The sequence below is a fragment of the Columba livia genome, chromosome 5 (genome assembly GCF_036013475.1).
Source record: "Columba livia isolate bColLiv1 breed racing homer chromosome 5, bColLiv1.pat.W.v2, whole genome shotgun sequence".
NCBI classification, from domain to species: Eukaryota; Metazoa; Chordata; class Aves; order Columbiformes; family Columbidae; genus Columba; species Columba livia.
The window spans coordinates 22,412,488-22,700,845 of NC_088606.1; the positions used below are offsets into that span (position 1 = coordinate 22,412,488).

Sequence of the window (288,358 nt, forward strand, 5' to 3'; positions counted from 1 at the left end):
AGTCGCTGTCATTTCAGCTGAAGCTGTTCAGCTGTAAGACAGACAGCAAGTGTTGCCCAGTCTGGACAGTTATCAGTCTCAGCGTTTGCAACCCAGAGGTTCTTCTTGGCAGCAAAATAGGTCCTACAAAAAGTATCACCGTGTATATGCAAGTAACAATCCAGCCATCCTAGTTGCTTTGTAATGACTGTTCAGCAAGCCCTTAGATATGTGTTGTGAATGAAATTGATGTTCACAAGAGATTTCATTCCTTAAAAGGGACAAGAAAAACAGAGAACCCGGGGGACACTCCTCATCACAGCTGCATAGTGGATAACTGAGAACCAAAATGAGTGTGCTCTCCTCCATGAGCTGAAAACTTTGGAAACTTTGTCATCTTATTGTTCACTTGTTTTCTAGGTCCCTTATGCACTTACTGAACAGCACAGGCCTCCTAGAAAGAGCTGTTTTTTCCTTGTCACTTGTTGGCCCATTGGATTTTCTTCTTGCCGATAAGCTTAATTATAATAGCTGATGCCAGTCAGCACCTACAACTGAGAAAAAGCTTCCCTTGTACCCTAAAGCTTTGTGTAGGAGGGAGGTACAATTACAGGCGGTGGCAATGTGCACAGATACTGAGTCAGCTGGGTTTTTTTGGGACAGGGAGGGTATGTAAAGAGTTAACTGATATTTGAGCACTTTTACAGTTTTCCGCAGTGGGAATTGTCACTTGTGTTTTTGTTCAGGTAATGCAAGGATCTATATAGCAAAAATAATCACTTTTTTTTTCTTTTCTTTTCTCACTGATGAGAATTACTGAACATAAAATTCAGCAGCATAAATTTTGTCAAATAAGGGACAAGAGATACTTGCCGTGAGTGAAGACCTAGTGGGAGGGAGGGATCTTCTGTAACGTTGCATTTGGGGAGGTTCATTTAGTTATTCTGAGAATTCCTGCAGTAGCGCCTCTCCACCACACAGATTTCTTACTATGCAAGTGTTTTCTTATAAGTATCCAATCTTAGTCACTGTGGCTGTCACATACACATTAGGTTTAGAAAGGAGAATGGAAAAGATGTAATTCCAGATTTAGTCGTTTGAAGGGGACCTTGTGGCTGCTGGGTGGTTCTTCTGATGATCTCGGATGTATTAATGATGGTGTTGGAACCCCAGAGCTCAGCAGTGTTCCTACTGCTCCTTTCCGTCCCTGCTGCACTGCCTGAGATGGCCATTTAGGACACCCCTTTCCCAGCTAGTGGTGGGGACAAACACAAACCCCCTGTCAAACAGTGTGTCACGTGGTCAGTCTTCTTGGCTGTAGGCCAGCCAAGGAGAACAATGAAGTTAAGGGTAAAGAAACAGTATTAGCTTCTTTTATAGGAAACAGATTTTTAAAACCTTCAGAAAAAACTTGCTGAGCCTCTTACAGTTTCAAACAAAACATTTTATTCTAACGCTCTGCATTATTTTTCAAGTATCCTAGAGCAAACATGTACTGAATTCCAGAAATAATACATCTAAGATTTAAAATAGCAAGTATTAGGTAAGGTTACATGCAACACCTAAAATAGCTGAAGGGACTACCAGAGCAGAAATGGAAGAGAGTATCTATAGGATACAAACATTTACAAGAAGAAGTCTAGCAAATAAATTATTTTAAGTCTATTGTCTGGATCTTTCCAATAGCTTTTAAAATACTTTTTACCAAGTTAAACACAAGAAGGAATATGCAAGACATAAACCAGAAATATCAAACTTTGTTCAAAAAGGCAATATCACAGAAATATTTTAATAGACAAAAATATATGTGATGATGGGAGACAAAGTTCACTAATGTGTAAATATATCCATGATCCATTAGTAACAGCAAACAGCTGTATTAATTCAAAAGCATACTGCAAACAGTCCAACAGTCCAACATACTGCATCTTTCCATGCAACAAATATTCTAGTTTGCTTTAAGGTAAGAAGAGGTTTGAAATAAGTGATCTGTGCTGCTTTTAAAATAAATGTTGATGTAGTCTTTCCTCTCTTTCTGAAAAAAGAATATGATTCACGCTTGGATTTTCTTTTTCACGGATGCACTAGTATCTATGAAGTCTTGTAGCATAAATGTACAGTTTGTCCATTAGAACTTGATTGTCTTAGGTGCTGCTGTGATACTAAATAAACGGTCTGAAGAAATTCCTTCTCCCTTTAATGATTATCCCAGTATCAGAGTGGTGACAGAGCCCAGGGGCAGGGGTTGCATCTCAACATGACACATTTTGTGTGCGAGTCTCGGTTGTGGCCAGGGCGTTCCAAAAGCAGCTGTTTCAAGAGCAGGAAATGTCACTGATCTGCACACTTCGGAAGCTGATCAACACTGGGTGAGTCCACATCACAGAAGAGGAGGTCATAAATTATTATTTGCATTGTTTTCACCCGTTTTGCTTTCAGAATTTGCTGAGAATCAACCCAAAAGGGAAGCATGGCCCTCCCCAAAATAAGCAGATAAATTAATCTGTAATGCACAGAATGGTTGGGACTGGAAGGGACCTCTGGAGACATTTAGGCCAACCCACCTGCTAAAGCAGGTTCACCTAAAGCAGATCACATGGGAATGTGTCCAGGTGAGTTTTGAATGTCTCCAGAGAAAGAGATTCCACAACCTCTCTGGGCAGCCTCTTCTAGTGTTCTGTCGCCCTCACAGTAGTTTCTTCTCATACTCAGATGGAACCTCCTATGCTTCAGTCTGTGCCTGTTGCCCTTCATCCTATTGTTGGGCACCACTGAAAGGAGTCTGGTCCCGTCCTCTTGACACCCACCCTTGAGATACTTATAAACATTGATGAGATTGCCTCCCAGCTTTCTCTTCAAGCTGAACAGACCCAGCTCTCTCAGTCTTTCCTTATAAGAAAGATGCTTTAGGACCGTGGATCATCTTCGTAACCCACTGATGGACTCCCTCCAGTAATTCCTTGTCCTTCTCAAACCGGGGAGCCCAGAACTGAACACAGGACTCCAGATGCAGCCTCACCAGGGCAGAGTAGAGGGGGAGGAGAACCTCCCTTGACCTGCTGGTCACACTCTTAATGCACCCCAGGATACCATTGATCTTGGCCACAAGGGCACATCGTTGGCTCATGGTCAACCTATTGTTGACCAGAACTCCCAAGTCCTCCTCTGCCATGCTGCTTTCCAGCAGGTCCACCCCTAACCTGTACTGGTGCCTGAGGTTATTCCTCCCCAGGTACAGGACTCTACACTTGCCCTTGTTGAATTTCATCTTCTCTGCCCAGTCCTCCAGCCTGTCCAGTTCTCACTGGATGGCAGCACAGCCTTGTGGTGTGTCAGCCCTTCCTTCCAGTTTATCATCAGCAAACTTGCTGAGGGTGCACTCAGTGTCTTCATCCAGGTCATTAATGAACATGTTAAACAAGACTAGACCCAGTACTGGTGCCCAGGTAACAGATTTCACTGCAACATGGAGAGATGTTCCTAAAACGTCTTGGAGGAGCCAGCAATTAGCCTTCAATGCAGTGACTGAAGGCCACAAAGTAACCTGAAGGTATTATCCACTCCCTTTGTCCAAGTGTAGATTTGAGGCAGCTCAGCATAGCACATGCTAGAAGGAAAGACACTCTAGCCCTGTGAGAGAGGGGTAAGTTGGGATAGCACTCGTGATGAGAAAGCAGCAGTTACAGGGTGTTCCAATAAACATGCTCAGATTAAACAGGACTGGAGACAGATAGGGAACGGATAATTGCGAGAAAATTTAGCACCATCTTAAGTTTCAGCCACCAAAAAATACAAAACGTCATTAACTTGACTGGGTAGGTTAGTCTTCAAAACAAATTCAACTTAAACCAGTAGGTTTATCAAAAAGTGAGAGAGTGATAATAAGGGAATTTCTGCAGCGCAGAAAGACAAATGCACTAATGTTTATTACCTGTTATAAACACACTCAAAATCAATGACATCTGCGTTTCACCACTATAAAGGCAATATGAAGAGGTTTCTTTTCTTACCTCATACAACTAAACTGAGAACTGCAAACAGAAGACTAGCTTCGTTTTATGTCAGTGTGGCAGAGGCGGAAGGAATCTGTTCCATTTTAGGCCCTGGTGGAAGTTTTAGAAATTTGCTATTACAAAACTAATTGAACCTCTTGACACATTGGCAGTTGGCATTTGAAAACTTGAACCTTTTTTTTCCCTTTTAAATCTCATTTTAATTATAAAACTTTATGTCCTTTTTTTAGTCATACAAGTACCCCTAAGTTTTATACTTGCTCTCCTGCTGCCTTAAATTTTTTAGATGAGGGTATATGTCATATTTGCTGATTTGATATCTGTTACATTTCCTATTTAGAGCGTTCACATCTACTTCCAGTATTATCACCAGAACAGTGTCTTTTGACCTGCGCTATTAAGAGTGTGACACAAGAGGTTCAAATGAGTGACTTGTCTAAAAGTAGACCACTCTGAAGGTACTTTGAGACATCACACAGGATAGGCTAGGGGAATAGGATATGGAGAATACGCTGTCTTCTCACTCGGTTCACAGTATGCATAACAACCTCTTGACCAGACTGTGGCTGTGGTACTTTGTAGTGTCATAGCTCAGTTTGCTTGCATTCTTCCAAGAGAATTTGGTTCTGCCTTGCCACAGCAGGAAGGTAATCATTGACTGGGTCTTGAATGCTTGTAAGAATCTGACCTATCCCTCGGCTGATTCTCTGCCCGTAAGAGCCGCTGTTGTTTTTGGCTGAGATTGTCTGACCTCTGTAGACTTGAGCCTGATGTTTGCATATACCAAACTTGCTTAGCAGAATAAACACATCTCTTCGGAAAGCTTTGGTGAAAATAGCATAAAGAAAGGGGTTGGCACAAGAATTGAGTGGGTAGAAGAGAACCAGCAAAATCTTGGAATTGGAGACAGTTATCAGTGGTTTGTTCATAATGGCAGACAAAGCATGGAAAGATATGGGAGCCATGCACAGAAAGTCAGTGAAAATCAGCACAGCCATTCGCTTGGCGATTTTGGTGTCTTTGTCCCCTGACTTGTACTGAGGGTTTCGCACAGTTACATAGATTTTTACATAGCAGGCACAAATGATGACAAAAGCAATAATGTTACATATTAAAATGAAGACAACATAGGCTTCTGCCACTGGTGTTTCAGTGTCCATAGGCAAGCAGATGCTGACTTTGCTGTAGCTGCTGATGCCAACCAGAGGCAAAAGGGCAAGAAGAAAGCAGGAGAGCCACCCACCCAGCATGATCACCAGGGCATGTCGGAGGCGAATCTTCCGATCCGGGCGCATAGCAAAGGTGACAGCGTACCAGCGCTCCAGGGTGATCACAGTCAGGGTATATACAGAAAGTTCACTAGCAAAGACTGTGAAAAAGCCAGCTGTGTTGCAACCAGGCCCAGTCTGCCAGTCTATAGCGTGGTTATAGTACTCTGACCTGGTGTAGAGATCCACTGAAGCAATCAGGAGGAGATATAATCCCATGCAAAAATCGGCAAAGGCCAAGTTACACATCAGAAAGCGTGGTACAGTCAGTTTATAATGGCTGGTGAGAAGGATGAAAAGGACAAAAATGTTACCTAGGATGGCCAGCAGGTTCACAAACCACACCACAATCCTCAGAAATTGGTATCCCATTATATCCTCACAGGGATTAAACTCATCAGGCTCTGGAGTGCATATTACATCTTCATTGTCTTCGCAGACAGGATAGTCATAATGACTGTCAAAGGTCTGGACGTCTTCCATTTGAGGGTTCTTGAGCTCTTGGCCAAACCCAAGATTTCCTTCTCCATGGTCTTCCAAAAAAAAATAATAATGGGAATTTTCATGAAAATTTGTGAACTTGGTGTTTTCGTTATACGCGCTATCGGTGTGGTCTGTGTATTCTTCTGCAAAATCTTTGTAAAACGGATCTCTCAGAACTTTGACTGATCGTCTCTTACGAAAGCTGTGACTGCTGCTCTGGTTACATATCAGGTACTCCAGGATTCTGAAAGAATAGAGGGGAAATCACTGCTGGCATTTACAGTCTGGCTGGAGTACAGCGAGATAACAAAGGGAACACACTTCAAAAGCAAATCACTGTGAGTGAAAACATAACTTTAAGGACATGATCAGATATATTTATGTTAACAGAATATGTAGTGAACAATAAGCTTGAGTGTTTCTGGTTTGTTGTCGGTTGGTTGGCTTGTTGTTGTTTTTTAACTATATTTTTCCTTTGTCTGTGGCTATCAGCTATCCCCAGTAGTAATTTCACTTGTTCAGCATCCATAATCACTCTTCCTTCTTAGGATCGACATTATTAGTAGGTAACAAGACTTTTTATCTACTGTTTATAACTTCTTAGATATTACACACAGTATTACTTTTCATTTCTGCTCACAAATCAATTTCTCCCAGGACTTCCATCATTTTAATTCCTGTTCTGTGTATTTTCTGTAGGTGTTTTATAACTAACTAGCAGAGAAGTGGCTGCGAATCCTTTACCTCATGGCATAATGCACCTGTATTTGTAGTTGAAAACTGTCCATATTTTTTACTGTGAAAAAAAACAAAGCTATTTGGCACCAATATTTTGGTCACTGTGATCCGCTGTCACATAACCTTTAGCATTTCTCATTTCCAGATTGCTTGCAATTTGAGATCAGATACAATTCAGTCTGAGAAATTTTCATCTCTACTAATGGACATGGAAATACTTGATTCTATCAGTCATGAGATTGTGCTGGGTTCTTTCTGCACGTTCTTCGTGTCCATGTTTTAAATCTCTCCAGTCCTCCGTTTTATTTCTGTCTTCACTTTCCCAGTCCATTGTAATTGTGAATGTTATTGTTTTCTGGTTTATTATTGAATAATTCATATACTTACCATAGTGCATTTTTAATATACTACACATTCCAACCACAAATGCTAAAATACTGAAGACCAGGGCTCCATTCCTAAATCAGGGGCTGACCTGGATAAGAATTCTCTAAACCTTATTAAACTTTAGGAGAAATTTACAATGGATTTGGATTCTGCAGTAAAATTCGGCTGCTAATCACAGTAAGTCATCCCCTCTCCCTCATTCCCCCAAGCAGATGTCTCGCTGTATTGCATCAGGAAATCAATAAATGTATGTTTTTCTTTCCAAAAACTATCCACACCCATTCTGAGGGGAGGCTGGAAATCCTGCCAAAATGGAATTTGAAATTATCTGTCTATAAGGTTATTACAGGATCATTTATTCTGAGCTTTTCAGTTAGAAAACACGAGACATGAAACTACAACCTCTCCAAAACCTTTTTTCCAGGCCTTCCTACAACACATTCTGTGTTATCGCACATTACCCTTTAGTTTCCCTTTAATCTGGGCTCAACAAAAGGGGAAGAGTTGTTGCGAAAGCTCCTACAAATTGTGATGTCAAAAATTCTTTCCTCTGTCAGTTTGAAATTGTAATCTCTGTTTCAAATTATGTCCTCTACACCTAGAAAAATGGTCACAAAAGTACCAATACATGTAATTTTATATTAATAATAAAAACCTTGTCTTCACTTACATACTTTAAAATTGAATTAAAGTTAGTGAAACTCACCCGCTGGTTTTTTTCCAGCTCTTGAAAGCACAGCAGTGACTTGGATATGATAGATCAGCTCGCATTAGCTGAAGAAATATCTTTACAGCTGGTAATTTCTTTAAAGTCCATGTATTTTTGGCCATTAGTTCTTTAAGGCTTTCCAGTCCTTTGGCTGGAAGGTTGGCAACAGCTGTTCTGGAGACATCCCTAGGCAAAGGAAGAAAGAGTCAAACGTCAGAATATCCAGGGACTGGATCAGATTTTTTTTCAGATTCTTGCAGTAACGTAGGAGTTTCAGAGAATTTTACAGCAGAAATCAAATCCAGAGGAGGTGGGAATTTCATATCAGCTTGCTAGGTTCTGATACCATTCAAATACAAATAGGATATGAATTTCTCTTGTGAGTTTCTCTGTTTTAAAGCTCATCTTTAATGTCTCATAGGGCAGAATACAGATGATAAAGAAATACCAGGGCTTTTAAAATTATGCTTTAAAAGCCAAACATAGACAAATGCATATGCAAAACCAAAGTTTTAAAAATTCTTTAAAGCTATATCACATCTTCCATTGAAAAAGCTGTTTTCCTATAGTCCTTTTTAGACTCGCTTTAACCTATTGGGATACTTAATAGAAAGCATTGTCATTACTAGAACATTGTTGTTCATAAACTGAAGTTAAAATGTTCTCTCTCAGTGCAGCCTGAAACTCTCAGAAAATTTAGCAGTATGTTTGCTGCTTTCTATTTCTGTGGTAATGAAGCCACCTCAGCAGATACTCTGTTTCCCCAAAAATAAGACCTACTCCACTGGTACAATTTTTCAGGATTCTTGAGGATGCTTGAAAGATAAACCCTACTCAAAAAATAAGCCCTAATTATAGTTCATTAAAAAAGGTAGCTATACATGTAAAAAAGTAAGCATCTTTTGGAGCAGAAAACGCAAAAGACCCTGTCTTATTTTCAGGGAAACAGAATACATTGCACAGTTCATGGGGGAGGTGAATTTTCTTTAGAACTCTAGTGAACGTCATCTGGTCCTGCTAATGATCTCTGCTCATTTTTTGCCTTGTCCCCAACTCTCTTCTACTGATGCTTGAAGTCACGATGTTTTCTCAGAGTTATACTTTGTAAAGAAGTAAACCTGTAAAAAAGCTTCTAGCGTAGGAACATTGTTTGAGCACTTTCATCACGAACATGCTAATAATAAATAATTCAGCTTTTTTGTATGCATTGTCTCCCAAGAGTGCTGTTCTTATCCCTCCAGAAGTCTCACCCACTGGCTGGTTTCTTGCACCTATAAGAAAATTATTACTAATTTTATGCTTTAAACAAATTGCTTCTAAAACGCTTCGGTTTGATCTGCTTTATCTTTTTCTTTGAATTTGCTTGTATTTGTTTTCAAACTGAGTTAGAAATTGCTTCCCTCTTCTGTAGGAGGGCTATTTTACTTCTAATAGCTTCTTTGCTATCATATGTATTTGAGTATGTCACAACTAGTTGATTTCAGCCACATAAACTTATTTTTTTCAATAGCTAGTATATGCTTCTGCTGGGCCCCTGAATTGGCTCTTAGGAGAGTCTGAATACTACCTGCTATCTTTTTATATTTTAAAAAGTCACAGAATAGTTGAACCTCTAGATCATCCAGTTTGACCTCCCTGCTCAAAGCAGGATCACCTAGATGGAGAGGCTGAGCAGAGATTTGTCCTGTCAACTTCTTAATATCTCCAGGATCTGGAGACTCCACAGCCTCTCTAGACAACATGTCCCACCATTTGACCACCCTCACAGTAAAGAAGTTTTTTCTTATGTTGAAATGGACCTACCTGTATTTCAGTTGGTGCCTGCTCCTCTTGTCATGTCACTGGACACCACTGAAGAGACCCTTGCTCTGTCTTCCTAGTTCTCTGACCACCCTACTGCTCTGGCCACCCTTTCAAGTATTTATACACATTGATAACATTCCCTTGACTCTTCTCCAGACTGGCTGACTCCAGCTCTCCCAGCCTATCATTGTATGACAGATGAGCCAGCCCTTAATTGACTCAGTGGCCTGCTCTTTTTTTTTTTTTTGTAATAGTTTCCTCATTTTATAGAACTATTCTGAAATTAGAGCAGCTGCAACAAAGCTTGTTTCTCACACAAAATAATACAAGGCAGTGAAAGCTAAAGCTGATTGTGTAAAGAAGCAGAAGGATCGTACAGTACTAAATGTCTGAGCACTAAATAATTGACATAATTCAATATTGAAGAATGTAAAGTGCATTTAGGAAAAAGCCATTTTAACTACATGGGTGACAATGGGGCTTAATTAACCTAGCACTGCGGAAAGATCTTGGAGTCCTCTCTGCAAACATCAGGTCAGTGCTATGCAGTAATGTTAAAAGACAATAGAATGCTAAGAATTTTTAGGAAGAAAATAGAAAATAGCCCAGAAACACTTTGCTTCGTAAATCTAATACGACTGCATCTTAAATACTATATGCAGTGCTATAAATGCTATATGCAGTTTACAATAAGAGCACAGAAATGTGCTCTGATGAGCAATGATGATTAAACGTATCAAATTGTTTATAAATTAAGTAATAAGGGGCAGATAAGGACTTTTCTTTTGGGGAAAAACTAGGACTGGAAGCGGTAGGAGACTAGAGATGCCATGCATTGTGTAAAGAAGGTGATGGGGAATGATTATTCACTCTTGTGCAACAAATTTTGGAGCACCTAAGAATGTGAAGCAAGAGACTTAAAAATGAGAAAAGGTATAATCTTTTCACAAAATTGCATCATTAAATTGTGAATGTCAGTGACATGGTTCACTGTGCAGGCCAAATAATGAGGCAACAAGAAGGACAATATCCTTCTTTGTACTGGTTCTATTCAGAGTTGTGTCAGGTTCCCATCAGAAATGACTGGGTCAGGAGAAACATCCTGGGGCACAAGGGCTTGTGCCTTGGAAGCAGCCGCAGAGAGGAGCGTCTGTGGGGGCCGGGGTGCGCGGAGGAGGGAGCTGCAGCTCCCCAGAGCTGCGAGCAGAAGGGAGCAGACAGCCCAGGGCTCAGGTGGTGGGAACCATTTCCCAGGGAGCAGAGGGGAAAGTTCAAACTCTGTGGCAACTCAAAGTGTTACCAAGTGATGTCGAAAAGTTTGGAAGAAAAATCTGTTCAGTGAGAAGAAAGGGCTTGGACAAATTAGTTATAAGACGACATCATTTCAGTTCTATCTTACCAAATCCTTTGAAGTCTCTCAAGTATCTGTTTATGGGTGTGTATTTAAGCAGTTAGATATTGCAGTATTTATTTTCAAAAACTCTGCTCGTTTTAAACTCGGGGGCCTGGGGAGAAAATGAAGGCACATCTGCCTTGACTCAGGTTTAATCATGTTGCAGGGCTAACAACAGATGGTTGGTCCCGTCCATGGGCCATATTGAGCACAATGGCTCAGAAGTTTGGAAGTTTCAAAAACTCTCACTTTGGAAAGCCCTTAACCTGATGGTTTGGAGTCTGCCACCGAGAGGTCTTGTGACCTCTCTGTACCACTGCTATTGCAAATGGAAGAGCCTCCTGGGAGTCTGGTGATAATTTGTCTCCCAGCAGAAGATAACTTCTTTCTTACCCTACCTAGGCCCACACTTTGTCAGCAACAAAGTGTGTGTCAACTGGCCAGAGGAAAGTTTGGGATTGACAGGTATTTTTTTACCTTACAAATCCAGTCTTGACAATCATCTATTCAGATTCACAATCTCCTGCAAGCAGCATAGCAGCTGTCTTCAAACTAGAAAGCACAGGATTGAAAAGATTTTAAATAATGATTACTAATCTTCAGAGCAATGTGAATCCAAGCAGTTGGAGTTTGCTAGACTATAGTATCTGTATCTGCATTCATACAGAAGACATATTTTCCTAAATTTTTCTTTGTTCTGTATCATTGTATGATCAGTCTGGATTTTGGGCTGCTCAGAAAAATGGGAACTGACCGCACTTATATCAGCCTCATTAATATCTAATAATATTGGTGACACAGCAATGTTTACATTGCATGGAAAAGTGTCTTGCTAGTATTAAGTTATAGCAGCGTCACCTAAAGAAACACAGAGAGTGAACATCTGATAGATTTGTCAGGAGGATCTGTCTCAAACAGAAATGTCCAGAGAGGTGGTAGATGCTCCATTCCTGGAAACATTCAAGGCCAGGCTGGACGGGGCTCTGAGCAACCTGATCTAATTGAAGATAGACCTGCTCGTTGCACGGGGGTTATGACCAGTACAACTTCAACTGTAGGTTGCTATGTTGTAATTGGGAAGATTTTGTGAGAAAAAGAATGTCTTCTGCACCTTTTTGTTATTTAGCTACCTATTAGAATTCCTTTTGTGAACAATACACCATTATTCTGATATAAATACGCTGTTTTCGAGAGAAGCGGAAAGTAAAACTGATTCTTATGATTCTTAAATGGACTGAGCACTGCCAGCACCATCTGGTTTTGCAGTAGAGGAGGGAATCCCACTTTCAGCACTTCAGTTCCCCTGTCATTAGTCCTATGCACTATGTCACTTGTTAGATGATTTGAGTCAGGGAATATGATTCTTCAAGTTCTAAAACTTCTTAAAGTTATTTTGTTCCATCCTGTATTGTGATTCCCAATTTTAGCAAAGAGTTCTTGGAAAGACCATAAAATCAGACTGGAAGCCAAATTACATGAGAAAGATGAAAAGACAGCACTAGAAGTAACTTTATTGTCTAAAATTATTCTTTCCTCTGTTTCAGTTTCTTTTACATGGGTCTTACTAGAGTCCTTAGTTTGTATTACAATTGTAATACAATTGTACAGTCATAATACAGATTGTAGTACATAATCTTTCAGAAAATAAATTCACAGGAACAGTAAGATGCTGTTTCTAATGTAAGATGCAAGAATTTCTTCGATCAGTTCCCTAAAGCACAGCTTTTGTTGTTGAAATTCTTTTTGTAACCATGCCATTCCCGTCCCTGCTGCTCTGCTGCTAATAATGGTTGCAAAGGAAGTGCAACCTAAAATAGTATTATTTTAAAAGCTTTTGCTACTTCATTTTCTCCTACTTACAGTAGAGTTGGTCCACTGTAGACTCCTAGAAATGCATCGTCATTGATAACTTCCAGGTATTTGTTCTTGTGCAGATAGCTGCAGAAACACACAACACACAGCGATTTGGAAATAGTTGTCCATAGGTTAAAGAAGATGATCTTTTGTTTACTTGCCTAAACAGATTTATAAAAGCAATATGTATAATGGCCATCCTATCCCAACAACATATTGAAGTATAATCTGTTACTTCATTTTCCGTATAACCAAGGAACAAAATACAGGTTAGCCACCTTGAAAATAAATTAAATTCCTCAACAAATAATAAATAAATTAGCAAAATAAATTATCCTGCTCCAAATTATTTTTTTCTCTGTGTCATACACATAAAGACACAGGCATACACACTGTATCTTCACGTAAATACATGTGAGGATGAGGTGAAACAGATGGTTTTGCTCTCATCAGAAAGAGGTGTGGGGAGTTACATGATACTTACAGGAACACATAACAAACAAACATGATTCTATAATAAAAGTTTTAAATGCTGTAAGATTTCCACAGCCAAGTGGAGGCTCTCATACACAGGTCAACAACTAAGAACAAAGCTTTGTTACAAGAAGAGCAAGAGAGGGAGTGAGAAGGAGGATAAATCTGAAGGAAAAAGTTAATAGAAAAGCTTACATTAAAAAAATCCAAAGTCTTGGGAAAATTGCTAACAATTTCATGAGTAGCCAACAATTTCCTGAACTATGGAATGCTGCAAATTTCTCCTGTCATTATATGATTGATGTAATAAAGGACCAACATTAATTCCCATCACTTGGGAAATTGACCTATAGGAAAGTGCGGATTGAGGAAGGAGGGAACTTACGGAGTTGAGTTAAAGACGCATGATCAATGACAGGCAACACAAGGCTATGGAACACTAAAAAAAATAACATAACCCAAGTAGAACAATCAATGCTACATTCAGTTTTGTGGTTTTAGATTTAAAACTGACTGGGTTCCTCTTTACCATGGTCTGAAACTGTCGTTTGAGAAACAAAGAGAAAGCATAAAATAAAACAAGCTGCAGGAGCAGCCGCAGCACAGCCATCCTGCTTTTCTGCCAGAGTCACAGGGAACGTATGGCACTGAGCACATTTTATGACATTCTGTGAAGTACAGATATACACAGAAGGTGATTAAATGGAAAAATGAGTGTTATTTTTACGCATACTGTGCCAGCTTTTGTGTATTAATTGGGCAGATTCGACACAGAGTTAGATTAAAAATGTTATTTGGGAACTACTGTCCAGCTAAAAAGTATTATACTTCACAAAATGCAACAGGCAGGTTGATTTCCTTGCTGAGATGGTTCCTCCTGGTTGGCCAGGAGGGAGGAGAACTGCAGGTAGAAGCAGCTAGATCTCCGAAACACACAGACAGGAATATGCTGAAATAGCTGAGCAGTGAAAGGAGACTGAAGATTAGGTTGCAATATATACATATGTACATATATATGTGTGTGTATATATATATATACATGTACATGTGGATACTGCTGTGATAATTCTTTCCTTAAGGCGGCAATTAAACCCTAGGCGGTGTTTTTACTTAGTTCAATCAACTTCTGTCACCATGTTTGCGAGAGAAACAGCTTGCAGATATTAAATATGGTCATGCTTTTTAACTTAATTTAGATGGAAATTGAAATCTTGTGATGGGATTAAGAATAATTTCCCAAATATAGTAGTCTGTGGAGGAGGCTGGAGGAACATCTAGCTTTCTTGGTTGAGGGTTACTAAATAAGCAAGGAGAAAAAACAGCCCAAGTGTTTTGTTTCTGCACTGTGATGTGAAAGGACCTCTGAGAGAAGTTTAAACCAAGGCAGCAAAGGGGATGGTACAGCTGCTGGACTGTGCTTTGGAGCAGAAATGCAATGAAAGCCAGTAAGTAGGAGAAGACAGAAAATTGCCAGGGAAAGTTGTGAAGGGGAATGTATGTTCCCCTTGATGAAATGATGGCAAAATGATCAATGTTGTAAAGGCCCTGAAGGACTATGGTGCCTAGGCAGAAAAGACTCATAGCACTTGCGACTATCTCATTTATAAATTTTATCCATTTTCTGTATAGTGGAAAAGACAACTTCTAATGGCCCCAGTAGTAACCACATATTAAAGCATGAGGCTGCAGTCTATGAGCAACAACAAGGTCCACAGACAGCAATATAATAGGTAGCTCAAGTCCAGCAGAAGCCCAAAGAGGAACTCATAGTGACGTAAGTATGACAACAGCGGGTGACCCTGGCCCAACAACTATAAGCGTTGCTTGATATTTCACCAAAAAGGGCACAGGGCTGGTAGAGGCCTTGTAATGCAAGAATGCAGAAAAATAAGATGACTGGAGATGATGACCATAAAGCATTGCTCAGGAGAAGATGATGTGGCCCTCGGTCCAATTAAAGGACAGAAACTTTGCAAGAATTGCAGACAGACTGCCTTATGAAGGTCACGTTTCACAGGATAGATAAAAGCAGAGAAAATTCCCAATGAAGAAATCAGCAGCAAAAGAGAGAAATATGAGAAAACCAACAATATCACCCAAGTGAACCCAGGTGAGGTTGCTCAGAATTTAAACATAATTATCTTAAAACGAGGAATTTCATAAAATTTCAGAGTGCAGTTGGAACAGGAAAGATAACATGCCCAGAACAGATATATTAAAGAAATTAAATAAAATGAAAAGAGAAAGAAACTGATTCTTCTGATGCAGGCAGTAATACCTCAAACAGAGAGGGATGTTTGGTACTATAACTGTTACAAACACTTTAAAGCTAGCTTCTGACGTAGCTAGGAAGGCAAAAAATACAATAGAAAGGCTGTCACAAAAGATTTCAGAGGGTGTTCATGAAATTGCTGTGAGCTGTGCCCATTGTGCCAGTCAGTGACAAAGATACAGAGGTCAAACCTTTAGTTATTGTAAGTTCTGTAACAAAAACACCATTTGAGATGGCGGCTGTAGAGATAATTGAATTGACTCAGAAAGGTGCAGAAGGCCACTATTTTATCGTTGTGCAGGACGAGTCTTTCAAATTCAGATAGTGGAATTGGGGTTTAACTGCAAAAATAATGATGTCAGAACAATTGTTTCTTGTTGTAGAAAAACATCAAGTAAACATATGAATCCTCTCCTGGTTGAAGTCAGTGGCAAATTTCCCATAACATTCACTGAACATAAGCTTATATTGATCACCATGGTGAGAAAAGAGAAGTATATGGACTATATGGTTGGGCTGCACAATACAACATCTCAGGGAGCCAAGCCGGAGTAGCACTTCTGGCATGTCATTCATTGGACATCACTCATGCCTAAATCCTTGTTTCTTACAGAGGAAAATAGCTTCATTCATCTGCTGAGCTGTTGTTTGAAATAAGCTTTCACTCTTTAGAAATATGTGGCATTCTAGTACCACCTGGCATTTGTGTTTTCTGAGAACTGGCTTTCATATTCTGTATATGACAACCTAGTGACTTTCGTTGTGTGCTTTTGCTTCAGCTTGCAAATTTCCTTGTGAATCTGTCTGCAAATCTAATACAAAAATTAAAACCAGAGCAAAAGCTAAGAATTAATCAAAAATTTCAACAGCTAGGTTGTAGTTTTGAAGGACACAAAAACCTGCCTGACCTAATAATACCTGTCTGCTTTAGTAAACAGGTAATTGCTTGTCTCATTCTGAAATATTTCCCCCTGATATTTGAGCACTGTAGTGAGTGATAAAGCTGAAATGTAACAGTTCACATGCATGACAAAAATCTCCAAATTTACAAATAGAAATGCCCATCTAGAGACTTTGGGGAAGATCATAACCACGTGTTACCAAGGAGGGCTGCAGTGTTAGCTGCCAAGATTCACACAGATAAGTCAGGCTCATCAGAATGTACAATTTCCTGATACTAATTGATTTCAGTTGTTTAAGCTCTTTTATTTTGAAATGTACCTCCTTAAATGGATAGAGTAAGACTTTGGTCAATATTAATTTGACAGAGAAAGTTTATGTATAGCCAGTACAGCTCCTTCTGAAAATGCCCTTAAACCTGTTGCTACTGATAAATAAATGGTATAGGATGTCATTTAAATACACTGCAGAAAAGAAAATGAACAGTGTTACTCACATGTCTAAACAAATGTTGGAAGTCTTAGAAATCACATGGGTGAAGTGCAATATCTCTCTCTCTCTCTCTCTCTCTCTCTCTTTCTGTCTCTCTCTCTCTCTCTATCCCCAGGGGGACACTAGAATAACAGTCATTTTGGGAAGCTGGTGGAAGACAATCAGATAGACACGAATACTGCAGTGCAAAGTATGCAGGAAATCTGGAGTAGTAAATACTGAATCTGGAGAAGGATGGTTTCATAGTGCTACAAGTTAAAGAAGGCTTTTTTTTTTTTTCTTTCATTTGTTTTTCCTTTAATAAAATCAGACCAGTAAGCTGACTATTTCATTGACTAATAGATTCAAGTTCCAGAGGTAAGTGGGTAAAATATTGTGTTAAGTCTCAGTCCCACCAGAAAACAACACAACTGCAGTATGCTGAGCAGGATCTCAGGCCATGAAATGGTAACAGGGCATTTCAGCTGCTATGTGACACAGGGCAATGTTGTGTCAGAGCATGAGAGACATACTGAGTATTCAGACATTATCAATGCATGCTTCATAAAGCAACAGGTTAGAGAGTCCGCATGAGAAAAAGCAGTTTCTGATTTCAGCTCAAGTGGCACGCATGTGCTGTTTCAAAATGTTACAATCAAAAGTCTGTTTCGTAAGTGCGACCACTGGTTGCTGATATTCAGCAACTCTGTAAGGTTGAAAAAGCTGAAGAATATATTACAGCTATAGTCTCCAAAAAGGAGAAATACATTAGGATGAGAAAACTTGCTTAAAAATGAACAAAAGGATGAACAATTATTGAGGGCATTCGGGGAGCTCTTTAGGGACTCCATTTTGGAGATCAAGAGCAAATGTTGAAAAGCATGAGGTGGCAAAAGAAAACCAAAATCCTGAATATTCAAAATATTAAGAATCTTCAACTGATATGAAAAACAGAAAACTGTGGAAAGATCTGAAGATATTGTTATCAAAAGTGTATTTTGTCCTTGGGGTAAAGGATATTAATGAAAAATGTTGACCAGCTACTTCAACTAACATGTAGTTCCACTTACCTTTCTTTTTTCAATGTAAAATATTTCTATTTCCCTTCTTCCATAGTCCAAGGTCATTCATGCCATCCCCTATATTGTAGATGGACACACCTTTCTTAGTGTGTGTGGTTTTCACCTTTCTTTGTTGTTGTTATTGCTGGGGTTTTTTTGTTGTTGTTTGGTTTGGTTTTGTCTTGTTTTTTGTTGTTGTTAATAAGATGGATTATTTAACTGACAACATTTTACTGCAGCCCCACACCCAATTTTATCAGCCCAGGGAGTGATGGAATAAGAATGAACAGCCAGATAAGGCAAGAAGGGAGGTTTTGCAAAATTTTCTTCCAAAGGATCACTTAGATAAAACCAAGTAAAGTTACTGAAGTTTCTAGTTGGGATACCTCACTGGCTTATGGAATTATGCATTATTTCATAGTATCTGCTTTCAGCTTCTGATATTAAAATAAGACAGTAGAGCTTAACACACAAGGAGAAAAATAATATGTTGGCCACACATTTAAGTATCACCACTAGAGTATTAAATGGGTTTCTGGACATGCAACTTGTTAATGTAACCGTGCATCCTGTTGGGTTACGAAATGGAGGTTAAAAAAGGGAGAACAGGCAAAAGAGATGCACTGGTAGATGAACAGTATTAAAAGGTTCATTGTATGTTTTTTCTACACCATTGTTTATCTTGACTCTGAGCTAAGTCAAGTGTTACAAATGATCCCTGAGAATGTATACAGAAGTAAAGATATTCTTTCAGAGTTTATTTTTGTAATTAGACTTTGAGGCTGCACACTTTCCATCTCAGTAATTTAGACAGTTCTGTAAAAGCTCATCACAAATATATTCTGCCATTCACTGGAAATATGTGTTAAAAAATATTTCCTTACCAATCTATTTACAGAAATAAACACTAGTGCAGGAGTACCACTTTGCAGAAGTCTGCTAAAAACATTCAAAACCCATTAAAATTTCTTTCCCTCACCCTTTTTCTCTTAATTTCTTTTTGCTTCTAGTTTCATCAAGTCCCAAGGACCTTAGATCAAACCCAGAGGAAACAGGTAGTTTCTTCCCTGTACAGTGGCAGATAAACAGGAGTTCAAATTAGAAATGTCAGAATACAGAAAATTAAATATTTGGCTTTTGCATTAACTTAATGCTGCTGCTAGAAACAACAAACCTCCAAGACTGCACTTAACAAAATTATACTTTATCTTAGTATATGGTAACCAAACCACCTCAGAAAATTAATTTCGAAATTTCCAGGTAGTTTATCAAACAGATAAAGGCTTTACCGCTGATGTTCAGCTCCCCAGTTTGCCTTGTAAATCTGGAGTAGTGCTTTGCTCCGAGTAAATGTCATATGATTTAACTAGGAGAAAACTGTTTGTTGTAATAAACCTTTTTTACTGCTGGTAGATAAAGTCCTGGAAGTAGCACTACTTTTAGTTTGTGTGTGCTTTTGTGTTTTCTTTTTTGTTTTGTTTTGTGTATGTGTGTGTTTGTTTGTTTTGTTTGGTGTTTGTTAGTTTGTTTAATTTGCTTTAATAATGCATCATAGCCAGTCTCTGGAAAGATTCACTTAAAATCGTGGTAACACACAATATCTCAGGTTGGAAGGGACCTGTGAGGATCATAGAGTCCAACTCCCTGATCCTTGCAGGGCTACCTAAAACTGAACCATATGACTAAGAGCGTTGTCCAGATACTCCTTCAACTCTTCCAGGCTTGGTGCCGTGACTACTTTGCTGGGGAGCCTGTTCCAGTGACAGACCACCTTCTCAGCAAATAACCTTTTCCTGATGTCTTCCGACCTTTCAGTACTTAAAGGGGGTCTATAAAAAAGATGGGGATAGACTTTTTAGCAGAGCCTGTTGCAATAAGACAAGGATAATGGTTTTAAAGTAAAGAAGAGGAGGGGAGATTCAGGCTAGATGTGAGGAAGAAATTTTTTACATTGGGGGTGGTGAAACACTGGAGCAGGTTCCCCAGAGAGGTCGTGGTTTCCCCATTTTAAGATACTGAAACGGCAATGTCTCAAACATTGTGGCCAAACCAGTTCTGCAACATCCAGCCACAGGAGCCGTAAGGGTGGGGCCTTCCTGCCTGCCTCCCTTCCTTCTTCTTCATTTCCCCTTTTTTATGAGTAATATAGGGACATAAAGGTTTACAGCCCCACATGTGCCACTAAACTCTTTTATGTAAATCCCTTTGCAGTTCAACTGTTCATCAGTTGGGCTTAAGTGATGTAAATCCTTCTGCCACTGAATCATCTGCTATTTGGGCCGAGCTGCAAAATGAAAGTTTTTTTGTTTACGGACCTTAAGTATCACGTATACTCTTTTCCAATCAAGGGGATCAATGAATCTGAGTCACCTCTTCCACCCATACCTCTGGGCAGAACATTCAAGGTCAGGCTGGACGGGGCTCTGAGCGACCTGATCTAGCTGAAGATGCCCCTGCTCATTGCAGGAGGGTTAGACTAGATGACCTTTGAAGGTCCCTTCCAACCCAAATTATTATATGATTCTACAGTGTCCAACCTGAACTTCCCCTGATGTAGCTTCATTCTGTTTTCTCATGTCCTATTGCTGGTCACCAGAATGAGGAGATCAGCACCTCCCCCTCCACTGCCCCCCTTGAGGAATTCGTAGACTGCCATGAGATCCCCGCTCAGCCTTCTCTTCTCCAAGCTGAACAAACCAAGTCACCCCAGCCACTTCTCAAAAGTCTTGCTCTCAAGGCCTTTCACCATCTTGGTTACCCTCCTCTGGACACACTCTAATAGTTTGGCGTGCTTCTTATACTGAGGCACCCAAAACTGCACACAGTACTCGAGGTGGGGCCGCACAAGTGTAACTTTAAACCATAACAAAATCCACACTGGAATTAGCTGCCATGATTTTATTTCTGAGCTATAAATATACATACCAAATGAAAGCACACTGCAAAATATAAGTGCCCATGATTTTATTGCTGGCTGAAATACATATCCTCTCTTTGCTTCTTAAAAATAATTAGAATAAGATATGTATTTGAGAGCCTCCAATGAGTGTATTTATTATATAATATTTTTATGAAATAAGAGAATGATCTGGTACTTACATAGCATCCAGATTTGTCCCATTAAAAGCATGGCCTTGGATGCTGGTAAAACCATTGTTGTAGAGTTTGCTGCAAGAAAAAAAAATTGTGTATTTTGGGTTGCTTCGACACCTGAATACCTTACATTTACATATATTTTTTCTTGGTGACAGTATGTTTATGGATGCTTTAATTTTAGCCTCTTGAAGAAGCATCCATTATAGTACAAGGTCAAACAAAGAGCCAGCAGCATTCTTGAGTGCAGCTGAATCAAGAATACCATGTGGCAGGTATGCCATCTTTTACTTCTTTTCATAGCAAGATAGAAGTAAACTAAAACACTTCACTATAGCTTTGACACCTTCAAACTAAAATTGAGGAAACAATGTTCTGCTAGGACTGATTAAGGAAGGCTAAAGGAATGAACTAATGCCTAGCAAAATAGGTGTGATTTTACTATATCAGGCCTGCCTGAATTTTCAGAATTTATTCTTTTGCTCCCTTAGAGCTAAAGGATTTTTTTTTTTTAAAGAATTTATTTAGAATTCATTCTTTTGCATTCTAGTGCTCTTCCACCTAGTTCAGGTCATAAGTCATTACAGTAACTTTCATTCCCTTCAGCCCTTTCTTGTGGCTCACATTGAGTATGATTTGAATTACTGAACTTTATTTAACAATTTGCCTCTTCTGACATTTGCCACACATTAATTTTCACTGTATGTGCCACTTAGGTTGCAAAATGTTAGACACAGCTCTAACCACGCCTTAATTTTACAGGAGAACTCTGCAAACCTTTCCCTTTGATGTTGTCCTATAAAGCCATTCACTGGCATTAGGGTCATACAAAAGCAAAACCACTTTGGTCAAGCCAGTTTAAAGGAAAGCAGCAGGCCTGATTCAAATCACTGTCAAAGTAAAGGATTTTTGCAAACTGGATTATGGATATTACCTGTCTATGGTGTTTCTCTGTTACAAACTGCTAAAGAGCAGGACAGAGATTTTTTTTTAACATTTTACCATATGCTTGAGAGAGGTAATTGACTCATGACTTAAACTGGAAGAACTTACAGAGTTAAAGATTCATTACAGATCCCATGGAAAGCATTTGCAGGCACTGAGGTCATGAAAGGATTGTCTGCAATTTCACTGAGAAGGAAGAGAAAACATCACAATTGAACAACTGCTAAATAGAGTTTCTCCAGAACAGTTTTACTATTAATTTTTCTATGCCTTGATTAAAAAAAAAAAAAAAAAGCGTAGAATAACTTGTTTAGTTATATCTAAGGCCAGAAGATACGTGTGGGATGATTAAGAATCCAGCGTGTTCCAGCATCCAGGAAGTGAGCTGGTGACATAGGTGGGTTCTGTATTCAAGGTGAGATGTGCCAGCCTGAGTGGTTATAGTACTTAACAGCACAGACAGGACTTTTGTTTCATAAGCCAGAGAATTAGAAAAGTAGATAATGCTGCATTGTCAACTGGGCCAACCCAAGTGACTTTAGAGCTGAGATCCTGCTCTCTAGCTAAGCAGAGCTTAGAGCAGAGCTGTAAGCTAAGCTCCCTAGCTAGACATCAGACAATACATTATTCAGGACAGAGACATTCTACTTCAAGAACTGCCTCTAACACAAGTAAAATAACTTATGTGACCTAACCTAAAGATTCTTCTCAAGTCCTGTCCAAAGAACATTTCACTATCTGTCATTTCTTAAATACCTTTTTTACTCCCACTCTGCAGTCTTAAGTAATACTATGTATTTTCAGACCAAAACTCTGCTGGGACAAAAAGGACAAATAAAAACTAAAGAGTTTTACTGTCACTTAAACTGGAGAAAGGAAAGAGGGCAAAGCTGGTAGAAGCAAAGGACGAAGCAAGGTGTCTCATTGTCTTTTTTCTGAATCATATTAGAATATGGAAACCAAAATATTCTACAAATTTTTCTTTTCTTCAGCTTGTGGATTAAATGTCGTCATATAAGGCCCGACCATAATGTCTATGGGCCAAGAAGTCCTAACAGTTGCCCATGTGACAGTAACAATTTAATTCATTTTCTGTGTTATATATATGCTAACACTGAACTGTACTACAACCATTTTAATTTCAAGTAGTTTCCACTAGTAGGTGGTTTCCACCACAAGTTATTTTGGTTTGACATTTTTCAGACTGGATCACTTTTATAAACAAATGTTTATTTGTATGTTGCTTGACCTCAGAGGCCACTGGTGATATAACCAATGCTTTCTCCCCAGCTATACCTTATTCCTAATTTAGAAACCTACAGTTCTTTAAGAGCAGATTTTTTTTTTTCTTGATGAAAGCAACAAAAAGGCTTTCTTTCATTGAATAGCAATGTTTAGAAATACCTCCCTTGAAAGTACAGGTCTACTCTTTAAAAAGTCCTTAGTATATAAGACCTATGTTTATTTTTTGTTAGTGATCGTTATGAAAAATTTTTGAGGTAGAAGTAAAATAATGTTTTGCTATCTGTCACTTAGAAACTGACTTAATTGGTTGGAAGCAAGGACACAGATAGTTGTATAAACTGATTCTATTTTATCTAGCCTGTTTAATTCTTGGTTCTCTCTACTTAGTAATTGTAGTGTTTAATTTACAATCTACTAGAGCTTAATCTAAGTTAAAACCCTTTTGGTCTTTGAGGAACTCCCTAATACCACTTAAGATGTAGGTGTATTCCACTCAGAGCTCTGGCTGACTCAGGTTTCAACCTCAGAGGCCTACAGCCAAGGCAAACATAGCAGCTCCAGGTTATGGAGCGTGAGTTAGCACAAGATTTACCTCTAGTCTCAGAAGATCCTTGGAAGGGAAGATGTCATTGCTCACTGCAGGTCTAGACTCTTTAGCAAAACAACCAGCGTTTCTATGTTGCTCTGAGGTTCATCTTGGCAATGGTAGACCATGAATTCAGTGGGGACTGACCATTCTTGACTAAGAATGCCCCTTAGCAGCACTGAAACAACACCTGGGGTAGATCATTAATCATGTCTTTGTAAGTCACTTTCTAGCTTAATACTAATTTTTAATAGCCTTTTACGCAGCCTGTCCAGCAGTCAAGCCTCTTCCAGCTGAACACTGCTACAAGATTGATAACTCCTCTTTAGGAATAATTAATGACCAACACACTTTTGCCTGTGTCAACCTGCAAATCTTCCCCTCTTGGCTTGATTACAATCCAGAATTTGAACTTAAATTGCAGGTTAGGGCACAAAGATGGATGTCATCTTTGCTTTCTAAATACCAAGGAACACTTGTTTTTTTTCACAACAGAAATCTTTGTTTCTGAAATACCTTTAAGGATAATAGTGGGAGATCCACCACTCCCCATTTGTGTTCCCATTCTTTTTCTGCAAGAAATTGTTTTGCAATTGCTTCAAGCCATACTGAAAAAAAAAGGGGGGGGTGGGGAGAGGAATATCTTTAAAGCAGTTAAAGTAAATGGGTTTTAAGATGTGAGAAAGGATGAAGGTTTTAGTGTTATGTAGGAATGCCTCATGTGTACAAACCCAACTAAATTAGCAAAGCTTGCTAGTAGGAAAATTCCTTCCAGCTGAGGACCATAGTTAATGAGAGATGGCTCCACCTAGGAAGTCTAGCTTAAAAGCAGGCAATTGTCAATCCTGGTCCTTTGGTCTTTCAGTGTGACTATGGACTTGTACTTGAAATGTGCCTCTACAAGTAAGGTTGGACAAGGGTATTTAGCAAAAGTGTGTGTTCACAGAAGCTTATGCTGTCAATCTAGAAGAGTATGCATCTAATTCAACTGCTATGAAAAGAGGGTGAGTAACAGAAGGGAGAATGGTAGTCCTCTTTCTGGCACATGCTGTGCCAGTCTGAACTGACGCACTACTAAGGTGGTCATGAAAGCAGGGTGCTGATCTAGTGACTTAAAAGCTCTACTTTATTTCTCAGCTTTAGGATTTTGCTTTTTAAACTAATTTTCTGTTTCCTTTATTAAAACATTAGTTGTATGAAGCAACATATTTTGGATAAAATAAGTCTTCACCAAAATCTTCCTAAAAATGTAAGCTCAGCCAACACTGAGGTGTAATGATAAACAATTGCTCTCAAGCCTATCCAGTTCTCCTGCTCTGGGGTCTCCTGTGCTCAGGGTGAGGTCAGAAGAAAGAAGGCAGATAGCCAGTGGAGGTTATGATTCAACAATGTAGGAGCTCAATGAAGAGCAGTATCAGAAGATGTGTAATTTGAGGTCACCATGCCAAGCCAAATTTGTTAGAAGAATGTTGACAGGATGACTTTGTGTTAGCAGGCTGTATGTCAGATCAGGTCCTGTGTGTCACACTATTCTGACCTCAGACTAATTTAGGTAGTGCACAGCCATTACAAATACAAAATAAAAGCAAAAGGCCTGGAGAAGTTGTGTATTGTGCTTTGGCTAATTCAAGAGAAATGTGCTTGTGTCCCCATGTCGCTCATCTAGGTCAAAGTTGTAGTGCTAGGTAACCTGACATTTTCCAGATTTGGTACTAACAATCAGTGAAATTTAGCTTGAGGAAAAGTGCTTTGTTAGACTTATTTGATATTTTTCTCTAAAACAGAAACCTCCGTTACAGGGTTTTTTTGGTGTCTGAGGATGGCAGACCATTTGTGAGGATAGATACTTGCAGTAAAAAGTTCACATCAGATGAGTAGATTTTTGTGAGGTCTGGAAAAGTTTTGAGTCCAGTATTAAAAATACCACTGAAAGAGAAACAGAAAGAATTACTTGTACTGAATCACTGAACAACAACAAAATGTATTTAAAGCCTTCAACAGTACAGAACAGTTATTTTATCCTCTGTATTGACAATCAAATGACTTATAATCAACTGTCCAAAATATAAGGATGCAAGAGCAAATGAAGAAGATGGGAAGACAGAACAGTAAGACAACTAAGGAGATTCGCAGAGGGAAGCAGCCTGTGAGGTGCATAGGGAGAAAAAAACCTAGAATGCTGGATTCACTTGAGAGATGAAGACTATTTCAGGCAATAGTCTGGACCCCCAAATCCTCTGTCTTTCACTGAGACTAAGAGCTGTTCAAATAGCTTTAAAAAGACAAACTGTCTTCAAACATGAATACAGTTAATGCCCCTTATTTCTGAACTCCTGTAGAGTGGAAATAACTTAGGAAAATATAGTTCTCAATTTTTAAAACTATTCTCCTGAAATGAAATTATTTTGACTATTTTTATTACTTTCAGATCTATAGAATAAAATCTGAAAAAAATCTTTCCTCCTTGCTGCTACTCCACCATGCACAGACACAGCCTTTTCTAGAGTCTTCCAAACATTGCTTAAAATCACAGAAGTTATTATCTTTTTCGTTTCTCTTTCCTGTGCCATAAGTTCGGAATTTCATTATTCGGTTACTCTGTGTCACTCTTTAGAAACTTCATGGGGACACAGAGAATTCTTCAGGATTTCTTTCTGCCATAAAGGTCATGTGAAATCAGGTGCCTATAGATGAACTTGTCACAATTAGCTGACAGGTATGCTTTAAAACCCTGTGTAAATATCTACTAAATATAAAAGATGTGTATATTTCTGTTGTGTCTTTTCTTCCCACTATTCCCTACAAAAATATAGCAAGATAGCAATTCATAAGAAGAAAGCTAGCTGTAGAATTTTTCCAAGAAAATATTAGTGTGTTCCAGACACTTAATGGATAAGAAGAATAGCAAAATCACTATTGAATTTGTGAACGTGTTTTCCTTTCTTGCAAAAGTTGTCAAATTTCCAACCCCTACCCTGGCTGGCTTTCTGACATTGAAATAAAGCAACAGGGCAAAACATTACAATCAGTTCCAAAATGAAATACAAAGAAAAAAAACCTGCTATAGTATGAAGAGACATTTGGCTTAAGTGCCAACTTGTTACAGGTACTAAATACTTACAGGTATTTCAAAAGTGGGAGATTCTTAAAGGCATCTGGATCTATGTAATCCAAGTTTCTAAGATTTCGAATTTCACTGTAAAAAAAGGAGAAATGTTACCATATTGATCATTAATACTTAATTATCATAACGGAAATCTGCCATATTAAAATGGTATTTCATGGACCTAATTCCTCCAATGAGCTTTTGTATTGGCCAGCAATGAATTCTGTGCAATCATTCTTCTGGATGGGTGCAGTCCTGGAGACTGGCTTGTTAAGCAAGGGAGGAAGAAGCGCCTGAGATTTGATTGCGGTTCCTTTGTCTGCGTGGGCCTAAGATCAAAGCAACAGCCTGTGGTAATGGCTACTTCTTCAAACATGGTGAGAGTTTTGTGTCTGCAATGTTGAGTAAAAAGAAAAGTTAAGCATAAATTTCAGTATTGATGTAGAATAATCCTATGAATTTACAACCATATGTTTTGGTTATTTTATCTCCTTTCTCATTACTTCCTTCATGTCTCTAACAGTATTTTGTACTATTTTTCCTGTCTCTTTTACAGAACTCATCAGTGGATCCAAAAGATGGCTCAGGTGACTTAAATTAAGTCCATTCTGAGTCTTGAAATGGTCACACCATTCACTATATAACCACCTCCAAGGGTATAGAGAATAGTGTATCTCTGCTTTATACTGTTGCAAAATGTAACATACATTTAATTCCTTACAACCGGTCTTAAAACTCTGCCGGAACAACTCTCAGCCTTAATATAGAAACCATATAGAAGGAATGGTGTCATTCTTCCTCCTGAGTCCAGCTGTGGAGCAGGTGGCTGAAGGAAGCACTTCTTGCAACTTATATAGACAAATTTGATGAAGACGACAGGTATAGATGACATAGTGGTGCAGTTTGTGTGTGGTGCAGGAAATGGGGGTTTACGGATACCTCTGCCACTGGAATGACTTACAGGATAAAATCAACACAGCCATGTTGTCTCAGAAATAAAAGTGTGAAAAGAGACCTAAGACAGTAGATACAGGTACAAGGCTTCAGCCACCCTGGATACTGTTTACTGACTAAACAGTTATGCCAAACTAATGAAATTAGTAGCTATACTACTGCTGTTACAGAGCTGTATTCCAATATTCATGTCTGTTAGCTACTTTGAACAGCACTGTTTCTGTATTTAAAATAAGTCTCAGTGTCAGTCTCTTGTTTCTCCAAATTATTTTATTAGTTAGGTAGTTGTGGTACTCCCCACAGTGGAATTTGCTCCATAAACTTTAACTGACATGTTTTTTCCACCACTGACTACATTTAAAATGCTGGACTCACGAGCTTCCTGGCCAGATATTCCTTTGTTGTGAATGAAACGTATTCCAGAGAAAGACAGCCTTCAGATCAACCTTCACTCTGGAAATGGATAATCCATTGGAGTACCATAGAGTCATCAGGTTTTGACTTGTTGCTGTTCCTAATGTTCTGTGTAAAGGATTTGGATGAGGGTACTGAAAGTAAGAATTCAAAATCTACAGGTGGTACTAAAATTGGAAGCACAAAATAATGCAATGGGATTCTATCAGATTTTGGTTTATTAACTGGGCCACAAGAGGGCATGTGCTGTTTAACAAAGCCCAATGAAAAACTAATTAATTTGGGAACAAGATCTAAAACTGCTAGGTGAGACAGTTGGCACAATAGTCAGAGAAAAGCTTAAATAATGTGAGGAAATCAATATGAGTCAACTGAATGTTGGGGAAATGTTTATGTCCCTGCTGTTCAATTTCCTTGAATGCTGGATGCTGAAATGCTGGAATTAGGAAATATATATGCTTTAAAATATTTACTGTATTTATATTTTCATCCTACACTTTGTATTAGAGAGGTTTCTTAAAGCTCCAAAGGAACAAAAGGGCCCATTGTGGTCGGCTCTACAGAAATCAACAGCAGACAGACAGTTGCTCAGAAGTCTCTAGTCAGCATAGATGAGAGAGGTATAAATAGCTAAAAGGTGATTTGACCAAAGCGAATGCTATGCGTAAGAGAAAAATTAGGAGAAAAATCCAGTTTTCCCTTCTAGTCCAGTCAAATGTGCCTCTTGCACTTGATTGGCTGAATATGTGGCTTCTAATTTCATATGCATGAAAAAGAGAAAAATCCAGATTCAGTTCCATCCATGAACTGTGCTGCTGTCCTTGTTCTGCACACTCAAACATCATTCATCTCAGGGTAGTGGAAGGAATCCTCCCCCTAAAATCACAGATTTAAAGGATATTTATAGCTCCATCAATATTAGAGCCTATGAAGTTAAGCCCACAAGGCAAAAAGATATTTGAATAGGTCTGATCTCATCAGTTAACAGGACAGTCAATACATGCACAGGATTTCACAATTTCTTTTACATTAGACATATGTAATACACTGAAAGGTGCCTAAATGTTATAGGATAATAATTTTCAAGTTGTAGTCAAAAGACTGCTGTGGTGTAAAGATTACTTCCAAAGGATAAAAAAAAATTAAGAAAAGCAAATTGATTACTGGTAGATTTGTTAGACAAGGTTCACATTTTTATTGGTGAGGTTTTCTGAATTGTTAAATTGAAAAGGTTGAAACCTACTGATTTAAAAAGTTAAGGTTCCTTTGAAAAGCAGCTCTTGGAAAACTATTAGTGGTTTTAGCTGCCTAAAATGCCAAAGTGTATATTTAAAAACGTCTAGTAGGCTGGTTCCCAAGTATCTAATTGTCTATGAGAGATGATTTTAAGTGACTTTTGAAATGGAAATTTGACACACTCTATAAATACAGTTTAGTCTTAGCACACAGTGCTTGAATTTGGCATCCAATAACAACGTAATAATTCTGAGTCCTTCAGGGAATGAAGTGCTTTAGAGATATAAAAATTCTAAGATGGCTAATAGTCATCTTTGTTGACCGTTGATGCAGAGAGGCAAAAGGTGCCCTGAACAAATATTTTACTTTGCAGTCTCAGCTAAAATTACTTAGAGATGCTCACAAGAAAGATGGAGGCTGTTACCTACCTGCAAGATGAAATTATTTGCGGAATATTTACAAAATTATTTAAAGTTACTTTACAAACTGCTTTACTTTTATAAGTATGTAAACCAATCGAGTATTTGCTCATTTGTGCTTTAAAGACAATCAATGTTTTAAATTTTATTTCTGGCACTCAGACTAGTAATTAAAAATGTACAAGGTTCACAAGCAAACCACAACCTGACTGTCCATGAACAACAACTCAGTTATGCTTTTTAAAGAAAATACTTAAAAAGCTTTAATACATCAAGAACAGATGTGTAGAGAAAGTCACTCGATATAAAATCCTGTGTCAATACTTATAAATAACTATGATTTTATGATTGATTACAAAGATATAAATATTTAGTTCCAAATCCAAATGAATCTAAAAATGAAACTAATACTAAGAACTATTCAAGTTTTAGTCTAATGAATTCATTAGTGAGACATAAATTCACCAGATAACTTCTAGAAAAGTTACTGAGCTACTTAACATCCAACATGCATTTGGCAACATTTTAAAAAAGCAAAAATATTTACATATGTAAACAGCTTCTCAAGTTCATTTACCAGACATGTATTTCATACCTCACTTGCCTTATTGACATATTCTCGAATATGTTTGAGACCAGAATCTTGAAATTGCAAATCTGGCCATAGTGTCTTAATATAATCACATTATGCTGAGATACTTACAAAGACTAAAGATATCCAGGGCAGCAGTTCTGGAATGTTTTAAATTTTTTTTTTGTAATAAGTTGGGATCTCTCTCTACCTTCTTAAACTTACTTTGCCCATAGTTTCCTTGGCTTCTCTCACTTGTATATGTACTTCCATGTTTTGATCTACTACAGCCAAAGTATCCGTGTTATTTCATCTGCATGCACCTGTCAAGCCTTTGTACCTCCAGCACTAGAAAACTGGCTCGGGCTCCCAACAGTCTATTCCCTGCCTCCAGGGTGCAGATTTTAACAAGATTTTTCTGCCCTGCACTTGTCTCAAGTGCCCTGAAATTCACTGCAGCTATACAACAGTACCCAACAATCTCTTCAGTCCCACTCTCCAGTTGCTTCTTGGATATTTCCATAAAATCACCTCTCCTTTCTGCAGCACCGTATCCCTCGACCTGGCTCCACGAGCTGTCCAAGAGGAGAAGTGCAGCCCTGGCCTGAAGGCTGGTGGAGCAGTCCCAGCCCTTGGCTCCAGCTCACTGCAGAGATGGAGAGCGGTGCCCCACCAGCTGCCCAAATGACGTCGCATACACGAGGGCAAGTCACTTGAACCATAACCTTTGGCCCTGTTCCCAAATGCTGAGAGGGTTTTTCATGTGGCTGCATAAGAGGAGAGAGCTTTTGGAGTGAGGAGGAGAAGGCAACAGGGAGAGATCAGAGGAGAGTGAGCAGAGGCACAGCGAAAAGGAAAAGAAAGAGTGATTTTTCTGGGGTTCCTTCCACAGGAATGTTTTCCTGAGAAACAATGACCTAACTGTGAAAGCTTTTTATTTAGTGTAACACTACCAAGCTGCAGCTCTATTAGTAAGACAACTACACAGTGATGTTGACTGCTAATCAGACTCAGTTATATCCAGAAAAAATAAATATGCCATCATATGGGAGAGACAGCTCTGAAGTTGTAAATATGTTAAGTTTGTCTCACAGACATACTTAAAAAAGGTAAGGACAGGAAGAAGGGACAAGAAACAATTGTGAAACTAATTTAACACAATTGGGGGAAAAAAACCCTCACAAAGTCTTAGCCCTGATGTTCATCTTCATAGAGTGGGAATTTTGCCATTAATTACAGCCAAAATTAGAGCTGGTCCATTAAAATACAGCGGGTGATGAGTATACTTAGTTTGTAGAAGTTGCTCAGCACTTACCAGGCACAAGTTCATAAAAATACGACCTATGCTTAAAGAGAGATGATGCAGCTGGGTGCAGGTATCTTACCACTTTGGTAACTGCCCTAGTGCATCATTTGAGGAGGACCAGTCGGAACAAAAATGTATAAAAACACTTCCCAGAAGCCTTTGTCCATAACATTCCTGTTCCATTTAATAACCAGATAAACACTCTTCATTTTACTGGTGCATTTCCAGAATTATTACTTGTTATTCTTCATGGCTACAGCAAGTGCCATTTTTCTCTGTGTTTTGGCCCTTCCGATTTTATTTCTGGTGCTTATACTACTGTTTTACACTTACCTTCAGTAATTTGACAGAAGTAATTCCTAGTTGCCAGCTCATTTCAGCTTGCCTTTAAGCTCATAACGTAGTCCCACATATTTTCCCACTTCCTTACACTTCTGTGGGAGGACACAGAAGAGCAAGGGAACCGAAAAGATGTAAGGAAAAAAACACAATCAAACAAGAGACTGACTCCGCATTATGAAGAAAGGAAATGAGATAAGGAATATTTAGCTACAAAAGAGACAAGAACGACAACTCAAACATGAACAGGTATGTTATTTCCACACATCTCCAAAATTATTTTGTCACAGTATTCATTTATTTGATTACAGTACTTACATATGAGTGACTTTACTTAAACTGTTGAAGGAATGGGCCTCCAGACTCTGAAGTGTTTCATCTATGGAGATGTAGCTAAACACCAGCAAACAGAAAAAGAAATGAGTCTCAGACCTTGTCAAGCCATGGCCAGGGCTCATCATGCCACTTTAATTTTTCTTTCATTCTTTTCCTCATCCAACTGCCAAACACACGGACAGTGTCTGAGGGAGGAACTTTTAACAGGATTTTGGTTTTGACTGATGCCGTAGACACACACTGTACAGCAGAATACAGATAAATAAAAAACCTCACAAGAGTGCTATTAATAATAAAAAGCAAATATCCATATTTCATATTTCAGAATCATAGTTCTTCCCTTTTCTTCACTTAAGATCACCTTGGAGTTCTCTAGAGGGATCTAGCCTTTGGGCAAATTGGCATATTTCTCTATATTGAAGAATTAAAAAGGAAGGAAAGAAACAAAGATGGTTCTTGGGCCATCATTGCAACAACTGTTGCAATTTCTCTAGAGGGAAATGGATGATCAGAGCCACCTATGCTTTGATATTGCTGAGGAAAAAAATAACTGCAGTGATACAGTGGAAGGATGTAAGGAGTAACGTGGCTCAGAAGCAAAACCAGACAGCAAGCTTAAGACATATTTATTTGCACACCATTTAGAATGAGCAGAATTTCTGCTGCTAGTGATCTACTGAACATGATGAGAAAATAGCTCTATGGAGTTTCTCCACTATCATTAGGAGGATGGTCACACTGGAAGTACTGTTAAAGGCTTTGAAGTGTGAATAAAGTTGCAATACAACTAACTAGTGCTGATTTTCAGAGTAAATTACTTTAATATTTGGGTTAAACTATCTAATTCTCTCTTTCAAAATATCCCTTAGTTTTAAGTACATGTCAGTCTTAAGAGAAAACTAATTATTCTGTTTTAACAGAGCCTACATTTTAACATACCAAAAGATAGGTTCTATCAATGACACAGTAAAAAAAAAAATTGTTCTATGTAGCAAACAGTTATATATAAATCAGCTTGACAGAAAATTAAATTAAAAATGGATAATGAACAAACATTGCATCCTCATGTTCGGGCTAGGAATTAGCGAGTACTTTTTGTGTACTCCGTGATCAGAATGGGTCACCTTACCTCAGGCAGGCAAGTGCTTTCCTCTCACATCTGAGAAGAGGCAGCAGAGCAGCACTGGGGATTCCGTCTCCCTCCCTTGCCCTTCCAGCAACCACATCTTCTCCCACCACACTGCATGTCACATTTTTACTATTCTGCCTGGCTTGGAGCTGGTTGAGTTACAGGAAATTGCTTATTTTCTTTGCACGTTAATGTCCACCCTTCTGCTTCATAAGCAGATGTATTCATGTACATTAATTAAACCATGTAATCATTGATGACAGGGAAATGAGACATTTTATTTTCTTTACTGTCATCTAGATAAACATTTAATAACCACACAAACACAATCAAAATTTCATCTGAGACAGAAAGGTCAAACAGAAATCTGTGTTAATGGTGTATAAATATTTAATTCCAAGTGTTCAGAGTGTTTTCAAAAACCTTTGGGCTCTGACTAATGCACACATAACACAACATGTTATATGTAAGAAATAAAAATCATAGGAATCAGAACTGGAAGCTGTTGCATCAGAAGAGGGGAAGTGTGTTTAAATTCTCGTTTTGAAGGCATGTTACAATTCAGCATCTCCTCTCCTTACCAGCTGTGTTTCATTCTCTATCTGTTTAAACTGAGATGGTAAATGAGGCTGCAGATATTAAAGAACAATTACTTAAAAGGATATTAGAAAGTCATTATTTCAATACACCTGGATGAAATTATAAAATGTAAGTAGGCAGGCTTCCATGTACCCCAATGTCCTGTTTCATTAATTCTTAAATAGTAGTCCATCTCAGCCATTCAGCCAAAGCTCAGCTGGAGTTGAGATTTGCAAAGAATGTCAAAGACAACAAGAAGAGCTCCTATTGCTACATTCATAATAAAAGGCTGAATGGGCCTCTTGCTGAATGAGGTGTTTTGTTTAGTTAAAAGTGATCACGGACAAAGCTAAGCACCAGACTGGATAAAGCCCTGAACAATCTAATTGGACATTATAGTTGGCCCAACTTTGAGCAGGTGGTGGACTAGAGGCCTCCTGAGCTTCCTTCTAAATTACATGACGCTCTGGTTCTAGGGAGTGAATTGGGAGATGGCAGAGAAGTTCTCTGCATCAAATAGCCAAGTACAGGATGACAGATTATGGGCCAGTCACCAACAAGGAAAAATAAAGTTGGGACAACTTTGTCTCAAGACTGCTGACATCAACAAGCAGTGCAGTGCAAGGGTAGCCACTTTCAATGGGACAGGTGTTGACGTGAGGCAAATAGGTAGAAGCTGCTGGTTGTACATTTACAGATTGTATCCATGTATATATTTACATACAAAGAAAACGACACAATGGAAGTCCTTCTCATATCGCTCAAATACTAATGTTTTGGTGAAAGTCCATCCTAGCCTAGAAAGGCCACAGGATCTCCAATTAAATGAGTTACAAATCATGCTGGAAGCTGGAAACAAATGTTTAGCTAGGACCAGTAACATAATATGTTCATTTGTTATGAATGAAACCATTTCTCATATTTTGTGAACTGGAAAAAAAAAAAAAAAAAAAAAAGTTTTATAGCCTTATTTATCACATCTACTTCCATAAAGGTGTCCTCTTATCCAAAAATGCCTAGTATGTCTTCCTGTAGCTGGTTCAGGTTACAAACAATGGGGTTATTACCTGCAGTTCTAAAATGTAAGTGGTAAGGTAGCAAAGGTTTAATAGTATTTTCATTTCAGAAGATTTTACAGATAAAGACAGAATTTTGGAGAAGGAAACTGATTTTTAATAAAAGAGATAAAAGAATAATATCAGAAACAAAACTTACATCCTAGAGATGTTGGGGAGATTGGAAAAAGCGTCACTTGGAATTGTTCTTAGATGAGTCTCCATAAACCTCCTATAGAAATAAAAGTTTGGCACTTAATATCCTTCAGTAAGTACAATTTAACATTAAAAAGTCCTACACAACTCCAGCTCTGCTCCAATATTTCTGTTCTTATCGTCCCTTTCCCCAATGTTTCCATTGTTTCCTAATGTTTTCCAGTGCTTTGGAAAATCAGCCTAAAATGTCTCTTAAGCTTACAGTTACCACCTGTCGTTGCTGGATGAGGTAATCTTTGGTTTTCTAGTACATCTGGAAATAAATTGACATGAATTATAGTAATTAAATTGTCTGAAGTACAATCAAGAAGAAATTATAAACTTTTCCCATATCTGCTGTTTAAGAACAGTTCAGTAGCAAACAAATAAACAAATTAGGCTGATTTCCCAATTCTGTATTCTGTTTCATACTGTGAAGTATCTGATTATAATAATTATATTTCATTTCTATAGACAAAAATATTATCATCATAAGATGTATCAGGCTTCTGGAACTTGCATACAGAAAATAAAAAAAATCTGTAGAAATTCTTAAAGCTTCCATCTTGAGTAAAAATATAAATTTAAAGAATGTACACTCCTACCACCCCAGGAGAAGGCTTTGTCTACTTTTCAGGTATACCTCCCCTACTCCATATACTTGTTACAAGAATGAGCAAGGAGAACTTAAAGACTTAAGTTTATCCAACAGCAGATTGATGTTTCTCCTGACCTCAATCCACCTAACTCCCACCAAGCCAAAGGAATTTCAGCTGGTCCCATGCACCCATAGTACCTTGACACCCATACCAGTGCTCTCCCATCCTTTGCCCACTTCATACTACTGCTTCCTTCTATTATCACAGTCCTAGACAAAATATTTGTAAAACATAGCTGCTTAGTCCAGCATGGCCTGCTGACCTTGCTGGTTTGCTCCAACATCTGTCTGTATTTCCAGGACTTTGAGGAGGCTGACAGTGATGAATAAGGAAGTTCTGGTTTCGGACAGGTTTTAACAAGTCTTCAAGCAGAACAAAGTGAATGAGGGAGCTTGACAGGCTGGAGAAATGGGCCAACAGGACCCTTACAAAGTTCAGCAAGGAGAAAATGCAGAGTTCTGCACCTGGGGAGGAACAACCTCACGCACCAGTATGTGCTGGGGGCCAACTGTCTGAAAAGCAGCTTTGCAGGAAGGATCTATAGAGGTCCTGGTGGAGACCAAGTTGAACATGAGCCAGCAATGTGCCCTTGCTGCAAAGGCGGCTAACGATATCTTAGGCTGCATTAGGAGGAGAAAGCAGTTCTAAGGCTTCTCCCTAAGACTGTTAAAACTCAAAAGCCAAGAAAAACACAGTTTAAGCCACTTCTGACTATTCTGACTATCTTATATCCCTCTTATATCCCTCTGATCCGTCTGTTCACCTACAAAATCCTGACTCACACAATAGTTACTTCCTATCACCAGTCTTTACAGAAACCAGTACTTAACCTATCACTTACACATAATCCCATCTACCAGAAATGCAATAATTTAAATGCCGTCCTAAGTCTCTTCTTGACCTACTGCTCTTATGTCAGACATTCAATCCTTCTCTGTTTTTGTCAGGTAATGAATGAAGTCAGAGCCATCATTCATGAGCTAGCCATGGGCTAAGTGAGCTCACATTAGTCTTGTATTGACATATTTGAAATTTACACATCGCATCAGAAAAGCCCAGAAATTCTTGATAATATTTATTAATTGGTTAGACCAAAGTTGCTGTATTATGCAATGACTTTGCATTTATACATTTCTAGACAAGGCTCCTAATATATGAAGAAAAAACACAATGAAGAAATGTAGCCTTAAAGGCCATATTATGACTGAATGCCTGGAAGTTGGAGTATCACATTTCTTCCTATCTATCTACTGGAGTTTAAAGATTCATCAACATTCTGCAAATATGACAAAAAACTATATGGGGTGCAGGCTGTGTTTATAAACAGACTCATAAAGAAGAGAGATAGTGACGTATAAATAGAAAGAAACCTTAGGCAGAAGATGAGAAGAAATAACCCATTTCATGACAAAAACTTAGTTGTGAGGCAAAACAGTATCAGAGATTGTCAGCAGAGCTAAAAGACTCCAAGTTCATGTAATGCACCTACTACATAAACAACAAGCTAAACAATAGTGTATAGTATATAGAAGTAATTGGTGTTTGCTAGCTGCCGTTCTTCAGCTAGTTGCTGTCTTAACAGATTGCTGACTGAGTTCAAGAACCAGTGACTATGCAGACCATAAAATGGCGTCAACGCAGCAGGCCTGGGGCCAGGCCCAACCGTTGAAGCCAGCCTTTACGCACAACCACCTGCAAAGCTACACTTCCCTCCGAGTTTTAAAAATCTGTGGGCTGATACATTACGGCTGACTTTAAGCCACTTCCTAAAGCAATTCAAAACTCTGCAGGAGTATAGCAGTGCTTCAATTCCTGTTTCCCAAGTGTGAGTCTGTGGATAATTACTGGCTGGGGACCAAGAGCCACCAGTGGTGTGTGGAAAGCTATGGGATGGATATTAATTCTTGGGAGTGGGAAGAAGACAGGCTGAGAAAATTCTCAACCAGAAAAGTCTATGGTGGATTAAAAATGAGAATAATTTAAATAGATTAGCTTTAGTTTAGCCCAGTCTAACTGCATATAAAGATCACAAGCGTACCAACTGTGTTAATACACTCTTCAGGCTGGGAAAACAGTAAGTTTTGGAAACAAGAAAGGCAAGACAGGTCAGAGCTTCCAGCCTGCCAGCTGCTGGCACCAACCATAACATACAGTGTGAACATATAATTGAGAATTCATATTAATGGACTGATTCTTCCTGTCTTGCATGAATGGGAAATTTTGTTAAATCTGCCTGTTTCAATCTTAAATTTAGCAAGTGATTCCAGTATCCAGCCAGCCACAGTATCTTCACAAAGAAAGTAAGCTTTTTTGGAATAATGGAAAAAATTTTACTGGGGAAAAATGTGCATTAGTTTTCCAAGTGAGAAAAACTGTAACTATAAGCACTTACATACTTAATAAGCTCACTTAATAGCCTTTCTATATTAAGGCAAAGGCAACAGGGTGTTTCAAAAAGATGGACCAAATTTACCTAATATACTGCTTTGAAATTGGGTCCATCTTTTTGGAATATCCTGTATTTAATGAAAAAATTATTTCTGTGATAAACTGAGCACTACTGCTTATTTTTACCTTTATTTTTTCATTCCAACCAAAAGCCCCAATAAATGCAGATAAAATCTTCGTTCTTTATTCCATAAAATCTTTCAAAAAGAAGAACCCAAAGTCTGAGGTCATTTTCATTACAAACATGCTACACTATTTGCAAAGATACAAAAGCATATAAATCACATTTTTGCTAAATTAGTTGTTTTAGAAGTAGCAAGAAAATATTTTAGAAAAATGTTTAAAGTTTTATAGGATGACATTTAGTTTACATTTCTTAGTTTCATAAGTCAGAAAGTCAGTTTGAATTTTTTAGAATTTTCTTTCTGCTTTGATATTTACACTTAAAGTTTAGCCTGTATGTTTCTGGAACTCTATATTGCATATATCAAGAAACTGAAACATGAACAACTGATAAGAAACATATAAGATTACTTGTGCAGAACTTTGCATTTTTGCCTTCCTCTGCCCCAAACATCTATCAACCTGGAATGTAAGAGTTTCTTGATCAAAAATCAAGTACAAACAATCTTTAGCAAAGACTCTGTTTCTCAAATTTAGATGTTATTTTCATTAATGACAAAAAGCACTTCTTTTTTTTAAAAAAAAATATAAGACCACATAGACGTTAATGTATTTTATACCTGCATAGAAACAACTCTTTTTTTTTTTTTAGTAACTTAGAAATACAAGTATACATAAGTGAAGTATTAAAACTTAAATCTATTTGCTGTGGAATTCCTGTGGGGTTTTTGAGGGTTTGTTTGCTTCCCAAGCACAAGATTCTGTTCATCAAGACAGGGCAGCAGAAGAAGGGCGTCCTTCCTATCTGTCATCCGTGAGAGGCTGACAGGAGAGGCCATTTCTCCTTTGAGCAACACTGACCATGATTTCTCCCCACTATTCTCTGGTACCATAAACCAAGCCTGGATCAGGCTGAACAGCCATGTCTATTACCTGAGATCTCAGAGCAGAAAAACACATACAGAGTAGAGTGGTAAATAAAGAAGCTAAACACTTGGCTGCAGAGTAAGAGGAGGACTCTGATGCACATTATCAGGTAGATTTAACTGGGATAGTCAAAACTTGTTCCTCTGCTAGATTTTGGCAGAAGTGGCTGGACCATTTGGGTGTTCACTTCTTAGTTCTCCCTCCTCTGATTTCATCTATACTATCTTTTCATTAAGGTTTGTACCATACATAAATATGACCTTCATATTATACCTAAACACTGTATCTCAGCAAAACCTAATAAAAGCTCAGCTGTGATTACACATAATAGATAATATTATGACTATTTAGTAGGAAGATAGGACAGATTATAGTGATCAGGTGCAGGGCTCGGTCAAATGTATTGTCCAGCTCCATTTCACATATAACTGAGCCCTTTTATATCCCTTTCTGTCTATTCCTCCTTTGCTCCCCCTGAATTCCCTTCCCTTGCACAGTGCCTTATTAATTTGCATAGTTTCACCATGGTCTGTTCGCCCCCACTCTGCCACCACAATATCCAGGACCCTAGAACTGCACCCTTATCAGTCGTGATGTCCAGGTTGGCCTGACTTTGAAGTGATGTCTCCAGTTTCTTGATGGACCATAATTTAACGTGACTGACCAGGCTGGATTCTTATTATTTTGTAATTCTTGTTGTTACTGTTTTTCTGTGAGGCCTGTGTCTCTGTATGTTTTGTTTATTGATGCACTTTCGCCTAGTGTCGCATTTGACAAGGTTCTTGATCAGATAACCTTAGGGGAGCAGGCACTCTCTCATTTCATGTGCCCTTACAGATAACTTGCGTGATTACTCTGCATAATATAATAACACAGAATGATTTTAATACTCTTAAATTTTGCATGTCTGAATCCCTCAAAACAAATCCAAACCCCTGGTTTTCAACCTCCTTCATTTAATCAAGCAGTGAAAACTCATCAAATGCCCCCTGGCCCCCTATGAGAAAATATGTGTTGTAATGCAAATGGCAACATTTCCTTATATTTCATTAAACTGTTCACTTAAACTATTTATTTCAATGTCAGATTAATTCAACAACCATGTCACTTTAGATTTCCCAAATCTGCCCTGGGAAGAGAGCTGTACAAAGTACATAGCACTTAGTTTAAAGTAGCGTTTCTCATACACATTAGATTTTGCTTGAGAGTCTCACTCTTTTTCTTCACATTTGATCATTTCGGTGCACAACAGCCTACTAAAGAACTCAACCTAACATACAAATTTGGAAAACAAGTCTTTTCTCATGGATAAGTACAAGGTTTGATGGTTCTTTCTTCTCCTTTACTGTCTCTTGGACTTTGAATCTACTCACTCAATCCTGATGGTTCCACTATCCCTTCTCATGGGCCACTGCTTCCCTCAGACTCACAGAAATTGTCAGTAACAAGCGACCTGACCTCATGCTCCTGTAAGTGGCAGGTAAGGAAACCCTTCTTGCTCACTCGTAGCCTGTCTGCAGCAATCACTGCAGCTGCTTCAAAGACCTAAATAAGGAAGGAAAAAGCATCTAGAAGGCCAAGCAAATGCCGAGAGGACATTATCTTTTAGCAGGAGCTGGAGGCTAATAGTGAAAAATCTGAGTGAAACCAAAAGTCTGCTCAAATAAAATTGTTTCACATTTTCTGCATTAAGAAATATATATGTCTAACCATATATACATGATTTAACAACTTCTTCAGCAGTATTTGTGATGTTACTTCAGTAAAATATATTAGGAAAGTAAATATGTATTTTACATACTTAGCCTCTTCACTTTAAAACATTTTTCAAATGTCTGTCAACAAAACATAATAAAAAATTGGGATCACCCAAAGAATTTCAGATTAAAATGACATGGTTTATAATTTGAATTGTGGCAACAATAGCTACAAGTATTTAAATGAACTGTTATCCCCAAAGACAGGGGAAAGAATTGATCATATGTGAAACAAAGTAAGACATTTTACATATTAATTTCAACTTTCTAAGAAAATTATGATAAGCAATGACCTTCCAGCTTTTATATAGGAGAAATAATCACAACAGCTAAGATAATGTTTAGGTAAACACTTATCGACACATTAACTTCTAGGTTTTTATTTTCAACTAAACCCAACACAAACTAAACAAACATAAAAATATTGCTTTTTTTTTTCCCCAATCCTGAAATAAATGCATCATAGTCTTCCAGTGGAGCAAAAATAGCTATAAAAAGGCATTTCACATAGTGAAATGCATGCTGTGCTTATCAGAAGACTATTACCACCTAGTGTCTAATGCTAGTATAACCAACATGGCAGGAGTGAGGAAAAGACTCACAGCAAAGTAACTCTAAAAGCAGGAAATCACGTCTGAATACGCTAGAAGACTACATGGCTACTTTCCTACTGTTAACTAGCAGTGCAAAACAATAACATAAAGTATATGTCAGAACTTGCCCAGTCATAAGAAATGATAGAAATACCAGGCCCTTTCAAAATGAAAGTGTGCAGGTCAGCATTTGGGACAATTCTGTACTGAAAGTAAGTTCTTTCATATACTTTTCCTACAAACTGAGGTGCATATGGACACTACCAGACTGACAGGCAAGAATTCAGATTGGTTATTTGCTAATTTATAGCAAACAGAAAACACTAATCCGCAATGCTGGAACTTGTGCTTACTCAATTTGTGATCACCCATTGCTTCTTGCTGGATTTGAGTAAAACTTGAAGACTTTACAGGAAGCACTAGCCCTACAGAATGTTACCTTCCATTTACAGCAAAACAGTAGGTTGCTAATGTCATTTAATAGATTTCCAAACTGTCAGAGCTGAAGAAAGCATGCCATTTAAACACCTACAAGGCAGGAGTATTTAATCCTAAATAGCTGTGATGGCTTGGCAGCTCATAGCTTGGACGGGTGTACTCTTCACTGAGTAAAAATCTGGCTGGATGGCCAGGCCCAAAGAGTTGTGGTGAATGGAGTTAAATCCAGCTGGTGGTCAGTCACAAGTGGTGTTCCCTGGGCACAGTATTGAGGCCACTTCTGTTTAATGCCTTTACCAATGATCTGGACAACGAGATTGAATGTGCCCTCAGTAAGTTTCCAGATGACATCAAGTTAGGTGTGAGGGATCTGGACCGGCTGGATCATTCGACTGGGGCCAATTTTAAGAGATTTAACAAGGCTAAGTACTGGGTCCTGCACTTGGGCCACAAGAACCCCAGGCAGCACTACAGGCTCGGGGAAGAGTGGCTGGAAAGCTGCCTGATGGAAAAGGACATGGGGGTGTTGATTGTCAGCTGGATGAACATGAGCCAGCACTGTGCCCAGGTGGCCAAGGTGGCCAACAGCATCCTGGCTTATGTCAGAAATAGTGTGACCAGCAGGACGAGGGAAGTCATGGTCCCCTTGGGGCACCAGTGGGGCCTCACCTTGAATCCTGTGTTCAGTTTTGTGCCCCTCACTACAAGAAAGATATTGAGGTTCTGGAGAGAGTTCAGAGAAGGGCAATGAAGCCGGTGACGGGTCTGGAGCACAAGTCTTGTGAGGATCAGCTGAGGGACCTAAAGGACTTTATCAAAACCAGATTGATTCTTTCCTACTTTTTCCAGTCATCCAAAGAAGACAGATCTACCAGCATTTAGTTCCTAAGGTATTCCTTAAAGCACTTCTTTTAAACAATTATGCTACACTTGTGACCTTCCATGCCCCTGTCACTGTGGCTGATTTAAATGGTAAGTTACATACCAGAGTAGGTAATGAAGCAATTTCATATTTGAATGCCTTTGGAACTCTTACACAAGCATTACGTGGCTCAGGGACGTTAATTCTCTTCAATTTTTCAGTTTGTTTCCAACAAGCTTCATACTAACAGTTCAGTTTGACAGATTTTTTTCAGAATTACCCTCTTTTGTGTTTTAAAGACTGTACTGAGTTTTTGTGATATTACAAGTTTCTCTTCAAAATATTTTTGTACTGTATTACTTGAAGTGTCAAAAGATTTCCTCATTTGGGCATGACTTCCATTTTCTGAAAGATGCCCTAACAGCCTCTTTCAGTCGTCTGTTGAACCATGTCAGTGTTCTTCCTGTTCTTTTAGACTCTTGGTACTTCATCATTAAAACAGGGAAATAATTATGTGCTTACGTTGCAAGGCTATTATGAAGAGGTACTTGTGAGGCTCTGTACTTAATTCTGAAATACTGAAGTCTATGAAAAGGTCATGATAGAAGTCAGAATATCTCTGAATTTCAGACAAATCTTAAGACTAGGATTTTGGGGAAAATATTTTGAATCCATTTAATTTATGCTCAATATAAAGTAGAGACAACATCTCCTTTAGTTTTACTTGTAGCTTCTGTGAACTCAAAGTGCTCTAAACTACTCAGTAAGCATATAAAAACGTGGATGCCAGTGATGAAGTTATTACAGATAAAACTTTTAAGTTCCTATGTATCTCGTTCTCCAGTTCAAACCCCATTTTTATCAATAAGTATTAATATTTGACATGTCCTTGCTAGTCCTAAATATCACATTGTATATGTGTAAAATAAATCACACGGTTTCCATATCTCTTTCATCAAAAGCTGGCAACAGCATGGGGAACTAAACAGACCAGCTGACTCATTACATCTTATTATCAAGTAAACGTACATTAATCTGGCTACCTTGCCCCTGAAGGGGGAGCTACCTTGAATTTATCAAAAGCGATATCCTACCTACAGCTAGTATCCTAGAGCAGACACAGAATGGTAGCTTGTACCTCATGTAAACAGTGTATTCTTAAAGACTGTACTGGTTTCATGTCTATTTATCTGCCTCCCCTGACTCCTTTTTGTCCAATTTCAACCAAATTTGATCATAGTGATGTGAAAATAGCACCGGGCTACATCATAGAAATGTTACTAGCACCCCTTCAAAAAAAATAATAAAGGCTGGGCGGGCTGAGGGAACTGGAGAGCCTGGAGAACAGAAGGATGAGGGGAGACCTAATTGCTCTCTACAATTACGTGAAAGGGGGTTGTAGTGAGGTGGGTTTCTTGTTTCCATTTATTCTCCGAAGTACGAAGTGATACAACAGGAGGAAATGGCCTCAAGTTTAGCCAGAGGAGGTTTAGATTGGATATTAGAAAAAACTTCTTCACTGAAACTCTTGTAAAGAATTGAAACAGACTGCCCAGGGAAGTGGTGGGACTCACCATCCCTAAAGGTGTTTAAGAGATGGGTAGGCTTAATTTAATTAAAATAATATGCTTGCAATGACACAGTCATATATCCTAAGAAAAGAGAAGAGATAACTGCTATTTTTAAAGCTGCATTTGAAACAGGTGATTCAGTAAAATCCTGAACTTAACACATCATGAAATCTCTTGTGCTCACTTTTCCAAATTTGTTTTTCAAATACAAAATATTCTCCCAGAAAAAGCAGCAAAAGCCAATCAATTTTAAAGGATTTAAAGGAAAATACTGGGGTTTCAAATGGTGACAAGTCATATTTCAACTTATGCTGCATTAAAACTGGTCTTCATAAAAATAATACACAACTGCCTTGCATAGTGGTAAGATCTTCATAAGGCCTTTGTGTGTAAGATTTGAAGGATAGAAATTATTTTCTCCATTGATGTTTGCCTTTATGTATAAACATTAGGACTATTGGTCAATGGTCCTCATTTTAAAGATGTTTTAAATATTTTCTCCTTATTCAAGGCACAGTTGAAAAGATGAAAAATTACTATGTGAAATATTTAACTTAAAAAAAACAAAACAAAACAAAAAAACAACCCCCATGCAAAACTCCAAAAATAAGTTAAATAACTTGTTTTCAGGGGAAAATGTGTTTCCTAGTCCTACAAATATATCCATGAAGTGAGTTCTAAGCAAAACTGGGAGCTACTTTTAAGATTTTCAGTTCATATCAGTTTAAGATACACTTCACATTCCTCGAAGGAAATTGTTAATACACTTCACAGTACACATGGTACCTGTAAACCCAGTGTGTAACTGCTATTTGTGCATCAAATAAAGTAGAAGTCAACTTAAGTCCATGATGAGACATCACATGTAAATAACAAATACAGACATGCAGCCTATTCATTGGCCACATTTCTCACAACTGGAAGATGTTTCCTTGACCTTTGGCAATATCCAGATACTCTGTAGGTAAAAATATAAAATGGCTACACTTTTTGAAACAGTATTTTTGTTGCAATTAGTTCATTTTCCAAACAACAGCGGGTTGTTTTCATTTGTAAAAGTGTTTAAATATTTCTGAAGCAAAAACCAGATTTGAGCTTTCTTAAAATAATTAATTACTTTTGTACCAAACACTATTATACTTACTAAATAAATTAAAATATCATGTCAGTTGTCTTTCAGGTAACAATTTAAATAATTTCATTTACATGCTGCAATTTAAATGCTTCAGAAGTACGACATTTTGCAAAAATCTGTACTTTAAAAATTTCCTTTCAAATCTTGTGAATGTTATTGTATGCACTTGCATATTTTGCTTGAAAAGGCATAGTATTACTTCCATAATCCTGCTGTTGATATACAATAGGTCAAAAAAATTAGTACGTATAGACTATCAGTAGCATTTCTTGTACGTTTGGAACATTTAGATTTCTTGCGTCATGGCACAAAATCCCAGTGAGTGCTGGGAACTGTACAAGCACAAAACAAAAAGGTATTCCCATTCCCAGTAGAAACAAGCACTACTTCAGCATACTTAAACTACACACATAGCTTGCTCAACAGAAAAGCAGAGGGACTGCAAATAGTTCTTTTGTAGATGATAAGAAGAGGTTCACTTAAATGAAAATAACACACATAAAAGACACAAAAGACATGGGTGATATGGCAGTAGAAACTCATTTTTATCTTTTCCTTGTCTGTGGAAATTACTAGTTTTGATCAACTTAATAGCAAAAAAGTGGTTTGCACCATAGTTTAAAAACTCTGGTTTTGGAGGAGATTTCAACAGTGGTTTAACCTACTGGTTCTGTAAGTGTTGCACTCTACTGAATCTTGAATTGCTACTGCAGTGAGATTTCATTAGGTTGTTTTCTTTTGACATTAAATTTCTAACCTGCTACACTTCAGAAGCACACAACAGCCTTCTCTTGAACTGAGAAACAGAGCTTATTGATCTAACTGTAAAAGGAAAGAAAAAGCATAATTTTCACAAAATACTGTAATTACTCAGACATTGTTTACAGGATATTTTACAAAAAGCTAATAATAGTGTGTATTCTGTTAGTGTCAGTTAAGAAGGCAACTTTTCACAAATCTGGTTCATACAGATTTTTTTATATATTTGCAAAATCAATAAATGTTTTATATTTTCCATAACATGTTTATAGAACCTCAAAACAGTCTGCAGACTCAAGTAAAAGCACTGATAGCACCCAGATTAAATTCATTGCAATTTAAACCCGAACATGGATAATGAGCTGCTGACACATGTTAAAATAAGACTAATTCTCTCTTGCTCTTGACAGTGAGTGTGATCTGTCTGGATCTAAAGAAAGCGTCATAGAGTAGTTCTATGGAAAACTTGAACTTGTTTGGAAATAAAAATGAGGCTACTTAAGTATGCAGCAATTACCTTTAGTATATACCCATTTAATGAAAAACAACATTCTAAATTGAAATCTTTAAGAAGAAAGGTTGAGTTACAAAACACAAAGTTTAAGCTATTTTTTCCTCATGAATAGGGAAATACTTAAATATAGAGGCTGAAGAGCCAGTAAAGGTAATTGAAATCTAACACTATAACCTAGCATAGAATCATAGAATCATAAAATCATAGAATAGTTCGGGTTGGAAGGTACCTTTAAAGGTCATCTAGTCCAACCCCCTTGCAATGAGCAGGGACATCTTCAACTAGGTCAGGTTGTTCAGAGCCCCATCCAGCCTGGCCTTGAATGTTTCCAAGGATGAGGCATCTACCAACTCTCTGAGCAACCTGTGCCAATGTTTCACCACCCTCACTGTAAAAAATTTCTTCCTTATATCTAGTCTAATTCTACCCTCTTTTAGTTCAAAAGCATTATCCCTTGTCCTATCGCAACAGGCCTATCTACAACTTCGTCCCCCTCTTTTTTTATAAGCCATCTTTAAGTACTGAAAGGCTGCAATAAGGTCTCTCCAAAGCTTTCTCTTCTCCAGGCTAACAACCCCAATTCTCTTAGCCTTTCCTCATAGGAGAGATGTTCCAGACCTCTGATGACTTCTTCTAGGAGGATCAGTTCCATGATGTTCCCAGGCACAGAGGAGAGGCTGCCAGGTCAGTGGTTCCCAGGGTCCTCCTTTCTATCTTTTTAAAAATGAGTGCAATGTTTCCTTTTTTATGGTCACCGGGGACTTCACCTGACTGCCATGACTTTTCAAATATCATGGAGATTGGCTTGGCAACTACATCAGCCAGTTCCCTCATGACTCAGCGATGTTAGGTCCCAGATGGTCTCAAACCTGATCTTCATTTACAGTGGAAGGGACTTTGCCCCCCCCGGCCCTTGTCTTGTAGTTCATCCATTTCAGAGGTTTGGGAAGAGAGGTTGCGGGGGAAGACTGAGGCAAAAAAGTTAGTGAGCACCTCGGCCTTCTTGTCTGCTGTTATCGGTTTGCCGGTCATGTTCATTGGGCGATACGCTTTCTCTGACCTCCCTTTTCTGGCTGATGCATCCGTAGAAGCCCTTGTTATTCTTTGCATCCTTTGCCAAGTTCAGCTCCAGCTACTCCTTGTCTTTCTTGATCTCATCCCTACACAACTGGCCAGTCTCCCTGTACCACCCTGTACTCAGGATACCTGTCCCTGCTTCCACTGCCTGTTTCCCTCTTGCTCTTTAGTTTGACCAGCAGGTCTTGACTCAGCCATGCTGATCTCTTGCTTTCCTTTCCAGATTTCTCAGACCTGGGGACTGAGAGCTCTAGCTCTCATGCTTTACAGAAAATGTCCTTAAAGATCTGCCAGCTCTGCTCTGCTCCTTTGTCCCTGAACTAACTGAACTAACTGAACTAATTCCTTGAACAGCTGATCATTTGCTTTCCTAAAATTCAGGGTCCTGACTTCACTCTTCACCTGTCCCATATCTCTCAGGACTGTGAACTCCACCAGTGGATGATCACAGCAGCCCAGGCTGCCCCCAGTTTTGATGTTGCTGATTAGTTCATTTGCATTAGTGATCAACAGGTCCAGCATTGCATCCCCTCTGGTAGGGCTGTCTATTACCTGGCTTAAGAAGTTCTTGATGCGCTTCAGGAGTCTCCTGGATTGCCTGCAGCTCTCTGTGCTACTTTTCTAGCAGATGTGAGGGTGGTTGATTCACCTACCAGGACGAGAGTCTGCGAGCACGATGCCTCCTGTAGCTGGAGTAAGAAGGTTTCATCAATAGGCTCCCCTTGATCAGGCAGCCTGTAGTAGACAACCACAAGGTTCCCTTTGTTGTCTTGGTCTCTAATTCTTACCCATAAGCATTCAATCTGCTCGTGGTTATTCTTCAGAGACAGCATGTTAACTGTATAATTATCTATAATTCAGGAAAGAGTTAAACTACCTTGATAGTATAATACAAAAACTCTTTTAAGCCTGTCTGTCAGCCACAGGTAGAAAGACCATATAGAGACTGTCTCTGCTCTGAACTCTTATGCCTGTTAATAACATGTTTTCTTTCTTCTGTAAATTTCACTGTATCCCTAGCTTTGTCTGCTTAATGTCTTTAGCATTATGGCAAAAATTTCTCGACTCAAGACTACCAGAGATTGCAATCTTTCAGTTTTATGTAGAAATAGTGCAGATTTCTCTTCTGGTCGACTCAAGACTACCAGAGATTGCAATCTTTCAGTTTTATGTAGAAATAGTGCAGATTTCTCTTCTGGTTTTGCCTCTTAGCCCTGGTATCTAACAGAGAGTCTCATGGATGAATATTTTACGCCTAGATTTTTTTTTTTTCTGATGACCACTAATAAGATTAATACTTTCCTAAAAACATTGCATACTTTCAGTGTGATCAATTCTGAAGGTCCTATCAGTCTCAGCTTGCACCTAAGTGTTTTTAAAGATCACAATGATTTATTCTGGTTAACTAATTCTGGGCAGAAGATCTACCTGGCAGTACATGGTCCCTCTGTTGGCCACCTTTCCAAACATCCCACTACCTTGCTGCATCTGAACAGGAACAGCATGTATGCTGAAGACAATAGAGAAGAGGCTGTAATTGCTGGCTGCTGTTGTTTCTCATCAGAGGACCACCAAATGCCTTTAAATTGCTGCCATCTACTCAGCAGAGGTCAAAGAGGCAAACTGAATGTTAGAAATTACTAAGACAGAAATATAGAACAAAATAAACTGTTTTGCCACTAGTTGTGTAAATAGCACCTGCAAAAGGCTGTTCAAAGGTACAGAATTACTTGCACACAAAAAAATAAATACATAGCAGTCACCAGCCTGTGTTTTCACAGATGGTCCTTTTTGCCTTACTGGAAGATGTGCATGATGTTTGCCTTTTTCAGACATCACCAACCTCCCTTGATCACCGTAATCTTTCAAAGATGATAGTGTGGCCTCACAATGAGGTTACTTATCAGTCCTCCCTTAGATGCATACCATCTGGTCCCAGAGATTGCCGTATGTCCAGTACACTTTAGTGTTTCTTTAGTCTATCTTCTACTGCAGGTAACGCTCTGTTTCCCCAGGCTGTGCTACGAGGTGAAGGGGCCTAGGAGGCCTGGGAAGAAAGGAAACAAACCAAACCAAAACAAATGCCAAGAAGGCATTGAGACCTTTTCCATGTCCTTTGTCATTAAGTCCCTTGCCCCCTAAGCAGTAAACCCTCAGTACCCCTGGTTTTCCTTTTGCTGGCCATGCACTTACAGAAGTGCCTTTTGTTACCCTTCACATCCCCTGCTAGTTTCAGCTCCAGCAGAGCTTGGCTCTCCTAATTTGATACCTGTATATAAGACTATTCATACCCTGTGCCCTAGATATTTGCTTTTGGTCAATGTTTGGGGCAGGATCTTGAGTGAGATGGACCTGTTAAGTTTTTATGCTCCAGAGCACTTCAGAGAGCTAGTACACACACTTATACCGCAGGAACTAATGAAGTAAGTTTCTTCCAACTCGGAACCATTAATCAGAAAGGAAATGCCCACCAAAATAGTTCAAAAGGCTCCATGTTAAAAAATGCAGTTTTCTCCTTACCCACTTAATTAGGGAGTTTTCACAAATGGTAACATAAACTACAACTATATGAAATATAACTTTCCTACAGAACCTCTCTAAGTGCTGGAATTCCTTTCCCTTCCTCCACAAGGAGTGAGGTAAGCTGGGCAAAGGGGAAGTCTTTGTCACAACAAGAGAGTGAACAATGGTTAAAAATATGAAAGTCTAGAGCTTAACATAACTATTAGGAAAATAATTATTTTCCTTCTTCACGGGTAAATTCAGTTACAAAGACAAAAATTATTCAAGGACTTCTTCAGAAGTTATCTCCCTTACAATGTTTTTTCATACCTGAACATGACCACATGCATTCAACTGAGGTTCACAGTATCACGGTATATTTGGGATTGGAAGGGACCTCAAAAGATCATCTAGTCCAATCCCCCTGCTGGAGCAGGAACGCCTAGGTGAGGTCGCACAGGAACATGTCCAGGCGGGTTTTGAATGTCTCCAGAGAAGGAGACTCCACAACCTCCCTGGGCAGCCTGTTCCAGTGCTCTGTCACCCTCACTGAGAAGAAGTTTTTTTCTCAAATTTAAGTGGAACCTCTTGTGTTCCAGCTTGATCCCATTACCCCTTGTCCTATCATTGTTTGCCACCGAGAAGAGCCTGGCTCCATCCTCGTGGCACTCACCCTTTATATATTTATAAACATTAATAAGGTGCCCCCTTAGTCTCCTCTTCTCCAAACTAAAGAGACCCAGCTCCCTCAGCCTTTCTTCATAAGGGAGGTGCTCCACTCCCTTAATCATCTTGGTTGCCCTACGCTGGACCCTCTCCAGCAGTTCCCTGTCCTTCTTGAACTGAGTCAGTCCTGATGGTGATTTTGAAATTTGTCCAGCCCAGAAGAAAATGTTTGCTCCTCATATAATTCTGAACACGTGTATCTCTAATGACTGCAAAATCACAACTCTGAGCAACAGCATTACCTTTTTTTCTGATGGTCAAGAAGAAAAATTGCTGCCATAGTGCCACAAGAGGAGAATCTTCACCCTTTCCACCGAATGATGTCTTCATTTTCTACCTAGCCTTCCTTCCTTACCATTTGTATATGATTACAGCATTTTTTCAACTTTTTTTTGTTCATTTTCTTGATTTCTGTATGAGTTAAACATATGGATTAAAAAGTTGTTGCAGTACAGAGGCTATTCTCTTAGACTGTAAAAATGCTTTGGTAGATCCTACTTGTACTACAGACCACTTGAACCATGTCCCTTTGAAGAAATCTTTGTATGTTTATTTGGGAAAAAGGAGGGAATTTGACTGGAATCTGACTATCTGAGCAGGGATTACAGAACACCACTCTTTAGTTGATAATTTTATTTACATTTCAAATGTAAACTAAGAAAACTGTTGCTATTCCATTTGAACAGAAAAGCAACATCTGGTTTTATGAGACAAAGATGGTCTGAGATCATATGTGACAGAAAGGAAACAGGCTTTAAAAACATTAGAGGCCTTTATAAATAGTTACTTTAAGAAAGATCTCTGAAACCTAATTTTTTGTACATGTGAAGAACATTAAAAGCACATAAGGAAATGTAAAGAAACATTAATCATAATACTGTTCAGATTCACCAAAGGACTTTTAGAAATAAAACTACCCAGGAAGTTACTTCAAAACTGCTTGAATTTCTACTGAAAACACACACAAACAGTAATTTTGGTTTCATATTTGCTTAGATTAAATGTCTTTCAATTATAAATTACCGTAGTGGCAGATCTTAGGGAAAAAACCCACAACCCTATTCCAGAAACAGGCATATATTACATATGTAAATATACAGCTTTCTATTGCCTTACAAATGCCCATGTTTGTCTATATCTATCTGCAGTCCTACATTACTTTTTGAGGCAGGAACCATCTATGTCCTCTCCTTGTACAATGCCCACAGTTATAGGGTTTTGGTTCACAAACGACAGTAACACAGATAATGAAATAATGAATGCAATTTGCTTGTTTTTTCTTATTCAAGGAATGTAAGGAATGAGCTGGAGTTGATTTGTGGTGGTGACAATGCAAGTTAAATACAGGTAAGTATAAGAAGTGCAACTGGTATGCAAATGGGCTTTCAAAATGTAACCTCTTTTAAAAGGCAATCCAGAGCAGTACTAAAAATCCAGCAGCAGCCTTTCAAAGACTTCTTTTCTGCCTGTCAGATTGTCTGAAATACTTGGGGAAGGACAAGGGAAACTAACAAATGCTGGTATGGAAACCTGGTCGGCATCCATGACATTTTTATTGTTAGAAGAGCAATGGGGTACCAGCTATATTTCAGACTGCACAACAGACAAACTGCCAAAGACAGTGAACATGGCACCGTGGTACTGTGATAAGGCTGATAATATACAAGTAAATAGATCTGAGTTTTGAGGTTGGTCAAAGAGAGCACATTCAGCAGTTTCTACGGTAACATATTTATTTGTGTCTTTACTTAGATCCTGTGGCAGTTGCACATCCCCCTGAGATCTGGAGCCTTCAATGGGACAGTTGGTGGCTCTTTTAGCACCTTTTGTGCCCCACATACACACCTAGGGTGGTACCAAGGTGTTGCTACTCATATCCTAACCTGCCACGGGGCGGGGTGACTTCACCTCCAGCAGCTGGTGGGACAAGAGGGGTGGAACTCTCAGTTAATTGACCGTGTCCTTAATGGGACCCTGAGTCAATTGACAGGTTCATTAGCAGAGGAGGTGCCCAAAGTAGCTGCAAAGCTTCTGGACCATGTTGTAGTGCCCACAGCCAGATCGGACCAGACTATAAAACAGGGTTCCTGTTGAAGGTCCCCTTTGGAGTGGTCTTTTCAGAGAAGTGGGTCTGTGAATTAAAGCCCTCCCCTTAGACTGAGACACTGTCTAACAAGACTTCCTGGGATTGAGAACGCCTCACCTCCTTGTTTGGGTGAGTGGTTATTTACTGGATATATCCTTGAATGAGTGCCTAACCCAGGCAAGTGTGAGCTCTCACCTAACCCTGGTGAGTGATTATTTCTTGTGATGTTTAAGCCCAGAAATGAATGATTAAATTGATGAAAGAAATCTTTCAGCTGAGTTGTTTGCACTGCAACAGTCTGAGGGAGAAAGAAGAAATAAATTGCTTCCAGTCTCTATAAGAACAAAAAACACTGCTGGATTTAAAAAGAAATATAGACTTTCTGATCATAGAATCATAGAATGCTAGGGATTGGAAGGGACCTCGAAAGATCATCTAGTCCAATCCCCCTGCTGCAGCAGGAACACCTAGGTGAGGCTACACAGGAATGTGTCCAGGAGGGTTTTGAACGTCTCCAGAGAAGGAGACTCCACAACCTCCCTGGGCAGCCTGTTCCAGTGCTCTGTCACCCTCACTGAGAAGTTTCTTCTCAAGTTTAAGTGGAACCTCTTATGTTCCAGCTCAAACTCATTACCCCTTGTCCTACCATTGTTTGTCACCGAGAAGAGCCTGGCTCCATCCTCGTGACACTCACCCTTTGTATATTTGTAAACATTAATAAGGTCACCCCTCAGTCTCCCCTTCTCCAAACTAAAGAGACCCAGCTCCCTCAGCCTTTCCTCATAAGGGAGGTGCTCCACTCCCTTAATCATCTTGGTTGCCCTACGCTGGACTGTCTCCAGCAGTTCTCTGTCCTTCTTGAACTGAGGGGCCGAGAACTGGACACAATATTCCAGGTGTGGTCTCACCAGGGCAGAGTAGAGGGGAAGGAGAACCTCTCTCGACCTACTAACCACCCCCCTTCTAATACACCCCAGGATGAAGAGACTGATAAAGGTGATGAATTACTGTCCTGGCTTTGGCTGGGATGAAGTTAATTATCTTCCTAGCAGCTGGTATAGTGCAGTGTTTTGAACTTTGGGTGAGAATAATGTTGATGACACACTGATATTTTAGTTGTCAATAAATGATGTTTACACCAACTCAAGGACTTTTCAGCTTCTCATACTGACCTGCAGTGAGGAAGTTGGAGGTGCACAAGAAGTTGGAAGGGGACACAGCAAGGACAGCTGACCCAAACTGGTCAAAGGGATAGTCCATGCCATACGACATCATGATCAATATATAAACTTGGGGGAAGCTGGCCAGGGACCACTTCCTGGGGACTGGCTAGGCATTGGTCAGTGGGTAGTAAGCAATCACATTGTGCATCTCTTATTTGGTGTATTCTTTTATCGTTATTGCTATTATTGTTGTTATTTTCTCTTCTTTCGCTGTCTTATTAAACTGTCTTTATCTCTACCCACAAATTTAACTCTTTTTTTTTTTTTTTTTTCTGTTTTTTCCTCAATCCCACTGGAGGAATGGGGGCAGTGAACAAGGAGCTGCATGTGGCGTTCAGCTGCTTGCCATGACAATTATGTGACTCAAGCAGAGAACATTGTGAGAACCGTAAATACTGAAGAACACAAATCACTGATAAACAGAGAGCTGGAACATTTGGTAAATCGAGTAAAGCAGACAATGTCCATTAAAATAGATGAGCAGAATAAAAGTGTTTGTAAGAGCAGTAAATGACAATTTTTTTTTTTTTTTTTACAGGTTGAGCGGACACTATTCTCAAAACCAAGGCCTTTCAAAATGACATAAGGGTTAGCGCAGTTCAGAGGATCAAAATTAGAAGCCTGAATCTCTTGGAGTCAATGCAGAGAGTGGCAATTCACACCAGAGTGACAATTCAAACTGTCTAAACTCAATGTCTAAATAAATTTCCCTACTTTGTATGGCACAGCAGTAGCCACAAACACAGACAAAAGGCAAGGATGATGGAGCATTTGAACAAATTTTTACTAGTTGTATGGGATTCTTTTTAATATTATTATTTTAATATTATTTTAAAACCAATAATTCATGATTATTCTATCTTCACCCCCTGCTCCCCCCCAAAAAAATTTAAAAAGGAGCTTTAATTAACCATACCTATTGCAAAGTTTTATGCTTTTTGTCATCCAGAATGTCAGACTAGATGTTCTGATGAGCCCTCTTAGCCTTAAAATCTATGCCTTTACAACTCACTAAGAAGGGAAAACAAGTGAACTTCACAAACAAGCACGTAGCATTTTCTTTTATTTTACCATATGACTTTTAACAGATGGTGAGTTTTACTTTAAAAGCTGTTAGAAAGCAAACATGCTCCTGCTACAGTTAAATGGCAGTAGATCATAAGCCATTCACAACCCAATTTTTTTTTTACAATGTAATTAAGATTACATCTTACTGAAATCTTATGAGGCCGGTTTCTAAAAGATGCAGGGAAGAAGCAAAGTTATCAACCTTTATGAAATTAAAACAGTAAACTGTTTTAATCTCCCTGCAGTGGATCAATGTAATTCCTGCTCACCCTAAGCACAATTAGCCTCACTCAAAGGGAACTGTAAGATTTTTTGTCTTTTCGGCTACCAATAATAGCTGGTGGCAGGGTATTGAATAGAAAGAGCAGGATATAAAATGGCATGTGTTGATGGCAGCTCACTCATCAATATCACAGCGTATCTATGTGCAGCTTCTTACAACACCCAAATTAAAAGAAACTAGGAACAGCCTAAACAAGGAGCAGACTACACACAGACTGTTTGATGTCATAGTTCCAGATAAAGGTCCTTTGAGGAATTCCCTGTATTCTGGAAATTAAGAGTTTGTTATCAACCTTTTTTTCTCCTTACTTAAACCTGCTGTCAATCCCTAAAACAACTTTCTTTCCTAAGTCTATAGCTAATTTGTCTCAAGTCTTTCCTAAGGTTCTTGCTGATTTTTTTTTAATGTGACTTCAAAAAAGCAATGTATTCACATTTCTGATTCCTTTAAAGAACTAGCATATATATATGATATTTGTGAGGTGAGTTTCCCTTTATCAAAACCAGATTGATTCCTTCCTACTTTTTCCAGTCATCCAAAGAAGACAGATCTACCAGCATTTAGTTCCTAAGATATTCCTTAAAGCACTTCTTTTAAACAATTATGCTACACTTGTAAACTTCCATGCCCCTGTCACTGTGGCTGATTTAAATGGTAAGTTACATACCAGAGTAGGTAATGAAGCAATTTCATATTTTAATGCCTTTGGAACTCTTACACAAGCATTACGTGGCTCAGGGAGGTTAATTCTCTTCAATTTTTCAGTTTGTTTCCAACAAGCTTCATACTAACAGTTCAGTTTGACAGATTTTTTTCAGAATTACCCTCTTTTGTGTTTTAAAGACTGTACTGACTTTTTGTGATATTACAAGCTTCTCTTCAAAATATTTTTGTACTGTATTACTTGAAGTGTCAAAAGATTTCCTCATTTGGGCATGACTTCCATTTTCTGAAAGATGCCCTAACAGCCTCTTTCAGTCGTCTGTTGAACCATGTCAGTGTTTTTCCTGTTCTTTTAGACTCTTGGTACTTCATCATTAAAACAGGGAAATAATTATGTGCTTATGTTGCAAGGCTATTATGAAGATGTACTTATGAGGCTGCTTTGAGTAGTATTTATGGGAAGGAACACAGGACACTACTGTTGGCTTGCAATAGAAGGTATAGGGAGGAGACGAGAATATTGCCAGCAAGCTTAAGGGACATAACATTGACCTGAAAACATTGTGTATTTAGCTGCTGATGGTAGGACAATGTGGTATTTTCAACAATGACAACAAAAATAGTTCTTGCAACTACTATGAAACTTGTGGAACTCGTTGCCGAAGGATATTATGGATGTTGAAATGGGCTCAAGAGACAAATGAATGAGGCACAGACACAAAACTCAAGAAATGCAGAACAGCAATCCTTTGAAAGTTACTACAACAAAACCACACAGAGGTTAGAAAGTTCCTGCAGGTAAAAATAATTGAAAGCTGAGCCACAATTAATGGAGAGTACCATATATGTCTTCTAAATGCCGATACCAAAGGAAAATTAAGAGAAGGGAAATCCTGGAGACAGGATACTGCATTAGATGAGAGCCATTGGACTGATTTGCTACGGCTGTTCTTTAATGGTGAAAAACTTACGAGAGGGTATTGAGGATATTTGGGATGGGAAGGGGAGCTGAAGTTATTTTAGTAAGCAAATGCAGGTGATGTAGATCACAAATAAATAGGAAGCAAAACTTAATTACTTTATTGCCAAATTAAAAAAAAATAAAGCAACTAACAACAGATTCTTAAAATGAAAAGCATGATGTAATTATACCTTTGGATAAATGTTCAGTGTAATTTTGGTGATTTGTAAGTAATTCTTTGCAGTCATTAACCCCCACTTCCTAGTGGATCTGCTGGCACTGAAAGGCCAGGATCTCCCCCAGCATATTCCACCAAAGACGGAGGAGGTTATAGTCCCAACCAGCACTGTGCTGTGGAAAGAGAAAAGCACTGCCAGCCCAGCTGGGACTGGGATTCTTCAGTGCCCTGCACACAGTGTCACAGCATGAAAGAGGAGTGGAGCCAGGGACAGGCAGAGGCAGAAGCAAAGGAGGCCCAGGCAAGGGTAAAATGGCGGAGATCAGACCACGATATTGGCTGTGCGGAGAGAGGCATGACAAATATTATAGATGTGGCAAGATTATTGATACCTAATTTCATATTTTTAGTACTGTATTTCAATACCATTTAGAATTGCTTTCCTACCGTAGTATATGAGTATATAATTCTTAACTTCATGCAACACGACAAGATTTGTCTGTAATACGCAAAGCCTTTTTCTTTCTACTTATTTTATTTACTCCACGGAAAAAGAAAAAAGGATAAAAATCCCATACTGAAAAAAAAAAACATCTCCAAGAACAATATCTGTGCACTCAGGCATTCTGGATAAGCACGTCTGTTAACTATATTTGGACAAATACATTAAAAACAGTTTAAAACAAACACACTTTGCTGGCTGAAGTTTATGACACTTTTCACTAAGAGAGTTCAGAAAGAAACGTTTTCTACAATTTCTTATAAGCATGGCTTGTTTAAAAAGGCTTACGCCACTCAAAGTAGGGTAGAGAAATGAGAACACTCCTGACTGAATAATTGCAATGAAACTTTAATTGGAGTTTCAAGATTCTGTGCACTGAAAAGATCTCATTATCTCCAAAAGCTGGAAATTTTTTCCTAGACTCCCCAGCCTCTTAGCTGTACAAACCCTGCAAAACTGAATAGCCATATAAGAAAGTTTTAGAATCGGCAATCTTGTAGTTCATGCATAACCACCAAAAAGCAAAGTTACTTTACCTAAAGTAACAAAGTTGCTGGATTTGGGGATATATAATGTGCAGATACGCACAGTTGCATATTTCACTTCAAAGAGATGTTCACTTGTTCGTAAGGTTAATAGAAACTTCAATTATTGGAATCTTTTGTCTTTAATTCAGAACTGTTGCCAGTTGTAAGGCAGAAGGATGCAAAATATCATGGAAGCAGGGGCACACACCTTACAATCTCTCAGGAAAACTCTTTCTGTTATTTTATCCTCTGTGTGCAAGTAAGTTAGTTTAAACCATCTGAAAGCACTCTGAATGAAAACCAGATACAAGTAAGCGTTATGATTCCCATTTAACACATGGAGAGAAAGAAAGATTTAGTCATTTGCTGAGAACAATGGACTACAGAATTAGATACAGTCCACCAGACTTCAGCAATCCATGTAACAACACAGAAGGAAAATATACATACCTTATCCAGAGAGGAAACTACAAACTGGCTTTTTTTTGTGTGTGTGTGTGTGAAAGAGCTCTGTTTTCCTTATTTCCTTAGAGAATGTCTCCAGTTATTTTCTAATCAAACAGACTATATTGTGCATGTTCTAGCTTTTCTACCATACACTATAAAATCAAAATTGTCATTACCTGGAATTTTTTTTTGTCTTATAATGGCTACAGTATGGAGTACACTTCTTGAGAAGTTTGCAACTGTCGCCCCAGATGATTAAAATACACGCAAAATAAACAGAAAAAATATTTTGCAATTGTTTTTGTTAATTACTTTTTCCATGGAAATAAGATTTTCACTGGGTGTTTTTGTCTTTTAAAAACAGTGCCTTATGATCTTAGAGCCCCCAGTAGAACAGGTGTTTAAAACACTAGAACTCCAGGAGCCGAAGTGCTTTATTTGTGAAGCTATATGTAGAGGTTCTTCTCAGCCACCATACAAACATTTTTCAAGTAAAGTATCCGATTTCATTATGTGATCTCATTGTTTATATTAACTATTTTAAATGCCTATTTGAGGGTGTATTTCTCCTGTAAATTGAAACTGCTTTATTTTCTAGTTTGTTGTGGTAGATTTCAAAGAACATGTTACCTGCAACAACATTAAGACAATTTCAAACTAAATAAGCTGCATATACAAAAGTATAATAACCAAACCAAAACTCATATAATTTAAAAGCCTTACAAACTCAAATACTGCAGTCTAATAATCAAAAGTTTTAAAGGTATTAATAAATAATGGAATAACATAAATATTTTTTTCTCCGTCTTTTCAGGTAAGTGATCTCTTTGCTAAGCCTTTACTTTCAGGTGTTAAAAAAACTTGAGAAGCCCACTCAAATAAGTTCAAATAACTACATGGCTCAGATTTTCTAATAAAGTCCTGAGAACCATTATCAAGATATAAACAAATCAACCTGTTATCATTTTATCTTGCCATTACAACAGCTGAGGTTGAGTTTGTTTATTTTATCAGAATATAATCTACTTACAAACGAACCTTCCCTTGGAGACTAGAAACATTTTGTGCTTTATGAGACAAAGTGAAAGCCAAGAGTGAGTCAGCTCCTTAGCTATAGCTGACTAGTGGCATTTTGGCTTCCCTAGGGTATTTACCTGATGTATGTCTATGGGCTGACAAATACAACACAGGACACTCTCCTGGTCTGGCAGCAGGAACTCAGACAAGATATTCTACGTTGCCTGTAATGATACTAAACACTTAGGTTTAGGTACTTGAATAGCTCTGCCTCTTTGGCAAGCTCCAAATTTGCTGCTTTATCCCATATCCAGAGTTTTGTTAATCTGAAGTACTTAGTCTCCCAGACAGTATATTGGCATTCTCAGTTCCCATGATTCTTTTTGTCAGGCTTTGACAAAGAAGCTGAAAGTGCACAGAAGCTTCCGTGGAGCTGTTTGTGTGGTGGTACCTCTATTTGCTATTCTTTTTTTTAAAAAACAGAAAACTGTGTTCGATCTATCCTTCCCCTCACCACCTAGGCACATACCACACAGAATCCAGCCTTCCACTCAGTTTTCAAACAAACGGCCAAGAAACTAATTTTCCCACATCCTACCTAGAACTTTTAAGGTGCAATAATCTCTTCATATCTGTAAGGTCTGAGGGTCATTTTTTCCTATGTCTCCCCGACACACACACAATCCGAACACTATATGCTGTATTGCCCTGCTGTGCTGTATTCCCCACTCTTCCCCTCACCACTTCCCTCCCTCATGTCCCAGGGCATTAGCTCAGAGCATGTCCTGCTTGCAGAATATGAATACTTAAAACCAGCTAGTGTCCGCCCTAAACCACCCCTATGTACTCACAGGGTCTGGGTGTCCTCCGGAAGGTTGGGAATGAAGTGGATGTCCCTGCAAGTGATTTTGTGGTCATCCCAGTCAGAACACTCGCAGAAGGCTGAAGGACACCTCTCTGTGCCCTGGCTGCACAGCACCAGCACCAGCAGCAACTGGAAGGCTACTGGGAGGCACAGCATCTTTGCTCTGCCCGTCGCTTCTCCGGGGGGGAAGAGAGGAGGCACCAGAGTTGCAGGGGCAGACGACACTGCCCCGCCGGGAGAAGCTGCTCGGGAAAGGCAGTACCTTCCCTAAGTGCGGACAAAAAAGGTCTCAGCAAACCCTGCACGCCCTCTCCTCCGGGTACACTCCCTCTCCTCGCCCCGGCCCCTGCGCCCACCTCTCCCGCCATCCCTCCCTGCCTCACCCCGCCCCACAAGGACCTGCCCTCCTGCTCCTCCGCACCCCTCCCGCGGGGACCCCCGGGCCTGTTCCCGGCAGCTCACTGGGGCAGCGCCGCAGCGTCCAGCCCGGCCGCGCCGCCCGGGACCCCGCCACCGGGGCAGCGCCGCTCCCCGCGCTCCCGTCCTCAGCCAGCGGGTCCCAGCGCAGCCGTGGGGCGCCGGGGCCACCTGCCGAGGGCGGCCAGGGCTGCGCGGGGCGAGCGGTCCCCCAGCCCAGCCCAGCCCAGCCCAGCCCAGCCCAGCCCAGCCGGGGCGGGCGGCCAGGCCAGAGCTGCCAGGTACGGGACGAGCCCGCCGAGCCGTTGTCAAACGCGGCGGCGCGACGTCTTACCGCCAAGATTTCTTCTAGTTTCTTTGCAGGAGGGAGGAGACTGCAAGCGCACTACTAACTCAAGTGTAAAAGCAGTGAAGTTAAAATAGATCTATACACCGGGTAAAAATTCACTAACTGCAAAGGCAATATGTGCTAAACGTAAAAGAAGCTTAAAATAGCACTGAAAATTCAAAAAGGTGATTTTGAAAATCACATGATAAAAGAGAGCAAAATGAAGCGGAGAGAGTAACATTCTCCACATTAACAGAAAAAAAAAACCAACAAAATCCTTTCACCAAAGAAAAAACGGAGAAAAAAAAAATAACCTTGAGAGAAATGAGGTGAAATAATTGTCACTTGAAGTAGCAACCTACTCTGGTCAATGTTAGGGACACAGGTTTAGAATGGATATAGGACAGAGGCTCCCGCACTGAAGCAGTCCTATCTGTGCCTGACAGACGTACTAAAAGCTGACAAAATCTGGTTAATACTAATTTGATTCTGGGTTTCTTCATAAACAAGAGATGGTTTCTCTAAAAGCAAATGTTTAGAAGCAGTGCAAGAAAAAAAAAAAAAAAAGAGATATTATTGTTAAATTCAAGGGGGCAGTAAAAAAAGGTCTTTAATACTTTGCCTCAATTACTTTAACTTTTTTTTTTTTTTCCAACCAAATGCCAGTGTTTTCTCCTTCATGTAGTTTTTGTGCATGCATAGGTACACAAGAAGAAAAATATCAACAAAACGTCAACAAAAATAAAACACAATCTTCTTGGATAAATAGGTCCCCTCCAGATAATCAGAATTACCAAAAAGTTAAGAGTACAACACATCAGATATTATTTTGATATAATGCTTTAAAAGTAATTTAAGTCAGTTCATTAGTATGTGTTTCCTAAATATAATTAATGCCTTCAACATATCTTTTTAAGGTGAGAAAATAATACTGTGGCCATAAAGAAATACAGTATAAATCCTGATCTTGCTTATGTTAGTGTTTAGATCTTGTGTGAGGAATCCCATCAGACACATTTATCCTGTTTAGGATAGGGGTAACCTTAGGGGGGGGTCCCAGTGAGGGGACAAGCTGAAGCACCCACCACAGAGTGCCCTAGACAACTTCACACTGTACTGCATGGAATTCTGTTGGGAACGCTGGCTGCCCCATGCCCCACTCAGTCATGTCCTTGCACACTGCTCATACCTGTAACTCACCCTGCAGCCCTAAGAGCCACCATCCATCACCACTTTTTGGTGTCCATACCAAACTGACTCCATAAAAATGAAGCCACAGGCAGATCACTGAATGTCAAGGCCAGTGAACAAGGGATCAGTACACTCTACTGCGGCACAAGCAAGGGAAAAGGTGTGACTCTGTGTTGTCAAGTCAGACATGCAGCTCTGTAACTGTTTACATCTTTCGTCAATGCTGATCGAGACTCCAGTACAGTGTCAACCAGCCCAAGCTGCTGGAGGCTGCTTCACTGCTCCCAGTGTGTTCAGGCTTGCTGTCTCTCTGTGGTGGGATCACACTCTCTACCAGCCAAGGGCTAATGACACATTTCATGAAGAAGAAAGCCAGAAGCTAGTACAGGTTGGAAGGGTGGAAGCACATCTATTTCTAGGCTGCTCTCCCTTCCCGTCCTGGCCAACCCCATCCTGTCCCCAGTGGAAGACAGTCATACTGCATCCTATGTGGCACAGTAATTCAAGGTCAGCAAGTGCAGTATTACCACAGTTGCTACAATCTGCAAAACAGCCTACTGGTTAGTCTATCCTCTCATTGTTGTTCAAGACATCCAGGGTAATATTGCCTGGCATTCACGAGACGTGGCCTGTTTTAGTGACCATAGATAAGACACACATTTTCATCCGTCCATCATATCAGTTGTGGGATACAATTGTATCATTTCATAATACTCCAAAGTCTTACTAATCTCTGAGGACAACTCATAAGAATGGGGGCTAAGGTTGTGGTGCAAGCTCAGGGTTCCTTATTGTGTGCTCCATATAACTCCTCTGATCCTTCCCAGATCTGCAAACAATACCTCAGTGCCCACCCATCCTGCACGGAGGCACTTGCCAGGATCTTCAGGACTTGACTCCTTATTTTCTCTCATGCTGTTGTGGTTTCCATGATTTATACTGATGCAGCCACATGGCCATAATTTTAAAAATGAAATGCAGTTACATCAGAGACCAAACAAAACTAAAAGGTTACTGGAGTTAGGCTTGCCATGGGTCCTTTACCCCAAGGGAGTAATCAACCACTTAATGAACTTCATGCATGTCCTGATTTTGTTTAAAATGAGACCAACTCTCTTTTAGTGAATCTTCCTTTCAGTTATGTTCTTCTAAATAACTGCATCTTTCTGAAATTTGATGCATATTTTTCAATGTTTGCTCTGGAGCTGATAACGGCTGATATTTACAGTTTTACTGAGCTAACGGTAGGAATGGTATGCAGAAAAGGCCCAGGTTTATCCTTATTGCTATGTCAGCCAAGCTCACTGATAAATTTTGTATGTACCATAACGAGAGGGGTGTACTCACAGGGAGGAGCAGACAGAACAGGTGACCAAAACTGACCAACTAAGTATTCCATGCCATCCACTCATACACTATATAAAACTGGGAGATCACAAGGATCTCACTCTCTTCGTCCATGGCTGGCATCTGAAGAGGATGCTGCCTGTTCTGCCTGCGATCCTGATCCTGGTTCTAGCCTGTGCATCCCTGAATCAAGTTCCTGTCTACTGCTTCCTATTGTCATTGACACTCTTTGCCACCCTTAAGGCCTGTGTCCTCAGGCTCCCTATATATTTATTTATAGATATAGTAGTGTAATGGCTCATTATATATATTTTTTTTTTAAAGCAATGATCTTAAGTGTATGAGTCAAGGGCACAACAGCAGCAATCAAGCAGCAGTAGCCTTAAATAGTAAGATCATGCTGGCCTCTCTAAATGAAAGCACTGTCAAGTGATTGTCCCAACATAGCACTTCAGATAACAGAATGCTGGGATATGTATATTTCTTATTCAATATAACAAAATTAAAGATAATTACAGAAATACGAAGATACTTGCTAAAAGAGGCAGACAAGGGAGTTACCTTGCTGGCCTCATGGTGCATCATTAAGGACACCGAACTGCAAGCGCATACCTAGTAAATAAGGCTTCAGGAAGCGCATGAGAAAGGCAGCATTGTTAACACTAGGATAAGGTCAGTTATTAAAAACAAGAAATCATCCTTCAAAAACTTAATGTCTTGTTTTAGGGTAGAACAAAAAGTTTTCTTTCAAATGCTAGCAAGCTAAGTGTAAAATACAGCAAAAGAAGGTTAAAAGCAGTTGAGGAACAACTTGTAAAAAACAAGAAGTATTAATCCCTTTTGAAATACAACAGACCAAAGAATGCTGCCAGAGTCTATAGGACTGGTAGATTAATTAGCATGTAAAAGGGGCATGTAGAGGAGATAAAACCATAACTCAGAACTGAATGACCTTTTGTTTCTATGCTTACTGTGAAAGAGCTCAGAGAGATTCTCAGATGAATATTTCTCTATTGACAGAGAAATCCAATGTGAGAAAAATAACTAGTGAAAATCTTATTTACTTGGTGACTGAAATAACAGAATTAGTGACTGTGGTGTACTTCTCAACTCCCTTTTTGTACCAGAAGACTAATTAATATTATGCTAATATTTAACTGTGATTCTAAGGAAAACAAAGGAATTTCAGAGCCAGAGAATACAGATTACAGAATCCAGAGCACAGAATGACAGAAGCCAGAATAAAAAATACTGTTTAAACTCTGACTGTAGTGGCTACATTAGCAGAAACTATGATACAGAATAAAATCAGTGGATGCATGTATACGGAAGATCTTTGGAGGAAGAATTATTAAAACAGCTTTTTTTTTTTTTTTTTTTTTTGCAAGACAGACATTATATATTTGGGAAATCTTCTGAAACTGTCAACAGAACTTTAGATACAGTTTACTCAACCAGCCTTTAGCACAGCCTTCAGGAAAGGCCCTTAAATTATGCAGCCATAGAGCAGAAAGAAAGCACTTTTCCACACACCCAGAAGCAAACTTCCAGAAATCATTGCCAGGAGGCTGGAGAGGTAGACAGGATTATACAAATTTAAGGGCTACAGGCCTGTAAACAGATACCAAAGGAAATAGTTCTCTTACAAATGTCCTCTGACATGAACAATGTGGATGCTGGAGGAAACTACAGAGAGGGTTAGATCACAGTATCATAGTATCACAGTATGTTGGGGATTGGAAGGGACCTCAAAAGATCATCTAGTCCAATCCCCCTGCTGGAGCAGGAACGCCTAGGTGAGGTCGCACAGGAACAAGTCCAGGCAGGTTTTGAATGTCTCCAGAGAAGGAGACTCCACAGCCTCCCTGGGCAGCCTGTTCCAGTGCTCTGTCACCCTCACTGAGAAGAAGTTTTTTTCTCAAATTTAAGTGGAACCTCTTGTGTTCCAGCTTGATCCCATTACCCCTTGTCCTATCATTGTTTGCCACCGAGAAGAGCCTGGCTCCATCCTCATGGCACTCACCCTTTATATATTTATAAACATTAATGAGGTCCCCCCTTAGTCTCCTCTTCTCCATACTAAAGAGACCCAGCTCCTTCAGCCTTTCCTCATAAGGGAGGTGCTCCACTCCCTTAATCATCTTCCTTGCCCTACGCTGGACCCTCTCCAGCAGTTCCCTGTCCTTCTGGAACTGAGGGGCCCAGAACTGGACACAATATTCCAGATGTGGTCTCACCAGGGCGGAGTAGAGGGGAAGGAGGACCTCTCTCGATCTACTAGCCACCCCCCTTCTAATACACCCCAGGATGCCATTGGCCTTCCTGGCCACAAGGGCCCAGTGCTGGCTCATGGTCATCCTGTTGTCCACCAGGACCCCCAGGTCCCTTTCCCCTACACTGCTCTCTAATATGTAATTTCCCAACCTATACTGGAACCTGGGGTTGTTCCTGCCCAGATGCAGGACTCTACACTTTCCCTTGTTAAATTTCATCAGGTTATTCCCTGCCCAACTCTCCAGCCTGTCTAGATCCCGCTGGATGGCAGCACAGCCTTCTGGCGTGTCAGCCACCCCTCCCAGCTTAGTGTCATCAGCAAACTTGCTGATAGTACACTCTATTCCCTCGTCCAAATCGTTAATGAATATATTGAATAATATTGGCCCCAATACTGACCCCTGAGGCACTCCACTAGATAGTGGCCTCCAACTAGACTCCGCACCAGATCACAGAAAGTAAGCAGGTTTATGTGCTCTTTTTAAACAGCATCTCCTGCTGTCACTGTTGAATACAGTATTCTGGGCCAAATGGACCAGCAGGGCATTTTTCATGTTTCTGTCTGGACATGGTGTCAAATACATGCACACAAATCTTAGCTTTCTCCCTACTCTAAAGAAAAGTGCAACAAAAAACCCCTGGTGCATCCATTTAGTCTGGTAATCAACAAGCACAGGTACCAAAAACAGACTTTGCTGAGCTGACAGTTCATCACACAGATAAATTAGCAACCCTTGTCAACAATCCTATCTCACTTACCTGTTCCCTCTCTCATTCCTTGAATTTTGAAAAGAACAGAGGACACCAGAAGTTTGCACTAATTATGTTGTGCAAAAGCCACAGTGAGCTTCAAGCAGTTTGCTGCCTTAATCAGCTGAGACTGAAAACATTGCTGCTTTCTTTTCTGATGAGACTGGTGGGATCTCGATGGTTTGGATGTTTTTCTGCAAATATATGCACAGTCTAGGATTCTTGGCATACATGCCTACTTACATGTTTTCTGTAACAGTCATTGGCATTTTGCTTTTTATACCAAGCCTCAACTTCATGAGGATGGGAAAACTGGACTCTAACATGTGTTAGTCAGTGACATAAGCCTCATTTCATATGCATATGTGAAAGAGTTGCGATGTTTGTGGTAATGTTGCAGCTCACAATCCAGGTGTGTGCAAAAATAGCTGAAGCACTGGAAGCATCTGCTCTCTTCTGTTACATTAGACCAATATATACATAGATGGCAAGTGCTGTTTGCTGACTGGCTACTTTCACAACCGACACATGTATGGTTAACATGGTCTTTAAGACCAGTGGTTGTACCTGGTTTGGCAGTCTCAGGCGTTGGCATCAGCTTCCACTGGAACATCGTGTTGATGAAAAGAATCTGCTCATGGATGAATTTTGGGAGTCTATGCCCACTGCCAGGTGCAAAACTGACAGGAGAGGAAATCCCTCTGAGAGCTCAGGAAGATTCATGGCCTGTCTTGCATAGACCACCATAAGCAGCCTTATGAGATGCAACTGAGCAGAAGCCCTGACTCTTACCCTGCATTTAGACCTGCCAGCACAAGCTGACCATGCTGCGGTTTGCAGAGGGAAGGCCAGAGCAATGGTTGTGCACTGGGAGCCACGGAAGATTTATTTCTTCACTAATTATTCACTAATGCTTCAGCTCACAGTGACGTAAATTATATCATTACATTCCTGTTCTGTGCCTCACCTGCCTTCAGCTTGGATGAGGATAATGCCTCTTGAACGTGATCACAAACCCAAGACACAGCAGCAGGGGCCAGCAGCCATTGCCTGGGCTTTTGGTGGATGCTGCCAGTGTGGGGGGCCTGGCTCAATCCTGAGGTGTGTTGCATGAGAGACTATGGGTAAGTGAAACAGTCCTGTGGGACAGGCCAAAGGTGGGCAGTATGGATTGTCAGCCATGCCTTATTACTGTGCTCAAAGGCCAATGGTCACTCCCTGGAGTGGATCCCAGAGGCAATACAGACACATTTGCCTTAAAAAAAAACACAACAGTTCATTGGCCTTGAATGCTCATCTACAGGTTGTCTGCAGTCAAATATTCCAGTAATTTTAGGACTCCTGCAAGTTCTGCCCAAGTTTTAGAGGCCCAGGTGCTGTTTCGCATTATCACTCCCAGCACCTTTCATTCCTTTGTCTATTCAAGGCCAGTGGAGGAGTCTGTAATACTTGGCCATTTTTACTGCACATAAGGGCAGCAGGTACAACATTTGTGAAAAGGGAGACGCCTGGCTTTATAGAAACAAGAAAAAGTCGAGGGATAGGAATGGAGATAGAAATAGCTGCTTTAAGCAGCTCACAGGCTCCTTTTTCCCAGCCCATAAGGCAGATGTCCCGTCTCCTCACAGGCAGAACAGACACATCTACTTTGCCAGGGCAACAGCTGTTGTTGCCGCTCTTCAAGTTTATTTGGCTGTAGTGTTTGTAAACGCCAATGTGTGTTTTGTAAAGTTTTACCGCTTCAAAAACTTCCATAAACACCAGCGTATGAGTGCGACCTGCCCCCGGCTCCGCAGGGCCAACGGCTTCCCCGGAGGTGGGGCCTGGCCTGCCGTTACCGCTTCTGCGGGCGCGCGCGGCTCGGCCACGCCGGCGTCGCCGCCGCAAGGCCTCTTGGGAGTTGAAGTCCTTCACGTTGTCTTTCCCACGTGGGCTTGCCACTCTTGGACTACCCATCCCACAGTGCATTGCAGAGCGGAGGCGGGGCTGGCGCCCGGAAGGCGGCTCCGGCAGCTGGTGGCAGGGCGGCTAGTTCAAGTTGCCATAGCGGCGAGGCGAGTCGGCGTGTGGCGTTGTGGGGCGTGCCCGGGGAAGGGGTCGGCTTCGCCTCTGGAGGTGTGACGTCCTCTGGCGGCTGCTGTGCGGTGGGTCCTGGAGAACGGGAAGGGCAGAGTCGGGGGCTGCGGCCAGGGGGGCGTGCGGGAAGGGGCGCGCCGCCGCTCGGGGCCGGCTGGGTGCGGAGGGCCGTGGGAGGGCGGGCGCTCTGGTGAACGGCGCTGGGCAGCACAGGGCGCGGCGGCCGCGGGGTTACTCAGGAGCCGCGGCGGCAGCCGGGACAGCCGCTGGGCCTGGCGGGGGCCCGGTCGTCGGCGTTCACGGAGCCGTTCTGGGGTTGTCCCGCAGCCCTCGGGGCTTTCACGGTCCTGTCCGGGGCAAAATCTTGGACGCCTTCGGAGAAGAGGTCGAGTGTTAGTGAAGTTCGGTACATGCACGGCGGGAGGAGGACTTGCAGAGGGCTGTAGTTGAGCTAACTTACTGTGAACGGTGCGGAGGAACCGTTTTCTGTGTCGTGGTAGCGGAGAGTGTGGGGAACATGGTGTCATAAGGTGACAATATACATTGTATACCGGTGCCTGAAGGCGTGATGTTGAAATGTCACCATGCTGGGTCACCTTCCTGGCTTTTTGAGAACTTCTGGCTCATTTGAAAGCGCTGAAGGAAGGGGGCTTTCGGGTGTCCTATTGTCCCTTTCTGGATTTTTTTTTTCTTTTTTTTTAATGCTTATTCTTTATTATAAGACTTCAGACATCCCTTACGTGCTGTTAGTTACCTAGTGATAGATTAGTCTGTGCATAGCTAAACAAATATGAACACTTGAGAAGTAATCAGGTTGTGTATCCAGAGTTCATCTCTCGTTTACTTGAGGTGAAGAACTTTCTGTTGAGACTGTCAGCTGTACTTCGTGTTTGCTTTATCCTGCAGATGTCTTAACAAGAGTGTCCTCAGTGAAACCGAAGTGCCCTGTTTACTACAGGAGAGCATTGATATTTTTCCTCAGTGCAAGAGACATTATAATCTGTTTAGGCAGACTAAAAACTGGTAAAAGACAAATGATTCTCACTGTCAAGTAGGTTGTATGATCATGTTCTGAAATCAGTCTATTTTTTTTGAAGAAGTGATAGTAGGCTTTTTTTAAAAAAAATCATAGGCAACTGTGCATATAGAATATTTGTACAAATTTCTTATTTATGGTATTATTTTTAATCTAAAATGAAACTTCTTTAATTCCTTTAAAAATGAGGATGTTGCTTTGTATGCAACAGAACTTCTTCAACTTAAAAGTACTTATGGTTCCTCTTAGGTTGCTCATGAGAACAAAGAGGAATACTACTTAACTATAAATGGACAGCTTTCTTCAGATAAAATGTCCTGCTGTGTCTAACATTTTCTTTTATGTTTACCTTGTTTACTAGCCTTTCTTCAGTGCTTTGGCCAGTAAGTATCTTAATGAGCCTATTTTTGGACAGCTGAAAACAAACTAATTAGTCTTTTCTACTGTAAATGTTTATTTCCCTTTTGTTTTCCCCAGTGTCAAAGCTTTTCAGTAGTTAGGGCTCTTACAGTTGAGAGTCTTCTCAGAAGGATGCTTTCAGCAGATAAGTGAATGGCTGATTCTCATTAATTTCTATTAGTGTCTCTCTTCTGATATTAGAAGTTCCTGTACTTGTCTAACCAGATGTATTTGTAGGGCCATGTTAGAGGCTCACTCTCAGGAGAATTTGAGAAATTTTAAAATATTTAGTTACCATCAGCTGAGATGCAGTAACTAACCTTTGGAATTCTGCTGGCCTATACCATTTCACTTGGAAATGAGATAAAACGCTGTCTATAATTTGAATGTTCTTACATGTTTTCTTGTTCTTAACTTCTTTGTCTAATCAAGTATTCTTAAAAATTAATCTTTCACTAATGTGAAACTGATAATGTTGTAAGTGATGTTATTTTTGTGCTCTCAGCTTCTAGAAAGAAAGGTGACATGATGGAATTAAGAGTTAAGCCTAATCTTTCACTTGGAGCTGTTTGAGTTGCAGGCAAACTATATGAATTGCATCATGTAAGGTTAGTTTTCTAATTCTCATGGAATAGTTCCGTGCAGTATTCTACACACAGGGTAAATCCAATGTATGCTTTTCTGCCCAGATTGGGAAGAAAAGGGAATTTGCTTCCTGTGAAACTGTGAATGGAGTTCTGAAGAGTCTAAGTTGCCAAAACGACCTTTAGTGTGACTTTGTAGTTGAGATAATATCACAGTATCACAGTATGTTTGGGATTGGAAGGGACCTCTAAAGATCATCTAGTCCAATCCCCCTGCTGGAGCAGGAACGCCTAGGTGAGGTCGCACAGGAACATGTCCAGGTGGGTTTTGAATGTCTCCAGAGAAGGAGACTCCACAACCTCCCTGGGCAGCCTGTTCCAGTGCTCTGTCACCCTCACTGAGAAGAAGTTTTTTCTCAAACTTAAGCGGAACCTCTTGTGTTCCAGCTTGATCCCATTACCCCTTGTCCTATCATTGTTTGCCACCGAGAAGAGCCTGGCTCCATCCTCATGGCACTCACCCTTTATATATTTATAAACATTAATAAGGTCCCCCCTTAGTCTCCTCTTCTCCAAACTAAAGAGACCCAGCTCCCTCAGCCTTTCTTCATAAGGGAGGTGCTCCACTCCCTTAATCATCTTTGTTGCCCTAATAATATATGACAGATACAGACCATCAACCATTTGCTATGATCATTAATTAAATTAATTAAATGTGTTGTGACTGTAAGAATGAAATCCATCAAGGAAAATATGCTGCTACATAGGTCCATGAGTAGATGAAGACTAAATTCCTGTGGATTAATGTCTCAGGGTTGAGTTTCTGATCCCTAATAAGGCTGATCTTGTGCTCAATTCTTAGTATGTCTCCTTGTTACTTGATGTCTTAGATACTCTCACAAAATGCTTTGAAACTGAAAATGTTTGTTAAGCTTGGAGGAAATTGATCACTGAATCAATTGCTTATTGTGTTTGGAGCGATTATGCTGCTTGCCATGTTTGCTAAGGTTGAAAAGAGATGGTTTAGCTCAAAGAACTGACACTGCAGTTACAGAAGGAATTCAAAATTACTCTAGAACTGGTGATGCAAAATGTGTTTGAGAGAAGTCTCATTGCATGCTCATCGGTGATACCTCTGGTCTTTGTGCTAGAATGTGGATCTTGCTAATGTCTGTATGAGGTTCTAGTAAAGATCAAGGTGAAAAACTATAGATTGATGCAGGACAGGTGAAGCGGGGGTGTGTGTGTTTGTGGTTTTTCTCCCCTCAATTATGGTAAAAATGAATATTACTCCATGATGTTATTTCTACTGGTGTTTTATTTCTTTTTCTCTGTCTTTGAAAATATCGTATATTTCCTGTTTCCCACTGCTCAGTGTTTATGCTTTCTCAGCCCCATTTAGACTTCATTACAGCTGGCTAGAATGAGGGGCGCTGGAACAGTGATTTCTGATACTGGCAATAAAAGTGTGCTCTAGTGAGATAAAGGGAGGTAAGATGAAATAAATTAATCACTTCAGAAAAAGTAAGGAATATTAGTGTACTTAAGCACAGACTGAGTAAGTTTATTCACTCTCATTTCATGTTCGAGAGGTTTCTATCCAAGTCTGGGGGGCAAAAATTTACAGCCTTTTAAAAATGAAATATAAGGCTCTGGATAAGCATCAAGTCACTTCTTTATAAAATACAATATAGGAATTGAATCTCATCCATTATTTGTTTGGGAAATTTCAGCTCTAATAGCCATAAGAATGGCACCTTTACTGTGGCATTTTGTTTACTGCAGGACCAAAGGGAGCTTGAGGGTTGTCCAATCTATTTCCTCTTTCCCAAAGTTGTCTCAGACTGTCTCTCCCAACAATGGCTGTTAACACAGACCTTAGGATGGTGATTCTGTGACTTTCAGGCAAACTGCTGCAGTGCATAATAGCTTAAGAAAAAATTTCTTTCATCTAACCTACCTTTTGATAGTTACAATTTTAATCAGTTACTGTGTGACTTTACCAGTCATAGCTGTCTTTAGCTTTTACTAATTTATTTTTCCCATGTCTGATGATTGCTGTCATATTTTCCCCTCGTCTACCTTGCCATTCTTAAGACTCAGCAGTCCACATTCTTTCCTTACAAGCTGTTATCTCTTCTGCCTCAAATAATTATTGAATTCTAGTCAAGTGAATTGACCCAGCATCAACATAGTAATCTGGGTTATGTTGAATTAATGTTGGATTAAAAAGAAAATCACAATGTACAAAACTACCCTTATTTTTACATCTTGTGTGGTGTTAGCTTTTTCTTTCTAGAACATGACTTTGCTGATGTTCAACTCAAAATACTAAAGCTCTTGAATAGCCTTTTTTTTCACCCTTCTTTCTCTTATAAACTTCTGTTTTCACTACTGTATTTGTCCAGCTGGACAAATATTGTCAGCTGCAGACTTATAAAACTGAGGTGAACAAACATTATAACTGAGTAGCAGCTGGAAGATCTGCTTCCAGAGTGCATCCTGCTGACCTGAACCAGAACGGCTGATGTTCGGTGCAGTCTGAGTTCACAGAGTTGCTTTGGGAATACTGTGCAAGTCAGAGACTGTTCCGTTGCAATCAGGATTTAACATTCATTACTTTATCTGTTCTTCTTGCCTAGGTTTCAAGTAGTAATGACAGATTCATCCAGCGATTCAGACAACTTTCTTAGGGGTCGAATAGGAAGGCGGCCGCCTTTGCGAGCATCCCACAACAGAACTCGAAACTATGGTGCTGAAGAAGTTACAGAGAAGATCCATACTTTAGCAAGCACTTTACAGGTTGCTTACAAAATACATTTTTTAAGTATTTACAAAGTCTGCATTTCTGCAACATAGAATTTTCATTTCTGAAGTTGTGGAAAATACTGTACTGATGGGAAATGGGGCTTTCTGTGCAAAGCAAAAAGGCTTTGGAAAATGGATCATATTGCTTTTGAGCTGAAAGTATGTGGTTTGTTAGACTTCTATACAGCTGTTACTTCAGACAGCAACAGAATGTTGTTTGAAATGATGTGTTTGGTAAACTGTTTGTAAAGTTAGCAAACTGAATCATGCCAAATGAACTTCATCAGGTTCTCACAAGAGGCATTAAATTTTGTGGCAGAAAGTTCCAGCCCCATCTTTGTTTTCTTGTACTGTGTAAAATTTCCTAATTAATGGTAAATATATAGTGATTTAAAATGTTTTCCAGATGTGAGACAACACAGTGAAAAACAGTATTTGTAAACTTGTAAGAGATCCATCCCTGAGCAGGAAAAAGTGTTTGCCTAATTCCTGCTTCTTCAGTGGAGGAAATATCTGAATCTGTTTTGCAATTGGAAAGAGACATTTAGCTATCTTGACACCATTTATTGCTTGAGAAGTCATTCCAATTTTTCTGTAGGTGACAGTTCTGAATACCTAGATTGAGCTTATGTATTATCACTTGCGTTGAAGTATTGTTTGGCTGGCAATATTTTTTTCTTATTTCTTTTTAATGTGTGAGAAGAGAAAAATCTATATAGAACGTTGAATTTACATTTCAAAACTTCTTAGCTGGAAAATAATCATCAAGCTAGAAAAGAGATGAGTTATTAAGAATATCATCTGACTTTTTTTTTTTTTAAAAGGGACTCTTAGGTATTGTCCTTTTTCTGTCTAACCTCTCTCTTGCTGCTTTGCTGAAATTCTGATTTTAAGTTAATTGCATTTTGTGGACTGCTTTTCAGCAGATCTGTTGTCTGATGCAGCTCTTAATCTGATCAGGGAGCGTTCACGTGGAGACCTTATGCAGGAACCTTACCTAATGTAGCTGATCTTAAAAAAATTTTATGTGTCAGTTCTGTTTTATAGGCAGGTAATGTTAAGTTCCTTTGGATTTAAAAAGTTTTTCTACAGAGTGGCTGAAATGTATAAAACTTTTATTTGAAACCGAGGCCTTACTGTTGTACCATAAATGATAGTGTTTGGTGTGTTTTTTTTCTCTCCCTCTTCTCTAGCCATGCTGTATGTCTTCAGATTCTGGTTACTTGAATAGAATTTTGAATGCTCAGATGCTTTGAAAAGCACTTGTGTTATCAGTTTACTCTTATAAAACAAGAATGATAAAGACAACAGTAATGTTTGATTAAAGGAGGTTTCTGTTTTGACTTATCTTCCTCAAACTTTTTTTAAAGGATACCAACAGGAATCTAAGACATGTTGACCATTTGCTAGGACAATACAGAGAATACAACAAGGAACAAACTGAAGCAATAGCAACGGTGAGCAACTTCCAGTTTATCTTAACTTATATCTTTTCTGCTAATAGCATTCATGGCTAAAAACTTGTTATAATAGTAATGGACAGAATAGATCTAGAGTTAAGTAGATGTAAACAAACTTTTCATATTATATAATGTTATATAATGAAACTCTGGCAGGTTTTATAGCTTCATGACTTCTCTGGTTTAGAAGTACCAAACAGATCGTTATGCTATGATACTATGCCAAGCACAAGGTGCTTTTGATTATGGCTCAAGTGGAGGAGAAATCTAGAGACTCCGACCATCTCCTGCATGAGCTTTAAATAAGAGAGTAAAACTAGTCTTATTAGTAAAGACAGCATGTTTCTCTGAGTTCTTGTTTCCTTTCTGAAGCAGAAGTTTCCACCTACATAGAATAGATGTTGTATGAATTTGGTATGTGGCAAGAAGCAGCCGGGATCAGGAGGCAGTGAATCTGTTTTCCTTCTATAATAAATATTTAAGAAAAACTTGAATAAATTTCTCATTTGGATGGTGACATGGTGTGCTTTTTTTCGCAATAAGAGTTGGCCAAGTGTTTCTACCATGTTAGACAAGATTGTTTATCTAAGAATATTTTGCTCCAAATGGGATATGTCTTTAGGTTTTGTCAGTTATGCTGAATATTGTAATGTCTGACTCTTGACTTCTTTGTGATCTTTCTCTGAAAGACTTTCTGCAGACCATTGTATAGCATATTTCCATTTATGAATTTGTGACTGTTGGGCTGCTGAGGACCTATTTTCTGTTCTAATTTATACATTAGTCTCACTGTTCCACTTCGAGGTGTACAGTGTCTGCCAGTTAATCAGTGCAAAACTTGATATGTAACTCAATTTTTAAATAATATTTGGCCGTTGTTCTGTTCTAAAGAAACAGACTGAATCAGTAAGGTTATTAATTGTGGACGTTGTCATGGTTCTTTGTTTAAAGAAATAAAAAGAATAAAATCTAGCTGTCTGATTTTGTGTAGAAATGATGTGAATGAGTCCTGTTAAGTTAAAGCACACCAACTGAGCATCTGTAGCTTAATTCAGAGTTTTTATTGCCCTATTAAAGATGCAAGAAAAGTCTTTGAGAGGCAAGTTAGATTTGAAAATTGAGTTATTGCTGTTCGTTCTTTGATCCTCTGGCTTTTTTTTTCCCCCCCGAAGTTTTAGCTCTTTGAATACAAACCCAATCTTTTGTTACATAAATGCGTTGTTATATCTTATTCCTCTCAAGCAGCCCCTGTCTTTTTGAGGAAGCATTAGAAAATCCTTAAGGTTTTGGTTTGAGAGTTTCTTAATTATAATGAAGTTGTTTTAATAATACCATATAACAAAAACATAATACTTGAAAAAGAACCTAAACAAGCATTGAAAGACTCAGAAAAGATTTAAAGTAGTGTTTTTTACTTTGGGAAAAAAGTGCCACCTAGAGAGAGATCCAGCACAGTGCGTATAATTCTGCAAGAATAAAGCAGCAATTTAACCATTGTGTACAAGTCTCTCTTAGGGAGAGGAGAGGTGAACCTTCAGAAATTGATGTTTTGTGGATTGTCAAATAAAGGTGTGACAAAAGCAAGTAGTTAAGAATCACAGTTAACAAATGTGATCTTAAAAAATAAGATGCAAGTTTGAAAAAATGAGGAACTTATTTAGCAGTATAGTTAGTTGTGAACTCCTAAGATCAGAATGGCTGCTGTTTTCTGGAAGCATGACTACTAAAAGTAGGGCTTGATGTAAAACTGCTTAGTGAAATTTGATAGCTGTATGTCAGACTGATTCCAAGTAGGGCTGGTAGAAAAGTTCCAATTAAAAAACTTAATTTGAATTTGTTTTCTGGATTTTGCAGGGCTGTTATTGAGCACTGCTAGCAAATAGGTCTTATTTTGTTTGTGACATACCTTTCTTTTGAGTTTTCCAGGTGTGTTGCACCACTGTTTTAAGAAACTCGATATTTGAAGCTGCTTATGTTGGAAACATGTTTTGCTATATTTATAGGAATATATTGTAGGAAAAGCTTGGCTTAAAATAGTTTTGATTCCCTTGCTGACTTTTTTTTAAAAATAATACTTTACTTTCATTTTTTAAAAATCAACCTATGCTCATATTTCAGTAAACTGTAATTTCTCTGCAGTTAAAAGAAACACTGGAACAGTCTATAGGTCAATTAAGGAGCCAACGATTAACCCGAAACTCTGGGATGAGAAGTGCTTCTCTCTCAAGCTTATACCCTAGTGATATGGATGGAGAAGGAATGTCAGGTAACATACTTAAGGTGCTTGCGTATATTTAAATTATGTCATATAGCTATTGTATGGAAAGAGGAAATTGAAAAGTCATCATTGATTACTTCAAATAAATTCAGTTTAGGAATTTGGGAGACCTGCCTTAAGTTATACAGTTGTTTATTTGGTAAATTCTTGCAGCTTTCTGTTACATAGTCTTCTGCTGATATCCTGAGAGATCTAAATGAAACATTGGTTCTTCCAGTAGAGAAAATTTCTTGTCCACTGCATGAGTTGTAGGTACATACAAGTTAAAGCTGAATCTAAAAGATATTGGAGCCTCTGGAGGTTGCTTCACAGCAAAAAGGATAGTTAAATTTTAAATGCATAACATTATGGATGTGTGGATGAAATTATGTAGGGCTCAGTGCAAAAGGAAAAACTGAACCAATGTGTAATCTGCAGAAAAGTATTTTTTTTTTCTTTTATGTCAGTCTGAAAATTTGTTCTATTTCAGGGAATAGTGTATTTGGGAGGAGTATTCCTTCTATAAGTAGCACTTAATGTATTTTAGTACAAACCTCTGAACCTTCCATTTTTCAAGTGTAAAAGCTGTCAGTAACTGTAGTTTGAAGATATAATAGATCTGGGTGGAGGAAAAGCTGTTGCTCTCACAAGCAAAATTTGAGGAAAAAGCTTGGAGGAAAAAAGGAAATATCTTTCTTACCAATCACATACTTGTAATGCAGAAATATTTAAATTGAAGAAGAATCCTGGAAAGAGCTAAACAAGAAGTATGAACGTGCATGTGATGTAACTTTAGTAGTTGTTTTGTCTGTAATGTAGCCTATAAGGATATTGGCAAGATGAAACACAATGCTTTTGGTGACCAAAGTGAAAAATTTCTTGTACAGAGTTTTGTCATCCTGCTTATTTTTTTTTATGTCTTATTTTATGAAGGAAACCACCGCTTCGTGCCTACTTCTCCTTTCAGGGATTATGGAGACTCCCAGAGCAATAAACATCGAAGGTCTAGATCTGCAAGTGTTCGATTTGTCAATGAGGCAGATAATTTGGACCAGGTACAGAGCACTAATGCAAGTTGCTTCCCCAAATAGGCAACACGTTGTCGCCAGGCACTTTGCTTTTACGTTGAATTAGGTCATTCTGATGATGCAGCTGAGAATGTGTCAGCTATGAAGTGTGCTTTTAGTGTTACGTGCCATTCTTCGTTAGGCAGTCACCTGTATATGTCAGTGTTGTACAAATCTGTCGTTCTATAGAAAAATATGCAGATGCTAGTGATATCAAAAGGCATTTATGAAAATAATCTCTGTATTTTTTAGGCCATGTATGAGAAAGAAAAAATAATATCTAAATATGTGATTAACATTCACATGCTGAAATGCAGTGTGATTATAAAGGCGATTGTTTTGCTTGAGTTAATGGCACAGGATCTTAGTGCTTTTGCTGCTTACCTCAGTGTAGGCTGGACTGATCCTTTTTTTTTTTATTTATTTTTATTTTATTTTTTTTGAGCTAGTTAGTTCTCCATCTTAATTCTAGGTCTGACCTGTGACTGGGATAATTTGAACCCATACTTCAGGCAGATGGTGCGAGGAGAGTATACATATGGCACTGGTAATTTTCGTACCCCTTGACTTGGGCTTACTTGCAGACTCGTCAGAAAAAATTAATTAATTAATGGATATGTTTATAGGCCTTCTGTATCCTACAGATAGAGAGGAGATTTCAGTACCCATTTTTGCTCTTTCAGGCAGAGTGCTGAGACCTTTTTTAGTGAATCCCTCTGTATGGACTAAAATGTCCAGGAGAAATGTATTATGACTAATATTAAAGCAGCTGACTATAACACATTCATGTTGACTTTATTGAATCAGTCTCAACTTCCAAATAATTAGTTTTAAACTTAACCACAATACATTCTCCCATTTGACTTTTTGGGAAGTCTGAGTGCCACAGAAATTTCTAGACTTCTATTTAACTCTGTTTTATTGTCCTTCATTCGTTCCACCCCCAAATTTCATGTGAAATGTAATCCTAGGAAGGAAATACTGTTTTATGGAAATCTTTCTTCCTAAGCTTCCAAAAAGCTCAGAACAACTTTAGAATACTCCTAAATATTCTATAAATAACTTAGAAATTTTATTTAAGGTAGTTCCTGCAATGCATACAAAATGTCTAGCTCATATTAAGTAAGTATGTAAGCAAATAGCTTTTTTCTTGTTTTGATGATAACTGCTGGTTTATTCCTTATTCTTGCTTTTCAGTGAGTGAATATGGATTTACTTCATCATTAACTATTTTGTAAGAGAAGTGTAGTATTTTGAGGAATGATGAACTAGAAGTAGTCATTGATCATGACCATAGCTAGAAACTGGGGCAGAGATAAAGCAATGTTGCTTAACTAAAGCTGTGGCTTTTTCTTCTTTCTGTAACTGTAGTCCCTTTATTCCCATTTCGGCTGTTTCTCAGTGAAGTGATTTTCAAGGTGGATGAGCTTTTAACACATTTGAGTCTCTCTCCTTCTTAGGCTGATACATTCTGAAAATATGCTGTGTGTTTTCGAAGTCTGTTGAATCAGGCTGAGATTTCTGGTTAGTCACACAGGGGAGATGGTCATGCCTCTATCTGAATGCTGAGGGCAGTCAGCTGGGCTGTGGAAGTTCCAGGTTTAAGTCTTGGGCACAGAACAAGGGGATATTATAAACCAGGGTTTTTCATAATGATGGTCCTGGCTGCTGAGCTGTTGACACCAGTAGGCTGGATTTGGATGGATTAATTGTCACTTTTTATCCCATGAAGGATGGAGTGATTTATTACTTTATTTGCTCCCTTAAATACTTTGACTATAAGTTGAGGACCTGCTGGATGGGGGAAATGGGAGGTTTTACAGAGGAAAATAGACGTGTGTGTTGTGGTTGTGGTTGTTTTTCTTTTTTTTTTTTTTTTTTTTTTTAATTTACCACCCCAAACTCTGGAAAAAAGCATTCTAGTAGGGTATGTGAAGCCTTGGGCAAGATAAGATACCTTTCTTCAGTAATCCCTGAATACATCATAGTGTTCTTCTTGGTCACTTTCAATTTCATATGCTATCTTTTTATAGTAATATGTAGATATACATATAGCTGGGCAGAACTTTGTTTCACTTTACTAGCATTTATTAGCAGGAAGTGTGTCTCTCTTGACTTTATCTGTTCACATCTTTCAGTTTGCTTTGCATTAGGTTAGAAAGGTGATCCAGTGTGAGGTAACTGAAATGATCCAGCTCTGAACCACAGAAAAAAAAAAGAAGTTGGAAAACTTGATTTAGTAAACAATGTATTGAAAATTAAACTTCAATGAGCAAGGCTTGGTTGAAATAGAAGCATGCAAGCCTCATCCACTCATCCAGGCTCATCTGCAATTCATGGAATTTTGTAATTTTTGTAGGTTATTTTTATCTGTTTTATTTTATGAAGTATGTATATAAGCATCTTTGGAATATCACAGAAAAACAGGTTCCGAAGCCTCGGCTTAATTTGTGTACTTTAATTCACAGCTGCACTCTTTCCACCAGTCTCTTCGAGACCTCAGTAGCGAACAAGCTCGCCTAGGAGATGACATCAGTCGGGAGCTTTCAAGAAGAAACCGGTATAAACAGAATATAAGTCTATGTGAAGAATAGTGTGGAAAATAATTGCTGTGCTTTTAAATAATTCTTAAACTACTTTGTTCTTTTGTATTTAAAAAAAATTGGATGGCACATTGGATTGCACAACATGCAGATGAGAGCAGTATTATGAACTGCTTGTTTCATGTCATCTTGTGCAGTATTTATAAATGTAAATAACACCCATCAATTCTGATTTATATAGTATATGTGACTTTCCCCCCCTTTTTTTATATATGGACAAAATGACAAGGAACTTGGGAATTTGTTTTATTACAACTTTTCTACTTATTTGTTCTTGGTACTGGAGTCTCTTGAGGACAAGGTCTCATGCAGCCCATAATGCTTTTTTAAAGTATGTACTGTCTTCAAATATGATGCTTTGTCTAATAGCAATAACAGGAATTAGTACAGTTAAGAAGGACTGTATAGATGTGTTAATAATTTTGTAATTGTTGACCTGATACCTACCCTTTCAAACTAGATGTTCCATTATTTTCACTTGAGGAATGGAAATGCTTTTTATCATGAATTTTCCACTTGAGGCTGATCTCTAATTGTTCTAGGAATTTAGAGGATGTAGAACAAATCGAAGTAGCAAAAAAGATTCTTACTGCTTAAAATCATCACAGTTGATATTTAATTTTTGCACAGTAGAATATTGTCTTACTGGTATTTTTCTTTGAAGAACTGATGCTGAATTAAAGAGGACTCTAGGAGAATTGTCTGAAAAACTCACTGAGTCCCAAAGGCAAGAAACGGTGAGTGTGACTGACATGAAAAGATGATTTATATTTAGTATTCTAAGCAGGATGTGGGCTTGTAGTTTAATGTGTATGTTGGTAATCAGTACCACAGATTAGTAGGTATATCTGAACATGATCTTGTCTAGGCTACTGTAGGCTGTTAAAATGTTACCCTTTCATAATGAAATCAGCAAGACAAATTTTGTGTTTCAAGTACTTGTTTAAAAGTGTTTTACAAGTGTGTGTAGTGAATTTTGGTTTCAAAATTCATGGTCTTGGGGAAGGCTGCTTTTTAACTTTAAACATTGGTTTGAACAATATCACACTTGAAGATACCTTTTGAAAGATACAAGCTTTCCATGTTATGATGATGATGAATATTGTTTCCTCTTTCCCCCCCGCCCTGTCCTTTACAATTCCAATAATCTGTGCAGCATAATGAGAAAGAGTCTCTTTGGGCTGCACTCTTCTCTGAAGGCTTTGTGACAAACTTAACAAAGGAGGCAGGACAGCCATGATAGTCCCTTCTTTTTTGCCTCCTGTATCTGCTGGAGGCAGACTAACTGCGTGCTGTATCACCTAAATATGAAAGAGATCTGCTACTGAGATGGAAGTCAGACAGTATATTGCTGTAGGAACAAGAAAAGTTGAGAATCTCCCCAGTACTTAGGTGGTGACAATACTGTAGGTTCTTGATGCATAAGACTTGTTGAGTGTATGCTTAATTTAAGTATTAATGTGGTATCAGAAGCAAGTGTTTGTCCTTATTTTCGCATAGGTGTGATTCATCTTGCCCTAAAGTTGCATGAATTGGTACTAAATGCTCTGTAAAGAGCTTTAGGGAAGTTTGTTGCTGATCATAATATTGTTGGTACAGGCCACTTGTCGGTACCAGGACTTAGCAGTTGTACTGGTGTAAGTTCCTGACTCTATATGAAGTTGGACAGGGATTCAAGAGACTATAATCTGTCAGTACCAGTTACATACTTCGTATGAAAGAAACCATCATTGGAGGAAGACTTGCTGTGTCAGCCTTCTGAGAAAAATATAACAGGCCGTCTTTGTTCGAATGTTAACTCTGCTTTTCCCTGATAGCGTGGTAGGATAAAGTAACTTTCTGTGGTAATGAATACTTGATACTTCCAAAACTCTGGGTTTTTCTTGTTCTGGCCTACTTCTCAGTATCTCTTTTTCTCTTTCATGTACCAGGAAATTAGCAAACTCAGTAAGTTTTAACCAAGATGGTCCTCAAGAAAGTAGCTGCTATGGCTGGCTACATTACAGTTGTTTAACATCTTTAAATGAGAAAAACAAGCCTTCCTCCTCAGTCCTCTGGAATGATGGCAGACACTTTTTTTTCAATAATGAAAGAAGTAGCTAGCTCTTTGTGACCTACTGTAGTAGGATTTCAAGATTTGAAATTAAATGTTACAACTTTTGACCTGAGAGAAGCAAAAATGAGAGATGTGAAGTATAACAAGGAAGCTTTCTGTAGTTTATTAATGGTAAGGAGACTACCAGAAGAGTAAGTCTCTTAGTTGGGAGGGAACATTATTATCCAAAAAGCTGTGAAAGCTGAAGTGTTTAATGACATTCTTTTAGTGAAGACACAAACACTGCAGTAAGCTGCAGTGAGATGGTTTTCATGTGTAGGACTAGAAAGATTGAAGCTGGAGTATTCTGCTCATTGCTGCATATCATTAGGAAGAACGTTGACCAAATGGAGAGGTGACTGGAAAGAGGAGAGGAAAAAATGAAAAGGGGGAAAAACAAAAAAAGGCCACTCATTCAAAGGCTTCCTTGAAAAGTTGAGAAAATTGCTGGGGTTCGATTTGCAGGAGGAATATGTAGTTAGGAAAGACCTAACCATATATGATGAATGGTCAAAAAGCGAATGTTCAGTGGACAATGTTAGAATAGAAAGGCATCTAATGATAATTCTGCCCAATACTAGTGTAATCACTTGTGACTTGGTAGCTTCATCGTCTGGAGTTGATTTCTGTACTTTCTGTACTTAATAATCCCTCTGTGGATTTTTTTTTTTTTTCCCCTGGAACTTGTCCAGTGTTTGTTATAACTTGCATACCCTTATCATCTTACTTGTCATATAGCAAGGAGTTCTTCAGATAGAGTACATATTGAGAGAGGAGCTGCCACTTTTTGTGGTGGCGTAGTTTTTTTTGGTTGTTTTGTGTCTATGTTTGGAATGTTTTGGTTGGTATGTTTGTTTTTTTTTTTTTTTGTTGTTGTTGGCTGCTTTATGCTTTTTTTGTTTGTTTTGGTGGGGTTTTTTTTGTTTGTTTATTTTTAATCTAGCTGCTTTTTCATCTCTAATTTTCATGTCTTTATTACTTTACTTCGGAGTGTTTGTTTATCACCTCCAACATTGCCATGCTTTTATTTGTATTTGACTGTATGATTCTTGGTGTTAGATTGTCAACTTGAAATCTTGACAATTTGACAGGATAAGTTCATGGTAGAACTCATGGTTTTCAGTTCAGTATCCTTAAGTCTTCATTTCTGTAGGCACACGTGTCTAAATTCTCACAGCTGTACTGTTTGTATTGTTTGAAAATTGCTTGTATGTGGATGTGTAGTGATAAAGGTCTGCTCACTATAGGTGTTCTGAGTCACTAGTTCAGATTTTATTTTTATTAGAGGTTATGATTCTTAGGGTCTTTTCGATGCTGAATCGGAAAACTTTTTTAAGAGCCACACAACACAATCAATGCACATTAATTTTACCCTTAAAGGGAAGATTTTCCACCCCAGTACAAAAAGGCATCTGAGGTGGTGACACAGGCATAGCTGGATGCCTGTTTAAAATCAAGCACTCTCCAAGGCCTTGTACTTGAGAATCCAGGTGCAGTTTTGGTATAAAGACTGCAGATTCTACAACTCTGTGTCTAGACAAGATAGGAGATTTTGATATATTGCGAGATTCATCTTCTCTTGAAAAGAGTTCAGATGTTTGCTAGAGTAATGTCCACACAGACCTATAAATAATTGAGACAATATTTATTTACTTTACGGTTATGTAAGGTACCCCTCTTGGATATTTTGCTGTAATCTCCTGGCACAGAAGCACATCCCAAATAGCACAGGAAGCTGATCATTATGCATAAAAAGCAACTGAATTGAAGCAGAGGTTTGTTCAACTTAGATGGTTAATTGAGATGGTGCCATTAGAAGGTTAGCGTAGGCTGTGTCTGTTGAAAAAGATGACAATGTCAAGTGAAATGGCTCTTGCATGGGGTTAATGTGGTTACGCTATCCCCGAGAGCCAGGATTATTGTCAGAGAAGGAACTGTCCCTCAGAAGATCTGATGCAGGGATTTTTGGCACTCCACAGGTGACTTGTAAAGTGGGTATCACACATTATCATTTGCCATGAGGGAAAAATTTAACAATATTTAAAGTGACAATGTGAAAGAAGTTTGCTGTTTTTAATATTTTAATACTTCTGTTTCAAGTCTGCATCGCTGATGAAGTAGGTCATAACAAGAAAGGCAACAGGAATCTGTTGAACTAGATTTCAGTTAGTAGAACTTGTGCACTGGAAAAAACAGTGGAAAGCTGAAAAACAGGAGAGAAATTCATGAAGCAGGATGCTGCTTTTTGTAGATGAAGCATCCAGCATCTTCCAAGAGATTATATTTCCTGCATGACTAAAATGTCACCTTGGTTTTTAAACTGGACATTCTGTTCTTTGTGCTTAATTGGTGACGGGAACTTTTCGATAGCCTAATCTATTTTCACAGGTTTTGCGGCTACCTGAAAGCCTGATGCAGAGACACAGCTCTTAATATCACGATTATCATTCAGGTAGTCTGTGTTGCTAAAAATGCATCTTTGAAGTCACATTCTAATATGTTGTGAATGCAATAATTTAGTACTAGCATTTCATGTCATTATGTGGAACCTCCATGTTCTTTTTGCCCTTCTTCAGTGCATCACTTGTCTACACTAAGGCTTTTGATAAGATTGAGAGGACAAGATACATACTCTTGTGGTAGAAATGTTGTCCTGAGTCAGGGTCATTTGGGACAAAGGAAGAGAAGTGAGTTTTGGAGTTTCTTCTACATGTACTAATTAATGAGTTAACACTGAAGTGCTTCTAATTTTTTTTATCCCTATTGTTATGTGTCACAGGCTCTGTGGCAAACTAAGGTAGGTCAGAGAGGCTACAAAAACAGGGAGCGTAATTCTTGTGGGAGCTAATGTCTACAGCACTGTAGACCGAGTAGATTGTTATATTGGGGGAACTACATTTGTAACTGGTGCTTTATCTGCTTTGTAGAGCAAATAATCCAAAATATTCCAGAAGAAAACCAAACAAAACCCATACAGTTATTTGTTATAAACAAGGGTCCTGTGCATGGCTTTTAATCTGTGAAATATTCACCTTTTAACAGTTACCAAAACTAACTTAGATTGGGCATCCCTACTGGAGAAAAATGTTAAACCTCTTAGAATAATGTTTGGTTTCTGAAAGAGAGTTGCACAAAAATAAAGCAGCTTCTGTTGCTTTATGTTGCATTCTGTTGGAGAATGAAGATGGTAGAATCATAGAATAGTTTGGGTTGGAAGGGGCCTTTAAAGGTCATCTAGTCCAACCCCCCTGCAATGAGCAGGGACATCTCCAACTAGATCAGGTTGCTCAGAGCCCCATCCAGCCTGGCCTTGAATGTTTCCAGGGATGGGGCATCTACCACCTCTCTGGGCAACCTGTGCCAATGTTTCACCACCCTCATTGTAGAAAATTTCTTCCTCATGTCTGACCTGAATCTCCCCATCTTAGTTTAAGACTATTACTCCTTGTCCTGTTGTAACAGGCCCTGATAAAAGTCCATGTCCTTCCTATAGGCCCCTTTTAAGGACTGAAAGGCTGCAATAAGGTCTCCCTGAAGCCTTCTCTGAACAACCCCAACTCTCTCAGCCTGTCTGCATAGGAGAGCTGTTCCATCCCTCTGATCATTTTTGTGGCCTCCTCTAGACCATCTCCAACAGGTCCATGTCTTTCCTGTACTACCAGAGCTGGATGCAGGACTCCAGGTGGGGTCTCACTAGAGTGGAGCAGGGGGGCAGAAACACCTTCCTCGACCTGCTGGCCACGTTCCTTTTGATGCAGCCCAAGAAGATTTTCAGACAATGTGGAAGTGATCTGAATACACTACAGTAGTGATTTCAAATAAATGCATTAATAGATATGAAAGAGATCAAAAGATAGCTGATGTAACTATAGAAGGTAAAAAGGAGTCCTTCCAAAAGGTATTGCTAAGTGATAGAAATAGATAAACTTCAGCAGTTAAATATAAAAATGCAGTAAGGCAGGCTTAAAAAAAAATGACAAAGGTGTTGTAAAATTGTATACACTCTTAAACCCTGTTTTATGCCGTAAATGTCATCAATGGTAATTGATTTGTAAAATGTGGTGTTAAGTGACCTAGTTTATGATAGTGTGATACTAAATTTTCCAAAAAGGAGAAGGAAAGTTTACTGCATTCCAGAAAGTCTTATTGCTAAACACTGCTGGGACATGAATGTGACTTAGCAGCTTTTCCAGATGGAAGCCACAAGTGATGGTATTTTGTTATTTTGCACTGATGCAAGGTACAACATAATAAAGCCTAATTTGTTATGGACTTGCATGCTCTTTGCCTTGTTTTTCCTGTCTCCTCCCTTACAACTTGAACAATTTTGGGTTTGTGTCACCCCACAAAAACTTATTTTGTATCTAAATCCTTGTACAAGAACTTTGCTCTTCACATATTATGCTTTCCTACCATGATACACCTCCAAAGTCCCATGATACTTCCTTTGCATCATTCTGATTTCACTTGCTTTATTTTCTTCCAACCTAATATTTCTTTACAATGCTAAATAGGCTAATACTTAATTTTAGACAAAATGCGTGTACTTTGCTCACAGCCAAAACAAAAGAATAAAGGCTGATGTCTCCTTGAGGTCTCACCTCTACCTAGGATCTTATTTTCCTGAAATGTATCACAAAGTCTAAATATATTTGAGAGCTCTGTACCATTGAATGTTTGAATCTGTTGGCCAGTTTTGGCTGAGTTTTGGGGAAAATAGGGAATGAGGAACACAAATGAAAGACTGTAATCTCCTGAATATTGTTCTTGATAAAGTAGGCTAAAAGTAGTGTTTATGAGGCTGCCTTTGTTTAATCCTCTTTTGTCAGGATTAATGCTAATTTAATGCTTCATAGTAAGCATTTTATCTACCAGAAAATACTTTTCCTTCTGAAGAAAACTTAACTAATGTGGTATATGTTCCTTTATTCTTAAACATCTTTAATTAGAGCTGTGTGCCAAGTTCTGTCTTAAAAATTAAAAAAATCAGCAAAAATTTGATGTAAAAAGTTATTGCTCATAGTCTAAGGTTTGTTCTTTGTTTGCTATGTCTTTTGTTATTTCTTACATGTTTGGAATAGTTTGTGAGGTTGCAAATTTAAATTTACTAAATGACTGATTACATGCAGAAAAATCTTCAGGCTTTGGAGGAAATGAGTTGGGCAAATATTCAAGCATATTCTATGCAAATCCTCTTTAAAAAGGAGATGTCGACAACAAAGTGTAAGAAATATAGCCGTGTATCTATTTGGCTGAATTAGAAGCTCTGCATTTACTTCAGACACAAAGAGACAGAGCTCAGAAAGTGGAAACTGAATTAGATTAATGATAACAGTCAAAAAATAGTTGTGAATGTACGAGAGTAGAAAGGCCATGGTGGTAGATAATAGGATGTACCAACCAAGAGGCATCAAGAGTGATGATGATTCACTTGTAAATCCATCACCATTTCCCAGGGAGACCAAAGCAATCAGTTTGTTCCTTGCATAAGAGGGGACACTATTGACACAGTGTACCAAGAAAGTTGATTCCTGTTTAACACCATTCTAGCATTGATATTTGTTGGCAAGCTGTAAGTTAGTGACAGTAATGGGGGTGTAAGACCTCAGCATAAATTACTGGAGGAGAAACGAAGGTGTGTAAAATATGTTTTTAATAACCTGGTGTTGATTTGCCACGAAACTTAACTGTCCGAAGTTATCTTAAAACCACTAATGGCTGTTTTGGAGTATTGATAGGCAACTGCGGGAGTGAGTTGGAAAAATGTTTTTGGAATATTAAAAAAAAGGGCAAATCTTGAAAAAGGAGAAAATAGACTGATTATTTTTCCAGAACTTGATTTGTAAATGTTCAAGAGCAAACAGAAACTTAGGTACCAGACAACACAGATTTGTAAAAAAAATTGTGCTTATATTGTAGAAGGAATTAACAAGGATGAAGCAATAGCTTTCTATATCTTAATGCAAGTTTTTGAGCTTTTTTTGGACAGGATTTCATATATTGTTCTAATAAGCTTTTCACTAAAATATAGTAAAACTGAATATAGGCTAGAATGAACACACAACTGTCCAGATACCTGTGTAGCTAGTAAACTGTTCACGGTTAGAATTAGAGAAGTTAGTGAAGTGGATTTTGTGTAGCTGATCTATTTTTTCTCTGAAGTTTTTGTTAATAGTCTAGATGATGCGATATAGAGATGCTTTTTACATAGGCAGATGTACTTCAGATATGTTGGAAAACATAACTGAAATCCACTATCCAGTCTTGGATGTGGCTTAGAATGATGTTAATAGGTGTAAAATCCAGCAAGGAAATATCTTCATAGAGAGGTGTGTTTTTTTTTTTTTCCCAATGAGCTATAAATAGCTTTATTTATCTATCTATTCATTTATTTATTTATTAAGAGTATTGTGTCTAACTCTGAAATTTCTGTGCACCTGAAAAATATAATGAAGGCATCCTTTTCAGTACCTTGTTAGAGATAACAGTTGTTTTCTGGAGGGAGCTGAAAGAAGTCAGAGGGAAGGCAAATTGCAGTATCTTGTTGTGAGGAAAAAGTTATTTTCTTACTCATTCTGCATTAGTGATAATTTGCAGTGAAATCTGAAATATTCAGGAATCTGAAGCTTGCTTAGTGCTGCCTTACGTAATGTCATCTGCGGTGCATGCAGTAACCTAGACCTGTGTTATTACTTTTAGTAATTGATTACTCTGGTTTATGACTGCAAAGTATTCATAACTTGCATGAAAGAGTGTGGTTTGATGTAGTATGTTTTCTGAGCAACTCCTGATGGTTTTAAGAGAAAACACAAAATTCCAAATTGTAAACTGACTATTCTGGCTGTGCAAATAAGAAATGTTTTCAAAGCGATGTATTCTGTTTTAAAGCAAAAGGCTGTTTCATTCTTAAAACCTGAGGTACTTGTGAAGCCCAGAATATATTAATGTAATCTTAATTATGTTTCTGTTACTACACAACTGTGTTGCTCCTGTTAAAATTTTCTGTCTGTGCATATATGTAGTGGTTGTAGAAGCATGCTTAATGGTAAAAGTACATAGGGAAACTTTTTCCCCTCCACATATATCAGAAAGTAGTAATTGAACGGTATTTTAAGTCTTTCTGTTTTTATCTAAATACCATTTGGTAATAGATACATTGCTTTCTAGTAATTGCTTAAAAAAATTAGTTTTAAGGCAGAGAGGAAATAATGTGTAATTATTTTCCCTGCTAATCTTCAACTTTAACAATATAAGTTTAATCTGCTGCCCACGAGAGGGTGCTGTCTACTAGTGGCTTGAAAAGTAAAAATAAAGTAGTTTTGGTATCGTAATTTAAGATTGAATTATTGTGTTTATAATCCAGATTGCTTTTACAAGTAACTAGTGTTATTTATGTTAGTTCATACATAGATTCACAAAATATTGAGAAAAAGTCTTAAAATGATGTAATTATTTTGTGCTATTACATTAATTCTCATGTACTTAGCTCTTCTTTACTACTTTTCGCTCACAGAGTTTGGAGTATGAAAGAGGCAAACCTTGGTCTATTTTATGAATTGGAGATGTGAAAGAGGTGACTCTCCAGAGTTTAATCAGGCCTGTGGTAGAGAAGCTCAGATTTTTGTATTGCAGCTTCAGATTAAGCTGCACCAAGCTTGATATTGAGATATTTGGCACTTGAGTAGAGCCACCACAGTAGAGAAAAATATGCGTAAACCTAAAGGACGATATTGCTAGCAAGATAGCAGGTCAATTTCCTGCTTAAGTACTTCTGGAGTACTCACTGCTATAACACTAGTTATTTTCTATGCCATTCTGAATCTTAATAAAAGTTGTGTTCTGCTTTCTGCCCCATGCTGTATTTACATTTTTTGCCATTGTTATCTTAATATGTGGTAAAAGATGTACTAATTTCCCACAGGTTGTTTTTTTTCCTTTTGAAGGTATCGGAACGTGTAGAGAGAAGACTTCAGGAGATAGAACAAGAAATGCGCACTGAAAGACAGCTTGTAGAGAAGCGCCAGGATCAGCTGGGACATATGTCTCTTCAATTACAAGAGGTATGCAAATGAAAACTTCCTGTGTATTCTGGATTAAGTTAGGAATGTGCTGCATTTGTGAGCCTGTACCTGTCAAACTGTCAAAAGTACTTGTATCTTTGGTAGATTTTTTTAACTCTTATCAGTCCAGCTATGCTTGTTTTGACCAGATGATAACAACTATAGTCTCTGTTCTTCATGATACTATCTTGTCTATGTTTAGACTTCTTTGGTAACTGGCACAAATATTCTATAGAGGAACCTGCCACCTATGCCTTCCCTCAAACCCCAAACAAAAAATAGCAAGTCATTAGCTGGGTTGCCTCAATTAAAACACTTAGTTTTCTAAAATATAAAGTTGGCTTGCAGTGAGCAGTTTATTTTTTTATTCCAAAAAGCAATCAAATGCACTGTAGTGGTTACACAGCTTTTCATTGCTTTTCAAACACTTTCATTCAACAGTGTCTGATGAAGTATAAAATATTCTTTAGGAGACAAATACAAATGTTTAGATTATGGATTAAAATTGGAGACAGCTAGTAGCTTTTTTTCTGCTTGTTTTAGGAAATGTAGGAAAAATACACCTCGCTGTTCCTTGTTTTACTGCTATTTGGAAAGATCTGTGTCTTAACATCGTGTAACTTTTATTTCACTCTCCTTAGGATATGATTATCTCTGTATGCAGTAGAATAGAAGAAATGTGCAATTCCTTGTTTTTCACTTTAAATATTAACAACAGTATGCATGCTTTTTGGAAGGCAATTGTTTGATACTGTGCAGTGGTCTTGAGGAACCTTAATTTAGATTGATGTTTTATATTTCATGTAAGGCTAGAGATTCTTCAAATAGGTCATATTTAAGAAGATAAGATGCTCTTTGGTATAGATAAAAAAATAATGTTTACCGAAGTTCTTGTAGTGCTTCTGCTCATATTCAGAAAGCGTTACTATTTCATTTTTTCCCCCTATTGATGTCTTAGTGGCTGAAAAGAACTAGTGCACTATATTACAATTTTAATTGCTCTTTAATATGCCTACATCCATTTCTAGATTCTTTGGTTGTGCCTTCAGTCCAGTAGAGGGATGCTTAATGAAGTGAGGCTACAGGCCTCTGTCCAGCTGTCCCATCTTCCTTACACAAGGAACATTCATGTAAATTTGTCCTTCTCTAGGTAGAAAATGGTCTCACTTCTGGATGGTGTTTGTATTTATCAGGAACTGTTCAACATGTCTTGAAGAGTTGGCTGAGATCTTTAGCTCTTACATTGGCAAATTGGACTACGTTGTGAAAAACACTTGTTTTTGAGAGCAAAATACTCTGGACCCTGTAGATGCTGCCTCTCTCTGTACTATTGTACTGAGAGGCGGCTCTATGTGAAAGCTTTGTGAAGAAAATTACTTCATTATGGAATATGAACTACAGAAGAAATAGGAATATGAGAATGTCTAAGGGGGCAAAAAGTTTAGAACTGATCTAATTTCAAATTAAAAACAAACAGGAAAGAATTCCAACACCAAAACTGTCTGAGCATTGAGTGTAGCAGATTTAAGCTTTTGAGCTTCTGGTTTTTAAGTTTTCGAATTTTTTTTTCTTTGCATGTGGTCTTACAGATGAATAGACTCAGTATGGCAAACCAAATAGAATGACTAATGTAATTTATGACTATGAAATATCTAAATTATTTGAATATGAGTAGTTTAAAAAGATAGTTACTCAACAGTGTATTTTCAAGCTGAGTAGCAGTTGGCTTCCTGTTGATTTGCTTATTACTTGCACTAGTGTAATTGTATTTTGCTAATGTATTTTTTATTTTTCTGTGCAATAGGCAAAATTAAATTTGGCTTTAAACATCTCTGAGCAAAGCTGTTAGAAAAACTCAGTAGTTTCCACCATTTTTAATGATTAAAAAAAATCCTATTTTTTAAGTAGGCAATTTCAGCAAAGCCTACAAGATAATTATTAAAATAAGAAAAAAAAAGAAAATAATAAAACTCCTGATGAGAATAATCAGATTTTGTGTAAAATACCTGAAATTATTTAACTTTTTTCTTACTGGTCACGCATCATGTGACGGTAGCATTTGCCACAAGAATTGCTTGATAGGTGAGAGGATTTTAAAGAATAAAGATTCTCAGACTCCAGTGTGGAAGCTTATTTATATCCTCACTGCCTTACAGCTGATGTGTGACTACATTGTATATTAAGAATAGCAGCTTCTTAACACAATATATGACATTACTGGTTTATTTTCCTTATTGTGAAATATCTTCTTTCATGCTGCTTTGATACTCGGCTATTACAGATGCTATTCACAAGTCTGCAACAGTCTCATCAGTGTACTCCTTTGATCTCTCATGGGATATACAGAATGATGCTGAGGATTGGCTACTGAAAAAGGTGGATCTCTGCATTCGCTGCGTCCGTATAAGTGTGTACTCACTCAAAGGTTCTTAAGGGACATTGTAGATGAAACTACTCTTAATGAACACAATCAACATAGGGAGAGGCTAGTTGCCTTTTTCTGCAGCTTCACTTTTTAATCCCCTGTTGTTCTTGTGATGGCTTAAATTTGGTCTGAACTATCAGCTATATCAGATGAAGCAGCTGAGCTGCTTTCCAGTGAATGAGATGTCCTCCACTGGTGAAGCACTGGTGAATACATTTAGGCGTAAACCTGAGCCAGTAAACTCTAATGAATATCTGTGCTTGAAGATGACAGTAGCAATTTAGGTTTTATTTTTCAAATTTTGTTTAGTGACACTTATCTTCAATACTAATACTAATCTGGATAGTGTTGGTCTTGGAATTTTTTGGTCCCTACTCCATTTGGAGTGGGGGGCTTGGATTCACCTGTGTAAACATTTCTATGGGCACTCCCTTAAGAGCAGTGTTGCTTATCGCTAACCTGAATTTCTTTGAGAAGCGATAGCCATTTGCCTGGTTGTCCCTTGTCTTCTGTTGCTCGTCATCTTCAGTTGCGCCTTTCTTTCTTTGGGACTGAGGACTGTGAGGGCATGGTCCTCCATTTATACAAATACAATATGTTGAAGGAGAGAGGAGGGTAGACATGCCTCCTGCAGATGAGCAACTGCCTGGGTGGTTGCACCCAGAGAGTAGTGGTCAATGGCACAATGTCTGTATAGACACCAGTAACAAGTGTGTCCCTCAGGGGTCTGTACTGGGACCAGTACTGTTTCATGTCTTCATCAATGACATAGACAGTGAGATCAAGGGCACCTTCAGCAAGTTTGCAGATGACACCAAACTGAGTGGTACAGTTGGCATGTCCGAGGGATGGGGTGCCATCCAGAGGGACCTGGACAAGCTTGAGAAGTGGGCCCATGTAAACCTCATGAGGTTCAACAAGGCCAAGTGCAAGGTCCTGCACCTGGGTTGGGGCAACCCCTGGTATCAGTACAGGCTGGGAGATGAAGGGATTGAGAGCAGCCCTGCTGAGAAGGGCTTGGGGTTACTGGTGAATGAAAGATTGGATATGAGCTGACAATGTACACTTGCAGCCCAGAAAGCCAGTTGTATCTTGGGCTGCATCAAAAGGAGTGTGGCCAGCAGGTCGTGAGAGGTGTTTCTGCCCCTCTGCTCTGGTGAGATCCCACCTGGAGTACTGCATCCAGCTCTGGAGCCTTCAGTACAGGAAAGACATGGACCTGTTGGAGAGGGTCCAGAGGAGGCCACAAAGATGATGAGAGGACTGGAACACCTCTCCTGTGATGACAGGCTGAGAGAGTTGAGGTTGTTCAGCCTGGAGAAGAGAAGGCTCCAGGGAGAGAGAGCTTATTGTGACCTTTGAGTACTTAAAAGGGGCCTATAAGAAAGATGGGGACAGACTTTTTAGCTGGATCTGTTGTGACAGTACAAGGGGTAACAGTTTTAAACTAAAAGAGGGGAGATTCAGGCCAGACATGAGGAAGAAATTTTTTACAATAAGGGTGGTGGAATGCTGGCACAGGTTGCCCAGAGCGGTGGTCGATGCCCCATCCCTGGAAATGTTCAAGGCCAGGCTGGATGGGGCTCTGAGCAACCTGATCTAGTTGAAGATGTCCCTGCTTGTTGCAGGGGGGTTGGACTAGATGATCTTTGGAGGTCCCTTCCAACCCAAACTATCCTATGATTCTGATTCAGATACTGATTAGGAGAGCTTTCCATCTGAGAGCTTGAAGTGTGTGTGGACAGTATGTACTGAGGAATGTATCAAGAAATAGTCTTTATAGCATATGAGTGTTTCTAAGGCGTAATGTGTGTCTCTGTAGCTTGAGTTGCTGTATGTGAGAAAGAAGGTACTTGAATTGCTTTGTGTACTTTTGCATACCTTAATGGGAACAAAGTAAATAACTGAATATTTTGCTGCAATTGGTATTTGGATGAAGCGTGTTTCTACACAATTTTAAGAGCAGCTTTTTACTTTGTTATTCTGTTTCTTGTTCGTTGTAATTCGAATTATCACTTAAATGGGCTCTTAGCGCTGTCACTGGCCTCAATCTTGTGGTGATCGTTGTGTGGATGTAAAGTTCTATTAAAGTATTTTTTGTCCTCTTTTATTTCTCAAAGATACTTCTCAAATAACATTACTGGAAGGAGGGTAAGGTTTGGACGCAGTTCTGAAATCCTGTCATTTAATATGACCTGAATGATTTACAAAGAAATACTATTTAAAACAGGAGTGTCAAACTCGTTTTCACTGGGGACCACATCAGCTTTGCGGTTGACTTCAAAGGGTCGAATGTAATTTTAGGACTGGATAAATGTAACTACTCCTACATTTATCCAGTCCTAAAGTTATGTTCGACCCTTAGAAATCAACTGCAAAGCTGATGTGGTCCCTGATGAAAATGAGTTTGACACCTCTGATTTAAAGCATTTGTGGCTATTTAATTAAAACTTTTTTTTGTCATTAGTTTGCCTGTTGTACATTTCAAACCAAAGAATGTAATATTTGACTTTTGGATTTGATCAGTAGCTGCTTTAATTAGGAAATCTTGTGAGGTTTAGATGTTAATAGTTGTTATTTTTAAGGAAAGTGCAGTGCCCATAACTGACCACTACTTGTCAGTATTTTACCATCTTAACAGGATCATCTTCCTAAACCTCAATTATTAAATTATGTATTTTCAGGGTCTAGCTGAACACGATAATATGTTTGTTTCAGTCTTCCTCTTGTCTGTCTTGTCTTTCTGTTTGTCTTTTGTAGGATGTATGAACTTTTAATGTGTATTGTGCTATTGTTATAGGCTGATTATTAACCAAGATGATATCTAGTTGTATCCTGGCCATAAAGAAAGCTTGACATATACAATTTTTCATCTTTAACTTCTAAATTTGTATTATGATTTTGAATCTGTAGTCTGTATGTGCTATGTGCAGGTGGATAATTTTTTTTTCTCTACATTTTTATGTATCTTTTAAGTTAGTGTTCAAACATAGCAATGCACGCTATCTGTTTAAACAGCAATTACTGCAAACTAGAAAATTGCAATTAGCAAAGAGAAATTAGTGCAAATCATACATCTTTCTTCCATATTCCTGATGTAAACATTGAATCATAGAATAGTTTGGGTTGGAAGTGACCTTCAAAGCTCATCTAGTCCAACCCCCCCTGCAATGAACAGGGACATCTTCAACTAGATCAGCTTGCTCAGGGGCCTGTCCAGCCTGGCCTTGAATGTCTTCAGGGATGTTTCTGATTAGAAGGGAGAACAAATATGCTCATCTTGCCAGTGCTACTGACATTATATATATATATATATATATGGGTTGCTCTAATAAAATACATTTGTTGTGTCAACTAAAATTATTTTGAGATTCTTCAGTGCTTTATTTTGAACACGAAGATACCATCAACTTGGACTGGTTGTTTATGCATCCATTTTCTAAAACAAGATCAAGTATCGTTTTGAATAACAGGCTTTAAACAGCTTTTATATGTATTAGTTGTCCTGGATGGCTCTCCTAATTCCTGTGTTTGGCTTCCTGGATTTCTGTGAAGTAAGTCCATGTATTCATGCTTTGAACAGAATCATCTTTATAGAACATTTTGAACTGTGGTAAGACAATGGCTACAGTTGTGTCTTATGCTAATAACTTGGGTAGGCAAGGAAGTGTTTTTTCCCATTTTCTTTGTGCAACTGGATACTTAGATTCTGTTTGCCTCCCACTGCACATACTGTGAAGTGCCAGAGGCTGGTGGACTTTCAAGAGAAAGTGGGATAGACTGATGGTCGTAAGCGTTATTGAAAATTCTCTCCATACATGTCTTTATCTCTGATCTTTTTAGGCAGACATAAACTTGGTCTGTTCTCTGAGCCATCTGGATGTTTCAGTGTGTCATTCATACTTGCCTCTTGGCTCTGGGCTGTGCCACCTGTGGCTGATGGTTTATCTTTTGATTGTAGTTTGATTCTGACTATTGCAACATAAGCAATTCTCATACATATGTGTCACTGAAATATCCAGGCAGTTTTTAAATGCCTGGCTGGTATGTCTATGTAACATGCTTGGACCAATGGTAGCTGCTACTGTATCAAGTTAGGGCAAGAATTTTCATTCAGGTTAGGATGTGGTACATTTTTGCTTTATTTTAAAATATGGCACGAGGTTGGTCTGGTTATATATTTTTGCTCTTAGGAATATAATTCACTGAACAGTCTCGCTTTTAAAGAGAAAATTTCAGTTTGTGGTCTTTGCATTACTTTCAAAGTTACTTTCAAATAATCTGCTTTTATTTAAAAAAACAAACCCAAACAAACCCCCAGACCCTAAGAATAGTGGAGTTAAATTCCAGTAAAAGTTCTGATTTTCTATTGGAAGATTTTAGTAAGTTGGAAGGACTGAGAAATGTTGTTACAGAGGTCTCCACATAGTGTTCACCGTATATGAGAAAAAATATCTGTCTAGCAGGGAGTAAATTATTTTATCCATTTGAAGTTTTGGGGTTTAATATGCTGTGTATGGATGAGGTAAGCTGAGCTGGGGTATGCCACGTATGTTAATATTCTAATAGTGTCTATGGTAGTGAACTCTTTAAAAAGACCTGTAAGAATTACTCCACTGTGTCAAACCAAAAGTTCATCTGTCCTGGCATGGACAAGAGCCTGTTTCTGACCACCTAGGCAGGCAGTGTAAAATCTAGCTGGTCTCTCCTGAAACCATGCTGTGAAAACCTCTTTACATAAAGTTCTCTGTTTCCTTGTGGCCTCCTCCATGTCTGACCACTCCAAGGCCTCCTCAGCCTCTTTGTCAGCCTCCTCCTGCCCAACCTGGACACAAATGCTTTCAAGAGGAGGATCTTGGTGGGGGAATCCTAATGACTGCAGGCCTGTTCTCCTTCCTTGGTGCTTCAGCACCGCCAGGCAGAGTTCTTGGCAGCGTCTGCCTGTTGCTTGGGAGCAATCACAGAAGAACATGTGTAGGAACTGCTCAGCATCACCTTCCTAGTTGCCATTTTTGGCCATTTGGCTTCCCCACCCCCTTCTTCGGAGACAACAAATGAAATCGAAGAATCAGTTGGGTCTTTACATAGTTTTTTTTTTTCCTTTTTTCTTCAGCCCTTTTTTTCCCAAGAGAAGTCTCACATAGAGAAACCTCTAGTGGAGAAAAAACAAGAGTGGCACAAACCAGTGAGAGAAAATGATTTAAAAAGGAGTACAAGAAGGAGAGAAAACACAGGATTAGCTCTTACCTATGTAGTTTCTGAATTGTCAGTAACAAGTGATGCTTGTCTGGCTGTGAATGACCAGATGTTTCAATTTCTTGATGACGTTTTGATTGTTTAATGATTGCTGACATAGCACGTACTGGAAAAATGCGGGTTTCACAGTTGAAGCAGTGCACATGTGGTATGTTTAATTTATTGTAACATCTCATTCTTTTTGTAGTATTTTAACTGTCATATATATAAGTTATTTATTACAAATGAAATGGTTATGGGCTATTTTTACAGTATACAGAAAATAAAACTGAGCATCATATTTGTAGTATCAGTGATAGGAAAAGACTGCCTTTGTATTTGAAATTATTGCTATTTAAGAGGATCATTGAATGGTATTTAGGCTATTAAGTTGAAACAGCGTATGAATTAATGTGCTAATTTAATTTAGTGTTTTCTTCTGGGAATTAGAATGTTGCAGAGACATACTTCTTGCCTTCAGCAGGGAAATCTTTGGTAGTTTTCCTGGTATTTCTAATTCCATCCCACCTTTAGCATTTTTCTTGTGATGCTGGCATCTCTAGCAAAATTTGAAATTGAAAACATGCATTTTTGGTCCTACATTGATTATTTAGTGCCAAAGATAATGTTGGCATACAGTTGACTATATAATGAAGCTCATCTGCAGTTAGGACACATCACGTGTCCCTACTAGACTGTTCTTTATTGCTACTTGTAGTCATTTAAAAAACAAAAACCAAAACAAACCAAACAAAAAAAAGCCCCAACCCAACTGAAAAAAACCAACCACAAAACAACCAACCAAACAGAACTCGTGCAATAATGGCATTAGCTAAATTTATGTTCATCTTTAAATTTTGTTCGTGTAGCTTTTTTGGAGGTCTCTCTAGATTTTAAGTAAAATGGGAGTATGTGAGGTCTCTGTGCAGACCTGGGTTTTATTCTTGACTGGAATGATAGATCTGAATCTGTATTGAATGCTTAGAGAAAAATCTTAAATGTGTTACAGTCTTAAAGTATCTGTGAATCAATAAGATTAAAAGTATAGTTCTTTCTGTAGCGTAATATTTTCAGTGGCATAGTTACGATAAATTTCTTCCACCGTCTCTGGTTTTAGTATAAACTGTTCAAGCAGGAGAGTAGTCCAAACTAAAACTGAAACCCTTGTTTCCTGAGGTGATGATATAAGACTGAGATAAGTGTATAATCCATTTATTTTCTCCACAAAGCTACTTTTAAAAGCGAAACTTCTAAAGCTGAATGCCTGGTTTCACTGAGGTCGATTAATATCTTGCCTTCAGTTTTCATACACTGAAATTGTTCTCCAATATACAGTGAAGAGAAAATGTTCAAAAACTTGAACGAAATCGCACTAATTAAAGGGGCAAATTTCAGGGATATTTGTTTAAGGAGATTTTCCTTTAAAACGTAAAATAAAAATGCTGCTCAGGAAGAACAGCCTGAGAAAGGGACACTTTTTTTTTTTCTGGACAGGCTATGTAGTTCTGTTGTAGCTGTAGAAAGTAATGGTGGAAGGAATAGATATACTTATGGTCTGTGATACTGGATGAAAGTAAAAGGTGCATGCTACAGTATGTAACTGATTTGTGGGTACTGTGAAAACCACTTGGCCATGTTTTGCAGCAAAGAAACAAGACTTATTAACAAAGTTACTCAAATTCTCAGCAGACTCTCTCAGTATGACCAGTAATCTCTTTGAGCTGGTGTTCCTAAGTGATATTTAAGATGAGCCGATGACATGGTTATGCCTTGAAACTTTCAAACTTCTGTTGTGTATGTTGCAAATTGTATGTGTTGTTAATGTCTGTGATGTCCGTTGCATTCCTTTACCAGCGATTGGCCAGGTTCTGCAAATAGTGTTGGTTTGCAGAGGGGAGTGACTTGGAAATTTATATTCATGGAAATTTTATTTTTGTAAGATACTTTAGAAAATGTACTGAAGTGTTTTTATATACCTCAGTTTTGGGTGGGGTGGGGGTGGACATGATAGGAAAAGTCCCCAGGGATTTTATTATTATTCTTATTTTCAAAGGCACACCAGTGTCAGTGACTTTTGATCAGGAAGGTTTCGGTTGATTCTGTCTGATACTACAATTCTAAGTATCTGTCCAGATTCAGATAAAAATAACTTTTTCCTTTTTTTGGCTTGTAACAGAACCTTATGGTAGTATTTTCCTTACTACAGTGCATTGTAGTTCATGTCATGCATTTTATATTAGAGAATATATTATTTTCATCTGATACAGCTTATCTGTAGGGGATCACTTGAGCCTCTTAGACCTTCATCTCAAAGTCTGACCTTGGGGTCAGCCTTGACCTTGTTGAGCTCTATATATCGGAAGGATGTTAGTGCTAGTTTTGACTTTGTATTTGGCCCAGTTCTGTGCTTGAGTGTGTTTTATGTATGCATGGATTTATTTGTTTTTTCATGACAATGTACATTGGCTCCACATGGGAATATTAGAGAGTCAGAAAGCATTTGTCTAGGTCCTCTTTCTTAAATGTATCACCATTCTTTCATTTCGACAATGTTACAAAGAAGACTTCTCTAACTTTTATGAAGAAGTTCACAATATACTTTTCCCCTCTAAAGGTTTTAAGGAAGCAAGTTGCTAAAGGAGATGAAACAGAAGAACTTCTGAAAAATAAACTTGTGAAATATGAAAGTGAAAAGAACCAAGTAAGACTTAATTTTTGTTCTTTCTTGTTTGGTTTTAAATAAGTCTAGTGTCATATGTTATAGAATGCGCTTCCTTTTTCAGACAAAACAGGAGCATAAAACTTTCTTTATTCTTGAAGATAACAGGAGGTGTTTTGCATCAGAGGCACTGTAAATGTAGCTATGCTGAACTTCTGTCTTTCCTTCAAATATCTTTAGTTATAGTGTGTTACTTGTAACAGCTCTTCCATCCTGCCAGGCAGACACATTTATAACTTGGGGATTGTCCTTGAGTTTTCTCTGGTTTGTCTCTGAAATTGTACATAATCTGCTGTTGCTTATTTGCAGCAGCTCAAAGATGCAGCTTTTCTTCATCCCTGCAACTAATGCATGCTAGTTATTTTGCACCATGATTATTAGTAATTAATCTTACTGAACTATCTGTTGCCATATTGCTCTCTTCATAGAAAACAAGATTTCTTTTATTTCTGCTGTGACAGGGTTCTAGGGCCATATTACACTTTTTCTGGCTTTTTTCCCCCTCTTAATATTGAGTTTAGACTTTCTGTCAATGCTTTCAAAGTTATACCCCTTTGTGCTAAAGTGTCTATGCAGTATCTATCTATTCCACGTTATGTTACTCTCTTCGTTCTATTAACATTGCCCTGTTTACTTGGCCCATTTGCCAGCCTCTCAACATCCTTTGAGATTGCAATCTCTGCAATAACAATTTCCTCTGTCAAAAACTGTATTTATTTCCATATGGATCTTTGTGATCTTTGAACTATTTATGGTAGAAGTCAGAAAATATTTTGGTAGCTTTTGTTTTCTGTTTTTTTTCCTAAGTGGTCGTCAGTTTGCTGATTATATCTGATAAAACATTTTAAAATTCCCGTAAATTTATATTTTTAGGAAAAATTTTAATTATATGAAATTCTGGGCACTTCAGTTTTTCAACCGTCTTGTTTCCAGAATAATTCAAATACATTTTGCACAACACAGAAAAAGCACAGAATTTACCACTTACCAGTTCTACAATGCATGTAATCTTTAACATTTTTGTGAATGAACTATGTAACTTCAAATGTTAAGTCATTGTCAATTTTAGTTTGAAAGTATGTCTCAAATCCAGGGACAATGTTCTTGAAACTTCTTTAAAAAGTTTCTCTTCCATTCTTTTACTTTGAACTGGGTAAAAATTGGCTTTCATGCTTTCTTAATTTTTTTATTATATATTCCATTTTGTGTCTTCATGTGACACAGAATGTTGTATACAAATTATAGACTGTCTGTTAAATTCTTTGTGTAATTTAAATAAATATAGCATGGATTTAGTATAAATCAAAGTTGCTTTAAAATTTTGGACAAGTAAGAATACTCTGTATATTATACCTCGTTTTAAATAGATGCTTATACCAATTAATTACTGCCAGAATTAAATAGTTAAAATGCTCTTTTGTACTATGATGAAAACATTGCTTTTCTTTCAACATCTTCTGAAATGAAAGCTTGAGCAGGAATTGGAGCAGTCCCGGAAAAAGTTGAGTGAATCAGAAGGCAGTAGAGAAGCTCTTTTGCATCAGGTAACTGCTTTGGTGTGGTGAAAATCCTGAAGTTTTCATAGCTGAGTCTTTTTGCTTAATCTTCCTGCCTCATACTCTGATAACATTGTTTTGGGAGGGAAGAAGAAGATATAGAAAGACAGGTTTAAGAGTCTAAAATATGGGGACTGAGCTCTCATGCTTTTCTACTTTCCAAACTTATATATATATATATGTTCATAGATAATAATTGCAGTAATGGTACTTGTAAGTACATAAACATGTTATTTGTAACTGCCCTTCATAGTATGCTTTAGAACAACTTCTATATTGGTAATTGTTATGCAAAGTGCATGCTATAATTGCTGAATTCAGATAAACCAGTGACATAGAAGTATTTGCTATATTGTATACTAACATGTAATAAAAATATATAAAAAGCAAACACCTGAAAAACTAAAGTGTGCTGTGATCAAGACTTATTGATGCACATATGATTAAATCTAGAAGTTGCAGGAATCTGGATTGTAGCTTTAGAAAAGTCTCCTTTCTTCTAAACATTTCTAATAATGCAGTCTTTCAAGGGAGCTGGGGAAAAAGATTGAAATAAATAGGGAGGGGGCAACTGACACACTTATCTGTTAGCATTAGTTGTTTGCCTTTTGTATCTAGCACAAGTTTGTGCTGGTTGTATTACTGTTTTTAATTTAGCTCTCTGTGCTTGGATTGTAGTGCTATATGGGTAATATGATTTGGAGCTATTTTCCTTCAGTACAATGTTAGCATGTCATATTTTCTTTACTTTCACATACACAATGTCCTGTCTGTAAGTATTAGACTGTATGTGATAGAAAGGAAAAATGTAAAAAGCCTGTTTCTGAAGAATAAATACATTGTATTTTTAATTAGTAGAATTTACATAAAATATATTCCTTATTAAATTTGTATAGATATTTTCACTAGCAATGTAAAAAGACAATTGCAACACATAGAATGTTAGCATTTTGTTCGGTCTAGAGAAATTAATGCTCATCTGTGGTAAAAATAACAAATTAAAATGTTTCCTTTAATTTTGAAAAATCACTTTGTGGCCTATAATTAGCAAAGAACTTGTCTTTTTGTTTACCATCTGCAGAACTCTGGGATTAATTTATAAATATTACTTGTACATAGCCTTTTTTTTGTATTTTATAGTGTTTAACAAAAGTACGCAATTTAATCTTCGTTCTGTTTTTCACTAAATATTTGATACTTGTACATGCATTTCAGATTGAGGATCTTCGTTCCCAACTTTTGAGAGCAGAAGGGGAGCGTGTAGAGTTGCAGCGTCAAATTTCACATGTTACTATGCACCGCCAGAGCTACCAGAACGTACAAGATGATGACAGGAGGATTAGAACAGGTACAACTTTGATTTTGCACTATAGACCTGCAAATTAGTTAGTTAGCCTGGATATTAATTCTCTCTTTGAGTCTAAGTCTACTGTTTCAACAAAAGCAGTCATTTAACAGCTCGGCTTTAAGTTAATAAGTACTGGCACCTGAATATTAACAAATAAATAGCAATAAGAATTAAAATTTAGGATGAAATACCATGACTTGCGTGGCTAAGACAAGTGAAGATTATTAGAGACAATTTCAAAGAAGTGGATATTGGGGTTTTCTTGTGGAAAAAAATAAATTAAATATTTTTAAATAATGTTTTTTTCTGAAATTTTACATTTCAGTCCATTTGCAGTTTAAATTCTGCCATCTTGAAAATTCTAACAGAAGTCATTTACCTAGCTGGCTTAAAAGATGAGTTTGATGAATTTCTGGTAGAATTTCTGAGGGGTAACAACATGTTCCAGAGAGGTTAAGAAAATTTTCCAGTATGATGCATTCAGGGCTTCTGTTTGTAGTATGTCAGAATTTTAGAGATGGAAAAATGATGTTTTGAAGAAAAATATTTTAAAAACTTTCAAGATGGAATTGCATATTTAACTACCACTTTAGCAAGGTCTTTGCTGCCTTGTTAGTTATCTATCTGTATTTAAACTTTTCAAATATAATAAAAAAAGGCATTAGAGAAAGTATTTGTCTTTCTCCTTATTAACACAGAAATGTATTACTCAAGGTAACAGAGGAATAGTGACTCCAAGTCCAGTGTCTCTGTGAATGTTTAATTGGTTTGCTTAATGGCTTCTTTTTATATTTTCATACTTCAGCTACTGAATTATCTTGGTTATTAAAATAGGACTCTGACTCTGTTTTACAAATCTCATACAGAGCACTGGAAAATGGGTAGATTCTGTACATGGCTTAGCTTCCGACATATAACACAATGTAGTCATTTTAATAGCTTCTCTCCAGTCATGTTAATGTATCTGCTTAAAAGTGAATTTATTTGAAGCAATACGTCTATCATGTTAGTGAAAGCGTATTTTATTTTTTCCATTTCTTTATAATTATAAATCAAAACTGTTGTAAAATTAGGAACCATGTAAAAAATGTACTGGGGCTCTTAAGATAGACACATTTATTTATAGAATTTGTGCAGTTGTGTTTCTCCTTACTGCATTATTTCTGTTTCTTCAAAGATGTATGGGAAGCACATGGAGATTTTCTTTACCTCTAGTAGTTGTTTATGACTAAAGACCTTTTAATTTCTGTTTGATGAAATTTACAGCTTACTCCCATCAAGAACTTCTGTTGTAGTTGTAGGATTTAGACATAAAATCCATAGATAGCGTGACTTCCAAATCAGGAGGTATTACTCTGCTGGGATAAGATCCCAGCTTTGAAGTTTGCAGCCAAGTTTTGTTTACACCAGAATTTCCCAATGTTTCTTCCAGCCCATTTTATTTTATTAGGGGAAAACCCCCATAAAATGACTGGATAAACAGAAAAATAGTGTCGCATTCTTTAAAAGGCTATGATATAGGCATAGCCATGTTTTTGCAGATACTTTGATCAAAATCGATAGTTGTAGAATAGTCTTAAGTAGAGAAGAAAATTAGCAAAAGGGAAATGAGGGAAAAGAAAATTCCACAAGTTGATGTTTCTGCTGGGCCTATTGTTCTGTTCTTACTATTTTATAGTAGCGGAAAGATATGAGAGAGAGAAGCAAGAACTAGAGAAGCACATTTTGGAGCTTAAAGCAAAGCTGAGTCATAATACTGTAATGTCAGAGGTAGAAGAACTAAAGAAATGCATAGAACGTAAGGACAAGGAGAAAGCCCAGCTTGTAATGCACATACAGGTAAGTGGTTTTGTTTGTTTGTTTTTTAATATCTTCTTATGTGTTTAAGGTAGGTGATGTGCCAGATTAGGGAGTAACTCTTAAAACAAAGAGTAACTGTCATGCTCTTCCTATTCTTGTTAATAAATTAAGAAAAGTATTTGCTATTGCCCATGAATTTTTGGTTTGGATTACTTGTCTTTCACACATGCAAAGTAGAGGTGATCTGATTTTTATCAGCAGTGACCATTAATAATGATTTCTGGAATTCTGTGAAAAGCATAACAGCGGTCTCTGACCCTGGAATTTTAGTTATAGGACTTTTACCTTGAACAAAAAAACGGGTATAAGGAGGCAGTAGCCTTTTTTTTATTTTCTTTAGACAGGATATTTATGTATTTTTGGATCTTGTCTACATTTGTTATTGGTAGTAAGATCCCTGAACAGTAACTGTTTTCTACTGTGTTTCATGACTGTCAGGAGAAATCAGGGTATTTTCAAAACCCCATGCGGTATTTCAGTAGTAAGTATATAACATTTGTTGCACTTGTTTTGGGACATTCAGTAAAATGGGCATTTTTGTATTATGTGTTTATTTTTCCAATGAAGGTACTTTTCTTTGAAAGAGTGTTGCATCACTTTGAAAATTCAAAAGTAGGAATTTTGTTTTTCTTTTTGTTCATTTTACTTTTGCTGTTTTCCCAAGTCAAGTTACATTTGGAAAAGACTGAAGTCTCAAAATAAGTTCCTACATGCTTCGTAAAAATTGGTCACTGAACAGGTTTAAAAAGACTTAGAGTGCTCCTATAGAGGACAAAGCAAGCAGAGCTCATTTCCTGATGCCCATGAGCACTTGTGTTCTACCTGGCCAATGCAACTCCAGATTAACCCAAAACATGCTGGTTTATTGTTTTTTGGGGCCTGAGAAATTCCAGTTACTTTGGTGGCAGGAGTTAATGGGATAAATACCCATAGAAGCCCTTTTTTTTTTTTTTTAACTTCTGCTTGTCAAACATGCTTTCTTGGGGGTCAGAATGATGTTCTAATACTGATTTCCTGCTCTGTGAAAATACTGCTGGAAGAGTGCTCAGCTGGGGTTGTTGCCATTGCTTTAAGTTAGAAACCTTTCACTTCCCCAATTATTTGAACAGAACATACTTTGTACTTCTTATCTGCTTCCCACTGCCACTCTCCTACAGAGGCAGTAACAGGAAAATAACTGGTGTATTTTTATTTTAACGAGACATCAAGGAATGCAAGGATGTGAATTTCTAAACTTATATGCTAACAAAGCATTTTGTCAAGCCTGTTCTAACAGCTGCTCCTATCAGATAGTCTGATTCCCAGTTGGAAGTGACCAGTCGTGTTTGACTTGAGTGTTATTTATCTTTGGTTAGTGGGCAGGATGTAACTGCACTTCCCTCTGGTGTACATGTGATATTAGAAATTTCTTTTGATTTATTTAAATGTCATTATTTTCAACATTTGAGTTTTATGTGTTATACATTTAGTACCTGACAGTTGCCATAAACTCACAATATGATGTAAAATGGAGAGGATAAAACTGATTATAATCACATTCTTAAACTCATTGTTAAAAGTGAGTTCAATTTCAAATTAATTTTTAAATTTAATAGAAAATTGATTTCAGTTGCCATAGTTTACTTGAGGATGCTAGTGTAAGATCTTGCTGATGTATGCAACTATCTTAAATACATTTTTCTGTGTGGAACTATATAGATATGAGGCTGTTATAGCTAACTCTTTTGACATGACTATTATGGCTTAGAAATAAATGAATTATGAAGATGCAATGCCCTAATTTCTCTGTAATCATCTTAGACTCTTATACTGGTGAAATTGTTTGATTTACTATAATTACTTCTCATTCTAATTAGGTTAAAGTAGTCTTACAGTATTGTCTGGTACAGTAACAGCAGTCAGATTGTTAAAATATTTCAAATTTTCTGAAAGTTATTGATTTGTTTATTTAAAATAAGTGTTCTAGTAAATAAGTCTTTCAGCCATATGAAGATGGATGAAGATCTTTTCCTCATTAAAATTCATTTTATGTCTTTTTCATCCTCTAAAGATGTTGTTAGCCAATTATTTTCATTATATGAGCCAATTAAGATATCTGAAAATCAAAAAGTAACTATTTTCTAAAGTTAAAGAGAGATTCTTATAAAATAAGCTAAATCAATACCTTCAATGGTGTTCAAATGCTGAAATAGTACTACAGATAGATTGCAAATGTACAGGTGCTATTCACTTTCATAAAGTTTCTATGTAGAATCATATATCAACTTGAAAAAAATGTTTTACCTATATCGTATATTTAGATAAACCATTTCCTGTCACAGCAAGTAACAGGTCACGCTTTTGGAAAATATGGAGGAGGCAGGTACAATATACCTTTTACTGAACAAATACCCTTCTTGTCCGAATCAATGTGCACATCTTTGATTATTCAATTCACAGGATTTATGCTTACATGAAAAATTCTGGATTAAAAGTTCTTGATGGTTAGATAAAATATGATTAGGAAGAGATGCAGATTAGGTTAGATGAATAAACTGATATATGAGCTCTGAATTCAGGAAAAGTTGATAAGAGAAATAATTAGGTGCATGATTTGGACAGCATTGTTGAAAACAGTATCAATGGCAAGCAGTATGATTACATAGCATTAGAATCTGGTGACTGCACTGCTGAGATACAGAGCAGAAAAAAGAGAGGATGGAGAAAAATAAACATAGATCTACTTTAGATGACTAATGTAATTAGCATGGTGGGGTGACATGTGGCTGTGTTTTTATCATTATAGAATGTTTGCGCCTAACTGTGATCTAAGGCATTAGTTCTGTAAATTGTAGCAAATTTGTAATCCTCACTTGCATTTTTAACTGTTCATGAAAGTTTTAAGGAATGTGGCACTAACTACCCTATGTGTTCTTTCTATACCTAGAATGAATTTTGGTTTGCAGTTTGTGGTGATTTGATTTTGTAAATTAGGTGTTGAAAATGCAGGTCAAAAGTATAATATGTGTAGTCACACTAGTAACTAAAAGTCCAAACTATGTTTGTTACTGGAATGGTAACATGTTTAGTGCCTATGGTGATTAGTTTACACCTTATACGAATAAATAACTAGGCTCCAAGTAGAAAATGTTGGCATCTTTCTGTGCCTCCAGTTTCTTACAAAAGTTGAAAGCTAGATTACATATTGAGATTTTTGGATATGAAGAAAATTAGATGCACAGCCGTTTTAGTAGGGGCAAATGTTGCATCTGGTTCAGAGTTTGATGATCACCTCTGTTCTGTGTCATCTCAGTCAATCCCCGAGGTCAGATGGTCGGAGCCAGCGCAGCCGGAGCTGCGTCGCTACATCTTGAGGTACAGGGGGTTTTCGGGACCCGGCAGCTCTTGTGAGAGCAGCTGACGTGGTGTGGGCATTGCCAGGGTAACGGTGATCACACCCCCGCCCCAGCCTTGAAAAAGCCTCAGGAAGGGCAGCGCTCCAGGCGCTGGGAGGTGAGACCAGCGTGTGAGGCTGTGAGTACCACCCACACTGTGCTGCTGCAGTGGGTGCGGTAGCTCGTGCAGCAGGGTGCAGAGGTTGTGTCCCTCCTCGCTCTGTAGTCCGTCTCACCTATTGGCAGTCTCCCAGACTGCAGCTGACCATGGTCTCCTCCAGACAGAGAGCTTGCCCCAAAAAGACTGTGCTGACCCAGATAGAGGACCTGCCCCGATCTGTGGCTGTCCAGGTGTCTGGCTGCAGGGAGTGCCAGAGGCTGCTGCTGCTGAGGGAGGGAGGCAGCATTCCACCTGCGTGAGGTATATGGAGGAGGTTGAGAGACTGAGGACCATCAGGGAGTGTGAGAAGGAGATTGACTGGTGGAGTAACTCCCTAGCGTGCCGGCCAGAAAGGCACAAGGGACATATGCCCCAAAAGGTGATAGACTCCCCGCCCTGTTGGTCAGAGTGGGGAGATCTGAGGCAGCCCCTGCTCTGTCACTGTCAGACAGAGGTAGAAGACCAAAAAGATGAGGAGGGTTGGAAGCAAGTCCCAGTTTGGCGTTGCAGGCACCCCCCCTCCCTACCTGCTTTACTTCTCCAGGTGTCCTTCTGTAAAAGGTTTGAGGCCCTGGGTCTTGAAGAACAGGTAGGTGAGGATGTGGTGCAAGGCCTGTCTATGAGGTTACAAAGGAAGAGGCAGTTGACACCACACCTCAAGACTGCCTCTGATAAGAAAGAAAGAGAAGGGTAATTGAAGTAGGTGATTCCCTTCTGACAGGAACAGAGGGCCCAATATGCAGTGTTGATCCTCAACATAGGGAAGTGTGGAGTCTACCTAGAGCCCAGATCAGGGATATCACAAGGGCACTCCCCAGCCTGGTGCCCTTGACAGACTACTACCCACTGCTGATCTTCCAGACAGGTGGGGAGGAAGCTGCATCCCATAGTCTGAGGGCAATGAAGAAAGACTTCAGGGCCTTGGGACGGTTGGTGAAAGAGTCTGGGACACAAGTTATTTTATCTTCCCTCCTTCCATTTTTGCGTAGTGATGTGGCATGGAATAGAAGGATCCAGTCCATAAATGCTTGGCTACGAGACTGACACTGCAAGCAGGGCTTTGGGTTCTTTGATAATGGCTGGTTTTATAATACTCCAGTCCAGACAGTGATACGTGGGAAAGGTTTATCTCACAAGAGCAAAAGGATGTTGGGACAGGAATTAGCAGGGCTCATTTGGAGAGCTCTAAACTAGATTCAAAGGAGTATGGGATTGTAGCTGGGCTTGTACCAGTGGAGCAGCACTCTAGTGTTGAGGAAGACCGGGAGGTCTCCCACCTCCCTACGGTGAAATCGGTGTGCTCAGCTCGCTCTCTGAAATGCCTGCACACCCATGCACGCAGCATGGGGAATAAGCAGGAGGAGTTAGAAACCTGTGTTTGGTCATGAGATTATGATCTGATGGCAGTTATGGAGACATGGTGGGACAGCTCACATGGCTGGAATGTGGTCACGGATGGCTATGTCCTTCTCAGGAAAGACGGGCCAGTCAGGCGTGGTGGTGGAGAGCTGCTCTTTGCGTGAGAGAGCAACTACAATGTATTGAGCACTGTCCAGAGGTGGATGAGGAGTGAGTTGAGGGTCTGTTGGTGAGAATTAAAGGGCAGGCTGGCCTGGGTGATAGTGTTGTGTATGTCTATTACAGGCCACCAGATCAGAGTGAGGAAGTTGATGAGGCTTTCTACAGGGAACGAGCAGCCTCACAGTCACAGGTACTGGTCATCATGGGGGATTTTAACTTCCCTGAAGTTTGCTGGGAGGACTACTCAGCCAGCCAGCCACAGTCTAGGAGGTTCCTCCAGATAACTTTCTGATGCAAATGGTGGATGAGCCAACTAGGAGAGGAGCACTGCTGGATTTCATCCTCACTAACAAGGAGGGTCTGGTTGGAGCAGTAAAGGTTGACGGCTGCCTTGGTTGCAGTGACTATGACATGGTGGAGTCCAGGATCTCATATGGCAGGAACAGAATAGCAAGCAGAGTTGCAACCCTGAACTTCAGTAGAGCCAACTTGGGCCTTTTCAAGCAATGGCTAGGGGAAATCCCATGGGACAGGGTACTTGAAGGTAAAGGGGCCCAAGATAGTTGGTTAGCATTCAAGGGCTGCTTCTTCCAAGCTCAAGATCAGAGTATCCCAACAGGTAGGAAGTCAAGGAAGGGAGCCAGAAGATGTGCTTGGTTAAACAGGAACTGCTGGGCAAACTCCAGTGGAAGGGGCGAGTCTACAGATCATGGAAGGAGGGGCTGGCCACTTGGGAAGAGTGTAAGGGTGTTGTCAGAGGATGTGGGGAGGTAACTAGGAAAGCTAAGACCTCCTTGGAATTAAACTTTGTGAGAGGGGTCAAGGACAACAGAGTTTCTTCAAATACATGGCAGATAAAACTAACACTAGAGGCAATGTAGGCCCGTTGATGAATGAGGCGGTACTCTGGTGAGAGAAGATACAGAGAAGGCAGAGTTACTGAATGCCTTCTGTGTCTACGCTGCCAGAGGCTGTCCTGAGGAGCCTTGTACCCCTGAGGCCAGAGGAGGGGAGGACAATGGAGGACTGGGTTAAGGACCAGTTAAGCAATCTGGACATCCATGGATCCAGATGGCCTGCACACGTGGGTGCTGAGGAAGCTGGCTGAGGTCATTGCTAGGCCACTCTCCATCATCTTTGCTAAGTCTTGAGAAACAGGAGAGGTCCCTGAGGACTGGAGGAAAGCAATTGTCACTCTAGTCTTCAAAAAGGGCAAGAAGGAGTGTAACTTCCAAGGAAGTGATGTAACAACTTATCCTTGGTGCCATCTCAACGCATATCAAGGATAAGAGGGTATTTGGGGCAGTCAACAAGAGGTTCTGCTTAAATTTGAGAAGAAACTTCTTCTCAGTAAGGGTAAAACAGAACGTTGGAACAGACTGCCGAGGGAGGTTGTGGAGTCTCCTTCTCTGGAGACATTCAAAACCTGCCTGGACGCCTTCCTGTGTAACCTCATCTAGGTGTTCCTGCTCTGGCAGGGGGATTGGACTAGATGATTGTTCAAGGTACCTTTCATTACCTAACATTCTGTGATTCTGTGTGATCTCAAGCCAGAGCCTGTCAACTGAAATGTCTGTGGTCGTCTTGCAGTCTGGGAGCTGACAGAAACTTCTTTCAGTTTTGAAAAAAATTATGGCATTCACATCTCTAGAGCATTAATATGCCAGGTTACCCCTGAATTTACTAACTAATCTTAATGATGTTTTTAAGTGTTCCACCAACATAATTATCTTTTATAAAAATCTTCAAATACTTTCCTTCTGGCTTTAATATCTGATGTTATGTTGGTGGTGAATGAGTTGACATGAATATTCTAATACCTTCCCTTTGGTTCTGTTAGCAGTGGAACTGTGAAAATGCAGCAATAAAATTAATCAGGTTAGAAAAAACGGGGACCCGCATTCATCTTGTGGAAAGACTGAGAAGAGACAACATGCCACAACCAGTATTTTCTGCGATGCGGAACATGTTAATAATTGCTGTACATAGATATATATATCTACAATACATTTTAACAGCAAGCTGTTCTGAATATCCTGGGTTGCTTTTATCAGTAGAACCTCCATACTGTTGTGATGTATGTCAGAATATCATCGTGCTTCTGTTGCATCCAGAGCAGCTCACAAGAGTTCTCTGTGTAACTGATCTTCAGCCACCAAAGACACTAGATGCTCCTTGGAATCTGGAGTCTTAATCTATAAAGGCAGTGTTTCTCATCTGCATAGAAAGTTTTGTGGAATCACAAGTTTAGTAATTTTTTACTTGGAAGAGAAACTGAGATTTCAAGGAACATGTTTCTTTTTTTTTTCTTTCTTTTGTTCCTCTATGAAGAGCAACCTCCTGACATAGCTTGTGCTTTCTCTTAGATTATCTCGCTCTTGTTTAGCACAGTCACAACTGAGAAGGAGAAAATTGGATAAATATGTTTTTTGAAGAAAACCCTCAACAATCTCTATATTCACGTGCCATAGAAATTCTTAAAATATTTACGTTCTCCATTTCCTAGAAGGCTAAGATATGAGATAGGAATGTGAAAATAAGTGTGTAATCTGTGGGAGGTGTAGTTGTATTAATGAAGTGTGTTCTCTGGGGAAATTATACAACTATTTTTTAATGATGGAGATTTGAATAGTACATTAATTTAAAATGACATCCTCTATGGTATCTCCAGAAAGATGTGAAATGGGAAGTGATAATGGCATGTAAAGTCACGTGACTCTGAAGAAATGATTACCCATTTAAAAAACTGTAGAAGGGTAAAGGTAATGTCTGGTTGTATTTTATCAGGCTATTTTTAACTTCTGCTACATCGAGAATTTAAATCCTTACCTTGAAGAGGTATGGTAATGGTTTTTTTGTTGTTTTTGTTTGAAATTTAACTCATTTGGATATAATTTTGCTAGTTGTAGCTTGTGAGGTTTTTTGGTTCTTTTTGTTTTATGAATCAGGAGGTTTTACAAAGTTAGGCATGGTCATTTTTGCCTTATGAGCATAAAAATGCATGTTTAATAGTGAAGCAGAATATTAGTGGGTTTTTTCTAATGTATGTAACTCTACATCTAGAAAGACACTTCTTTTTTCATTTTGCCACCAGTGTAAGATTTACTCCTGATTATTCTGTAAAGTGTTTACCTATTGTTTTATTATTTGTATCAGTTGTGTCCAGAGCAGGAATATCCTACAGGTGAGCAGCTGATTGTCCAGTGGATTATCCTACACCTTTTTTCATGTCATGTGTACGAGTAACAAGCTGGACTGGTTGTCCTTGTCTGGAACGTCAGTCATTCCTGTCTGCTGTATTTTCTGGCACTACCGGGGTCTGTCACATGCAAGAGTGCACCTGCAGTCTTCTTTCCAGTGCAGCAAATGCTGTCTTGAAAAGATTGGTATAGTTTGTTGCTTCCCTGGTAGTCAAGAAAATATTTTATGCTATTCATATTTTAGATAGAAATGTAATTTAACATCACTGTATCTTGTTTTGTAAGGTTTCATATTGCATATCTTGCGAGTTAGAATTATTATGTTTTGCTATGATTATTCCAGGTATTAACGTCTGACCTGGAAAACAGGGAGAAGCAGCAGGAAAAAATGCTGGACCAGCTAAAGGAGATACAGAGTTGCTACAAGGCTTGTGAGAATGGACGTAGACAAACTGAACTCCAGTCTGCTGAGTTAGCCCAACAGGTTGAAGAGACTACCAAAGAAGCAGAACAGTACCTCACTGAATTAAAGCATTCAGAGGCACTCAGGCTCGAGACTGAGAAAAAAAGAGAAGATCTGAAGGTGAGAGCACAGGAAACCATCCGCCAATGGAAGCTGAAATGTAAGAAACTGGGTCTTGAGGTGGAAAAACAAAATGAAACTATCAACCAACTGATGGACAAGAACAGTCAGGTAAGATTGACTGTGGTGTGTTTTTTTTTTTTTTTTTTATTATTATTACCATTTCCATATATTTTACAAATGAAGGTAAGGAGTTCATTTATGCAAACTGTGACTTAAACCACCTTCCTCCTGAAGTTTTGGACCAAATTTTCTGGTGAACTATAAAACATCTAATAGGTGGCAATATTTTTTTAGCTGTTATGGAGTTCTACATTTTCCTTTTTATCCCATATTTATTTCAGTCTCTTCACTTAATCAAGGCTTTCTCCTTGTAGAGAAGAAAGTTCCTCCATGAATGTTGCTTTTACTTTATCTTTTCAGTTAACAGTTAGCATACCTTAATTTTAGTTATTTTTAAAGAAATAATGTGATGTTATTTTTTGTAAAAAATTTTAATCACATTAAGTAATAACCCAAGTTCAAGTTATGCATTGTCTCATGTAGTGGACAGTGGTCACATCTTTTGAAAGCAGGTGTTTATTTTCACCATGTATGTCAGATTGTTAGCAGACCATAATGCTGTGTGGCCTTTAGCACAACCGGTGTATTTTTTAATTCCATTCTGTATTTAAGCTTTTTTCAGAGTCTAGGCTTAGTAATGATTTGTTTTATTTCAAGTAAAGACAGCAGGTTCTGAAATACCCTAAGGACTGCAGCTCAGTTTGGATTTGATGTTTGAAGCAGAAAAGTAGATATTTTTTTGGTTTGAGAATGTGCAGAGCTTTTAGCAAAATCTGGATATTTGAGCAAAAAAGGCACTCTGCCTGCATTTGGGATGAACATGCTGCCAATACCTGCCATGAAATTCCTAGGTTTTTGTTTGTATACATAGTCTGTGTTCCTTATATTTTCGTACATTTTTAAAAATTGTTTTCATGTATGTTTTCAGCATCTTCCTTGTGGTTTTTTTTTTTCAGAACTTTTTATTTGAAAAAATGAGTTTGAAATTTGATCACGTAACATTTCTGGGTTTTTAATTTGTTTTTGTTCAGTGTGGCAAACCACTTATTTTTCTATTCCTCCTCCTAAAAATTTTCTCAGGAAAATCTACTGGGTCTTTTGTTTTGTTTTCTGACTTAGCAGAATTCCTTGACTTTTCCTGCTCTTAATGCTGCTTTAAAGGCAAGCACTCGCATCAGTGTTAATGCTCATCATCCTGTCTTGGAATAGTAGCAGAAGCCATCATTCTGTCTGTAATGAATCTGAGTCTCTGTATTTTCCAGTGGCTGCGTCAAAAGGTGCCTGTTCCTATAGTGGTTGGTGTAGTGCTAAATTTCATGCTGTGAGCGTTTATCTTAACTTACATGTTCTGCTGGTGCAGTCTACTATATTGTATGGCCAATGTTTGCTTTAACAGAGGTTCCTTCACCTCTTCTCACTCTTTTTCTAGTGATGTGCGTCCAATTTAGGTTACTAAATCTGGTGGGATTGGGATGGCTCCATGCCGTCCACTGTTTTGCCCTGCTCAAATATTGTAGTTTCCAAGGGGTACGTGGTGTCAAGTATGGGAAGTCTGCATTCATCCTGTGTTGTTCCTGATCCAGTAACCTATTCTAAAACTGGTACATAAATGTACGAGTGTGGTCAGAGTGCAAAGTCACAGTGGCGCTAGTAACAAGTTGAAATTAATAAACTCTAGCAAATCTAAGGTGTGACTCCTGGGGTTGCTGTTTCTCTCCTGAGCTACCTAGCATATTCCTTATTTTTTGTTATAATTTGCTCTATCCATACTCCAACAATTAATTCCATAGTAATCTTGTTGTGTTTGTTAGCCCTAATAGTAGTCTGAGGAAATGAGGTTTGCAGACATTCACAAAGTTGCTCATCCCAGAATCACACAACTGAGGTCCCTTCCAATCCCTAACAAAGATCATCTAGTCCAATCCCCCTGCTGGAGCAGGAACACCTAGATGAGGTTGCACAGGAATGTGTCCAGGCAGGTTTTGAATGTCTCCAGAGAAGGAGACTCCACCTGCTCCCCTGGGCAGCCTGTTCCAGTGCTCTGTTACTGTCACTGAGAAGTTTCTTCTCAAATTTAAGTGGAACCTCCTGTGTTCCAGTTTGAACCCCATACCCCTTGTCTTACCGTTGGTTGTCACTAAGAAGAGCCTGGTTCCATCCTCCTGACACTCACCCTTTACATATTTGTAAATTTAATTAATATTTTACATATTAATGAGGTCACCCTTCAATCTCCTCTTTTCTGGGCTAAAGAGACCCAGCTCCCTCAGCCTTTCATCATAAGGGAGATGCTCCACTCCCTTAGTCATCTTTATGGCTCTGTGCTGGACTCTCTCCAGCAGTTCCCTGTCCTTGAACTAAGGGGCCCAGAACTGGACACAATATTCCAGGTGTGGTCTCACCAGGGCAGAGTAGAGAGGAAGGAGAACCTCTCTGGACCTACTAACCACCCCCCTTCTAATACACCCCAGGATGCCATTGGCCTTCCTGGCCACAAGAGCGCAGTGCTGGTTCATGGTCATCCTGCTGTCCACCAGGAACCCCAGGTCCATTTCCCCTGCACTGCTCTCCAACAGGTCCTTCCCCAACTTATACTGGAACCTGGGGTTGTTCCTGCCCAGATGCAAGACTCTACACTTGCCCTTGTTATATTTCATTAAATTTTTCCCTGCCCAACTCTCCAGCCTGTCCAGGTCCCGCTGGATGGCAGCACAGCCTTCTGGTGTGTCAGCCACTCCTCCCAGCTTGGTGTTGTCATTGGCTGATCTTCTACTTAGGTATATGGAGGTGTTAAGGAAAGGAAGAAGACCTGAATTATTTAGAAATCATGCATGTCTCTATGAGAGATAAATGAGAAGCAAAAAGTAGAGGAGAGTTGTGAATAACAAGCATTGGGAGCCCCAACATGCTCTGAAATGACTATTCATGTAGACATTTGATAGTGCTGTCTACCTTGACATTTTCTTTGTTGCATAAGATTCCTTGATATGGGTTTAACCTCTTTTTTGACACAAATACGTCAAAATGCTAGATGCAGTCACTTTGGTTTAAGCTGCATTTAAGAACTGTTGTCGGTATTTGTTCCTATTTCAAAAATCATCAGCATCTTACCAATGAGCTTGGGGTAAGTGTCACTCCCGAGGAAAATCTCTTTATTGGAAGATATGTAATACAAATAAATGGTGTCATTGTGTAAGCAAAAAACAAAACAAAAACAAAACAAAACAAAACATTATTTATGTTCTCAATACAAAGTTCTAGACAGTTTCCAAATGAGAATATAATCAATCTAGATGCAGCATTTGTGATAAGCTTCAGGGAACTAGATGAACATAATTTAGCCAGCTGTGAAATATACACACAATGAACATCTGAGACAAAACTCTATAAAAATAAATAATGAAGAAAAAGGAGAAATGGCAGTCTGTTTGCTTTGCTTTATGTGATAGAACTTCAAAGGGTTGATTGCAAAGTTTCAGAATTGGGTTACAATCATAGCTTGCAATTTTGTGAGATGTTAGAAATATTTTCAGACAATAGGTGGGCTTTAGAAAGACTGTTTAGATTTTCATTCTTTTGGAGTTATTTGGATAATTTGGTTAAAGTCTTGCCTATGTGGTTATCCTTGGTATTGGTTGACAATGAAATTTCTAACATCTTGTGTCTTTTGGAATGTATTTTCTTCTAAGTAGGGAATGTAGAAAACTTTTTTTAAAATTTTTACTTTAGTTGTGGGTGCTTCTTTTTTTTTAAGTCAAATCATGCAGTTAGAGTTACAAGACAGTTTTAGCAAAGTTGAAATACTGAATACTTTCTTTCAGAAAAAAAAGCCTCATAGTCATTACTATATCTTTTATTATTTTTGTATTTCATTTTGCTTTTTTGCTTAGATACACGAGTGATCCAGGCTTTTAACTGCTAGTCACTCATCAACTGTATGTAGTTTCAAAAATGAAGTTGATACACTTCGCATATAGTATTTTAGAAAATAAGCAAACAAGTCAGCCTGTGAAATGGACCTGTGGGTAAAGTTTGTATGACCAGTAGTATCCTCCCTGTATTCTGCTACAGTGTTGCTGTATTGTCTCACTTCTTCCATCTTGCTGTTTGGAAGAACCAGCAAAGAAATCCATCTGAGTCTGCAAAGAGGATGAGAAAAGCAAGGGATTAACCAAAACTATCCCTGCTTAGGAAGCGACATGATTTAAGGACAGGTGTATATTTGAGGTCACACATGTTCTGTGTCTAAATTTAAAGAAATACTGAATACATTTGAACTGAGGTAATAACAAGCAAAAATGTTGTCTTTTCATGGAACAAAGTGTGCTAATTGTTCCTTAGGCATTAGGAAAGTCTAAGGACTTGCTTCCAACGATTTTCTTGAATTACTTTAAGTTGCACTGGATTTCTTTTTCTTCTTTCCTAGGCCCTCAAAGAAAAGGATGACCTCAGAAGTCAGCTTCTCTCTGCTATACACCAAATAGAAAACCTTCGGAAAGAGCTGAATGATGTGCTTACAAAGAGAGCCCAGCAGGAAGAACTCTTACACTGCAAAGAGGTAGAACTGAATGAAATGAAATCTCACCAGGTATCTCTTCAAGAAGAGATCAAAGAAGTTCAAGGTACTGTAAATAAATTAGAAAATGAATTGAAAAAGCAAGTTCTTCTACAAAATCAAGTGCAAGCTGAAAAGGAAAACTTGGAGACAGAACTTGCAACTAGTAACTTGATCCATAAAAAAGACCAAGAAAGACTCCTAGAAATGCAAGCAGATGTAAAAAACTTAAGTGCTGTACGTGTGGAACTAGCAAACAGAATAGCAGAAGAGGAGAAAGTAAAAAAGGAATTACATAAGAGCCTGTTGGATCTCCAGAAACAGCAGGAATCTAAGCATGAAGAGATGACTTCAGCTAGCAGGCAGCTGAAGATGGAAAGAGAAGTTCACCAACAGGAGTTGGCAGATCTTAGATCAGAACTACAAAATGTTAAAATCAAACATGAACAAAACGTTCAAGAGCTCATGAAACTCCTTGAACAAGAAAAGGATGATGCAGAGGCTCAGATTAGAATGCTAAAGGTACTTGTTCTGAAGAATTTCAATGTCAGACTTTTTTTTATGTCCCCCTCCTATTGAGTGATGAAGGTAATAAAGCATGGGCTTTAAAACATTTAACACACATTTTATTGTAGGTCATCATAAAAGTTTAAAGTTCAGAGTAAAAAAAAAATGTAACAGTAGCAGTTTTAGACAAAAAGCTTTTCTTAGTTCAAAAGTAGTGAAACCAGTATGCCTGTGATCAGAACAGCTATGAACAGAGGGGGATACGTGAGGCTGTAGTATTTTAATGTGATCTGATTCTTTCTTCAACTGTTATTTTCACAGTTATAGTCGTGGCTGTGTTAAAGAACTTGCAGTGTTTCAGGGGTGGTGTATTTTTTAAATGTTTAAATTGTGTGGTGCAAAAACACTGTCATATCTGGAAACACTTTCAGAATGTGAGTAGTGATAATGTATAACACTTGTTAAGGTTAATTTTGATCTTTCTATTTTAAAGATTTTTTTAAATTTCTGTTTTCTGTACTATTTCTCAAAAAACTAAGTTCCTACAGTAAATTATGTAATATAGAATTTTATTCAGGAAGAAACAAGTTACTGTCTTTAGTTTACATCATTTGTTCCTGATTCAAGGCTATCGCATTGCAAAGGAAATGAGCATTTTAGTGGTGGCTTTAATGATCTGAATAAAATTGAAAAGTTGAAGTGGTCTAAGTTGCAGAATTAGCTGTTAACAGTTGTGTAAACTATACTTTGTACTTTCATTGAAGCAATTTTGGTTACGTGGTTAAATGTATATGTAAGAGAGTATTTTGTGTGTCCTAATAATACTAATAATTTGTATATTCATATTAATGGAGGCAGTAGTTTTGTAGGTAGGTTGTAAATTACCAATATGGTTTGAGTGCGCTTCTGAAGCACTATAAATATGCTTTCTACCTCAGTCCCATCAAATTAAAAATCTATTCATGTCAAAATTTAACCTTAAAAAGCTATAAAATCCTTAATCAAAGCTTAAGTGATTGTGTATTTTGTCATAAGTAATATAAGCATGTTTATTTCCTTTCTTCTTCTCACAAATGTGCAACTAGGTAAAAATGCATATTTTCCACGTTTTTGCAGTTATGAATTGACATTCCTTAGAAAAGGATGTAAATTTAGTGTATCATTCATGACATAATAATTGACAATAATTCTTAAGCAGTTACTAACCCAGAAGGCATTATGAACAGAATTGTTAATGGAAGGATCATTAAAATGAAAATATTTTGACAGGAGTGCTTCACATTGGGCATTTAATTTGTAATGTGTCTAGCGTTATTTAAATGATCTATCTAAATATGTGTGTGTAAGTTGTTTTTTTTTTTTTTTTTTTCTTGGACAATTGCATTGAAATTCAGACTGTACATTTAACATCAATGGGAGAGAAGCAAAGTGTAGTTTGGATTGTAGTAATCAAAAAACGAGTTGATCGTGACCATATGTTCCTCTTCTATGGAAAGTTGAATCTTGCAGAAAGTGCCTTGATATTGGTACTGATTTTTATACCTAAACAGAATATTTTTAAAAGCCACTTCCCTCTTTCATTTACAGTGCCATGACTTTCCCAGAATTCTTAATCTACGTACATTTTTGGTTTGAAACAGAGACAAGCAGAAGGCTTGAGGGAAATTATTTTTCTAAGATATTAGGTTAGGAAATTTTTTTTAGAAGTGTATAAAATTATAAGGCACAACCTTCTCTTGATTCAAAGACTGTAGGTGAAAGTGAAACAAAATAGAAAATCGGGGAAGATTTGGTGAGAACATGTCATTGTGCCGCTGATTTGGTTACTTTTTGTCTGAACTCATCATTACATTGCAATTGGGTTTCACTTTTATGGACATATCTTTTTTCCAAATTAAGGTAAACTTACCATGCATTTTATCAAATTCTATTTGAATATTGCAGTTTTAGAGTAGAGTTTAGGAAAATACAACAGAAAGGGAATTTTTTACTTTTTTTTTTCAGACTAGTAAGTTTTGGGTTTTTATTGTGCCCAGTAATCATGCGTCTTCTACTGTTATACTAATATTCTTGACCTTGTTTATGCCTCAGCCTCATCCAGACTTTGTAACTGCTTTTGGGAAAGAATATACTTAACCCTGTCCAGAGGTTGTTAAAGTTAGTGTCTTAAAAAAAAAGTCAGTTGGGAGAGAACAGGGGAGTAAAGGGAAGTTTAACACATTTATTTTATGAAGACTCAATGCCTTAGACTTAACTAGAGGAGGAATTTTGGTGAGTTATTTTCAGGAAACCAAGACTGCAGGGCAGTGTTTCTAGGACCCACTGCTGCATAGATTGTAAAAAGAAGTGACTTTTGATGCTCATTGTTCTTGCCGTGCTTCTGTGTGATACATTCTGCTGTCTGGCATTCTGCTTGTCTGTCTTTCTGTAGTCTTGCACTGGATTTAAAAATTAGAAGGTAGATAGGATTTTTTTGGGGTATCAGAGGAGGTACCATAGGAACATTGTATTTTGCAGTAGAATTGGAGAACACAGAATTCTGTACAAGATGTCAGTGTTCAGAGGGATCTTACTGTCTCAGTACTGAGATTCTGGTGCTTAAGCTTTTAATTCTGTTTCTGCTGGGACCTCCTAAAGGAGTCCCAACCATTGTCTCTGTAGTGCCTTTTTTATTTTTTAAAATTATAGATAAACTATGCATAGGAAATTAAGTGGTTTGCTCAGTGGTCCCCAGTCAGCTATATGTTCAGAAGGTCTGAATCTGACCCCTAATTTTGCTACAGGTCCTCATTTGCTTTAAAAATATCCTTATTCTCTTAGAATAATGAAATACAAAATGTGCTTATGCCTGACAGCACTTTCAAGTATTAACCTTAAAGGTGAGATTATGTAGAAATATGTATCTATACATAGAAAGTTGTGTATATATGCATATTTCTTCTTGAATTGTTTCCTATACACATACCAAGTGGGTGTAGTTTTCTTCTGAAGATTATCAGATGTGGAAAATGGGTTCAATCCAGATCAATTAAATGCTCACATCCAGATCAATTAAATGCTCACATCTGCCATGTCCATACTGGAAATAAAAAAAAAATTAAGTTTCTCCATTATGTCTCAGAAGTAATATAAGTGAGGAATTTGATTCTTGGATTATCTCCATCTGCATAGACATTATAATGCAATTACCTTTAGTAGGAAGTGAAAAGTTGATTTTTATAAGCATATTCACAGAAAATGTTTTAGGCATTGCAGACCTGGTGTCAGTAAGTCTTTGTGGACTCAAGACACCAAAATTCTTTCTCAGAATAGTTCTTCAGAGGAGCTTTTGTACTCTGTTAGCTCTGGTGTCTAAATTAACTTGTAAAATTTCTCTCCTTACCCTTCTTCCCCATAAAAGTTACATTTATAGTGTAATTGGGAGAGTAGAATTTTTGTTTTTCCTCAAGAAGGAATTTACTCTGCAGGTTTATTTTTGTGTGCAGCTGCATCCCACAATTCATCTCTTACGACATGAACTTGGTTTTGAGTAATATATGTGGGTTTTTTTTTTTCATTTTTTAGATAATCTAGAGAATTTATCGGATCTGTCAGTTCCAGTCAGTTATCTTTTCCACTGGAAAGTTAGTATACTTTATTCACTCGCCTATTTAGGGCTTTCAAATCCATTGAATTTTTTTTTGATTTTTCTCTCCAGTGTTAAATGAAGAGCATTAAAACCACACCATATTAAAAATACCAAATCTTTGCAGTTATTTCCCTGCAGATATTAATTTAACATTAGGTCCTGAAATGAAATGACAGTTCTAGACTTTCTGATTCCAAATTATTTCAGTAATGGAAAAGTTGCAGAAAGCAGCCTAAGATGATGTAAGCTGATGAGTGTAGCAGAGTTGAAATGCAGACTCTGAGACTTCTACTTGTTGCTTTTAAAACACTGCATAGTTCTAGAACTCTGTGATACATGTTTTCCATGTTCAGATAAGTGATTGCTCTTAATATAACTAACTTACATGTAAAAAATTAAATAAAATTATCCTTCTGTAGTAGTGTTCCATGGATTCAAAACTCTACATTCTTTTAATGTTTTAAAATAACCCATAAAGTGACCTTATAATCTGTTTTCCCATTACCATCAGATGGAACTTGTAGAAGAGAAAAACGTAATCAAGACTCAATGTCGACAATTGGAGAAGATAAAAATTGAGTGTGATAAATTGACAGAAGAATTATCCCAAAATGAAGAAGAAAATATAAAACTCAGACGGAAATGTGAGTTTGTAAAACAAGAACTTGAAAAAAAGGTAAACTTTAAATAGAAAAAACACATGTACCTATTAAAGAATATATGCAGTCATACTGTAGGATACAGTTTCTGTATAAATCAAAGGAGGCAAAAGTGCTTTGGCCGAATCATGAATTTTATCCCTCCAAAGATTTGCTAATATCATTTAGGAGCAGAATTGTAAGTCCTGTTGCCCGCCCTGTTTCTAATAGAGGTAACTAACAAATGTTTAACCAAACACTTCTGGTTTACTTCACATTTCCTTAAAGTTGCAGTGCAGTTATGAATACTTTAGAGCTAATTTGAGGTAGATAAGCAATGTAAGCACAGTAAAAGAAATTCTAAATAACTTGATGAAAATTTTATTCTGTTTAAATATTTAAAACATGGCAAGCTTTTAAAGAAATTCACATTCCTCTCTTGTACTGGCATTGTGTTTCTAAAGATAGACACTGCCTGCCAGCCATTCTTGTTGCCTGGTGTTCTGAGTTTTCTCACTTTTCTGATTCTTTCCCCCATCTCATTGGAGAGAGTGAGCACTGTGTGGTGCTGAGTTTCTGGCTGAGATTAAACCATATGTCAATTTAGTATTTTCTCATCCTTGGGAAAATAAATTTGTTTGTATTGGCACTTATATTAACATGGTACAAGAGGTTTGTTCATTCATTTCAGTTCATCAGGTAATTCTTCATCAGCTAAATAGTTTGAAACTATTTACATCAGATAAGAGGCCCATAGATACTGTAGATCCTTTGTGGCTTTTCCAGTTTTTCAATTTAATTTTTGATATTGTAAGTGAAGTGCACAATATCACTTAGGTGTTGAGCTTAAAATCTAATGGGCTTATTTTGAATGTAGGTAAAGTGACTGGAAATGCTATTAGCTCATTTTGTCATGCATACTTCTTGAATTTTCAACATATGCTGATTGCCTGTCAGGCAGTATGCTGTGACTATGAACCCTGAGAGAAAAATGTTGTGGTGGGTGTTTGTGTGTGGTTTGTTTGGTTTGTGGGTTTTTTTTGTGTGTGGGTGGGTGGGTTTTTGGTGGTGTTTGTTGTTGTTGTTATTGTAGTTTGTTTTGGTTTTTTTGTTTGTTTGGTTTTTTGAAAGTATGAGAATCTTAAACCTGGTATTTCTCTTAGCTTGTTTAACTAACAGGAAGTGCTTTAGAATTTCAACTTGTCAGACTAAGAAGTTGTTCCTCAAATGAAAATTCAAAATGGATTTTTCCTAGATTGGGGATTTAGTGTTATAATTATTAAGGAAGTGTGTTTGCAGGACTGTACATAGTCTTCTGCAGTCATAAATTAGCTCCAACGTTACCTAATATTGGGAAGATAGAGCTTTTGGACTGAGTTGATCTTTTATCTCCAAGGTGAAAAACAATGGAGAATCTTTTAAGTACACAATCATGTGGTCTCAACCGTTAAAGGTATTAATAAATGCAGATGGAGAATTCCACCTGATTGCATTAATTGGTTAACTTAGGAGTGTATTTACTATTGTGGTTTTATTGGGGGTCAGAAGGGGTGTTAGGCTGGTACAAGTGATAATATTACCTCTGGAGAAATCTCGTGGTAGCTGACATATTGTGTTAGTCACAGAAGCCTACTGTGTTTCAAAAGAATTCTTTTTTTTTTCCAAACTTTTTATACTTCAAATGTCATTCTGTCACAAGCACAAATAGTAATTCAAAGAAATACAGGTATTATAGCTTGGAATTTTTTTTTTTTCCAAGAAAGGTAAAGGGGCAGAGAATAATGTTAAAATTTTCTGTTTCTTTTCCTTCTGTGCACTTCTGAGTAATTAGTGACTTCGCTTATCCTGTAGGCTCTGAAAGTAGAACGTTGAGGAGTGCTGGCACACTCAGAAAATCAAGTAGATGTAAACTAAACGAAAAAACAGTGAGTTAAATACTCTTTTAGTCATGGTCTTTGAGACTGAAATTTGGCATCTGATGGACAGTGTTCAGTTAATAATAGCACACAATACTGACACTGGAAGCAAATATAATACAATCTTATTACCTTCAGAATACTGATCTACATCAGAACTGCTATTTCAACTCCCATATGGGCGGTACTTAAATACCGGAACCTGGTGTATTAAAAATTCTTGTAATTCCTTCAGTTTGACATAGCTACTGTCTAACTCAAGTATTCTTGTATGAATTAAATGAAAAAAATCATGCTGCTTTTCAGGTATAGCTTTTTCATATGTGAAGATCACCTATATGAAAAAAAGTCTGTTTTGCTAATAGATTTAACAGCTATACATACATATGTATACAACCTCCTGAAAGGACGAGGAGATTGTAGCAAGGTGGGTGTGTTAATCTTTTCTCCCAAGTGACAAGTGATAGGACAAGAGGAAATGACCTCAAGTTGTGCCAGGGGAGATTTAGATTGGATATTAGGAAAGATCCACTGAAAGGGTTGTGAAGCATTGGAGCAAGGTGCCCAGGGAAGTGGTTGAGTCACCATCCTTGGAGATATTTAAAAGGTGAGTAGATGTGGCACTTAAGGACATGGTTTAGTGGTGGACTTGGCAGTGTTAGGTTTACAGCTGGACAAGATGATTGCAAGGGCAATCATCTTTTGCAAGAGATCATCTTTTCCATCCTAAATGATTCTATGATTCCATGTGTCCCAGTCACGGAAGTTGTATGTTAGAAATTACTTTCTTTCACGGTGGTGTCTCATGAGAGCAGTGTATTAAGATTTCTAATACATTCATTTTAAAGAGTCACATCTTGTCGTTGCAAAGGTTGATAATTGATAAGTTTTCAGAATTATTATTCTTGCTTTTCTCACCATTCTCAGTGTGCTTGCACATACTCAGATGTTCCATGTTGACGTGTTTACCCTTTACTGCATTACATCTTCCTGATCTCAGCAGCAGACAGGTGTGAACCAGTTTCCCTTCTTCTTACAAGATAGTTTTGTTATATTAATTACAATGCGTAATTCAATATATTTTGTAACAAAAAAGCTACTGGGTTCAGTTTTACATGATGGCTCTATCACAGATATAAAGGAAGAGAATCTGAATTTTAAAAATATATATAACATATTTAATTGTCTTTCTGACATTGGATGGTAACATAAAATGCTTTCCTCAATGCCAGTCACTGTCCTATAAGAAGTTCTTTGAATACTTTTCGTTTGAGAACATACTGACTGCCAGTGCAGGCTTCCTTCAGGGACCTCTTTTTGTGATGACAGGGATTAGATGCCTGTAACTGCTTCAAGGCAAAAGATAATAAGAGGGATATTTGTTGTGGGCGCTCTCTCTACTCGTGAAAAAGAGATTTATAATAGAATGTCTGGTTTTGACTCTGAAAATAGGCTCTGAGCTTGTTGGGTTTGGATGTGGTAGCAGTTTCTTCATAACTGATTTACAGAAGAATCAGGAGAATCAAAAAAGGAACTTATGAGTACTCTTAGAAAGTATTATTTTCCATGGCAGGGAACTGAACTGTGTGACTGAGTATAGTATAAGATTGAAAGATATATTGCTAATGATGTATGTTATATTAATAATGCAATAATTTATCTTTGTTTTGTTTTCCCTCTTTCACTCCAGGATAAACAGATCAGCAATGAAGAAGATAATTTGAGAAGGATGGATGAGGCCAGACTGCAGTTTAAGGACCAGCTGCGTCACTTAGAAATGGAACAGGAATCCATTCTCACCATGATAGGAAGTGAAATTGATGCTGCTTGTGAAATTTTTTCTCGGGACTCTGTGGAAAAATTCAAAGTAATTCTAAGTTTTAATAATGCTGCAGATTTTGTTGTTTTCTTAATGAATGTTTGTGGCAGAATTTGCATGCATTGTTGTCACCTATCACTTAATTGGTATAGATAATTTATGGACAGTGGGATTATGGATATTTAGATTTAGATGGTACAGATGCACATTGCTAGGTATTAGAATGGGATACTATCAAGATCTGCCCATGTGTTAATCAGCAATGCTTTCTTTTGACAGTATTTTTTGGTGAGAAATAGTTCTCCTTTTGTTTGCTTGTGTGAAAGGACCTTACATCAGCCAGAATTTTGAGTCAAGTTTTCCTAGGCCGCCTCCTTAGAGATGGGAAATCTCCAAGAAAGACCTAAAATGCTTATAAAATTGGGAAAAAAGAAAGAAAGGTTTTTATTAAAAACTCATTTAGATGCACCCCTTTCCCCTCCCCCCCCTTTTTTTTTAAGTAGAGAAATAAATGCTGGAAGTGAAAAAAAAAAAATTATAACTTCCTTGTGCACAGTAGGTCCTTGTATCCAGAAAACTCAAAGTTTCAGGAAACTTGTAGCTTGCTGTAACTTTTTTTCCCTTCCTTTACTACTTCTTCTGCAGCCCCAGTAGCTTTTTTCCTGAGCAGTCTCATTTGCTACCCATGGACAGAACCCTCTCTTCCTTCTTCCAGATGATTCTGCACGACTAATCCTATTAAATTGGCATTGTACACTGCCGAGAAGAAAGAAAACACAGTCTGACAGCTTGTTGCCATGCTCACTGGCATTGTGAGTCTATCACAAGTGCTTGGCCTGCTTGCTTTTTAGCCTTAGCTGTAACCGCAGAGTACGCTCAGATTACACCTTTTTGTCTTGCTATTTAAACAGAGCATGCTTTCTAATTTAAAGTCATGGCCACTTGACTGGGCTAGGCTGCTTTTGAAAAAGAAATTTTCAGCATTGACACAAAGTCCATTATATTTTAAATATTTTTTTATTTTCTGTTTTAAGCTCGTCTCCTCACCTGTTTTGGTTGAAGGTGTGCAGAGAAGTCACTTTGTTTCAGCCTTGTAACATGGTAGTGCCTTTTTTCCCACTTACCTCTGGAGTTGGGATGTTTCAGCACACAAACAGATAAGAAATCTAAGAAAATGTATTTCACAAACAAGCTTTCTCCTCTGTATCCTTACAGATAAGTCTTTTTTTATTAAGTCTTTGTGATCTGCTGTAGTTGCCAGGTTCTTGTCCATTAACCATAATGTCTTGGACTTGCTTCCCAACTCCTGCAGAGTTTTTGTCTTCTGGGTAAAGTTTTGCTGATTCCTGTTTTCACAATTCTCCTTATTTATCCCCTTTGACCATTTATCACTAGCAAAGTTCAAACAGATTCAAATCTGAAATTTTGATTGGACAGCTAATGTGAAAACAAATGTTACACAGTTTTGTGGTGTCTGGTCTGAATTTTCTTTCTTGAAGGTAAGGGGTTTCCTTTGTTATATTGTTCCTCTGCCCAGTACTTTAGGTATTGCCAATGTTTCTAAAACGTTTCTGACAAGTTCTTTACTTCAAGAAGTTACCATTGCAACTGAGGTGAGCAAGTAGGAATTCACTGGATAAATACTTGTATTCAGACAACTTAGACACCAGGCTTAATCTTCTCTGATTAAAAATGTACTGGAGTTTTTATAATCACCACTTACTGGTGTTCTAAGCAAAGAATTCCACATATTTTGTTCAGATTTATTTTTCTAATCAGTCTTTTGTCGTATGAAATCTTATGCTTGCAAATAACTACACCAGTTATTCTTAGACTATAAACTGAATACTGCCTTCTTTGAATGTGGTTGCACAGAATGAGGTTTGCTGCCACGAAGTCTCAACTTCTGAGTGTGCATCACTTTGTGAAGTTGTGGTCAACTTGCCTACTAAAGCTTTTCTTTTCAGCTGTGTCCTTATATCGTGATAGATGTCACGTAAAACATATGTATTTACATAATTAGATGGTGCTGTTTAGGCACCTTTGGTCTCAGTTTTGTTAATAAAGCCCAGATAAATATAATACCTCTTAATGAAGTATTTACAAAAATTGCTGGACCACGATTAAAAATACATAAAGACTTGCTAAATTGCAAAGTATGGTAAATTAAAAACAAAACCCACAAAAAATGTTTAAATTAGAGAAAGGCACAGTGTGGTAATCATGGGATAGGACCACAGGAGATAAAAGATGAGCTGGGCATAATATAAGTAGCTTACTTAATATTGAATGGATTTCAGTTGAGAGAGCTGTGTATGAGACTTTTTTTCTTCTTCTTGTGCATCACCTCAAAGTGGGGAAAAAACCTTGTACATTATCACTACCTTTTTAGTATGTGCTATAGAAAACATATGTAAAAGTACCTTTAAAACAAGTTTAACATAGTTCAGTTTGAATGCAGAAAAAAAGACTTATCACGTTTTCTCATTGTATGAAGTATTAATGAAGCATTCCAGCCCAGTTTATCTTCTTTTTATCCACTTAGTGAAGATTTCAGTTTTCTTTTTGTATCTATCAGATGTTCAAAGCAAGAGATTTGTCATTTTTCTGAAAATACTAAGACCATCATAACGAAGCATAATTTAAGGATTTTGGGGGTTTGTCCTTTTTTTTTTTTTTTTTTTTACTTTTTGATAAGACATTTATGATGCTGCATATAGTATTTCTGTAGATATACTGATAACAATTCAGTTACTAATGACCATTGGTAATACTAGTTCTGGTTTATGTGCAGCCACTATTGTTCTGCAGAATGGAAGAAAAAAGAGTTGAATGACTTTGTAGCTGGTCTTTTCTTAAGAAATCGTCATTTTGAAGTAGAGGCTGATTGTATTATTTGGAAATAATGTTATTTTCAAAAAAGGACAAACAGTTTCAAACCAAGAATATATACCTTCATGCAGACCTATGTTCTGGGGGTGTTTGAAACACATTATCGTAGTGATTCTTAGGAGAAAACTCTACAGATTCATAATACAATAACTTATTTTGTTGCGACTGAAGCTGCAACTTTAAAAACAAAAAAAATTGAATCAGTGGGTTTGCATAAGTGACAGAACGAGAAAAAATGGCCTCAAGTTGCACCAGGGGAGGCTTACATTGGATGTTAGGAAAAAATTCGTCATGGAAAGGGTTGTCAGGCATTAGAACAGGCTGCCCAGGGAAGTGGTGGAGTCACCATTCCTGGAGGTGTTTAAAAGGCATTTAGACAAAGCTCTTAGGGACATGGTTTAGTGCTAGAGATGGTTGGACTCGATGATCCTGAGGGTCTCTTCTAACCGAAGTGATTCTATGATTCTATACTTTTAAATGTGACAAATTTATAGTTAAATAGTTCTATTAAACCATTTACAGATATGATTTCCAAGCTGAATTTTTAGGAAACAATATTTATTAGATGATTTATTTATTAGACTCTCCTTTTTGTGTCTAATTCCTTTTTTTATGCCTGTTTCTTTCTCCCGTACTATTCCATAGGCAATATCACTTATGCCAACGGTTCTGAATGATCCTCATCGCTGGTTAGCAGAAACAAAGGTAATAGTCAAACCTCCTGAAATTTTACTGAATAAGCTAATATCCAACATTTGTAATTATTCAGCTGAAAGTGTGTTTGAAAAGGCACTTCAAAGGGAAAAGGAAAAACAATAGCATTCTGTTGGCAATAATTCTGATATTCCCAGACTGTTATTTCAACTGGTGGAATAATTTTCTGAATTTTGCTATCAACAAGAAATAGCTGTCTCTATAGCAAAATAAATAGTAATGCTGTTTTTACAAAAAAATGCATTGAAGTAACTGCAGTGATACCCTTTAGATCTGGTTCAATTATTTTCAGTCAAGAAAAACATGAGAATGTAGTCAACAGGTTAAGTTTCTCTTACAGGGTTATAACAAGGCAAGAATGATTTTAAATAAGGCTGTTATTTATTAAAACTAAAGGGTATTAGATTGGATTCTTGGACAATGAATTATTTTTCTTCCCCCTTTATCTGAAGCTTTTGAACACTGTAATGTGGGTGCACACGTGCTTGAAAACTTCTTCAAAGTGATGACTGGTAACTTAACAACCCTTGCCTTTCATTTTGCAGGTTTCTTCCTGCTCCCCCGACTCACACGCATAAACATATTTCTTATCCAGTGTCTTTTAAAAGGAGTAAGTTTCTCCTGATCAAAGTGGTTCATGAGAAACTATAGAAGACATGCTTTTTTTTTTTCTTCATGTAAAAAAACCTCAAAGCCACAGGAAAACTGACTTAAGGAAAATTGCAACTGTTTGGATGTAAGATAATTTAAGCTTATTGATGATATATGGACTATGTAAGACTTGTAGATTAAGAGAGACTGCCACTATAGATAGCAGAGATAAGATTGGAATCAAAGGAGAAGTATTATGCAGGGAGTATTTTCTTCATTTTAAATAAGTGACACTGACATATTACTAAAAAGACCTTTCAAAGAGCACCTAATAATCATTTGCATACATTTATCATCTAAGTTCCTTTAGCTACTAGAGGGAAGTCTAGAATGAATGACTACCTAAAAATCCTGCCCTCCCAACCCCCCTTTTAAAATTTTGTTTTAAGTAGGCAGTGAAAGTATTCTTTTTTACCACTTCTAGGTTTACTATCTTGACCATGACCTATCTTGTCTATGAGCTTTTATCTTTTTCCTCTGCATAAATCTTTAATATTAACATTTGCTGACCAGAAAGGGTCAGTGTCACTTTTTTTCAGAATGGATAAATGCTTTAAATTCTATCAGCATAGAACAGAGACAGAAAGGTGTTCTGAAAGGAAGGAGTATCTCTTGGTGCTTGTGTGTATGCTGATTCAAAGTGAATTTCTATACTTGCCCTAGCAAATTTATGATCCTGTTTAAAAAACAAAAAAACCTAGAAAACAAACAACAAACCAAAAGAAACAAAAAACAAACCAAACAAAAAAGCAACAACAAAAAACCCCACAAAAAAACAAATCTGCTTATTACTTCTTCACAGCCAGTTGTTAGCCAAAATACATCTGTCTTTTGAGAAGGTCAACATATGTCATCTTAATATATCTGAATGTCCCCTTTTATTGTTGTTATTCAGTAATAGGTACAAATAAGTAACCTGTGACTCAAAAATAATTTGATCAGTTGATATTTATATATTCTTTTTTGCATTAGAATTCTTTACTTTTTATTGTCCCTTTTTTTAACATAGACCAAGCTTCAGTGGCTGTGTGAGGAGGTAAAGGAGAGAGAAAGTAAGGAAAAAAAGCTGCGATGCTACTTACTGCAGAGCCGAGAACAGCTCAAGCACTTTACACAGTTGAAAGAGGCTGAACATCAGTCTCTCTTTAAGCAGATAAAAAAGCAAGAAAAACTTCTGGAAGAAGTTCACAGAGAAAAAAGAGGTATGTTGCTGCTTTCATTTTTGTTAATAAAAGGGAGGAAGAATTTTAAAATTTTACTGTTCCTGTGGCACATTTGGATGTATTTTATCAACTTTCTGTCCCTAGGTATCATTGTCTAAATGCATAATGGTATAATAAAAAGCATAATGTAGCTGATGTTGAGAATTCCATAACCAAAGGAACTGGAGCCAGACGTTTTTATATGAGAAGAGGGAAGGAAAGAAATGTCATACGAGGTTAATTTTTGGCATTAAGGCATAACATTATCTCAAGATGTGCACTGGATGTTTTGAGAATATTACCTCCCCAGGGCCTGTGCATGTGTGTATACCTGGTCACACTCTCCCTCTAAGGTACTATCCCAGCAGAAAAGGTTTCTGAATGCCTCAGGAAAATGTGGATAGCTGGGAATCTTACAGGTAGAGCTAGAAGGAATTTGATCAAAGGAAAAAGAGGTGAAGCCAGTGCGTGAAAATGGTCACTGAGAAAACCAGCTAAATGACGCAGGGCCCAGAGATCAGAGTTTCCATATTGAAATAGATCTTTGGTTCCACCTCTTTCATATAAAATTTTATTGGAGGGTCTAAATAAACCTGAAAAAATGGAAGGCTTCATGATGAGGAGACTGTATTTTAACATCTGTAAGAGTCTGTTGCTAACCTGAACTGTGGAGGAGAATAAAGTACTTCCATTGAAAATTTGCAGGTAGGTAAACCTTGAGAACTAACAACGTGCTGGATGGGTTGATGTAGTGTACACATAGGGCTGACTTGTCATTGGTTTCATCTTTTTATGTAGTATGTTAGAATGCTATTTGCAAACCTCGAAGTGTCATGGTGCGATCTTTAATTGTATTCTATGGCCTCATTTTCTAAAAGAAGGCATCACCTCTCAGGTTTTGTTTTCTTGCATTTTCTTTAAAAACTTTGTTCTGGCCTTCTTTCAGGGCTCAATACTGGTAATGGTGGGCTATTTTTTCTTGTCAAACAGAATAAGTACTCTTTTTAATCATTTTATTAGCAGTCATTTTGTATTTAGATTGTAGACTCAGATTAGATGAGAGTAAACTTTTAAGTGTAGCTATAGTTTCTTGTAGCTGACTTGAATATTATTGAAAAAGTTTTGTGAAATATTGTAGCAAAAATTAAACAGTAGCAAAACCAAATAAAAACATTCTTTTAAATATTTTATAGAACAATGCAGGTTATTTGCTTTACTAGAATAGTAAGATCCTATCAAGATTTTCTTCCTCCACTTACAAAGAAGTTTGAAAGAGAACGTGCTTTGATCTTTCAATCTTGAATGTTTCTGTTGTTATCCTTCATTTGTTTAATATATCTCCAAGACCCTGATATAATAGCTTTTTAGTGTTCTTTGATTGCATAATTATCCGTTAACATGATCTCCCTGAGTCCTTATTTGCCATTTTAAATTTTAAGTGCACAGGAAATAAAGCAAACCTTATTCAGTTTTTAATTCTACTGTACCTAATTTGGTTTAGGCTTTGTGGAAAATTTAACAGCCTGTATTTAAATTCCAAGCTATAGGTGATGTTATCATGGGAAATGATTAAACTGAAGAGAGTAGTAAAAAGTAATGCTATTCACTGAGCACAAAAAATAGTATTTAATCTCATACCTTCCAGTAATAAGAGCCACTTCTTTATTCCCTATAGGTATACTCAGTTCCATTTGTTACTTGACATATTACTATTTCTGTAATTCTAAGTAAATTATGTTCTCTTCTGTCTACTTCTAGAGGCAGCTGCTGGTTAAAAGTAGGTGAGAAAAAGGAAATAAGTTGTGTACTTGTTGAAGTTTGCTTCATAACACAAAACAGTAAACATGCTTTAAAATTCTACCAAAAATAGGATGACAAATAGGACTTACAAGGAGATAACAAACGGGCTGCTGACAATGCAGGCAGGGTTGGGTGTAAGGCCTGGGGTCAGGATACGTGCACATACTGAGCATCCAGAACCACGCAGGTATGAAGACAGCAGCAGAGAAAGGTGGGTAGCTTTGCTGTTGGTGGATTTTCCCAAAACATCCTCCTTGCTGTCTTCACTTAAAAGTATTCATATAAGATTTTTTAAAAATATTTCTGACTTAAACAATTAATGGTAATGATGTTTACTGTTTTATAGGGAAGTAGGGAGTCATGAGTGTTTGTAGGTAACTATAAGCACCTTATTGGATCTTCACACTCAACGCTTTTTAATAAGATAGTTTGAAACTTGGCCATGTGATGTGGTAGAGGGTTTTTTTGGTTGGTGTGGGTGTGTTGTTTGTTTTTGCCACAAAAAAGTGTTGGAGGAGGGAAACAGTTATTTCCATTTACAAATAAAATTATTTATGTACACAGTTAAATTTGCACATGTGAAGACTATGCTTATGACTCAATCACATTTTAATTTTATTAGATCTAATAGTCAACAGGTTTTGTGGATACAGTAGAAGTTATGATTTGACCCAGAAGCAGTGTGTTTGTTTAGCTTTAGCTGCTGTGGTGTCACAGGCTTTCCAGCAGTAGGTTCTCTACTCTTAATAGTATTCAGGACTCTAAAATGAACATTTACCAAATAAATAAATAGAGACGGAGAAATGAAATACAACTGAGATTTACTACAGGTATTCTGAGCCCAACTTCCTGGTATTTCATTCATTTGATAAGATAGCTGGCAATTACCAAATAACTGATAGATGTTACAGAAGACATAGTATGGTTGTTGTCTGTGTAGCATTCAATGTGGGACTATGTAGGAAATGACTAATGTAAATGTGATGATTAAATATAAGAATTATATATAAAATGGATTTTCAGTCAAATTTGGTGTAGATGGATGAAAATATTTTCTGTTCCATTTGGAATGATGCAGACTGTAGGTGGAACTTTTATCAGACTGATTCTGTGAATATCCATGGATGTGGCTGACTGTGCTCAGCAACACAAGCCATTTGTCTAAAAATACTGCATTAATTTAAATTTGCATAAATCAAATTATAAAAACGAAACAGAGAAATTGTATTCTCAATAATTTACTTTTTTTGTTTCTGTTCAATGGATCTGATACTATAGCTTACTTATGTTTTTTAGGGGGAAAGAATAAAAATAGAGATTTCTGGTGGACATACCAAAAGTAGGTAGGATTAATATTTAAACTGCTTTATTGACAAATATGTTTCAGGAAGTTTTGTAAGCATAAATACATCTACTAAAACTCTTAAGTACATAGTTTTTTTGCTTTTTTCCTTCACTGGAGCATTTGTAAATATCTAGGGAATTGTAGGCTTTTGGATCCTCCTTGTGAATTTCTGTGCAAGTGTTAACATTCTCACAGTTCTACCTGTGGCGGCAAACCATCTAAACTGTCTATGTGGTATAATCCTGACAAATAGAAGTAAGATAACAAAGTTGCACAACAACATTGATCCTTGATGTCCCTTCCAACCTGATATTCTATGATTCTATGACTGAGGTAAGGTTCATGAATGAGAGAAGAGTGAGTGAAGGAAGACAGTAATGTATAGAGTTTTATGATTGTTCACAGAGTAGCAGGAGTTTCATGGTTCTCTCATGATCCCTCAATATTGGCTGCAGTTTTCTTCCCTTCTTGATAAGTGTACTGTCCTGGAAAGTTGAGAAGACTAGCAATATAATGAATACCTAGGAACTCAAGAGGATGTGGATTCTAATTTCAGATTTGCAGGTTTGTGCTTTGAATATGGTTCACTACTTAACAAGTTTTTTCTTTAGCATGTAACCCAATGGAATATTTCAGTAAGTAACAACTTAGATAAAAATTTCTTGGACTTCTTCTGAAGAGATTTTGATCTCATAATCAAATTGATTTTAATAGCACTGCACTAAGTGTTCAGTGTTTTAACAAAGGGTACAACGTCTGAGGAAATAAAAGGTATAAATTCCAGTTTCTTAACTAAGTTTCATTTGCATTCTGGAATCACTGAGCTTGCCAGTCTTACAGATTTGTTTCAAAATTAGTTCAAATCGCAAGGATCTTACTATCATTAGAGAGAAATGTTTGAAGGCAGGAAAAATACCATCTTCCTGAATTGCTTCCAAGACCAGCCCCAAATTTCTTTGGATTATCCAATTTTATATGGTTCAGCCAGAGTGGGTAGTCTGAAAAGCTTATCATACAAATCAATGAAAGTCTATATTTGATACTGGAAGCACCCATTGGTCTTACAGACTTAGATTTACTTCAGTTGATGGCTGGTTTAGTCAAAGTATCTCCTCTGTCTCTTCTTCCAGAATAGGACATCAACATTTTTGGAAAACATAGTCAAGGTGCTTTCTACAATTTTATTTTTATTTTTTTGCAAGGAAAAAATTTCCATTCACACCAAACCACTTAAATATTTTACCATGTCCACTCCCTTTTAATTTTGTAATCAAACTATCTCATCTGTAAATAATAGTAATTTATTTCCTCTTTGCGTGTCTGAATTCTTAGTTACTGATCATGAATACTTTTAGCATTTATTTTTTCAGCCTACTTGGGAGTTATTATCTTGACCATATGTTCATTTCAAAAATATATATTAACTAGTTGAATAGCATTGACTGTTGAGCTCAGGCCCTGGCCTTATTTACCTATGTGTGTTCCTTTCTTTATCTTTCCATCTTTGTATTTGTGAGATTTCAGTAGCTTTGGCCATATTTGTTAGTGTGCCAGGATATTTATAATCTTGAATTTAGTTCTGGAGACAACTAATACTGTGTATGTATAGTGAAGAGTAGTTGATTGGAAGAAAAAGCAGCATTAAGCTGTAGCAATTTTTTGTTTGTTTGTTGTTGCTTAAAACCCTTTAAAATATTCTGGATATTGTAATTTTGTAATTGAAGGTATTAACATTGTGGTTGTAGGTAACATGTACTAAATACTTTAATAAATATTTACCTTTTGTACAAAAGTATATATTTTTCTATTTCATTAAGGCTCACTTATACTCTGGGAAGGAGTACAGAGAGCAAACTTAGTTTGAATAGATCCTGAAATGTAACTATTCCAATAAAAATCTTTCTTTGAATATACTGAAATGTATAGAAGCTAGATGTGGTGTGGTATAGCAGTGAGACATGGAATCTGCACAATTCTTTTGTTTCAGGATAATATCCTGCTGCTTCAGAGAAGACAAGGATAGTCAACAAAGAAACATTGTTTTGCAAAATAACATCTGATGTATTTGGCAAGGCTGAATGCGTTCTCTGGTTATAAAGCCGTGTTAGGAAGGCTGTGGTGATGTAAGAAGAGCAGGTGCATTTCTCTGGTTTACTTAGAGTCACACATGATGCAAGCCGTATTCTGTACCACTTCTCAGCATCTACAGTCTATAATCATGCTTATATTATTACATTTTTAGAATTACTCTGATGTAGATTATACTGCTAAGTAAGGTATAAGAAGGCATTGATTCTAGTCCTGAGCTGGATGGGGTAGTCTTATGTTAGATGATTTTGTCACAAGCACAAACCTATGCTGGGCAAGTCTGTGGTGTTAGGCTTTATGCATTAAGTTTATCATTCATTCTGTTTTGATTCTAGTTACCTTCATTGTAACAAAGAGTCAGAGGCAAAAATATTTTTCTCTGCATTGTCTTATATTTGAGGGTACAAAATTGAATGAAGTTTTTAACTGTTCTAAGCTATGGTGTCATCTCTTTTAATCATACAGTTAGCTACCAGTTTTATTACTTGTGAAGGTAAATTATGTATATTTTACAAAGATTTTGGTAAGTGATCTCTGAAGACATTATTTTAATTTTGAGGGATTATTATTTTTAGTTAGGTTCAGTGAGGATTTTTTTTTTATCTAGCTGCTGTGGAAAATGTAGGTTCAAAGAAGCTGTTGCATTAAAGTATATTTAAATGTAGATAAAAGTTGACTTTGACAAAATCTCATCTTCCAAATTACATATATTTTTAAGTCAGTAAATCAGATTTTTGAGTCGAGAACCACTAAAGCAGAAAGCATAAAAGTTCAAAATACAGAGACGATCCACTAATGCGTCAGTGCAAATGCGCTGACACCGAGCAATCTCTGTTGCTTAAACTGAGAAAAAGAAGAGTAGAAAATTGGGCATCAGTGAAAATCAAAATATTGTAAAACCTTTCTGTTATGAATTATGATGTTTAATAGGGGTCTACATGTATTGTTTTGAATACAAGCTTTGTTCTGCCCTTTTGGCTTTGTTTCTTTCTTTCTCATTTGTTTTCTTCTTATATTACTTCATATTGTCCTTGTATGACAACACAGTCCTTTCTGTGGCAGCAAGGAACATTGCAAGGTATTTTAAGGTCAACTCTTGTTGAACAGTAAATGGAAACATCAAGTAGAGAAAAATTATTCTAAGCCTACTTAAAGGAAAGAATCTGAAGGGTTTCAGAGGAACTCTTCGTAATACATGTTTTTCATGGTGAGTTTCAAAATGACAAAGTCAAAATATAATTACTGTTAAAAGAATTAATTTCTTCTTAATAGTGTTCTTGCCCTTTAAATAATGTTTGGGTTTTTTTTAATGTGATGGGGGAAGGAGGAGGGAGGACTTCTAAGTGATTTTAAACTTTGCCAAAATGAACCTGCTTTCAGAGTCTTAGAGGAATGGAAATAAGCCCAAATAATTTGGAAGTCTTACCTTTTTTTTTATTTGGAAAACTGGAAATATCAGTCTGGAGATGCATTGCTCTAATTATTTAGTATTTTATACAACTGTTTTTGTTTGCCATTATCTTTTTATGCACTCATAAAAACATGGCTACCATTGTGAAAAGTGAAGGTAAGAGATGGGATCAAACTGTAGTTGTTTCCAAGACTTTGATTTTCTTTTTTTCTGTCTTTCTGAATCTCATACTTTAAATGCTTATCTGAAACTTACGTACAGATTTATAGTTTAGAAAGCATGATGTGTCCTTTAAACATTAAATTGCTGAGTTTGTAGTGCACACTAATAGTTAAGAGAATAAATTTATTAGTTTTACCTACACATACTGAAAATTAAATCAGAATTAACAGAAGTACCCTGGGGGATGGGGATATAGTGTATATTAAATAAATAGAATTTATTATTTAATATTTGCTTCCTTTTGTGAATGATGACTTTTTTTCTTTAAACCAAGCTAAAGAGCTGATGTTCTAAGAACTATTGGGCTGTTAAAATGATGGCATAAGAGTGTATATAATCACAGTTTTAACATTGCTTTAACACCATGTAATAAAGAGAATCTTATAAACATCTCAACAACTTCATTAGAACTCCTTGACTTAGCATGGGAAGCATTGTCATGCTTTCATGTTATATAGTGTTTCCATACCAAATCAGCATGTCTGATTTACAACTATTAAAAAACAGCAACAAAAAAACCCACCCAGGCAACCAACACAGGCACAGCTTGTGCCTTGAATTTAGTATTTTCCTGAGAAGTACATAACAGAAACATGCTATCTGTCTCTCAGTCTTTATTAGGTAGAAATAACGTTCCCAGGAAACTCTTTAATAACCGGTAAGATGCCTGTTTAATTAAATAATATGCTGTGTTACAGGAAATGAAACTGAACCTAGGGCTCTGTGGTCCTCCCACCTATTGCCATAGTCAAAGTCATTTTAGTCTAAAATACAGATGAATCATGTTGGGAAGTTGAGCAGAAATGAAAAGCAACTTACTGTCTAAGGTTTTTAACAGAATAAAGGTATTGAAATTGAAAAAGGTGTTCAAAATCTTGTAGATTGCTATATGTTCAATGTCTTTTAAAATCAGAGCTAATGTTATGTTTTTGCTTAGGATTTATTAGGCTGTATTAGAATATTTATTTCAGTGTAGTTCATTGATATGTTTACAGTTTTTATATCCTTTCAGCTGACATGATATTTAAAACTTTTTTTTCTTGAAGGGCGCGCTAATGATATTGTGTATTTGCAGAATTGAAACTTCAGTCCTGTTTCACTACCAAAAAGTTTCTCACTTTGAGAAGAACTTCAGTCACTAATAAAAACAACTCTTAATGTTGACTGTATACAACAAAATAGTTTTAATTACAGAATAGACATTTTAAAGTGAATCTGTGAAAAAAGGAAAACAAGCTGGGTTTTTTTCTATATAAAGATTAAATTAACTAAGTGGTTAATTAATATTTGCATTGTTTTCCTTCTAGTGGTTTAAATATGACAAATTGCTACGTTCTAACAAAGGTAATAAATGGCTGAATCTGAAATTCAGCTTTTGTTTCCTGCACTTTTGAATGAGTCTCCTTGGTTTTGGTTTTACAAAATAAAAGAACACACAAGAACTGTGCTTGATACTTTTAAATTTTAAATGCTTTACAGATTTTGTAATTAAAAACATGTTTAGGGATTTTGCCTTTTCAGTCAATCAAGGCAAGCAAATTAACTCTATAGTTCATACAGTATCAATGACTAGAACAAGCTACATATTTTTTTTTCCAAATAGAAAGTTCTTTCTCTAATTTATTAAAAATCCACTTGTAATAATGGGCACTTAAATTTCAGTCTTCTTTGTTGTGGGCAAAGAGAGTCACAGTGTTTTTCTTGTCTGTGTATATTATGTTTTTAGCAGAAGGTCATAACATAGTCTTGGTCATGATTTGCATACATTTCCCTATTTTATAGAGGACTCCAGTTGCAGGTTATTAAGCACTGTTATTAAACATTGTTGCTATAAAATAGTGTTTTCTTGCTGGACAGACACAGTATCTGAGTCGTAACATCCTTGCTCCAGGTTATGTAAAAAAAAGGAAGGAGAACTAAGGATAAAGCTGGGTCTTCTTTTTCTTGGTCTTTTTTAATTCTAGAGCACCTTTCTACTCTTGAGAATTTATTTTAAAATACAAACATTTGTATTGCAGTACTTATTTTCCAGTAGTTGACCAACACCTTTTTGCAACATTATGTACTGCCAGTACGTAAATTTGTTTGACAATACTTAAATGTAAAATTTATTCGCCATATTAAATTCACAATTCTTACATGTTTAAATTTGATTTTGTTGTGGTTTTGTTTGTTTGTTTGTTTTTAGTGTATGTGGTAAACTGAGATGCCACTAGAGAAAGAAACAAAGTACAAAACCAAGAATGTGCACTCATTGAAATATATGCATACATACATACTGCATCAATGCATGTTGTACATACTTCAGCTGCCTGGGCAAAAAGTTTGTCTTTCTGATTTTAATTGCAGATGACAACTTGACCATAAATCATTACTTTCTTTGTTAGTTTGAAGCTCTAGCATTTTTCGGAAAAGAATGTTTGAATGTTGTCTGTATGGAAAAACATTTCCATTTGCAAAGTCAAATGAGCGGACAGGATACAATTTCTTGCAAGATACTATGTCAAATGGAAAATCCTAATGGGAGCATTTTACTCAAATGCAGTGTGCTTAGAATTCATGGAGCACATTTTTATCAAGGAAGAGTTCAAATGACAGAATTAACTTAGCACAATCCTGAGTATGATGAAAGACTGTAAAATTGCCCAAATATTGTTTTGTAATTTCAGGATCAGAAACTGAGTAAGTTGATGTTTTAAAAAAATATAATGGAAACTTTCTGCCCCTCAGCAGTAATGTATGCTATGAAGAGCGTAATGTTTTTTGTAGAGTTGTTACAGTTATGCCTTTGAAACACATTTTTCAGCACAGTAGTTTGGCTCCCATGACCTTGGTAAGAAATGCTGTGACTTTCAAGCAGGTTGAGTTTAGAATGTTCCTCTTGTTTCAGTCTTGAGGTGGGTCAGTGCCAAGGAGGCAATATTGTGGGCAGTCAACCGTGTAGTTTGCAAATAACAGAAAAGCTGAATTTCGGTTCATTTCTTGGGGAAGGCACTGTGGTGGCTTTTAGCTGAAACGATGGTTTCTAGAGACCTTGTATAGAAGCTCCTTCTCACAAAGTATTCCCCACTCATAGAATGCTGTCAATAAAAGCAATTTTTAGCTAATGACTACTGATGAGATGTCTGAAGTAGTATCAAATAAAGGTGAAACCTTAAGGTCCAAAGACTGTACTGCTTAGATTGAATATAACTCAATATAATAGAATGATTGTCCCGGGGTTTGTCCATCTGTCATCTTCTCTTAGGTTGATTTTGCTTTTGACATTTTGATGAAGATGTAATCCATGCTAAAAAGTGAGATTATAAAATATAAAGGGTTTCTATATGGCTTTACAATCTCATTCCATATTTTTTCTGTTAAGAAATTTTAAAGAACTGGAAACAATCTAAAAGGGTAATTTTAAAATTCAAACAATTTTGAAGGGAAAAAAAAAATCTAACTTTTTTTTTGCTTACAGAGAAATTAATTAATCTTAATGCTCAGTTTACAGTAAAAAAACTAGGTAATATTTTACTTTGGAATATACAGACTCCATTATTGAATTGGTATATTAGTTGGATGCTGTCAATCAACACAAGCATTTAACTGCATGAAGAACTATTACACTGAGTAGTTTCATTAAGGTCTCTGTCCTCCCAGTTTGAGTTATTGAACAAGACTAAGGGCACATTAGCAGATGCATATATAGCATCTGAGAAGATGTATAGTGGGAACAGCAATAGTATTAGTTAATTAAGAGCGGAAATTGGGGATATTTTGAGGTAAGTAGGAAAAAGGAAAATTTCCTTCAAAAGATAATCTCTTTGCTCTAAGGAAAGAAGCTCTTTCGTAATTATCACCATTTTACAATTTATCTAGTGGGTAAATGTTAAAAAGACTATTTAACTCAAACTGTCAGAGGCGACAATCTTTTGCCTTTGAAGTCCTTGAACACTAGCTCGGGTCGGACTGAGGAAGGAAGTGGGTTCAGTCATGATCTTACGGCTGTATGGTGGTCCACAGTTTCCCTATCAAGTTCTTAATGAATATTACAAATTACTTTTTACCAGGAGCATATTTAAATGGCAGAGAAATTAGTTTTTTAGATGCCTTGCTTTTGTCAAGGCGTGGAATGTGTGATGAAACTTGGAGGAAGTTATCATTACAGAGCTTGATGTCATCCTTGTTTTCAAGGAAGAAGAGAATTCCTTTTCCAAGACTGTAGAGCTGATGCTTTTCAAGTGTGTTAAAGGGTATGTTGGGCTATGTTTCATTATGAAAGTGGCTTCTTAAGTAAGGGTAGAGTGTAAGTATTCTGCTATATCCATGCTTATTCTTCTTGAAATGCTTATTCTTCTTTAAAGCTGGAAAATTAGGAATACTTCATTCTTGTACAATAAGGCTTATGTACACAGACTGGTTTAATGACCATGAACTTTTGATATATCACCTTGAAACACATGCTGCTAGGGAGCAAGCAACAAAGTATTAAGATCTCACTTTTAAGGTTGGAATGTTTCTAACTTATTGCAAAAATATTTCAAATTTGAAAAGAGCAAAATATTCTGTCCTTCCCGATATATGTATTCTATATACAGTGTGTGTATAGCATGACATCTCCAGGATGACTTCTGAGGAAGATTTCATTGTGAGGGGAATAATAGCTGGAAACCTCCTAAGATTTCTTGTTAGGCTGTTTTAAAAATGACTATATTTTAAAATCTAATGTGTTTACTGTACACTGCAACTAGAACTCCTGTTTTGATCTCCTATGTTGCTTCTTTGAACACTTCATATTCTGATTTCTAAAACAGCTTGATTAAATAAAATGAGTTCTTTTGCAGTTTTGCTGTAATCAATGGATTCTACTTGTTGTATGGAAGGAAATTTTGATTTCCAAAGACTTATTTACAATAAAACCAATATTATTACTACTAAAATATGAAAATGTTTATCCTTACTGTGACTGAGAATGGTATGATGATACAGGTCATTCAGCTATACAATTATGCTTTTCATGTACTGACCTGTTATGATAATAATAATGGAAGTTAATGTGGAAATATTTTTAGTTCACAAAGTTATGATTTCTTTTTTCCTTAAATGGTACTCTACAGATTTAATTACAGCATTTTATTTGCTGCTACTCATCTTGTGTAGTTCATGAAATTAATTTATTATTTTGTTCATGAGAAATGAAATACTGCAAGTTGATGATGATTTGCTAGCTTGTAATAATCTAACTTACATGAATAGGACTGTTACAGTATTGGACAGATCCAGAAACCACTCATGGTGCATCTGACTTTGGAAGAAATGATGATCATAGTGTCAGTTCACTGACAGTGGTACCAACTATAATCACAGCATTTTCACAGAGCTCTATAAGAAGTGTGTAGTCATCAGACATTATTCTTTTTCCTGAGCCTTGTTTTTGATCTGGGCCCTGTAAGAGACTATGCTGTTTTCTTGAATTAAGTTGTTTTAAAGACTTTGCACTGTCTCAGCAGAGTAAAGAAGATCCAACAAAAACAGAGTTTATTCCAGAAAAGTTCTGATACTGTTGTTTATCAGCCTAAGTGCACTGATTTGCTAGTACATGAAATATACATCAAGACAGCGGCAGGACAGACATTTACAAGGTACAAGAGAAGTTCTTATTCAGTGGGAAAAATGGTAGTGATCGATAAAGTTAAACTTTTGGATGAAATTAACTTTGAGGATCAAATGTGTATAGGAGAAGTACAGTTGTGTGTTGAACTCTGACATCATAATATGTGTAAAGAACAGGGCTGGAAAAGATACTGTCGGAAAGTTTGATATAGTCAGAGAAACCTAGCATGGTTAATGTCAGAGATTATTTTGAAACTGAAAGTTATCCATGGTTTGTACTTCAGTTGTCAATTCTGTAGATCGCCATACAAAAAAAAAAAAAAAAAAAAAAAAAAAAAAAAAAAAAAATAATCTGGTCCTTATATTAAACAAAAGACCTTTTGCAATAAATATGCTGGCAGCAGAAATGCAATGTTGCAGCAAAGTGAAACTATACTAGTCAAAGGGGAAAAACTATAGAATTCACAGAGCAGGTTTAATCCTTTGGGTAAGAGGCATAAAACAGTTTCTGAAAAACAGAACCAGTTTTTCATATTTTTTTTTTCTTGTTTTCTGAAAAGTTTAGAGCCATATTTTCACAGGGCAAAGGATTATTTGTGAGCCAAAATGTTTAAACTCTCAGGGTCAGGAGCTTTAATTTGCTGTCACTATGTTTTATGTTATGCAACATAAAAAGAAAACCCCAAAACCAAAAAGCAAACACAAGGGAAGAGAAATGTAGGTATTTATTAAGGGTGCTAAAGGATATAAAAATCATACCTAAATAGCACAGATTTTTAACACTGAGCATAAGTTCTGACAGACTAGTTTTTTGTAGGGAGTTTTCAAGAGGCATGAGGAGATGAATGAACATTTTAACTGATGTCTCATACCAGTTACACCCTTCAGGGGCATATCCAGATGAAGAAGAATAAACACTTACTATTTGCCTGGTACCTCTCTCTCCATTCCAGACACTGTTGAAAATTCATTCCTAATGTAGGAGATGATGCCCCAGCTATTAAAAGCACTTTCTAGATTTTTCTTTGTCAATGTACTTTATAAAGTGTGCTGCTTCAAGAGGCATTTATCATTAAATCATATCAAACATTTAATCAGCTTTTCAAACTTCAGTTTGTTTCTAGCATTTTGTTGAGCCTAAACAGACACACAACTGTGATGTAAACGGGTACAAGAATTAGGTGTGTAGGATATACAATTTGTTCTCCCATTTACAGTGGTATTTTTGTGGGATTCTGACAGTAATTTTGCCACTTCTTTGCTAAATATTAATTCAGTATCTCTACCTGTAGAAATTATGAAGTGTTAGGAGAACGGGATAAGGAATTCCATAATAAACATAACTCATTTGCAGCTCTTGTCAACCTCGTAATAAGATTTAGTGTCTGTGTGTAACGAGTAAAATTTTATAATACATTTATTACACTGCTCATACTGCATATTTATTTCTCTGTGTAATTTCCATTCTGAGACTAACACCTTCTTACCTTTTAACTCAGCGAAAACAGCAGTGTAAATTTGGTTTTGTTGTGATCAGTCTCCCAGAATTAGATTGATCAGAAATAAAAAGTGTCACTTCAAAATGGTATGTAGTCCACTGCACGAGAGAAAAACAATGCTCTGATGTTGCTATTCAGTTTATTAAATTGGGGGAAAAGAAAATCAATTTATGTTTATTTCCCTTGTGCATGAGAAGCAATGGCTAACTTAGATGTTTTATGCTACTCTCTTCCTAATATGTCTTAAAAGGTTTTTTCCTCTAATCTTTGTATTTAATGTTATTGTCTGAAAAAATTACTTGAATTGTTTTACTGTAGATTTTTGCACATGGCTGTATGGAGGAAATAATAAGTTATTGCATTTAGATGTTAGAATTTTCAAAATAGGGTTTTAGCTATTAAGTGAAATGTTGCCAGTCACTGAAAGTTGAAATGTTTACCAGCTGTGTTGGTAAGTCTCATGTGTCTATCATCAGTTACCATGGGACAGTACAACAGGATTCCCTCACCAAGGAAGAGACTCACAGCCTAAGTACAGCTGAGAAAATCAGGAATAAGAGTCACTATGATGGCTTTCTTCGTCATTGCCAGCTTACGGTTCCATGCATCTTCCTCCAAAGTGTGTATGGGGAGCTTGGGCATTATATAACCACTGGTTGTATCATATAGTGGTTTCTAATCCCTGTCTAATTACAAAGAGGCAACTTCTGTAAATCTGGGGAAGTTCTTTGTTTGGCAACAAGACAAAACTGACCTCTGTGTGTGTATGCTTGGTTAAAGTAAATGTTTTCTTGGAAGCTGTTTGGTTCTTAGTGATGCATGGGGTCACCTAGTAGAATTAAAAGCTTTTGTCAAGGACTGAATCCCACACAGCTATAACTTTTTTGTGCGCTTTACTCTGCTGACAGTTTATTAAAATGCCCAAGCTGCTGAAAGATCCTTTTTTTCTGAGACTGGGAGGGAAACTTAATTTCAGGACCAGTATCTTTCAGGTTTGTATATTATCTGCTGTCTTTTGCTGCAGATGTTGCCAATGGATTGTTTAGCTCTAACTTCACACAGCCCAATTAGGAAATACATGTCTAAGCTCCAAACTACTCTAGTAACAAGTGTCCTTGGCTAGAAGAGCTTTCTGTTTTGCAGCTGGCGGCCTCCTTCAGTTTCCCCAGTTACTTCAATTCAAATTAATTGCTTTAAAAACTTGCTACCCTTAATCTTTGACCTTTCCTTAGCTATTAGGTCCAAGATCAGTTCTGTGTATTTCTGCATTAAGATGTGCAGCTGCCTTTCAGCTGTAGTCAAAAGGAAATTTGCTGATATGCATAGATATGGCTGGGATGATAAACATCAAAAAAAGAAAAGCCTAGGATATTAAGACAGAGAACTCACTGAAGACAGCAGCATTCAATTTCCTGTTTTGTCATTTATATATGCCATACCATAATTTTTATGTGGCTGCTATGCCCATAAACATAGCAACATAATTTTCTAAAACAAGAAATGACAAATTATCTTTTCAAGCTTGCACTTGGTGAATGAAAACAAATTAAGTTTCAATTTCTTTCTGTGTACTCCTGGCATATTTTATTCATCATCAGAAAGGAAATGTTTCTCCATTCAGGAGAGAATTGTAACAATTATATGTTGTATGCAGTGACAAAACAGAATGTTCAACTGTATTTTTCTGTTTAAAATGTCAACTCTTCCATTCTCTTTGAGAACATTTCTTACTATATTTTGTGTAATGCTGATTTATTTTTTTTCTTTCTAGGCTGTTTAATAGAATTTCTAATCAAGACTATGAGAGAAAAAGCCACTGGTCAGTTAGCTTAAGGAGATATGTGCTACAGACATTGGTGTGATTACAGCTCACACACACAAATCCAAAATAATCACAAGTTAGTGGGTCAGACTGCAGATTCTCATTCAACAGAGCCATTTCATGTCACTACAGACAAAAGGCTAAATTCTTGCTTCTATTTCTCTCACTCCCATCTGTGCTACTTGCTACTTCTCTTGTTTCACATCTGCTCCTTGTTGGATCCCCCTAAAACCATATTTTACTCACAATTAGCCACATTGGACTGTGGTTTTTGCCATGTACTCTGTTCTCATTGTAGTGAACTAAATGGACCTTTGTGGAGGTCCAAGTCCAGCACATTTGCCAGACAAAGTAAGCAAGAGCAGTGCACATCCAGAGGCAGGGAGCAGAGACCTTCATGCCTTTTAGCAAATGCAATCTACAGATGCAATCCATGAGGTGATCTGGCCACTTACTGCTAGCACCATTTCAGCTAGGGTTGCACTACCTTCTATGGGACATGAAGTCCCTAAGTACCCAAACTAGCTCATTTAAAGCTAACACCTTTAAGTAAAACCTTCTCTGTGGTATAAATGTCTGCTGATTTTTCAACTTCTTGTAAAATTTGAAGTGCTTATTCAATAGCATTGTAGGTTAGATTTAAAAAAACCAAACAAACAAAAGAAAAAACAAACAAACAAAAAACCCAACAACCCTGTTCATCTCTTCTCTAGATTTTTTTTTTAATAATAGGAATATTTTTGCCCACATTCCAGCACTAGTTGGCAACATTACTGCTGCATGAGTAGTCAACACCTACATACTTAGTAACAATTGTGTCTTGTCATAGAATCAAGTTATTATTGAAATAGTGGCATTTAAGGGCTTAGCATTGGTAATCTTCACAAAATGCTTAGTGGCAGTAATTCAGCAAGGACATGGTACCAGCACTTACTTACAATTGAGTGATTCACAGGTCAAAAGATAACTGAATGAAAAGGCAAAAACTTAACATACATTTATTCACATCCTCTGGTCTGGACCGTTATGTGGTATATGGAATCACAGAATGTTAGGGATTGGAAGAGACCTCAGAAGATCATCTAGTCCAATCCCCCTGCTGGAGCAGGAACACTTAGATGAGGTTGCACAGGAATGTGTCCAGACAGGTTTTGAATGTCTCCAGAGAAGGAGACTCCACCTGCTCCCCTGGGCAGCCTGTTCCAGTGTTCTGTTACCCTCACCGAGGAGAAGTTTCTTCTCATATTTAAGTGGAACCTCTTGTGTTCCAATTTGAACCCATTACCCCTTGTCTTACTGTTGGCTGTCACTGAGAAGAGCCTGGCTCCATCCTCATGACACTCACCCTTTATATATTTGTAAACATTAATAAGGTCACTCCTCAGTCTTCTTTTCTCCAAGCTAAAGAGACCCAGCTCCCTCAGCCTTTCCTCATACGGGAGATGCTCCACTCCCTTGATCATCTTTCTTGCCCTGTGCTGGACTCTCTCCAGCAGTTCCCTGTCCTTCTGGAACTGAGGGGCCCAGAACTGGACACAATATTCCAGGTGTGGTCTCACCAGGGCAGAGTAGAGGGGAAGGAGAACCTCTCTGGACCTACCACCCCCTTTCTAATACACCCCATGATGCCATTGGCCTTCCTGGTCACAAGGGCACAGTGCTGGCTCATGGTCATCCTGCTGTCCACCAAGACCTTCTGGTCCATTTCCCCTACACTGCTCTCTAATAGGTCCTTCCCTAACTTATACTGGAACCTGGGGTTGTTCCTGCCCAGATGCAAGACTCTAAATTTCCCTTGTTATATTTCATTAAATTTTGCCCCACACAGATCATAGTTACCCTGTCACAGATGATGGAATTCTATGCAACCTGTGATTAAATCTGTTTTTAAAAGAGTGGCTGTACCTACCCAAAGAGAAGAGAATCATTGTGATTGATGTCTTTCAAGATAGCACCAAACCCAAATATAGGTTATGGTCTTTGAAGTACCGTTGTTTATCTTGATTGATATTTTTCATCTAGAGGAGATTCTGCTTTTCACATGCTGTCAAATTCACATTATTGTGGACTTGTAGAAGAAAAGAGTTACTTAGACTATTTTAGAGATGAAGTCAATATGATTTCTAACAACTATGCTTGCTAACTGGATTTACAGCATCCTCAGCTAGCACACTTTTGAAATAATGAAAATATCCTTTTTAAACCTTCACAGGGACAGAAATCATGAGTGAAGCAAATGTGTGCTGACCCCAAAACTGTCATTTTTAAAAAGAAGTTGAAAAGGCCACAGAACCCAAAATGACCAGTGACTGCTGGTTACTGTGGCAAGTTACTGTTCTTCTATATAGTAAACCTGGTAGACCAGTGTCAAAGGGTTCTCTTTTAGCACAGTAAGTTCTACTTGGCCTTTGGGTCAATTGCTCCAGCCAATGACTTACTGGTGTATTTCAGTTGCTGACTGCAGCTAACAGTAGAGAGTTGCAAAAAGCCAAAGCAGGTTGTTTTCTATTCACATCAGCATTTTCATTGTGTCTTACTGTTTACACCTTTTGAGTTCATAAGAATATCTTTTGCATGTATTTCAGTGCACTCTAAGCCTCACATCAGCTCTGTTAAGACAGGGAAATATTTTCTTTAGCCATTTTTTTTTTCCTTAAGCACAGAAAATTTCCCAGGGAGATGCTAACACACGTGGCAGAGCCAGGAATAGAACTAAAAAGTCTTATGTAAGCATTAAAAAACCAACCAACCAAACAACAAAACAAAATCAAAACACGTTCTTTTGATAAAGGCCTCTTAAAAATGCATAAGCAGCACATTGGAACCTCTAATTTTGTTTGATAATCTTGTAGTGCCGCTTTCTGTATCTATTTAATCTCCTATTCAGACAGACTATTCCACTGAAAATATATTTGGGCTGTAGAGGGGGGTTATAGCAACTCAGCGTAGTATCTTGTGTACTTAAATTGTATGTGAAGTATACATGTATCCATTCTTGTATTTTTGAATTCAGCGTAAGACAGGCATTGAATAGTTCAGGTAATGGTAGGTACAGAGGGGTTATAGAACTGATGGGGACAATTTAGGACAGCTCCTTGGGGCAAATGAAAAGTTGGAAGAGGTTTTCTAAATGAAAGTTTTGCGTAAAGTATATTCTTTTGATATATAGACTATGTTATTTACTAAAGATGACAGTGGTTAATAAATTGATAGGCTTTATAAAGGCAAAGAATATGGCAGAAGATAATCCCTTTTTAAAAATGGCATTCCATTGAATTTGGATGTCTTTCTACAGGGATGAGCAAACCATTGATTTAGATACAGATAAAGAGCTGTTCCATTCTTGGTGGTTGCAGTGGTGGTAACTGAATTATAATCTTTAAAGATAGTGGAATGTGCTGAATGTTAATATAACAGTTTGCTAATGGACTAGAAAGCTTTAATCTTTATTAAAAATTTGAGACTTTTTAGGTTTAGCAAAAGCTACAAATAAAATACAGTGACCATTGAGTTTGTAATGAAAACTATTAGCCATCTGAATACAATTCCGAAGAAAATAAGAACTTTTGAGATTTCTCCCTGCTCTGTTTTCATTCACTAAACCTATGAATGCACTGGGGATGAAACTAGCAGGATAGAAATATTCTTTATTTTACAGATCATGTATGTTGTATTCAGGTGAAACAGTTTCACCTCTGACTTCAGAGATTTGTTTATTTTTTTCAGATTTTGCCTTGAATGACATAAACATATCCTGAAATGCTCACGATATGTGGGCATTGTTCTACACCAGCAAAAAATAAGGTTTTAAGAAATGCCTATTTCTCTAGAGTTTTTTTAGATAATAACATATTTATGTAGAAATTCTCTTATGTCTTACATGCAGGGCAAATACTGTTTCAATTAAAGTGTTCTGAAGCAAATTCCGGTACTGTTTTGTATCTCCATTGTTCTAGTGCTAGGGTGATTTGTGGTGTCTGTCCTGATTGTACAAAGTTTCAGCCTCATTGAAGCATCTTTTATTATTGTTTCTGGACCTTTGTCAAGGTACTGTGAGGCCATTCAGCAGGATCATGCTAACACAGGTACAGGGCAAAATTGCATGTGTTCTGTTTCTGCTATCCATGAATATATCTGTTCTGAAATATCGTGCTTAAACTGGTTCAGTTAGAAACAAATTAATTCACCCCCCCAGAACAGGGCCTTCATGCCAGACTTGTGTGAAGGGAAAAACTTGTAATTGGTATAGTATGTGATTAAAAACTTTGCTCTGTAGACATGTGCAATGTAAGTAATTTCTAGATGAGAGAAACCAGTTTATTCAGCTGCTTGGAAATCCTTCAGACTTGGTGGAAACCTGCTTGGCTGCCTTGTGATTCTACAGGAATGCTGCAGTTTCTGTTCAGCAGCTTTGTGGGAAACTTATCTGAATGATGAATGAAAGCCATAGGATGCATATTTGAAGGAAGAATGATAGGAAAGACTTGAAATAAATATACTGTAATTTTTGATCAAAACAAATTTAAAGATAAAATTATCTGTCTGTCTAAGCAATTTCTCAAGAGTTTGCCATACGTTTGCGTAATATAAACCCTAAATTTCTAGGGCTGTAAACTTTAGGAAATCAAAAATAGTTTTACTGAAGTATAACGGAGAGCCCTGACTGGTGCTTTGGAGAACTGTTCTTGGCTTGATGATTAGAAAAAATATGTTGGCACTTTTCTCCAAACTGCCATTCTTTTCTGATACTAACCTAGATTTCTTGTTTTAATGCCCCATAGTAGCAGTATTTTGCATAGTATATGAGGTGCTATATAGTTTTTGTGTGATCTGCAGCTGCTTCGGAAGGAGGAGAGTCTTGAATTGGATCTACTGATAGCTTGCAGATATCTTGGATAGTTTACAGCATGTTAGCTATGTATGCACAACTGAACTGAGGTGCAAGTGTCATCTTCAGGGTTTTTTACTATATGACACGATACTCATGACTATAAGAACTGGTTTTGTGTAGAGTTCTGTATTTGTACGTTGCCCTTTGCTTAGAACAAGTTGTGAATTAGCAGGTAGCAAATTTAAATTTTTAGTGGTAAACATACAAATTCAGTATTGATCCAATTTGTTGACTTTTCTCTGCACTTTAGTCTTCACAGAAAATGTGAAGCAGAATGTGGTCCATCGCTATCTTCAGTTCTTAAAATGGGAGGTTGTGTAGTGTTTAAAATCCAGTTCCTATTTAATTATGAAAGCTGTTCAGTGTTATTTCTGAAATAAGCCTGTGATATTTTTGAATTCAAATTCTTGGGACGTTGCTTGCTCCAGATTATATGAAGCCAGTGTCTTGTTTCCCAGCTTTGTTACTCCCAGCATAGAAGTAAAGGAGTTTAATAGTTTTCTTAACATTCTAGACTTAGTTATTGGCACATTAATGGATCAACTAGGATAAAAAAGATAGTAGAGTTGTGTTTTACTCATTCAGATCAATAAATATCTGTTCCTACATCTATTTTGTGATATTTTTCATCAGCAGTGAAAATTACAACTGTGTGTGTGAAAAGTCTATCTGAGTTACTGCAACTCAGCTCAACTGTGTTTTTCCTTACCTGAGAATTATAATGAAATATAAAAATCTTCATTTGCAATATTTTGCAGCATACTATGTTGTTTGAGTGTCAGGCAAACTGCAAAATGTAATGGTTCTTATGGAATGTTTTAAATCATGACCTGCATACTTCTTGGAAGTTCGATCAGGTAGATCTAAGCCACTGTGGTATAACTGCAAGGACAGTTCACTGTGTTCACTGGCGCATAGCTGAATGAGATACAGTCCTTAGAGGATTTGAGTTTAACCACTGCAAATAACTTGTTTTTGTAAAGCTACATGAAAGTATGATCCCTAATTTTGCAGGCAATATCCTGAAATTACTGTTGATTTTGAGCAGTATTTGATTCTTTTAAATAGCTTTAGTTTATAGTTCGTTATAAGCTTCATACTGAGCTAAAAATAAAAAAAAAAAAAGGGAATATTTTGATGAATATTTTTAAGAGTAATTCTCTTGTATTATTCGTCTTTTTGGAAGAACCATCAATCCCTGAAGGTGCATTTGTAATGCTTTTCATTAATGCTGATTCCTCTAGACAATCCATAAATTGATGCGGTCTGTGCCCCATGAGAATAATGATATATTGCTTTGAAAAAAAACAAGAACCCTGTGGTTATATTAGGCCTTGAAAGATGATCATATCAAGATTGTTGACAAATGTAGAAACTTATGCCACTGTGCAACTTCCTTTAGGAAAGGAAGTTATAATTAGAGAAACTCAGAGGCTGTTCACAGGATGAATGAAAAGAGTGTCCACTAGGACTAGTGACCATCCTTGCTATGTTAAAGACACAATGCATTCTCTAACCTAAATTTATTGTAACATCATTTTCTGACACTGAATATATAAACCATGTTTGCACAAGAACTTAAATATGGAGTGTTTTACAAATTATAAAACAAATTTACAAAGCTTTTCAGATCAAGTAAGTGAAGATATTTTGTCATTATAAACAACAGCATTTAAAATAATTATATACTGTGGTTTTTTATGGAACTTTTTATAAAGCTTTTTAATATCTATTGCTCTAACTTCTTTTTTTGCTTTAGCTTTGGAGAAAACATGCTATTGTTTTAGATGGAGTATTAAATTGAATCATCAGGTTAAATGCAGAACTTGGTTCTTAAATATATGGTCATAAAGGATGACTCTGTAAAGCAGGCATATATTGTCAGTTAAATAACACCACTTTAATATCCAACTGCCCTTCTGTGGGCAGAGTTTTGTGAAACTCTGCAGGACAGCCAATTTAGAAAGTGGTGCAATAAATGGTTTCTAGATATCCCTAATTTCAGATACAGAACTTTCAAGTTCAGAGACTGTTAGTGGAAATCAGCTCAACTTCCCTAACATTTGCAAAAGGCCTTTGAAAAGAACCTTGTAATAACATCCTTTTCACTTAGACCAATCATATGTGTACAACAGAATCTCAAATATGCATTGGAATTAAAATAGATGGTGAAGTATAAGAATATTTTTTTTTAGGTCAGATGGATCATGGGAAAGAATCTCTTCTTTACCATCCCTTTCTCATAGACTTATTCCTCCTTCTTCATTTTTTTTGAAAGCTAGTATTACAATACTAATTTTTACCAACTCAGTTATAATACTGGAATATACCCAAGGAAAACATACAGGCAGCCACTTTCCAAACCTAAATTCTTGCACTAACTAATGTTGGTGGCAGCACATTTAGCTACAGTAATTTATATGGCAGTTGAGTCACTGTACTGGAAAGCACACCAAAGAATAATCCAGAAAAACATGAATGTGCCAAAAGAAAGTGAGGAAACGGCATTTTATTAATTTTAAGAAAGGATTTAAAAAAACTGCATAGAAGGTGGGAAGAAAGAACAGCAAATCAATCTCTCTGATTCTGAAAGAAATAACTAAATTATTCTTATGTACATTGCTTGTAAAGGACTGTTGCCTGAAAATAAGTGTCAAATAATCTGCATAGTCAGAAATGGATAATGAACTATGAGAAGAGGTAAGAGGTTGGGGGGCTCACAAGGAGGCTTCATAATGAGAGAAAGGAGAAAGGAAATTAAAAGATCAGATAAATAAAGGAAAGAAGGCAAATTCATGTCGGTAGAATATTTTAAGTAGTTTCTATTGTAAATCATTTAAGCTAATCTTTGATAACTGAACTGTGCATTTATCAGTAATCTTAAGGAAGTATACACAGGTATATAACTTTCAGTTAGCTCTTCTGTACTTGGATGCTGAGAGAATTAACAGTCAGGATTCAGTCCTATGAAGTTGTCAGGATAATTTCATAATCTCAGAACTCTCCTAGTTGCTGGCAAATTGGGGCATATCTTGATTCAAAGTCAGTCTCTGGGTTAGTTAAAGCAGTGCTCTTCTTTTGCAAAACTCATGAGTGATCTTCTGATAGTTAAAATAGTAATAAGTGACATATCCCACAGAACTCAAAGAGAAATTAATTTCTAACATGAAATGTGACATATGTGCGTGGATGTGCCAGTGTATATAATTGTCACACATGCGAATATAAGATATTGGTATTTATGGTGTAAAGACTATAAAGGTTTTCTAATATGTTTGTTACAGTAAACTGGCTATTTCGATTATAAAATTTGTTCCATTTTAGTGAGAGAAGGTCATTATTGTGATAACAGACAAAATTGTCTGCAGTCATTTCTCTAGCAGATGTTACTTGGTTGTTAAAAAAACGACCTAGAGTAACTTTTCATATACAGTTGCATAGCTTTGATCTACTTTTGTTTTAATCAGTTTTCAGCTTGAATCTCTTTGATTTTTTTTCATTCAATTCCAAAAAGACAACAAAAGATTGATTTAAACATAGTAAGTATTTTCTGTGATTTGCCCCCCACACTCCTAGTCAAACTGTCGTCTTGTGGCTGCTCTTTAGTCATTTCTACAGCCCTTGCTTGGAAAGGATCATATTGCTGACACATTTCATCAATTAGTTTAATCAGCTGAAAAGGAATGTTGTGAAAGCTGTAGAACAAAAAACTCACTATTTTCCACAGGCCTTTTCCTGGCAGGCCATGAGACAGGAAGTTGAATTTATAAGTTCCATTTTTCATTTTACAGAGCTACTAGAGAAGACTCTCAGAAGAGAGGAAGAAGTGGGAGCTCTCCAGGTATACTTTCTATTTAATTAACTAGCTACACTGTTTTTCACCCTTCAAATTACTAAACTGTATTACCACATTGCTATTTTCTGAAATCCCTTGTATCTGAAATTCAGCTTTGGAAATATTAATATATGCAACCAAATACAGACCAGATAGCTTGTAATACTCATTGCTGAGTTTCTGCCCAGCAAATAAGTTGCACATTTGCGATTAAAGTAGTCATCATAAATGAGTCAATACATTTAGTCCATCAGTGATAAGAATGCTGCTTTTAGGTTAAACTATATAGTGAAGTTGTTCTGTTGTGTCATACTTCTGGCTTCACTGAAACCGTATGTGAGTAGAGGTAGTGCAAATCTGCGTTCAGAACTGCAAAAATGCTTTATATTATACATAATTTGTTGGGTTAGCTTTTCTGGGCTGTGTTGTTTTCTCCTGTACATCTGAATAAAACTGAAAGTTTTACTGATTTTAAGTATTTTGAATCTCTGAAATATTAAATGTCCATAATCACCTTCCAGAGGAAGAAGGGACCAGTCAATACATGGTAGGACTTGATACAATATGGTAAATCCTCATTTTGTGGCATCTAGCAGTAAAGCTGCTTATGCTAAGCACTTTAAATTTGTGCTTAGAAAGTAAGATTTATCTTAGGCTCAGTTTTGGAATAGTATTTTAGCATTATGGTAAAAGAAAATGTACTACTTAAAAAAAAATTTGCTGGGAAAGCAAAATCAAGCTGGAATGTCTGAATTGTGGGGCTCAGGAGGTTATTAGGGAGGGTAGTGTATGCTTCAGAATACAGAAGGAAAAAAGACCTATTTAACAACAAATTGCAACAAACAATACTGAACATAGATATAAAAAAGTTTAGATAGAACATGAAGAGTGTATCAATGAAGCACCGTTCTATAAGTGTAATTAAACTAGACCATTTATGAGGGAATTAATGAAGGTAAGGCTGTTAAGGAAAATGAAATTATGTATTGACCTGAGTTTTCACCATAAGAGTTTGTTTGAAGATAAGCCTTCTATTCTCTTGTAATAAATACAAGGCATTTTGAGGGCTAGAGGTATCAAAGAGCTAGTGTAGAAACAGCTTGATCCAGTAAGAGGAGACAAGTTGCAAGACCCAAAAGTTACACAACACACCAATCCAGCTGTTTCCTGTTGAAACAAAAATCTTGGCCCAGCTCTCTGGCAGCTCAAGTTCAACAAGGCTGAGAGCTTGTCTGCGCAAGCAGTTTACACAGGTGCGTATCTAGTTACATCAATGTAAAAAGATCTCCTTTCATGTGAAGCAATTCTGCATCTGCTTTCATGTGGAGCTCTGTAGTTGACAAATTGTCCTAATGATACTACTGATTGAATGAGGAGTAATTTTATACTGCAGAGAGTGGCATCTTAATAGTGTCTTGTGTGCATACATGTGCTTGCCTGTATTTCTTATGGTCTGTCGAGTTCCTGATCAAATTGCTTTATGCCCGTCCCTAACTGGTGGTTCTGGTTAAGTGGGTGACTTGTACTGCACTGACTGCTATTTTTATATTCAAATGTTTGATAGCAGTTTTTTACTTCTTCAGATGCCTATGCTTGCATTGCCCAAACACTCAGCAAAACCAACTATTATTTTTCTAGATAGTATTATGTCTATCTTAGTCAATATGTTTCAAAATGGTCCCAGTCTGGGATCCTTTGTTCTTGTAAAGTTGTATTCTAAACTGACAGTGGCCGAATATGTACAACTTTCCTATCAAGTAGTTGTAAAAAACAACCTGTGTCATCACGACTGAATCTCTGCAAGCTGTTGCATCTCAATATATAAAACCTAGGAAGTAAACGGAAAATAAGACTTTAAGTATGGCACTTCCCAGAGCTGAAAGTGGCAGTCCCATTCCAGGTGACATGGAATATTTGTTTCTTCTGAGCCCAAGTTCAAAAAAACGTGTATAATTGGTGAATGTATGAATGCTTTCATTAAAGTAGATTGCTAGAAGGTAATTGTTTATCAATTTACAGACCACTAGCAAGTAAAATAGTGCTCTTTGCTCCCAAGGCCTACAGTCCAGTGGAAGTCTTCATAGCTACATCTTTCTACATGAATCTCTTGTCCCACATTATGTGGTCAAGATGGAAGCTATATGTAGTATTTCATATGTGGTTCTTTGAAAACAGGGTGTTTTGGGAGCTAGGAGGCCAATGCTTTGAGTGACATCACTGTATTCTTGTTTTTCATTTTGAACCTGTTGCATATTTTTTACTAGAGTTTCTATATTATACAAATATTTATATTAATATTATTTATATGTATATGTATATATGAGCTTATATAGTTTTATATAAGTTTATGTATATTCTAGGTTATATCTATGTTCTCATTGCATGTATGATTGCTTTCTGTTTTTAACATGTGTACTCATACTCATCGTAATGGTTTTTAGCTTGTGATTAGTCTAGATCACTTTCTACATTCTTTCTGATAGCCACTCCAAGAATATAACCTCGCTTCTTTTCTTGCTTCATTGAGAGAAAAAAGGCTCTGATTATAAGGTTTTCACCTTCATTTTAGTGAAAACTGTTCTGTGGTACAAAAGATTGCATTCATGGAAATAATATGCTATGCATGATAATCGCAATATTCAACTGTGCGGATGTTGTCTGGGGAAATAATTGCGAGCAATTTTCATTTGCTTTGTAATTAGTGACATGCTAATATAAATTAAATATATAATATATAATAAATACATAATCTTAATTTGAAAACATAAAATATTGATAATTTATAAATTACCCGTGATAAATTTACTAATGTATTACGTGCAAGTCTTCAGAAGATTATCTGCTAAGATTTTAAGGTTTTATTCAGTTTTTCGAATTTGGCAGCTAGATCATGTGCCTTATTTAATATATGGAGTCATTTTGAAAACACTATTTATTCTACCCTTGGAACCATCCTACTAATACAGTCACTCTAAGACTTTTTTTTTTCTTCAAAATAGTCCTTTTTAAATGAAGAAATTTGTGTCTGAAGTGCACAAATTTATAAGATGTGCAAATACCATCTTTTTTATGGCAATTAGTTTGGGTATTGTTGCAGTCTTTAAATAAATATGAGGTTTTGCCTCAGCAACTGCAAGTTTGTGCAGGAACAAGCATCTCAAAATAAATATTTTTGAGTTTTTCACATAATGGTTTTTGTTATAATTTTGTTCTGATGTACCAAAATTGTCTGTATCTCAGACCTGCTTCCAATAATGAATTAAGACTTTAGTATTTAATACACGACCTTTTCTGAGCAAAAATTTTAGTGCAATTTGGTAAACTTTTGCTTATGCAACATTGTAGTTGAAATCCACAACTACTATGCATTGAGATAGGTGCTGAGCAAACATTTTTTAATAGGCAGGTCGAAGTTAAGTATTCTAGAACCTCATATTATCTCAATTTTATTGATGAGAAGCTAAAATGTAGGTGAAATAAGTCTATAGGAGACCCGAGATGTGAATCTGGAGTTTTTTAACTCCCAGCTCTTAGGAATAAGATCGTTGTCCATTGTGTTAAAAACAAATACACACCAAACAAAAACCCCAAGCTCCCACCAAACAGAAAACAAACACAAAACCAAACCTTTTTGTCTATTTTTTTTTAACCTGCTATTTTGAAAGATTCCAGTAACTGAAAATGGTAAGAGGATTGCATTTTTTTAATCTTCATATGTTTGTTTTATTATTTTTCATCAGTTTATGCACAGGGAATTTTGAACCACTGTGTCTGCAGTTATAGGATCAGCCAATTCAGTGGCATCCACTACTGGCAAAATGTTAGCATTGGTTTTAAACAATTATATTTTGATAGTGTACTAGATTTCCATAAAATCTGTTTATGTGTGCATTCCTGTTTTCCCTTTAGATATTTCCTTGTACATACTTTGCTGAACAGTCTTCCTTGTCTTTCAAAGCCAATTAGTCCATTCCAGAGGCTATTTTTTTGTCAGCCTTACTTCATGCAGTTATTTTTCCTACAGTACATTGTCTCACTTTCTGCCCATGGTTTAGAAGTATAATCAAAGGTACAACAATTCTAAGTGGGTGTGGAAAACTAACATCATTTACACCCCAAACATCTTTCAGTGAATAAGCTTTAAACATTTCACTAGGGTGAACTGTGTGTTTTCTTCAAAAGATTATAGTAATCCAAGGGACACTGGTTTTACAGAAATATGTAAATATGCTATTTGTAAATACTGTTTTTACACAAATACATATGCCTGTTCAGTTAGTAAACTTAACCATTATTCCAAAGCTTTATATGCCAATAATAACTCTAGAAGTGTCTCTGTAACTCATTTCCATCTAGTCTTAGAAAAATACTTTTGCAATCTTAGAATCATATAATGTCCTGAGTTGGAAGGGATCCACAAGGATCAAGTCCAACTCCTGTCCCTGCATATGACAACCCCACAGTTCACACCATGTGACTGAGGGCATTGTCCAGTCTCTTGTTGAACACTATCAGGCTTGGGGCTGTGACACCTCCCTGGGGAGCCTGTTCCAGTGCTCCACCACCCTCTGGGGGAATAACCTTTTCCTAATGTCCAGCCTAAACTGCCCTGGCACATCTTCCTGCCATTCCCTCAGGTTCTGTCACTGGTCACCAGAGAGAAGAGTTCAATGCCTACCCTTCCTCCTCCCCTTGTGAGGAAGCTCTAGACTGCAATGAGGTTTCCCCTCAGTCTTCTCCAGGCTGAACAAACCAAGTGAAATCTTGCAAATGGGAAGAACTGTTTCTGGCTCCCAAATTCTTCCATTGGTCTGAGAAATTTTTATTGTACCTGTTTCTTCCAAAATAGTGAAATCAGTTCAGATTTGTCTGTCTTTTATGCTGCAGAAATAAGTCCAGATTATTACAATCATTTTTACCTGTTAGGGAGAGATAGAACAGGAAGAAGTACAGTGATTCTTAGTCTAATCCACCCAGAAAGGAAAACAAAAAAAATTCCTCTCTCATATTTTCAAAAAGGTAATATTTGAGCAAGGTAAGAATTCCTGTAATGTCTTAATGGTCAGATACTGTAAGTATGGGCTCACCTAGGCACTTGAATGTGTGTTTTCTTAGATTAGTCAAAAATATCCTACCTATTCAGACATAGTGCCAGACTACATGATCTTGATTTTACTTGCTCAATATTTTTCTTGGAGGTACTTGTAAATGGAAACTGAAAGTTAAAATACATGCAGTAAATTTAAAATTCTTGGTTCTCTATATATTGTGCTGGATTGAAACTGACACAAGCTTATTTTATTTGCATTTTATTTTTATCTGACATTAGACTTTGACTAATGTCATCTTGTTATTAATAAAACATTCTTCAGAGCTATTTCTGGATAACAGAATAATGATATGGAATTTAATTTTTCGTTTTCTAAGGAAGTGTCTAAAAGAAAACTAAGCCAGATGCTAACGTGACATGAACTCCAAAACACAGCATATTTATGGTCACAGATTATCAAAAAAAGAAATTGCAAAAAATTGCAATACATAAGAGTAAAACCAACAATATTGAAAATCTAATTTTATTATTGGAAAAACGTATATAATGGAGTTAATATTTTCAAATTCTTTCTTACACTGTTTCTGGGGAGTTTCTTCTCTTTGGAGCAAATTGTGAGATAGTATGATAAATGGGCCAGACCTCCAATTAAGTACAACAGTTCCTATTCAGGGATTTTTACACAATTTCATACACATGACCAGCAAAAAAACAAAATGAATGCTTTTCATCATTGTTCAACTTACGTTGCATTTATATTCTTTACTTTCTAATGGGATCTTGTACTTTATTTTTAGGAACGTATTATGGCCTTAGAAGTGGTAAGTGTCTTAAATTCATTTCCAAAGCAATCACAGTGCTGTTGCTGATATTTTTCTAAATTATGAAAAATATTATTTTTATGTACTTAAAAGAAGAAGTGGAGGTTCTGAGTCCTTAACTGTCACTTCCCTTTTAATATGTGATAATTTTATACTGCATCTTTCTTACTACGTTTTTACTGCTGTATTTAAGCACCAGTTATATGAAATACAGTGTAATGTTGTAGTTTTTATGTACAGTGCAGTCCTCGTCCCCTCCCTGGGAAGGGAAATGTCCTAGATTTGAGCTGTATAAAGGGTGTTATTTTTCTACTGGTAACACTTCTTATGGTGAAAGTTCATGTGAAAGATCTAGTAATTCCAGTGACTGCTGTGGATGTGTTTTACATGTTTATGCTAGGAGATGCAGACAGAATCAGTTCATCTGCCCACATCATCAGTGCAAATAAAAACATGAAGGAATGCCATTTTAATTGATTAAATAATATCATTTAATGAGAGACTAAGTTGGAAGGACAAAAGTCTTCCTTCATGCATGTACATGCCATGAATGCAACTGGATTATCCAGATGCATCAAGCTATTATAGTAAGCCTGTCAGGTGTAATAGCTTTGTTGAGTCTTGGCTTGCCCTAGTATTTCTGAACTGTGCTTCTTTCCCCTTGCATAGGAATGTCTAATAAGACATCACACAATAGTATGTATCAGGCTTGTAGTTTCTTTTCATCGGAAATGCAGAAAATTCCATCTAAAAAACCAGCAATGAGACAATATCGAGGCTACAAATATAAACTTTTAAAATGTGCTTGTACAAATTATTATTTTATCCTTCCTGATTGTCTGTGCCTCCCTGAAATCTTCAGATTTCAAAAATATATTTAAATGATACTCGATATTTTAATAAAAGTCCCTTTGTAAATCAGAGTACAGTGTTGGAACTCCTGCCTCGTAGAAGTAGGGACCTAATGCTCAGGTTCTGTGTCCTGGCACTTCACATAGTGCTCTGTGAATGTAAAGTGTTGCCAGGACATTAGCTCTGTTCAGGAGCATCTCTTACTCATGGTTTGCTTACGTGACAACCAGTTGGGCACGTAACCACTTGCCATCTGTTTCTGATGAACCATGAGTTAAACTGCTTCCAAATGCCCTGTCCTTTCTGTGCCCAGAAGCCGTTTTGACACAGGCAGAGGGTAATTGCTTGCAAAATGCACAACATCACGCAAATTCAGTCCATGTTTTGTGACAATATTTGTTTCTATTTTTTCTGAGGCCTTTCTACTTTTAATCTCCTCTACTTTAAGAAGGAAGATTTGTAAGTTATTGTTCCGATAGAAGAGGATTATTATCAGTAAAATATAATTTTATTTCTCAACGCAAGTTGGGAGGTGACACCTGAATGCAAATTTGTGATGCTGAGTCCTAGAGCCCGAAATCAATCACTGCTTTCATTATTGCTGACATTGGAAGATGCATAATGTTAAGCCCTGAGATTGCAGGCAAGAGAAGTATGGTCATCACTAAGGCTGTCAAATGCTCTGAAGGCACTCAGTTTAATTTTGCCATGAAGTTCCTCTATGATGTCAGGCAAATCACTTAAATCAAATTTTTCACAGACTGTTAATTACTTTGTGTTCCTCATTTTCTGGATATCTGACTTTATGACTTTTCAGGCCTGATTTTTAGAAATCCAAAGTTTTACTAATAGGTAAATTCTGTGGGAGTTCCAGCTAAATGTATCTCTAGGTATACTCAAAAGTCAGATGTTAGATAGCTGATTGTGTGAATACTTTAAAATAAGAAGTGGTTTTGACCTTTGTATCTCTGTTTCAGTTCTGAGGATGATAGCATTCTTAATCTCTCTCTCCCTTTCTTCTCCTCCCCTTCAGTGATCTTATAAAGAAAATACACACAGAGGAATACTTACATGGTATGAATGTGTCAGGATGAGCTATGAGGGAGAAGCCCTTACTCTTTGTCTACAGTCTTCTCATTTCTGTCTCCTGCACTTGCCAGTAAAATTGTTGTGGTAACCATATGATGAACTTGGCAACTTAAGCAAAAAAATAATTGTGGAAGAAATGGGACGGGAACCAAGCAGGTTCTTTTCAGAGTTCTGGGTGAATAAACCTTCCAGGCCTACCTTAATAGAACTCAGTGAATTTGTGAGTTGCAGCTCCTTCTTCTCTCAGCAGTCTGCTTGAGCTGGAAGCTCCATCTCCTACCCATTACTCACCCTGTCTGCTTGACCCAACAGTTTCTTGAATCTTCTTCTTCCTTATCCAACTAATGTGGTTCCCAAGGAAAATGCTGTATTACCAGGTCATGACACCTGATCTGGTCACTCCCTTAAGGGACCTGAGAACAAACAGTACCCATCACAAGAACCTTTTGGATTTTTTGGCTCTTTTTCTTCAATCAGATCAGTCCTATAGTATAACTCAATAGATAGGTACACCAGTTCTTGCTCCAGCAGGGTACAGAGGGCAGGAGCAGAAGCTGGAAGGTTAAAAAGAACAGGGGTACTTTGGCTCAGTAGCAGATAGAAATGGAGCTGAAGAACCAGGGTCTATTCTGAAATAATCCTTCAACTCATGAGAAGTGCCAGGGGAATAACAAGTACAGGTAAAGTGGAGGTTTTGAGTACCGAGAGATTTTGTTTGATTTTTTGTTTGTTTGTTTAGTACTATTTAATAAAGTGAATTTAATTATTACATATCTGTTAACAAGTAATTTTTCTGAATACTTTAGTAATCAATTATGTAGTCTGATGTTTTACTAGAATGAATATGATTTCTCTTTAAGGTGTTTTAGTTTATTCTTGAGTGTAGCTTGGTTCTTACATACAAAGGGTGTACGAGAGTCAGTATTGTATTCTCAGATGTAGCTACAATGGGAAGTGTATCTAATTCTCATAAAGAGGTCAGGGTGTATTTTGTAGGTACATGCCATGTTTGTGATTTCAGTGGATTTCTGTAAACTACATCACGTTTCTTGGGAGCATAAGATGCAAGTCACATTTCTCTGCCTTAGTACTATTAGTCTGACTTAGAAGACTGGGAAATCTAATTTGAAATCAACCACAGCCTGAAGCAATTCCAGTGAACATATGCATTCTATATCCTTTGATCAATAAGACAGCTTATTGCTTTCAGTAGAGAACCCAGCGGTGAGGTTACCACTTGCTTAGAATACTTGAATCAGACTTTTCTGGACATGATTCAGCTTTTTGTTACAATGTTATAAATCTAGGTTAACTCCAGTAATGCTGTAAGTATTCTGTAAAATTGTTACTTAATACGAATTTCCTTTTCAGTATGAATACTTATGTATTTTGCTGCAACTCATATTTTATGTTCATGACAGTAACGTTTTTGAATACCAGTAAAACAAATTTCTGTCCACACACGCTCAGCAATATAAAAGCTATTAGATTCTTCTACTGTAGTAGCAGGCAAATTTGCGTCAGTTTTTCTGATTTATCACCCATTTTAAAAGAAGAATTGGAAGGGTGACAATGCCCAATGCATTTCACAGAGAGATTGTGTAACTGTCTGACGCTATCCATTTCAGGGTTCTGTTTCTCAACATGCCTTCCATCAATAAGCAAACTTTGCTGTTAGCTCTTGTAACCATTTCATGTTTGTTGTACTTTGTAAGTATGAATGTTTAGGAAACCTTGAATCTGAGTGTTAATACTTCCTTCTCCCCTTAGTTTGCTTCTGTAGTGTCTGGCAAAAACTACCATTACATCAAAGGCCTTCTGGTCCCCCCAGCTGTTCTTTGATCATATAAAAATGACTGGGAGAGGAGCAACAGTCCGAGATCCTCTGTCCTGCCTCGCCTTTTCCGTTCCTTTCATGGCTGAGCCAGTGTATCACATCCCTTCACTAGGTGTGGAGAACTTTCCCAAAGTTCCCCAAGCCTTTCCTCTGCTCACTCCCACCAAGTAACTTCTGTCATCCGGTCCAGCGCCCCTGCTCAAGCAGGGTCACCCAGAACCAGTTCCCCAGGACCGTGTCCATGTGGCGTTTGGATATTTACAAGGATGGAGACTCCTCCCTGGGCAACCTGTGCCAGCCACCCTCATAGTGAAAAAGTGTTTCTTATGTGCAGACAGAACCTCCAGTGTTTCAATTGGTGCCCGTTGCCTCTTGTCCTGGCACTGGGCACCACTGAAAGGAGCCTGGCTCCCTCTTCTTTACCCCCTCCCTTCAGGTATTTTTACCCATTGATGAGATCTTCCCAAGCTTTTTCTTCTCCAAGCTAAGCAGTCCCAGCTCTCTCAGCCTTTTCTCACGGGAGAGGTGCTCCAGGCTTGTAAGGAATGTTGGTTACCCTCTGCTGAACTGTCTGCAGTATCTCTCTCTCATACTGGGGAACCCAGAACTGTACCTGGCACTACACGTACATCTCACCAGGGCTGACTAGAGGGAATGATCACTGCCCTTTACCTGCTGGCAACACTCCTCCTCATGCAACCCTTACATTCTCTAACTAGAAAGCTCCTTTCAGTATTGTGAAGATGTCTTCCACATATTGAATGTGTTTGCCAGATTTTAATAAACCAAAATCTCTTTTCCATTAGAGAAAGTAAAAATCTCAGGATGAATCTATTTTTTTTAATCTTAAGTTCTTAGTTTAACTTCTTTTTTTTTTTTAACATATTATGTATGTATGTAAATATAATTTTAAAGAGAGATCCTATGTGCTTCATCCATAGGATTCACTTTAGAAATGTGTATCTTTAGAATGTGTATCTGTGAGTTCTTTCACAGAATATACTATGCTTATAACTTGGTAAGTAAGACATAGATAGGCATAGCATGCATTTTTGTTTGGTTTATATATCAGAAAACAAGATGAATTTTGACCATAGACTATTAATTAAAATGTTTCTAGTATGCTGCTAGATCCTTCACTTTAGATTAAAATGTTTTACATTTGATCAAGGTATAACCTTATGAACACAGACATGTTGATGCTGCCATCGATTTTTTTTTTCCTCTTGTTGTGCATCTTTTGATTAAAATGGGGAAATCAATACACCAAATTCCCAATTATTTTTTCTACTCTGACACTGATTTGTTGTGTATCCTTGGTTAAATCACTTCTCTTTGTATTTCAACTTTTCTCAGCTGTAAAACTGAATGAAATTTCTTCTTTCCCATGAAGGCTGTGTTACTTAAAGTTTTGTGATATTTTCTGGAACGCTTGGTGAAATACTGTTAGCATACAAAACATTATCATAAATTACGTGTAACAATTTTTAGCATGCAAAGCTCCATAAAGTTGAAGATAGCATTCATGAGCGTGTGCCCACTAACATTGCTTTACTTTACACACTCTGCCTCTTGTGTTATGTTTCTTTTAATTTCCAGTATCCGGATGTCCGATGAAAATCTTAAATGATAAATAATAGATTCTCAAAAATTAGTCCTGTGGATCCCCAGTAGTACTTGGAACACTGGTTGATGATTCACAGAGAGCCGGCTTGCCAAAGAACTGCACTGCCTCCTCCACATTTCCAGCTGTTGGTATGCATCAAACAACCAAAAATTCATGAAATACTTTCCTAATATTTTTCCATATAAAAACTTCCTGTAGTTACCACAGAGATGTTGTATGCTCATGGATGAGAAAAGAAATGGTCCATGTCTTTGCAAACAGGAAAGGAAGCATCCATGAAGCCTTCTTAATTAAAATGTGGTCCACCCACTCCACACAAAAACATCTGGAGTCTAAATCAAAAGTTCAGTTAGTTTGACATTTGCAATGCTTTGTTAACAAAGGTCTTTTGTTTTTCATTAGTATAAGTATACTTTTTGTTGAAAAAAAGGTCTTACTAGTTAAATGTTGATGAAACAATGTAGTATAGAAAAAAAAAAACAACTGAACTTGCGTATTGTGTAACTTGATACCTTTATGTGTTGCCTATCTTTGTAAAGGTAAAGTGATTTCTTGATGTGCTGAAATCATCAAACAGTGGTATAATTAGAGTAATGGTATACATGGAATATAAAGATACAAAATACATTTTTTGTTTGCTCTTAAAGTTCCCTCTAAACATATGATGTACTGCATCGCAGGATGTCACAGGTATCGTGAAGTTTGCCTGGCATATGAGAATCAGAGAACCTCAGGCCTCTTAAGTATAGTGACACCCTGATTAAAAGAAGTGTATGATGGATCAGTCTAGTGCTGGAGAGAGAAGCTGACAATGCATAGTGTTACAGATGTTAAGAGAGAAAGCAAAGGATACCTTTGTATGTGCTGGGTGCCTCATATTCTTGCTGTTTCAGTATTCAACATGCCAAGGCCATTTGAAAATCAGTCTTTGTAGGTCACCTTTAACATTATATCTTTCATCTGAATTGTGAGTAACTGCCTGCTCACATCCATTGCAGTCAGTTAAAATTACAGTCGCATTTAATTTTTTTATGAGTATTCTTTGGGGATTAGCTAACTGGTACTTAAGTCAGCTCTAATTTTCAAAAATATCTGTGCAATACAGATAGCCATTTGTTTTTACCTACCTCAGAACAGAAAGGACCACTGTACCTGAAAGTCAATGAAGTTTGGCTTCTGGTTTATGTTTGTGTTTTCAATATATCAACTATAAAGGCAAACTTTAGGAGGACTGTATACAAACCTGCTTTGATTTATTTGCATTTAGCATTGCAGCTTTGAGACTGAAAATAAAATGTGTATCTGATTTTGATTTAGATCTGTCCCTTGAGACAGCATGAAACGGTCTATCACCAAGAATACATCAATATAAGAGGATTAACTGTTCACATGCAGTTTAAACATCAAAGTGTTTGTATGAAGTCACGGAAAATGAGTAATTTGTTGTGTCATTCTCTGTGAAAACATAGAACGCCCCTTTTCAAAGTAAATAATCTTTATTTTAAAACCAGCGAGATTAATAGCACTCTACTGAAGAGACTGTTTTTAAGTAAAATGTCATTAATACTGCTTCAATTAGTACAATTGGTCTTTCTTCCTCTTATCAGTACCATCAGTACACTGTATCAGGACCTTCTGTTCCCTTTTAAACAATGAGCAGACAGATGTGATTGCTCTCTTTAGGATTATTCGTATGCATTATGGCATACAGCTTTCTGATTTCTGGGAAAAAAGTTAACAGTACTTAATTGTCCTCTGTGTCAGGTGCTTCTAACATCCTTCACTGCATTTTATCTGTGCGGCTAAATCAAACTCTTTTAATAGAATAGAGTGTAGTCATTAATGATACAAATATGGCATTTGATCCATGTTTAGGAGGTTGCTGTGCATTTCATTAAATTACCAGACCACTTCTGTGGACCAACTAAAAGCTCTTCCATCACCCTCCCCTCCCATTCTTCAACACATTTTGTTGCCTCCTTCTTTATTGAATTACCCCTAACAAACTTGGCTTTGTTCTTTTCCTGTTTTTATTTGCACATCTCTACCATTCTTTTCATTCTTTTTATGAAAAAAGCACACATTTCCGTCCCTGAAAATGTTAGCGTGTGAGTTATCCTATTCAAATCACTTCACCAACTGCTCAGAAGACTGTGAGAATTTTAGACTATAAAAGTAGCTGTTCTGGTTAAGACCAAAGGTCAGTCTAACCCAGCTATAGACATTGCCAACAATGGCCAAAATAAAATGCTTAGGGAAGAGCATATGAACAGAACTGACATATATTTTGTTTCCCACTCATTCTTTCTGATTCCAGCCATTCAAAGCTCAGAGACTTCCAGACCCAGATGTAGTTTCTGTGAATTTGGAACCCTTCCATGGTCTTTCTTATTCATGAATTTGCCCAGTTTTCTGCTTAAACCCGTATAAACTTTTCTATCTTTATGTGACTTCTGATTTTATGCAAATTGGTCATTTCTCCCCTCAGGCATCTGTCTTTCTGGCTGAAAAGTCGCTGTTTTTTGAGTCATTGTGTTTAATCTTTTCTCACATGGAAACAGTGCTCTGTGGCTTTGGTCATTCTTGTTGCTCTTCTCTGACCTTTCCCTATTTTGGTTCTGAAATAGAGGTCTGCAGCTGCACTCAGTAGTCAAGAGGCAAACACACTGTAAATTCATACTTGGGAATAAGTATCAGAGGATCATAGAATGTCCTGAGTTGGAAGGGATCCACAAGGATCATTGAGTGCAACTCCTGTCCCTGCATATGACAACCCCACAGTTCACACCATGTGTCTGAGGGCGTTGTCCAGTCTCTTGTTGAACACTGTCAGGCTTGGGGCTGTGACACCTCCCTGGGGAGCCTGTTTCAGTGCTCCACCACCCTCTGGGGGAAGAACCTTTTCCTGATGTCCAGCCTAAACTGCCCTGGCACATCTTCCTTCCATTCCCTTGGGTTCTGTCACTGGTCACCAGAGAGAAGATTTGGGTGCCTGCCCCTCCTCCCCTTGTGAGGAAGCTCTAGACTCTTCTCCAGGCTGAACAAACCCAGTGACTTTAGCTGCTCCTCTTATGGCTTCCTCTCCAAATCCTTCAACTTCATAGCCCTCTCCTGGACACTCTCCAGTAACTTAATATCTTTATTATCCTGTGTCTCCCAGATCTGCACACAGTGCTTGAGGTGAGGCCGCACCAGTGCAGAGCAGAGTGGGACAATAATCTCCCTGCCCGGCTGGCCATGCTGTGCTGAGTGCGCCCAGGACACGGTTGCCCTCTTGGCTGCCAGGACACACTGTTGGCTCATGTTCAACTTGTTGTCGACCAGAACCCCCAGATCCTTCTCCTCAGATCTGCTTCCCAGTATCTTGTCCCCCAGCCTGTATGTACAGCCAGGGTTGCCGTGTTCCGGGTGCAAAATCCGGCACTTGCCCTTGTTGGACTTGCAGTTGGTGATTGCCCAGTTCTCCATGTTCTCTGGATTTTTTTTTCTCTTTCTTTTTATTTTTCTTTTTTTTTTTTTTTTTCCTCTTCTGATTATATTTAGTACTGACTTTGCTTTTCTGATGGATAGTGAGCACTGAGTTAGCAAGTTCTTGGAAATATGTGTCATTACCCCATGGTCTACTTCCTGAGCAGCAGCTGTTAGCCTGGAGCCCATAATTTTGTGTGTGAAGTTAGGTTTAAATTTTAAGAATCTAAAAAAAAAAACTTTCAGAAATCTAAGTAGCCTATATCATTCTTTATCAACATGGTTATTGGTGAAACCAAAAAAACAAGGACTGAGTGTGCACATAACTCAAAGGCTCGTCTTCTGCTTTCAAGATTACATTTCATAATGTAACTAATGAGGACTAGCTGAGGCGTTTGTTTGTTTCCCCAAAAATGGTCTGAATTAGAGGGGATATATTTAGGAGACACTTTGAGAGAACGGATCATGAGCATCTTCCTTAACGCCATTTACAGACAATGGTGAAATGAGGTCTTGGCATTGCAGTTTAGAGAAAGAATTGAAAAATTAGGTGGCGTCAGGCATGGGCTTACACTTAGGGCCTGAGTTCCTTTTATGCAGAGAACAGATCACAGGTTTTGTTTGTTAAAATAGGGGGAAAAAAAGCAAAACTTTTTGTAGTTGGAAAAAAAAAATGCTGTAAATTGAATATACTTTATAGCATGCTGAGGAGCCACTACATGAAATGTGTCCTGTGACCCAGGTAACTTTATTTCAACTCTGTGATGTCTAAAAGGTATATTATTCTGCAGTTCATAACTAAAATATTTTAGCAAAATGTGTCAGGTAATATATAACATAAGCTTAAAATATTTCTGATTTCATTTTCTGCTCAACCAAGATGAGTGATTGGGAGATATTCCAATTTTGGGGTTATTTCCTGTGAGAAAGGATTTTATTTCTCAAAGCATAGGGAAGTTGTTAGTGTTCAAAGTAAAAAACGTTGTGGACATGTGTCCATCAGATCTGTGTGACACTACGATGATTGCTGAACATTAGGTTTCAGTATTTTGTTTCACGTATAGTTAACTTTGGATTGCTTAGGGTCTGATATCTTTCATATATTTCCCAGACTTAGAAACACACATGCAGACCAGTAACAGGGGCTACTCTGGCAAGAAGCAGCAAACATTACATCTCATCATAAATTAATGGAGTGGAAAATTAATGCTTTGTTGAACATAAGGCCACTATAAATGAAGCATGAAATATGAATGAAGGCTGCTTTACTGTAGTAAAAGTGAAATGCTTGATTCTTATAAGAGGGAAATATTAGAGATTGATAGATACCTCTAGGCAATTTTACTTTCAAGTAGAGATGTATAGTAGCATTTGAAAAAAAAGAAGTATTTTATAGCTATAAAAACATTTCTACACTATAAACTGTGAAAAACATTTTAAATGCACTATGTAGACCACCTGCCTGATTGCATCCTGAAAATATGAAAAATCAATTTTACTTATTAATTTTAATATATGAATGCAGGTTCTGTAATCATTTTCTGGTAAAGAACCAGATATATTACAGGAGAAGTATTTTTTCTTTCTCCTTGTAAAATCTTCTTTTGTGAATTTTGCAAGTAATAAAAAAGACCTGATTGCAAATTACGTTAGACATTATAATACAAGATGTCTTATGAAGATAATATAATAAATTTTAGATTTGGTCCAAACATTACTATCTAAGTGTGAAATCTACTTACCTTCCTTTCTCATGCAGCAGGTAAGAAAGAAGAAATTACCGTTTCCTTGTTAGAAGAAATAACCTTTATTAATTCTGCCTTTGAGTTCTGCAAAACTCATTTGCCATACTTTATTCAGTGGAAGCCAGTACAACTATTCACCTTTCTTCTTTCCAGGCTTTTTCCAGCATTTGCCATGGTCGGCTGTCAACATTGCAATTAAGGACTTTTTTTGTACCTGGGTGTCCTCAGTGCTGCCCATTTCAGGAAGTAGTTTACCCATATTTCAGGCATAACTTCATATATTTAGTCTTGTATAATTCCTGTACATTTTTGGAAATCTAACAAAATTAATGTGTTAGTATAAAAGCAAAGTACTCGTTTTGGGTTCATACCTAAATTAACCTTACCTTATTTTCTCACTAAATGACTGAAGAATCTTTGTTTTACTCTATTTCATCTTCAAGAGTTCTTCCTCTGCTTCTTGAAATCTGACATATCATTCTGTGCTGGTCAATCCTTTTATCCCATTTTGTAGGCTTCCTACTCTTTCTATGGTTCTTGAAGCTGCAATTCATCCAACCTCTTGTAAAATTCTTTCCTCTTACCTATAATAATGGAGTTGTTACTATTCTAGCACCTTTGACTGGAATGTATTCTTGTTCTCTGCTGTATGAAGAGTAGAAACTATCCTGAAAAATGGGACAGATTTGGGAATTCCCAAATATTTTTCTCCTACCTCATCTTGCATCCTTCTGCAGAATGCAATGGTGGGGTAAAAGAGACTGTTTTTAGTGAAGTATACAGTCTAAGGGTAAAAGTTTATTCCTAGGAGATGGGAGATATTGTTTGAACCTCATTAGTCTCAGAAGTAAAAAGAACCCAAATATCTGCAAAACTGATTTAACCAGGTGGTGGTTTTATAAAAATAGCCCCTAGTATCATCAGCATATTAACTGCCAGTACTTCTTTTTCCTAATTACATAAAATTGAAGAAATACTCTTAAATACATAGTATTTTTGCATACATATAATTACAGAAAAGAACAGTCTCATGCCCACTACTTTATTTAGTTTATTTGGATTGAACATTGGTCACAAGTTCAGTCCTGTGAGATGCAAATGAATCCCTTTGTTTTATGAAACTTGACCTTCATTTGTTATGGAAAGCATATTTCTTAAAGTATTGAAAACTGTGTGTTTGGAGCTGTTAGGAAAAAAGCAGACAATAGGACATTGTTGCTTCTAAATTGATGTTGTGTCTGCACTGAGGTTATTCTGTTCAGTCCTGGTTCTCCACGCTTCAGTCCCCCTCTCTACCTTAAACACAGAACTAGAGAGGCTGCACAAGACATAGTAACAATCAAAGGCATGAAAATTCTTCCATATGAGGAAGAACCAGGTACACTCTTCAGCCTGAAAAAGAAATGAATGGGAAAAATTGGAAGAGATCTGTAAAATGAGAAGCTGTAGAGAGAAGATGAAGAGAGGGTGGTTGTAGACTCTCTTCTATGGTGTAAGAATGAGAGAGCGTGTACTTAACCTAGCAAGTGGTTGGTTCAAAGCAAAACATGATGGCTTCACATGTATTATGTTATTGTAATTTGCAATATTGCTTATAAATTACAGGCACAATGGCTTGTTTAGTTCATTGTGCAGGTAACTTTTTGTCTATATAATTAATAGCAGCATGTAGGAAAAAGGATTTGTGGATGCTAGACAGTCATGGTAGCAGTATAAATAGTAATTTTAACAATGCTGCTCTTAATGTATGATCATATGTAAATATGTAATATTTCTATGTTCCTTTATATATATGCATACAACATATGTTGCTTATAATGCTATTTAATTTATTAGTGAATTATTAATATACCTATTACGATATATAACATCCATTGTATTTGTAATGTGATTATTAACAGAATATTAATAAAAGAATATTGTTACCTAAGCTGCCTGCTCCTCACATGAGTGTTCATTTCATTGCTATTCCTCCTTTTTCAGTTTTTTAGTAATTTTTTAAGTGATTGATTTTTAACTAAAGAAGTATTCTTATGAGCTACATTCTTAAAGAAACACTTTCTTCTCTAGAGGATTAACTTACCTGGATATACACTTTTTTGTAACAATGAAGACCGTAGACAGTTCCTTCAGAATTAATCATTGGTTGGGTATTTTTGTTGTGTGCTACTACTACTGGTGTTTTGTGGTTTATTTACCCAGCGTAGAATGCTATTACAGTTTTGAATCATTGGGTTGCTTTTGAAGGTTGTCAGGGAGCGTTACATGGTACGAAACACAGCTTTTTGGAGTAGACTGCACTTGTACTGAGGTTCCCACTGATTTTTCTTATCCTGGTATGACTGAAGGTTTTAGTCTCTTCAGGTTTTAAGTCTGGGATTTAAATGGGATGTTTTTCATGTTGGTCAGATTGAGACTTTCCAAGACTGGTAACAGAGCTTTTGTAGTTAAGGGCAAGTTAATTCACTTTGCACAGACTTTACAGCATAACGATATTTGACACCAGGATTGTTGAATTTTATTGATTGCCAAGGCAGTAGTATGGTTAATGAAGCCTATTACTGGCAGGTTGCATACCACATTAATGGAACCTTATCCAAAGAAGTGTGATTTATAGAATTGTGGAGGCAATACCAACTGTTGTTCAGAAAGTACAAACAGTACTGTTTCTGCTTGCTCTTCAGCAAATAATAGGAGGGCAGCCTTTGTGAAGCTCCAGAGATTCTGGCTTATGGGGCAACACTACTTGTTATGCATGACCAACTAACTTCACCTGTGCACAAAACCCAAAACGTGATACTCATTTTCTTCAGTTCTTTGCATCATGCTATAAATTGGATTTTTTTTTTTTCTCCGTGGTGTGGAGGTGAGATCTTGTTGTTGAGTCCAATTCTAACTCTCTAGAGTGGTAATTCATCTTTCAGCAATACATACCGTATGTCTAAACCAAAAATACAAAATTTGATTGTTCTATATTTAGCTAAGTGCTAACTGCCTGTATTTGTACTTGGAGAAAAAACCAAAACAAAACACAACACAACAGATTTCTGTTTTGTATTTAACTGCAAAGATGTAAACATTGTGAGTATAGACTTGTACTTTTGTTAAATGTACTTTACTCCCTGAAGTGCAATAAAAGAAATTTTCATTCTGAAGGATACATAAACTCCAAATTTGTAAATAAGTATTGTTCTGCTCAATAAACTGGCAACTATCCATGGAGATTCAAGTTAAGGAAACTGCTCTGTGCTTTATTTTGCCCTTTTTCCTTAACAGCCTGTTTAGTGTTGACCTGTTTAATTTACAGACACATATATACCTATGAACTTGTTTCCATATATCCATATATGTAATAGATTTTTAATGTTTGTGATGGCTGGAAGAATTGATTAATTTTTGTGTTTTATCTTCTGTTCTTTAGAGTACTCGAGTAGCTTTGGACCATCTGGAGTCTGTTCCTGAGAAACTGAGCCTGTTAGAAGATTTTAAGGATATTGGGGTGAGAAAGAATTTATTTGACTCTTTCAGTAAAGAATTTATTTGACTCTTTGGTTAATTAATGTATGGATAAATTGGTTAATAAGATATTTAAAATAATATATGTACATATAATGTAGAGAAAAACATACTGAAATTTTTTTCATGTTTATACAGATTTTTTTTAATTTATTGATTTATCCCTAATAAGTAGCACTGCTGAGGTGCTCCATAATGTAAGAAAACATTGATAACTGGGCATAATAGATCAAGTCCTGTTTACTGCTTCAGAATATTTGTATTGAGTGGCAAATTCTGTTATTGCTTGTTAAAAATGAAAATTTTGTAATGAAATAAATTATGCAGTTATTTCAATATTTAAAGTAATGACTGGAAATGGGTGACCTTTACAGATTGTTGTTGTTTTGACATAATGCAAATAATTGCCACTTATTTTCCCAGTATCACTGTAAAATCAAGATGTGTTTGTTTGAACATAATGGGACATATTGACAGTAGTGATGGAGTACTGTCAAGAGTGATAAGCGTCAAATTAGATCTTAAGTGGCTATGTGGCTGAACCACATGGTAAATTGGTATTAAATCAAAGATCAACAAATGCATAATGTTGTGCATTTTATTTGCTATGTAGAATTACTCATACTGAGATAGTGATAAAAAATGCTTGTTTGGAACATTTTTTATTTTAAGTGTTCTTGCACGAGGTCATGTGTTAAAAATTGTACACTATTTTATTGCTATCATCCACAGAGGTAGGAACACAAGTGCTGATTGAAATGTTTGGGGGTTTTTAAGGAAAATATTGCTGAAATGTGTAGTCTTAATTTCGCATTCCAAGTATCTCCAGAAGAGCTTTTTACTTTCAGAGAAGTTGACATTTGCCTTCTGTTTCCAATGGTTTCACACTGCTAAAGAAAAAATTCTGTTCTCAGCTAGGCAAAGCAGAAGCTCAAATGTGGGGATTCTTCAGTCTCCTTCACACTTGCACTCTCTTGCTTAACATTACTACAAAATGACATTGTAATTTTCTGGTTTGCTGTAGTTATCACTTAGCCAGCATTCCTGAGATTGGAGCCCAAATCGTTTGGTTTAATTTGAGCTCTGTCCTTCTCCCTGATGAAGTTAAGTTTTTTAAAGCCTGTTTTCTTAAGATAAGTCTCTGCCAACAACTGTGTATTGTTTAATTTATAATTTTTCCATTTATTATTCAAGAGAGCTAATCTTTTTACCTTACCTGTAAGAATGATGCCAGTTCGGAGTTTCATTAATTCTTCTATTTGAAAATAATACACTTCTTTTTTTTGTACAATAGCATATTTTACTCTGAAGTGGTAGGCACGAATGAAGTATTTCAAGGCCATCCGTTGCTTTCCACTGCTAGTCCTTCCCTCAGTGTTTTCATAAGGAGAGAGAAAGAAAGAAAAAGTAAATATTTGGTAACACCTCAACAGTTGTGTGGTAGTTGTACAAGAAGTCATTCACCAATTAAGGATGAGGCTGTTCACATTTTAACCTATTTTCGTCTTAATGTTACTTTTCTGTACAGAATGTTATGCTTTTGTGTGGCCCCTGCACTTCAACCTCTGAAAGTTAGTAATCAATTCACTCTTACTGTATTGAAAATCCTTCCTGATACATGTGTTTATCCAGCCAACATTTATTAACAGCTTTTCACATTTCAGAATAATTTAGATCTTTAAATGCATTTCTAGGAGTCCCATTGCCGAAGGGAGATGATTGAGGAAAGGTATGCAAAGTATAAAGAAATAGTGAGTTCTCTAAAGCAACAACTGGAAGATTCAAAACAGAGAGCCCCAAAATTTAGGGTATGTGTGAGTATTCCACTTCTGTTTCTCTATTACTTTTAATCAGCAATGTAAGCTTATTTGGTGTATATTAACTCCCAGTACGAACACAGACTGCAATCACACAGGAATGTTTCTGTTTTAGGTAGCTGCCATGACAGATATAAAACTTGATGACAGAAATGTTGCCTTCATTGTAAAATGCCATGGGTATTTTCAAAAAAATCTTTAAAATGTTGCAGAAAAATGTCTTACTGTATCTTGCTACTCTCAAGTGCTTACCTGCTTTGTCAAATTGCTGTCTGCAGCAATTTTTTGACTGATTTGTTCAATTTTCCTTTGTCCTTTCATGGAAAAGATAAATATAGAACCTGTTTCCTCCATTAAGGGATGATTAATTTGTAGATCATGCATAGTGATTTTTCAGTAGTTGATCTTTACATCTTTACAAAAGATACACTTCATACATAAACGAGATCCAGGCACACAGAGGGGAAGTAATTTGCTAAAGGTCTCTCAGGGCTAAGCATGATTTCCTGACTCCCTGCAATACAAATCCAGGGCTCTTGTTTAGAAACATTTGCCTGTAATGATTTCACCTTTCCAGCTGTTAACACACTTTCTTTCTCTTCATATTGGCTTGTTCATTGTCATATCACTTCTCACTGTGTGACAGAATGGTAGCAGCTTCCTTTAGCAGAACCACAATTTCTTATGGATGCTGTTGAAATAAGTGATCAGCACTGAAGAGCCATGCTAGTGTTTCTGGTGCTTAGCACAATCAAATCAAGATTCACTTGCAATAAATCTTACCAGTGTGTCTAAGCAGTCAAGCTCAAAATCTAGGATCACTCACTATATATCAAAATACTTTAAGCTGTTTGTGTTCCCCACCTCCTCCATAGCAGTCTTCCTTCTGTAAAATGAGGACATACTTACCAGTAAGTCTTTTTAAAAATGGAAAAGGTAAAATAAATACAGATTTTTTTATCTTAGTAAGTTGCTGTTATAAGAAGGTATTAAGCTACTTGAAAAAGCCATGTTGCTCTTCTGTAAGAAAGAATTGAAAGGAAGAAACAGGTCAGATTCACTTTCGGTCTGTTGGTAATGATAATCTTCAATTTCTTTAATTTCTGTTGCCTTCACATAAGAGTTACTAATTCAGTAGCCATCAAAATTTGGAACACATTGAAAAGCTAAGTGGAATGCAATCAGCTGACAGTAGAGTATAATATTGTACTCAGCTGACTGAGCTTACTGAGCTTGCATGATTTGAACTGTCTATTCAGAATCCAGTATAAAGCTGATTCTAGCTCTATTTTCCTCTTTCTTTAGACAACAGGGAACATTTAATGGCTTCCATTTAGTCAAGCCTAATTGGGTTTTTGCATGACACACCGTACTGTCTGCTGTCACGGCTGTTACAAATAGAACAGAATGTTCAAAAGCAAGTAACAGGCAGTTGCTAATCTGATTTCAGTGATCAGGCTAGCTTAGTCTAAAAAACCCCTTTTTAATGCTCTCCTTTCTTACTCTCTCTTGGAACTAACTCAAATGATCTGTTTTGTTTTTCTTTTATTTAACTGTTTCTCAATCAGAGTCTCTAAAATTGATTGGTTGAAAGAGCAAAGAGCGTAGGCTTGAGGATATCAAAGTTAATTCTTTCTAATAGCTATGTCTCATGCTCTGAACACAATATGATATTACTGCAATACAAAGTAGACAGGTATTTGGTAGATGATAAGAAAATGCATGTTTAAAAAAAACGGGAGTTCTTGTATAATTTTTACATTGACAATTTGAGATAAAACGACTTGTGTAATTAATCTTTCTCTTCTGATATGATTTGCTTTCCAGCCTTTTTTGTACTATACTTCTTTAAACATTATCTAATCCTGTGCCCTAGTCTCTTTTCATTTTAAGAAGCAAAAATGAAACTAAAGTCAAATGTTCCTCTAAAAGCAGTTATCTTCCTCCCTCCCTCCCTCCCTCCCTCCCTCCCTCCCTCCCTCCCTCCCTCCCTCCCTCCCTTCCTTCCTTCCTTCCTTCCTTCCTTCCTTCCTTCCTTCCTTCCTTCCTTCCTTCCTTCCTTCCTTCCTTCCTTCCTTCCTTCCTTCCTTCCTTCCTTCCTTCCTTCCTTCCTTCCTTCCTTCCTTCCTTCCTTCCTTCCTTCCTTCCTTCCTTCCTTCCTTCCTTCCTTCCTTCCTTCCTTCCTTCCTTCTTTCCTTCTTTCCTTCTTTCCTTCTTTCCTTCTTTCCTTCCTTTTCATTTGTCCCTACTCAATCTTTTGACTACTCTGTAGTCTTCTCAGATGACTGTAAAATATGTGTTGCTTAGAAGCCCAGGAAAATCAAAATTGCTATTTGTATGTACTAAAATGTAAGATTTCCAGAAATAAAGGAGGCCGGTGGCTGGCAGAATACCATCAAGTACAACAACAGTGATTTTTCTGTTAAGAAAGGGCTAAGTAATAGTAGATAAAGAAGAAACTGGGGAAAAAGAAGGTAAATATAATGTATAAAAATAAAATAAATAATAGAGAATACAAACTGAAGCAAAAACAAAGGAGAAAGTTAGAAAACAAAAGGCAAATGTGATAGGTAAATACAAATATTTTAGGACAGTTTCCCTGCCACAAACAACTGACCATCTAGTCAAGCACAGCATGCATGAGGAAAGGTATTTTATGTAAGTTAAAATTTCTGTGAAGAGAAAGCCATTGTGTATTGTAGATGCTGGTAGAAGCACCTTACTTGTGTGAAAGATCTCTTCTAAGATAAAATTTCTGGAAGCAGAATGAAAAGACAAAACCTTTTTTTATTCTTTAAAAGTTGCTATTGTGCTATGTACCCTCAAGGTATTAAGCCTCTCATCAGCACATAAGGGGATTAATATGTATAATTCCCATTAGTCTTAATAGGAGTAAATCCTTCTTCAGTGACAGGACAAAAGCTCATTCTGTCTCTAAATTAATATTGAATTTTATTTTGTTTTCTTTTAATTTTCAAATCTTAGTATCAGCATGAATTATAAATCACAAGATGTTTTAACAAAATTCCCTGAGGCTCTTTATGATAAGAGTTCAGTAGCAAAACTGAGTATTTTCATGAACTGATGCATTATCTCTTCTCATTTCAAGAAACTGAGTAATTTGGATACCAAACCAAGGTTCTTATCTTATTTTGGAAGGTATTGCTACTGGGGACTACTTGCAGCAGTGCTAATACAGATTTACAGAGATTTTTGTTTAAATGACCTTTTTGAAAATGATTTTTTTTAAAGCTTATAGACCAAATGACTTTACTCACCAAAAAGCTATACTGTATGCGTCTCACGGTAAATAGTAGCATTGTACTTCAGGCTTTATTTAATCATTTAACAGAAAATATGGAAAAGCAACTAAAAGTATTTCGATATGAGAAATCAAAGAAGTTTGAGTTTCCTCAGTGGCAGGAAAATTGATTTAATTTTTATTACTACTTACTTGTGGAACTTCAGTGAATTAATGTGGACCATTCATTGACAAGGAATTAATCATCCACTGATGTCTGTCCTGCCGCTATGCTTCTCCCTGAACCGTGGATATGATATAAACAGGAAAATAGAGCATTTTTGCAACTTTTTGTAGTGACAAAAACTTGCAGTGCTCCCAGTGCTTTTCTCAAGACAAAGCAGTTTTTTCCAAAGATTTTGTAGTGATGAAGTGGGCATGAAATTCATAAGCAAATTAATTTGAACCTAACTGCAATACTGAGAATTCTGGGAATTCAAATCAGTATTTTCCAGCATGTGTGAAATCACAGCATATACCTGTATGTTTGCTAGTGTATGTTTTTTGTTAAAGTTTACGACTTCTTGATATTAACAGAAAAAAATTATTTCTATGTGGCTGCCATAGGACGTGAAAATGGATGCTGAAATTTCTGATATAGAAGTGGCTGCTCCCTCTTCCAGCTGGCGAACTCAAAACAGCTTTTTGTCCAGCTCACTGCTCTCAGATTCAGGTTGTAAGTATTGTTTCACAGAAAAAAAATCCACAAGTAATGTATTCTCCTCTTATAAAGCTGTCTTACTTGAGAGAGTGAGATATTCTACTTTTCAACAAAAAATGCTAGACCCATCTTAAGAGTCCTCCTGTGTTTTGTAATAGCTTTAGATGCCCCTTTTTTTCTTTCTTCCTTAACTGGGAAATACAATATATTCTCTTTGTCATCCAAACGTATGCCAAAAAAAACCAGAAGGTTGCACTTGGATTCTGAATCTCTGCATGAAGAATCATACCTGTGTAAGCTGTATATCTTTTCAAGGGCCAAAGAGACACCCTCAGCTTTCATTTGTACCAATTAGTCTCATGCTTTTGTGCTAGTGGAAGCTGAATTCACTAGTTTTGCTTCTGCTTCAATAGTTGTTTCTAACTATTCTTTCTGTCTTCTAGTGCATATACAGCTTGTGGTCATGAAAAGTTGTGGGATCTCTGATACAGCTAGTAACTGCTCAGTAGGAGAGGACATATTAGATCTTTAGCTGGTACAAGCACACCTTTGCAGGAGTGTCAGAATACTTTTCTTCAGAATGGCATCACCTTCCGTTTCTTTTCAATACAGCCAGTTTGTGTGCTGGAAACCTATTCACTAAGTTGCATTCTATGTAATGGAAAGTCCAATTTCAGGCTTCATTGTACTTTCAGACCTTTGCATCTTAGAATGAGTACTGCAGTGCATTACTGCTCATCTCCAGTAAGTCCTGACTTGATCTGATGAGGTTAAGGATGATTGGTTTCTTTTCCTTTCAGAATCTGCAATTTGTGATTAGTATCTTTTTGCAGAGCGTACTGAAAAACCAATAGTGGGAACAAAGCATAAGTGTAAATGCCTCCATCTCATCTGTACTTTGGAACAGTTTGCCCTGACTCAGATGGTTTTTCCGTGTTCCCTGGCCTCATTTCCGTCGAAGCCTTGCAAGGCAAAGTACAGCCCAGCCTGGTTGGGGTACAGAAAAGAAATAACCCATACCTTGCAGGCATGTTGGACTAGTTGTATTCCAGCAATTTCTTCCAACCTCAGCAACTCTGTGATCCCACTGCAAAAACTCACTGAAATGTAAGTGTGCAGCATAAATGTTCCTAAAATATTACAATATCTTTATATTGCTTAACCTGAATGGAACTTGCTAGGACTTTAGTTACTTTAGTACTTTTAATCAATTTTAGACAGTTGTCAGAGAAATAGGATCCATTTGATCATACCATCTGTCTTTACTTTTTCCTATAATAACTTATGAACTATACAGCAAATTTCAGTTAAAACTGTCAGAATTGAGTTCTCAAAGACAAGTAAGTTATTACAGATTTCATGAAAATCAGCAGTTGCTTTAGAAGAAAGACCCAATTAGTTACCACAACAGAAGGAAAGTTCCACCATGTGCTCAAATACATCTTCTATTTGATCTGCTGGCTATATAGGCAGTACCTTGTGTATTGGCCAGCTCATATGTAGAACTTAAAAACAGCTACAGCTTTCTCAGTTCCACTTAGGGGAGGAAGATATTGCAAAATGTATGGAGAAACTGCAGGTATTGCAAGTAGGGTACACTTAGGTGGGAACGTGGTGTGGGAAGTGGCACTGTTGGCTAAGTGCAATAGGTAAGAGTAGAGATGCAGGACGCAAGTTAATGATGAAGCAGGTTTGCTCAAGGAACACATTATTGACTAAGAGGTAAAGTAAATAAATTTGATTCTTTAGTCTTTTATTCTTCCTTAAACCTCTTGGCATAGCAAAGACATTTTGCAAAGAGTATGCCCCTGCAAACACTCTTTAAGGGTTATAGGACAAAATAAAACAAGTGAAAGGAATAGACAAGAATACATCTGTGAACATTACATATATAACACAAGTAAAAACAGGCCAAGAAATTGAGTAGGCTGCGGTTTAATCTTGGAGTTTTACATAGTACAGATGCAATTTCAATATCTGCTTTCAGTTTCTGTTTTTCAGTCACCTTCTTGCCATATTTTTCTAATGTGTGGCTAAATGAGGTAATTAAGGAATAGTGATGTTAGAAAAGTAGAGTTATTTTTTTTTTTAAAGGCTGATTAGTATATGGAAAAAAGGAAATAAGGGAAAGAGCAAAGAACATTGAATTTGATGGAATAAGTACCGGTGACTTAAAAATGCTTAAAGTGATCAACCTTGCAAATGAGTGACATAATGTTGGTGGTTTGCGGTTTTGAAACTGAAGCACGGTTGTATTGCTATATGGATAAAACATGGATTATCTTTCACAGGGGCCTTCCTGACACAGGAAACTATTATTATTGGGAACAGGAAGGTTGCTTTGGGAAAAACACTGAAGTGTATGTAGTCATGTCGTTATTATTATTTTGCTTAAATATTATTATCTTTCAAGATTTAAAAGTAATCACAATTAACCACATCATTTTTTATAGCATTAGTGGGACTTAATGTTAGGGTAGGAGCCTGGTAGTAGGATTAAACCTTTGTCTTTTCTATTTCAGTAGTTTACTCTGAATAGCGGTGGTAAATATGAATCATTCTCTCATACTTCTTATGAAAAGATGCTCATATCAAACTGTATCCTCTTAAGGTTGCAGTCCTTGGTAGGCATTCTTTGCAAAGACATAAACTAAATGAGCCCTTGAAAGGGTTCTTTTCTAATATTTCTATTGTGAGGGAGGAAAGAGGAGAACAACAGGTCCAGTAGAGTTGCAGGGGATGACCTCAATACCAATCTGATGAACCAGTTCTGGATAATTATTCTCTGATTCAACAGTTTTTACCAGCACTAGGCTTTCTGGAGTTTAAAAAGTGGTGAATGAAAGACAATAGTGATTCAATGTTGATAAATATAAAATATTTGGAGTCTTCAGCATTTGATGAAGGCTGCTTTTGAAACCATGTTGAGGCATGACTGAGGGACCATTTCTTTTTTCTTGCTTAAAACTTTTAGGAAGGTATTTTCCACATTTTAAATTAAGCTGATTTTCATATTTAATATTTTCCAAATCCTAGAATTGTGCTGAGACTGTTGTTAGTTGTATTCTTTTGCACAGATGGTAAAGAGCTATTTAAAAAAATATTTTTTTAAAAGGCAAAAAGTAAGAAAACAGTGAATGCTTTTCACCTTCTCCTATTTGTTTTTAAGTGAAAGGAACCAGATACAAAAATATTCAGAGTTTTAGTTTCTTACTTGTATTCTATAAAATTCTGTTAAAACAGAGAAGTAAGCATAGAGCATTTTTTCTATCCCTGTGTTTATTTCACTCTGATAGAATGAAGATGGTGTTCTTAATTTCTCACTTTGCTGATTCTTTTCTCCTAAGAGTTAATGCTATTATATGTTCTTTATGCTTAATAAGTACGAGAGTAAGTCAGGTGCCCGTTGAAGACACCTGATGTCATTTTCAATGTCTTAGAGTATGCTTCTAGCTGACATTCTGGAAGGCAGAGGTTTCCCATAGGTCCCATCATCTTTCGCACCCCATTGTGGATGTCTCTGATACCTTATGGCACTAAAGTATTTGAATTACTTCACAGACTTTGGCTAGTGCCTGTATGTTTTACCTTCACGCTGAATCTGATCTCCACCTGTCAAATGTGTCTTTTGAAGTTGTTGCTATAGTTCTTGAGGACAGTAACAATTCTGCAGTGGTATTAACATTAAGGAGCTTTTCTTGTAATTGCCAGTGAGTGGCAAATGATAAAATTGGCTACCTCAGTCATGTTAGTCTCATAAACACCATGAACTTTTAATTCCAGTAATTATATTAATTAATTATAATTTAAGACTTTGACAGCAAAGCATAATTTGAGTTCTTTTGCTCCCAAACCTCCCGTAGCTTTTAATAAATCTACCTAAAAGTGTCATCACCTATTTTCTGTGACTAATTTGTCTCCTTACTGATTCAGAAACAGAAGAGTGAACTTTTTATTTACCTTTTGGAAGAGTTTCCAAGCCTTTGTGATTTCATGTTTCCCCACTCCATCTCTCTTAAATTCAGGAAACCTTGCAAATTATAGAGTCAGTAAGTAGTACTAGAAGATTCCTTCCCAATTTGGATCTCTTATGAGTTGTAGAGAGCACCAGGGAGGAGAGCAGACATATTTGATAGAATTTAATTTACCTGTGTGTGGGATCCTGGGATTTAAGTTTAAAACTGATTAAAGAAAGAGGGGTAAAAAGTGTAAAAAAATAAATAGGGAAACAGCAATCTGCTTCCATATATATTTAGTAAAAAGTTTCCAATGCGGCAGGCAGTTAAAAGGAAAAGTAATTAACATGAACATTCAGTTTTATGTCTAATCTTCACGTTTCTGGTATAATTTCTACAGTTATAACAGCTTTTCCATTACAAACTACTTTAAAGATCCTGTGGGAATGAGCTTTTATTTCTATACCCATTTTCTTAGAAAGGAAGAGGTTTAACTGAGAAAATAATTTATACAAGGAAGCATTCATTAGACATGGTTTGCAGTCTGTATTATTATCAGACCAAAACGGCTGGTTTAAGAAGTCACCACCAGCTGTTATCTAAAGAATAATCTCCAGAAATTGTTTTCATGGCCATTTTATTTTTCTTGGATTTTATATTAGAAAGGTCCCTAGAGTTACACAAGTTTTGCATTAGCTTTGTGAATTGAGTCCTGCCTTTCCCTTTGTACAGTTCATCACTGCAAGGTTTTAATCTGGATGTTTTCCCAGAAGCCACATGGCTTTCAGGCTTTCTGTTATTGTTGAGAATTTATGTCCCAGGGCTTCATAAGCTGTGACTTGACGGAAAAGACAATAGCCACCATTTTTCCCAACTTCTGTAGCTGGGACCGCAGTCTTCTGTGACCCTTTTGCTCTGGTGCTCCACAACTCTCATGTGTCAACATGATATATAGTAGGAATGATATAATGCTTAGATAAAACCAGATTGTCCTGAATGCTGTTTTTATTGTCATAACAATTAACTCCTTCAGTGTATGCTGATGTCTGTCTTTATCCCTCTCTGCATACTTTTTCATAAGTTCTTAAGACAATTTATATTGACATTTATAAATAAGTAAGTTAATTAAAAGTAAGAAGACATTGTAACATCCTAATCCTGTGGGACACCATTCTATAAAAAAACCTTCCAAGGCTGCTCAAGGATAAGAACTTGTCAGGATTGGAAACTTGACATCATTGTTTTGAAAAATGCAAATTTATTTAGTTTAGCAATGAATTATCATTTTGGTTTTTCACCTTACTTTCAATACTGGCCACAGGACATACTGATGAAAGAGCACAAAGTGCCATTGTTTTGGACCAATACTGAAAACTTTATGCTGAAAAATCATAACTCACTGTTTTACTAATATCCTGAACACAGTGATTCAATTCTCCTTCTGAAGATGAAAACATATCACTCCTTGTAATCAAACTGTGAAGACTTGCTCCCTATTAAATAACCTTAGGTTACATACTGCTGCAGTTTTACTGGACTATTAAAAATGGCACTGTGAGTATTTATTACAAACAGTCAGGAAGGGTGACTTTTCTTACATGCGTATGATACAAAGAAGGCCATTAGAAGAAGGGTGCGTTGTGTGACTTGATATCAACTTTCTTCCCTTAATTTCTGCCTTTTGTTAAATATTTTCTCGATGTTTAGTTATTTGGATTATTTTCCTCCAGCACTTTGTCATAAGATCTTCTGTCAATTCATATTGTCTAGTTTTTGATGCAATATAATGTGTTTAGAAATAATCATTCATCCTGTGGCAAAGGTACATACAGAGTATGGCATCCTATGAACACCTGTTCAGTGTTGCTTGTTGACTTTAGTCCATGCTATTGGTAAAGATATTCCTTCAGGAATTTTCTGAGTAGTTTGTTTTGTCTTAAACAAAAATACTGGGAAATTAAATGGAAATGTTAATGGAATTATCTATTTTTTTTAATGCAGTATACTCTTCTTCTGTATAAGAAAGGTCTTGGCCTTGCCTGTATTGTACAGAATTAAAATCTGTTTCTCTAGAAAAATAAGTCCATTTCTCTATCCATAACATTATGAATATTGAATATTTATTAATACCATATTACTTACTGTGTAAATTATGTTGTATAATCAAATATATGTTTCATATAAACATTGATAGTAATTCAGCAAAATGTATGTGTTTCTCTGAAAGCATTTAATTACTTTTTTGTCTGATTTCTTTCTAGCACTTATGAAAAGAATGGTTCCTTTTGATACAAGTGCCACCAAGGAAGATTCCATTAATGTTGCTGGCAGTGACATGAAGCTGCAAACAGAAAGAGGGAAGCAGTAGCACATTTTACAAAAAAACACCAGCTTTCTCTGTGGTAAATTCCTTTCTGCTCTTCTTTGGTTTTGAACAGTAGTGATTCCATCTGCTATAAGAGTGATACACCCTTAGTGATTCAGCTCTTGCCAAACACTTAAATGAAAGAGCACCAAAAGTGACTCTAATGAACACTTGTGATAAGTTATGGAACTTGTACATAAAAGGTTTTCTGGGATTATGCTATTCTATTGCATTTGTTTCTGCGGTCCTCCTAATCTAAATTTGTTGTATTCTGGAAATATTATGAAATGAAAGACCTGTGATATTAATCTTTGCTATGAGCTTATTCACCTCTGCACAGAAATTGTTCTGACGTTTGTTTTTTTTATAACATTTAATAACATTATTGATAATGAAAAAATATTCAGACATGCCCTTTATCCTAATATTTATTGTGAGATCCAAGAAAGAAGTGATAAATATTAAAACCAAATTTCCTCAAAATCAGTGGGAATTTGTATCGTGATTTCAGGTTCAGCATATATCTGTTATCAGCTCTTTAGAATTATTCTTCTGACCAGAACAGTTTTATCAGATGACCTCTGGTAAGGCACTAAACAGCACCTGAATCTCACCCATCTGCATTAAGCATGTTGACGAGCATTGCTATGTGGCTATGAAGAGTTCAATAGGAGGGTTTAATGATTATTTCTTTATTCTGTTTTCTTCTCTTTTAGAAGAGACATCATATACATTTTTAAATGATATGGAAAATACAGTATTGCACAGTTGCATTTGTTTGGATATCTCTATTCTAAACAAAGTGGATACAATTCTGTGTTACTGTGCTCTCAAACAGCACATCACAGCAGAATTTTCTGGTGTCAAAAGAAATGAAAGTGTTTCTGGTAGTCTTTATTTTACTCCCCTCTCTAGTGCTTCTGATTTCATCACTACAAATGTGCCTGAAAGATTATGCCAAATCTATCAGCATACTGCAGCAACATGAACACCATTGAAACAATTTTGTTTTGTAGGCTTCTTACATATTTAGGATTCTTCTCCAAAACACTGTGTTGTCTTAGCACTGTAGGTGTCTGAGACATAATTTGCAGGTCACTATGTGCCACCTGAAAACAGGACTTTTCTTTTTTTTTTTTTTTAATTTTGATTAATATTCTGAAGACATGTTCTGCAGCCCCAGGGGCTTCTCTGGACAGTGCACTTACTTGACAATGCTGTTGTATTCAGTCTGTTTCAAACAGAACTTCCTGCTGAGAACATAAAAATCGGACAAGGAAATGAGAAAAAAAAGAATTAATTTCCCTTTCATTTTCTGTGCACTTAAATTACTTAATCTTTTAAAAAAACTCTAATTTGGTTAAAAAAGTTTTCGTTACCTGTTGTTTGTGTGGAGTGCTGTGCATTGTAGTGCTGGCATTGGCTTTTTGCAGACGTCTGGCACATCCGCTCATTCAGAAGGTCAAGAAAGCAAAACACGCACATCCGTCTTCTTCTGATCTCAAAAGCAATGACAGGGTCAAGACAAAACCAGAAACAAATAAACTTCTACTGTGGAAAAGGCAGGCCAAATAGAAGCCTGTTTGTGTCATAGTCTGTAAAAAATGTGGATTTCATGAAGCAGTGTTTAGCTCAAGCCACAGTTACCATAAAGTAAACTCACTTAAAGTGTATTAAACATTTGTATTTTTTTTTTTTTTTAATTACATCAGAGTGCAGCTGGAAACACAGTGTTTAAAATATTTTAGCTGGTTTGGTGAAACATTAACAAATTGCAAAATAAAACGTCATCAGCTTGCAGGCTTTATGGTACCTAGAAGTTATGGCTAAAATATAGAAAGGTCATTTTTAATTATATTATAAAACAATAAATTGTGCTCTCAAAACACCTCATGTTGTAATGAGGTCTGATGCATGAATTGCTGATGGATAAATGTATGCCCAGCCCACTTTACTGAAGCTGAAACAATTTTTAAGGTAAAGCGCCTGTTGGGAATTGAATGAGGCTTTAAGAGTCTCAACTGAGAAGTGATGCACAGAAAAATGTCTTCTCTTTTTCCTAAGGAATTTGTAAAACTTTGGATATTGCTTGGTCTTTATACCTATTTTCCTCACTTGTAACTAAGAAATTTGAAGTATGTTTCCTTAAAATAGTATCACTGGTGCTTTATAGTGTTAGAAAAATAAGGATAAGCAGTTTGAATTCCCTCATTATTACATTAAGTATTAAGCACAATGAAGGACAGAAATGACTATTAGGTGAATAATTTTCACTTTAAGACTAAGTATGCTCAGTGCTTAGTATATTTGCCTTTGGCCATGTGGCTGGTTTTTCAGCAGAGTTTATATCCTTTTTAAAAATTTTCTGAAGGGCTGGGGAAACAGAAGGGAAGAAGTCAAACCACTATTAAAAAAAAAAAAAAGAGGCATTTTCAATGAGTAGGCTTGTGGACTCCAAAGCCAGGAAATTCTTTTTTAAATTTACCCTCTTGGCAAGGCAGTCCAGATAACATGTAATATTTGTCTCTCTTCCACCTTTGGTAGAGGTTCATATTACAAAGGCTAAAGTTCCGTTCATGACATTATGTGAAACTGTCCCTTTGTGGTTTAAGAAATAATATTTTTTCCATACTGGCCTGAAATAGTATTCCTCTTACCAGTTTCAGTTTTTAAAGTAGAAAAACAGATAATTTTTTCATCAAACATTTTGTATATTTCAGATTTTTAAAATTGCTGTCCCTTCTGGTAATCAGGTTATTTTTATCCTTTAACCCTTTAATGACCTGTTTGTCCATTCCTGCCCAAAGCAGTAGTTTTCAAAATCAAAAATGTGGTATCACACTTAAAAATGGTGATTTGTTTATTTGTTCTGTTCAGCATTTGGTAAATCAGTCAACTTTGTGTGTATGTGCTAAGTACACAAAGATTAAAAAAGCTAGTATCAGGCAGCCATTTTTTTTAATACTGTCCTGAAATATAATGGTTCAATATTGTGCTTTCAGAAATGCACTGATCTTTTATTTCAGCATCAAATAATTGTCACTTGAATAACCTTTCTATTTTATACCCGTTGGTTCCTTAATGTTTTATAGCAGTCCTTAGAGTACTTATTTTTAATTTTGAGATAGTATTTACTAAATATTCAGAATAATTTATTTTTATTATGTAATTATGCAATCCTAAGAAGAAACATCAAATTAAAAATGAAACTTAGTCCAGGATAAAAAAATAAAATTTCGCAGTGTAAATTAGAGCAATATTCCTACATTTACTTATTAAATTTTTTATGGAAGCCATTCTTCATTGATGGTAAAAGTACTCCTTGGATATCCAGACCACAGCCACGTTCTTACTGGCTAACCTACCAAAGAAAATAAAGATATTGAAAATTCCTCAGAACAAAGAAAATACTATTTTAAAATCCACTTTTAAGCTGAGGAATCTGCCTATCAGTTAATCTCTGGCTTACAAGGCATAGTCTCTGCACTGTGTAGCACTGAATGGATTTTTCATGAATGAAAATGCCACTGTTACTCTGAAAGTAAACGATTAGGAATTTTTGTGACACAGATACCATTTTTATGGCTAAAAATGAGTGGTATGAAACCTGAATACATTCTCATGTATACAACAGGCAGAAGAATTTATTCATAAGCTTATCTGGGAGTGCTTGTTACAGGAGAATTTTACCATGGCTCTGTAAAACTCTTCATGTTCAAAGTGTGTTAGTAATATATTTATCTCTCTCCAAACCCCATCTTCACCTCACAGATGTAATTGATACTGAAGCTCATGTGAGCTGCAGGCCAATAGTCTGGGGATGCAGCCTTGTCAAAAATGGATGTGCAGGAGGACATCACACAAATTCTTGTGGTTTTGATCTAATTGTAGAATTTGGAAGCAGAGGTAGAGGAAAACTGGTAGTAGAAGGAATGGAAAGCAGCTCATGATTAAATTAAAATGTCAGGACACTTTTATTCTTGGTGCCCTAGTTTAAAGACTACTTTAGAGCTAGTATTTACATCAAAATAAATGTGATCCTTAAATAAGATTCCATCTTGGATAAATTATTTTTTTACATACTAAAATACTTTCTACTCTAGCACAGCTCATCTCAACCTTTTGTTGTAAACATGTTTGGCTGTTGTATGAACTGTTTTGCTTTTCTATGTAAAGAATTAAATTAATTTTAAATCTGAAGAAAAAGTTAGTGCTGTATATAGAAGTACAGCAGAGCAGAATCTGATAACATCAGTCTTTCAAAAATCTGTAAACTAATACTTTTGGGAATGTTGACAACAAAAATGAAAGAGATTGCTGTGGTTAAAATACAGCAATGTCCAGCGTTTGTCATTTGTGCTGACAACAATAGCTCTTGTGTTTCTATAGCTAAAGTTGCATATCTGCCATTTCTTGGGCTGTGTGAATGGGATTTTGTTTTATTTGCCTTAAGAGTGGCAAAAATGTCATGGGTCTTGAGAAAATACATGTTTGTTTTTAATTTCTAGTTATTTAAGTACCTACTTGGTACTATTTGGAACTAAATATCTTTTGAACCTGATTGCTAACATGTTTTCATTGAAGTAGTACATTTAAATACAGGAACTGCACAAAGACATCTCTTTTAGGGTAATCCTGCTATCTTTAGTTAGGAACATGGCTTCGTAATAGGTATTTTTCTTGAACAGGTACAGCCTGAGTTGTCTGTTATTTTTATCTGTTTTCAGACCAGAATTGTTCTGATCTTGACTGCTTTTCTTATCTGCTATCCACAGTGCACTAATATGTTAGAAGACATACCATCATCTCTTCACTTACCCCTTATCGATGATTTTGGTAGTTGATATGCCCAGGGAATTATATTAATTATGAAAACAGTTGTTTCTTAGAATCTTGTTTACTGAAATAAAACCTAATTTTGAAGATTATCCCACAGGCATAAGTAAATATGTCTTACTACATTTGTCTAGAATTTCTAAATGCTACCATTCATTCTATTTAGTTTGTAGTGCAAAATAGTAACGGATAGGCATTGCTGCAATAACCCAGAAATATTATTGATTCTAGACAGAAAAAGAGGCTGCAACTAATTTAGATCTGCCTAAGTGCTTAGTCTAGAACTTAAAAAAACTTCTATTGCAAAGTATATTTCTTCAGTGTATCAATATCAAATTTCCCTCAGTAAAAACACTTGCTGATGTCTAACATATTTCTGATACTGAAATTTGCTCAAAATAATCACACAGTATCATTCTGCAAATGTGGATTTCTGTGTCACTCACATTGTTAAACAAGCATTGAACTGGGGAGCTGGCCTCATTTGTGTTCTGCCATTAGGCTTTTAGAATCATAGAATCATTTCATTTGGAAGAGACCCTCAAGATCATCGGGTCCAACCATAACCTAACTCTAGCACTAACCCATGTCCCTAAGAACCTCGTCTAAATGCCTTTTAAACACCGTCAGGGATGGTGACTCCACCACTTCCCTGGGCAGCCTGTTCCAATGCTTCACAACCCTCTCTGTGAAAAATTTTTCTTAATATCGAATCTGAACCTTCCTTGAGGCAACTTGAGGCCATTTCCTCTCATCCTATCACTTGCTACTTGGGAGAAGAGACCAACACCCTCCATGCTACAACCTCCTTTCAGCTAGTTGTAGGCAGCGATAAGGTCTCCCCTCAGCATCCTTTTCTCCAGGCTAAACAGCCCCTGCTCCCTCAACAGCTCCTCGTAAGACTTGTGCTCCAAACCCCTCACAGAAACCACCAGTCACCCAGTTTTGCACTTAGTGTGGAAAACAATGGAGATAAACTGTGTTTTACTGCTGGCTAAAAGAACAGTTTGCTTCTCTGACATAATCTATTTTGTGTATGGAGCTCAATGTGTGCACCATTTTTAATGAAGCTTCACTGCTGGTTGCAGCACTGACAACATGTTTTCATCCAAACAGCTGCAACCATGAAGACATCATGTAGCTGGCAGACTTTTTGTTATATGTTTTGACTGACTTTGTCAGTCCGTCAGAAACCATGGAGTTGTTTCGTTTTCACTGGAGAGGCCTCCAGTGCAGTCACAAAGCTGGAAAAGCCACAAATCTTAGTGTGAACTACGTCAGCAGTGAGGCTCACTAGCCATGGAGTGTCAATCTGTTAGCATGTGTTCCATCAATTGATTTGAGGCCTGTAAATTAACAAATGACTAATCAACAACTTTTTTTAAAGTGGGATATATTATTCTTATTTGGTAGACAAAAAATCTTTGTGAAAATAGAAAACTCATGTATCAAAGTCAAGCAATGCTTTATTTTTCCAGAATGTAAGTAATTTCTACAACTTCACTAAGTTATAGCTTTTATCAATCTCACTTCATATCATTTCTTATTGTGAGAGTCTTGCTTGCCTTGATTTAGACTTAATTATGTTCTATATTTTGTGAAATTCTGCCTCTGATAAGAAAGAAAAGTAATTGTAGTAGGTAATTCCCTTCTGAGAGGAACAGGGGGCCCAATATGCAGAGTTGATCCTCATCATAGGGAAGTGTGGAGTCTACTTGAGCCCAGATCAGAGATATCACCAGGGCACTCCCCAACCTGGGGCCCTTGACAGACTACTACCCACTGCTGATCTTCCAGACAGGTGGGGAGGAAGCTGCTTCCCATAGTCTGAGGGCAATGAAGAAAGACTTCAGGGCTTTGGGACGGTTGGTGAAAGAGTCTGAGACACAAGTTTTTTTCTCTTCCCTCTTTCCATTTTTGGGTGATGATGTGGCATGGAATAGAAGGATCCAGTCCATAAATGCTTGGCTACGAGACTGACACTGCAGGCAGGACTTTGCGTTCTTTGATAATGGCTGGTTCTATAAGACTCCAGTCCGGACAGTAATACGTGGGCAAGGTTTATCTCACAGGGGCAAAAGGATGCTGGGACAGGAATTAGCAGGGCTCATTTGGAGAGCTTTAAACTAGATTCAAAGGGGTATGGGATTGTAATTGGGCTTGTACCAGTGGGGCGACACTCTAGTTTTGGTGAAGACTGGGAGGTCTCCCACCCCCTAGGGTGAAATCGGTGTGCTCAGCTCGCTGTCTGAAATGCCTGCACACCCATGCACGCAGCATGGGGAATAAGCAGAAGGAGTTAGAAACCTGTGTTTGGTCATGAGATTATGATCTGATGGCAGTTATGGAGACATGGTGGGACAGCTCACATGGCTGGAATGTGGTCATGGATGGCTATGTCCTTCTCAGGAAAGTCAGGCCAGCCAGGCATGGTGGTGGAGAGCTGCTCTTTGCGTGAGAGAGCAACTACAATGTATTAAGTACTGTCCAGAGGTGGATGAGGAGTGAGTTGAGAGTCTGTGGGTGAGAATTAAAGGGCAGGCTGGCCTGGGTGATAGTGTTGTGTATGTCTATTACAGGCCACCAGATCAGAGTGAGGAAGTTCATGAGGCCTTCTACAGGCAGCTGAGAGTGGCCTCACAGTCACAGGTCCTGGTCATCATGGGGCATTTTAACTTCCCTGATGTTTGTTGGAAGGACTACTCAGCCAGCCAGCCACAGTCTAGGAGGTTCCTCCAGCGCATTGATGAAAACTTCCAGAGGCAAATGGTGGATGAGCCAACTAGGAGAGAAACGCTGCTGGATCTCATTCACTAACAAGGAGGATCTGGTTGAAGCAGTAAAGGTTGAGGGCTGCCTTGGTTGCAGCAACCATGAGATGGTGGAGTTCAGGATCTCATATGGCAGGAACAGAATAGCAAGCAGAATTGCGACCCTGGACTTCAGTAGGGCAAACCTGGGCCTTTTCAAGCAATGGCTAGGGGAAATCCCATGGGTGAGGCTGCTTGAAGGTAAAGGGGCCCAAGATAGTTGGTTAGCATTCAAGGGCTGCTTCTACCAGGCTCAAGTTCAGAGCATCCCAGCAGGTAGGAAGTCAAGGAAAGGAGCCAGGAGACCTGCTTGGTTAAACAGGGAACTGCTGGGCAAACTCAAGTGGAAGAGGAGAGTTTAGAGATCATGGAAGGAGGGGCTGGCTGCTTGGAAAGAATATAAGGCTGTTGTCAGAGGATGTGGGGAGGTAACTAGGAAAGCTAAGCCCTCCTTGGAATTAAACTTTGTGAGAAGGGTGAAGGACAACAGAAAGAGTTTCTTCAAATACATGGCAGATAAAACTAACACCAGAGGCAATGTAGGCCCACTGATGAATGAGGTGGGTGCCCTGGTGACAGAAGATACAGAATTACTGAATGCCTTCTTTGTGTCTGTCTACTCTGCCAGAGGCTGTCTTGAGAAGCCCCGTACCCCTGGAGCCAGAGGAGGGCAGGACAATGGAGGAGTTCGCCTTGGTGGATGAGGACTGGGTTAAGGACCAATTAAGTAATCTGGACATTCATAAATCCATGGGTCTGGATGGGATGCACCTGTGGATGCTGAGGTTGCTGGCTGAGGTCATTGCTGGACTGCTCTCCATCATCTTTGCTAACTCTTAGGGAATGGGAGAGGTGCCTGAGGACTGGAGGAGAGCAAATGTCACTCCAGTCTTCAAAAAGGGCAAGAAGGAGGACCTGGGTAACTATAGACCGGTCAGCCTCACCTCCATCCCTGGAAAGGTGATGGAACAACTTATCCTTGGTGCCATCTCAGGGCATATCAAGCAGAAGAGGGTCATTACAGGCAGTCAACATGGCTTCACCAAGAGGAAGTTGTGCTTGACCAATGTCATAGCCTTTTATGAGGTCATAACCAGGTGGATGGTAAAGCAGTGGATGTGGTCTATCTTGATTTCAGTAAAGCATTTGACACAGTTTCTCACAGCATCCTTGCAGCTAAACTGAGGAAGTGTGGTCTGGACTATTGGGTAGTAAGGTGGACTGTGAACTGGCTGAAGGAAAGAAGCCAAAGAGTTGTGGTCAATGGGGCGGAGTCTAGTTGGAGGCTCGTATCTAGTGGAGTCCCTCAAGGGTCGATACTGGGACCAGTACTATTCAATATATTAATCAATGACTTGGATGAGGGAATAGAGTGTACTGTCAGCAAGTTTGCTGACGACACCAAACTGGGAGGAGTGGCTGACACACCAGAAGGCTGTGCTGCCATCCAGGGAATGAAATATAACAAGGGCAAGTGTAGAGTCTTGCACCTGAGCAAGCACAACTCCAGGTACCAGTATAAGTTGGGGAACGACCTGTTAGAGATCAGTATAGGGGAAATGGACCTGGTGTTCCTGGTAGACAGCAGGATGACCATGACCCAGCACTGTGCCCTTGTGGCCAGGGAGGCCAATGGCATCCTGGGCTGTATTAGAAGGGGGGTGGTTAGTAGGTCGAGAGACGTTCTCCTCCCCCTCTAGTTTGCCCTGGTGAGACCACATCTGGAATATTGTGTCCAGTTCTGGGCCCCTCAGTTCAAGAAGGACAGGGAACTGCTTGAGAGAGGCCAGTGCAGAGCCATGAAGATGATTAAGGGCGTGAAACATCTCCCTTATGAGGAAAGGCTGAGGGAGCTGGGTCTCTTTAGTTTGGAGAAAAGAAGATTGGGGGGTGACCTTATTAATGTTTTTAAATATGTAAAGGGTGAGTCTCAGGAGAATGGAGCCAGGCTCTTCACGGTGACAACCAATGATAAGACATGGGTCGATGAGTGCAAACTTGAACACAGGAGGTTCCACTTAAATATGAGAAGAAACTTCTTCTCAGTGAGGTGAGCAGAACACTGGAACAGGCTGCCCAGGGAGGTTGTGGAGTCTCCTTCTCTGAAGACATTCATAACCCACCTGGACACATTCCTGTGTGACCTGATCTTGGTGTTCCTGCTCTGGTGGGGTGATTGGACTGGATGATCTTTTGAGGTCCCTTCCAATCCCTAACATTCTTTGATAACTAGAAAAGCAGCTGATCCCATACCTCCTTAGAAGCACTACTAATTAAGTGGGTTGATGCATGAGTCATTTTCCTCCAGATCTTTTGTTTTCATTTAATTTGAATAAAATAGTGGTTTTTACATTTAGTAGTCTGAAACTGCAACATAATGAGTTTTATGATGTAGCATTTACATTGGGAAATTCTAAAACTAGTAATTGCCCAGGCATCTTATACATGTATTACATCACATTTCTCAGTCAGCTATTGGCACTGCAGTATACTGTAAAATGACCTTAAAGAATCTGCAGAATTTCATTGGATAACAGGTATGCAGGATGTCTCTGTACTGGGGTGAAGTCATAAAGGTTGGTTTATTTCCTCTAAACCTTGTTGTACCTGCTAATGCAATGGGAATAGGCACAGTGGAATGAAATTCCTCAACATGCAATTATTTCCTGACCTAAAGTTCCTGCAAGACCTTTAGTAGTTAAGCAAGGAGTCCAACTCCTGATTTAATAGAAAAGGCTCCCTGTCACATTCTCATATAAGTTCAACTCTCAGCAGGGTATTAGGGACATCTATGTGAAAAAATGTGTATCTGTCTTTTCTTTATTAAATTTTCATCTTATTTATACTTTCTCCCAAGTTTGATTCTGTGTGAACGTGTAAACATGCTGCGACCTTCCATTCCTGTCAAATGCACCAGAGGCAGCATGTTGATGCTGACATTGCTGTAGTAACCAGAACTATTCCAATTTCCTTCAAACTTGATTTCTGTAATGTAAGGATGTGTTTAAACTTTTAATAGCTATGCAGACTTCCTGTAGCATTCTGTTCACTTAATTACATATCTTTCTTATAGATGTAGATACACATAAACGTGTTTATACACTGTAAAACTTGACTGGTCAAAAAATATTACTCCTTTGTGCTTGGAAATCCTGACTACACTAAAACTAGCAGAGGCCTTGCCTCTAATACCAGTGGAGTTACAATTTCATGCTGAGGTTGAGAAAAGGGGAGAGAAATATTTTCTCAGTGTACTTTTTCATTGCATTTTGGATGTCTGCAAGTCTATAATATGTGTTGGTCTGGGGAGCAGGAAATACTTACTGAAAAATCCAGGATCTTACAAGAATAATTGTGTAACAAATGGTAAATATTTTGAATAATTTGGCACTCATTTTTCTATTAGAAATTTTTTTCAAAACCTGAGAAATAGGATTTTACTTCATTGAGGCTTTTGTGTATTTACTTTTAGTTTTCAAGAAAACTAAAATTTAGTTATATAATGAAAGCTACTGTACTTCTAGATGGCATCAATGCAGACTTATGAAATTTGCAAAGTTCTGAAATGTTACAGTTCTTTGTTCCACTCTTGTGTGTTACTTCAGCTTTTTCAAAATAATGAAACCTTCTCAAAGGAGAAAGAGTTCATTGTTAAGGTGTATCAATTGTATTTCACAATCAGCACTAAATGTTTTGTTTCACATCAGTTTTCAAGAAAATCTAGTAATTAATTGACTACTGATTTTATTCTCTTGGTGCTGCATTGATCTTGGAATGCCTGTGCTTGATTTATACCAAAATGAAGCCAGAGTCAAATCTCATGTATAAAGCATAACTACCAATCAGAATACTAAGTGCTGAGACTGTGTCAAGTTATTACCATATGGAGTGTATGAAAGCTGTTGTGCTATAAGTATGTTGCTGCAAACTGATAGCTTGACAGAGTCTGCAAGTATTTTTATGTATGAATTTGGTCACGGCTTTACCTGGAAAGTTCATATGTTAATTTATTGTCAACATTTGTACCTACTTTCTGTGATCAGAATATAAAATGTTAGCCAAAGAGGCAGTAACAAAAGTATTGAACTTCATTACTTTTTACTGAGTTGGGACTTACTCCAACCTATTCCTGAAAGCAAGGTCACAAGGATTTACTGCAACTCAGGAGATAGTTAGTACCTTTGCAGGATCAAAGTTGCTAGCTGTACTCGTAATTTAAAGTGTAACATGAAATATTGTCATTTTTGTAAGCTAACAAAATAAATTATTTTTCCAAGCAGTGCCTAGCATCTGTATTCATTTGCTTAACACTGCCAAACTTTTGTGTGGACCTGTTTTTTATAATTGATCTTTTTTGTTTTGTGTGAAATATAAATGTGCCATGTGGATTTATGTTGTCAGGTTTTGCTTTTTAACTTGCCACTGAGTACAACAACATGCTCTCGGATTTTTTTTGTTTTCTTCTGTGAAATTTGTTTGAAAACTAAGATTGTCGTTTCAAGCCAGTAGTTTTCCTCAGAAGTGTGTTTAAAACACTTATTTAGGTAAAAGATTTGTTTACCATTATGGACCAAAAAATAAATCTGGCAACATATTATAGTGTTAAAACAGGGATGGGCCAGTACATTGGCCATGAATCACTTGAGTGTTTCCAGAGTTACCCCTGAATGGGAGAAGGCTGTTGTGCCCACAGCCTCACAGAGTGTGACCAAGATTGATTTGTACAGAACACATGCCTTCATCTAAATGAACTTGCCTTTGTAGTCAACAGGGTACCTGCAATCTATGGCATCATTCATCTTTCCCCAAAATAAATAGCCAGGGTTTGATCAAATGAATTGTGGCCAGCTGCTCGAACTATATTGACTAGATCTCCATTAACAAAAAGGTAAAATGGACAGCTATTAGGTTGTTGCAAAAGTGATTGTGGTTTTAGACCAGAAATTTTAAATAATTATAACTAACACCTCCTTTTTCATCAAAATAGGAATCATTACAATCAACACATTTTTGCCAACAAAAAATAAGTATGTTTATTCCTGTAGCATAAAAATCCATGCTTCAGGATTCAACGAGCTCTTGGAAAGGATTTTCTGCATCCTGCTGGTTGTGGAAGCGTTTTTCTTGAAAAAAGTTGTTGAGGTGCTTGAAGAAGTGGTAGTCAGTTGTCAAGAGGTTAGGTGAATACGGCAGATGAGGCAAAACTTCGTAGCCCAATTCATTCAACTTTTGAAGCATTGTTTATGCAATGTGTCATCAGGTGGTGGTGTTGTGAAGAACTGGGCCCTTTCTGTTGGCCAATGCCAACTGCAGGTGTTGCAGTTTTCAGTGCATCTCCTCGATTTGCTGAGCATACTTGTCAGATGTAATGGTTTCACGAGGATTCAGAAAACTGTAGTGGATCAGACCAGCAGCAGACCACCAAACAGTGACAATGACCATTTTTGGTGCAAGTTTGACTTTCGGAAGTGCTTTGGAGGTTCTTTTAGGTCCAACCACTGAGCTGGTCATTGCCAGTTGTTGTATACAATCCACTTTTTTGTTGCATGTCACAATCCGATCAAGAAGTTGTTTGTTGTTGTTGCATAGAAGATGAGACTTCGAACAAGGATTCTTTTGATTTTCAGTCGGTACCTGCTTACCGAGCTTTTTCACCTTTCCAATTGTACGTTTGTCAGCAGTTCCTGGGCCAAATGCATTGTTGATGTTGCAAGTTGTCTCCACTGCTTTACAACCCATTTTGAACTTGAATAAGAAAATTGCTCGAATTTGCTTTATATCTAACATTATTTCCATACTCTAAAATAAATATAAAATAAACAGCTAGTAATAAGTCAGTAGCAAAAAAAAGTAAAGTGAGAAAACAGCATTAAAATGATGTATAACATAACCACATTTTTTTAGGAATGTATTTCAATATCAAATGGCAAATTTCAACAGTGCAAAAACTGCAATTCCTTTTGCACCAATACCTTAGGCGCATATATGTGGCAGTTGCACACACCCTGATAAGGTCCAAGGCTTTCAACACAGCAGCTGCTGGCTTTTTCACACCCTTTGTGCCCCACTGTGACTGTCCTCATGTATGCACCTTGGCTGGGTGTCGACCATTGCATCTCCTCCATCCTGGGGCATTGTGACACCAGGCACATACATTTCCACAGTTTGGGAGCAGTAGGGGTGAGACCTTCAGTCAACAGAGAGGGTCCTCAGCCAATGAGGCACCCCTGAACCCAGAAAGCATCTGTAGTATGCCCATAAATAACCACAGCCCAGATGCGACCAGGCTGTAAAATGAGGCCCCTGTGAAGATACCCTTTGAGTGGTCTTCTTGGAGTAGTGAGACTATGATCAGAGCCCTCCTCTTAAAAATGGACATCGTTTAAGGAGACTTCCTGGGATTGAGTGCCTTCAGCTTCTCTTTGGTGAGTGGTTATTTCTTCTAGACATATCCTGGAGTGAGCCATTTACCCCCTCTGGGTAAGTGATTATTTCTTCTGGGGACCATTGAGGAGAGAAGTTTATTTTGAGTGTGTGGATGCTTTGGATAATCTTCTTGTGTTGTCACATAGTAATAATATCCCCCTCTGGTATACTGAACCTGCAGTTTATTAAATGTTGTCAGGATGCTGACTGATTTTTTTTTTTAATTACACACCCCACCATCTCCCCACCCCCTGACTTTGCACTGATTTCTGTTGTTTATTTTCAGTCTCTCAATTTGGTTTTGAGTTTTGATTCCAAATTAAGGTGTGTTTAAGCCTGTTATTTGCCTGGAGCCATTTTGTGGTGCCTCCATGACAATATGTCTACATTATAGTCACTTAAGTCAGATAGGGTTCACCATGCTGACCCACAGGGTAGAGTCTCTCCATGTGTGTTTCGTCTGGATTCCAGGGTAAGTTGTTTGTGACCTTAAATAAAAGACACCACTAGAGTCAGTGGAACGGGATGCAGTTAAACATGCAAAGAGACTGAGAGATGGCAATATTTAATAGAACAAAAATAATTGCTGCTGGAAAGTTCCACAGACCTAAATTTCTATGGAAGCATGTAATGAAAAAGCAAAGCCTTGCATTTTATTTTAAAACATAAAGTAAACCCAAAAATAAAATGTGTTGCATTTGTATAAAGAAGTTTTCTCATTCTGGTTTCTCATGGCCAAACTGAAGTTTCTTTATAATCTGAGAAAACACTAATTGAAAGCCTGTAATTATTTTACTAATTCAGTTCTCCTCAATTACATATTCCCTTTCATTTTGGAGCTGAGAGATTTTGCATGTCTGTTATGTAGTTTTGTGATCTGCAGTTGTTTTATGCCAAACATCTTTTTCCCTTCTCAGGCCATTTTTTCTCTCTCCTCTGTGTTTGTTCTAATTTTGTGTGTAAAACTAAGGTCAGCAAGGTTAAAAAACAAGCTAATACTTGGCAGTGTCTTGTAGCTATGTCGATGGAAATCATGAATGTACAAGTTTTCATACGCAAAAGCAGTACGTCAATAGGAGTAGTTATTAATGCCACAGAAACGGAGTCAAGGACAAATTTTACCATGAATGTTTTGTATTTTATTGGAGTAGACAGATGCTATTTTATAGAAATACATTTTTAATACATTCTTGCATTAAAAAATAAAAAAGTTTGAAAGGAATGTTTAGTAGCTGACATTAATTATTCATTAACTAATGATATCTTTTCTTCGGATGTAAATAAGTGATCTTTGGCTCCAGCTGCTGCTAGCCCAGGACTAATCCCATTCCATGGGATTTTAGGGCTGGGTTGGCCTGAAATGTATTAAGTTGGAATAGCTGTCAGCTGAGACTATTAAAAAAAACAAACAAACAAACAACAAAAAAAGGATTTTGATCATCACATCTCTTCATAGACTTCTCAATGCTTTTTGCCAGCTTCCATGATTTAACCTGGGAGCTCTGGCCAAATTCCAGTTGAATTTGTTACATACACTTTTTCTGCCCTTTGGCATTTCACTCAGTTTGAAATTCTTTCATCATATCAATGTTGCATTTTTTGCACTGCTGTTTCCTGTGAGAGGAAGGATAGATTAGTCCAAAAGTGATCATGGCAGGGAAATGCAAGAGACAATTTGAGTGGTATGAAAGAGCTGTCCTTCACTCTATATATGTAACGTGGGTATGTAACTTTTCTTGTGTCCTACAGAAATAAATAAATAATTGCAATCAAAATATATAAAACATACGATCTGTATATCTGTAATTGTATCTGTTGGTCCACATTTTTAATTACATTGCTTATATATAAATTACGTCGTCTTACAGTAGTAGCAACGTGGAGAAGGAGTTTGCCAACTTCAGCTCCAGCAGCTCCTTCAGCTCCAGCAGCTCCTTGGCCTTCCTGACACCATCCCTACACAACTGGCCAGTCTCTCTGTACTCTTCCCAGGATACCTGTCCCTGCTTCCCTGCCTGTTTTCTTATTGCCCTTTAGTTTGACCAGCAGGTCTTGACTCATCCAAGCTGGTCTCTTGCTTTCTTTTCCTGATTTCTTACACCTAGGGACCAAGACCTCTTGTACTCTATGGAAAGTGTCCTTAAAGATCTGCCAGCTCTGTTCTGCTCCCTTGTCCCTGAGGGCAGTTTCCCAAAGGATCCTATTGACTATCTCCTTGAACAGCTGATGGTTTACTTTCCTAAAATTCAGGGTCCTGACTTCACTCTTCACCTGTCCCATATCTCTCAGGACTGTGAACTCCACCAGTGGATGATCACAGCAGCCCAGGCTGCCCTCAGTCTTGATGTTACTGATTAGTAACCAACTGGTCCAGTATTGCATCCCCTCTGGTAGAGCTGTCTATGGCTTAAGAAGTTGTCCTTGATGCACTCCAGGAGTCTCCTGGATTGCCTACAGCTCCCTGTCCTACTTGTAGGAAAAGAGTGTGTTGCCTCCTGTAGCTGGAGTAGGAAGGCTTCATCAACAGCCTCCCCCTGATTAGGCAGCCTGTAGTAGACACCAACCACAAAGTTCTCCTTGTTGTCTTGGTCTCTAGTTCTTACCCATATGCTTTCAGCCGTCTTGTAGCTATTCTTCAAGGGAAGCTTTTCACAATAAATAGTCTTAGGAATCCACAATGGAAAAAAAAAAAAGGCCAGGAATATCCTATTATAGGAGGTTTGCATTACCAAACCACTTAGTTAGGAATGGGGATCACATTGTATTAAATACCACAAAAAGAAAACTTACTACAGATTCCTTTAAAAGCTTTTAATATTAGAAATGTATATGCAAATGTTGTATTAGTTTGTTTAAACTTACCTTTTCTAAAGAATGGGTTATAGAATTCTCCCAGGAGTAAGTAGATATGGAAGAAAGGTATTTCAGACCTACTGAAAATTTTGGATGGTGATCACTATTAATTGGGGCAGTCTTGTACTGGTTCCTGTAGACTAGTGTACTATCCCGAAGTAATGAGGCATGTCTTTATTGCTTTTGAAGGAGGTACAGCTGCTAGTGGAGACTGCAGCTTGAGATCCATCCCCTGACAATACAACTGTCATGATGGCAGACAAATACCCTACAGGCTCCTCTGGAAGTGTAAACAAGAAGTTTATTCTCGTCTCCTCTTACCTTAAGAATCTGTGATCCTTGGGTAGAATTAAAAAAGCAGCAAATACTGTTTGGAACTGGCTGCTTGAAAACCACTGCTGGAAGCACCAGTGGCTCTGCAGAAGACAGTATGACTATGAGGATAAGTCAGTCAACATATCTGACGCACTTGGCTATGCAACCCATTACAGCTCAAACAAGATTTTTCCGTGAGCAACGAAGGTACATTGATATAAAGAGTGAGCAAATTGGTTTCATGAGAATTTTAGTGGTAGTCTCAGGAAAATGCATCTGTTGTGTCCTCAGACACTCCAGCTGGCCCTAGGTCAGTACTGTGGACTGGGCAAGTGTAGAGTCTTGCATCTGGGCAGAAACAAACCAGGTTCCAGTATAAACTGGGGAACAACCTGTTAGCAGTGTAGGGGAAAGGGACCTGGGGGTCCTGGTGGACAGCAGGATGACGATGAGCCAGCACTGTGTCCCTGTAGCCAAGAAAGCCAATGGCATCCTGGGGGTGGTTAGTAGGTCCAGGGAGGTTCTCCTCCCCCTCTACTCTGCCCTGATGAGACCACATCTGGAATATTGTGTCCAGTTCTGGGCCCCTCAGTTCAAGAAGGACAGGGAACTGCTGGAGAGAGTCCAGCGCAGGGCAACAAAGATGATTAAGGGAGTGGAGCATGAAGGAGCTGGGTCTCTTGAGCTTGGAGGAGACTGAGGGGTGACCTCATTAGTGTTTATAAATATGTAAAGGGTGAGTGTCATGAGGATGGAGCCAGACTCTTCTCAGTGACAACCAATGATAGGACAAAGGGCAATGGGTATAAACTGTAACACAGGAGGTTCTACTTAAATATGAGAAGAAACTTTTTCTCAGTGAGGTGAGCAGAACACTGGAACAGGCTGCCCAGGGAGGTTGTGGAGTCTCCTTCTCTGGAGACATTCAAAACCCACCTGGACACACTCCTGTGCTACCTCATCTAGGTGTTCCTGCTCTGGCAGGGAGATTGGACTAGGTGATCTGTGACCTCACTTTATGCTTATTCTATAACCCAGTACCCCACAGAACTATAAAATGGTGTTGCTTCCTGGCCTGGCCCTGTGCACCTCCCAATGCCTCCAATTTAGATAGGAACTAAACCAGAGGACATGTTTTGGTCTATGAAAGATTCCTGAGAGCTGTGAAATAAGAACAATAGGCAATGTTGAAAATTAAAATTTACATTTTTTTTCTCAGAATCTAAAAATTCTGTAACAGTTTGTTTACAGCAATGTGCAATCCAGTTAATAGTCAATTTTGTGATAACTTCCAAAGAGGCAATGATATATATAACAGTGAATGCAGCATAGACTGCTGCAACCAACAACAGTGATAGAGATGAGTGCTGCTTGTGATTTCATTACAGTCCCTTGGAACAAACTATACTCTGACTTTACTAAGAGATGTTTACAAAAATTCTCCCCAGTCTACCCTGTCTAGAAGAGCAATGTTATTTCATTTAGTTTATTGTAAGCTCAGTTTTGTGGTAGAAATGGAATAAACTCAACCTTTAGGACACCCACCAAATACAGACCTAACGAAGTTTATGAGCATAAATCAAGTTAGGAGAATAGGTTTGTGGATTTTATGGCCAGGTTTTTGGTCATTTTTTCAGAGTTCCTGAGAGTTTGTCTCTTGGCATCTCAACTGTTCATCTTATCCTCAGGGCACACGCAGCTTTCCATTTCCCAAATTCTTTTGTCTTGTAATCCCCATGCAGTGGGTCACATTTGCTTTGTTTGAGTTTGTATGTCACATTTCTTTAAAAAGAGGCTGATGGGATCAGGAAACTTTGGAGAAAAGCAGGAAGATGGCTTCTCCCCAAGGAGTAACTGAATGTGCTTAGGCAGAGAAGTTTTCAGTACATGGGGTGGGGCACTCAGGGAGGGATAGCTCAGCAAGAGGCAAGACTAGGACACTGCAGAGAAGAGGGAACAGACTCACAGCCAAGCCTGAGAGGTGATGGATTTAAGCATTCCTGTGGACTTAAGGAGGGACTGTGCATCATTTGCTACATCTCAGAAAAACACCATTTTGCTGGTCTGACACCAAGCCTGGAAGAAAGGACTCATTTGTGGGCAGGAGGAAATTTGTTTAGAGTTGCTTTTAATCTTACTCTGTTTTACCTAAATATTTTAAGAGCTCTGTTTTTTTAAGAAAGGATAATTATTCTAACCTGCATTCTGACAACGCTTCTTTCTTCCTTCTTAAAATCTTTGTAGCCTTGAAGGGGGAATTTTATCTGGGTTGAGTGTTTACAAAGCTCCACCTTCCATACTTCCTTGACTCAAGGCCCCATGGTGCCATGTCTTCAAGTTCACTCTTATTCAGAGTTCTGTCTCTTCAGAGCAGGCCAAATCCTGGAGCTGTACTGCTCTTTACCCTTTACCTCAGGGTCTCAGTACACAAGCCTCCTCCTCAGCAGGATTATTTACATGCACCTGCCAACTTCATTCATTTGCTTATTCCTGTTTGTTCTCTGCCAACCATTCTAATCTGTCTCCTAATTCTCCTTCCTGCCTCCATTTCTCAGCTTCAGCCTCTGTCCTTGGAGGAGCTAGCTACTCCTCTTTCACCAGAAGGCAATTAACTAGTCACAAGTTGATTAGAGGTTTTCTTTTTTTCTTCTTGATATCACATAATTACTTAACACGCATATAAGCCTTCTGGTAAGGAAGCTTCTTGATAATCCAAGGAAAGTTATATATTCTAGCTCCTTTGGGGTCTTTCTGTTTAGATTCACAAAGGAAATATTTCTTGCTCAGTTCCAGGTATTCCATATGTTCCATCACTGCAGGCTTGAACTACCTTGATGCTATGGCTACAGTGGGCACTGGCTGGCAGTAACCCCTGATTTAGCCAACTTTAGTTGCACATTTATTGGCAAGAACTCAGCTCAGAGCAAACTGCCAAAGGTTCAAATGCTCTGTTATAAAGTACCTGAATGCAAAGTAAGGTACAGTTTTGGAGACAAAAACCCCAAGAACAGTGGTACCACTTCAAATAAAAGTTTCATCTAATCTAGAATCCTTTCTCCCGATACCAAGGAACAATACTGAGAACTTTGCAAATACATCCTGTGTTTAAGAGTATTTTCCTAGAATTCAACATTTTTTGTTCAGTTCCTGAACCTGTGAACCTTGTATTTAATCATAGAAACATAGAATCATAGAATCATTTTGGTTGGAAAAGATCAAGTCCAACCATTTACCTAACACTGGCACTAAACTACTTCCCTAAGAACCTCATCTATGCATCTTTCAAGCACCTCCAGGGATGGTGATTCAATTGTTTCCCTGGGCAGCCTATTGCACTGCCTGACAACTCTTTCTGTGAAGAAATTTTTCCTGATATCCAATCTAAACCTCCCCAACACAACTTGAGGCCATTTCCTCTCATCCTATCACTTGTTACTTGGGAGAAGGGACCAACACCCTCCATGCTACAGCCTCCTTTCAGGTAGTTGTAGGCAGCGATAAGGTCTCCCCTCAGCCTCCTTTTCTCCAGGCTGAGCAGCCCCTGTTCCCTCAGCTGCTCCTCATTAGACTTGTGCTTCAGGCCCCTCACCAGCTTTATTGCCCTTCTCTGAACACTCTTTAGCACTTCAATTTCTTTCCCTCAGTGACAGGTCCAAAACTGAACGCAGGATTCAAGATGGGGCCCCACCAGTGCCAAGTACAGGGAGATGATAACTTCTCTAGTCCTGCTGGCCACAATGTTACTTATACAAGCCAGGATGCTGTTGGCCTTTTTGTCCACCTGGGCACACTGCTGGCTCATATTCAGCTGGCTGTTGATCAACACCCTCAGGTCCTTCCCAGCCACTCTTCCCCTGAGCCTGTAGTGCTGCCTGGGGTTGTTGTGACCCAAGTGCAGGACCCAACACTTGGCCTTGTGAACCTCATACGATTTCCCTCAGCCCATTGATCCAGCTGGTCCAGTTCCCTCTGCAGAGCCTTCCTACCCTCAAGCAGATCCACTCACACCCAACTTGCTGTTGTCTGCAAACTTACTGTGGGTGCACTCAATCCCCTCATCCAGATCAGTGATAAAGAGATTAACCAGAATTGACCCCAATACTGAGCCCGAGGGAACACCACTCATGACCAGCCACCAAAATAATAATAGCCTCAGGGTTTCTTTTTGCTTCCATGAATTTGTGCTGACACTTTTGAACTAGTATTAACTTCTAGCATACATAAGATCCTTCAGCAAAGAGTTCTGCTACTCAACCATGTGGTGTGGGTGTAGTCACCCTTTTGAATATGCCTCTCACAAGCTTCTAGTTCAAGTGACCTGATTTTTACTATAGTAAAAGATAATGTATCCTGAAGACCTTTCTTTTATCATAAAATTTGCTTTTCTAAAATTAATGTAGAAAAGAAAAGACTCAAGTTGTTTCTTAGCTGCTCAGTCTCTTCTCGGGCTGCCTGATATTTTACAAGTGCTTCAGCAGCAAGGAACCCATCTGGATGGGAATTTTTTGTCAAGGAAGAAAGATTCACTTGAGTTGTTAGTTACTGGAGGGAGGTTAGACCCTTCTGGATTTATACTGTGACACTTGGACGACAATGTGTGAACCAGACATCTCATGACCTCTGATGGAAGATCTGTCCCTTAGATGCATCTTAGTCTCAATAAAACATGTTGTTTTCTGAGGAACCAAGTCTTTTCTGCTAAACAGATAAGATCACTTAATAAAATAGACTAGCTCATTTCCATGGTTGAAGGGAATGAATGGACAGAAGACATATGGGGCCTAGCAAAACTGCTTTTTTCAAGGTGAAGTATCTGAATGAAGTTGAGGAGGAATGATGTTCTCCGTTTTCTCAAGCAGCCTAGACTAATCAGGTACATTACTGCAACTGTGTCTTTTTATCAAACAGTAGAAGATTGCTGTTTCATATTGGATTGTTTTATACTGGAACTCAAAGCCTAAGTAATCTTTGCTGGATTTCAACACTCTGCTCTAATGTGGAAGGAATTACCCTTCGTGAGACAATACAGTGTACAGGCAAACCTACAATACAGACACGGTTTTGTTTAACCATACACAAAATTTCATCTGCAGAATACCAGCCACCACTGCACACAACTGGGCTCTTAAATCAACTCCAATCTCTGCCTCTCTGGAAGTGTTTTCATCCTTGTCTAGATCCTGAAGAACCCAAGTTTTTTCAAAGTTAGCAATTCTGGGGGAAGTCCATTGTTTTGTGGAATACTGGAGTGCTTTTTCTTAACAATTCCTGTGACCACCAGAGTCTTGGCCTGTCGCTAGTGGTGTCTATGCTACAGGCAGTAGAGAGGGGTTGCAAGGAAGGGCAATTATTCACTGAAGTCAGTGCTGACAGCAGTATTCTCCATGGTGCCAGAAGGACTGATGTGGGTGACTCAAGAGGGGTTGTTCTTCCATCTGTTTCAATACTGAAACAATGTCCCAGCAGGATGCTGGAAGCTATACAGGGGATGAGATGTAAAAGCCTACTTTTCAATGCTCCATTACTCTGTTTAGTGTTTGCTTGTCTTCTCTATTGTGTGTTTGATGAAATTTTAATTATTATTTATTATATTTTTAATGCTTTATGCCAAATACTGTGGACGCAATGAAGATGGTTGATAAATAAAACAATTAGCAATATGCGCGAGAATAATTTTGTAAAAATTGGGCCCATGCATAGTGAGTAACCTCAGTGAGCTGGTACCTCTACAAGATGTTTTACTGTTCTCACTGTTTCTGTAGTGTTTCCTGCTACCTGCCAAACCTGTAATTAAATCTGCCATCTTGTTTCTCATAGTAGGTAAGGCATGATGTCTACTTTTAACTTTCATCTTAATTTCCTGGTATGTAAAGTGCCTTCACCAAAGTAAAGCTGCAAGCTTGTGGTTAAACCAGGAAGACTCCTAGTCCCAAGTCTCCTTGCTCTAACTGTAGGACTCTGCAGTAATCTACTTACAGTATTTATTTATGTGCAAAGTTCTTTATCTGCACTAAAAATGACATTATACAGTCTAACAAGTTGCCTTTGTTAGCAGGCTAAACAGAAGGAAAGAGTGAAGTGGTACTTTTTCATCAGAAATTGTAAGATATATTTCTAATGTCCAGTTTTGATTTTTTTTTTTTAAGAGGACTAGCAAGAGGCTTGAATTACCTCTGTAGATTTTGCACTACTCATTTTGAGTCTGTCTAAGTAAGTGATTGGGGGGCACAGTCATGCCAAGCACAGAAGAGAACAAGATATCAGTTAGGGGAACTGGGAGTAAATCAACACAGGAAGACCTTGAAAGAAAATGCACAAGTCACAAAAAGAAAAAAATTACTTCAAAAGACAGGAGTCTGTGACTGGTCACAGCTGTCAGGAAACACCAGTCCTGGTCCCAATCTTCTTCACTATTTAAGGAAAAAAAAAAGAAAAAAGAAATCTGAAGAATTTAATTACATAAAATAACACTCTGGGGAAGTTAAGCATGCCAGGGCCTACCCTGTATCTAATGTTTCACATAATTTGCCTGCTGCCTTGGCTGGGAGCTCCTATACATGCCTATCATGGGAACTGTAATTTTCCAAGGCTTTTGGATTATTCTAGTTTTGTGGCATAACACTCTACTCCTGCTACTTTAAACTTGATTAATGAACTGAAAGTTGGGTTGATTTAGTATCTCAGGTACTAGCATGAAATTAATGGTTGTAATAACTTTTTGAGATCCTATTGTCTCATCGTTATCACTGAGGAATGGCAGAAAAACCCAGTAGTTTAAATTGAAATATAACTTTGTTTCATTAAGCTCTGGAAACTCAGATGCAAATGAAGGGGATGGAAATTGGGTCCCAATAACATCTCCAGGCGGTGTTAGAGCAGGTACATTAGCTGCAAAGACATGTAAAATAATTTCAAAATTTTGTTTGCCTGCTGGCTAGGAAAATGTTCTCTCCCCCTCTTAAAAACAGCAACAACAAAAAAACAAACAAACAGAAAAAACTAATGGGAATGACCAAAGTCTGCCCAAGTAAGTGTGAATACCTACCTTTCTTATGCTCCTTGAGGCTGCCTGGTGTGGCTTTAGTTGGGTGTCCTGCTACCCTGGAGGGAACTCAGGGCGTAATCTGCTGTGCAGCCTGGGAAGTGGAAGGGGACCTGGGAAGGCAGCATGTCGCCTCTGCCATACCAAAGTGCCACAGAGCCCTCCTATGTTTGCTGTGCCCCCAGCTCAAAGGGAAAGTTTTGTTTCATCTATTCTGGCAACTGAACAATTCCCCTTGTAAGACCCTGAAACTGAGCAGTGGTTGTGACACACGAGTTGCACAGTGCAAGAAAAAACACGTTGGAATCAATGGCACAAAAATCCCAAAGCACGAAGGAAACTAGAGTCCTATGGAACACTAAAATCCTGTCCTTTTCTTAGGAACAGGAGACAAAATCAACAGTCAGGGAAGAAAACCTGTTCTGAGAGCATCAGAAAGGCACTGTTTGGGTAAATTACCAAGAAGCTCATCTGCTGCCTCTTACTGTCCATGCCTACACTTACCCTATGACAAGGAATGCAAGAACAAGAAGGTACCAAGCTACTTCCTCTGGAAATCAAACATGCTTTTCTAAGCCTTTCCACTTTTGACATTACCTGCTGGTAGAAGGAAAAAGCAACAGATTGTAATGTTCATTGTGGTTCAAACTGATGAACTGGCTATATATATATTAATGCATCAGACTCTGTTTTGAATTTTTAAGCTTTTAGAGTCTCAGGTTATGACAGCAAAGTATTAATATGTTCTAAACCCTGGGTTTGTCATACAGGTTTAGTACATCTACTGATGTACTAACTAACTAAACTAACCCAAATATTCCCAGGGTTTTATGTGGGACACTGTCTTAGCTTCAGATGTTTCAAACTTTGGGTGTTGATTTCCTTTAATGCTAGTCTCCAAAGGTCTGCAGTTCAAAGGGGAAAAAAAAAAAGCTTAGTTTGAGCTTAAATAACACTATGTACTGTTTGTTCTATTAGTGATGGTGATCCAGGCGCTTGTATCATTCTTTGTATCAGACTTTGACACTTGGATGTCGCTTCACTGGCTGCTAGTTACAAAAGGCTGTTGCTTCAGTCATTGCTTGAAACACTGGAACAAAGCCTGGGCCTCTTGGGCATTTTAAGTAGCTGGTTTATTTGTCTTTCCAAAGCAATTTATCTAAATAGGCCAACACAATCAAATTACGTGGGATTCTAAATACATTCCACTGCCCAATCTAACATCTTAATTAGAACTTTAAAAAAATAATTATTACCTTTTGGCTCCCAAAATTTCACAAACCTTTCTTAAAAATTGGCCAGTGAATATCACTAACAGCCACACAAAGCTATTTGTATTTTAAATTTGATCAGACTTTCCATTGGCATATATCCTGCAAAAAAAGCTGCAAGGAAGAATACAATTTATGTTGCTTCAAAAACACAAAAGCAGAGAATCACTGTTTGTTCCAGTTATGATCTTTATCTTGCATAAAACTTTTCTTATCTGCCTTTGAAGGTAGTGCCTTATAAATAGCGCCTTATAAAAACATTTCTTTTCCAATATAGTGTAACCTAATATATTTACACAATATTGTGAGTAATTTAAAATACCATGATGATTGCATTGCCCTTTCCGCAATTTGTTTCTTCAAGGCAGTGTAAGTGGAGCTCTTGCTGCTAAGTGTCACATTGACTTTTTCTGTATTCATATATTAATTGCCTCATGTACCTCAAAGTGGACCATCATCTGTGAATGAATGAGAATAAATATTCCACGCTACTCAGGAACAGAAGGCTTTGGAACGTGTGAAAGAAACAGCATCAGAGCTAAGGGATGAGGATATAACAAGATGTTAACTAGCGTTACTACCTCCCTTGCTTTTCTGTGGGTTGTTAAAGTGAAACCAGTTTTTGATAACTTAAAAAACCTCTCAGATGTACAAGCAGCTGATTTGCACCAATCTTTAAAGATAAAAACTCCAGAATTCTGGTGGACTTGCCAGAGTTACAAATGTCTCTTTTAGTGTTTTGTTTCAAATGTGTTTGTTTGAGGGTGTAGATAGTCAGCTTGAAATTTGGACATTTTCTTTCAAGTTATGTGTATCTGGCTGATATCAAAACTCTCTTGATGAAGGTAAAGTGAGTAAATATGCTGGAGAATAAAATTTGTTAAATATTAGATCAGCTAGTGTTTCTGGTGCATAAGAACAAGTCTTAATTCACTGGAAATTAAATTAGAAGTTTCATTCCAGCAGCCCCTTAATGACACCAGCATCAGGACCTGGGCCTTCAGACAGCTTCAAACCTCATTAATGACAGCTTTCATTCTAGGTGGCCAAATTGAACCTAGTCTGACATAAAATCCCCTTGAAAAGCAGACAGCTGAGATGTAGGAGTCTCAGAATGAACTGCTTTGATCTACAGATCCTTTTGTATCACTTGTGACTTTGGGAATTTTCAGCTCCTCTGTCTGTGAGCAGTTCTTAATTTAAAGTAGCTGGCAATATTTACCTTTTTCTTGAATGTCACTTTCACCTTCACAGATACTTGGTGCTATTTGATTAGAAACTTCCTGAATGAAAATAATAAACACTAGAAATTTGGCGCTATATGTGTAGAAAGCATGATACAAATCAGTTCCTATTCCTTCTCTGCTTGTTGCAATTCTGTAGTCATATTTCTTTTATTGCCTCAAAGATTCATATTCAGTTTCTATTATCACACCTAGAGTTATGCCCAGCATTTTCCATCAAAGTTTCAGATTATTTCACACCGTAAGATGTTATGAATTGGATCATACAAGTTAAATAATACACAGAAAATTTCAGTGCAATATATTTCTGGGATATCTGCCTTGTAGTTTAGCTGTCCCTAAAAAAAAACATTAAGAGCTAGCTTCTTAAGGATAGCTGTCACTGGTTTTGACTCGAATGTGTTCTCTTCCTGCCTTATTCAATACAGTCTCATCTGCTTTTCTGTTTCTGTATGGCAACAGTAGAGGGCTGCTGCCAAAACCTAGGAAATCTGCCATCCTCAAGTCATTGCTGGGAAAGTGTGAGCAAAAACTGACAGTGGGAAAGAGGGATGGATCGATGGATCACTGGAAGTCCAGCCAACAGGATAAAATTATCAAACACTGAGGAATGCATATAGGAACATGTATAAAACAGAACAAAGAATGAGGAGAGGCAGAGAGTTGTGAGCAACACAACTGTTGGAGAGACAGCAGCAAATGAGTGGTTCAGGAGACTGTGAAAGCAGAATTCATCAAATGCAGAGTGAGAAAATGATGCTAAATGAGAGAAGACAGAGAATGTGCGAGGATAGATTTGCCACTGCAGAAATTTAGCTTGATCACCTAACAACAATGGCTGCTCTGCACCGTCTCATATTTGTGCAATAGATCTAGTATCTGTGCTTTTGCTAAGGAAATAGTAGCCAGTTGGCAGCTCTAGGAGAGGAATTTAGAGATGGAAAAAATGATATCAAAGTGAGAACTCCTTGCTAATGCCAAGAACAAATATGTGAGACAACAGGTAGGAAAAATGTCACATTATCAGTGATGGAAGAAATGAGTAAGGGTATTAGAGCTAAGAAAAATACCAGTTGAAGAAGGTGCAGAGAAAAGAGAAAGAAGAGATTTAAGATACAATATATGATGTAAGAAAACATTATCTCAGGGAAAGACAGAACATGCTGAAGACACTGAGATGATTTTTATGAGGAAACTGAAAAAGAAGAATTAGATTCTTATTTGCCTTCCTAAAAGGGTGAAGGACAAATGAGTTGAGATGTAAATAAACACTTCAAACATAATTTTGTTTATTAGTAAGCAGGAGAGAATGTAAATTTATTACTAATAGGTTAAAACAGTTTGCAAACTGTTTATGGAAAGATTTGAGAGAAACAATAAAAGTTGTCCCCAGAAATGAAAACTTCACTGTTGTGCATATTAAAATACCTTCTCTCATGCTCCTGAAACAAACCAGCCTTCTTCAGATATACTAAAAAAAAAAAAAAAAAAGACAGTGCTTTGCTAGCCTGCATGACTTTCAGTTTATCCAAGATATAGGATATACAGCCTGCCAAGATTTGACTTCCACAGCAGGACTGCGTCTCCAGCCAGCTAACTTAAAGCTTGTCTGAGTTTTCTTTGAGAATAGGTTAGTTATTGAGTTGCTGGTAAAATAAGTGCAACTTTTATCAACTGAATTTATTGTCTGAAATGTCACACATTAAAGAAAAATGAGACTGGGTCAAAAACTTCACTGACAATAGAAGTGTACCAGTTTCCACAGCTGAGAATCTTAAATAGAAGAAAACAAATTCATTCCAAGCATTAAAGATTATTTTTTTTTTTTTTTTTAACATTTTCCTCTGGAATGCCAAATGTCTCTGGAAGTTTCTCAGCTTAATCTAACCAATCAGTGGATGCTTGCACAGGTACTAAATAAACACTATACTGGAGAGATCTGTACATTATGTTCAGACACCAGTAAACACAAAAAGTTGCCAAGCTGAACAAATGTTAGTTTTCCAGTTGAGTGAACAAAACCTGATGTACTTAATTCAAACTGATTAAGCAGTGCTTGAGCTTGTACTTTTATGTAACTTCTTTATTAAGGTTTTTCTCTTGGCAAACATTTTAAATACCTGCTAGTTTGTTTCTGACTTGCTGGAAGATAATTGACATTTGAAAAGAAGGGGGAGAAGCCTAACAAATCTAGGTAGGAAGCAGAACTTCCAGTCATCAGCAAAATTAGTTAGAAATGAGACCACCTAAATTAACTCTCTGCAATCAAAAGGAAGGCAAGACATCAAACTATCAAAGTTCAGTTTCTGGATGCTGTATATAGACCACAGGTAAAATCTTGTCCCAGTCAAGTATAATGCGAAATTACCATCAATTTCAGGAAGGAAAATCAACTAGGATTCTCTTTTCTTTATCTTCACTATATTCCCTTTTCTTGTGCCTTTGAGGAGCCTTTCAATCTCCAGTCTTTTGATTCCTCTAAGTCAGTAAGAATGGAATCCTGATGGTGTTCATGTGCACAATCTAGTGCACCGAGTTCCATCTTTGATCATGCAGACAGGATTTTGGAAGTCCTGCAACAGTAACATATAATTCAGTATTTCATGCTATAACCTAGAAGGTATAGTCAAATTACAAGACTTTCAGCTCTTTTCAAATTTTGGCCATCTTAAAAATTCACAATGTTTGAACAGGAAATCTTCAATTCTGACATAACACAGTTCCAATTATTGCAAGTTGCTTCATAATATTAATATATGCATTGAGTTTATGTTTTTATAAAATAAAGCCCTGTAAAAAAATTCACAGCTCTAAGGAGCTAATATCTATGGTGGAATGGGTATTTCATTAGGATGCATGACTCAGTTTGCAGAATTGGTATAGATGACTTCAGATGCTTTCATGTAAAAGCAGCAAAACTCCAATTTGTGATTTATGACTTGAGGTATGCTGAATATGGTTATCAATTCTGTTTTACATTTGTACTATAGGATAAATGGCAGGTTTTGATTGCATTAAGAAGTGGTTGGTTTTGAAGAGGAACCTGAATGTCATTGAAAAAATGGCTACATATGGTTTAAATCAGAAACAGCCATCTGAAGGGAGAAGTAATACGCAGATCAGCCAGCCAGCTAAACAACAGAATGCAATTCCTGCTAAGTCTTTGGCAAAGAAGTGCCCTCCCAGTGCCCTAAAGCATTTGGGAAATGAGTATGACATTCAAAGCTTGACAGATGGTGAGAGCATCCTGCCTGTACTCAGACTATGCTAGCTGAGGATACCTGGTCTTTAATAATCAGAGTTGCACTTGAATGCAAAAAGCTTTTCAATCGCCTTAAAGTTGATACAATCTAGATGAGTACAATGTCTGGTAAATCTAGTTTTGCTGGTTTTTATGAGAAACAGAACAATGGTTTTGGTATTAGAGAACACTGGATGCTTCGGACTAGAAATTGAAAGCCTCTCTCTGTGAACCTGGATTCTTTTTGGACCCACACTGTTCCTTGAATGATCTTGGGTTAGAAACTGTGTTAGTGAGATTATTAACTCTTTCCCAGACAAATTTTTAATGGAGGGTTCTGCCAGTCCTGTTCCTTGTAGAGAACAAACCAGAGCTCCCCAATGTGGGCAATTTTCAAGTGGCATTCCAAGAAATTTTGCTTCACAGAACACAGTCAAATAGAGTAAACCAATACATGTCTGCACTGAACAGCCAAGCAGCTTCTAGACAGCTGGCTTTTGTACAAGGTGGGTAGTTTAGGGAACATATATTAGCCCTAGGGCTTGGTCTGTAACAGGCAGAGCACCCAAACACTCTCATTTCGGCTTAGCTCCACCTTTTCTTAGAAATTGGAGGAAAAATTAAGTTAATATTTTTCTAAAATATATCTCTCAAAGTAAGATTTCACTTTGTAGGAATGTTATCTGCAGAGAACGCATATGGCTCTCCAGTTACTCTATGAATAAAATACATTGTATCTACAAATGCTTGCTAAGAGGGGAAAAGATTAGAAAGTTGCGGAATTGAGGTGAATGGGGTCATGACTGCCAGCTGTGGCATGGGCAAAGTAGAATGAATTTGGGATAGTGATAGCAAGGTAAGAGAACATGCCCATCTGACATTCTCTCTTTGGAAAGCAGCGAGAGCTGGGAAGTCCTGAGTCTTTGAGAGGTGTATTTGATATACTCTTTTGTCATTCCATGTGTCATCTGAGGGGGAGGAATCCTGGGACTTCTGAATATGTCTGTCCCTTAACATGCGATTCGGGAATAGGAGTTTTTAATTTATTGCCTTTGGAATATTTGAGATATTCTCTTTGTCTTTGTGAGCTGAGATTTGGTGAAGAGAATGGAACTTAACTCCAAACTTAAGATCTAAAATGATAAAATATAGGGTTAAAGTATGGCAACTGGGAAACTGTCTCAAGGAATTTTTACTGATAGAGGCTGGAGACTGGTCTAGATGGACCAGGGAACAGCAGCAGGACATGGCCAGATAGTCTAAGCTGAACCTGTCAGACAAAGCTCTTGTACTCCATACTGATGATTCAGGGCTTAGCCCACTGTACTTATGTCATGGGATTGCCAGTCATCCACCCCATTAACCATTTTTTGATCTTATGTAAAGATAATAGGTCTAGTGTCAGAACTCAGTGTGATATCCATTCTACATACATGGAGAGTGGTGAAGTCTGCAGTTGGCCCTTGCAAACACAGTCAATTATTAATGTTGAGGCAGCAGCTGACACTTTTACTTCTTTCAAAGAGATGAACTGTCATTTGCAGTTCATAAGAATGATGCCACTTCATGTTTATAGAAAAAAATTAAAAGTTTTACTTTGTAGGTACAGATATAGAAAAGAGAGACTTTCAATATTTCTTTAACCTTGAACAATGTCTTCATTCACAAGAATTCAAAATCCATTCTAACTTCACCGCTGATATCTAATCAAACATGATTTAGTTTGTAATGTTTGTGAATAATTTGCCCAATACATAGTTAATGAAAACTGGGGAAAAAACGCTTTTTCTTGACATCTTCAATGAATTAGCTTTTTTTGCCAGGGAAAGAGAGAACTTCACAGAACTGTCATGAGTTGGGATTTTTAACTGGGATTTAAGAAAGCTGTTAAACAACTTGTAGTTGAGAATAAAGATTAAAACTCTGTAGTGTTATATTTTCTATTCCCAAGCCACCTTTGCTATGGATTGCTGTTGAAATCAGACCTTCTTCTGAAGATTAGTAAGGTAAAACTGATTATGAAAAAATTCTAAGTTAAGAACCAAGCATCCCTTTCCCATTATATATTTTTTAATTGGTTAAAATATGCAAATATGCAAATAAGGTATATTTCACTTCTAGTATATGTACTTTTTTTTCTTAATTGCATTTTCTGTCTTTATCAGAAGTCCACCAAAAGTTCATGGAACTGTTACAGCTTCTAACTAGCTCTGGGTAAAGGCACATTTCCTCTGTTCCTATGTACTTTTCAGCACAAATTTGGAAACTAGACATGTCTTCAGGGCCAATGGCCATGTCACAGCAAGTTGTACTCAAAGACCCCAAGTTTCTATCAACAGAAGTAATAACAAATTTGAGATTTTGCTGACTCTCCCACAACCAAGACTATAGGCTGAACAGGACAATGGATGAAAAATCACAGGTGTTGTTTCACATCTCATGCAGGACTTCTCTTAAGTACTTTAGGTAGTATTACAACACTACCATCTACTTTAAGATAGGAAAAAAAATAATACTTCAGTAACTTTGTAACAGCGAAACTTCAGAGATTTTAGGAGACTAACATCAGTGTGACAGAATCTGGATGCATTTGTTTGTGTTCTACAGAAGAAACTGGTATTGCAGCTTTTGGTCTCCAGCTATATTATTTTTAAGCTGCAAGAGTCTGGAAACCAGTCTTTCCTCTTCACTTTCTTTGTGTGGGAAGCTTTAAATCAAATTACAGTTTGGTTTCTGTAACTTGTAGGCCAACCTCCATTACCTTATATACTACCTAAGCCCACAGCTGAAACAATAGTTGAAATGAAAGTCTGAAGCTATAAATAGCTTTTACTGTGTAGCTGCTAGAATACATCTTGCTTATGAGCATTGTGTTTAATTTGCATTGTTTTACACCCTGTAATGGAAAGGAGTCCATAAGACCCTGGAATCTGGACCACAGTGTCTGCTTCCATTGTTGCAGAATTCAGTCCTGCAGATGCAGATGTGGTTGTCATCTTTGCTTTACTATTAGCCAGTGCTCCATAACGACATTTAAGAGCTGCAGGGACAGTTTTGAGCTGTGACTGCAAATTTGTATTTGGCTGGTGAAAATCACTTGGGAGGTGTTAGGGCCATTGTCTGAAGTTTATATTTGAATGCCTTCCATCTAAAAGGCAAGATGCCAATTTCCTTTGGGTTCTTTTTTTCTGGGTTTCTTTTGGCTCCCCTAACAGAGAGCTGTCTCCTGATGCTGACAAAAATCTTCAGCATGTCCCTGTTTTGAAGTTTCCACTCTCATTTAAAACATGATGTAGGGTCTCCAGTGACACATGAGTTTCATAAATACAATTATGCATTTTTTGGGGAGACATCTGATTGTACTCACAGTTGAACTCCTGTTGAGGGAAGAGCGTATGCTAAATATCTCAGATCTAGCACATGCCTTTAATATCACTTACCTAAGGTGCTATTGATGTTTATCCAGACCTTGAGAAGACTGATCAGAGTCCATACTTGAATATTACTATTCATTTCTTCCTGAATATTCACAGGGAGCAATAGTGCACAGCTGCCCCAGTGGGAGTAATTGACTGTTTAAATATGAAGTTCACAAAAATATTTTGTCTGGCTGCTTCTCTGTCTTCCCATCTTCTGTACACTATGTGCCTTCCTAAGCTATAACCTTTGTACTGAAGTACTGTCCCCCTGTTGTGTTGTGAATACAGTGAGTCCTGGTACTGGCAGAGACCTCAGGAGTGTATTGCAGTCCATATGCTAAATACTAATATAATAATATATTAATAGCTATTAATTATTTTTTCTTAATATTTAGCCAAAGAAAAAAGAAGTTAGTGTGTTTTTAAACGTTAGGAGAAAAAGTACAGATAATTTGTACATATTTGGAACTTTTAGGTCTTTTAGCAAGGAAACAGCTTTACTTGCTAATGCAGTCACATTGATTGCTAAAGTAATCTCAGCTTTCTTGCTTTCACCTTCACATTGCAGATATTGCTGGGTTCAGTATGAATCTGTCAGCTTAACTACTCTGTGTTCTAGGAGTGCCCAGCCTGATAAAACATTAATGGCTGACATTTCTAATGGCATCCAACAATTTCAAACTGTGTTCTACCAAAGGTTACTTTACTAGCCAATCCATCCTTCATTGCTTTTCCCCACCAAGGACTTAAAGATATTAATCAATTACAGAAATGCTAGTGTAAGAACATGTGAACAGCTATTCATTGTCTGACCAGTGACAGTGATCCATGTAGCTCATCAGCCTGCCTGTGGTACTGTCCAGTAGAAGATACTTAGAGAGGCATGTATAGACTGAACTCTGTTCAGTTTCCCTCAAGCTGTGGCTTAGAAGCTCCATCTAGAACTCTTTTAGCCATGATAATAGACCTGCTTTCCACTAGTCTATTTCCTGAACCCTTTATGTTTATTTAGTGCTCACATCATGTAGCAATAAATTTCCCATTTTAATAATGTGTTGAGTTAAAAATTCTTCCTTGTGTTTGCCTTAAACCTGCTCCTGGATCACTCATTTTGCTTCCCCAGCCTGGAATGCTATGAAGAGCAGCAAAACAGGATCTGAAGGATCCTACCCAGATCCAATTACTAGAAGGACAGAATGTCAAGGCTGAGAATGGCCATGACTACCAGACTTCATTTTTATTGCAACAATACTTGCAAGTGTCAGGGCCCCTTTGTGCTAACAGTGATACAGACTTCTGAGAGTATGATGCAAAGAACTGATAGTCTGAACAGAAGCAGCTGAAGTGGAGTAAAGAAAAACAGGCAGTCTGATCCTTTATGTCTCTCCGGAAAGAGATAGAAAGTCACAATTACTGCCACTGCTGCCCAGACAGGAAGCTGGGAAATGTCCTTGTTCACTATGTCCTCCCACTTCTACTTACAATCTTTTTCAGCTACTTTTTGCCATTTTTGCTTGCAGAAGCATTGGCAATTAGACTGTAGTAAGTACAGCAGCAACTCCAGGAGGCAGTGAGAAGTAGAGCACAAGGGAAAAAGGTGAGCAGGACAATGGAGGCAGGGAAGCAGATAATGATGAATGAAAGAAAAGTCATGCCAAGTTAGAACAAAAAATCATCTAAGCCACTGCTTTAACTCCAGCAGGACTCATATCAGGAAAAGAAGCAGAGTTATGTACTAGAATCATAGTTGAATGGTCAGTGGAGCAGTGGTTCCCTCACATGGTCTTGTTGCAGCAGGGTCTTTGAGGCAGGGATGTTAAGTCAGTTGCTGCTCCCTGCTCAGGGCTACAATAGTGAAGAACATAGACACCAAGCTTGATTGCTACCCATGGGAACAAGCAGCTACAATGGACAAGAGAAGGTGAAAAGACATTCCAGATCAAGTACTCTATTAAGATTTATAACTACAACTACCTGATGCCCACAGCTGTTCTGTTGATATCCCTTTGTACAAAACTGCTGCCAACAAGGGTGCATTCAAGCATTGAGTTCTAATATGCAAAACTAAGTATGAAGCAGAGGTAAAATTTGAGGAAAGATTTAGGACTGTAAGAATAAGCAGTTCTTCCAGAATCTGCAGTTCTAAACCTGTAGCATGGCTGCATCAATTAATGTCTCAAAACCAAACCAGAAATAGTGGCCTGTAGAAGGCAGCAAGGATAAGTACAGGCAAGTGCAAACTGACATTTCCCCAGAATACTCTCCCAGGAGCCAGGAATCTACACATGCCCTTAAGACTTTAATGGCTTTTCCTGCTGTGAGTTTGTTCATTCCCTTTTTGAATCTGTAAGACCTTTAGCATCCACTGTTTTCTATGGCCAGGAGTTCCATCACTTAAACATCACACTGGTCAAGAAATATTTCCTTCTATTATTTTGAATGTAGTCACAATCATCTTGCTTACTATTCTCTAGTTATTATATTGAAAGAAACACTGAAAAATCTTTTACATTCCACTGTTTACCTTTTAAACCACCAATATATTTCGGATTAAATGGTCTCTGTTCCGGATTGAAGAATTTTAGATAGTTAGTTTTTCTGGTTTGTGCTCCCTACCTCTGGCAATACTACTTGTCCTTTTTGATGTCTTTTCCAATTCTACCTTATTTCTTTTGGGAAAGGAGGATCAGACCCACTTGTAATTTTCATGATACCAATGTGTCAGGGAGCTACACAGTGGAATTTTCCTGTCCTCATGATTCCTGATATTCACCAGTCTTTTTTGAACTGTTACAAAGTATTTGGATTATGTTTTCATCAAACTGTTTACTAAAACCTCAAGATTTTCATCTTTCCTGGTAACAGTCAGGCCAGAGTGACAGTTTATATGTAAAGTTCAGGTTGAATTTTCCTGTGTGCATTCACCTGAGCTGAATTTAATCTGCCATTTCTTTGCCAAGTCTCTCATTATCAAGAGACTTTTCTAAATTGTCTCTCTTCTTTATGGCCATGAATAGTCTAGTGTCATCACCATTCTTTGTCAGCTCAATATTTTCTCCTCTTTGACTAATTTATGAATACACTGAGGACCTCAGGTTCTAGCACATAACCGTACGGGACTCCATTCCATTTTAAGTCTTAGGCTCTGTTTCAGATCTTCTAAACAATTCTTTATCTGTCCAAGGACATTGCCATGTTGTTTAGTTTATTTAAGAGTCTTTGGGTGAGAAAAATTACTGAATGCCTTTTGGAAAAAAATGAGACCATATCAAAGGAATACTCTTTGTCCACATTCTTAATTGCTTCTTCAGAGAAATTAAACAAATTTGTGAGGAACAATTTTTCTTTCAAAACAAAATCAACAAGCAAATAATGTTGACTCTTTCTATTCATATTTATCCATATGTCCATTAATTTTATTATGTAGAATAACTTCCACTAACTTGCCCAGACCATTATGTTGCTCATTGGTTAGGTCTTTCTTGGGTCTCTCTGGAACTTCTGTAAAAAGATTGGCATCATTGGCCATCTTCTAGTACCAAGACAGCTTTAGACAAGAAGTGTACTGCAATTAGTGCTTCCTTATTTCATCTTGAGTTCCCTTAGAACTTTGGGATGAACAGCAGCTGCTGATGCCTTATTATTAGTTTCTTATGTCTTTTGCAAGTTTCTTCCCATGCTTACTGCCCTTTTTTTTTTTTTTTCCCTGTCTCCAGTTTGGCTTGCCTTACTGTGCCTTACTGTGATTTTTTTTCACTTAACATGCCAGCACTTGAGTTTTCTGAAGGATGCTTTCTCTCTTTAGAAGCTGACTGTATCCTGCTTTTTAGTCATGTTGGATTTCTTCTGATCCTTCTTAAGTCTTTCTTTATGTGTGGTACTAGTTTTTCTAAGAATCCAATAAGTGGTGGCCATTCCAAACTGTGGGAGGAAGCTGCTGATAGGGAGGGTGGCTGTAGAACAGAACAAAGTAAAAAGAAAGAAGAGGTGCAGAGGAACTTGATGTGGCTCTATTGGAGAGCAAGAAAATATTACTTATACTTCACCAATGCAGTTTGGATGGACTAAGGATCATGATATTTTGCTAAAAGGCACATAGGCTGTTTGCTGTAGAGCAGAAGATTGAACTCAGATCTTCAGAGTTCAGGACTGTCACACAATCAAAGCACCAGATGCATCTCTCTTACTCTTATAAAATAAGTGCTGTTGCTAGGATGATCTTAGTCCTGTTAGCAAGTCAGCATTTTCACTAGCACGGTGGCTTAAATAGTATTGCAAATGAACTACAAAGGAAGGAAAATAAAATCAGAGAGATCGGTGTCAACATCTTTCAAGGAGCCTTCTCAAACAGTTGACTGGTTGCTTCAAGAGGCAGTTCTGGGAAAAGAGGATTAAATATGGGAAATGTGAGAGATGCAACTGGGATGCATATTGCTTCTCTTGAGAAAGAAAATAGTAAAATGTGTGGAAGTATATGGGGAAGAAACAGTACTTTATTCTGCTAGCTTCACATTTTAAAGAAGAAAGACCCATGTAAATATTTTTATTTTGAGTATTTCATTTTGCCAGATGCAAGTAGTAGACAAACTTACATAGAATGAAGAGAAGAAAATACCAATGTGCTCACCTAATGAATGACCTTTATTTATTTTCTTTTAATAGAACTGAAGAACATTACTTCTGTATGTTAAATTATGGTGAATTATAAAAAGTCAGACAATTAAAAACGTTTATCTGGAGATGTATGTGTACAGACTTGGTTTTTAAATATGGTAATGGTCTCTACTGATTAAAAAGAGAGGCACAGAACTGCATCATTTGCTTCTTAGCTCAGGCGCTGATTTGTAACCTCTGGCATGTTACTTTGCATGTTCTGGCTGTAGAAATAATTGGAAATGATAACACAACAGGAAATATTTCCACAGTAAGTGCTTATAAGAAGCTGACATTTAGATTATTGATGTCATATGTCCTCAGCATATTAAGCTTTCAGTATGTTTCTTTTTATTTTTAGTTTCTTCCTTTTCAGTAGTAAGTCTTTATACAAGCAAAAGTTATCTGGACCCACTTTGACTTCCATGGTCTGTTTCTTCAGGAAGTGGAAACTACTAATTTTTTAAAAATTTATTTATTTTATTTTTTTTTTAATTCACAGTGATTACTTATGAACATTTCTATTTATTCTGGCATAAATATGCTGTGACGTATGTCTACTTTTTAAAATATTTCATTAAAAATAAATAAAGGGATTTAGAGTTGTCTTCTATTGCAAGTGTTGTGAAGTTAAATACCTTACAATTTTAGTTTTAATATAAAACATTCAAAAATGTCTTGGATCCATTGTTCATTTGTGGATCTACAGATCTCTGCCTTGAGCCCACTGAACATTAGTGAGCACAGAGTACAGTGTAGGAACGAATAGGAAACTTTGATATAACTCTCTGATATACAGAATTATCTTTAAACTCTTGCTGATTGTGCCGTCTGTGCCTCAGGACTCTGTAGTGAAGGAAGGAAGATGGAAGGGAAAAAATAAGGTACTTCAAGTAGAATGGAGCACATTGAAGATTTATCTTTATTTCCAATTTTAGAACTGAAATATATGGCATTTTTGAACTACATTTCTGAATATTGATTTTAATTGATACAGTAACTTTAAAATGATTAATCAGTTGTGAAACGCCATTTATTTTGTTATGAAGTTAGTTCTGGTTTTTTGTTTGCAATTTTGAATACAGATCTAAGAAGCTTTTTTTTGTCTTTTTATTGTTTATTCCTGATTTTGTAGAGTTATACCATTTTATGTGCTACCAACTTTATTGTTATGAATTTGTAGTTGTAATACCCTTTAAAAGTCGCCCATCTTCAAGCCAACAGTACAGAAAGTAATTTTACAGTACTCAGCAAAATAATATTACATATTCAGTTTAGATTCCGTAATTTCCTTGCCATGAACCTTGCAAGTATCTTTCTCTCCTTCTTGCTTTGGGATGATTTCATACCAGGCCCCACACTTGTTAAATACGGCCATGGCCTTTTGAAAGTGATAAGCTACTACTGTGAAATGTTGAGATGTTCCAGCTTTTCCCAGATAAAATACAAGACCTTCACCTCTTTCAGTGTTCAGAATATGAGTCTCTTGAATCTATTCCAGTAATGTAAAAATAAATAAAAAATCGATACTTCCTGGAATCTAGTACAAAGTCTGGAAGCGCAGTAGAGATAAGATAAGCTTCCCGTGTGTGAAATCTTTTCACCTTTGTAAAGGCAAACTGTGTCATAAATTTCCAGTGAAAACGTTAGCAGGAACTGATGTAATGTTCTGAATGAAATTGAATAGATCTCTTTCCCTGTCTTCATTTCACATGCCATACTAAGGGACGCTGCCATTCTGCATACTGAAGACTATTAATTTTATGGGGTTTGGAGGCAGGGGTAGGACAGTTGTGTAGGCTTAGAACTCTGGGAGACTACCTGCTGCTTCTGACAGGCAGAGCACACAAGGATGCTAACTTTCTCAAAAACTTCTAACACAAGTCTCGTGGATTAGATAGACAGTGGACCTATTATGATATAGTAACTCTTAAATGGAAGGAATGTGGTTGAAACAAATGAAGACATAGAATAAAACGTCTAACACAATGACCATGAGTTGAAAAAGATTTTGTTGCTTGCCTTTTGGATGAACTCCCAACAGAAAAAACTAATATTTAGTCTTGTCTATGGTTATCTATCAGGAAAATGTGTTGCATCAGGAAAACATGTTGCATCATTTGTCTGCTGCTTCCAGGTGCTTAAAAAAGCTCAGTGGTTGCTCCCACTTAAACTTGAGTGCTGTCCAAATGTTAAAACTGGTTTCTAAAAAGCTCAGTTCATTCTAGAAGGCCATGCCCTATGGGACAAGAATGAAAGCACCCACTGCCCTACTTTGTCGTTATCATTGGCACTTTCCCTCTCAGTTTTGCTGGCACAAGTCTTTATGGGACCATGTAGTAAACTGGATCCAGGGCTGAAAAACACCCTTCTTTTCTGCTGGGTTATTTTGAAGCAGGATCATTTCCCTCATTCAGTTTAAAATGTGATACCACAAATAGCTGCGCCAACAATGGTGGAGGGATAATACACCACTGTCTAGAAACGAGTGGTGGAGATGGGAATATCTCAAGCTTTGTTCTTCTGAGTGGAAAGCTTTTTCTGAGCTAGTCCATCTAACGTACTGGTTAGATAAAGCTGTTATACTACCAAAAGACCCCAGGAGGCATATAGGCACCTATATACCACATGCATTGAAGTACATAGCCTAGAAAATTTCCACAGTGAAAGGACATCTTTAGTAAAGCTGTGCATGTTTGTGAATAGTTTGTGTTTGATTTTATTCCATTCCTTTCAGTTTTTTATTCTTTTTCCCACACAAAAAGTCTTGTTATTTCCTTCTTAATTTACTTAATAGGTATTTTTTTTTCATTTATTTTACAAATAAGACATTTGGATTAAATGCTGGGAAAAGTAAAATTATAAAAATGTGTTTTAAATATGAGAAACTGCAAATACTCTACAGACATGTAAAGAGTGGTCCCTTCTCTAAGGACTTTACAATACAATTTGGAAGAAGGCAAAATGAATATCATAATCAGAAAGAAGAGTACAAAGAAATAATAGTTTTGCAGTCGGATTCTGACAAACTGTATCAGGTTGCCATACACATAATCCACCAAAGAAGTAATTCCAAATGAAAGAGTAGCTTGGAGCTACATACCACATAAGTGATTGTGAACTTGTTAAGAGTCATTCTTTTCTGTGTGGGTTGCAAACAGCCTCAAGTAAAACCATCACCTGACACTGTTGGGAAGTGAACTGGTGACTATAGTGGATTTCTGGTCAGTCACAATCCATCTTTCCAGATCACAGGACAGTTACCACTGGGTCAGCAGACTGAAAAGGCAGAAGGACCAGACTCAAGTTCCATCTAACACAGTATCTTGCCTTAAAGCGTGGAAACAATTCCAGCGTTCTGAAAAGAAGGTGCAAACAATAGTCCAGGCCATACGATGATGATTCTTGCTCAGTTTTGAGAGCTAGTGGTGAAGATATACTCTGAAAGTACATCTATTCTTTATATTTCTAATTGTGGTTGCTCTTTCTTCCCAAGATATCCAGCATTCTTCCAGGGAAGGGAGCAGGCCTGCCAGCAAAAAGCTGTGGAAGAAGCTCTCAGTACAGCTTCCCACGCTGTACATGTTCTGTGAATAAGACTTTACTACTTTAGGCTGACAACTTTTGCTGAGTGAACTTATTGGAAACCACTCCTATTCTTTTTTTCTAAGATCTGTAGAGCAGATGATGTCAGAGGAAAGTGTTATGAAACAGAACCAGGACTCATCTTGTGAGGGCTGGTCTTTCCCACCTTATCCTCACTTCAATTAGCACAGCTGGGGTGTGGCACTAAGCAGATAATAGCCCTCTGGCAGTAGAGCTGAATGCTGTTAATCTTTCAAGTTGTCTTTATTCTTTAGTTTTGTACATGCTTCATTAGAAAATGGAGTATATTACTCGTGGAAGGAAATAGTGGGTTTCTTTTCTCAACTGAGAGAATTGATCCTGGATAAAAATGTGAAGTCGTGATGACAGTGATTCATGTACCAGCTGAGGTATGAAACACGAGAAGCTTGTTGGAATATTTTTTTCTTCCTTAGTAACCCTTTAAAAATTTTTAGGAGCTAACTCAAATTACTGCTAGTTTAAGAATACTTAAAGCAGTAAAAGTTTAATCTATCTAGGTCTCATTTACAGTTTGGCTGTTGCTACATGTGTAGCAGCATCAGGAACCAGTCTGGTGTATCCATGTGTATCAGAAGAGTCTCTCTTGCATGCAGGCACACATGCACTTGTAGTAGGGAAATAGCTCTGAACAATAAGTATAGAGTAGGCGTAGTAAAGTACAAACTGTTTCACAGTATTTTTTCCTTGTCATTTTCCTCCTTTGTCCTCTTTCCCCTTTTCATATGTTGTATAGTATTTGAGCCAAACCTAAAGATCAGTAGATACTCTGATATATCTCAGTGCTGATTGTAGGTTAAAAATTATGCCTGTAAACTGTAAAAATGTCCTGCTCATGCAACGTGTAAGCTAGCATTGTGCAGTTCTGACAGGTTTCTGGATGTACTATAAGGACTAGTTATTCTTGCAGAATAGTTCATTACATTCTGATTTTCCTCAGGGTTTTTTGTTTGTTTTCTTAGTTGTGCTCTAGTTCATCTATGCTGAAGTTGGTCCAAAGAGGCAGACTTGTCCAATGTTAAAAATTGACATGTCCAATGTTAAAAATTGAGATGAAAGACTTTTAGTCAGAAGCTTCCCAGATCTGAGGTCTTTACCACAGCCATTCTGCAAAACTTGATTTTTTTGTACAAGAAAATGTTTTTGTATCCCTTTAGCTTTTTTAAGAGACTGTAAACATGAACTAACATAACTATTTTCCATGGTCTCTTACTTGCTTGAGTGGCATAATTAGCCTTATACTCAAAGAAAGCTTGAACCGTTTATTTATTTTATAGTATAGGCTAGGAGGCTAGGAGACTAGGATTATATTAAAATTTTCACCAAAAATGGAAGCAAGAGCAGAAAATAATACAGATGCAAATGCAACTAACCTTTCAATTGGAATTTCCTGATTTTGAAAGTGGTTTACCACATTTGGATCAGATTTTGAAATATTTAGACCTTTGTATAACTTTGTATATACATGGATAACATTAGTCACTAGATAAATGTTTGCAGGAACGTAACAGTGCATTCACTTTATTTTTTCATTTAATTTTATAGATTTTTTTTTTTCCTGAGGAAGAAAGAAGTACTTGAAACTTCTCATAAAAATACTCCAAGTAGTATTGCCAAGGGTGAGGGAGGTCAGTAGATGGGAGCTTCCCAGAGACCTGTTAATCATTAGGATCCCCAAAAAATACCATGAACTGATGGCACCTGACTGTCCTGCTCTTCTCTTGCCTCTCATGCAGGATTTCTTGCAAAACACTAAGTATTGGGATATGGGAGACTAAGATCCCACAGAAAAAAATGCTATGAGGGGAGAGGAGGATTTGGGGCAGTGAGAATATTAAGTGAAAATGTATTTTTCCACAGCTTGGTGGTTGTATAGTATGGGAAGACTTGAAGTATAGCATGGGAAGATGAAAAGTTAGTTCTAGTGTATCTGGGAGACCTGGATTGCTTGGGAAAAGGATACTCTTTGCTGCTCTTCTGAGGACAACAAAATTCAACTACCTTTTCTTAAATGGGCTTATTAATTTCATTTAAATTGAAAATAAAATAAACCCTTTCATGTTTTTTGGCTAAGAATACGATTCAGGGAAAAGTCCCTCTTCTGTCTCCACAAAGGAATCCCTCTCTGAAAGACAGGATCATTTGAAGAAGCTAAAACTGAAAGGTTTTACAATTGTTTTCATTATGTGCAGCAAAATATATAATAGATCTGACCTTTCCAGTACTGCAAATAATATTTTGTGACATTCTCTTGCCTCAAAACTTCCTTCAACCAAGTTCTTCCATATATTGAAAGATCTTTCTCTGCTCACAGAAAGAATAGCAGAGAAAAATCTAGTCCCCCTTCCTTTACAACTGCTTTGTTTTGGGATCCTCAGATGTCAGAATGACCCTTTGGAACCATTAGTAGCAGGTGTTAATTAGAACAATCTTTTGGCTGCTCTGACAGACTCTAGGGGCAAGCGGGGGTTTCAAAGCCATATGTACACATTCACTCCAGTCCCTTGCTCTGGGTAGTAAAAAATGCTGCTTGGCCACAGCCCAAGACCCAGCTCTGAATGATTAAAGCATAAAGCTTGACATTTCACATTTCAGACTTTATTGTCCCTTCCCCTTGCACTAATTTTTTAAGTGCATGAATGGACTTCATGTTAACAGTTAGGGATCTCGGCCAGGAGTCATGGTGTTTATTTGCTTCAGAGTATTGTCGATAAGGAACAAGGAATGGTTTATTTTTCTCTTTTAACTAAGTTTCTTTAATGCTACTCAAAAATTAAAACCATCCTGATACATTCATAAGCAATCTATATTTGTGTCTTTTCAGTATAGTTTGGACATAATGTGATTCACTTGGGCACTTTTAAAAGATGTGGCTTATTCTTCACTCATTGTGGTTGCCTTGGTAGCTAGCATACAGCTATTTAAAAAAAAAATCATCCTAATTTCAGTATATTTCATCATACTTTCAGTAGCTCCCTACCTTTTCCACTCTCTGATCTTGGCTAATCAGAACATAGTACCTGTATTTGGGTATCCATCATTTTTCGCTTTCTCACAGAGAAATGAAGGGATGTGTCTTGTACTCCATCCTCTATTGATTGGTGTTTGACTTATTTTTGGACTCTGGCAACAGGTCTTTGTCAGAATGGACAATGTTTAAATATGAAAGCCTGGGCTTGCCTCTTCTACCTCTAAGCTGAACCTTTTAGAAGAAATATTGCCATGGAGCCTGGCCTTTGAGGTGGGCCATGAGATGACCAGTGCTAGAGACTCTTAGTCCCCTGTAGGATTTCTAAATATCAGTCTAAGAATCTATTACTGCACTAAGGAACAAATACATACGTGGAGTAGTAGTGGATGTATTCCCTTTGTGACTAAACCCTGAAAACATCCCAAAATAATTGCTCACTGACGGTGGATTACATTTCTAATCTTAATAATCAAAGCCATGTATTAAACCCAATCAGAGAGTTTTCAGGTTCTGTGCATGTTTTTTCAGGGTGTTAAGGAAAAGTCAATTAGTAGTTTTTCAGCTACTGCCTCACATTTTATCCTGCATGTAACAGAACATAAAATGCTTCTGTGTGATCTGAAACCATCTGGTGGAGAGTCTGTTGACGTAATTCTAGGAATTCTCTTGCACCTTGTAGTCAAAACACTGGGAATAAAATACCATTGACAAGTATTTACGTGGAGGTTGTGTCGGTGATGCTCTGATAACACAGCAAAATCCATCTTAATTCTATATATCAAAAACTCCAGAAATCTGGTAGTGTGAATGCTGCGGGATGCTGGGCAGCCAGATGGCTACTGTGTGTGCCTTGTGCAGGGTTCTGACCGGGGAACAGGCACAGGAAGGTTCTCACACTGTTCCTCAGTGTTTGCCAATGTCTTTTCCAACAACACTGAACACTCAGAGTCTGTTGATATGTTCTTTGTCTTGGACAACAGTAGAACAGTTTGTGAATATATTTTAAAATGGAAATTTTGGTTAAATGCCACTCTCATTGCAGAAGAAGGGTTAGAGAAGGAAAATTGAGCTAAAGAACCTGGACTATAAGATATTTGACACAGTCTCCCACAGCATCCTTATAGCTAAACTGAGGGAGTGTGCTCTGGACAGTCAGGTGGTGAGGTGGACTGCGAACTGGATGAAGGAGAGGAGCCAGAGAGTCGTGGTCAATGGAGCGGAGTCCATTTGGAGGCCTGTATCTAGTGGAGAGCCTCAAGGGCCAGTACTGGAGCTGGTGTTATTCAATATATTCATCGATGATTTGCACGAGGGAATAGAGTGCACTGTCAGCAAGTTTGCTGATGACACCAAGCTGGGAGGAGTGGCTGACATGCCAGAAGGCTGTGCCACCATCCAGCGAGACCTGGACAGGCTGGAGAGTTGGGCAGGGAAAAATTTAATGCAATATAACAAGGAAAAGTGTAGAGTCTTCCATCTGGGCAGGAACAACCCCAGGTTTCAGTACAGATTGGGGAATGATGTATTAGAGAGCAGCGTAGGGGAAAGGGACCTGGGGGTCCTGTTGAACAGCAGGATGACCATGAGCCAGCACTGTGCCCTTGTGACCAAGAAGGCCAAAGGCATCCTGGGGTGCATTACAAGGGGGGTGGTTAGTAGGTTGAGAGGGGTTCTCCTCCCTCTCTACTCTGCCCTGGTGAGACCACACCTGGAATATTGTGTCCAGTTCTGGGCCCCTCAGTTCAAGAAGGACAGGGAACTGCTGGAGAGACTCCAGCACAGAGCCACAAAGATGATTAAGGAAGTGGAGCATCTCCCTTATGAGGAAAGGCTGGGGGAGCTGGGTCTCTTTAGCTTGGAGGAGACTGATGGTTGACCTCATTAATGTTTACAAATATATGAAGGGTGAGTGTCATGAGGATAGAGCCAGGCTCTTCCTGGTGACAACCAATGGTAGGACATGGGGTAATGGGTTCAAACTGGAACACAAGAGGTTCCACTTAAATTTGAGAAGGAACTTCTTCTCAGTGAGGGTGACAGAACACGGGAACAGGCTGCCAGGGAGGCTGTGGAGTCTCCTACTTTGAAGACATTCTGATCCCGCCTGGACACCTTCCTGTGTAGCCTCATGTAGGTGTTCCTGCTCCAGCAGGGGGATTGGACTAGCTGATCTTTTGAGGTCCCTTCCAATCCCTAACATTCTGTGATTCTGTGATATCTGTAAATATTTAGGGTGCAGAACTGGCATTTAAGTACCCAATAGTTCCTTCCACACGCACCATCCCAAGTGAGAAGGGGTGTTGTGGGAAGCAATGCTGGGCATAAGGATTCCTACCCTAACTCTGCTACAAATTTAACATGCGGCAATGCTGTAAGTTGTCAAACTTCCCTCTATTTCCATTTCTCACTCTGTAATGGAAGGTGGGTATGGGACAGAGATTATTTGCACTTAAAGAGAGTTTATAAACTGAACAATCCTATAACAATAATATTTTTAAAAAATATTACTTTTCCATTTTTTATGAAAATGTTTTTTAACAACAAAGCTAAACAAATTTAAAATTTAAAAATTTAAAAAGTAAATTTTTAGGTTTGTGTGGTGGGATTTTTTAGTGAAACAGAAAAAGCTGTCACAAAATACTACTTCTTATGAAAATTTAATTTCAGTGGAAAAACTATTTTTTCATTAAGAATGTTGCTGTTTCTCTTTTAATCAGGGTTTACTGTAACCATAAATTCACTACTTCAGATGATTTTTTTTCCACAGATATAAATTACGAAATAAGAGCAAGAATTGTTTTCTTTTAGCATATAGTGCTTGCATAGTTCAGTAAAAGGGTATCAGGCTGTACTGGAGACCAACAGCATATCCAGTACAGCAGCAGCAGCCAGCAAAAAAGCAGTAAATCTCCACAGTTGTTGAATAACCTCAGTCTTAACCCTTCCCTACCTTTTTTTTTTTTTAGTTTCCTCCCCCCGCCCCCCATGCCCACCTACCATGAATGCCAACTATTCTTGTGGATTTTATATGGGTGAGTACTCTAAAGAAGATCTCACAATGAACCACAAGTTTTGTCTAAGCCCTTGTAATGTCCACAACTTCTGATCACTTCTTAGAAGAAACAGTTGTGACCATCTGATGATAAGTCACTGGCATGCAAGGTTCCACTGTGCTTTACTCCCCCTCATGGTTATCTTTCATCTTCAGGAACTTTCTGCACAGAACTATTTCTTTCTCTCTAAAAGTTCAGTGCCCTTGGTGGCTTTTTTTTTTTTTTTTAAGAAGTATGTTGCTCAGTTGATGTTGTAGATTGCAGGGACAGTGAGATCTGAGTCCTGAATGCTCTGTGGATTTGCAGGCTCTGATCTGTAAGCAGCCAACAATGGTTTTACTGTCACTGGGCTTACAAAATCTTGGCCCTGGGATACCAGAGAAAGGCTTTGCCTGTCTCTCCTGGTCTCCCACTTTTGAGGTGATCTTCAGTTTACAGCATTGGAGTGCCTCATACCTGCAGTCCAAAACCAGCTTTGAAATATGTTCAACCATTTACATTTGTTAAGTTGTACTAAGCTAGCACACGGATTTTTAAAATTTTAAATCAAACTGTGAACTCTTTGCTCTCACAAATCCTAAGGTGGTGTCCTAAGGCTCATGATAAATTTTCATGGGACATGTTCTCATTAACCTTGAGGGGGCCATTTCTACAGACTTCTGAGGAAGGGCACTGTGAGCTGGAGCCTTGGGTAACAGTAAACACATCTGATACCCTGAGAGACCGAGGACTGGTCTCCCTTTCATTTGCTTTTCAGTGCTGCTGTGTTAAGAGAAGGGTGGGAAGCGGCTAGGTTTCCTGACAGAGTGATCCTTTCTGTGCACAGCTTCCTGTTACATGTCATCTTCCTACATCATGCGCACTCGCAGTCTGACATATGGAGATTATGGCAGAGGACAGAGAGGAGGGAACCTGGCTGAGTTGTACTGCAGCAATTCCTGACCGACACCAGGGTTTGGCAAAGCAGCTGGTATAGATTAAGCCAGTGCTTGGGCTGCTTTCATCTATGGAAGGGCTGGGCTGGCAAAGAAGTGGCCTCAGGATAAGAGAAATGCATTGGCTTTTCATGGATCTCATCCTCAGCCTCCTCCCTAGTTCCATCTAATGAACAACGGCACAGCTGAGGATGAGGCCACACACAGTTCAGAGAGTTTCTTTTTGTAACTAGATCTTGGGAAATATTTCCCTCCAATACAGAATTTCATGGATTTCCTTTGTGAGAGTTGTGAAAATAAACAAATAAACCTAGTCCTGCAGCTGGAATGTTTCTGACACTGTGAAATGCATTTGATTTCCCTATGTGGTGGTATCCCAGGGGCACTGCTCCTTTCAGATGGCCTTGTAACAGATACCCTTATGGTATCTGACCACATTTAGGTGTGGTTCTCTTCCAGTCAAGTGTCAACTATCTGGAATGAAAGTATACACTGAAGATGAGAATTTTTTTTTTTTTTGGATTAATAGGAATTTGGCTGCCAGACTAAATTCCTGGTTCAGGCATCATGGAGTCTGTCTTTAGGAGATTACCAGCTGTATACCACACATTGTCCACAATAACTGCAACTGCTTAGCATGTTTCCCACAGCTTTCCCGAGCTGGCTGAGACACTTGTGCAATATTGAAGTGACATTGACACGTTATTACCTTGTTCAGGCATAGCAGGTTTTCACATTTGTAGTTTTTTCAGTATTAGCAAGAATTTATTTATGATAATTTCATCTGGTGTTCATCCTTAATTGTCTCTATTTATAATTACTTTGCCAGCTGGTCTGGGAACACAAATGGAGTTTTTTCTTTAGTATGTATGGTATGGAATTGCATACTTCCACTCTTATGAATGATAAAATAGTTATCTTCAGAGAAGATACTTCAAAGAACCAATACAGTGCTTTGAATATTTACTAAATGTGAATATTGTCAAATGTAACTCCATCTTTTGTAGTCATGAAGGTTATTCTAGTCCAATAAAATGTTATTAGTAAATAAGAGAGGAAAAGAGGAAGACAGAGATTCGGGTATAAAATGTGTAAGGATGTTAAGCATAAGAATCTGTGGGGTTAACTCTCAGATTTGCCCTGAGGCCCTTTGGCTTTATATGTTACAGTTTTCCCTCTGTCAAACTGTCATACAGGGGTTTTATGTAACCCGTCTATAACCAGCAGTAGGGTTATGGAGCAGAAAGTGTTAAAGAAAATCACAGGATGAATGTCTTTGAAAAGAGAAAGGACACAAAAAGGATAAGTCTTAAGGAGAAAGATGACAAGCGAAAGGGGGTAAAAGTGAACGCATGCACATTCAAATTTTTAAATTCTACAGAATAGAACATCTCTGCAAAATATCAGACAAGCTCGAGAGAGGAGACAAGGGAGTGGGTGGCACCATGCAGGTGGCAATAGGGAGTAAAAAGTAGAATTGCTTCTTTTAGCATCAGTGCTCCATTAGATCTGCTTAAATATCTAGTGAAATCTGAAGTAAGAATGTGTGATCGCATCACAGATGACTGAATGCCAGTGCAGAGCTATATTCCTTTTCCTGTCCATGTACGTCCAGGTATGGTCACATCTCTTCCCACAGTGAATAAACAGCCAGCAACCACAACATTTGATCACACAATGCCTTTGCAGGATGTTTGAAAGAATTTCCAGCTATGATAGCTGTGATTTGACCTTCATCTGTTTTCCATGGCTTGGTGAAAGCGTGATTTTCCAATACTTTCTCATTTTTATATGTGGCCAGGCCAGTAAAAAGATTGCACCTTCAACTTCCTGTTTTAAAATTATTATTTTTAAATGTTTGGAAGGTGATGTAATGTGGAGAGCTGGAGTAGAGAACTTTTCTCAAGAACTTGAAAACCGTACTGGATACCAATAATAAAATGTGTAAATGAAATACTGGTTTCAAGAGCCACTAGGGAGTATCAGACAATAAAACAGGATTAGGTTGTCCATTTGCAAACATGTGCATATAAACTAGCACAAAGCATGAACTTCAGTGAGGAAACTCATTTTAGATGCTAATTTACTTCTACTGAAGTCTGCTGTTATCTAGTCTTAAAGCTGTTGTTGGGAAAATTCAATCATCTCTGTGGATTAAATTTTTCTACACGTGGTAAAAATTAATCCTGTATCAATACATAGTTGTAAATAAATGATATATGCTGTAATTCATTCTGTTGCTGACATAGTAGTTGCCTGACTGGTTTTGTATGGCTGAGGGGTCCCTTTCTAATGTATTTGATGACATGATATGGATGGCAGCCTATCCCTGACAATTTCACCACTGCTTATGACTATGTTAGAGCTGTTTTAAAGTTGCTGGTCACCAAAAAGATGTTCTGATGCTCATACTGAGGTGGCCTGTATTGAAGACTAAGTGTGACCACATTGCTATTTTAGCAGTTAATGTCACACCTAAGTGAAAAGCTGAAAGGGGAAGACCCTCATGAAACCTTGTTCTTCTTTTGCTGTTCTTATTACTCAACGGTGCCATCCCTTGGAGCCCCACAAAATGCATTATCAGTAGAAATGAATAAAGCCTTTCAACAGCTCTGTGGAGTACCCAGTACAGTTGTCTCCAGACTTCTGATGGAGACTGAAACACTAAGAAGCAAATGGCTTCCTAAATGATATCTGAGATGCAGATACTCTCCTGTTTTCTCCTCCTGTGATTTAACCTTGTAGTCTGTATCTACTTTTCCAGTGTGATAGCTGTTGAAGGTTTGAGGCAAATCTCATTAAAATCAGTGTGAGTTGTTCTGCTCCTTCTTATCAGCCTCTCTGTTCTTTGAAGTTATGGTAACGGTATGACCCATGGCTGACTTGTGATTGTACACTTGAGGAGCAAAGACAGTGATAGAACAAAGCTGATGTTTTATTCCAGTAAAAAGCTGACTCAATAGGGCAGGATTTACTGCAGCTGGCCAGGACTAATGGCTGTGAGTATTGTGGTGGCTGTGAGCTCGCTCTCTCTCGTCTTAGTGGAAATTCTGAGGAAGAACTGACTCCACCAAGACTGAAACATACTTACTAGTGGGAATAAAAGGGACCACGTGATACAGGGATGTCTGTCTCCAGACTGGGAAAGCTTCCAGGCAAGAGATGAGGAGCCAGCTTATTGGATGTTTGGGTCAGGACACACAAGCTGCTGCTGAAAGTGTCTGTCTACAGTCTTCTTCTGCACATCCAAACAGGGAATCTCCTCTAAGGGAGAAAGGTTTTTTTTTTTTTTCCCATTCTGTTTTCCCATTGCTGGTCTTACAATTCTTGATTGAGTGAAGAAAATGTGGACATACTTACATGCAATAGCAGCTCTAATCCTTTTTAGGTGGTGGGGATCCTTGCTGAAAGCTCCCTGCAGCGTGGGTGCTGTGTCCTTCCTCTCCCAGCACACTGTGATGCAGGGCTGGTGCTAGTGTGTGCCCCGTCTCCTCTTAGCACAGGGAGAAAATTAAATACAAAGATTTTTACTGAGAGTTATGAAGTCCTAATGTGGATGGACCCCTCTTTCTTAAACATAAAAGCTGCCCTTGCCTAAATGCTGGTTTAAGTTCCTTTGCATAGGCAGCTAGAGTAACTTTATAAGCATCATTAAATACATAAGCCCCAGGTCTTCATCTTTGTCTTCATCCACTGTATGTCCTCTACAACCAACAGTGATTCTACAGTAATGTCTAGATCTCTAGCAGTGTTTTTTTCTCTACAGGTGAAAATGTTAGCTAAGCTAAGACTGTAAACTTTCCTTGCAGATTTTCAGGTAAATTGGTCTGTTTGATGTCTCTATCCACTTATATTTGTAGGACAGTATCACCTAGTAGACCCAGATCTTGTTGACCAAGGTACTGTACCAACAAAAAAGAAAAAGTCTGAGTGCTTACATGTTTAAAATCTCTATAATTATTTAGATGTTTGTAGTAGTTTTACTTATATTATACCTCAGCTCAAAAAGTAGCTTCATATTAAAATTTCTTTTGTTTCTCTTTCTCATGGATTTAATTCAGAAAAAAATGCACTTGGTATATTATGAAGACTTTTGTCACTAGACCTATTAGGTGTTAACTCATACATGCCAGTGTTGTTGTGAAATATTTTTTTGATTGTTACATGCAATATCAAAATTGACTTCAGAACGATGTAAAAACAATCTCTATAGTCATATAACCTCAGATACTTTTTCATTTAGAAAGCTCAGTAAGAAATCTGGCTTTAATTTTTTACTTGTGGCTCTTGTTAGGTTTTGTTAACTTTATACGTGTTTCTTCTTACCCAGGCAGTACTTTCTCATTTTTATATTTAATATTAATACTTCAATTGCCAATAGCTCAATAACAAATAGCCACCGCAGTATGAGTATTGCAGTTAAGAGTACTCTTCTGTGTAGCAACCTATTTTTTAGCCTGAAAGAAAGAAAACAAAAATATTGTAGAAAACTACCACACTTCTTTCTCAGATTCCAGCAAGGTAATTCCTTCCTTTTCAAAGAAAGTCTTCTGCCTGACAGAGCTACCAAATAAACAAGTGCTTTTTTGAAAGTCATCTTTGGGGTTCCACAGTTCTTGCCATCTGTTGTGAGGAAAAGTCATTTAGGCAGATATGGATGGCACTCATTTTATCGGGGTAGAATTTGCTCTTTGATTTGGGTCAAGTACCTTCTGTTGGAGAAACAATTACTGTTAACATTTTATCATCCCAGTGGACTGTCTTTCACATTGTCTAATCTAATGACTTCATTTTTTTCATGGAATACACTTGGAAATTACAAGGACTTATGTCATTTTGTTTCCTATTTTCAGCTAATGGTTGCAGAATTGACAGCCACTGTACTTTCTCACAGAAACCATTTACTTTTCTTTTGTCATTTACCTGATCTAAAAAAATAATAATAAAAAAAAATCCCAAACAAAACAAACAAAAAAAAAGCCCTCCAAAAACCAACCAACCAACCAAAACCACAAAAACCCAACCAAAATCAAATGCACACACACACAAAATATTTTTTACACTGAGAGCGAACGGAAAGTTTAACGGCTTGGAGAAAACAGCATCTTGTTTTCTGTTTGATAGTTCTTGCTTAGTCCATTTCTGTGGAATTTCCATTCCCCACATTCTCAGCAAATACACAGCACATCCTTCAACACTAGGGACACTTGGGACTTGTCTTGCACATATTTTTAACTTCCTTTTTATGTTTTGGAACACACACTCCCCGCTGAGTGGATTCTCTTAATGCTACAGGAGTGCCATTAATTGCAGATCAGTAAGTGGATTACACTTGGTACATTGATACAAGCTCACAAAGGTAGATAAGAGGTTGATCTGTTGCTACTCCAGGGCATGCAGGGGCTGAGCTCAACCTCCATGCAGGGCTTTGTTCAGTTTGTTGTACACCTATTTAGGGGATGTATGTCTTTGTAACTGCATACACTGAGGGCAAGAAAAAGTGTATGTCAATTGACATCTTTCTAGAGTGGCTTAGAAATGCTTCTGGACCTGAGCTGTGGCACTAAATATGCGAAGGCAAATTCAGCTTTCAAGCATATACTTCATGTAACTGCCAATTGTGCTTGACTCACAAGAATGGACCTAAGGAGAAAGCTGGGTTGTCACTTGAAAATGTTCTGAGAGTAGGTCTATAATGTCACTTATCTACCATGCTCCTCCAACAGCAGCAGTAAAGAGTAAAGAATTTTAATGGTGAAACACCGTCTTTCTTTACATTATATTCTATAGGCCTGGCTCATTGTGTTTGCACCTAGTATGTTTTCATAGTGTAATGCAGAAAGTAAAACTTATTCCTAAGGTGTTTACAGAAGACCAAAAAGTGAAAATAAGCAACAAAGAGGGTATTATTTTAGTTCTTTGTACTTAGCCTTTTCAGGCTAGCAGAGGCACAGGAGTTTAGAATCACTGGCTGTTTAATGAAGTTGAATACTTTTAAATTCAGTATTTATCTAAGGCCACACTAGAGAATTGTTATGTAATTTAACTTTTCCATAACTAAAATTAGTTGATGCTGAAAGTTTTTACCATCAAGTAAAATTCTGCTGGTTATCCTCCTTTTCAAAACACATGCAACATGGTCATCCCTCGCTTACGTACTGGAAAAGATGCAAGCGCCAGTGCAGAGTTGCCATTATCTTTTTGGGGTACACCTTAAAGAGGTGGGTAAGTTTACAGAAGTGAGGATCGTGTGGCGGGAAGGTTTGCCTAAAACAGTCAGTGAAAACCTCTGGAGTCAGTTAAAGCTGGAAAACTTCTCACTTGTTAAGGAAATGTCTTGCTTGTTAAAGAAATGTCTCACTTGTTAAGGCACCTGGTCTGCCTTGGTTTTGTGTCCACCTCCAGAGAGCCCTGTCTCATGGGTACATCTCCCACTACTTGTGGATGAGGCTGTGGTACCTCCTGCCTCTGACCTATCCCTCAGTTTAGCTTTTTTGGTCTTCCTGTGTGCACAGGGTCTACTCAGTTTCCTCAGTAGTGCTATGTGCCTGGAAAACTCTAACCAGCACAGGGAAAGGCTTAGCATGAAAACAAAAAAAAATCCCAAACAGCCATTTGCTTAAGTCTCCACAAAAAAAGACAAGAGTTTCAGTTCTCACCCTTAAACAAGATCCAGGCCTCACTAACAGAGCCAGGCCTCATTTTAAATATGATTTGGCAAAAGAAACGCAGACAGGAAAGTTTCTTGCATCTAGTTTGTTTGAGTGATGACCTTTATCTTTTTCCAAATGAAAATGAAAACTCTTCCTACGCTGCATGACCTCTGCGGAGCTTTAGTCAGTTGCATCATGATGAGATGATGTTATATATCAACATCTGTTTCTACTGTGTCCCTTTCCCATATGTGTCTTTCCAAGTTACAAACTTTTCCTCTCTCTTTATCTTTCTGTCTCCTGTTTTTCCTTCTTCTATTTTTATTTTTTTTTTTTAAATTACACCTCATCTGTCCTTCTCTCACTCATTAGTGTGACAGTGAGAAGGAATCTGTATGCATGAGAGAGGAATGAAGACACTTACTTTTGCTTTTTCCCCATTTTCGTGGCCTTTTGCAATGTAACTAATTACCTCTGCTGGAAGGGACCTCTGTGATGACTTTGCCACACTGTGAGTGCTATAATGGACTCCAAATTAAATGAATTTCAATGCTGGTGCAGAAGGCATAGCTTTACATGTGTTTCTGATAGGAATGGTCAGGGAAGGACTTTTTAGATATAGCTGGTAAGAACGTAGCTGGAAAAACATTAACTCTCCATTGAGAATGAATAAACTTTTAGTACAAAGTAGCATGCCCAGTTCAAGTCAGAAATTCAATATTTCTCCTGCATTCTCTCACTTAGTCTAGTTCTTTACTTAATTCTTCTTTCCAGTAGCTATTTATCTTGGAAAACATTGTGCTTGCAAGGGCTCTCCTTGTGTATGGAGCTCTGATTTCAGCTATTATTTCTCTGATAGCTGACTATGATATAAAATCCTTAAACACATCATGCAGAATACAAGCAGAACATGTATAATTTGAAACCGAGTCTTAAAGTTACAACTCATGGCAAATACTGAAACCGATGGTTAATGGTAATATCATTGTCATTTACACTTTCTGATGTTCTAAAAGCTACATCTTGAAGAGAACTCTTATGAGGACCTTTACTGCACTATGGCTTCTCTTTATCTACAAAACTGTTTTCTGTGCAGGTGATGTTTTCTTAATTGTCATTTGGATACCTTTTTCTTGCAGATGATGTCTTTTTTTGCTTGTCATGTACAGGCCCATTTAGCCTTTGCCTTTGCAACAACAGCTGCTATTCTAGAATCTGCCCTCTAGGCATGACAAATTTCTGGATTTGTTTCTGGGAAGGCAGGGGAGAGTGACATCTGAACCAGTTGTGCTTTTCATTGTTATTGACAGAAGAAAGCCAAGCACAGTACTTGAGCACACTGGTTGTTGCTTGCTATCCTTCCTGGACAAGGGCTGTCCATCTGCTTGTGTAGTGTACAGCACAGTAAAGCACCAGTTCTGAGAGAGACTTTTTGGCACTAACATAAGATGAGTGGTTAATAGTAAATCTGCCATGGAGCATGACTCAGCCTTGGTAGTTAGATAAATGGAACAAAATAGGTCTCTTCAGTCTCAGGTTTATATATACCACAGATTCTAAGCTGAATTCAGCCCTGAAGTATGACATCAAAGCAAGACCATTTCACCAGATCAAAAGCCTTGTGAATCACAAACAAGTTATGTGAAACTGAAATTAGTATCTAGAAAAATGACTTCCCAAGGGTCAGAAAAAATCCTGTGAAGCACTGATGTATATGGACAGATGTAACTTATAGATAAGTTAGCAATAGAAAAGGTGCTTTTATGATTCCTTGAGTTAAGAAATTTGGGTCTAATAAAGGTCCCTTGATATGTCTGATGACAGCCAAGAGCAGAGGAATAATACGTGTGATGATGCGATTTAAAGGAATCAAGCATATGGGAAATGAGATCCCACTACAAATGCCAGCTAGAAAAAGCTAAAGAACTCTACAGAACTGTCACCACAAGTACATTTAAAATGCAAGGTGAACCCATTAACTAGTGGCTTCTGGTAGCCTTTAAAATGGCTCTTCCTGGTGCTGTAAGAATTGGTTATAACCATTTGAGAAACAAAGGCAGCTTTGCCCGTGGAAATATTTTCTCACTTCCAAGGCTATGCAGCAGACAACACAAATGGGTGTAAGAGGAAAGCCCCCTCTCTCTGCAATAATATATTGACCGGAAGAGGAGAAATATGACACAGACTGGTTTCATCCTCTTACATCCTTCTTGTACCTCAGAAACACATTCACATGCAGTGAGAAGAGTTGAGCACAGAGCTCTAATGGGACATAATTGTTTCAAGATGTTTAATCATCAGGAAGCGCCCAAATAAATTTGCCCTTGTCACACCCATTTCAAAGACTTTATCTACCCAGATGAGCGGTTACCTTAATGTTTCTTATGGTACTTTTTTATTTTTTTTCTTTCTTTCCAGGAGTTGCTGCTCTTACCCACAGTGTGAGTACCTGTGGATGAGCATCTGCAAAGAGGTAGCAGTCTCAGCACAATGCAGCTTTATTCTCACAATGGCAGAAATGCTATTCTTGCTATTCAATGCTAGTCTTGCTATTCAAAAGGCTGTAAAAGGAAAACTGCTTAATGTAGAAGTAGCAGTGCTAGCAATCTTAGCTGGGCTTTTGTTAGTATATGTGCACCTACTTTTGGCAGACACTACAGTGCGTTTTAAAACTGCTTGCAGATGCGTTTTGGAGAATCTGAACTTTTCCATGTGGATGCGTGTTTTTGTTTGTTTTTTAAACAGCAGCAGGAGATTTTAATCATGCTACAGACTACACAAGAAATCACAAAATGTCCCATCCTTAGTCTGCTGAACAGCTAGAAAAATTTAGGCTTAACGGGTTGCGTGTTGGGTAAGGTATAGAAGGATTTACACCTAGCAAGCAAAAAAATGTACATCAGAATGAAAAGAAAATTCACATCTAAGGAAGAACTAGGAAAAAACATGGGTTTTGTCTTATCTTTTTAAATTAGGCCCTGGGTGAGAGCCTGAAAATTGAATTTCTAGAAGGATTAGGAAGCAAAGATCTTCACCTTTTAGTCTCCCCGTGACAAGATTATATCAGAGTTCATGATGAGTTGTCAGGGTGGTGAAATACCCACAGTTCAAGGCATTGAACTTCTGCTGATGGCTATATTTGGCAGTTGTTGATCTACCTTCTTATAGTGGACTTAAAAAATGAACTATTTTGACTGAATCCTTTCTCCTTGAAACGACCAGCGATACAGAGATTTGTATGGTAGGTGTTTATCTCTCTCATTAGTTCAGTATCTTCTTTCCATCTTTTCTTCCCACATGTCCACAAGACTGTGGCAAGCACGTGAATAAGGAATTAATGCTGTCTCTCCTCTCCCACACCACTCAGTACAATTTTACATCTTACTCCATGCCAATGATTGTGAAATTTCAAACAATGATCCATCAAGTTTGTTCTGAATGTCTGAGGCTTCAGAGGAAGACAGCGCCCATGACACATCTTCGTGCCTTTGGTCCACAGTTCGGTATTGTGGCTTCTTTGGAATACAGAACTGTATTTCATCCCTGATATTTGATGATTTGCTGAAACAACAATGCATGAGATATTATTAACCCTCTCTAAATGTGTAGAATATAGAAGCTGGTGACATGAGTTGTTTCTTCCCAGTCCTCACAGTAATCCATCCTGAAAAAACATATTGAAACAACTGGGTATGTTACCTATTGGAAAAGTTTCTACTTTATCCCTCCTCAGTTAGTATTTCACATATGCATTTCAGTAAGGAAGTTTAGAAACGAATAGTTTCACAGAGAGAAAGAAGTAAGAAATGCTCAGGGGTGAGAGCCATTCTCATTTAGATTTCTGAATAGGCAACTTGCAAAATTCATCTTCCTAGTGCAATAGTACTGCTCCTGTCCAGTTAATCCCCATGTGCCTCAGATTTGGGGTAGAAGATGGGCCATAACAAAGTTTTGCAAACACCAGTGGTTGCAGTGTCTGGGCAGAGGTGTGGGTGGGAGACAGGACATGGCAAAATGACCTTCAGTTCTCTCCATCTGAGCACTTGCTTTGGAGACATGTTCCATTAGGGGTCCAATCTGAGGGCCAACCTTGTGACTTGCTTACACTGTGTAAGGAGCTCCAGTAGACCTCTTCACCCTTGTTTACATGAGGAATGTTCCATTTTTATGCCCCTTCTCTAATATTTTTGTTTTTATTTTATGTAAATCAGGATGTCCTCTTTAGCCATATGCGCATTCCGCCCAGTTCTAAATCCTAGAAATCGCATGATAGGTTATAGTCCTGAGCTCCATAGATGTTATTTCAGTTGAGACAGCTCATAACCAAATTCTTTACCTATTATTTGCAAGACATGAAATTGCGTACTCCAGGGACATGCCAATGAGGGAAGTATCTTCACTTTGTGTTAAAATTATTGAATTCTGTTCCCTTAATGCAATTATTTCGATGCAAAGCAGTGCAGGAATGAGAATGAATACACTTTGCCTTTATCCTTAGCGATCTTAAGGTTACTAGAGTTATATGTTTGAAAGGTTTCCTGTAAATTTCTGTCCCTTGGATATTTTCTCTCTCTGCAAGTTTGTCAAGCCCAGCCACAACACAAAAAGAGTGACTGGAGGCAATGCACTTTTTCTTTCGGCTTTTTATTTGGCCATATGACTCAGCCAGAGTTGTTAACTTGAATGGTGTTAACTTGAATGGTGTTAATAGATATTTAGAAATATGCAGGGGCAGCCCAAACCTAGTCAGTGTTTTGGGAGCTTTCTGTCACTCTCCTGATTTTCTGTTGATTGCAGGAAAGCACTTTGGGAGAAAGTAAAGCCAGTGAGAACGTGGTAGTAAAAGAGCTGTGATACCTATTACATATGGAAGCAATGAGAATAGCATGTTTTATGAAACAGCCTCATCTTCCTCATATTTTTTCTTTGTTACATTTGTACTTTTCTTCACATTTTCCTACCACAGAAGAACACACTTTTTCTTTTGCAGGAAAGTTTGCTTTGTTTCTCTCTTCCAGTCTTTTCCTTAAATATATTTAGGCAAGCTGTTCATATTGGACATTCTCTGTTGGCATCTCCTTTATGTGTCTGACCAGATGTGGGATAGGATTAGCCTTCATGGATTTTAAAGCACTTTTAGAGCTAAAGTTGGGACTGGGAAGAGGTGTGGTATTTCTGCAATGTAAACAAGCAATAGAAGTCAGCTAGGCAGAAAATATAATTGGGAAGTTGGTCCTGGAAGTCTAAACTGGAAGCCTAGGAGAGCATTTGTCACCTTCTAAATCCAGTCACATCTAGAGCAAGAGTGAAGTATGCAGCAGCTGCTGGTTGTGGCAAAGGAAACTTGGATGTATATAGCTTATAGCTCCTGTGATGGGTACATGGAAAAACCAGACTAGATTTAGCCAGAGACAACAACCTAGTGTAATAGAAGTATAGTTACATTGTCATTACAATTTTATCATAAGGTCTATTGTGGGGATTTTTAGAAGACCAAGGACATGTAGTGAGCAATCCAGACACTTTAGATATGAACTTGATTAGCCTGTAAAGTGCAGGCCTCAAAGGTGCAGCAAGGTTAATCACGGTTGAAGAAATGCTGATACAAGCTTATGCAGCAGAAAAATGAGGAAGAAAGGCAAGTGTACATGACCAAAGCCCGACTGAAAAAGAAGGATGACATGGGGGAAGCTGGTGCTCGCAGACAAAGAGGACTGAGTTAGCAGAAACGGTTTAAAGACGCGCGAACGGCCCATTAACAGTGCATGAAACCAACCAGATCTTAGCTGTCGCATAATGAGAGAGCAAGTAGTGTATATAAGCCTGATGATTCTGCTAATAAAGTGACTACTGTCGGATCATATTGATCGTGTGACTAGTCTGTGACTTCCAGGTCGACAGCCTATCCTCAGATGTGAGGTTAATTTCTATTAGATCAAGTTGCCTGATCTACCTCTGCCCTAGGCTACTTTTCCATGAAGGAGTTGGTGGTTTACATTTTTTTCACTGTGAAAATGCTTTGAAATTTACAGTGGTGGGTCAAAAATTTCTAGGGATGATTTCTATAGAGATTTGTGATTCACTGTGGTGAAGAACAATGTATTTTCAAAGTATCTGAAGAAATGGAGCACCATGTTCTCACATGGTGTGAACTAGAAAGGCTCCAGCTGATGTCAATGGATCTGTCCTGTTTTGTGCAACAGCTGAGAGTCCTGAACACTGTTAATGAAGACCTTTTCTTAAACGGGTGGAAAAGTAACTTACAAGACCTCTGTTTCTGACTGTGCTCTTATTGTTAGCCGTTGTCTCAGTCCTTTCAGCATAAGCTCTCCCTGCTAGAATCACCCAGTGCTCCAAGCACGTTGGAATCATGAAAAAATGGCACAATCAGAAATGTGGCATCTGAGAAGCTGAATTTTTTTTTCAGAATTTTCAGCCAGTTTGTAATAGTGTTTCAGGACTGGTACACTAGCAGGTTTAAATGTACTGTAATCTGCTTATGTAATTTAAGCACCTCTGGAAGTGGTAGGCATTCTTTAAATTATTTGTTATGATGGGAGTTCTATCATATTGAGCCAGATGCTGCTTTCCATGAGAGATGCTATTGTGCCTGGCCCAAACTAAGCTGAATAACTCCATCAAATTCAATTAGGCTGTAAAATAGGTCTTTGCTATATATTAAAATGCGTCAGAGCACATCCTTGGCTCTTCTAAGCACCTGAAAAGGTTTTCTAAATGTAACTTTATCAGCCATGCTGTAGCTGACAGTTTCTCCCCTTCCTTTGATATTACTTTTGACTATTTCTACATCATTACCCATACTACAGACAAATGCATGTAATGGCTGATTTAGTTGAGAAGGAGAAATACATTGGTGTCAAATGGCTCAGAGATCTCCTTTATTGCTGCATATTGCAGAAAGGTGTCCAAATTAGAGCAAACTTGACTTTGAAGGGGACAAAATAAAATGATTCAAGTCCATGTTCTGCATTATTTACTCTCTCACCATTTGGTGAATTAGTACACTTGACAGCAAGATAGCCCTGCATATTTTGCAAACACAGATCCAGTCCTGTGTTTCTCCCATGCCCAAATTGCCCTTGATCTCAACACAAGCTTGGAATTTGCTAGGAATGTGAGGCCAAACAGTCATATAAGGCATGTGCTCTCTTGACATTGGTTACAACTGATATAAGACCAGACCAGGACCCTCATATGTGTAAGTAACGTACACAACTGCAGTACTTTTTTTTGTTTTTCAATTCCTTTCTGAAACATTTTCTCTAAGGGCTCTACTTCATTTATTTATAGTTGAAAATGTCAACATTTGCTGGATAGGCCTGAACTATGTTTTCTGTCTTAATTTCTCTTTTGGCTCCCTAGGAAGGGTAGTTGTGTGTATTTGTAGAGCACGAAACACTGTTCTTTTGTGGTTTTGTGCTCTGTAATTGGTGCTTGAACCAATTCAGTTTGATTTTCCTGAACTGACTGTTTAGATTGCACCCTGTTCCTAAAGCCTCTATTATACCCCAGTCTCTCTCTCTTTTCTTTACCTTTTGCAGCTCCATTTTCCAGGACCAGCTTCACATTCTGCTTCCTGTCACATTGTCCAAGTGCTGTATCACCTCCTACGGTTTCTGGGCAGGTGGGACACTATTATACTCTACTTACCCAGGCTGGGACACTGATATTTCTGTCCCCCAGTTCTTGAAGGTTCTGGGTCCTATTCTCACATCCCTAGTGCTGCTTCCCATATTCCCTACATTTTAATTTATTTTAAAAAGTAAAATATGCAAAAGTCAGCATGCCAAGTCAGAAATCATAAAACACAATCACTGTCAAGTAATGTGCCCTACCAGAGCTATGTGTAGTTTTCTGTGGGTGTCAGCAGCTGCAAGAAGTGTTGGGTTCAAGTCCTACAAATCCTTTCTTAAGAGAAACATCTATGGTTTGAGCACAAGCCAGATCTATATTTTTTTTTTTTTTTCTGAGTCAAAGAAATAAAAGTATATGTCAAGTTTTGAAGATCACTCTTCACAACTTACTAATATTCAGGCATCTTTTGGATGGTGAAATGATAAAATATTTGTATAGAGTGGGGAGGAAAAGAAAAACCCACAAGAAACACGAAAACCATGTATATCGTTTGTGCAATAAACTGAAAACTAACAAATGGTTTCACTAGAAAATTGGCCAGCTTCATACTTCTCAGCTGCAACTATTTGAAATCAAGCTGACAACAGTCACAGAACAACCATGAGCCTGTTAAAATCCACCTGTAAGCCCAGATGAGTTTAAGAAAAGTGCAGGCCACTGGGATGTGGTTCTCCACACGACTCTTCCCAAGCACTGCAGCCAGGCATAGTTTGATGAGGAGCTCCAGGGTCCAGCCCTGGCACAGTCACTGGTGGGTCCACTGACCACGAAGTTTAGCTCTGTGCTGTCATCCTCTGGTTGGGCATGGTGACAGCAGCTATGGCCACTGCAGTTCTCTTAGGTTCAATTTTGGATGAATCGTTGCTGTCTGCTCACCAGCACTTTGCTACCAGCAACCTCCCAGCAGAGAACATGGCACAGGAACCCACACTCTCTGGCACAGTGTTCCAGACCCTGAGAGAGAGAGAGAGAGCAAGAGCTTTGCTTTTCCTCTTAGACCTTTTTCTAAGCACAGACTGCTGCTTGTAAAAACAGGAGCAAATTCTTAGTTCAACACCTATCTTGTGCATCCCCTGGGCCTTTTCCTTTACTGTAGTCACAACAGTACTTTCTTATTGTTTATACTGCTGCCATGTAAATATAAGAGAGCAGCAAGTACGGTGCGTAGAACGTAACTATAAGGAACATATGGCTGACCTGGATTAGACTTCAGTGGGTCCCTAAATGTAGTGGCTTCATCCATTAGACCATTCTTCTCCTGAAACTGAAAAAAATCATGCTGATGGTGAAGTGAGAGGGTCCAATGCCAGCCCATGGCCTGTCAAAGACAATTTAAGCAATGCTTATCTAAGGTAACTACTGTGTTGGATACATTCTTTTGGAGCCAACTTCTAAAACTCACAGAAGTTAAATAAAAATGTTTATATACATGTGGAGTTTTATCACATGCATCTGGAGCCAATCAAACACTTCCCTAATGAAATGTATAATGGCAGGCCAAGGATAAGATTTAAAAATACTCACACATTTTAGGAAAGGTCTTTGACAAAAAGCCGGTTTTTCAGACACTGGAAAACAACAAACATTACCTTGTTATTATCAAAGGTGGCCCATGATTTAGTAAACGATTTGAAATTAGGTTTATCAACTCTGAAGGAAATATTATCAACAGTGCTACCAGATTTAATGAGGGTGGGAGGGAGAGTTGCTACAGAAATGCTTAACTCATTTAGAACTAAGAACAGTTAATGAGCCCCTGACAGGGGAGATCTTGTTCCAAGTAATTTCTCAGAATTCCTAGAGTATATTAGCCCTAGTCTGTTCCCACTGGAGTCAAGGTAAATGCCACTACTTCTCTATGTGGGAGCAAGGCTGACCTATTATATACTACCTTACAGTAACTAAAGGTGACACAGTATTTTGGGTGTCTTGTGCTTATTTTAAGTTTGCAGATAGAAAGTTATGGGGTTTGTTTCTATTTTGTTGTTGTTTCTTATGTCTGTACCAAAATACACACACGGGCAAAATGTAATATCCAAGATTTTATTTCTTAAATCTGAAGGCAGATAACCCACCATGAATGCCTTTAGCCCACCTAAAAGGAGAAGAGATGTTGTTTTTTCTGGCCTTAACTGCTTTGGTGCTGAAAACTGTTATGATTTCTGCACAATGCTTTGCTATTACTAGATTAATCAAATGGAAGATATTCTATTGCAATGTCAGAACTAGTAGCTACATATTACCAGCTGGAGTCTGTTTCTTTCCCATATATCAAGTTCCTTGGGTAACCTTGAAGAAATGTGATTATATTGATATAAAGGGAAGCAACAACAGAACTATGTAGAGAATATAATAGGCCTCAGGTTAAATTTTGTCTTCTTGAAAGGCGTTTTCTTCTATTAATTCTTTTCACAGCAAGTTTCATGGTACTTACCAGCCCCAATTTGATTTCTCCTGAACAGAAATTCTCTGCAGCTAAAAAGCTATGGCATGGTAGTAGTAGTGGCAGATTTGTCTTTCTTTGCCAGAGCTTCCCTGTTCTCTGCTTTGTGTTCAGGATTTGCATGAAACACCAGTTTCCACAATGCTATCACTATTTATTGTATCTGTGGAGTTTGTATCTTAGGACATCTTGAAAGAACACATTATTTGAGGGAAAAATGAGTGATACCCCCTGATAACCTAAGCCAATCTACATGTCTCTTTTGAAGAACACTCAAATACTGTCACTCATGTGCAAATCAGTTTATCTCCAGAGATTAGGCAACTCACACTGATAAAACAGGTAGCAGACAAAATATCAGAAGAAATCAATTATAAAGACACCTCTGCTACTCAGCAGAGAACACTCTTTCCCATCATAGTTTTGGGGGTTTAACTTGTGTTATCACAAAGTGTGCACACATTAAAAAAAAAAATTAAGTAATTGCATAAAACGATAGAGACTAGAATTACAGCATGAGCCCTAATGCAAATTCTGGTGTGTAGCTGAGTGCAGAACAGGTGAGTAGACACTGAGAAAGTGATGTATGTCATTACAGAGCCTAAAGAGAAAAATACTAATTCCTTGCTAAAGCACATACGTGGTAGGAAAATATTTTTATGAAGGAAATATAAAAACTATTTGCTGAATTTATAACTCAAGAAAGGCAGAGTTTTAATGACATAATGGAATTGTAAAAATTACCTGAGACAACACAGTTCTAGTGTAGAACACAAATGGGGCTGTTTAGGACTGATCCTAAATTCAAAACTTCTCCCAGCACAGGAAGAATTGCTCAAATGGACCAAACCAGTCATGGATGATGAGGTCTGAATGAAAGACATGCCTGCTGACATTTTTATATCTGCCAATTTTTTATAACCTTATAAACAATCAGCAGGTGGGGCAAACACCACAATTTCTACTTTCAGCACTGACAGAAAAAGCTATGCTGTAGGAAGCTCTGAGACCTGAGAGCCTCTGAGATTCTGGGAGCTTGGAAAGAAATACAAACTTGGAGCCATGACCACTTACGGTTACCCACATTTTCATGGCACTTCTTGTGTGAGCAAGAGTGTCGGCACCAGCACGCTGGCTGGTGCCAGCGGGGATCAGTTTGCTCTGCTGACCTGAAAAGGCTCAGTGCTGTTTCAGTTCTGGGCAATGTGCTCATGGATCAGAAAGCCGTAGCTTGTGCTGTGTGCAACTAAACAGCTGTGAAGTTCCACCTTCATGGTGAGTAAAGCAGGGACTGATGTGATTTCAATTTTTAGGTGCTTGCTTACCAAGGAGGTACACATCCATGAGACACATAGAAAAATGACAATGTGGATGTGAAAAACATTAGGAATATATCATGCCCTCAACTTACACAGTATGCATAGCTCTTTGGATCCCTTTCAACATGGAAAAGTCCAACACACCTCTGGAAGGATATTCTGATGCAGACACTTGCTTTAAGAGGATGGAATAAGAAAAATGCAATGGAAAGTTGTTCTGGCATGCCAGCCCCATATGTGTTAAGGGCGAAGAGCACTATGATTTCAATAATTTAGGATATTGCCTTTAACTGGTTCTGGTTACACAAGCTTCTGTTAGTGTCTTTCCTTCCACAGTTTATCTGAAGAAATGTGCTCTAATGACAAAATGTTCAGTCCATTTAATTAAGGATGGAATGCTAGCTGTGAAGACAGTTCTCATAAAAATCACCATGCAGAGGTGGATTAAAATCAAACACCAGAACCAAGGACCCCAGCTGCTGGAGTCATGTGATTATCACAGAATTCAAGCTTCTGTCTGTGGGCAGAAAAGACTTTAAAACCACAAATACTATGTAACTGAGGAAGCAGCGTTTGAAAACACAAACAGCCCTGAGAAGTACGAACTGTATCTTAATAAAAAAAGATTTCCAGATTCATTGGCTAAGTCAATGCAACCATCTTCTTCATCTCAAAAAGAGCCTTAAAGTGTTTGGCATGCACATACCTCTTCTCTCTCCCCTCCTTCCATTAAAGAAAAGAAAATCTCAGAAATTGACTGGTGTACTTCAGCTCAGGCCATCTATGGATATTGGCTCAGAGGTCAGGAGCAAAGTCCTCAAACTCCATTCTGTTCTGTGGATACAGGAAGTTGTCAAAAATTTAGTCCTGACCAAATATGCCTCCTGATCATGCTCCGTACACCAGGAAGTCAGGTAGGCACACATCAGCTGTCACTGCTTGTCCCAGGCCCGCAGAATTTCCTTGCAGTGAGCTCTCCTCCCTCTGCACCCCAGTTTTAGAACCTTGGCTCAGCATGGGCTGTGAGTGAGAGTAACTGCAGCCAGCAGTTTTGCAGTAACTGGGACTTGTTACATTAGGAGGAAGTCTTGTCACCAATTCACTGTAAAAAGAGACAAGAGCGTCAAATAGATGATTACACTAGGTTGTCACTGGTAGTCCATATGGGCTTAAGACACAACTAAATAGAAGGATTAACCAAAAAGTATGTGTTGCTTCATGTCAGAACCTTCTTGCATCACTTAAGGGCTCATCTGTGGGAAGACCCTGACTTGAGTTCTGGTAGGAAAGGTGAAATGACAGTAAGTAATTTTAGGATGAGGGAGTAGATTGGAACAGCCCCATTGTCACTCTAGGGAAGGTGAGGAACTGGAAAAGTGGCCTTTACCATTACACCTCACTAAGAAAAGACCACGCTGGCCTGGGAGACACAGTGACTCTCTGCCAATGTGACTGTAGAAGAAGAGAACAGAGCCTTCTGTGGCTGCCCTAGGATACCAGGCTGCCCTCTTCCAGCTCTGCTGGGCACTCTTGACAGGCAGTTCTCTTTTCTTCCCCACAGCTAAAGGTTAAAGCACAAGCATGCTAATTTCCCAGTTGGAGGGTGAATCGGTGTACCTGGTTCTTGGATGGGAAGTTTGTTTGTGCACTACATCTGTGTACACATGTATTTGTGTGTTTATATAGCATGGTTGACATTCTGCTGCAGAGATGAAAAAGTTAAATTTTAGAGTATCTATTTTTGTCCAGACACCTCTGCCTTTTCTGCAAACACTGCACATAGTAGGTTATTTTTAGGTGAACTTTCAGCATGAAGAATAGTTTCAGTAGCTTTTTTCAGCATGCTGTAGCCACTGCATCCACTTAATAGATTATTTATTATAAGGGCCCTCAAGATGTCTCTTCAGCCTCTCCTTGATGCATTTTGGGATATGTCCTCCATGGTCCTTCATGTCAGCCTATTGGCATATATACCCTTGGCAAGTTATATATGTAAACAGGTGAGCTTTTAAGTCACCCATCTACATTTCCTTGTGTACATATAGCCCTACCAAGGGCTATAAAGGCACAGATGGCTTTGTTTTTTTTCACCTTTGGAGCAGCAGGTTTATTCTTTTGAACATTTCATCAAGTGAACATATTGTTCTCTAATATCATGTCTGGAAAACTGGATGTCAGATCAAACATTTGTATGTGAAACTCAGAAATCGTAGCTGACGCCCGAGTTCCTGAAAACACACATTGCAATTTTGCTTTGCACAGCTTAAAAATTTGAATCCACTTAGTTTCCAGTGAAGCATAATTCTGATTTAGGTTTTCTAATTTTCTGATGTATAGGTCAGGAGGGCTCTTACTTTCAAACACACTTTCATGAAAAGATAGATAGAACAAATTCTGTTCCCCAGTATTACCTGTGGTTGGAGATTGGTATGTCAGGTCCTGCAGCACTGCACTGATTTTCATTTGAAATGTCTTTGTTTGAGGTACCATATGAAATGAGTTGTGGTACTGCACCAAAGAGGTGCCATATAGGATCCTTTGCCAGTGATGTGTTAACATTTTCCTCCTGCTTGGGCTTTCTGTGGTAGAATGTTTTGTGTAAACATAGTGAAAGAATGAATGGTCAGTGGCACAGAACATGACTTTGATATTGATTGGTGTCATTGTTGCATAACATTTATGGATGCTGTAAGAAGCAGGGTCAAATACTCAGAAAAGACAGCGGAACAATTTTGGGAAAAAATGGCCAGACCTTACCAAAGCATGATGTTTGTTAAGCGCTGAACTGGACCAAACTCCCCTTGTCTTCAACAAAACCATGATTTTGCCAGCTTTTTTACTTCCAAAGCAAAGACAACAGACAGAAGATGAATACTGAAATCAGTGGAAATTCAGGGCACCATACATGTAAAAGTATACTTTGCAGATCAAGACCTTCATTCACCAAAATTAATAATAGGGACCACTAAAACTTCCTGTGCTCATGGCTTTTTAACATAAAAATATGCGGAATCTCAGAATTTATATCAATATGGAAGGCCTCATATCCTTAAAAATAGAGAAAATTTATATCATTATTTTATTCATGGGAATATGAGGCACAAAAAACATAAATGCTTTGCCTACATCACCTAGAAAATTAGTGAGGAAAGTGAGCTAGAATCAGCCTGCCTCTGTTCTCATCCCAGGGAACTAGGAATAGCCCCCATAGGCAGATAGCAGGACGAGGCCCTCCTGCCTCACGCTTGTATAAGGCTTTTATTGATACATAACTGTCCCTTCTACTTTGAAGGCTGCAGCCCTTTGATTTTCACCACAGGAGATAATTCCCTTATACATACTTTGGTTTTTGAAGCTGATTTTACATGTGAAAGTGTAGATTTCCCCTGAGCCTATTCTGGAGTTACAGCAACTAAAGCTTATATATGCACTGGCAATATTTATGTTATGGACAGCTAGATCAATAAATTAACTGGGGTGAGGGCAGTTTTAAAGATTGGAAATAAGACCACAACTTAGGTTCCGGTTCTGTATCTAAATGTCCTCATTATTGAACTAGATTCAGACATAACATTGTGGCGTCAGAGCTGTCTCCCCAATTTTTTCATGATTCTTGTATCTGTTCTTCATGACTTTTTTTAATGAGGATGCTTTTTAATTATGCCTATGAGCACATAAAACACTAAGTTTTCTGAGAGAATGTATTTCTTAAATAGCTGAAGTTATGTTGTTTTAAAATCAGCTTTGAGTCTGGAAAAAGCCATTTTGTGAGGTTTCCAGAGGTTCCTGCCAAAATGCCATGAGACCATTATTTCGCATTTGTTTCCAGATTTATCTGGAACCCAGAACTTCAGACACAACACAGAAGAGCTGGAAGAAACAAGAGTTCACCAACCATTTCTGAACTTTCAAAATGAATTATTTCTGGTTTGGTCTGAGAAAAACAGAGATCTTTGGGGAGGGAGGAAGTTGACTTTATTTCCCAACATTTTTCCATTCTAAAGCAAATCATCTTCAGATTAAGGATCAGTTTGTTTAATTAGATTATAATTATCCATTTGCTGACTAAACAATAGCTTCTTCTGCTGAAACTAAACAATAGTTTCTTCTGTTGAAGCCTATGCTAAAAACATGGTCCTATTCAGAGAAACGAGAGAATAATTGCCATTGCCTATGTTTATTTCTCACCAGTATCAGAAAAATATGCTCCATTTCAGAGAAAACAAGAATAGGAGACAATACTCACAAAATAACTGGTATCCCAGTGAGCAGGACAAACAACTGTGTATTTCAGGGTGAGGTTCAAGTGTTTGACTGGAGTCAGATGGAAAAGTGATGGAATCAGAATCTTATGCTGTCTAAAAGCCCTGCCCATCAGCCTGGTACCTATTTTGGGCTTTTTCTCTCTCTGGTTTTGATCAAAGTTTCCATCTGCAGGGAAGCTTTTGTTGAAACTGTTCTACTTCTAGGAAGGGTTTAAGTTTCAAAAAGTAGACATTTTTAAGACAAAACACTGCTTAACTGGGAATTTCATAACAGGTTTTGCTTGCTTAGATTGGCTTTTAGGGAGTAGGATTTTTTTTCCTTCTTTTACATCATCCTTTGTGAAAAATAAAAATTAAAAAGACCGGTGTTCCTTGGATCAAAGCCTGCACAGAATTAAACCTATTCATACTTCAACTGGTTGAAATTTAGCTTAGTCTAACATCCTGGGATATGTAAGCCACATTGCCCAATGAAGTCACACATATCTAAGTGAAGCACAGCACAGATCACAGGTCTGACTGAAATGCAAGGAATAATTTTGAAGGTAAGTACAATGTTTTTGTACTGACTATGAAAATTTTTTGGGATCTGGTAAAGGGGTCCTGACAAAATGTTGCAATTAATCTGCTTAAATTCCTCATATGTGTATGTACATACGAGTACGTGATATATAAATAGGATTTTCTGCCAGTAACTCACTCATCATCTCTCACATACTGGCAGCAGATCTTATGTACATACTGAGAAAAAGGTTTGGTCCCTGCGAGAATGTGTGTATGTGAAGGAAAAAAACACACTTGAGTGTTATTGGAGAAGGGTGATTATAATGCTGTGCACATTACTTCAGGTATGTGCAAGTCAAATACCTACTGACCTGAAGGAGTCATGGTCCAGACAGCCCGGCATGGCTCCTGCCTGCTGTGACCTGGCACGGCCTAGGACAGCATGAGTTTTCGGTGCATGGCTGGCAGCCCACTGCTTCCCTAGGAGTGGAAATCTGAAGGCTGGTGGTAAAAGGAAAGAACATTCTGCGTTCAGAATTAGCTTTCTGAGATCACGAAATAGGTAGGTTCATGTCTACAAATTAACGCTTTCAGGTAGTGGTCGTTCTTCCCTCCCTCCGTAGGTGAGTGTGCAGCACTTACTGAAGTTGAGGTCTGGATCTCAGTGTTTCTCTAAATGCTGGGTAAAGACCACCCTAACTGTAATGCCAATGCAATGGAGATATCAGAATACCACAGATGTGTCTGCTTATGCCTGCCTCCTTTAGACCTTCTCTGAACTTTGTTTAGTGAGATTTATTGTAAGATAATTGATTTATGTAAGATAAAATACAATTCAGTTTGTGGAAGGGAAGCCAGTTTAGACGTACCTTCATTTTTTCCCTATGTAAATTAACTTTTTCTTCATAGCACAGCAGTAGACAAACCTCAAGGAAATCCAAACTCATTTTTGGTGAAGCAGAACACAGTAAGTCACCTGCTTTTTCAGAGAGCTTGATGCTCTTAAAATTAAGGTTTTGGTGTATGCCCAAGTAGACTACAAAGAAAACATTTCCTGTGGTATTTTGGTACTCCTGTTTGGCTCCAGCTGGAATCAAGAAATGTAGAAGCCCTTACAGACATGAAGAATAGTTATAATAGTTTGTATTTGCAAAGTGCATATACTAACAATAATGGACTGTGGTTGCAGTGAGCATGTTAAAAATGGTTCTGTTACAAGCACAGTGCTTAAAATGAAGTGGTGAAAAGGAGAGAAAGACAATAATTATGTTAGGGCTAGTATATTTTGACCAGAGGTGTAGCTGCTTATGAAACTGAAAAGGCTGTTAATTCAATCTCTGACCTCATTTGGCACAAAATAAAGAAAATGTGACAATATTCAAATGAAGCTAAGAGACTTTTATTGCCTAGAACTTAGACTTGCTTGGGACTGCAGAAAAGAAGGATGGGTGGTACGTCATGTCTTATCCTGTCTCGTATTTTACACACAGAGACAGAGAAAAGAGTTTAGACAGGTTCCTTTAACTTAGTGACTTTCTCTTGACAGTGTAACCATTCCTACTGTACTTACACATGTTTTACCTTCAACTAAAAAATTATCTGAATTTTCTTTAGGAAGTAAACAAGACTGCTTTTGTCACAAATAGAAAGGGAGCAAGGGAGACCTGGAGATGACTGTCATGATTTGCTCTGTTTGGAAAATGAATGTGGGCCTAGACATTAATGAAAAGTAACAGATGCTTTCACTTTCATTGAGGATCCTTGACAGCACTTACTGAATTTGATAGTATCTCCGTCCATAAGTATTCTTCTATTGGTTGGATACATTGGTTTGCTGTGCCCAGCTCACAAACGTGTGGTAATCAGACAATTACTGGGGTGATTCCATTGATAGTATAAAACAAAAAATACAAATTTCTGATAAAAGCCAGTGGAAACTCTTTCCAATCACTTCTATTGCGTAAGCACCTAATTAAGACAACCAGATTTGGGTGCTAGTGTATCAGATGTTAAAGAATACCCAGAGATACAGTTTGTGCCCTGAAAACTCTTGCAGACTCAGATAGGAAAGTATAAGTTAGCATTGACTTTTTTAATGGTAATATTGTCCTTGCATCCCAGGAAAGTCAAACAACAAATCACATTCATGCAGTACTCATAAATCAGTAAAACACAAAGCTAAGCTGAACAACATTTACATAACATGAATCACAAACTGTAAAACGCCCAATAAAATTTCACAACATACCTGTGGAACAAGTTTTGCAATGTGCAAATAACACAGATTCCCCATTACCAGGAAGAAAAAAAAAAAGCCTTTCAACCCTCACAATACAAATTCTGCAGTGTACATGAAAAACAAGTTCCACCATATGTATGAGGGTTTGAAGAATAAATAGAATATCTTAATATTCACTTAAACCTGAAGTGACCTATTGTCTCATGTTGAATCAGTATTTGTTTTTTGTGGTCTTTTGTTGCCTCAGGGTTTCATTTATGAAGGAGAATCGATGTGAGAACTGATCTTTTAAATGAATTGTCATATCTGTGACCTGAAATGCCATGAAAAGTCCAGATCTTGCCTTTAATTGACCCCATAAATTGGCCCCTGACAGATTCATGAAAGCTTCTGAAAAGCAGAAATGCAAACAGAAAGGAATATAACCACCCGAAGCATAGATACAAGTACTCTGTGCTATGTATGTGTGCAAGGTACACAGTGCAAACTCATGGCTGAACTCCATGGCAGCCAGAGGAATGAGCTTCTAATAAGAGGAAATTCAAAACACACCATAAATGTTTACAAAACAAATTATGCTTACACATGGGCTTACCCCACATAATTTTAGGCACTTAAATGAGACAAGTCAGGGTCTTTTTAGCCTTCACTCCTTACATAGCAGGTGCTATGAAGATTCTAGATAACAGTATGCCCACCTCATAGCTCCTGCAGTACCTCCAGTTTTCCCTTTCTTTCCCAACTTGCATCTAGCAAGTGATCACATGCTCCACTTCCTGCAGGCAGGGCAAGAGGCATTGCTTGAGGTTGCTTTGGAGACAGGTATGTATGGGTCAGCTAGCTGTTCTGGTTGGAGAGCCGTGTGGGATGACCATGGATGTGGAGTAGTGCACCATCCTGGCACATCAAACACAACTGATAGCTATGCTGCACACAGGGTAACATTTCCCTCTGGTAGCCTTTAACTTGTGTCTTCCATCTCTCTAGCTATTAGGATTTCACAAAATGCATGGAGATTTCCTGTTTCAGAGAGCTGTAATCTGAGATTTGTTTTGTCTGTAAGAAGCAAACAGATTACAGAAATTACAGGGAGACAGAACGCAGACAGACAGGCAGTAGCCTGGCATTGGGAGATATTTCTTCTTAGGAGACCAGATAAAACAACACTAAAGCAATGAATGCAAGATAAAGGTAGGGGAAATCATCCCTAAATGTAGTGACCTAGGCCAGAGTAAAAAAAAATAATCTTTAATCACATCTATAGATAATAGACATATCCACAATTTTATGATACTGTCTGAAAAATAGAGGGTATATAAAGGAACTGACATTGCTGATATCAGCCTACAAGCTAACTACCAGTGCCCTTGAGTTGGAAAGATGCATCTCCTCTTTGTTAGTCATTGGCTATCAAATTTCTTTGCAATAGTTGGCCTTGCAGCTGTGGAGGCACATGAACATTGCTTTAGCCATAGTAGCCTCTGGTCACAGCAAGTATAATGACACAATCCTAATAACAGCAGAACTGTATAAAAGCTCAGCTTGAAGAAAGGAGATGTAGGTTTCTTTGCTATTAACTGAAGCAAAAAGGAAAGATGGAAGAGTAGAAAGAGGGAAAAAAAGGATGGACATGGAGAGAGAAGCTGAAAAGAAAATGGTAGGAATAAACTTGTGGAGAAAGCAGAAACAAATAAGACTTATCATTCCCAGGCAATCCCTCAGGGGGGTTGTCACAACATGAAGAACTTGACTCTTGTTTAAGAACAAGTGTACAGTAGAGAAATACCTAGTTTCTCTACAGCTGTGAGAAGGAGCAAACATATTTTTCCTTCTCAGGCAGTTTCTATGTGAAAAATTACTTGGCCACATGTTGAGTAATGGTGGAGTGCACAAGCCCATGTGGTGTCCAAATGAGCAGTACTGTACATTAGGCTATAGCAGCTCAGTACTCTGGAGATATTACCACTGATGTGCTGCTGTCACTGTTGGTTACGATGATGACAATACTCTTGTGCCTATTAGAAATGCTCAAGATCAGGCCAGTTAAATTAAATCCTTCTTCTCTATACAAACTACAGCTTCTCCTTGGAAAAAAGGTGAGAATTCAGTAAAGAATTATAGGCTTTGTTTGTCAGATTTCTATGAGGTCTAGTCCCTCTACATCTAAGAGCCTGCAGAAAATTATGTATACATTATCTTTCCAGTGCTGCTTATTAATGAATTAATTTGATAAATGGGTAGTGAATGAATATGCCTAACATGCAATTTAGAATCAGAATCTTGTACTCCTACTTCATCTTTCAGTTTTTCTTTGTGGTCTTAAAGTATACTCTTGGATATATTTCTTTGTTCCACTCAACAAAGAAGACTCATGTTTAAAGCAGGGCACCTACTTAAATGTTTAGTTGGATTAGGGTCCTTCAGAGGATTTCCTAATCTCTGGAAAAAAACTGATTAATTGTTTAAACATTAGGCTTCTGAGGCCTAGCCTTCAAAGGAATTCAGCTCTGAATTCTGGGCTGGGCTGACTGAATCTTTTTTTGATGGCCAGACATAGGACTGTGGAGGGCATTGGCTTTTGCGTACTAGAGAGAGGGTGGAAATGGGAGTGAGTGCTGAATGAGTAAAATGGGATTTAGAAACATAAAGAATCAGTGGAAGAGAAAGCATACCACAGTTACAGTTTAAAACTTTCTTGGGACATAGTCATGGAGGAGAAGATATTGTCTGCTTCTGTTTTCTTGTTCAATTTTGTCAGACCAGATTTCCATGTGAGAAAAATCAAAGCTGTATGACGACACTGGATTTTGAGATGCTTCAGTTGACCATGAAGCCTTGAACATATTAGTGATGGTGATACATTTTCCCCAAAGAGCTGTGTCATATAAGGTAAAACACAAGGTTAACTTCAGAAAAGTAATGTTTGGAGGAAGAGTCAATGGTATGATAGTCGGCAAATGCCTGTTTATTCCCCCAACTGAAAAGCATCCATGCTTAATGACATGACATTTCTGTAACCCGATTGGGACACTTGAAAATTATCTAATGTTCCTAGTTGTCCTCTGTCCTTGAAGGCCTTTTGCTCTTCTTATACATTGCACAAAAGCTACAATTACGTTCCTGCCAGCTTGCACATGCTTTGGATAACTTTAGCCAATGATTGGCTTCCTCATAACCTAGTCCCTTGAAGTGTATTCTTTCCAGAGTTTGCCAAGGGTTTACTAGAAAAGCTATTTCTTACAAATCTCACCTCACTTCATTCTGACTAAGCCCTCCTGAATTGCTATCTGTTCCACAGAGCATTCCTTCTGCAGTGGTCACATGCTGTTATGTTTGCTCTGTACTTTCTGAACTACATTGTACTAGCGTATGCCTCTCAACTGTTCTTTCCAGGGAGTTTGTGTTCTGTCATGTATGTTTTTCCTTGGTTTTTAATAACTTATGATGCTCTATAAATAACAGAAAAGCTCATAACAACCTTGAGTAGAAAAGGAGATCAACCAATGAAAAAAGTGATAATATAGCACTTCTCCAAGTGCTGATACGAACTTATGTTATGAAATAAGTCGTCTTGCAGTGCATTTCGAATGCTTTTGTTTGCCACCATCAGTAAGCACACTTGCTGAGACAGGTCAGACCTGGGATAACACTGGATTTTTCTAAGAACTGAACGTTTCCCCAGTATGTACAAGTACTTCATAAGTTTAACCTGACATATCCTCGTTCACCCTTACCACTTGTTTCCCCCACCCCCCCACCATTTAATTGCCTCTTAACACTGTGTACATGGGAATACTAGAACAAATATTATAGAGCTCTGAAATTTCAGCCAAGGGGAAACTCTGCCAACAATTTTTACCTGGAAAAGTGCTTTTCAGAAAGAAAAGTCAAGGAATTGTCTTTGTTTAGATCTAGAATTGCACAAATTAATTTGCTAGTCTGAGGCATAATTATTTGGCATAACATATTATTATGGAAGATGTTTCCAGGTACAGTGTGGAGTAAATCAAGGCCTTTCTTGTTTCTGGGAGTTCCCTGTCCTTGCCATGGAATTGCATGAAGCAGTCAGAATGCTGTGGTCAGTGGCATAATTGGGTCCAGTCCTGGAAATGATGGGAATTCAGCCAAAGTTTCTAAGGGAGAGAGAAAGAGCTCTATAAACAGTTGTAACTGGGTCTTTGAAAAAAATCATTAATGCTACTGTGTCTTTTAAGCTGCTAAAGGTACTCTTACACCCTAATCTACCCCTTAAATTCTGCCTTGTGTGCCTGTTGTTACCTCTATGTCTATATGGAAGACATAGGTCCCTTCAATTCCGTGTAGAAGAGATAGGTTGTATATTTATTCCCATACTTTTTGTTATCTCCTCCCTCTAGAGAGGAAAGCCTAGAAGGCAGAATTGTTAAAGATTTCTACTAGCCAGTGGGGCAGCTCCCCATAAGTAACAGGAGAACTACTGCAACTCCCCTCTCCTACCATCACCATTGTGGTTGTATGTAATTCCGCTGACAACCAAGTTCCCTATCTGCTGCCTGAATATTGTGCAAAAACCTGAATGATTCTCTGCAGAATCTAAAGGACAGACATAGTTGCAGAGAGAGGCAAGATACCCAAAGGAAACCAGTAATGTCAGATAATTCTGTTCTGAAAGAAATAAGTGGGAGGCAGGAAGAACAGCTGGGTGGGTGGGAAAACAGCTGTTGGGAAGAGAATTGCAGCCTCAGTGTCATTTTTGGTAAGACAGGAAAAAATGTTTTGGGTATATCCATATGCTTTGAAGAAATTCTTGGTGTATGAGAAAACAGGATGAGCAAAGCTCACAGTTCTTCACGTGAGGAATTTCTTGCTCAAGACAGTGACAAACAGTGTTTAAAACAAGGGTACTGCTACCGAGTTTGTGCTGCATTAGGCAGGTTGGCCCACTTATGTCTCCATGTTTCTCCAATTCTAACATAGGTAATTGGAGTTTGCCACATTTTCAGTTTTTGGCCCAGTGGATGGCAGCTGCAGCAACAGGGAATAACTTTATTGAAATGTCCTTTTTGCCTGTAAGAAGTGACTGAGTCAGATGAAGTCTACAATGTGAGTGAAAAAAGGGGCTTGAAGAATGGCTTGTGTGCCTGAAAGCTTGCTTGCCATTTAGTCTGATAAAATATGTTGACTTTTTCTAGAGACCTTATTCTAGATAGAAGTAAAAAGAGCTGTGATGTAAAATCTAACATCAAGACAGGATTTTCTTAATATGAAAAACCCTGGCAAAACTGAACCATAAGAACCAGAGTGTAGCCCTACCTTGTCTGTGCTGGCTTACATCCAGCACTGAAGGCACTCTGGAAAGGGACTCTGCTGATGCGATTTAACTAAAAAACCTGTGTTAGACTTGGTGTGTAATATATCTAACTATTCAGAAGTTGGATATTCTCCCTGTGGACATGGACCTGGAGACAAAGACAGCTGTATTATTGCTCAGCTTTAACACAATCTGTACTCATTAAAACTGGCACTGTTTCCAAACTATTGAAGAATGGCAACAATCAACAGAGCTGGGGAATTACTGAAATAATGTAATACTTTTAAAGCCAGACCCAAGGATATTTAGGAAAAAAATTAGTAGAAGCAGTGCAATCTGAGAATTATTTTCTGTATAACCTCAACTTGAGTTGTCATCCCAAAGTTCAGGGATGGACTTTTCTAGGTTTCTCCATCTTTTTGGACTCATCTCAGCAGCATCTGAATGTTATAACTGTGCTTGAGAATCTTCATGATGCCTGTGAGGCATGAAAACTATTCTCATATTCCTTTTGTTTTAAGGAGGAAAAGAAAGATACGTGAAGTGAATAGCCAAAAGGCATGGAAACATCTGTACCAGAGTCCAGAATCAGGTGCAAGTTTTCAGTGTACAGGCACAACGCCTGAACCAGCAGAATTTTTTTCAGTTGTCTCTATTTGCGCACCACATAAATATGCAGACGTGTCATCTGAAGATTTCATGCTATGTATTTGTTCAAAGCATGATTGTTTTACGTAATTGATGTGACATTATTGGAGCATTCCTTGGTCAAACAAACAGCAAACTCACTTCCTTGAAGACCATTTCAGTGCTGTAATATTCAAGAAGTGGCTCTAATAGCTTCCACCTTCTTGGCCCTGATTCAGGGTCAAGGGGGTATTTCCAACGGTTGCTTTTTTCAACAAAGAATGTTCTGAAACCCCAGGCTGTGTGAACTGAATAAGTGCTCAGAGCACACCCTTCCATAAGAAGCTTGCTTGCTGCTAAGCAATTCCCAGCAATATCTTTGGCTGCTAGCTATTGTTATTTGTTTGTACTATGGCAATGCCTAGAGGCTCCAGTCATGGATCAGGGCCCCATTGTGCTAGGTGTTGTAGAGACACAACAAAAAGGTCTTTGTCATACTCTTAAGGCAAATCTGAGGTGGGTCTGGGAAAAGAACTTTCCCAAATCCCAAGTCCCAGGGCCAACTTCTAAGCAGTTTATTTCACTCCAGACTTCGGGCTTATCCTAGGTTTTCTCATCCATATTGTTTATTCAACACAGATATTAATAAGTAAACTCTGAGAGGACAACGAAAAATGCAGAAAATTAATGTAGTTACTTATATTTCTCACTGCTCTTTTAAACAAATAACCAGCCAGTGATTGATAGAGGTGCCTTGGGGGCTCTGTTGCCATCTTTGGTTGCTCTATCCGTGGGAGTTTTGCTGTGGTAACTAAAGTGTATCCAGAGGCAGGAATGACACTTCTCAGAAAACATCCCTTTTCTATGCATTTTTCGGATATGTGTATTTCATTTGCCTCATTCAAATGCCATTGCTGGGGGTTATCTGCATGACAACAGGATTTTTGCTCCTCAGTCATTCATTAGCTGCTGGCACTTGAAGGCACATTCCTTTCTGTATCACATCACATTTAGTTGCTGTGGATACTGTTGTGATGCCACAAACAGAGGATTAGGGCTCGCTGTAGCCATTCCCCTCCTAGAACAAAAGGTTCTGCTTCTGAATGTCCTATCTCCAGTACAGGAAGGAGCAGCGAGAGTCACCGAGGAGGGATGGTACTGAAGCTCCATAAAATCACCCACCTTGCACATGTGGCAACGAGGGACCTGGTCAAATAGAATAATGAATTAAATTTGTTTTACACCTACTAGAATGCAAGTACCTGCAAAGTCATGTCAGGCCCCGCATCTCTGCATCTTATGAGGAAATCTCTAGCATTGGTTCAGCACTTAGGCTTCTTTTATTTTCTGGAAGTTCTCTTTACCTCTACTCTCAAACTGAGGATGAGAATAACGTTTTTCCAAGTTTTGGAGATACTGCTTATCTGGCATATAGAATAAATGAGGCCACAGTCACAGAAAAGCCTTCTGGAAAGTCCCTTGAGGGGACTTTTCATCCATAGGGGAAACATTGTGTCATGACCTTCAAAACCAGCTCTGTAGGAAGTGATCCTATTTCAAAATACACATTCAGCTAACAGAATGAAAAAAACTGTTGCAGTTCTGGCAAAATAATAATTTTAAGGATCATGTTAATTTTCAGAATAATTCAGCATTTAAAACTCAGAAATCTTAACTATTTTCATTTATATGTTGATTATTAAAGACCTTTATACCTTTTTTTTTTTTTTTTTTAAAAAAAACCCCACATTCTTATGCCTAAAATAAAAATGAAGGTAATAGATTTAGCCACTGCTGATGGGCTTGTTTCATTATCCTTCTCTGACATGGATGAAACACTAGAGAAAACAAACATTTATCAGCTGGAATAAAGACATTTCATGATTCCATTTTGTCTTCTGAGATGCATTCCAGACTTTCAAAGAAGCCACAATAAAGCTTTTATTTTCTATTTATATTCTCACACATTATTTTCATTCGTGTATGTATAACCAGATAAACATTCTGCAAATTCACATGGAAGTATAATCACTTTGTTCTTCTTTTGGGACAGTGACTCATAATTAAATACATGCAGCTGAAAGACAAAAATGCGACGTTGAAACTGTACTGCTGCAGTAAGGGGAAAAAAGATGGAAACAGAGGTACTAAGATCATCATAGCTAATAAGAATGGGGACTCCAGAAAACAGGTTAATGTTATGGTGCATCCACAGATATCCCACATCAACTGTGCAAGTTACAGCTGGTGTTTTATCTTTTTGCTTCAAAATGGGAATAATTATTTTTCTGTGTCAGATGCTTTTGTGGGGAATAATATCTATTAGAGACAGTAAAAAAAAAAAAAAAATCAGATAATGTGATAACACTCACATAAGTATCAGGAGAAAGCAACAGCTTGATTAGCACCACACTAGAGACTGCTGTTCTGGTCAGAAAGAGCAATAGACTAGACAGTGAAGGCAGCCAGAATTCAACCTTTACTGTTTACATAATGAGCTAACTCGCAGTTAGTGTTTGTTGTGAATTGCACAGTGAAAGAATTTAATTTAAAAATGCCTTTTTGTTGAGTCTTTAATGTCTTGTCCAAAATGTCTCAGATTTAGCAAACTTTCAGAGAATTTGAACCTGACCTGGATTCTGAAACTGGCCAGATGTAACTCTGCCAAGCAGCGTCTGCAGCTCGGGATTAGGTGGCTGCAGGAACTTGGCCAGAGTAGGGCTGCGCACTCCAGGTCTGCTCCCTAACAGGACTTTGTGACCATGCTGGAAAGGGTCTTGGGCTCCTACTGTAAAGCCAAGATTTACAGGTCTGGAAGTTTTGGAAAAGGCTTTTTGGATCTGCAGCACAAGCCTGTGCCACCCCTCAAGCACAGGCTGTAGGCGTGGACTCCCTGGGCTCACAGCAGAGTCCCTTTGTGCCTTCTCGTTGTGGAACCGTAAAAATGTTAGATTTGCTGTTTTGTAAGTCTGGCCTCATTGCAAAAGATGTCCTTCTTGGATACAAATTCTCCCTTAAATAAAAAGTTGTATTTTTTACCGATTCTGTTAATGCTGTTGAAATGGCAGAGATAATTATTGTAATCAGTGTTTTTAAGATGTCAGCAATTTGCATGGTCATATTAAAACAAAGTATAGTCTACTTTAAATTGATCAAATGTAGCAAGCAACTACAACAGTGTCTAAAATATTTAAAATGTCTAAAATTTTTAGAGCTGTCTGTTTAAAAATGCACTTTTAAGCAATTTTAAATCATTACAAGTTGGGTCGTAAGAAAATATTTTTGTATTATTTTTGTTTTAGTCACTTGTCTTGAGGAATATTATAGGCAATTTCCATGAGTTCTTTGAAATCTTTCTTTTAAGGTTTAAACTCTCACTTGTTCATGTTATAGTATTTTATGTCAAGCTACAGTTTTGTTAGAAAGGAAAATTTCTCTAACTTGAATTTCCCAGTCCCTGTTGCACGCTGCACTGCAAAGGAGAAGCAGGTGTTTTTACAAAACATATCTCAAGAAGGTGATCTGCCTTCCATGGAACTCTTGCAAATGCAGTGCTGCCACTTTTATGAAAAATGATATCTTGAGATAGATACATCCTTGAATTGCACCTGTCATTGTTATATTGTAAAGTGTTATCTTTAGATAGAACCATAATGCTGAAAAAAAATACCTGGACAAGTTGCTATTTGGGTAGAGAGGATAGTAATCTTCATCTAATACAGCTACCAGTGATTTCCAGCCATTGTTGCTTCACATTCAGCAGGTAAACTACTAGTTTGCGTTTCATTTCGGCTACTGCTCTGCTTATCTTCAATGAGCAAGGGTAAGACCCACACCTTTGGCCCTTGGCTCACCTTGCAAGCAGTCCACGCAGGACAGCTGGTGCATGGGGTGCTGCAGGCAGCTACTGCATTCTCAGACTGTGTATGCAGAGGGGTTCACGCACATCCCACTGCACACTGTAAGGAGACCATGGTCTGCACCAGAGAGGACAAGGGCTGCAATAAACAAAGATAAGTAAAATGTTTATCATCTTATTTCCTGGACTTCTGCAAAACTAAGAGACCAGCTCTGAGCAACTTACACTGGTAAACTGTTCTCTGTTGTGAGCAGAGTCTTGCTGGCTTCACTCAAGGAGAAGTTTCATATTCTGGCCCTAGTTCGCATAGCTAAAGAAGTCTGGACATTTCCTAGAAGCCTGAAGATTGTTGGCCTCTAGAAACACTAGAGATTTCCCCATCCTACAAAAACCCACAAGCTTCTCCAGTTACAAATATCACTGAAATTCACAATTAGAAGTTACAATAAAATAACATTTCCTGAAGATCACTGTTCTCAAAAGACCAGTTTAAGCTTGCAGTTATTATTTGGAGGGGACAGAGTATGGGAGTAAATTGTGACCAGTGCCATTTCTGTGAATTATACATTGCCATAAGTGAAAGAGATATTATGCCCAACTTGGGCACACACTTGAAATGTGAAGTGAAGTATTTGGAATAAGAAAGGCATTTCTCAAATGACTTTTTCATCTTCTCCATCATTCAGTCCTGAAGTGTTCAAGGCACATTGTCATCTGTCAGACTAAACAGAGAACGGAAAGCATTATTCAATTCTTGAAATATTTCAGCACCCACATATCTTCAGTTCCCATGACTTTTTTTTTCTTTTTTTGTTTAGCCATTTCTGTCAACGATATTATCTATTCAGAGAAATATGAGGCAATAGTATAGAATGTTAAGTTCTATAATGTCTTTCATTCCACGTACTGTCCCAAACAAACACTCTACCAAGTCAAATAATGTAGCTACAGACTTAAAATATTCCAGATGGAGAGAGAGGTGAGGAGAAAGCCAGTGTTTTAAGTTGAAAGTGGAAAAGTCATGGCAGCTTCTGAGAGCTGTTGTAGGATGCAAAAGACGTTCTTCTTGTAACTCCAGTTTCTGTATTTTGGAGATTTTGTTAAGGGCAGATGCTCAAGGGCAGGAAAATTGAGCAATAGTACCTTTCAGTTCTATTTAATCAATTCAGATCCAACCTGCATTCGTGTTTGTTTCTAATTGAATAAAAAAATTAAAGGGATACAGTTTTCCAGTTTAGTGTACGTTGATGTAACATTAATTTTACAGTGTGATGCTAGTTTATATGAATTAAAGGTGTGATAGATCAAGAAAGTGAAAATATTAGGAGTGTGTGAAACTTTTGTAGTTGAGAGCTGAAAATTTCCTGAGCCTGGGAGATTTTTAGTACTCATGTGTAAGACATTACACTCAGAGTTTAGCTTCCAGCACCAATCTGGACTTCAGTTCCAACCTGAAGCTTAATGTTAACCCAGGTCTGAATTCTACCTCTTTAGTGCATTTCTCACTCTTTCATCCTGCCCCTACTGTATGGATACAATATACAAATATTGTCTCACTAATTTTTAACTGATGAATCATTGGCTTGATAGAACTTTATAGGAAAGTAAATATAAAACCTGAATACAGCATAATTACATCAAAGTGAAATCTTTGGCAGCTGGCTAATGAAAATAATAATGAAGAGAAGTCTGCACCATGCTAGCAGAAATATCACTAGTAAGTGCCATAGCTTTGTGCTTTCTGTAGAAAGTTATACATAATCAAAGTAGTAGTCTCCTTGCAAATAGCAGATTCATCACATTCAGTGATTTATGGAAGTAGATTTGTCATCCTCATGAGACCCATCACCTACAAGTTTTCTCTCTGACATTTGTTAGTCATTAAAAAGGTATCTCTTTTATATGCAAAATACATATGCTTGACTTCGATACTAACATGACATTTTACTGGAAAATGCCCTGAAGTCTTGATGTCTAAAAAAAGAAAAAATTATTTTTACAGTTATCTGGACATTATGAAGTAGCACTGATGAGATGAACAGGGTGTAAACTCTTCCCTCCTTGTAAATTGGAATGTATTTTAAATTTTATACTATTAGCATCATTCTGTGAGTAAAGAATAGAAAAGTCATATGTAAAATAAAAGAGTTCAATTTCCAAGAGGCAGGCTATTCTTTAACAGAATTTTTAAACTGAAGAGACAGTATAGATGAATATATTTGTTTACATTTAAACATGAAATAAATCTTTGCATAATCCCAGTAGCAGACAGTATGCTCATTAACAATGTCTTCCAGCAATTTAACAAGTACAGAATAGTAGTATTGGTAATGTCATTTAAAAGTTCCTGGCTGCTCTTGATGTTTGAAGTTCTGCAGCTCTAGCTCTGAATTTATGAATGTATTTGTTGAACAATTCTATACCTTAATCAAAATCAAGTATTCTTGAATTAACAGTCTTGCTTTTGGACTTCAGACAAAGCAGAACTGCAATGACTGTAAAAAAGTAATGACAACAGCTGGCATGAGTCTAAATGATACTTTCTAAAAGAAACTTGATGTAGGAATGTCAGCTGGTCAGCAGATTACATGACCTCACTTGAGTTGGCTACTAGAGGGATATGCAACAGGAGGGTGAAACAAAAGTATTTCCTGCTGCTTTACCCTGTAGTATTTGCCACAAGTACCGTTATCACAAGCCTTTTTTGTGTTACTTATTTATCCCTGCAAAAATTCTCCAAAGTAAGGTCAGGGAGCTGTAGAGCTAAGCTTAATGCTGTTATTTAAATAGGCTGTGAAGTGCCAGCAGACCAGAATCCAACATGTGAGACAGTCTGATAATCTCCACTTATACAAAGAGAAATGACCATGATAACTGGTCACTCAAATTAAGTCCAGCTGGACAGCTGGAATCTTTAGGTGAATTAATAATTTTCTAAGATTCAAACCAGAAAACTATTTCTCTTTCTTCTGAAAGAAGTTGTCAATGCTCCAAGGAACTGCTAATAACTGATAGTCCTCCTAATGTGTAACCTAATTTATTTTCCTTTTAATGTTCTCAGAAAACCAAAATCTGACACAGCCGTAACCATTCTCAAAACGTGAGCTAAATACTCTGTGCTATAATGCTTAAGTGGAGAAATGCAAAGCCATTCATCCTCCTACATATCACGGTGTATAGATATACGACTGCATTTTTTAACTGAAAAAGAATTTGGATTCTGTAGATCTAAGTCCTTCCGGTATTTCGCTCTACTGGTGTATCCATGTGCAACCAGCGATATTTTTGCACTGGGCATCCTAAAAGAACTTTCTGTAAGGGCTGCATTTGTTTCAGTTCTCACCCTATGACTTAATTTTTGCAGTCTGCTTCATTCTTGAGAACTTTTCTTCTGTAGAAAATGTAATTTGATTTAAGGACATAACAACAAAAATATTTGATAAAATCAAAAGTCCAGCTAGCTTAGTGTTATACTTCTAACAATGGCCAGTTATGTTTGCAAAAATGATTTCAGAATACAGCCAATATACAGATATTTCCACATCATACTTTCCCAGAATTCTGTATTTCAAAGACTTCCTAGCATAACAATAACATGTCCACTAGAAATATAATTACCACCCATTACCTAGTATGTAGGCATCTGTGTTATAGAAAATAAATATGTCCAGATAAGCATGTGCACACATTCATAGTTGGTTGTTGACAGAGTTTTAATACATATGTAGATACCTCACACTCTAATGCCAAAGTACATTCTTGGTCTACTTGGACCATGGTAGTGTGGAGGCCTACTGCACATCAGTGCATATATAACAATTTTACTAATTGTCCATTGAGTATACACTTGCCAGCTCAAAACATCCAGCCTTCAATCATCAGTCCTCAAAAACTGCGGTAAGTTGAAAAAACACATCACTATAAAAAACAGTTTAAAAACTGGGAAGGGAATTTTCTTTGTCTTCTGAGCCCTAGCCTTTCATTTGGGGAATGGTTTTTGATCCCTTTTCCCAGAAGATTTAAAAAAAAAATAGTTTCCGGGTCTTGAGGTGTCATGTAGCCACATCTTCAAATAACCCGGTCTGTAAGGAAAGTACCAAATATAGCTAGCATTGATACACCAAGTCATTTTTATGTAAAAAGCTTTAGTCAGCTTTCACATCCACTGCTACATTCCTTATGATGATTTAGAAGCTCCAGACAGAAGAGGAAGTGCTGAAATACTCAAAGCAGGGTGCTTGTCTGTGCCAGGAAGGAGTCCTGGCTGGAATTTCGTGTGAACCAGTTTACCATGGATGGGAGACTGTTGTTGGGTGAGACTGATTCTGGCTTCTGCAAACCTATGGTAGATGAAGACGAGCTAAGATGCAGGGCAGTAGACTCTGACCTTTTGTATGCGTTCTTCCCATAATAATACAACAAATACGCAGACTGTTATTTCTGTCTTGCTAAGTATTGACTGTGAGTTTGAAACTGTCCAAGGTCCAAACTAATACACTTCCCCTAACCTAAAAGCTAAAAGTTTAAAAAGTAGGCAAAAATCACAAGATGGAGATCAGGGATATCAGAATGTGTTACAAAAGAGGCATTGTGTGACAATGCTGTTGCAGGGGAGTAATATAGGGTTCTGCTTGCTGCAGTACAATGTTTAGATTTCTTAAAGAGAAACATGACCTTAAAGAGTTCGGTGGCGGGTTTGCTCTATTATTTACTGCATGGGGGAAACATATCAAACCAATATCACTTACCTTCTTTCCAGGCATGTGTATTCATTCATGAAACAAACCTTCAGGCATCTTCTCTCCCTGAGGACTGTCCACTCCAGGGGCTGTGTTTTGAAGCTTCAGAGGCAAACTATCAGGCGATGCGTATATCCGTCACAATGCAAATGCTCAGGGTTCTTTTATCCCTGATAACTGTTTGCTCTGGAGCCTGTACTTAGAGTCCCAGAGGCAAACTTTGAGGGGAGACCTGTAATCGCATGCAAAGTAGACTTTCAGGAAGCAAAATTTTCAGGAAAAATATTTAATGGAGTAAAATAACTTATCAAAATTACATTTGCCAAATGAATCATTGTTATTCAACAAGAACAGGTAACAACAATTCCTGAGGAGACATTGTGGGTTTTCTGAACATGTAATCCTTGCTCACCTGTGGAGTTACAAAATCAGAGTGGGAGGAGAGCTCCAGGGTCAGTTCAGCAATTATCTTTTTGGCATTAATTTGTTCTTGTCTTCCAGATCATCAGAGAAACTTATTGAGCAGTGTCTTGTATTCAGTGATCATGCAGAAGATACCACAGCTCTCTCTGATATTTGGCTGGCTCTGTGCCTGCACCAAGCCACGGCTGCTGATACTAAGATAGATATGCAAAGCTCTATGTCATGCTGACCGAGCTTTTCCTCTCCAATAAGAAACACTTGCATAAAGTTAACCCACAGCAGATTATCTGCCTTGAAGATATCTGGAGCTTCAGAAGGGCCTGGAGCACTTCAGTAGCTTGTTCCTTTGTGAGGTTTGTGGTCACCATAGTCCTTGTAAACAAGAACTGTAGTCTCTTTTCTTCCATCTGGAGCACCCTCTGAAACACTTGTGCACTGGCATCTGTCATTCATGTCACTTTATTAATTTCCTCTGTTTGCTTCTCAAAATATTGTGTACTTCTAAAAGGTTATTTCTAAAAAGGCTGAATGGTGAACTTTATCTCATGGTCAATAGCAAACCAGATAAGAATTAACAGGCACAGTGGACTTAAATGAGTTAGATTAAAGTCAAGTCTATCAGCATAGCCCATGGCATACCAAAAAGTTGAAGATGTTAGTTATATATTTCCTGTGTCTTGTAATTTTTGGCACATGGAACACCCAAGAAATGTTAACGGTGGCTTCACTGTATTTCACTCTGATGCATAATCACACACATTTTAAAAGTTGTAAGTGGAGATATTTTGCTCTCTGATGAATAAATAACTTGAGAAATTAATTTGTTATAAACAAAGCCTATTGCAGTTGTTTTGCTACTTTCAGTTATAATTTTGTTAGGAAGGTGTTAAAGATCTAGAATAGAGTTTCTAGTGCAGGTGAAATGCAGTTGCAGAGCAGATGATAGCCCAGTGTGCAGAGTCATCTCCTTAATTCCAGTGAGAAACCCAAACTTAAATCTCCAACACCTAGGAAATGTTAGCACACTCTTCTTCTCTTTTATTACCAAGCATCAGAGGTTCCTTGGAGGACTTATTTTTTCATAGAATCTGGTAATATTGAAATGTATTATGGCCTAAAATAAATGTGTACAAAAAAAAGATACGATTTTTCAAGCGTTTATTAAGACAAGGGAACTTAACCCATAAATTTGGGAAGTCAGAGCTACGCATTATGCCAAGAACAACAAAATTAATGAAAAGAAGTTTTCTTATTTTTCTTCTTAGTCATCCATCTTAAATGCAAATGCTCCTAGTTGTGCTAATGTTGACACTGAAAATAGAATAATCAAGATTTTAATAAGATTTTACTGTGGTGAGAACCAAAACCAGCATTGTCCAATGACTTTGTGAAGGAAGTGATTAACTCTGCAGAGGCTCTGAAGTGACTACAGACAGACTTGGAGACAGCCAACAGAACTATAAGCAAAATTTGTGTCTATGCATAATGTTGATTTTGGCACAAAGGGAAATGACTGAGCAAGTGCAAGGATAGGAAATAGTTGAACTTTGTCAGCTATATTTTAGTGTTCTAAAGAGGCCTGTGAATAAATCAGCTACAAAGAGAAAACTCCCTGGTGTGCCCATGAAATTACCTCTCATTAGACAAAGGATGGTGAACAGGGGAGTGAAGGCTACAACTGAGGCAGGCCATGCTTTAGTTAGGACCAGAGTGCATCTGAATGTGGAAATTAGTGGAAATCTGAATGTGGAAATTAGGGAGTGGGGTTAGTAATAGCAAAATGGGGAACGGCATTATTGACATACAGAATACGTTACTCTCTGTCCTGTGACAAATGAATATGTGAGGCACAAGGGCACATGCTCTGGGACTGGGACTTGTTTACTTTTCAGGCTAGAAATAGAACTTCTGAGTTTATTTCATGTTGTCCTTGGACTTGGCAACATGATACCTTGCCAAGCAAGGGACATCTTTTCATTGCTCCTACCACCTTTTCCACGTCCACAGTGACAGGCTGTAAGGGCTGATGCAGTCAAGCAGAAATATTTCTTATGTTCTTTTTTTGATTTCTAGCTTGAATGTTGCTCCTTCTTTCTACCCTGAAGGAAGCCGACCAATAGAGAAATACGTAAAGAGCCTCTGGATTTCCAGTGAATAGAATTCCCTCATAAATTAATGAAAGGATGGGCACTCAGGTGAGATCAGTTGTGGCTCTGTGAATGTTTTTTTCCCATGTATGTGTGGTATTTCCAGCTGTACTAAGATACCTCAAAATGCACAGATTTTTGTTTTGTTTCTTGCATTCACTGTTTCACCATTCTTCTTACAAACAAGGACCCATCATAATTTAGAAATTTTAATTTTAGAACAAATATTTCAACTCTTGTTTATTACTTGGTAAACACATGCCTGAAAAAGTATGTGTTTAAAAAGCAATTTTGGAGTGGGGTTGAGAGTTGTGGCAACAAGAAAATATAGATTTTTTTTAGAGATGAGAAAAAGCAATAGTACCTTCTGTGAAAATAATGTATTTGAGAAAAAAAAAAATTGAATCTTTTACAGTTTCCTACAGCTACAATGTGAAATAATTCCTTCCACAAGTTTTAACTTTGGCCAAATAAAAAAAGGACACTGGTACATGTTGTGAAGTATGTATCCTATAATACAGAAATAGGGGACCTGCAAACAGTGTCTTTTTCTCTACACAGAGATACTTGAGCTCAGTTCTTGCAAACACGATTCTGCATGTGTTTAGCTTCTGACGCATGAATAATTCAACTGAAGTCAAGCTCACATGGGAGCTTCTTCTTGGGAAGGTAGTCATTACTGCTGGGAATATTCCAAAGAGCTACGTATATAAGGGCTACCTATATTGAGAACAAATGTGGACAGTGTTGTGAGGGAACCCCAGGAGTTTTGAGAGTGCACGACAGCAAGAACAGACTGAATGTGTCTGTCCTGTACTGCTTACACTGCAAAACTACACACTGTGGGTTATAATCAGTCTCTTGAGGGCTGCCAGCATTTCACCGCAAATCATTCTCCTTTCCTGTGTGTATAGCTGCTGTAACACTGCTGAGGTCATTTTACCTGAGCAAAGGTGGCAATCGTTACAACTAACAATGCCTTGGGCAAAACGCTGATGGCTTTATGCCAAAAGTAATTTCTGAGCACCTGGAATCCAGCACGTCCTTATTTGTTTTGGTCTCAGATGTTTTTAAAGATTTGGCTACATCATTAAAACTTGTCAATCAGGTCAATCATGTTAAACAGCTGTTTTCTCTCTGCCACTGTACTCGCAAAACCATCCTTGCATAAGGGTCAGAATATTTCTATTTATGTCTTTCCTGCTGCTTTTGAACCATGTCACCACTTGTTTTATTCTTTTCTTACAGCTTCTTACAAGTCAGGATTCCTATCTTCACCCTCGCGGCATTTCATTGTTTGACTCTCTTACAGAGAAGGACAGCTGTAGCTGCTATTTAGGAAGATGGCCAGGGAGTTCAAAGACTAGCACTGCAAACTAGCCACTCTTGCACCTTATCTTATTGTCATGGTGTCTCTCTGCCTGACCTATCTGTGCATTTCTCTCACAGTTTTTTCATCTGCTTCCACACTAAAATGTGGGATGTGCTTTCTGAATGAGCCAAGAGATCACTGACTCTTCTATATTTTGCCTTTTTCTGTGTACAAGGCTTTAGTCAATGGATACAGTAAAAGGTAACTACACATAAGGATTTGTGAACACAGTATGGGTGTATTCTGCCAACAGCATTGCTTAGCTTTCGACTTTTGTGTGGTTAGCTCTCTGGGCATGCTTGTGCTTTCCTTTGTGTGTGGATTCTTCAGATCACACAATGCAAATTAAAAAAGAAACCACGAAGAAGCAGAAGCATGAATTCACATAACTTCAGTTCTTGCCTCTGAAAATTATGGGTACAGTCTTCTTAACAGCAAAGATAAAAACAAATAATTGATGTGGGTGAGAAAAAAAGAACATTTCCTCTTTTGGTCACTAATTTAAGGGCAGGAGTTGGAAGTGAGGGGAAACTACAACTATGTTAGTAGATTCCTGCCTTACCATCAGGCTTTGAACTTCAGTTTCTCTGTGCCAGTCTTCACCTTCTGCAACATAAGAATACTGCTTCACAGTGGTAGCATAGTAATTAATTAAATGGCCATTGATTGTGGAATTATTTTCTAACTGCTAATGAAGACCAACACAATTTTCTCCAATTTGGCTGAGATGCGTTTTACACCATGTTTTGACTCTTTCAGTAAATGTAATAATTTTCTATTTTGATCTGGCTGCTTAGTGAAAGGGAAGTAGGTGTGCAGAGGAATATATTTAAAACAATTGGTAGGGCTAATTCATGGAAGAGACTGGTATGAAAACTAGCCAGGTGTTTCAAATTCTATAATAAAAACTGGTCTGGTCAGGGAAAGTAGAAAGCACAATCACCTTTAACAGAAGTGACCTGCTCTTAGGCAGTAGATAAACTCTATTTTGCCTATACTGGTTAGAAGAAAGCAGGGAAGACAAATTAGTTTTCATTTATTTCTTCCATCAAGTTTGTATTGAGGCTTTTTCTCAAAAAGAAGCAGCAGATTTATTTTACATAAATGAACATCTTAATTAAATGAAAAGCAGAACTATCTTGCAAGCTTTTTTGTTGGTTGGTTATTTTTTTCTTTCCCCTGAGATAATATGCTAGAGTAAAGTTATATATACAGAAAAGCTTGGATGTTCAGCATCACATCTTTATTTCAGAAACTTCAGCAGTGGACTCACTCAATAGGCAGTAATCTGCAATACCAGATATGCCTAATATTCTGAAGAGTTCAGGTAAGTGTAATGATACCTTTAAATGATACTGAATATAGGGGATCAGATCTTAATATTTTTCTCAGAGGTCCATTCTTTCATGTAATGGTACAGAAACAAGTTTTGAGTGAGTTCTTATGAGCCTTGAAATTTTACTCAGCCACACAATATTGTTCCAATTTTAAATGTCATGCAAGGCTTCCAGTGTATGAAGAGTGTGTTTGCATTTGTTTTATTTTCTGTGTGTAGAACTTCAAATTTGTAAAAATACTGCCACTGGAGAGCTTCTCCGGGTGCTAGTATTGTCTGTTTTCTTAGCAACCCTGTGTCTCAAAAATGCATAGATTTCTGGTACCTCAGTGACACACAGAATCATTATTATCCTCATTTTAAGGACTAAACTTATGCAACTTTTCAATGTGACATAGTCTTTTTGTGTCAGGATCAAAATTAAGTCCGCAGGTGTTGAATTCAAATTCAGCTCTGGTACGATCTTCCATTGCATTAGAAAGGGAGAAATTGTACTTTTCCTAATTCAAAATTACATTTCTTCTTTAGCCTAGAAGTGCTGGTTAGCTTTTAACATATGAGTAACAACTGCATGAGCACAGTGCAGGACAGATCCTCAGTTGATGTATGTTGGCCTGACTCCACAAAAGTCATATGAAACCATGACAATTGACAACAGCTGTGGATCTGGTACATTGCATCTGCTTATAGTCACTGTAAGAAATGGTTCTCCTTAGTGCTATGAATGATGAATCAGCTCTTTCAAAAAACTTATTCATTCTAAAGGCTGAATCCTTGGTCTCTTAAATTTCTTCAAGTATTAAGCCCTGTGGCCTTCATTTCAGCTCTTTGAGTTCACACAGCATCATATCTTAACCCTTATCTCCTCTTTAACTGTGTTTTTTCTCTTGAATATTGTCACCTTCAGAACACTTGACTAGACCTCCAGAAATCTTGGCTCAATTCCTGGTCTTGCTACAAGTCTCCTTCAGCCAATACTTCAGTGGGTTGTGAATTAAGGATTGTTGGCCTGGTGAATATGGGTGAAGAGACTTTAATTTATCAGTAGGTCCAGTACTACTATGATTCAACTATGAATAATCCTATTAGAGAGCAGCGTAGGGAAAAGGGACCTGGGGGTCCTGGTGGACAACAGGATGACCATGAGCCAGCACTGTGCCCTTGTGGCCAGGAAGGCCAATGCCATCCTGGGGTGTATTAGAAGGGAGTTGGTTAGTAGGGGTTAGTAGGTCAAGAGAGTTTCTCCTTCCCCTCTACTCTGCCCTGGTGAGACCACACCTGGAATATTGTGTCCAGTTCTGGGCCCCTCAGGTCAAGGAGGACAGGGAACTGTTGGAGAGAGTCCAGCACAGAGCCACGAAGATGATTAAGGGAGTGGAGCATCTCCCTTATGAGGAAAGGCTGAGGGAGCCTGGTCTCTTAAGCTTGGAGAAGAGGAGACTGAGACCTTGTTAGTATTTACAAATATATAAAGGGTGAGTGTCACAAAGATGGAGCCAGGCTCTTCTCGGTGACAACCAACAGTAGAAGAAGGGGTAATGGGTTAAAATTGGAATACAAGAGGTTACACTTTAATTTGAGAAGAAACTTCTTCTCAGTGAGGGTAACAGAACACTGGAACAGGCTGCCCAAGGGGATTGTGGAGTCTCCTACTCTGGAGATGTTCAAGACCTGCCTGGATGCCTTCCTGTGTAACCTCATCTAGGTGTTCCTGCTCCAGCAGGGGGATTGGACTAGATGCTCTTTTGAGGTCCCTTCCAATCCCTAATATTCTGTGATTCTGTGATTAATAATGTGTATGTATACACATACACCAATTCTCTCACTCATGCTTGTGTCATGATTTGGGCACATGGAAAGAAAAATAAATAAAGTGTAATAATTTAGGACTTGGCAGGCTGAGGGGTGTTATCTCTTTGTGAATCTCATAAAACCATGATGAAGTACCAAGGCAGGGAAGGGACAATACCCGGGAGCTTGTTTTTCACGTGTTGGGGTGTTTTGTTCTTCCGCCCCCCCCCCAGCCCTCTGTTTTTCTCCTCTTCTTTCTACCACTGCAAAAAATCTCTTAATCTTCTTGCCATTAATCGATGCATATTCAAGTGATTTAATTAAAATAATTTTAGCTATGCTGAAAACAATAAATTAATAATATCAATTAAAATGATAATTGTTGATCACATCAAAAATATTTTAGCAGTACACAAGATACATGGATGAGAACCACATAGACAGCAGAATGCAGCTTATATATGCTGGCAATTATATTAAAAAAATACTTTAATCTCACAATTATACGGACTATCAGTCAAATAATTGCTTAAGCAGTTTTTCTGTTGAATTTGAAGAGAGAAATTCAGTGAAAATTATTAAAATCCAAGCCATACCAGTGATTGCTAGGTCACATGGGGATATGCTGTTGTTGTGGTAGGTGCTGCGATGGTGGTGACTTTTGTTGATCAGGGCTCCTGTTGTGTTAGGCGCTGCACAAACACTGGGTTCAGCAGGTGAAGATAAATTAGGCTTTAAGATCTCCATTGTGAAACGAAGACAGAAGAATCTCCATGTAAGTGGTGAAAAGCAATTGGAATTTCTTTCTGCCTCCAGAGGTGAGGGATGAATAGGCAGCAGAGTTGTGGCAAAAGTCTTAACAGTGATTAAAAAATAAACAAACAAACAACATCCCAAACAAACAAAATACCCCAACAAACAGTAGCTCATGAAAGCTAATTTTCCATTTTTATACATGGGAAAACTCAGATAAATGGATAGAAAGGCCACAAAAAGAAACCACTAAGACACATAAACTGGAGTCTGTCAAGGCTAGGACTAGACCTTATCTCTTGACTCTCAGTTCCTTGCAGTAACCTGATCACACTGCATCCATCACCACCTGTCATCGTGCGTTTTAGTCATCCATTCTCTGACTCCTTCATTTCTCCAAAATGAATCATCTACATAGATTATTTTGAGTCAGTTGAAACAAAATACTCAGTCTACAGGGTTCACCCTCCCCTAAAAGACTGCTGTTCCTAATTCCCAGAAAAACTGGAAGACCTCCTGTAAGCATGATCGTTATATGCTTTTCCATATTTAAGCTGTAGAATGAAATCCCTTAGGCTATATGATCAATGTCTGGCTTGCCTGCCTTTTGCAGAGGACTTAGTATTCAAAGAAAAGCCAGTGCTTCTGCACAATACAAGAAAACAGATGTTGCCTATGGATAGCAATTATCCCAATATTTTTTATGAAGTTCAGTGGCACTGCTCTCTTAGAGCAGATGGTGTCAGCCACAGGTTGTTTCACCATATTTTTTTTTTTTTACTGTTTCAGCTACTTTTGCCAAAAAGGATTTTTAGGTTTCCTTTTTAGTTTGTGTTTTTTTTTTTTTTTTTTTTTTTTTTTTTTCTCCTCACAATAGAACATAGAGTGGTGTTGAAAGGTATTGTAGCTGGTGTAGCCTGCAGGCACTGTGAAGCTGCATAGATGTTTCATCTCTTTTTCACTGTTTAATCTTGGCTTGCAGTCATACTGACTTATTTAAAACAAAATAAAATGGAAAAAAACCCAACACACCCAGATATTCCAGCTTGATTTTTATCAGGAAAGAGCTTCTGTGCCAAGAGGACACCTGGTTG

The 288,358-nt window shown here is 37.9% G+C and overlaps 2 protein-coding genes across 7 annotated transcripts; one reads left to right on the plus strand and one right to left on the minus strand.

Annotated features, from left to right (window-relative positions):
* Positions 1 to 1,402: 1,402 nt before the first annotated feature.
* Positions 1,403 to 62,482, minus strand: TSHR (thyroid stimulating hormone receptor). Its single transcript, XM_005502377.3, has 10 exons — positions 61,211 to 62,482; positions 35,279 to 35,350; positions 32,338 to 32,412; positions 26,796 to 26,870; positions 25,526 to 25,600; positions 21,952 to 22,029; positions 20,905 to 20,973; positions 12,634 to 12,711; positions 7,575 to 7,763; positions 1,403 to 5,987 (listed from the first exon to the last, which is right to left on the minus strand). Exons 1-10 carry the CDS (start codon positions 61,378 to 61,380, stop codon positions 4,577 to 4,579), a joined length of 2,292 nt encoding a protein of 763 aa, XP_005502434.2. The 5' UTR covers positions 61,381 to 62,482; the 3' UTR covers positions 1,403 to 4,576.
* Positions 62,483 to 69,512: 7,030 nt separating this feature from the next.
* CEP128 (centrosomal protein 128) lies at positions 69,513 to 203,080 on the plus strand. 6 transcript variants are annotated; one of them, XM_065063757.1, is made up of 24 exons: positions 69,513 to 69,646; positions 74,269 to 74,428; positions 75,805 to 75,891; positions 78,034 to 78,160; positions 79,085 to 79,206; positions 81,687 to 81,778; positions 82,486 to 82,558; positions 91,860 to 91,976; positions 102,251 to 102,337; positions 103,825 to 103,899; positions 105,127 to 105,259; positions 106,938 to 107,098; positions 115,718 to 116,068; positions 120,447 to 121,097; positions 125,222 to 125,386; positions 128,955 to 129,131; positions 132,621 to 132,680; positions 134,350 to 134,542; positions 159,007 to 159,056; positions 164,898 to 164,921; positions 178,961 to 179,038; positions 180,750 to 180,863; positions 184,741 to 184,849; positions 191,052 to 203,080. In XM_065063757.1, exons 2-24 carry the CDS (start codon positions 74,282 to 74,284, stop codon positions 191,156 to 191,158), a joined length of 3,300 nt encoding a protein of 1,099 aa, XP_064919829.1. In that variant the 5' UTR covers positions 69,513 to 69,646; positions 74,269 to 74,281; the 3' UTR covers positions 191,159 to 203,080. The 6 variants fall into 6 exon arrangements, with proteins under 6 accessions (XP_064919829.1, XP_064919828.1, XP_064919830.1 ...); XM_065063756.1 differs by having other exon boundaries at positions 69,520 to 69,675; XM_065063762.1 differs by lacking the exon at positions 69,513 to 69,646 and adding an exon at positions 69,828 to 69,992.
* The last annotated feature ends 85,278 nt before the right edge of the window (positions 203,081 to 288,358 follow it).

Coding starts and splice junctions, on each gene's coding strand:
- TSHR (XM_005502377.3), bottom strand. CDS start 61,380: ATGCTGTGCCTCCCAGTAGCCTTCCAGTTGCTGCTGGTGCTGGTGCTG. Junction 32,413..35,278: donor CTCCCCAACATCTCTAGGAT/GTAAGTTTTGTT, acceptor GCTGGTGTTTAG/CTACATCTCCATAGATGAAA. Junction 26,871..32,337: donor TTAAGTAAAGTCACTCATAT/GTAAGTACTGTA, acceptor CTTTTTTTACAG/TGAAATTCGAAATCTTAGAA.
- CEP128 (XM_065063757.1), top strand. CDS start 74,282: ATGACAGATTCATCCAGCGATTCAGACAACTTTCTTAGGGGTCGAATA. Junction 78,161..79,084: donor GGATGGAGAAGGAATGTCAG/GTAACATACTTA, acceptor TATTTTATGAAG/GAAACCACCGCTTCGTGCCT. Junction 81,779..82,485: donor GAGCTTTCAAGAAGAAACCG/GTATAAACAGAA, acceptor TTTTCTTTGAAG/AACTGATGCTGAATTAAAGA.